Source organism: Sorex fumeus, unplaced genomic scaffold (genome assembly GCF_029834395.1).
Source record: "Sorex fumeus unplaced genomic scaffold, SorFum_2.1 ptg000039l, whole genome shotgun sequence".
In the NCBI taxonomy this organism is placed as follows: Eukaryota; Metazoa; Chordata; class Mammalia; order Eulipotyphla; family Soricidae; genus Sorex; species Sorex fumeus.
Genome location: NW_026606096.1, coordinates 27357796 through 27646153, shown reverse-complemented (window position 1 = coordinate 27646153; position 288358 = coordinate 27357796). Strand labels below are relative to the sequence as shown.

The following is a 288358-nucleotide window of genomic DNA, read 5'->3' as shown; positions in this document are numbered from 1 at the left end:
CAAAGTTGTTCAATTGGCATTGAAATTGGAGTCACGGTTCTATTATTGTATGCAAACTCCTACTATGAATAGCCTGGCAGTATCCATCTGCACGGGACCTAGAAAAATAAGAAACATGCAAAATAAAGACCAAAATAGTCCTTAGGTCCATCTGGTGCGCCCTCTCCATGGGGCCCCAAACAGATGGTACAGATTCCTGAGCTCTACCTGCCTAAAGGAATTGCCCTATCTCTGGGAGGCGGGAATTTCTTTAGGAAAATGGTGCCACCAAGAAGGAAAGAAGGAAGTTATTCTTCTCTTCAACTGGACCCTTCCTTTTCTTCCACAAATCATTCTCTAAACACCTGGCATGTCTAGGTATAGTTGGGGATCAGAGACATTCAAGCCATTGTCACTGACTCAGAGAAATAAGTGCCCTGGTGTGTGGGGGGGTGATGGTAGCCATTTCCAGTTCTTCTTCCTCTCTCCTGCCTGGCTTGAATTCCTCCTCTGCTTGATTTATTGGGAAATCCCAGAGGTGAGAGGCTAGAAACTACTCACCTTTGAGCCTTAGACTTAGCACAGTATCCAGCACTTTAAAAGTGCCCCAAAATACAAAACTTTAGAACACTTGAGCCTTTCAAAAGGGACCCACTCTCTCTAAAGCAGCTCCCCAGAAGCTGACCCATCTTCTCTCTCTGGTCTCTTCTCAGAAGACCAGAAAAAGCTAGTCCTCTTTCCAGAGGGGCGGTGAAGGATATAATGTGTGATGATGGGTCAAGGGAAGTGGATTGACTGGACATTACACTTGGAGAGCTTTTCTTTTGAGGGTCTCTTTAGCATTTTTCAAAACTGAGGATAAATAGGAAGATATATATATATACATATATACATATATAGACAGACACATAGATATATGTGCATATATATACAGAGAGAGGTGGGTAGCTAGAGATAGATGGATGATAGAAGAAGTGGAAACTGGCAGGAAACACCATGTGTCACAGGCAGAAAAGAAAGATGAAAGATGAAAAGTGAGACTGATTATAGCCCAAAGCACCAAAGCTCTGGGTGATCTACAAAGAGGTAAGAATCATCGGGAGACACGGGAATGAGCCCTTGTTCAGTAGACAGTGGCAGGGTTTAAAAGGCTTTTTGGCTTGTTTTTTTTTCTTTTTTTAAATTAAGGGATCCTCACTTTTGCAGTGAGAAAGAGAGAGGGAAGAGGAAGGAGGATGTCTGGGCAGGCTTTCAGCCAGGGAAACCGAGGACACATTCCACATGCACAGGGATCCGGGCTGTGGGCTGGAAAGCCACACTATGGCTTTGGGTCATTCCATTTCCACCTTGATCTAGATGTGTCTCAGGAGATAACCCTTCCAGCAAGTTTGCTTCATTCCTGGGGAAGAAAGACAGCAGACCATCAGAGCAGGCTGACCTCCCTCCTGAGAGAGGGATCCTAGGCAGCGTTGCCCTTACTTACCTCCTGCCTAAGTCACTGCTGAAGAGCTTTGCTCCAAAATCCCCCCAGTGGGGGATGAATAGAGGTGCTCAAGGTCAGACTGAAGTTATCTTTGGCCTCCCGAACAGGTAGGCCCATGAGAAAATGAGGGCAGATCTAACAGTCCAAGTGCCAGCCTGAAATTGCTCAGCGTTATAATAAGCTGTGACTCATGAGCAATCAAGCCAAGTTCCTAAGAACAAACTCGAGTACTAATGTGGTCTATTCCAACCCAACCATCAGGGCCAAGAGGAAAGAGAATGAAGGAGAGAAACTTCCCATCCTGCCTAAATCCAGCCAACCGATCCACAACCCTTGCAGGAAATAGCTGCCCAATAAAAGGTCCAGAGTCTCTTGGTGAGTTTCCTTGTCCCACCTTTCTTTTCCAGAGCCCACCCTAATGGTCTGGGCTGCACCAGGAGATACTACGGTGGCAGTGGAATGCAGAATGGAATCCACTCTACCCAGTCATCTTCAATCTTGGAAATGATCCAACCCTTGAAAACACAAACAATTCAAACTAAAGGGGGCATCAACTAGAAATCAATTGATGCCCTCTGTGGATCCCCCATTTCTTCTCCTGGGGTTAACAGGAGTCTGTTCAGGTGTCCAGAGAAGATTAAGCTCCTTTGTGAGCCAGAAAGGCAGGTATCAGTGGTTACAAAATGCATTGCCCCATCTCTACCTCCATTCCAGAACATTCTCTCCATGGTAACCAACATCACAAAGCTTTCCAGGGGCAACATCCTCTCACCTGGCAGAACTGAAACTCCCATGAGCACAGAATCCCAAGGGTGGGGCTCAGAGGATGTCCCTTCACAGGTGGGAATGCTGTGACCTCAGACCCCGTTCCCTTCCCTCTGGAAACACTGGGCTTGCCAGTAAGATCTAAATAAATCTTTTAAATAAAATAGCTGAGTCCCTTCCTTGGCAAGTAGCTATCGACCTGTATTTTTAATCTGTGTGGGGGTGTGTATAGATCATATTTAGGCAGTCGTTTTCTCGCCTAGGGAAGAACCTGCTGGCAGCGTGACCCTGTCTATGCCAGCTGAGAGTATGATGTATGCAGGATTTAAGGAAGCACCCACAGGACAGTGCGGCTGGGCTCTTGGGGATCACTGCCCACCCACCCAAAAGAGACCCTTCGAAATAGACTTTGTGTGTTTCCCTTCCTGCCTGGCAAGAAGTTTAGTTCCTCACTGGAAGTGAAGGAGAGAGGATGCAGCCGCTGGTCACAAGGTTAAAGGAGATTGACTTTTCGGGAGGGAATGATAAATGGTTCCGTGTCCTACCAGATCCAGGGAGTGATTAAAGATTTATTGATTGAGTGCAGAGGCACCTATGTGTGCAGTGTCTCATTTATTCCTCTCACGGTAACCCCAGGAGGTAGACAGACCAATTCCACCTCTGGAGATGGGAGAGAACTCAAGCTCAGGGAGGCAGAGTGGAAAGACCCCCAGCATTTATTTTCGTTTCTTTCATTTTAATTTAATTTTGGAACCACATACAGCAGTGTCCACAGGACCATGTGGTATAGCCTGTACCCTTTGCACTCTCTCCCCAACCCCACCACTGGGATTTAAACCCGGCTTCTAGAACACTAACTGTGTTCTTACTGATCCTGGTCATTAATTGCTTTGTTCCAACCCCATACACCAGTGGAGCTTTAATTGGTGAGAAAGACAAAAGTTGAAGTTAAGCATGGGGGTGGAGGAAATGGACTAGGGCTAGAAAGGAATCATGCCCTGTACCTGCAAGATCCCACACCGTCCAAGACACAAAGCCAGGTGAAGACTTCTTGAAGGTGAGGACTAAAGCATGAACTGTGAGACTCTGATCCTCAGCGAGGAGAGTCTATTCAAGCTGAAACCAGAAGACAGTAAAGGCAGGGAGCAGGGCATTCAACATGGATTTTGTTTCATTCAAGATGGAGAGAGTAAGTGCATGATGGTCTAATGCTTCACATTGTTTTTTGATTCTTTGTAATGAGCGGCCTTGCTCAGCCAACGCACAGAGCCAAGCACACGTCCCCATTCAGAGAGATGGAGCCAATGGAGAGCTACATTCAAGAAGCTCAGAAAAGCCACAACGATCAGCAAGAATTGGCTGGAGAGATCCCAGGGAACAGGGCATGGGACCAACTCTCCCAGGAGATCTGTTCCAGCATGTTCTGTCCAGAGCCTGTGATCAAACAAGCAACAAGCTGGGGCAGGACAATGCGGCCAAGCAGAGTCAGAGGATGAGTGGGAAAGGGGCCTTGTGGGGAGGGACAGGAATGCTTGTACAGCACCTCCTGGGCACCCCCATCAAGACCTGGCTGTGCACAAACTCTGAAATTGCATCCAGGAACCTACCCTGACTCTGTCTACATTGGGTCTCACTGCTTTCTGGAATGCAAGATCGGGCAGAGATCTCTTGGCCCCAGAGTTTCCTGCTTGGCCCTTCTGTTGTCTTTCAGGGCTGCACTCTGACAAATCCAGCAGGCATAGATGGGGAAGGGGAGTTTCTGAACCCAGCAGTATATGAAACGTCCTGCAAATAAAGGGGAAAGGTAGAGGAAGTTACCCAGAAGCAGCAGAACAAATTCCTTTCTGAATTTTTTTTAATTTTCTCTTTCCAAATCATTTTGTACTTTTACTGGTAACTCTTGATCTGACATTCAGTGATACATCTGTATTACTCTGGGCAGAAGGGGATACTTGTTAGATTCCAGATGTCCCATCTAAGCAAAGTTCCTGGCTACTCTTTCACAAGTTTTCTTTGGTTTTTTATAATGTTTGTAAATTTTCTTCATAAGGGGCACACACATTTCTCTAAAAGGAATGTAGGGCTGGGAGATAGCACAGCAATTAGGGGACTAGCATGCAACCAATCTGTATTCTATCCCCGCCCCCCGCCCCCATGGTTCCCTCATCAATACATGGTGCAGCTCTGGCGCATACTGGGGATTCACCAGTATCCCCAGGTGGCCTCAGCCTCCTCGGCCCTTCCTTTGAACTACAGGCTTGAGTGGCTGTGAATAGCCACCAGGGCTCTAAGGGCCTCCTGAGCAGCACTTGGGAAGTCCACAATTAAATGAATGAATAAATAGATAATAAAGATAAATGTTTGATCCTGTGAATTCATTCATTCATTCAACAGGACTGTCAAGAAACTAGCACATTGACAATGTGCAAGACCACTTCAGTTCTCCTTTAGAACACAGTCTAGGTAGGAAGAGAGAAACGTTAGCATGACTTGGAAATACCAATGACCAAGATGAGTGTGGGGACTCTAAGACATGGCGCCTTTTGGGGATCCCCGCAATAAGCTGGGGATCTAGGAAGCCCTCTTGAGGGTATTATTTCTACAGTACTTCTGCTTAATAGGTGGCATTTAAACAAAATCTGATGGTGAGAGAAGGTCACTTTAGACCACTTTTTTGTTCCACTTTTTTGTATGTGCTTGGCACTTGTATTTTATGACTGAATACTCTATGCATATTATAGGAGTATTGTTGACTTTTGCATGCTGTTACCTGAAATTATTAGCACAGAGGGTAGGGCGTTTGCCTTACACGCGGCCAACATGGCCGACCCGAGTTCGATTCCTCCGCCCCTCTTGGAGAGCCCGGCAAGCTACCGAGAGTATTCAATATGCCAGACACAGTAACAACAAGGTCTCCAATGGAGACGTTACTGGGCCCGCTCGAGCAAATCGACGATCAACGGGAGGGCCTTTACCTTTTTACCTTTATAGCTCTTTTAGTTAACTTCTTTGGGCTTTTCTGACAACCAGACTCTTTACACAGCTAACCTTTTTATATCTATTTATAACTTTAATTTTTTTTCTAGCTGGAAAAGTTGATTTTCTGCTGGAGAGTATCAGATTCCCCTATATTTGTTCTTGAAGCTCAAATACCACATGTAACAAATATTCCATAATGTTCACACCTACTCCCTTTCACAAAGTAAAAAAAAATCCATCCACAGTCAGCCCCAAAGCAATATATATATATATATATATATATATATATATATATATATAGTGATCAAAACATGAAAACACTCCCCTTTTCACTTTTATCAGGGGAATCCCAAAATATATATTCCAAGTGGGTGCTGACCCTGCTGGTACCCCACAGACAGTCATTTCATGTCAGTATGAAGTTCTTGTAAAGGCACATTCAAGAAAAGCCAAATTCCTCTTCAAACATACAAAGCTGAAACCCATAAGGTAAGAATAAAGATTTTTCCAAGAGGAGCAATACTGTCTTTTAATAGAAATTAGACTGTGTGCTTCCAAAATAAGTCAAATTTAGCCTGGACATACATTCACCTTTCAGGTGAACTAGTGAGGACTCAGAGCCTATACCAAAGGTCTCTTCTTTTCCCTGGAGGAATCAGCATGTCAGGGTGAGAGCTTTGATCCTGTAAGGAAGTGTAAAATCTTCCAATGAAGAGGATAAAGATGGAGGCGGGAGGGAGCAATGACCCTGAAAAAGAAGAACTAAAGGGGCAAGGAGATAACAGGGAAAAAGAGGCTGGATAGGAGGAAAGTTCCATGTGCACACATGATTTTTCCAAGATTCACATCTGAGACCTCCTCCTATTACAAGAGCTAAGGGGAGAGTTTCTTTTACCTCCTTGACACTGAAATTGTTGACACTGGTGGCTTACACCTGAATGTGGTCTAATTAGCACAAATTGTAGCACCAATGTCAACATGATATGGTAAGAGTCCCACTCACTGTTCTGGAGGGGAAAAAGAAGATAGGATTCCTGAATAATTTGGGTTTCATCTTCATCACTTTTCCGAAGGATGGCAAGGTAGACTCAATACTCAACATCAAAAATGAGACTCACCAATCATTAGTTGGAGATGCCCACTGAGACCCATAGCAAGACCCTGCTATGTTCCAGTTACATGAGTCATAAGCAAATTAGGAAAGAAGAGACACGTGCCAAGCCTCCAAGTCACCTGGAAGACCACAAGGCTAGCCACGTGTCTGGTAGGAACATGCCAGCCCCAAGTTCCACTATGAATGGAACCCAGTTCTTTGGTCCTTTGGAGACTGAATGGGAAACATACTCATGTCTACCATCATTCACTTCTGGAATTTGGCCAACCCAAATCATTTCTCTATCCAGCTAACACTTTTTGACACAACACTTTGGAACAAACATATGCATCTCTTCAAATCCCCACAGTGGGATTATTAATGTCTGTATTTGTGATCCCAATTTTACAGGTAAAGAAAGAGGCCCCAAGATGGTAACAGGTTCTATCACCTCTTCACCCCTGTCCTCCTTTCTAATTCAATCCTGCTTTTACCTAGGAATCTGAACTTGTCTTCATGCATGCACTTCAGGGTCCTGTTACCAGCTTGGAGGGAGAGGTGGAGACTGAGTTATTGAATCCAACCATGATGACCCATTCTCTTGCCCAGTTAAGAGGTAGGCATGTGATCCACTTCCAGTCAATAGAAGGCTATGCTGTGCCTTCCAAGAAACTTTCAGGACATGCTTTCTTGCTGATCAGAGACAGAGTCCTCTCCTGATCCTTGTGTCTATGTGGGTCTCCCAGCCTCCTGGGGCTGGACTAGACCACTTGCATCCAGAATTGGACTAGGAGGTCCATGCAGGAAAGCTGGCAGAGGAAATCAATGGAAGAAATATGGCCTCTTACTCACCATCAACCAATGACTGTATCCCTCCCAGTGATCCCCTTGGGGCAGTACTTCCTACTATACTCTGTAAAAACAGCTTCTTAACAGTGCAGTCTCTGCTTTCAGTGGGTTGGGAGTTTTCTCATTTGCAGCCACAAGTACCCTGACAGATACTGAAGGTGAGTGACACAGCCAGTGAGCTGTTGTGCTCGGATAAAGCTAAAATGAAGTAGCAAGCTCCTTCCTGCCTGCTGGCGCATCCAACAAAGCCAGGAGTCATGGTGCAGGATTCCTGAGTATCCTTCCTGGCTAAAGGATCTCAGTCTCTCAGTCTTCTGTAGACTACCTCTGATCTAAAAGACTGGTGAAATGGCTCAAAACATACATACATACATACATACATACATACATACATACATACACACACACACGCCAAATCTCTCTTCTATTGAATCACTGCCTCTTCTTATTCTGCTCATAATGTTATAATAACAGGATTTAATTACCAAATTTATACGCCACCTACATGGCCTTAACGCATTGGCCTGAAGGAAAATGGCAGTTATTGAAAGAAAAGAAAAGAAAAGAAATGCTGCATCAACATGTTGGCCAGCAGACACAAGCTGGCTGGTTTATTTACTTTATCTCCTTGCAGGAAGCTGCTAAGCCATTTCGAAGAGATTATTGGGTTTTAATGATCTAGGGCATTAAAAGATATTTCTCTTGGCCACACTGACACTGTACCTGATGTTATAACTGATGCTGAAAGGAGGCATCATTTCAAGAAATAACACCCAATGTCCCGCGGCCCCTCTACCCTCTCAGGGATCCTCCATGGCCAGGTCCAGTAATGCTGGTTCTGATAGGCCTGGGAGATCTTTCTTTTTATTTATTCTTTTTCTTTTTTTGGGAGGGGGGAGTGTCACACCCGGTGTTGCACAGGGATTACTCCTGGCTCTGCACTTACGAATTACTCCTGGTGATACTCAGGGGACCATATGGGATGCCGGGATTCAAACCCAGGTCAGCCGAGTGCAAGGCAAATGCCCTACATGCTGTGCTATCGCTCCAGCCCCTGGGAGATCTTTCTTAGTAGAGACATCGTTGGAGCTTTTAGGTACCATCATGAGGCCACTAGGCCTTCCACGTGCCAGAGGGAGTGAACAAAGGTGAGTGGGAATGCGGGAGAAGGAGAGAGGAAACTCAAAGGACAGGAGACTGCTGAACACTGGGAGCCATGGGCCTTTTCTAGGATACTTTCATGTTCTCAGACACTGAAGTCTCCTTCCGTCTTCCCGGGGCTGATGGACATGTGGAGATCAGTTGACTGTTCCATCTCTCTGGTTCCAAGGGAACCATCCCCAAAGACTCCCATCAAAAGCCCTTCTTTCTCTGGCCATACTTTAGACTTTTGAAGAGTGTTTGTTTCTTTGTGGGGGGCATCCCCAAGTTCAGAGGTTTAGAAAGGAAGAGTTTTGGCTACCCTATTGCAGGCCTGAGGACCAGAGAGGGAAGTGAAGGTCTGCCACCCCAAAAGGAAGGAGCTGGAAGGCTGCTCTTGGCCCTCCTGATGAGATGCGGGTGGCTTTTGGAGGGGTGATGTTCTAATGTCCCCACCAGCAATCACACTCAGAAAGTGAGGCCACAGCCATCTGAGCAACCTTCTCAGCCCAGCACTTTCTTTCTTTTTTTTTAAATTTTTATAGTGATACACCATGAGGTACAGTTGTAGACTTACAAATTTTTGTGCTTGGATCTCAATTATACAATGATCAAATACCCATCGCTCCACCAGTGCCCATTTCCCACCACCATGAGTCCCAGTATCCCTCCCCCCCCCCCCCCCATTGCCCCCATCCCATCCTGCCTCTGTGGCAGGGCATTCCCTTTTGTTCTCTCTCTCCTTTTGTTAGCCCAATACTTTCTCCTGGACTTCCAAAGCAGGTTCCATCATTGACAGGGTGCTCCCCACGTGTTGTAAATGGCCTGAGTTTCCTCATACTACAAAGACTTCCGAAGCCAAACCTTTTTCTCTAGAGCTGTGTTCGTGGAGATGGGAAGAAGCAAATCTTTGAGCCATTTCCCAGGGACCTCATCTCTCCACAAGCAGCCAGTGCTGTCTTGAGTATTGCTAAGGCTTCTGGATGTTTCTGCTTGATGAGAATTGCACGTTGCTGTCTAAGGCTATTGGCTACGAGGGCCTTGATTCCTTGTCTTAGAGGGAACTTCTGAGTCATTGAGCCCTGACAACCCAACAAAAAGGACATTTTCCTGGGTCTCAGGGTCTCAGGGCCTCAGGGCCCCAGGGTAAGGGCTATAGGGAGAGCTCAGCCCTGAGTGGGTGTAAGGGGGAGCCGGTGTGAGCTGGGTTCTGGGGTGATTGGAAGAAGGAGCAAACATCTTGGCCGGGACCAGAGTTGGTGTTCCTTCCCTGAGCAGCGGCTATACAAAAGCCATCTGTGGCTTTGTCATTCTTCAGAAGTCAATCTTGCCCATGTTATTTGAACCCATCACCAGATCCAACCTGCAGAGAATGTGTGGTCTTGAAATCGCCCACCACCTCTGGCCTCTCTTTTCTGTCACCTCTTCTGATGAACAAGGAGTTCCAGGAATAGCCTCAGGCCTCTCTATAAGGGAGACCACACAATCCAAAATCACTGCTAAGCCCCCCAGCCATACTTTACTGTCTCAGGACAGACCTCGCTGAGAAATAATCTGCTGAATATTCGGGTATGTGGGTTTTGTGACTGAAATCACAAGGCTGTCTTGGGGTCAGGATAGGCTACGTCCCCACTTCCCTTGTTCTCCCATAACCTTAGCAGCCATGTCCACAATCCAAAGCTACCACTTAGTTAAAAAAGCTACTCCTGGGGCTGGAGCAATAGCACAGCAGGTAGGGTGTTTGCCTTGCACACGGCTGACCCGGGTTCGATTCCCAGCATCACCACCAGGAGTGATTCCTGAGTGCAGAGCCAGGAGTAACCCCTGAGCATTGCCGGGTGTGACCCAAAAAGCAAAAATACTTAAATAAATATTTTTTTTAAAAAAGTAATGTGTAGTTCAGACTAGCTTCAGTCAGCTTAATCAGTGGCTGAAAAATTAGCAGTCTCCTGCCCCCGTGCCTGGCTGTCCTCACCGGGGCCCCTTGGAGGAGGGCGGATTGAGTTTCCTTCTCCACCCTGAGCAGAGCCCCAATAGCTGAAGACCTCCGGGACCCAGCCAAAATCATGCTGAGGCCACTCTCCACACGCTTGGACGAGGAACCGGCAGAGGAACCTAGGTGTGCGGGACCCAGGGCTGAGATCTCCAAGTCTGCTCAGTTCTGGACTGGGCTTCCTCCACCCAGCTCCCCCACCTTCCTAGACAGTTACACCCACCAACTGCTGTGTAACCCCATCAATGGCCAGGATCCAGAGACACTAAAACCAAGCTCCCAGAAGCGTGCAGCCTCGTTTGTGGCTGCGCAACCTCTTATTCTCTAGTTGTCACTCTCAGAGAACTCAGTAGGCTACTGAGAGTATCATACCCACCTATATGCCTGACTAGGAACACCTGTAAAAATGACTAGAGGCTGCCCTAAAAGCTTGCATCCCTCTCAGAGAGCCTGGCAAGCTACAGAGAGTACTCCGCCCACACGGCAGAGCGTCACAAGCTAACCGTGGCATACTCAATATGTCAAAAACAGTAACAATGAATGGTCCTCATTCTCCTGATCTGAAGGAGCCCCCAATATGTGATCAGGCTGCACTAGCACATGATAGGGACGAATGGAGATGTTACTGGGCCCACTTGAGCGAATTGATGAACAATGGGGTGATAATGACCCTTACATTTAAAAACAAATAAATATTTTTAATTAAATAAAGAAAAGGAAGTCTCCTTTTCCTCAGTCAGATGTACAGGCAGCTCCTGTACGTCTCACAGGAGACAGGCGGCTTCCAGAGTCATAGGCTGAGTCATTTACCTCTTACAGAAGCAAAAAGAAGGGGCTGGAGAGATACCACGGGAGTAAGTCACTGGCCTCACATGCAGCTAATTCTGGTTCAATCCCCAACACCACTGGGAGCCACTCCATGCTGGCACCACCAGGTGTGACCCCAACATCCAGACAAAATAAAGTCCAGCAGGGAGCAACAAACAAGAAGAGCAGCATTCTCCTTGGGAGTGGCTGGGAGCACTGAGGACAAACACCAAGAAAGTATCAAGAACGAGCATTCCCTGTGGCCTCTGGCCACCTCCAGAGCTCATTTTCAATGGGCTCATTCCTCATTCCTAGTATGAGCTGGGACTCCAGAGGAAGGAAGGATGCCTGCATGGGTGAATCGGGAATTCCCAGGGCCCCTCAGGGCCCACCATCCCTTCCAGGGGACAGGCCTGTGGACCTTGCAGCGACCACACTCTCCACTCTGCCTTGTCTCCTGCTGCTGGTTTCTGAGGAAACTTATCTTGTCAGAATAACCAAGCATGCTGGCAACAGGGCCACTGGGGAAAGAAGTTGGATTTTCTCATTGCATTTGTTTGGGTATCAGCTTGAATGCTGCATCAGAGAGACCCCAAAATGACAACTGGCTCCAACAGGAATGTTTCCTTCTCTCCTGAGCGTTCGTGCTGCTGTGGCAGTGTTCCTTGCAATGCTGTGAGGGGTTGGGCTCTTCCATCTGTGATTCTGTCCTTTCTCAGAGGCCACTCTTGCCCATGTGATCCAAGATGGCCCACCACCACATCCAACACAGGAGCAGATGCAGGGAGTGTGCGGCCCTGAAACTGTCCACCACCTCCCCTCCTGTGGCCAGTGGGGAGCTCCAGGATTAAGCCTCATTGGGAGGGAGCCCAGAAAATGGTGCCTTTGCTAGGCAGCCAACATGGGGGTGAGCAGCCAGGTTAGAGAGAATATGGAGGGGCCCACATGGTGGAAACACCACAGTTTGGCCACTTTGTGCCATGGAGGCTAAGAAAGGAAGCTGGGAGCCAGCACTGTCCAGCACCAGAGTAGCCAAGCCACACCCATTTCGGGCCCTGCATGGGCACCACTGTGCAGTCATACTCTTGCTGGTGAAAACATGCAGGGGAAACAGGGCACAGAAAGGAACATGTACTGGATTGAGGACAGGGAAGAATAGAAGGATGGGGACCAGGAGCCAGCCACAGTGTCAGGTTCAGTTGAAAGAACTCCTGCAAGAGTTCCAGTTAATTCTCTTTCTTCCGGTTTCTTCATTGAGTGAAAAGCTCCTTGGGAGTATGGGAGAGAAGGTGACTGGAAGGATCACACATAAAGGATTACTGAGATTACTGAGTCCTAAAAATCTCCGAGGAGCATCCACAACCTGGTGAAGACACTACACACACACCCTTAAATACATACATGTTCACACTGGCACACAACCCAGACTCTACACACACACATACACACACACAAATACATACATACACAGGCACACAACCCAGACTCTACACATACATACATACACACAAACACACACACATACACACAAAAAAAATGCATACATGCATACATACTTACACAGGCACACACACCCTGACTCGATTACGTCCCTTTCAAACTTCCATTAGAAAATGAGCTCATGCTGCCCAGAGATAGTACCGCGCTTGCCTTGCATGTGACCAACCCTGGCTCAGTCCCCAGCACCATATATGGTTCCCCAAGCCCCACCAGGAGTGATTCCTGAGCACAGAGCTATGAGTAAGCCCCAAGCGCCACTGGGTGTGGCCCCAAAATCAAAAAAGAAACTAAGAAAATGAGCTCATCATTTGAGCATCTGGGGGTGTCTCTGGGACCAGAATGTGCAGACCAATTGGAGATACTGAAACGCTATTAATAGCGGGGCTGGGTGAGGCCGCACTCAGGAAGTGTGGAATGCTGCTTCGGGGAGCTGACAAATCCTTTGAAAGCCTAGGTCAGCTCAGACTTGAACTTAGTCATGTTGGCTGACACCTCAGATGTGGCCTCTGGAGCCCTGGCTGAGGCATAGGCTGGCCACAGATGACCCCGGCACAGTCCTGCCCCAGGAGTCCAGCCACTTCTGGCATCTTCCGCAGTTTGGCCCTCTGCACAGTCTATAATATGGATCAGATTGCTTCTTCTGATTACAGAAAAAAAAATCATCAGAAAAAAATGTTTTCTGAAGATATAGATGGGCACAAAAGAAAATGAATAGCCACCTATAATCCTATCATCCAGAAATAAGCATTAACATTTGAGAGTAACACACTACTAGTTTTTCCCATGCATAAATTTGCATAAAATTGCATACATCAAATTTGGATTTTACCAAATCCCCTGCTCTGAAACCTGCTTGCTTCACTTAACAATGTGTAATAACATCCCACATCATCAAATGCTCTTTAACAGTCTCAGTTTTAAATGCTCCTCTGGGTCTCGTCTGCAGATGCACAATGGAATGTGGACATTTAGGTCATCTCTAGTTTTTAATCTTTGGATTCTTTTTTTATATAATAAATAATACTACCTGTCAGTTACACTATTCTTTAGGATGGATGTTAAGAAGCCTCATTCCTTGATCAAAGTGGTCGGGGTGTTTTGTTTCATAAAGTTTTGTTGGGCACCACCAAACTGTAGATATTCAAGGAACGTATGGCTGAGGCCAACCCTACACCAAGCTTGCCTGGGGAGAAGCTGGCGCCTGTCAGCTGGCACTGGGTAGGCCTTGCTCAGCTCCTGACACCAAAAGGAAATGTCCCTGGGGCAAGCTTGCAATGGGCAGAGGCCCCAAGTCCTGGGCCATCATCTGTTATTCTCCGCTATCCCAAAGAAATCCCCGAGTACAACCAAACAGGAGCTTTCTCTGTGGTTATACTCAACCCATTTCAGGGATTCTATGCAAATCTTTATCTGGCCTGCAGCAATTATTTCTGAAAACCAGACTTTTGACAGAAGTACATTTTACTTTTGTAAAAATAGCATTTCGAGTGCATGCCATTATCATTGTTACTTACGCGAATGTGTTGATGGGGGAGTAGGTGGAAGGGTGATGTTTGCATTGGCATGGCAACCAGTGACTAATTGAATTCCCTCCACAGCCCAGGATGGCTGCTTTGACTCTCAGGGGGCCAAAAGGGATTTTTTCCACCTTTATGTTACCAGTAGAGAAGATGTTACCCACTTATGACCCTGTCTTTGCTATCCTATTTATAGTTTCTGGTTGTGCAACCTTTGGGCCTGACAAGCATGATGTGTATGGTTCCTTTACACCCTGAAAAGGAAGCTATCTTTGATCCACACCTTGTTCCCCCTTTCAGGAGGCACCACATGCGTCTTAATTATTATAATAGCTGCACAATCTTGCATCCATGCGATGACACCAGGCTCGCTTCAGGGGCCTTCTGTAGGGCATTTCTTTTCATCCTGCGAGGAGCCGTGTGATGAGGGCACTCTCACCATCCTCACCATGTTTCTACACAGATGAGGAGATAAGGAGGAAGGTCAATGGCCAGTTGAACCAGGAAATTTCCAAGATGGAGGTTCACACCTGGCAGTTTGGTCCAGAAGCTGAGGTGAACCCACCTCACCCCACTTGCTCACTCACCTAGGTAGGAGATGTGTGACTCACCCCGTTGGCATGGGAGCAGCAATTGGATGAGCCAGACTGTTCAAGCGAGGGGTTCATGATCTGATCTCAGACCGTGTCCTTCTTCAGACCTTCTTGAGTGGGAGATGTGAACACTTCATTGTCCTCCTCTAAACGTTTTTTCTTGGGGCTGGAGCAATAGCACAGCGGGTAGGGCATTTGCCTTGCATGCGGGCCAACCCAGGTTCGAATCCCAGCATCCAATATGGTCCCCTGAGCACCGCCAGGAGTAATTCCTGAGTTCAGAGCCAGGAGTAACTCCTGAGAATCGTTGGGTGTGATCCAAAAAGCAAAATCAACCAATCAATCAATCAATCAATAAAAGCTCCTTCCTTGATCTGCCTCATTCAGCCAACCTGAATGAGAACACGATTTTCCCCTCCTCTCGCACACAACTCCTGACTGAACTCTATGAGCTCCCAGTTCCCTCAGGTGTCGGGTATGGAAAGCCTCACAACTGGTTCCCAGAGGAGTTTTGTGGGTTCCATGAGAAGGTCTGTAGACAAGGACTATGCATGAGGCACTCAAGAAAATTTTCTTGGGGCTGGAGAGAGAGCACAGTTGGATGGAGGATGCCCCCACAAGGTCGGTGCTGTTGCAAAGACCCCCATGAAGCAGAAAGAAGAAAGAAGAAGGGAGGGAGGGAGGAGGGAAGGAGAGAGGGAGGGAGGGAGGGAGGGAAGGAGGGAAGGAGAGAAGGAAGAAGAAAATATGCTCTCTTGATCAGAGGTGGGAATTCTGGGGTGACCTCCCTGGTGAGTTTGGGAATGAGGTCATCTCACGTCTGCTCACGACCAACCTTGCAGTGCTGACTCTCTCCTTTAAAGGCTCAGATCAGACCCTATTGGAATCTGACTGGTTTGGTCTCTGGCTTGGTCCTACCTGAGTCATGGGTATCAGAAGTTGCAGATGAGAGAAGGGTTGTGGGACCAGATACACCCTGGTTTGCTCAGTGAAAGTGTAGTTCTCTGACTCAGCGGTAGCCATGGAGAACACTTGCAGGAGTGCCTGATGAAGTCCTTAGGGTATATGCTGCTTCCCCAGACAGGAACAACTGGTGGTGCACGGTGCTGAGTGGCAGACGCCGGAAGTGAGCACACAGGTAAAAGTGTGGCTGGAGGGAAGTTTCCAACCTTTCAACACTGCCTTCTTCTGGGGGGGGCAGCGATCACAGATGGCTTTTGGGAAAAAATTACTGTGGTAAACATTGACTAATTTGGTAATCGGGGGGGAAAAGTATATTTTGTATAGACCAGAATCCTCTTTCTGGGTCGACAAGGCTAGAAAGATCCTTGAGCCATATGATTCTGTTCTGTCAAGAGCATGAGGTCACGTGTTTAGACAAGTCCAAGAGCACTTGTATGACATAAAGTGGAATTTATGATAGGAAGGACCAGCTGGAAGAGTTCAAGGACAGAGTCCCTAAGGAGTCAAAGAAGGTTGACTCTCAAGAGAGGTCTGGTCATTGTTCCACCACAGGTCATAGAGTGGCCACTCAGCATTGCCTAGCAGAAATGTCAGTTCTCAGTGTACCAGTGGGTAGCATCTGTGAGCATCTGCCTGCAAGACTAAGGTTGTGAGTTTGATCCCACTACCACTGCATGTGTCCATCCAAGCATGTGACCCTGCTGCTGGAGCCTGACAGCCCTGTTGTCTGTGATCCCCCGTGTCACAAGTGACTTCCTGCCGTGTCACGGGTGTGTGTGAGCAACACAGTGAAAGGGGCATAAGCTTCGGTGAATGCTGCAGCTAAACAAGATGTGAGGGGGCATATGTGTGAGTTATGCAGATAGATTCCCCACCCCAAGTTCTGTTCAGAACTGTCTGTCCAAAAGTCAGGCGGCTGGCCAAGAAAGTGGATTAACTTCTCTTCCTGACCTTTCTTTAAGTCGGATTTTTCCACCCTGGTGAGAGAAGGGAAAATTGTGTGGAGAAAGTCTCCCTTGCTGAATGCTTATGATTTTAAGGCTGATTTTACTGGGTAAATTTTGACGTGAATGACTATAGAGAAAGCTATAGAATGAACACTGTGCTCAAGGTTTGGCAATGTTATTTCACCTCCCAGGGGTTTCCAAGTCAGCCAGAATGTTTACACAGTTATGCAGGTAAGTGCAAACAGATTAATGCTCTTTACTTCTAGAAGGAAAAATCGCGCATGTATGCATGTGTGTGTGTGTGTGTGTGTGTGTGTGTGTGTGTGTGTGTGTTTGGTGAATCAATAAATATGCAGATGAAGGTTTACACTCCAGAATGTGTAAATGTGGTTATTATAATTTCCCTCCATTCAGGCAAATAGGGTCATGAGAAATTTCTTTGGAAGCTTTGTCATCTACCACTTAGAAAGTGGGAAGTGGTTGACCAAGGAGGGGAAATGATGCATCAGCATCTGGGAAGACCTCAATGAGGTTTGGGGAGGCTGGAAAGTGCTAGAATCTGTGATCAGCAAGGGATCCCGGAAACACCTTGGGATAGCCACAGTCTGAGGGTAAACACGCACTTCTGCTTGTTTCATAGAGCTGCCATATAGCTACTCTAGTGATTCTGAAACTTGGTGTTGGGGTGCTCATATCCCTGGAAGCTTGGTTGTGGCCTATTTTGTGGGGAGTAATGGTACAGATTTCTGGGCCTTGTTTCTGATGGTCACTCATCCCCATGGGACTTTCTTCATGAACTGGGTCATCAGAGGGGAGCAATGGAGCCATCCAAAGAGCATTCAGGAGCTCAGGTCTCCCAAGACCTGCGACCCACTATGCTTGGCCACTCAGAGCTAGTGACCAGACAGGGTGCTGGTGCGTGGGTCTCCCAGCTCACAGAACAGAACACTTGTGACTTACTCAAAGCTTGTGGGAAAGGTTAAAAATAGGTACCAGGAGAAACCATTATTCACAGTATTGTAAGGGGGGAGAGAGATAACAGAGTGGGCAATACATGCCTTACATGTGTCTGATGCAGGTTCGACCCCAGGTGCTCCACATGGTCCCTCGAGCCTTACCAGGAGTGATCTCTGAGTTCAGAGCCAGGAATAACCCCTTGCATGCTGGGTGTGGTACAAAAACAAAATAAAACAAAAACATATTGCAAACCACAGAATCTCAATGAAAAGAAATAGGTAGCAGGATTATGACTCTTTTTTAAACAAAACAACAGCATCATTTCAAATGGGGTGGGAAATGGTATACAAAGACTGAACATTGGTTTTCTGTGCAAGAGACCCAGGATCTATCCCCCAGCTGGAGCAACATCTGAACACTGAGCTAGGAGTATCCCCTGAGCACTGCTGGGCATGGCCCTCACAAAGAAAAGAAGTAACACATTTGTGATCCTTCGATATAAAATGCACCATTATTATAAATGAATAAAAGATGTATGATCCACTTATATTTTTAAGATACCATTCTTAAAAAACAGATTCACAATTCCTATGTAAACCAACTAAAGCCTTGACAATGAGTTATATTCCTGTATATCCCTAGGGTTGTGTTTAAGAAGTCACACTGCACCATAGGTATTCTCACACACACACACAACACCAGCCATCCAGGGGAAAGTGTGATTCTTCATTATGGAATAAGCTTTAAAGTATCTATCATGGGTAGACTTAAACACTTTGGGGTCAAGCTACTGCAGACCATCAGAAGGGACCCAATTTTGAAACAGGGGAGGGAGGGAAAACATTTTGATTTCCTCAAAGTTCTGGCAGGAACAAGAGGCAGTTTCGTGTACTCTGGCATCCCCAGAAAGTGAGCAGTGCCATAGTGACAGGTGAGCATGCACCTTCAGGAGGTGGAGACAGCGGGGCTGGAATTCCTGCCCTGAGCCTCGAGCACAGTTCCCCGCAGCCTCTGAGCAGCTCTTTTCTGCAACCCAGCTCAGACTCACACTGGAGAGAGGTCACGTGCAGATTAAATGAGATAATGCAGGGAGAGCTTTTGGTCCAGAGCCTGGCAAGGGGTCTGCCACAGACACAGTCCTCATCAGAGGAAATGGGGTTCTAAGAGAGTTAAAGAAAAGCACTTTTTCCCCCTGAGGTGATGGAGATAATCGAGACACTTCCCAATGACCTCAGGCTGGCCAGATCACCAAACAAAACCATTCCTGTTTCTGACTCTTCCTGCCCTGTCTCTGCTCCTTCCGCACCACGTTGTTCTGATTTTCTAAATATTCTGGGGGAATGAAATTTACAACACAACTTTGACTCTCCAGAAGTCTCAGGACTTCTGCTCTGAAAGATGTTCTCTGCCTTGAACCCCTGGAGGAAGAATCAAATTCAGGCTTTGGGGCCAGGTAGGGAGGTGCAGTAAGAGCAAAGGGGTCAGCTAGGATGAGGAGGGAGTCCTGAACCCAACCAATGCAGTCTCAGGACCTGCTTCATTGTGCTCTTTGAAATCAACCCTCAGGACCAAAACTTCTGCTACATTTCATACAAAATTCTGACACCATCCAACACTCATCACCTTAGTTGGGTGATGGGCTCCTTTAAGATGCACTTAATTCGTTTTCCTCCCCAACAGGCCACAAAAAGTTTTGAGGAGAGTTAAATGGGTACAATTTTAGAATCCCATAAGCAGTACTGATTCATCACATGCTTAGTAGTTCCCTCCAAGCTGGGACAGTACACCATATTTACAGAGTCAAAGGAATGGGCCAGGGTGCAATTTAGTGGGCAAGTACATGCCTGGGGTACAGATCACCTGGATTTGCTCCCCAGCACATTGATTTATCATCAATAAAAGTTGATAACTATACAGGACGAGGCTCGTTCTCCCATGGGCTTAAAGGGTGAACAGGACTGAATCTGATTCCAAAAACATTTCCCGTGGCCAACAGTGGCCAGCCAGGATAGGAAGAGTCTGTGTAAGCCTCTTAGAAATCTAAGATTTTTTTCAGATAATACTTTTGAATTCAACAAAACTACAAATTTGAGTTGGGGGCAGAAAAAGATATGCACACTGATACAAAACCCATCTCTTCCAGGGGGTCTCAGGGCTATGCTGGGTGCCAGAGGGCCAGACACATGATCTGGGAACCCCCGCCATTTTTAAAAAATTTTTATTAGTGAGACACCATGAGGTACAGTTGTAGCCTGCCTTTTGAGAAGGCAAATGGTATGCTTAAGGTCCTTGGTTGAAAACAACAGGATCCACTCCTGCTCATGAAATTGAAAGGGATGGTTCTGGTATGTCAATATCTTCCTTATCAAAAGTGAGCTGATAAGGAAATTGTGGTGAATTTACACAATGGAATACTATGCAGCTGCACAAAAGATGTGATCATGTAATTTTGCTGCAACTTGGATGGAGCTGTAGGATATCATGTTAAGCAAAATAAGCAGAGGGACATAGACAAATAACTGGCTGATCTCACTCGTCTATGTCATATAGAGGGAAAAGAGAAGAACCAACAGTCTGCAACCATGACCAACCTTGGTCTTATATTATACGACTGAGACGAGAAAGCAGTGGAGTGAGGGATGTTACAAATTAAGAATGAACAGCGTTCAGTCCTGGACACAGCAATGAGGTCCTGCACTTGGACACATGGAGGGACTAGAGTCCTGCCATGAGACCAACAGCTCAGACCCTGAAGGAGTCATGGAGTCCACGCTGGCCACTTCCACTTGGGCCACAGACCTGTCACTTTCACTTGTGTCTTCAGCCAGCAGTGCCAACTTATGGAAACAATCTATGTCCGCAGACACAGAGGAGAGCTGACTTGCTGACGTCTCTTTATCTGCCATTCGCAGATTTTAGGCAAAGAGATAATCCAGCAGCCATGAGCCAAGGAAAGTGGACAGGCTGTAGAAGGGGAGAAAGATGAGGAAGTGAGTCTCCCTAGGCCCTCCAGAAAGTCCTGCAGTCACTTTGGTGTATACCCAAGAGACCCATTTTATATTTCTAAACTTCCACAATTGTAATATAAGAGTTGTGTTTTTTAAGCCTGAAAACATGAAATAGGCCACTGTCAGAGAAATAGCCTGGCTTCAGGATTGACTTCAGAAAGATGCCAACATCTGAGTTATCCCAGGAAGGCCAAGATTTCCGGACCCTCGATTGAATGGGGGCAGATTGAGTCCCCACCCTGCCAAAGCCCCAGCGCTCTACCCACCCAAATCTGGCTCCTTCCACCTCTGGAGAAACAGCTGAGCTTCATAACTGATTTCAGAGAGGTGAGAGAGACCTGCAACTCACCCTCCTAGCTCCAGAGACCCTGCAGCTCAGCCACAAATGCAGCAGTGGAGGGATGCAACCTCCAAACTTCACGGAGCTGACAGCCCTGGAGAAATAGGCATATTAAATGGGAAAGCCCAGTAGAGGCCTGCTAAGCTCAATGAGGGAAAACGATAACACAGAAGACCCAACTCTCACCTAACAGCTCAGTAGATCCTCAGGCCATGACTTTAGCCACACGATTCTGAGATATATGCTGTAATAAGCAATTTAAAGTAAATTAATAAGTAGCTGTTAAAGGAGCAGGCTAGGGAGGTGGGTGGGAAATTAGGGACATCGGTGGAACAAGGGCACATTGGTGATGGGACTGGTGTTGGAATATGAAATACCTGAACAACTGTATTGTGTGAACAACTTTGTAAATTCGAGTGCTTAAATACAGTTTAAAAAAAACAGGAGGTGATATCGGAGAGAGGTCAGGGACACTTTGGTGGGGATGCTCCTGTAATTTTGTACATCAAACCCATAAATGTCTGCACTATTGTAACTAAATTACAAGAAAATAATTAAACAGAAGCTGGAGTGAGAGTTCTGGGGCCAAGGCGCTTGCCTCGCATGCTGCAGAGCCCAGCTCTGTCTCGGGCATCTCATATTGTTCCCCCAAGCTGGCCCAGGACTAACCTCTGGGCACAGAGCCAGGGCCCACCCCGAACATCTCCTGCTCGTCCCCCCTCAACAAGCAAACAAAATTAAGTACAAGTCAATCAAGTGAAAGGAGTCAGTGTAAGCCACACAAAGGAGCAAACCAGACTGGTAGCAAAGAGAACACAGGGTGTAAATCTTGAAGTTGGAGCAGTGGGTTCGAGAGAGCGTCTGCAGGGACGTCTTACCATCAGCATTTCCCTACAAAGCTATTTTCTTCCTTCCTCATGCTCTGATACATGGGAGATGCTATCAATGCTCACTGCAAAGAAACAGGTTCATTTAGCTAAAACTGAACATCACATGCTCTCATCCTTAAACTGGAACAGGGGGGCCATTTATCCTGGTCCTCCTAGCTCCACTGAGATGCTGAGGATTTCTGTGTCTTGTCCTCCCCATGGCAGCCTGGCTGGCGTTTCTGAATCTCAGCCCTATACTCAAGGTGACCCGGGGAGTTCCCGCCCTTCGGGCCACAGAGCAACTAAGCAGGTGGCCATGGTGACTTCCAGTTAGATCTTACTTTCCCTGCAACACCCAGATTTGGACAAAGTGCCTAGGGAATCAGTAGAGGACTCCCATCAGGGAGGGCCTTCTGCAGGGGACAGCTGGTCACTTGAAAGGAGGTGTTTTTTAAAACAGAGGAAAACTAAAAGAGAATATCCAGGGACAAGAAAGTTAAAAGCTTCTATGTCCGAAGGGTGCAAAAAAGCACAGTAGAAATGACATCTGCACCTATATGTTCATTGCAGCACTGTTCACAATAGCCAGAATCTGGAAACATCCCGAGTGCCTGAGAACAGACGACTGGTTAAAGAAACTTTGGTACATCTACACAATGGAATGATATGCAGCTGTTAGGAGAGATGAAGTCACAAAATTTTCTTGTAAGTGGATGGACATGAAGAGTATCTTGATAAGTGAAATGAGTCAGAAATAGAGGGACAGACATAGAATCACTGCACTCATTTGTGGAATATAAAATAACATAATGTGAGACTGACAACCAAGGACAGTAGACACAAGGGTCAGGAATATTGCCCCATTGTTGGAAGCCTGCCTCATGAGCTGGGGGAGAAAGTAACTGGGATAGAGAAGGGATCACTAAGTCAATGATGGTTGGAGGGATCGCTTGGGATGGGAGATGTGTGCTGAAAGTAGATAAAGGATCAAACGTGATAGCCTCTGAGTATCTATATTGCAAACCAGAATGCCCAAAAGTAGAGAGAGGAAGGGGGAAATTTTCTGCCATGAACACAGAGGGAGAATGAGAAAAGGGGGGGTTACTGGGGACATTGGTAGTAGAGAATGTGCACAGGTGGAAGGATGGGTGTTTGACCATTGCATGATTGAAATTCAAACATGAAAGCTTGTAACTGTATCTCACAGTGATTCAATAAAAAAAAGAAATAAAGAAATAAAGAAAGTTAAAAAGCATGGATAGAAAGAGGAGAGCAGGTGAGGGGCCAGAGAGGAGGAGGAGTCCCTTAGGTAGAGAACGGCCGGTTACAGCCGCCCGGTGCACTCTTGGAGGGCCTCTGAGAGTCAGTTCCGCCATTTTCTCTAAACTGTCCAAGCATCTGAGCACAGCCATCATTTTTTTTTTCTTTTTGGGTCACACTCAGTGATGCTCAGGGGTTACTCCTGGCTCTGCACTCAGGACTTACTCCTGGCGGTGCTCAGGGAACTATATGGGATGCTGGGAATTGAATTCGGGTTGGCCATGTGCAAGGCCGACAGGTCTACCTGCTGTGCTATTGCGCCAGCCTCCCAAGGCCATTTTACTTGTTTCAGAATAAGGCATTTTTTTTTTTATTTATTCATTGAATCACTGTGGGAAAGGTTACAAAGCTTTCAGGTTTATGTCTCAGTCATGTAAACATCAAACACATTTCCCTTTACCAATACTTATTTTTTACCATGAAGAACCCCAATAAAACCCCACCCCCCACCCCTCCCCGTCCCTGTGAGGCAGATGAACTCTAGTTAACACTCCATCTGCTTCGATTAGATTCACCGTTTCAATAAAAGATTCACCACTATTATTTAGAGTTTACCCCTCCACCCCAAATCAGACATGCTGAAAAAGCATTGTGAAGTGATTTGCTTTCTACGGCTGGGTTCAAGAATTAAATGTTGGTTTTGGATTTCTGCTCTTTTACCTATTGACCCTGGAAGTATTTCTACTGAAAGTCAGATAGTTAAGAAATTGGTTTCTGTGTTCTGGAGTCCTGGCCGTGCTGGAGAGCCGCTCGCGGGGGGCAACCGGTGGCCTCGGTAGGGCGTGAAGGGCGGAGCGAAACGCCCCCCTTCCCATGAGGTTTTAGTCGCCCCCACACTCCCGGCTCATACCTGCTGTCCACAAGGCTCCCATGTGGCCGCCATCTTTCTTTCCAGAGAGGAGAGGGCGAATGGGGCAACACCCTTTCCCCTCCGGCAGACTTGATGGCCTGGATCAATGCATAGTCCTTTCACTTGTCTGCTCCAAGCTGCTGGGTTCTGCATTAAGTCTTTGTGCTTCTGGGGCCGTGGCCGTGCTGGAGAGCCGCTCGTGGGGGGCAACTGGTGACCTCGGTAGGGCGTGAAGGACGGACCAGAATGCCCCCCTTCCCATGAGGTTTTAGTCGCCCCCACACCCCCGGCTCATACCTGCTGTCCACAAGGCTCCCATGTGGCCGCCATCTTTCTTTCCAGAGGGAGGAGGGCGGAAGGGAGCAACACCCTTTCCCCTCTGGGCAGAAATGATTGCCTGGATTAACGCATAGTCCTTTCACTTTTCTGCTCCAAGCTGCTGGGTTCTGCATTAGGTCATTGTGCTTCTGGGGCTGTGGCCGTGCTGGAGAGCCGCTCGTGGGGGCAACTGGTGGCCTCGGTAGGGCATGAAGGGTGGACCGAAACGCCCCCCTTCCCATGAGGTTTTAGTCGCCCCCACACTCCCGGCTCATACCTGCTGTCCACAAGGCTCCCATGTGGCCGCCATCTTTCTTTCCAGAGAGGAGAGGGCGAATGGGGCAACACCCTTTCCCCTCCGGCAGACTTGATGGCCTGGATCAATGCATAGTCCGTTCACTTTTCTGCTCCAAGCTTCTGGGTTCTGCATTAAGCCCTTGTGCTTCTGGGGCTGTGGCCGTGCTGGAGAGCCGCTCGTGGGGGGCAGCTGGTGACCTCGGTAGGGCGTGAAGGACGGACCGGAACGCCCCCCTTCCCATGAGGTTTTAGTCGCCCCCACACTCCCGGCTCATACCTGCTGTCCACAAGGCTCCCATGTGGCCGCCATCTTCTTTCCAGAGAGGAGAGGGCGAATGGGGCAACACCCTTTCCCCTCCGGCAGACTTGATGGCCTGGATCAATGCATAGTCCGTTCACTTTTCTGCTCCAAGCTACTGGGTTCTGCATTAAGCCCTTGTGCTTCTGGGGCTGTGGCCGTGCTGGAGAGCCGCTCGTGGGGGGCAACCGGTGACCTCGGTAGGGCGTGAAGGACGGACCGGAACGCCCCCCTTCCCATGAGGTTTTAGTCGCCCCCACACCCCCGGCTCATACCTGCTGTCCACAAGGCTCCCATGCGGCCGCCATCCTTCTTTCCAGAGAAGAGAGGGCGAATGGGGCAACACCCTTTCCCCTCCGGCAGACTTGATGGCCTGGATTAACGCATAGTCCGTTCACTTTTCTGCTCCAAGCTGCTGGGTTCTGCGTTAAGTCCTTGTGCTTCTGGGGCCGTGGCTGTGCTGGGGAGCCGCTCGTGGGGGGCAACTGGTGACCTCGGTAGGGCGTGAAGGACGGACAGAATAAGGCATTTTTAACAAAAACTTTTTTCATCTATTTGAGCTTTTGGTGTGTTGTTCCGTTTTTGTGTTTTTGTTGTTGTTGCTGTTGTTGTTGTTGTTGTTGTTTTGGTGCTCAGGGCTTACTCCTGGCTCTGTGCTCAGGAAATCACTCCTGGAGGTGCACAGGGAACATCATATGGGATGCCGGGGACCACCCCTGAGCTGGCTGTGCAAGGCAAGTGTCCCGCTGTACTGTCTCGATTTACTTTTACAGGGGCCACACACAGCGGAGCCGGCAGGATGGCAGAAGGGGCAGATGGTACTAGAGCAGGATTCATCGCAGCCCGGGGTCCCAGAACCTCCTCTGCCTGGGCCGGCTTCTGGCCCTTTAGCAGTCGTTTTACACAACTCGCAGTTCCCCACCCTTCTCCCCCGCCCCCCACCGCAACACCCCCCTCCCCAATGCCCCAACTTCAAACTGTGCTAGTCAGACCCAGAGCTCAGTCTTCCTAAGCAGGTCATGCCCAAGGGCCACCTTCTTAGTTACCTGGCTTGGGAATGGGGTGCCCTGGCCTACTGGAGCTCTGAAGCACCCTACCTAGGATGCCCAGTCTCTGCCTGGGGCGGGCGAGGCACACGTCTGCGAGGCAGGAGACTCCAAGCCACTGCTGCCTGGTGTGGGCAGAGGGCACCGAAGCTGTCCTGACACCCCTCCGCTGGGCGCAGGCTTTGGTGGATCTGCTCTGTGCTGGGCCAGGCTGCAGTCAGTCTGCTCTGGGCTGAACCGGGCTGCAGTCAGCCTGCTCTAGCTGGGCCGGGCTGCAGTGGATCTGCTCTATGCTGGGCCCGGGCTGGGCTAGACTGGGCTGCACCCAGCCCAGCAGGGAGAGTTTCTGTGGGGTCCACTGGAAACATCCCTCCTTGCTTTCTGCCCAGGCCCATCACCCTGTCCTCCTCCTAAATCACCCAACCCATCCATGCCTGCCGGGCTGCCTGGCATACTGTCTGTTCTGAAACAGAAAGAAGAAGCCCTCCCAATAACCTTCCAGCAGGCCCTATAGCGACACAAGAAGATCTTTGAAGTGTATGTGAAGGTGGCAATTTCCTCCAGACGGGTCCTGAAAATTTCTAGGTCCAGTTGTTGCTCCCTGCAGCCTCAGCTCTCGGGTTTTATTTAGCTAAAATAGACAAAAAGGGCTGGGTGGGAGAATGAAGAAAAAGGTCCCTCGGAAATGATACTTGCAACAATTTCCTATGTCTGTCTACCCAGGACAGCGGCGGGATGTGCAGAATAGCCGATGAATAGCCAGCCTCTCGGGCTGGGGTCACGCGTGCTCTGGCTTATTCTTTGCTGGGGGTATTTTGTAGTGGAGGGTGGGGATGGAAAGGAGCCCCCATTTTCCAATCACTTTTAGGAGCCGTTGAAGGGGGTGTAGGAGTGTGGGTTCTGGGACAGAGAGGTGGTGCGGAAGCTCAAACAGGCTTAAGCAGGCAATATGGGTCCAGCCCAGGAAGGCAGATCATTGCGGGACACGCTCCTAGACTGAACACCCCCGAAATGACAATTTCAGTTCTGCAATGAGAACTGATCTTTAGCTGGAAGGGGAGAGAGGAGGTGTTGTGTGGTTAGGGAGGGTAAGGTGGTGTCCTGGTCGCCAGAGTCCCCAGCTGCCCTGGGTCCTTGGAAGGTGGGTGGCCTGTCCTCCCTCCCTCCCTTCCCTCCCAAGCAAACTAAGGCAATTATCAGCTTTCTCTTAGCATTTAAACAAATGATCCAGTTGCGTGTGAAAGGGAACCCAAACCGCACGGCTTAGGATAAAGACTTATTTAATTGGCCGAGAAGCCAAAGGCAGGGCTGGATGCAGCCGGGAAACGGGCAAGCAGCTGACAATGTCACCAAGAACCCCGGCTCTTTCTGGGAAACGGATTTCTCGCCTCACTTGTCCTTATGAGCTCTGACCATTGAACTTCCAGGCTGGCCATTGACAGGAATAATGACCATTTTTATAGTCTCCTGGAGACCCTCATTTCATTATTCCCCCAGATGGAGAAGTTGCAGAGGATTTCCTCTCTGCCCACCAGGGAGCTGATGGCATATTTAGGTTTATTTTCATTTTATGGCCTCAATCATTTCTATCTCAGTCTCTCTTTCAAGGCAAGAAAGAGAAAATGTGCGGTAGCTTTTGTGTCTTGATCCTGGGGCCAGAGCTCATCTTGGATCATACCTGCCAATCACTGACACTGAGAGGAGGTGGGATTCTTGCACTTCAGGCTGGGGAGAGGTGAGGGCAGGAGATGACCGCCAAACACACACACACACACACACACACACACACACACAAACACACACGGCAGAGCACGTGCTGCTCCGTGTTGGTTTGGGAGTCACCAGTCAGATCTTCCCTGAGCAGTTATGAGTCTGGGACTCAGACGGAGACACTGAGAAGAAATGACAGCAAAGCAGCAGTGACAGTGCAGACAGAAGGAGGCTGGCCCCCAGGGACAGTGAGAGAGTGGCAGGAGCCAGAATCGGGGTAGAGGGGGTGTTTGTAGGGTGTCAGGGTGTTGGGCTCCCCATGCCGTGAAAGCTCTTCTGCTGGATGCTGCATGGGTCAGCTGGCTCCCTGGGTCTGTTCATGCAGGGTCAGCAGTAGATCTCATTAAATACGTACCAAGAGTCCAGCGTGGCCTTACTTGGCGGGGTCATCAACTCTGGCTGGCACACAGGTCTTTGAGGGTACACAGAGCAGCAGAAAACTTTTACCCTGGTCTCTAGGTTTTGATTTACAAGAACAGGTATCTTTTTTTTTATTCTAAAACATTTGAAAATTTAATTCTAAAAAGTTAAAAAAATTCCAAAACATTCTAATTACAAAAATGAGTTAATAAAAACCGAAGAAACAGAAATCAATCCTTGCATTAGCAATCAGTCTAGCATTCACATAAGTAGGCAGATAAATCAACGACCAACACATGATCTGTGGCAGCTGGATATTTGCAAGCAGAAGAATGAAGTACAACCCCTACCTCACGCTATATACAGAAATTAACTTAAAATGGATCACTGGAGTGAAAGAGCTAAAATGATAAAAATTCTTAGGAGGATACAGAGGCATAAATCTTCATGATGCTGAGTTAACCAGTAGTTAATGTATAGAAACATCAACAGCCTGAGACAGAATGAAAGATAAATTGGACATCATCAAAATTAAAAACTCTATCGCTTCCAAGGACATCATTTAAAAAGTGAAAAAAACAACCCACATAATTAGAGAAAATATTTTCAAGCTGCTTGTATGATAAAGGGACTTATACTCAGGATATATAAGAAACTTTTATCCAACACAAAATGATAAATGTTCCAATTTTTAAAAAAGAATCCAATTTAAAAATAATTCAGTTTTAAAATGAGCAAAGAATATAAGAAGACATTTCTATAAAGAAGATTGATAATGGGGCCAGAGAGATAGTACAGAAGGTGGGGTCTTACATGTGACCAACTCGGATTTAATCTCTGCATCCTGTTTGGTTCCCTGAGTACCACCAAGAGTATTCTTTAGTAGAGAGTCAGGAGTAAGCCCTCCACACTGCCCGGTGTGAGAAGGAGAAGGAGAAAGAGAACACCCAATAAGACGCCAAACATATGTTACATTATATATAAGTTTTATATCTTAAATAGAGTTTTTAATTGTCAGTAAGATTGGAAGTGGGAGAAAAGACAAAGGGTAATGAACATTATATCTGACTCTATACCATTAGGGTGATTAAATTAAAAAGAGGAACAATTACAAGTGTTGGTGAGGGAACTGGAATCCTAAAGCAACCCAGGGGAATTATTAAAGGGTTAATTGATTTTGTAGAACAGTTTGGCAATTGCTCAAAATACTAGAGCTATCATGTAACCTAGATTTTTCCATCCTATATAGTATCCTCAAGATAAATGAGGACTTGTCTCTGTACAAAACTTGCTCATGAAAATTCATGGTAGCATTATGCATAATATCTTCAAAGTCAGAACAATTCAAAGTCCTCCAGTTGATACAGACACAAAATATGGGATAGGTTTATAAAGGGAGATCCAGCCATCCAGCCATCAAAAGAGAATGAAGCATGACTACATACTACCCATGAAGAGATCCTGAGACAGAGCTAAGCAAGAAAAGCAAGGCACACAAGTCATACATTGCATGAGTTCTTGCATTTTCCCTATGTGAATCATATAGTCTGGTGTTCAGAGGCTACTCCTGATTCTGTGCTCAGGGATCACTACCAGTAGGGCTTGGGGGATCATATGATGCCAAAGATTGAACCCATGACTTTAGCATGCAAAGCACTGTGCTCACCCTTCAAGCCATCTCCTCAGCTCTGCATGAGCGAATCCTTGTAGATGAAATGGTCAGAATAGTCAGGTTTAAAGATGCAGAAAATCGATTAGAAGATGCAAGGGGGTGGGAGTGACTGCTAATGGTTATGGGACTTTCTCAGGAGAGTTGAAAATGTTTCAAAATTAGATGGTGGTGATGGTTGTACAACCCTGTGTGGCACTAAAAGTAGCAATTGGACATTATAAAAGAATGCACATTTTGGTATTAAAGGAATGAGATTGTAATGAAACTTATTAAGACCAATGCTCAAGGAAGCCCAAAGGAAATGTAGGGGAGGTGGGGTGTTGGGTGGAGTGGGGCCATTTCAAGAAGTGCCGAGTGAGAAATGAGGGAAGGAAATGGAAAAGAGCAAAAGTGAGAATGGGGGTCCTGCATTCAGCCCACCCCACTCCATCTGCCCCACTAACCACTCACAGGTCTGGTTCTACATCTTAAATACACAAAGTTTGTAAATGTTGGTAAGATTGTGAGTGGGAGAAAAGACAAAGGATAATGAACATACCCATTACCCTTTCAGTGTCTCAGTGTGGACATTTTTTAACGTCAAAAGGTAACAGAGGGATCCACTTCTAATCCACCCTCCTAATTAATCTGTTCCTTTTTTAAATTTTTCTATTTTTTTAGAAAAGTCCCCCAGAAAAAATTAATTACAGTAAGTGCCCCATACCCTATATCCAGTTCTCTATCAGAAGCATCTCACAGTTGTATAATGCATTTGCCCCAATCTCTGATGACAGCATTATTTATCATGAAATTTTTTAATAATATTCAATATGATTTGTTAATATTATTACAATTGTTACCTATTCTGATGCATTACTTTTTGTTTGTTGGGGGGGGGGGCACATCCATTGATGCTCAGGATTTACTCCTGGCTCTGTTCTCCAGGATCACTCCTAGTACGTCTCAGAGGACACCGTGTGTGGTGCTGGGGATCAAACCCGGGTCAGCCATGGGCAAGGCAAGTGCCCAACCTGCTGCACTATCTCTCCAAGCCCCTGATACATTACTATTAAGTCAAGTCTATACTCAGATTTCCTAGCATTAAAAATGTTTTTATTACTGCTTTAGTTAAAGTAACAGCACATTAAAGCATGATAAATATCAGGTGTATGTCATTTAAAATCAGCGTGAAGGTAAACTCCGTTCAGTTCACTGCTACTCTGTGTTTTAACCTGACATTTTTCTGTTCCAGGCTCTCAGCCAGGATTCCACACTGATCAGCCCTCCTGTCTCCTGAGGCGCCACTGGGCGGTGAGTTTCTCAGGCTTTGCCTGTTGTCTGAGACCTGTCACCTGGACAGTTGTGTGAGCAGCACACAGGTGATTTGCTGAAGGTGCCTCCCTTCGTATGGAACTTTACTGATGTTTTTCTCATGACCAGGCTGCGGTTAGAGAATTTGGGAGGGACTCGCCCAGGGATACATGTATTTGTATCATCTATCAGTTACATAAAGAGAGGACAGAACTCTCCACTATGAATGTTACCCTTGTGTGCATGCATGCATGCGCGCACACACACACACACACACACACACACACACACTCATAGCAGGGGAAAGCTTGTCAAGATTCTGGGTTTGTAAAATTACACCTTCTCTTTGGAAATGGACCCATGCCAGAGCCATCTCTGAGGGAGTATTGATTCCACACGGATTATGTGGGATTTCTCCATCACTACTGAACTCTCATCCTTGTCCTTTGCTATCAGTCAGGCTTATGAATATTTAGTTTATACCTTCTGTTCTAATCAACTACTGATTTATTCAGAGTGACCCAACTTGGACCATTGGTAGCTATTTCAGTTGGTTTATCCCCATTGTGGCAGATATTTGGTTTCATTTTGTTTTGACTTTTCTCTCCACTTCTAGAAGTAAGACTGAGAGCCAACTTTTTTTTTTTGAAATGTCAGTCATATACAAAAGAGACCTATATAAAGAAATCTTACCTACTTGTCCCTCAGACTTAACAACTGTTCACATTTTTGGTCATAGTCACCTAATCTGCTTTTGTTTTTACTTTTAGGTATAAGTGAAAGGTTAAAAAATAAATAAATAAAACCCGCTATCTTCCTATCACAAAGCCCAACACCATGAGTCTGAATATCACTTGGGTACCCAATAGGAGTCAGGGTCCATTTTCCCTGTTTTAAGGCATGTAAGACCACTTTGCCCAAGTCTTGTCTACACTGGGCCTGGCACACTGTACTTCTGCAATGTTACTTGTCCATCTAGCGCTGATGGGCAGCTTAGAAACTTGGTTCTATTTCCCTGGAATTAGAAACAGCCCCCAAAGAATCCTAGCCCCTGAACAGATCTTTCCTTTTGCTGACCTGTCTCTCTGGGGGTTGCAACGACCCCTGCTAGAACCTGCAGCCGCAGCACCTGGCACAGACACATGACCAGCTCTTATTTTATTGAGGCCGCGCTGGCCTGTGGGAGCACTCTGCTTACCAAGTTCCACTGAATTGTGTGGACCGGCCCCTGCTCTGTCGGGCCCCTGCATCCTATGGTTTTGTCAGTGCAGGTCTGTCGCGTTCCAGGGGATGAGCGGCTATGCATGTGTGAAAGCAGAAAGCAGGTAGTGGGTGTCTCTCGTGACTCTGACGGTTCTGGCTGTGTGGGGTATCTAGGTCCAAGGCCCCAAAATTCTGTCTGTGCAGCTCCCTTCTGAGGAGACTCCTGGGCCGGTGGTTTCTGGGGGTGGGGGGGGGTGTTACAGTGAAGCCTCTCTTGGTGGCCTGGATGCTGGGGAAGGATTCATTTCTGTTTGTTTGGTTTGGGGTTTGGGGGCCACACCCTGCAATGCTCCCAGCTCTGGGCTTGAGGAGTCACTCTTGGTGGTGCTTGAGGGACTACGCAATGCCAGGGATCCACCAGGGTCTCCAACCTGGACCCCCCACCTGCAAAGTCACCCTCTAGCCCTCTGGGCATTCTGTCCCAAATAAGGAGTCATTTTCGGTTGCCATGAAGTTGTTGGTTTTTTTTTTCCAGTTTCCTTTATTTCTTATCTTTTCCAAAATCTTGGTGCAAACTTCTTTGCAAACCACCAAGAGAAATTATATTCCAAAGTCATACATTATAAACACACACTCACGTACACACACACACACACACACACACACACACACACACACACACCTGGTTTGCCAGAGCTCTGGAAGAGCTGCTTTGTGTGGCTGCCTGACACCCCTCTTTTCCCTTTGGGGAACCCATCTCTTTCCAAAGACCAGCTAAGGAGACTGCAGGCAGCTGTGGGGAGCCCCAGGAGCACCCCCACCCCCAGCCGCTGCGTAGGTGAGGAATTTCCATGTTTGCGAAAGGTTCTGGAATAGGGGCTGTGCATGTTCTCCTGGTCCCAGCCCAGCTCCGGTCTTGCACTCAGGCTTCAGGAAGTTTCTGAGGTCCTTGACCTCAGGAGGTGGGAAAGGGAGAAAGACTTACTCCTCTCTGCCCTGTACTTGGGGTCTTGAAATCCCTGTTCCCGACACCCCATTCTGTCCTTCTGGAACTTTCTTTTAGGGTGGGGGCACATCTGGTGGTGTTCAGGGCTTACTCCTGGCTCTGTGCTCAGGGATCACTCTTAGCAGGGCTACGGAGGTCATCACCTGGGGTTCCAGGGATCAAGCCCGAGTTGGCTGTGTGCAAGACAAGGGCACCAGCTCCCCGCATCAGGACCCAGGTTTCCTCTGGAGCAATGCTGCAAGAGAAAGGAAGGTGGGGCTCTCTTGGGTCCCAGGGCCCTAGGAAAGTTTCTGTTGTGTCAAAGCAAGGCAGGGTCCCATCGGTCCCAAATAGCTTCTCTCTTGTCTACTGCCTGGCAAATTTTCTATTTATCAAACCATTCTGGGTTCCTCTACAGATAAAATGGAAGCAAAAGCCCCCAAAGGAAAATGAAAGCTTCAACGCACTCTTGCAGATCGCTGCTCCGTTTCACTGTCAATGGAGTGGAGTGTGATAAAACGCAGCCCTGGCAGCCTGCAGAAAGAGGCTGCATAATTTCTTTTGTGCAGCAAACTCATTGCGAAGTAGGAGACTTCTTGCCTAAGAGAAGGCTGAGGCCAGCGGACGGCTCCGTGCACTAATTATGTCTTCCTTTATATCTTTGGCTTGAGCTCTCATTCGCTTTCGGTTTAATGAACAACAGTTCTTGCTGCCAAACACTGACAGTGCTCTGCCTCCTGCCTCGTCCTCGGACCCTCTGCGTTCCCGGCTGACTTCTCCAGGCCAGTGGCTCTCTGCAGGCTCTGAGTAGACTATGCCTGCCCCTGGGCATGTCACTCGGACTCAGCTGTGCCAACTCCTGTGCCGGCGTTGACACGTCATGAGCCGGTTTCACTGGTGCCCCATGCGAATGTACATTTTTCTTCGGCTGTGGATTTCGTTATTTTGGTTTCTCCATTTCTTGGGAAGTCGCTGGTACCTTATTCAGCTATTTTCTCTCTGTCCCTGAGAATACATGGAATAGGAGATCAGGCAGGGGGTGTTCAATCGGAGCTGTGCAGCCCTTTTCCTCGGCCCTTAGGTATCCTGGAGGGATGGTGTCCAGGGGACTCTGATGGCAGATGATGACCTTGTGACAGCTTCCCTTAGGACAGCTCCTCCCCTCCCTACAGGAGCAAAAGGTCATTCAGCTGAATGCCCTGGAGGCTACATGTGGATCTGGATTCAAATTCAGTGGCTCTGGCCAGAGACCCCTCCACACCCCCATCAATTACAGGACCCGCAAGCTGGGGTGCATGTGATGTCATTGCAGACAGCTATTGCTCATCCTTTTCTTCTCGCCAGTTGTTGGCGACTGCTTGAATTGCAAACACAGTTTCTAGAAACGTGGAAAGAGAAGGCAGGAGCCAGGGGTGAGCTGAGGCTGTTCTGAGAATGAGGTAGGACACACTTCTTTGACGACCTCTGGGCCTCTTGTCTCCTGTGACTGGAGGCGGGACAGGGAAGCCTCACAGAGCCTGAGGAGGTATCATCCCTTCCAGCCGCCCCTCCTTCCTCCTGCGCCCAGAGCCAGAACGGGCCCTGGGAGCTAGAGCACTGGTAGTTTGGGGTGTGCAGGCCCCAACAGAACCCCCGGCTTCCCCCGTGAGCAAGGGAGCCAGCCTGATCACTCCCTGCCTCAGTTTTCTCCCCTGCGATGAATAGAGGAACATCAACATCCCGGGTGCCCTGTGAGAGGCTAGGGAGGGATCACGGGAGAGCCACTGAGGGAGACCCCCTGTGCCCCCCCAGCACTAATGGGGAGCGGGGGTTCTGCTCTCCTGGATGCGGACTGAAGACCAAGTAGCTTAGCTCTACTTTCCTGCAGGGAGTAATGGGAGAAGACCCGTCACCTGACATGCTTCCCCTCAGCATCTGGAAAGAATCACACGATAAAGAGCTCAAGGGGGTGTGTGTGTGGGGGAAGGGTTGGAAACAGACAGAGACAGAGAGATAGAGATGGAGAGACAGAGAGAGAGAAAGAGAAAAGGAGAGCAGGGAGAAACAAGAAGGGGGCAGAGAAAAGAGAAAGAAGAGGGGAGAGAGAAGCGAGAAAGGAGAGAGAGGAAAAGAGGAGAGAAAGAGGAAAGAAGCAGAAAGGAGAAAGAGGAGAGAGAAAAGGAGAAAAGGAGCAGAGAAAGGAAAAGACGAGAAGGGGAGCAGAGAAAGGAAAGGGAAGAGAGGGGAGAGAGAATGAGCAGAGAGAAAGGAAAATGAGAAAGATGAAGATGGAAAAGATGAAAGAGGATGAGAGGGGAGAGAGTGAGAGGGAGGGGAGAGAGGATGAGGAGAAAGAAGAGAGGTAGAGAGAGGGGAGGGAGGGAAGGAAGGAGGGAGGGGGAGAGAGAGAAAGAGAGAGAGAGAGAGAGAGAGAAAGAGAGAGAGAGAGAGAGAGAGAGAGAGAGAGAGAGAGAGAGAGAGAGAGAGAGAGAGAGAGAGAGAGAGCGCTGTGGTCCTTCCGGGCTATGCCATAGTCAGAGTGAGGCTGTCCCCAGCTTGGACTCCAACTGGGGTGCCTGGCCTGCAGTTGAGTCCCCCAGCTCCCGGAGCAGGACTGGAAGGCAAACACACTTGCAAAGTGGAAACACACTTTTATTTCCTAAGGGCCCTGTAATCAAGGAGAAGCTATTACTTGATCGCATAATTAACCTTAGGAATAGAAGTGTAAACAGCACAATTCATGAATTGTTAATTGGTCTCCCCCCACTACTGGTGTGAGCCCAAGTCCTGCTCTCGCTGTCCTGTCCTCGGTGGACTGTCTCAGACAGGAGCTTTGCTCATCTGGATTCCTCCAGGGCACAGCCAGGGGCGAAAGAGAGTGAAGGAGGAGCCTCGGGCCCACAGGGGACTCTTCCGCAGGGAACTGAGCTTTTCTTCTTCGAGGTGAGCGGGCGCGACTTGAAGGCTGATTGGCTCAGCAGATGCGGGCGCTCCAGACTTCCGTTCTGGGCCCCAATTAGCCAGATTGCGGAGGACTGATGTAGGAGGCCACCCCCCAGGCGGCGGAGACATAAAACACCCCGTAACGCGGCGCGGCAATCATGCGTCCAACTCCGAACCTCCGTCTAATTTAGTTCTAATTTATTTTCCCCATCGCCGCGGCTCCTCGGCTGAGCGCAAAAGCACAGGAACGTGCGCCGCGCGCTTGCCTGCTCGGCCGGGGGCTGGAGGGCTGCGGCTGGGGGAGGGTGGCTCGGGCCCACAAACCCCCAGGAATCTTCCAGCTCTAGAGCACCGCGTTCCTCCCAGCGGAGACGTGGGGAAGTATCAGGGGAGCCTCCCGGTGCTGTTGCCCTGGCTGCTTGGGAAGCCTTGTCCCGGGCAGCGACTCACCCAGAAGCAAGTTCTCCCAGCCAGGCTCTGCTCAGTTCAACCCAGCGGGGCCCCAGTTGTCTGCAGCGGTAGGTGTTTTATTTGTTTTATTTCATCAGGGCTTACCTCTCGCTGTTGGGGGATTTACTCCTGGCCCTGCACTCAGGGAAGGGCCTGGTAATGCTCCAGGGACCATATGGGGTACCAGGGAGTGAACTGGAATCCCTGCATTCAAGGGAAGCACCTTACCGGCTATACTTTCTCTCTAGCCCTAGAGGGAAAATTTTCATTCCCTGAGGGTAGACGCGAGCCCTGGTGAAGTGCTCCCCACACCCCATGGATGATGCTCCTAATGGTCACTGATGGTCTCAGAAAACAAGGCAGGTGTCTGCCACTCCCAGTAGCTGATTTCCACAGACAAGTGACCTGCCCTGTCTCTCAAAGGGGAGAAACTTTGCTAATCCCCTGGAGGTTCTGGGAACCCTTCGGGAATCTGGCTGAGAGTTGGAGGGCCCAGCAGGAAGGCTCAGGCAACTTACCAAGTGCAGGGGTGCCAGGCGCCTATGTCAACCCAACCACCCGAGCGCATGGAGCGTCTGTGGTCTGGGGCTTTTGCTCAGTCACACTGAAAGCAATCAGGCGGCACCAGTCTGTCATTCAAGCCTGAAGATTCAGCCTAGTGAGCTGACAGCAGTGACAGACCCGCATCTTCCCAGACTCCCAAAACCTGTGGGCTGGAGAGGCTACTCCGTAGAGAGAGCAGAAGTCAAATCATACCGATGACATGGGCAGGTGGGAGGCGGGCACAGCCCAGCACAGCCGCACCTGACTGAGCTCATTTATCTTGCCAGGGAATCGCCCTCACCTGCATCCCTTCACGCCACCTGCTCCTGGACCCTGGGTGCTGCTCCAAATCCAGATCCTACTCTCTCTCGGCCCTACACCACCCTTCTAGAACGTTCCTTACAGATCTCAAAGGGGACAAGAAGGGTTGAAAAAGAGACTCCCTGAACTGTGCTTTCCAGAAAATTCACTTCATGTCGCTGACAACTGTTCCAAGTGGAGATGATGCTTAAGGTACCAGGTGGGAGAATTTGGAACTAGAACCCAGTGCCTGTTAGGAAGAGGTGATGGGAAAATAGGCAGGGAGGCTGGGGAACTCTGTCCTTGGGTCCCAGAATGAACAGTCCACAGGGTACCCAGAGACAGCCCAGTTCATCTACGGAACACATTCCCCTGAAAACGAGCAAATCCAGTTGCACGTCTGAAGGTTTAAGTGAGCTTCCCTGAGAGACCAAGGATGGTGGGAAATCTAGTCTCTTGGACTGAGAGCCAGCAGCTGCCTGGATACTTACCCGCACCACTCAGGGTTCTACAACAACCCGAGGAGGGGCTGGGTGTGGTCCCTGATATATAGGAGACCAGAAGAACCCGGGAGATTGGGCCTAGCCTCAGTTTGGCTGTAGAATTCACCAGAAGGAGCCCCTTAATGTGATTTTTGTGCCACAGGATCTGTTGGCTTACATTGATGAGCTAACCCAGTGACTTGTGGATAGATGCTGAGATTGGATGAGTCAAGAAATGACAATCTCTGAAATTCATCAAAGTGTGTGTGTGCATGTGTGCATGCATGCTCATCTGTTATATTGTATGCAAAAAAGAACCAAACTAAGCAAATCAAAATCAACATTTGTAACCCTCCACATTAATCCAGCCACCAAGAAAAACATTTGCAAATGTCAATTCTTTTGATGCCTACCTATGGTTCTTTTCCATCTTTTTATAATGGGCTATCTCTTACTGCCTTTTTTTCTTTAGCTATTATTAACTTCTAATTATAGTAGAGGATTTGACTCTTTTCCTCCACCTCCTCTCCCACCCCCGCTCACTTTATCTACATAGCTCATCAGTATTTACATTTTTATGGCTACATAAATATGGTTGACTTGTAGGATTAACATTGTGTGCTATGCATTTTGAATTAATAATTGCCTCATCTTATTTGTGGTATGGCTCTTAATATACTGAAACATTTTTCAGCTTCCTAAATGTACAGGTGATGTCCTCTGTGTTACGATGTGTTCCCTCACTGTGTTGTCATGGGAGTGACATGACGCTCCAAGTTGGATTCTAGAGGTCTTTCTCCTAAGGTCTCCCTGCACACATCTGGGATGGCAAGCTCTTGGAACCACATGCCTAGCTGTCATTCTAGGACCCATGACCCCTCTACTGGCTGAATTCCCATCCTGTGTATACTGTTTCCCCTTTGTGATTTGTTATTTGGACCACATTTCCTACAAGTTTCTTAAGAGTTTGTGAGCAGCAGTGTTTGGAGTCTGGAGAATGTCCATATTCTTTAGGTGTCCATTAGCAGTAATTTGACCAGTTGTGCAATTCTAAATTGGAAATAAGTTGTAGAATTTTGATGACGTCTATCTTCTAGCATCTGATTTTCTATCCAAAAGCTCAGTCTGATTCTTTTTATATTAACTCAATTTTGTCTTCAAAAAATTTCTAGGGCTTCTTTTTAGCCCAGGTGCCCCCAAATTTCATGATGAATCATGGCATGGAATTTATTCAGTGGACTCTCTTAACCTAGAGGTTTTCTGTCTTTCAATTCTGTTAATTTTTCCTGTAATGATTGAAAATAATTTCTTCTTTACTATTTAAAAAATTCAATTTAATTAAAGAACTGTGATTTGCAAAGTTATTGATAGTTGAATTTTAGGCATATATTTCAACACCAAACTCACCACCACTGTTCCCATATCCCAACCCCACCCCCAACACCACCTCAGCCCTCGGCTGTTACCTTGATAGGCACATTATAAAGTTCCAGTGGTTGCAGCTTAGATCTCGTTTTCAGTTCTGTTGAGTCTGTGTTTTTTTGGATTTATGGCTATACCACTCTCCCATATCACCAGAATAACTGAAGCCCTGACCCTCATTTTCTAACTGAAGAAAATGAGAAAATTTCTTCACATTTTCTTCTTTCTGCCTCTCGATTTCTTTCCTTCTCCTCCCTAAACCATGGGCTCAAGGGTGATCAAAGCATTCCCCACTTTACTACGACACATTTTCTCATCCAATATTCTGTATACCACAGATAAATGAGGTCATCTTATGTTTGACTTTCTTCTTCTGGCTTACTTCACTCAACACAGTATTTTCTAGTTCCAACCTGGTTGCAGCAAATTGCATGATTTCATCATTCCTTGCAACTGCATAATATTTCATTGTGTATATAGACATCTTCGTAATCCATTCATCTGTCATTGGACACCTAGGTTGATTCCATATTTAGCCGTTGTACTGAGTGCAGCAATGAATAATGCTATATGTATATGTCCTTTTGAATGAGTGTTATGACCTGGGGATAGATCCCCCAAAGTAGAATTGCTGGGTTGCGCAATTTTTTAAAATGTCTGTCACTTGGATATTATGTGTCCTACACTGATCCTCTAGCTCTTTTACATTTTCTCTGAATTTTCATCTTTTAGTCTATCTTTGATTTCCTCAACTTGTATTTGCTATTGAAGCTTTTCTTTTTAAAAAATTGTCTACCACAGTTCAGTTCCTGAGGCCTTTTAAAAACTTTATCCTGTCTCTGTATTAGAAGATGCAGTTCTTTATTCTGGAGAACTATGGTTCTTTTTCAAGACTTATCTCATGAGTTTTGGTGATGGGGGAAGTAGGCTTAGTCTGTCAAATTGAAATTTTCCTTGCCATTAGGTGATTTGTGCTGGACACTAATATTTGAGATATTAAAAAGTGAACAGGAAGCTGTGGAGGGGGAGGGATGACTTGGGGGAGTCTCTGAACGAGAGTTGCTTAGATGGATGAGAGCGGAGTCTTCATTAGAGGACCCCACTGCTCTGCCCAGTGCAAGTATGGGGTGTGTCCTTTCTCTCTGTTGGCCTTCTGGGAGAGGAAGGTGTGAGGGAGATAGTAAGTCAGTCTCCAATTGCTTCTGAACCCTGTCACTGCTGTCTTTTCTCATGCACTGTTTGAACCCCAAGGTTCTTGTAAATGGCATGGGTGCTGATGGGGAGGAAGCTGGGGGATCCATACTGGGGTTCCCCTGACTGCGAGATGAGAAAGAATGATACCTCCCACCCCATGTATGCATCCTTGTTATACCCTGCGTGTCACCCTTACCTTGTCCTAGAGAGAGACAAGGTTCTTTCTCACATGCCTCCATCTCTGGCAGGCACTTTGGAGCTTGGTTTCCAGGGGGTTGACTTCTGCTTCCTTCCACTGAAGTTGTTGAAATCTTTTCCAACTTAACTTCCCTCTTCTGCCCCCTTTGGGGTTTATCTTTCTAATTCCTTTACTATTGCTGAAAGAGGTCTTTAGAGAAAAAGCGAAACTATTTTTAAATAATTTTTTGGGCTTTCGGCTATACCAAGCGGTGCTCAGGGCTTATGTCTGACTCTGTGCTCAGAGATCCCCCCTGAAAGAGCTCAGGGAACCATAGTGGGTGACAGGATTGAAGCACAGTCAGCCACATGCAAGACAAGTGTCCTGCCTGCTTGTTTCATGCATGGTTCTGGCCATGAAAGAGACACTATTTGAAATTAGATTGCAAATTACCTTCTCACAGGGGCAGCTGATCTCTTGGATTCCTGGCACATTGAGGACAAAAATTTGGGTGTTTTGATGGGCAAGTCTTCTAGATCTCTACTTCCAGATTAAGCTGGAAATGATGCGTAAGGCTCTCCATTGTCCTTGGGTGCAATGAGATCCAGTAACTCCCATCCACTGAGCATATTATCAGCCCAGCCCAGCCCAGATGCCTCGGGTGGGAGTGCATGCCATGTTCCCAACAAGCTGCTTGGTTACTGAGGAAGAAAGGTTTCAGAACAATTATTTTATTTTGGGCCACACCCAGCGATGCACAGGGGTTACTCCTGGCTCTGCACTCAGAAATTGATCCCAGTGATGCTCGGGGGATCATAAGGGATGTCAGGGATCAAATCTGTGGCAGTTGCATGCAAGGTAAACACCCTACCGACTGTACTATTGCAACGGCCCCATCAGAAAGATTTCTTTTTTTTAAAAAGCTTCAGTCACACAAGTGGATGGGGTGGAATTTAAACTGTTGAGTCAGTGAGACAGTACAGGCCTTTGCGACTGATCTTGGTTCAATCCCTGGCATCACATGTGGTCCCCTGAGCACCACCAGATGTGATCCTTGAGCACAGAGCCAAGAGTAAGACCTGAGCATAGCTGGGTGTGGCCCACCAACAACAAACAAAACTGTAACTGCAACTGTCTGCCTCAATAATCATTGTGATAATGGCTTGTATTTGTTGCTTGATTTACTACACATCACTAACTTCTATACCTGTTCTGTCACCTTTAGAATGGTTATAATACATCATGGGACAGTTGAAATTAAATGAAAATGATGTAAAAATATTCCCAACCATTCTAAATTTTACTAAGTGCACAGTAGCAGTGAGAATTTAGTTAATTCCTGTTAATAACCATGGCCCTTTAAGGAACACTCACTACATTCCAGCATTCCACTGTGTGTCATACAGTGTCTTGTGTGATCTCCATAACAATATCCCCTTTCTAGATGAGAAAATTCTGTGGAGGAAGGTTGAAATGGATTTCCCTTGAAATGGATGAAATTAAGCACTCAGGATCCCTCATCGAACACATCCCTGGAAGAGGCAAAGAGTGATGGGAATTGTAGTTTGGGTGGGAAGGAGCCTCCGAACTGCAATCAGAAGCACTTCTATTAAGCAATTCTGGTAATTGCCTAAAGAGAGCTTAGGAAGAAGGAATCTGCGGTTTCAAGGCTTCAGTAATTTGCTGTAATCTTAAGCATTTTAAATGTTCACTTTAGGATCTCATTTTGGATTTTATTTTATTTTATTTTTTTGTCTTTAAGAGAGTCCTTGAGTTCATAAGCTTTGGGTCCTTCAAACCTAGATCTGACCCCTATCAGAGGCTCATGCAGTTTGACTTTCAACCTCTGAACCACACATTGGAGGTTTGGCTTGGTTGATTTCACCCTTTGCGGGACTGGGGAGCATCCCTAAGCAGAAAGTATTGGCAGACAGTACTGTCTTGCTGGTTGCACTCAGGAGGACGTGGTGTAGTCTTAATGGTGTTTCATCAATACAGGCTTAAAGACCAACCAGTAGCTATCTTACAGTGAATCTCATGTCTCTTCTAATCTATGAACCTTCTGAAATAGGGTAAATTGAATAATAAATATATGTAGCAGGGACCAACCACAAGGACAAAAGCACATGCAAGGGAAGTGCCCTACAGCATAGTTCTACTGGCCTGGTCATCTATTTTTCTGTGGTCTGTTTTTATCAGATCCTGAGATTTGTAGGAATGATTTCAACACAATTTTTCTTGGGCAGAGGCTGTGAAATGAAATCCAGAGATGAACAGTCTTCATAAGGTTCTGCCATCATAGGTTTTTTCCAAAGCAGAGAATGAAACATCAAAATGTCTGCTCGATGGTTCCTTGTCCTTAAGAATCCTGGGGAGAGTCAGCTCATCGGAATAGACTCTGCTATTTTTATACCCAACTGCAAGCTGAGAAGAGGCCAGGTTTTCATCTGAGCAATGATCTTCCCAGGAACTTGATCTACTAGTTAAGATTTGATGCTCTGGGGAAAGGTGTGTTTTCTAGTGCATTCTCAGCTTTTAGTACTGCTCCTTTATCCCCCCACCCCCCAAAAACCCTTTGAAATTACCTCCAAGTATTTTGGGTCTCCTTTGAGACTCAGAAAGAGGAGATACAGACAGACAGACAATGTTGGCCGGGACCTCACTCCCTTGGGCACCACGAGGATACATCTGATGGGTCTGTGAAAAGCTTGCTAAGAGGGACTCTGGGAACATAGAACACACACAACACCCTCTCAGACAGAGGCCACTGATAGTCACAGAAGACTTACAGATCTTCTTGGACCACCAACTTCCCACTGATAGTCACAGAAGACTTACAGATCTTCTTGGACCACCAACTTCCCTTTATATGGCTGGTCCTTTTCATACAGATGACAAAGGAAAAGGCTTCAGGATTTTAGACTCACTGAAAATAAGACTCTCATTTCCAAACTCAAGGATATCCATGGATAGGTAGGTGTGAAGACACACACGTACAATCCACAATCTATTTATCTTCAAGATGTAGCAGAGGGTGCTAAAACCACCTGTGTGAGCAGTATTTATTTAAATGCATTCATCAGCCCCACTAAACCACTTTCACTCCTTCGGAGAATGACAAATGGCTCTGCAGAACAGGAGGTTCTGGAATTGCTGTGAGGGACAGCATGATGGAGTCTTCAACTGGCTGATGAATCAGATGGAAGAGACAGACCTGACTGATTTCTACCAGGGCAGGGTGACTGCGGGAGGAAATGAATGTGACCTGCCACACACAGGTTCACTTCTGATTTCGCTGGGGAATGGGGGTGGCATCGGACAAGACACAGTTGGGCAGGCTCCTTGGATTTCTTCTCTCCTGCCCTTCTGCCCCATTTCACAGTGCTGCGAGCACCTTGGGGAAAGGGATGCGCTGTACACACATCTGTACACACAGGCTGGGGGGTGTGGGTAGAGGCTTCCCTTGATTACTTCAGGGATATCTTTGTGGTTTGATTGCAGCCTCTAATCAACACAGATAGACTTCCTACCCAAATAGCTCAAAAGCTGGAGGCAAAAAAAGTGTAAAAACGGTAAATTCCAAAAACCAGATGTCTATTACAAAAAAAAAAAATTAAACGAAGAGGTGGGTTGGGAGCTGTTACTTAACCACTTGCTGTTGAAATTTAAGGACAAAGCTGTGGTTCTTCAATCTCAAGAAGGGCGTTTCAAAGTGGCGTCATTGCACAGTGCCAATATTTAAAAAACAAAACAAAAAACAACGGGACAGTTGGGTTCAACCAGTATTTACGGAGCATCTGGTAGGGGGTTTTATGGGTTATTTTTGGGTCTTTATTTGAATTTTAGTTTCAGGCAGTGTTTGCTCTCTGGAATTTACCACATCTAAATGAGGGGCCTGCCTGGAGCCTGGCTTGCAGATGTAAAATCTGACAGTTAAACAGGGTAAGTTTCTTCCTTAAGGGGGCTGTGGCGCAAGGTTCCCCCAGAGGATGGAATGACAATATTTTCATTCCTTTAGAGTGAGGTTAATGATTTCCTTTGCAGATTTGCTGGAAGAAAATTAATCATCTCATCGTAAATGAAGACTATTTCATAAACACTTCAGCTTTACTGAGTCACTCAGGCACTGAATACCTGTCTATCTCACGAAAGTTAAGACCCAAATGACAACTGACGTGACTCACTTCAAAAAGTGTAAACTGATCTATACAGATGTGTGTATGTATACAGACATACATCATCGCAATGCTATTTATATCGCATACCTGTGTCACACGTTCAATTGTTCCCAAGTATAGGAAGTTACAATGATCTGCCCCTTCCTTAGCTTTCGTAGTAGCTTCAATGTCATGAGCGCTCGGTGCTTTTCTTCAGCCTTTGGAGGAACACTTTCTCCAGACTGGGGAGGAGCAAACTTAGCTCTAGAAACGGGAGGAGGGCCTCATGACTAGACGGAATGACAAGTCTTCAAAGCCCAGGTGCCTTTTCCAATCCAGAGTGTGCACTGCTTATCAGAGAGGAGTCTCATGCCATTCCTTCAGCCTCACTGACACTGCAGTGTAGGAAAGGACGCGGCTGGGTGGGAAAGTTTGGAGCCTCATTCACCTTTCAGGCCCGCGTCACCAGGTAGCATTCCTCTCCTCCCCATCCCTTTTCCCGGATGTGCCCGGGCCTGTGCCAGGACCCACAGGTGCCACTGGGGAGCTCAAGCCCATGTCGGGACTTGCCGGGTGAGCGGGATGAAACACTGGGTGCCGGGAGGAGACAATCCACACTTGGCCACTGTGAGAAATGTCTTTCCTGTTAATCTTAGGTTTTCGGTGGCCGGGACATTTAAGGGGTTGAGTCCAAATTTATCTACAACAGGGGGAATCTTTCCTTTGTGAAGCGACACTTGGTTTATCGCTGTGAACAAGTCCAGGAGAGTGTCGTTTTGTGTGGCCACATGCCACAGGCCTCTCTCTGCCTGCCTTTGCCTTGGTCCCAGAATTCTGAGTTTCATGCTAACCCAGGTACATTTATGCAGGAGGGGAAGGAGTCAAGCACAGCCTTCAGAAGGCCATCAGGGAGTCCCCATGGAGCACCCATGAGGGGGACTGTGTTGAACCTCCTGGGAAGCGAACCAACTACTGCCAGTCTGAACTTTCTTCCCCGCTTACCCAGCCAGCCCCAGCCCAAGGAGAGGATGGTTTGTGGGTAAGTCCACAATCTTCATGTGCCTAGCAGCTGGATAAACCCTTCTGGTTTTTACACCAACCCTGGGCTGGGCAACACCTAAACGGGATTTTCCAATCTCATAAGATGTTGCGCTTACTGATGAAAACAGTGCTGGAATAAAAAGGCATAAAAGTGCCTCCACATTGGGTAGTAGTTTCGTCAGTCAGCTTGGAGGATGTCTTTCCTCTCAAGGGCATGGGGCATGAGACTGCAGCGTGTGGTCAGTTTTCTGACTCCAGATAAACAAACTACCCCACCATCAGCTGCACTTCTGCCCTCTTCAGAGGAGCTTCCAGCCTTTCTTCCGTGAGATGCAGGGGATGCCAGAGAAAATGCCTGGAAAATGCTGGATTTATACTCAAAATGTAGGCAGCTTTTACAAACAGTTCATCTAGGAATTTCAGTTGTAACTATCCCCAAAGTTTCTCTAATCCTGGAGGAGCCCCTACTTCTGATACGTGCACTTCAGTTTCATCCAGAAGCACCAGGAGGAATTTCTCCTCTCCAGATAAGGAGAATCTGCACTGGGGCACTGTCTTTTCATTGTGAGTTCTGTCAACAGGCCTACAAGTAACTGATTTCTACATCCCACAAAGGGATGTGGTGAACCAACACTTGGCTATTTTTTTTTCTATTTAGGACGCACCCAGTAATGCACAGGGGTTACTCCTGGCTCTTCACTCAGGAATTACTCCTGGCGGTGTTCAGGGGACCATATGTGATGCTGGGAATCGAACCCGGGTTGGCTGCGTGCAAGGCAAACACCCTACCTGCTGTGCTATCGCTCCAGCCCCAACACTTGGCTATTTTAAACATTAAACATTAGAGACAAGGCCCAGAGCTTGCACAGGAGCTTAGAGCACCAGCCTTGTTCGCGTAAGGTCATGATTTCAAATCCTCAACTTCCCATGTAGGCCAACCATGATCCTGGCAGCTATTGTGTGATCCCTGGCACACAGGTGAGCTTCAGCTGCACTACAGCCAGGCGTGTATGAGCACCATAAAAAGGAGTGTGACTCCAGGCAAGCACCATAGGTAAAGGAGAGCAAACCTCCACGAGGGCCCGCAGCCAAGTGGGCCAGCACGAGAAGCTGGCATGCCACCCCCGTCAAAGCATAGAGGCATCACGCGTGTGAACCCCAGCTGACACAGTGACACCAGTGCCAACAAAGGAAGGGCAAGAGGGCGAATGGAAGAGAAAAGGTGAAACACAAAGTCAAATACATGAATATTAGAGACAAATCCTGAAGAGTAACGTGCTAGAATGAATGTCCGAGTACCTCGGTGGAAGAAACAGGCATACTAACATGAAAAAACACATTTTATTGCACTTAAGTTATAAGAAAATAAAATTTCTAAGTGAATCAAACCATAGACACAATCCCTTTAAAGGTTGTTTTCCTCCATCATGTCAGGTTGTTACATAACTAAAATTAACCAACTTGAATCTGATTGTTTTAAATCAGACTATAAATAAAAACAAACAAAAAAATAAACAGGAGGAGGAAAAAAAGATCGCCTAGGATACAGTGTTAAACCACTTTCACAGTTCAGCTTGAGTTGTGGCTCTTGGAGAATGAGGCAAACCATCTGATTTTCATTCATTTGTTTGCTTGTGATGCCTTTACTACAAAAACTGAATCGTTTCTGCTTTGTCAGTTACTCAGAGCAATAAAACTGTAACAGTTGTTTCCCCAATACTGTAAAACACTAAGACTGACCAGCAACTTTATTTGAATTTTGTTTTATATATTTTTAAAATATTTTGTCAGTTTCTTCTGTACTTTCATCCATTCACCACAGCCCTCAAAAAGAAAAGTTTCTCCACAGAACAGGTGGTAAGAGCTCTGTTCCAAGGAATGTGTTTTAATTTTTTGCCCAGATAAAAGAAAATAAGCTTTGCACACACTCTCAATTCTTTACTTGCAGGCAAACTTCACTCTTTATTATCTGAAACTCTCCCATTCTCAGCCTCTTAGAGGCACAGATGGTTCAAGTTTCAGTGGCAAAAAAGTCTTTTTTTTTTTTTCGTAACCAAACTAGAGCAAATTTGGAATTCAGTCTGGGACTAAAACGTCACAGCAGAAAAAAAAAAATAAAAAAAAATAATTTGCTTTTTTTCTTTCTTTCATTTAGCAGCATAAATAAGTTTGGCCACTGGGAGTACAGTACAGGCTGGGACGGCGATCCCATAGTTGAAGACCTACTTCTAGCACCAGCATCGAGAATTCCATCCATCTCAGGACTCAGGAACCCAGGACAACTTGCCCCCTTTTGAGCAACATGTGCACTGAAGAGTGTATGTGGAAGCGACAGGAAATAGATTAACAGAGGCTAATACTGTGATTGATTGACATTGGCAATGGTTGGCAAAAAAAAAAAAAAAGCTTTTCATGATAACTGTACAAAAACAATTCACAGTAAAAATTTTTTTTTAGCTTTTCCACTCCAGAAAAAAAAAAAAAATAAATGACTTTTTGTTGTTGCAGCAGATGCTCTCTTCACCGGAAAGTCAACCGTCCTCACGTCGATGTTATTGCGGCTCTTTTCTCTTAGGTCTCCGTGGGGTGGACAGTGAGCAGACTCCAGCCCCGCTGTCCCACGACCACTGGAGCAGAAAAGAAAGAAAGAATTGCACCTGGTTTGGTTTCAAAGTCTCCTGCAAAGCCGCCCTCGGCCGGAAGTGAAGGCATCCCGGGCGGCGCCGGCAGCCTCCTCTCCGCTCGGTCCTGCTTCCACTTGCCCATCTTGGTCTGTAGGTCTTTGCGCTCTGTTGCCCCAAGCCAACATCCTGCACCACTGAGAACAAGGGATTTTTTTTCTTTTCCTTTTTTTTCTCCTTTTTTTCTGTTTTTTTTTTTTCTTTTTTACTTTTTTCTGTTTTTTTCCGCAGGGGGGAAGGGCAGGGAGTTTATCGTCTACATGTGTGGACAAATTCCTTTTTTCTGCTCTTCACTTCATGTCCACATCAAAGTCCAACACCAGCAGCTTGGTTTCCTCCGTCCCGTTCCGACTCCCAACCGCACACACCAGCTTCGTGTTCGAGGCTCTGATCCGCCACACCACACCCCCACTCCCCCCGCTCTCCAATGTGACTAGATTGCGAATAAATTCACCCGTTTTCAAGTCCCACAGTTTTACAGTTCCATCATCTGAGCTGGTAATGACAAAGTTCTTGTTGAACTGTAAACAGGTCACAGCACTCTGATGCTTGTTGGGACCTAGGCAAAAGCAAAGGCATTTCATTATGGGTTAGAAATCACTATACAGGCTGGCTAGCAGGTACCTGGCCGACTCAGACATTAGACAAGACCATAAGGGAAATATTTCAAAGGCTGCAGATTGCAGAATGGAGTTGAGGACTTCAGGATCAGCAGGGGTTGTAAGAAAATCTGGTCGCTATTTGTATAAGGGAAACATGAATTTTCAAGAGTTCTCTCTTCCGGGAAACTACCAGGCCCACATATGGCTTCCTAGCCATATGAGGCCGTGCTTTTCCTTTCTTCTTATTCTTTTTTCTTTTCTTTTCCTTTTTTTTTTGTTTTTGTTTTTGTTTTTGGGCCACACCTGGCAGTGTCCAAGGCTACTCCTGGCTCTATGCTCAGGGATCACTGCTGGTGGTGCTTGAAGGGAGCACAGGCTATGCTGGGTATCAAACGGGGATTGGCTACCTACAAGTGCCTTAATCCCTGTACTATCTCTCCCTGCCAAGGAGAGCTTTTCTGGATGGTGACAGAGAGGGCCCAGCTCCTGTGCACTGCAGCAGGACAAACGAGCATAAAGAGATCTGTTACCTTAACACTTTAAATGACCAAAGGGACATTATAAATCCCTGAGGAAGAGACAAACTCCAGTGAGGGAAAGAGCTGCAATGGAGTCCGCCATAGGGCCTCAATGAAGAGACACATGCTGAGGGTTAGGTTCAAGAAAAAAGGGTTAAGGACGGAAGATGCAAGCACTGCCATGTCTCATGCTGTCTCATTGGCTCTCACGTACGTCCCTATTTTAGCTGCCTTTCTATTCCTTCACCAACCGAGTTAGGAAGATGGCTAAGGGTCGAACTGGAGTCATAGCAACTTTCTGTGAGATGAAAAGTGCTTTCCCTTGTCCCAATCAAGTAACTCTAAGTTGAATGGGGTTATGAGATACTTGGACGTTTACAATAGGCAGGGTGCCTGCCTTGCATGTGGCTGAACCAGGTTTGATCCCTGGCACCATATATGGTTCCCTGAGCCAACCAGGAGTTATCCCTGAGTATTCCCTGGTGTGGCCCACAAAGAAGAAAAAAGGGGGGTAGGGGTATTATAAATTCAAAAATAAAATAGTCACTTAAAATAGCATGAATATGCTGCTCCTGTGAGCTAGTCAACATCTCCTTTCACATCGTTCTTCAAGGTTAGACAGTTACATGCAGGAAGTGATTAAACACTGGCATATTAAAAACACAACGTAAAACAGTGTCTCCAGGATAGCCTCGTTCTGTCAAGTTAGAGTGGAAATGTTCATACGCTTCACCCAAATAAGCATTTTCATTTCACACCAGTGAATTCTTTTTGTGGCATTCTCATGTTTAATGCACACTGGTCAAGATGGGTAGCCAATACATACCTTGCAATGTTTGTAAACACTGTCCTGTTTTGATATCCCAGATTTTAACTGTGGAGTCAGCATTCCCAGAGACGAGAATATTGTCCTTGAGCTCCATCCCACTTGTTAATGACTGGTGGCCTGTCAGCGTGTGAATGCAATTCCCTGTCTCCACATCCCAAACTCGGATTGATGTATCAAGAGATCCACTCACCACATGGATGCCATCAAACTGAAACAGATGCAGCATGTTAGACGAGAGGGGCAGACATTCGTCCTATTACTCACTATCCTTAATCCTTACAGGTGAGGAGAGCAGGGGAAACCACTAACACCAGGAACAAAATGAGGTCCTAGAGAAACTACAGCAATTAAACAACTCTGCAATGGATGCTCTCAGAAAAATGTATTAGAAATACGTTTTTTTTTTTTTAAAAAAATGGTCAGTGACTTCAAACTAGAAGCAGAAACAGACAGAGCTTGTGATAAATGGTATGCTTCTAATACTACATAGAAAATTTCTCATGTTTAAAACAAACACTATGCAAAATAAAAAGTTTCATTTACAAGAACCTAATGCTAATTAAGAAGTATATTAAGCCAATATAATTCTGTCTGGAATTAGAAAAGGGAGAATTCTGAAAACAAACTACCAAGCCCCTTTTCTCTGGATTCCCAGTGATGCCCAAATCCAACACATATCTATCCATTCCCAAAAGATTATAATAAAGTTGCTGCCTTACCCCGCCATTCAATCTCATGGTTGACTTAAATGAGAATAGTATAATCATTAAAGGTTCTGAACATTTCACAGAACATAAACTTAACCATAGTAATTCTCCTCTTCTAAATTCAAGACCTTTTCCACCTTAACAAACATCTTTATTATATGTCAACATTTCATGACTTGGCTAATTGATCATCAGCAGTTCAGAAACACGTACCCCAAGAAGAGAATTGTCAGTGTTGGGGTGAGGCCCCAATGGTGAGGCCTGCTTAAGGAAGCCCATCCTTCAATGAGCTGTACAATAAGAAATACGGCTGCACTTAACTCCTGCCTTTCAGAAAAAGCCAATTAGGCCCCTCGTCCACAGTTTGCTGTTTATCGAGGTACCGATTGCCCAGTGGCAATCAGTGCCGGCCGGGATTCTCAGGTTCAAACAGAAATCCAAAGCCAGTTTCACCCAACTGACTCCACCGTGGAGGTCTGTGCGCGCAGAGTAGCTTGCTGCAAAAGGCGCTACTTCCACTCTGAATGGGGATGGAATCACAATTACATGGTCCATCAACTTTCAGCTATCAAAGCGAAGGGGCACCTTTTGGTCAAATTAATCCTCTGCTAAGGAGTTTATGAAAATCCAGGTTATTCTCCTGAGAGACCATCTACCCAGTAATTAACAGAGGCAAATTCAAGTTTCCCAAGTCTCTGGCTCCAAGACAAATATTTACATTCGAGAAGAAACAAAGTGATCACCGACCACTTGCAACAAATCACTGAGATAATTTCCGAACACACACCACTGGTGTGCCAATTTGAAAGGCCACACATAAGGCAGGCTAAGTGGCTGCTGTTTGGGGGGCTGCACTGCATCAGCAAACTGACAGTGGTTATCTGAGGAAAACAATGCTCTGAGTCATCGGGTGAGCGTCTTCAGGCTAGAGAGATGCGATCTCTTACCTGTAATGAATAGACTCTATTGGTATGCCCTTGCAGCGTGTGTAGACAGGTCTCGGTCTCTGGATCCCACACCTTCACCATGAAATCATATGCTCCACTAACAACCCTCCTGCCATCATACTGAACACAGCGGACCGCGGCTACGTGACCCATCAAGACATGTAAACACTGGCCTGTCTCAATGTCCCAGACCCTAAGAGTGGCGTCTCGAGAACCGCTCACAACTCTGGAGGTGAGGAAAAAAGAGAGAGAGGGAAAAAAAAATCATCAGGACTTTTCAAAACATGATAATGCATGACCAAAAAGTCAGTGGTTACTCAACACCCCCCGCCCCAACCTGTTTTCAAAAGAAATCCTATGGAAACCCTGAATATATAAACACATCAGAGTTGAGTGACTCTGGCTGGGAAGTGCGGAAGTCGAGAATGATGTCTCATTTGTTCTCACCTAGGACAGATTGTGGTTCTGTGGCTCCTGGAACAGTTTGAAAGGCTGTACTGTATTGAAGAAAGCAACAGCCAGCACTAAAAATATCCACCAGGATGCTGATTTTGGAAATGAAATGCTAATGAGAACAATATGTATAAAATATTAATGGGGGGAATTCTGGATGATACTACTTTGAAAATATGAAATTTTCTTTTTTGTTTTTCCTGCCCTTTTCCAAATTTGCAACTAAATGATTATTTCCATTGTGACTAGGGGCTGGGGAGGGGGGAGGAATCAATACAAATTATTTAGCAAATGAGAATTTGGAATTTAAATGGCTAAAGAGGTGTGCTTTATTTCATATTCTCTGACTAACCAGTTCTAGACATTTCATATGACAAATGCTGTGCATTTCTATAGTTATAACAACTCTTCAGCAAGCACCGGGGAATTAACATGTACGGATTTTTAGAAGATATACATGTAGACGCAACAAAACACCCCTAAAAATGTGGTCTAACACAACAAACATTATATTTTTTCAGAGACCAGAATGATACAAATGCTGCAATTATCTTTGGATTACAAAGGACAGCTAAAGACTCAGGTATCTTTATGTCATTCTTGAGCGATAAAAAGGCCATAATTTCCACATTTGGAAGAGTAGAAAATGGAAGCATTGAGAGATTCAAGTCAGAACATAATGGAAACTGAAATTGCAAGGCCTCCAGATCCCAATATCCTACATTTTAATAGTAAAGCACTCTGTTCAAAGTAGATTCAAATTACAAGTGAAAAAGTACCTTCTTCACATATTACAAATCTGGTATGAAGTCTGCTTAATATAATGGTGCTTAATAAAGAAGATGCAATGGACAGAATTAAAGGTAAAGACTAGAGTGGATTTACTCGAAGGACCCTTCAGGGAGACATTTTTTAACAAACGAAGTAGAAATCACATTTATTCAACTGGAGCACCATGAAGATAGGAAGGTGCCAAAAAGTAGGATCTTACGCAGAAACAGCTAAAAGAAACAGGAGGGGCCGAGGAGATAGAGCAGCGGGCAAGGAGTTGCCCTGTGCACACACAAACACACACAGCTCACTAGAGTTTGATCCCTGGCACCCCATATGGTATCGAGCCCTGCCAATAGTAATCCCTGAGGCATAGTCAGGTGTGGGCCTAAAAACTAAAATAAATGAAAACAGCAGCAGAGGCACTGGGAAGAAAAAGTCAAGCAAGTCTGTCTTGGTTGAAACAATTTTGAAAACCAGATTAAGAATTTCTTCCTTACTTTGGGAAGCAACAGAAGTCCCTGCCAAAGGGAAGAAAAAGGTGAGAAGACCATGTGTGAAAGCTATGCCAACGATTCAGGTGGCAGGTAGTAAGGTAGGAAATTACAAGCCACGGGCCTTAGCTTTTAGAAAGAGAGGATATGATATGGGAGTGGGGGATAGTTGAAAAAAGACTCAGAGACCTGAAGGTTGAATAAATTTGTCCCTCGCAAACAGAAATATATGGAAAAAAAGGGGCAAAAAACCGATTTCTCTCGTCCCCACCCCCCCTAGTGATGGGGATTAAACCTGGGCCCTCTAGACACAGTGAGGTCTGGGTTGCACACCCAGTCCCCAAGATTTGGAGAGAGGGATTAGGCTGCACACAGTTGTGTTCAGGGCTTATTCCTGGTTCAGCGCTCAGGAGCCAGTAGGTAGTGCTGGGGATTAAACAGGAGCTGACCAGTTCAAGGCAAATGCCCTCCACGCCCATCCCCAACCCTCTACTAGTTCTCCAGCTCCTGACCATGATTTTTGAAAGAAGATAATGAATTTTCTTCTTAAGACATAGAAGAAAGTGAAGCATCAAGCATGACTAGGGAGCAGAATTTTGAGGAGGAAACAACAACACTACTTGGAGGAAGAAGACTGAAAGACAGATCTCAATTCTAAGCCAACGCACCACTGCTTTCCCAGTAGAGAATCAAGGCAAACGTAATAAAGTGTTGTCTAGGAATACAGTACCACAATTTATAACTCGAACTTGACACTCAAGGGGAGGGGAGCGCGGAGCCCCTGTGCGCCACTGCCTCACCTTTTCTCATGGAGGTGCATGCAGCGCACAGTGGACGTGTGGCCGTAGAGGGTGTGTATACATTCTCCGGTCTCTGCATTCCATACTTTGAGCGTCCGATCTGTAGAGCCACTAATGATGATATTGTCTCTCATCTGTGATGACCACACGCCTCCGGTGTGTCCCACCAACGTCCTTAAACACTGGGAAGAACACTTAGGATGGTTACTTTGGGGTCAAATGGAAAACGATTTGCACCATGTTTGAACCGCTCGCTAACCTATGGAGTTAAAAAGCATTTACTCTGCTTGAACATGTGGCAACTGTGCAGATCCATTTAACACAATCCCCCTCTATTTACTGCTGCTTGTTCAGCATCGCTGCATATTACCCAGGCACACGCTGAGGGAGACTATGTAGAAAGCAGACATTCAGTGTTAAAACCAGGACAGTTTCAGCCGGGCTGCTCTGATGCAATTATACTAAAATTGCAACTAGGTTTCTTCGAGGGGAACAGACTCAGTGAAAGCAAGCCAATAGCGTTGGGTGTGGCTACATACCACATTTCATCGGAACCTGCCCCAAGGCAGCAGTTACGAGTCAGGCAAGATACTTCTAGACAAGTAAAGACAGACATTAAAACCCTGAAGTCAGTCCAAAACGAATATTATACTATGGAAATATGAAGCTGCTTTCAAAATCTTTAGCATCTGACTTGAAATATTTAGAAGATTCTTGCCTGCGAGTCAACATGTTGTAAGACATTGTTTTAAGAAGACAGATTCCCCCACCCATCACGGTACTTTCCATTGTGGTGCTCAATCTCTTAACTCATGTAAATATTCTCCACTGGACAGATGAAAATAAGTATTCACTAGAGAACCAATAGGCATAGTATTATATATCGTTGATTGGATTGCATGGAAAGCTTTCTCCTGCAAACTCCTATTTAAATACTTAGTTGGCTTAATTCCATCTGACAGGGCTTGCGCAAGTCTCTATCAACGTGATTTAATTAACTCCTAAGCTACAGACAGGTCATTAACAAAGCAGATTGCAAAGAAAACCCATCATGTCTCAATCATATTTTTTGAAAAAGATGGAAAAGGAAGGAGCTACAACTTAGATGGTTAATAAAGGTGAGAAAAATTAAGCCAAGGAAAAGATAAAGCACATCTTAAAAACAGCAAAGACACCAAGACCAACTATGTAAATAAAGATTAATGACATTCTTATGAGAAACATTATCTTACCAAGAGAAAAGGCTCAATTAGAAACTGACACTTTCTATCAAAATAAGCTACCGTCAAAAATGAACCCTTGTTTTCCTTTTACTAGCTGATTCTTATAAACATACACAAGCTTTTCCCTTCTATCCAAAGCAGATATTCCTATTTGCATGATTTAGGAAGTTGGTTTGGGGGACTGAAGGACTAGGAAGATGAAAAAGTATTCCATGAAATGGAATGGTAGTAATCTTCCTGTCTCCAAAAACGTCATCTATCAGATCACATCAAATCTTACTTCAAGAGCAGGGAAAAGCAGTACCCACATTGCAGAGTGCAGAAGAACTTACTTTCCCTGTGACGGCAGACCAAACTTTTAAAGTGTTGTCATCAGAACCACTGACGACTCGGTTCCCACAGAACTGTAAGCATGTGATTACATGGTCATCATGGCCTTTCAGCACCTGTAAGAGAGACATGGATTACAACATCGTGTTAAATGGTGCTGCTTCAAAAACAAAATATTGGTGGAAAAAAACAAGGAAGAGGGGGTGGTAATCTATACATTTTTTTAGGATAAAAATTTATATAAAGTATGAACCATCATCCTTACTGGCTGATGAATCACTAAGTGTTTTATTGTTTCTGTCATCTTTTATTTATACTTCGGTCAACTACTAACATTTTACTGAGTGAAGATCTTTTATAAGGATGGTTCACATACAAATATGCTCAGGTATCATCTATTTCTTCTGTTTAGATCAAAAGAATGTATGTGCATCTAACTTTTGCAATTCTGATGCATAAAAGAAAAAGCACTTACTAGAGAGACTAGAGCACTAATAATCACAAACTTTTTCAACTTACAAAAAGGCTGCTATATAATATTCCTATTAGCACAGCGGGTAGGGCGTTCGCCTTACAAGCGGCCAACATGGCCGACCCGAGTTCGATTCCTCTGCCCCTCTCGGAGAGCCCGGCAAGCTACCGAGAGTATTCGATATGCCAGACACAGTAACAACAAAGTCTCCAATGGAGACGTTACTGGGCCCGCTCGAGCAAATCGATGATCGAGCAAATTAATAGAACAACAACTCCCCCAATTTTTTATTATAAAAGTACACTACTTAATGCCAACCATTCTACCATTTTTTAAAAATAAATTTGGAATAGTTAAGACAGAAATCAGTATTATTCCTAAATCATATCAGACAATGTGGTCAGAAGAGAAAACAAATGATCAAATTCTTAGGTCGAATGTAGACAACATAAAATTCAACATGATATTCAGAAAATTTCATTTATGTAAGAGAAACTGACAATGTAATTCAGCTCATCTTTTATCTGAGTACAATGAGTTGTCAGACTAAAGAAATTAGTAACAGAGGAATACTGTCAGTTCCACGTTCAGTTTCCTTAAAAAAAAAAAAAACTATCGATACCTTTCTACAGAAGAGGTGTCAGGTTAGAGCTCCTGCCAAGAAGATTAAAAAGCACACAGGAACCAACACCCAAGAAGTGTTTCTAACCGGTGCAAGAGTTCAGTTACCTTGGGCGATTTGAGTTCTCCTCGCCTCCAGTTGGTATCGATTCTGTGCTGCCTGATATACGCGCTTTTCCATGGACTGTGGATGAATCCCGGCTTTATTACTTTTCTTCTCTTGATGTGCAATGGCTCATCAATACCTAAGTTTTAAAGAAGTAAAGAGTGTCACTACCCTCACCCAAAATATAAATTTTATAATCTATCTCATCCCTCCCCTTCACATCCGCTGATATGTAAGCTGTTAAAATGTTTCTGATTTCTCTTCCTTGTTTTTCACTTTCTGGGTCACACCCTAAGGTGCTAAGGCCTTACTCCTGGTTCTGCACTCAGGGATCACTTCTAGTAGGGCTGGGGGGAATCATTTGGGGTGCCAGGTATGGAGCCGGGAGCCAGCTGCACATAAGGCAAACACCCTACGTGCTGAACTCCAGCCCCTAAAATGTTTCTGTTTTCAAAGTTATTACTAAACAATAATGTAAAGCAGATATTCTGTATTGAATGCTTATACATGATTATATTTCTTTCTCTAGACAATTCTATGAAATACTGGTGAGGAAATGCTGGTACAGAAACTGCAAAGCTTCTGGAATATAAAATTGTACAGCCGATGTAAAAAATAATTTGGCATTTCCTAAAAAAAAAAAAAAGAAGTAAATATAGAATTGTCACATGATCCAGAAAGTGCAATTCTGGAGATATATATACCCCAAAGAAAGCAGGAACTCGGGCAGATATCGGTACACAGTATCAGCGTTCATAGCCAAAAGGTGAATGCAAGCCACATGTCCACAATGGATGAAAGGAAGAGCATGGTGTGGTACCTTCCCACCAACAGTGTCATTCAGCCTTACCAAGGGAGGCGATTCTGAGACATGCTACCAGTGATAAGCCATGAAGGCAAGATGCTAAATGAGACAGGCCAATCACAGAGACTGTCAAGACTCCTTGTACAAGGCACTCAGTCACAGTTACAGGAGAAAAGAGAGGATGGTGGCCATCAGGGCCTGCAGTGAGAAAACAAGGGAGATGCAGCAGGGAAAGACACAAAAGCTGGAGATGGAGGGTGGGGCGGTTATCAAATGCCGCAAAGGTCTTTGTTTTGAAAGGTGAAGTCACTGGACATCACGGAATGGTATACTTCAAAAACAGCTAAAATAAGGTACTACTTGGGGTATGTGAATGTTACAACAAAATTTGAAGTAGATATTACAGATTCTATGAAAGGAGTGATTACTGCCACTTTTGGTATAAAGATACTTGGGGAGAGAGGGGCTCACCGATTCTCTAAGACACGGCCAGGAGGGCAGAGACATCAGAAACCAGCAATCCCATCCCCCTCCTCCAAGCTGTGTCTATGGCTCTGGGAAGGGGGTGCTCACCTATGGAGACGTATCATCTTGGAGCCCCCACAATCAGTCTCTAGTGCAACTGCACTTGGGGGACGATAAGTGATAAAGGGGTGATAGGCACACAAATCTGATAACCTCTGCTAGAGTTCCTGCCTCTAGCTCTCTGGTCCCTTCTCAAAACTTCTGCTGCTCAGAGGCAAATCAGACTGTATATAGCACTGTAGCACTGTCCTCCTGTTGCTCATCGATTTGCTCGAGCGGGCACTAGTAATGTCTTCATTGTGAGACTTGTTACTGTTTTTGGCATATCGAATACATCACAGGGAGCTTGCCAGGTTCTGGCGTGCGGGTGGGATACTCTCTGTAGCTTGCTGGGTTCTCTGAGAGGGACAGAGGAATCAAACCCGCTCGAGTGATAGCACAGCAGGTAGGGCATTTGCCTTGCACGCAGCCAACCCGAGTTCAATTCCCAGCATCCCATATGGTCCCCCAAGCACTGCCAGGAGTAATTCATGAATGCAAAAAAGCCAGGAGTAACCCCTGTGCATCGCCGGGTATGACCCCCCTCCCCTGCAATAAAAAAGCCAAAAAAAAAAAGACTATATATTTTTTACAAAAACATTTTTCTACAAGCCTGCTGGGAATTAGAAAAAGTAATGTTATGGATGATACCTACACTTCTCTACTAAGAAACAAGAAATGTAACCCCCCCCCCCAAAAAAAAAGTGGTCCTCAAGAAGCTTAACTCCAAGGTGGGGAGGGGAGTGGAATTCGTTGCTGAATTGGGAAGCATTTAAGAATGCCTCACTCACAGGGGGTGTTCAATCCATAGCTGTGGGCACAATGAACAGAACAGGGACTAATTCTCTGTTAATATCATGTTTTGATTTCCTTTAAATCATTCTCATCTTGCCTTTTTTTCATTCCTTACTCATTCAATGAGAGACTGAAAATCAGATCCATTTGGCTCCTGCAGTGCTGCTCACTAAAGGGGTCTGCTGTAAGACTGGGCTCAGGCGACAACCCCACCCCCACCCCACCCCTGCCCGTCACCACCTTCACCACTGCCCCTGCCAGAGGCACACAAAGGTCTGATGGTGGCTGGGGAAGGGCAGGAGATGGGCCTTCCTGATCCCCGGCGGGCTTGTCAAGGCTCCTGCTCTACCACCGGCACACGGCAACTTCTGGCTCTGGTTCGTTTCCATTTTCAACGGGCTTTTTCAAAGGGCAAATAATTTCTCTCTGTGATTTTGAGCCTTACCCTCCTCCTTGCATTTCTCTCTCCAGAGAAGGTTGTCTTCAGCCAAAATCCTCCAGTAGCGGCAGGTCTGAGCCGCCTGCAGCAGATCTCTGGGTTCCAGGAATGAAAGCACGTACAGCGCCAGCTATAAGAAAGAAACAGCATGGTATGCCCATGGTTTAACAGTATAAAAACAGCAATTAGTTACTTTCTACAGGATGAAGTGTATAATTGTAGGTAAGTGAATCTAACAGAATGTTCTAGTTCTAAAATTATAGAAGAAAAGTTTGAGTATTTCACCTAAACCAATATATCACACCAGATTTAAAAAAAGAAAAGAAAAAACCAACCCAAATTCTCAGCTGGTTATGACGTACTTCACTAATTCCTTACCTCTTCAAGGAATATCTGCCTTTGCTTCTCTATGAGCCTCAACTCAAGATTTTTATTCATTTCTTTTATGCTATTGTCAAATTTTGTTTTATCTTCTCTCCATGTTTCAATGTAAACCCACTGAATTTAAGTCACTGAAGACTTAAGATAAATAAGATTTCTGTATTTTCTGCATGCTATGGTTTTGATCACTTCTGATAACTGTGATTACCAAGTTTTCATCACATCAAAGTGTTTATTATCATAATGATAGGTTCTGCAAACATTTACAACACTGACTATAAGTAACAAAAGTGGACAATTATCAAATGGCTCTCTAGATAAATAAAAGTTAATTGAGATCTAATTACTTTATGTTGCTCACAGGGCTTTTCACATGTGCCAGATAGGATTGATTGTATAGTTGAATTACCTCTTAGGTAGATAGGTATATTACTGATTTTAAATTTTTGATTTTAGTATTTGCAACCATCAATTATTTTTCCTTTCAGTATACAAAGTCAATGCAAGAATATAAAAAAAGAGAAAAGGGAAGTAATAACAGCTTCTGGGTATGCTTACTGAAACCTCACAAATGACGTATAATTTTAAATTATGACAATGGAACAAAAATTATCTAAACAGTAATATCATCTGAGTGAATTCTGAGGTTTATATGGAAGGTACTTCAACGTGAGTAGTCAATATAATATTACTGATAAAGGATAGTTACAAACACTTTCGTGGACTAATTATTTTTGACCTATCAGAGAAGACCTTCGCTAGAATATGTAGAAACTAATTTATTAGAAATAAAAAGGCATAATTATATTCAATAATCTTTATGTGAATGTTGAAATATGCATCTCAACAGAGTACTTTTTCATGGATACTCCATAACTACTTAATTTTTCAAAATTTCAATTACTTAAGTCTAGGAAAATTTGCATATCAGTTTAACAGCAAAGTGATAATTCCACATTATTAATCTTCTGTACGAAAGTGCTATTTAGCAAAAATAACCATGCTAGAAAGGAGATGCTACTTAATGTCCAAAATAATTAGGTTGTACAAAAAATTTTATTCTTTGACTTTGCTTTTCCAATTTTGGCAGAAATCAAATTATATACAGAAACATTCAATAAACTGCAAAGGCTAATAAAAAACAAGTCCAGAACATCTTAGGTTTCAAAGATATACCCCCAAAATCAACAAACAAAAATTCCCTTTACTTCTGATAATTAAAAGATGATCTAGCACACGTCTGTGTGTGTTCAAAAGAAATGTTCAAATATATTCAAGTGCAAAAGTTGAAATATCAGCTCCACAGGTAACTGGCACATTCACCTTAAGGCGATAAGCAAAGGCCCTAACTCAACCACAAACCTTGATTTATTTAATGATCATCTATTTACTTTTAGCCAGTTTCATCAAAGCATATAGGCATTATAGAAAATACATATAGAAAAACATAAACCAGAATCAGAAATCAAAACCAGAAATGATATGTCAAAAATGGTTTAAATCGGGGGAAAAAGTAGAATGCAACTTATTCTGGCAACAATATCTTACATGTTTTTGAATTAAACTGCCAAGCCAAAAAGACAACAGCAAAGTTACCTAATTCTTAGTATTCTGAATTATGCAAGTTCCATAAAAGAAATAAGGGTCCATCACGTGAGACTCCTCTCAGAGGAGAGAGAGCACACCTTTCCTAAACCACACCCAACTCCATTCTATGGGATCAAACTTAAAGTTTTTTTGCAGACATGTGAAAAATGTAGATTCAATACAGGTTTTCTTTTCATCTGTTTTAAAGGCAAAATTCTAGATTAGTAATTTTTCCCAGGGAGCCCTTCTACCAGAGAAAGAGAACCTCTTAAAATGGAAAATGATCAGAAAAATCATTTTCTCAGCCCCAACTTGTAATTTCAATGGGAGCTGCTTTTTTTTCTTCTCTATGGTCTATACAAAAACCCACAACATTACTCTCAAAAGATAGTTTATACTTTCCCAAATTTTAGTGAAAGGGAAGAAAAAAGTAAAAGAATACAGAAAATGTTGGATGATCTTATGCTAAGAATTCAGGTTTTGTTCTAGATCTTTTACTATATCACTAATGCTTTTCTTGGTAGTTACTTACAAAATAAGGATAATGCTGTTTATCACAAGCCTCCCATGTGAGACTAGTGAGATTTTTGTCAAGGTTTTTGAGATAAATAAGTAAATGTTGGTAAAGAGCTTTGAGATCTGTTGAAAGGAATTATAAAAAAATTATTAATGCTTATTTCCTGACATGAAGGTAATAATGATTTAAATAATAATAATAATACTAGTCTCCAATAAAATGTTAGTTTCCTTAGGAACTTAGAACCATACCATTTTTCTCATATAAAATAAAGCAAGTTTTTCAAATTAGTAAAGTTTTCCCCCCACAAGTTGGAAAAAAAAGGGGGGGGGAACACAGTTGATAAGTTACTCTCGCTCTTCTATCTAGCATGACCTCTTTTTCCTCAGAGAATTTTTCAGAGAAGACTTCATATAAAAATTCTGTCTGGTTATTGATAATTTGCGCTTTGTTCTTAGATGCTTGAAAGCACTTTCATATTCTGATTTTAAATCACATTATTGTGTTTAGCAGTTACTATGGAAATCCAACTAAACACAACCAAAACAAAACCTTACCATTCCTAGGGCTAAGGGGAAAAACTAGACTCAGATTTTAATTATATTTTAGATTTAAACTACACCCTGGATGTCAACAAAATGCTATCACTTAATAGAAGGTAGGCAGCAAATGAAACTATGAGTACAGTGTGAATAAATTCAGTCAAATGCTTACAAAAGAGGTTCCTATTACTTATGTCCTTCTGAAAGAAACAAAAAGTCCTTATGTCAATTTTGTAAGCTGTTTCTGTTCAAAAGATAGTTTTAGAAAGAACTAGTAAGAATATAATTGTTTCTGTGATTTAAAAACATCACTCCAAAGAAGGAAATTTTCAGACAGAAGATGTCCCCCTCCCCACTTTTTCTTGAAATTATGCTAGCTCTAAACATTTACTATGATGAAGCTTTTATTCATAGCCAATGCCCTAAAATATTTAGTGTGATTATTTGAAAAAACGGATTCCTTTGTTCTTTCTATTTGAAGTTTCAGAATCATTTGCAATGGTACATTAGTCTCTTACACTGTCTTCTTAGCTGACATATAATTAGTGGCATATACATAATTTGTGAAAACATAAATCACAGTGACATTACTTAATGTTATAGTATTTGCTGATAAAAATAACGCTGTAAATCCTATAAACATAATAAATGATGCCTCATTTACACAGGCAAGAATGCCATATGAGCAATCAGCCTGATAAAAAGTATCACTTTATATAAAATGTATGTAAATAAATGGGCATGAGAAATTACAAAATACATACTTATATAAGAATGTGCTTGGTACAGGAAATCTATGACAATATATTTTTGTAGACAAATTGGATCAGAAGGGGAGTGATTAGTAGAAAACAGCATAGATGTAAAATTCTACATATTTAAAATAAGTATGAAATATAAGGAAAGGAAAACTACAATTCAATACTATAGAACTATCAGACATATGGACTCAAGATAAACAGACAGTAAACTAAGAAAAAGATGTTGCTGTTTCAATAAAACCTGAAGTTAAGAAACCCTACTACTACAATAAACATACAAAGACAACTAACGGCTGGACTTCAAAGTCTTTTAAAGAAATAACAACATTAAAGAAACTTAAAACCTGCCCTCACATACATTTATACCAGTGGTGGAAAGAAATCACTTAGTCCACAGACAAACTTGATCTGAGAATTATATTACTAAGTGACAGCAGTTTATCATTTATGGCCTCTTTCAACACTAATTGAGAGTGATAAACAAACAACACTGAATACCATAATTAGCATGACAATGTTTAAAGGTAGGTGCTGAGTTACAGTTTCAAAGACTCCCCAAGGGAAAATAGAGTTGAAAATCCATACCTCTTTAGGGAGCAAGGAAATGAAGTCTCGTTGAAACTGGGGCTCTATCACTTGCATCATATGTTTTACTTGGGTTGGTTCACAACTATCAATCAGTTCATCTAAAGCAAGTAATTTCTCTGGTCCACTCCAGCTCTATCAGAAAAGGAATGAGATGTTTTGGTTATTTTGAAATGTCTCTTCATAAGTCCATAGAGAAAAACCCACACTTACAAACAAACAATGTAAAAAGTGGCTTCTTGAGGCCAGACAGATACCTGTCTGGATTAAGGCAGGTGACTATCTTAGTGGCTACCTCTATATTGTGAAAAGTCTTAAGACAGAAAAAGAATTTTGCTTTACATTACTATGTTATGGTCTTCTAATACTGAGACACTGTCTGAAAAATCAAGCTATTCAATTTGAATTATCGATCAAATCAGTATATCTGACAGGTGTTTTTTTTTCAACCTATCCTCCTTCTAGTAGAAACTGTAAGACTTGATGGTTTTAATAAGGTGCTCATCTGAGAATAGAAGACTGGCAGCATCATTGAGAGAAAAAAACAGTAACTGGACAGACTATATGTCTCTTCAACAAATTCAAAGGGCTTTGATTTGATATGTAAAAATAATTTTCAGCTACAACACAACTAGCTGAAAATAATAGCTAAGTAAAATCAGAATATGACAAAGACAAAAAGAATGGAAGAACTAAAAGTACTTTAGTTATGTACATTATGGAACACCTACTACATAATGGAACACCAACACACAATAGCTGCTCTTCAAAACTATGAACTCCTGAGAGGAATTTTTAGAAGGAAAAACTGAAAAATCATGTGAGTAATTTAAATGTCAGCCTCCCCAAACAATTATATAAAACATTTACATAATTGAAATATGTGAATCAAACCATGAGCAAGCATATTTAAGAGTCTGTGAATTAGTAAGTCCATTTTGAAAGTTGGTGAAGAGAGAACAACAGGGGAGGCATGGAGCTAAGATGGGTATATTTATAATCCATTTCTGGTTTAAACCAGGAACCTGTATTATATCACATGTCAAACACTGATTGAAAACAGACCCATTGAGGATATGAGACGATATTTGAATATTTTAAGAAGCATCTGAGTGTTAGAATTTACAGTGAACTTCATCTCTTCGTTCCTCTCATAACTATCACACATTTCCGTAGTACTTCCATAGAGCTTATCCAAACATTTTCTCATTTAGTTGACCTAGAAATCCTGGAGGAATCTCCCTGTTTTACCCCCAAGAGGAAACACAGGCTACAATAATTGTTTTTTATTTTCTCTTTACTCAGAACATTGCCTTTGAGTATTCATCTTGTATTCTTTCGGTCAGGGCAAGAACTTATACATAGGAATGAAACATACTCAGATACATGTATGTACATACACACAACCAATGAGAAGGGCTTAATTTGAAGCTGGATTATTCTGTTCCCTCAGGAGTTTCAAATTCTTGTTCAAAACTTACCTCTGACAAAACTTCAAGTGACCAGCCTTTGTTCACTCCTGATCATTTAATATCAATACTAATGACTATGACTTAGATTTTTTTGTTTTGGGGTCACAATTTCTGGTGCTCAAGGCTGAGAACTGGCTGTGTACAAGTCAACTGCCTTATCTGCTGTACTTCTCTCGCGCTCCAAAGGTGCGATAAGAAATTCACTGCTTTTCTCCATGATCAAGATTCATGGACACCAGTACAAGGACACGGTGTCCATTTTGGGTGATGGACGACTGGGCTGACTTGAATAAAATGCTGGATTTTTCTCTCCATATGCACATCCGCAGAGCTCGCTATTTCAGTGGAATGTAAAATCAGACCCCCTCACTCACACAGTCAGCTGGTTCAGACCCACTGGCAAATCCCAGGGATTTCAGCCCCCAGTACAGCCCTGAGCTTGGCAACCAGTCTGAGCTGCTATGATCTCTCCCCTGGCCTGTTCCTACCCCACCACAGCCTCCCACTGGCCACTTTATCTTTGCTCTACAGAGTCACTCAATTCTTCAATTCAAATCCTCTAGCACTTCCAATTTGATTCAAAGTAAAAACTAAAGACCTTGACAGGCTGACAAGGTCTTCTTTTTCCCCCCTCTCTCCCATTTTTTTTTGGGGGGGGGGTAAGTGGAGGGCAGGAGGTAGGGAGAAACAGTGCTGAAGGGCTTCCCCTGCTGAGTGTATGAGGGTCACCCTAGTGGTGCTCTGGGGGACCATACAGTACTGGGGACTGAACCCTGGGCCTCCTGCAGAGCGTGAGTTCCAGACCAAGGGAATTCTCTCCCTGGCTCTGCTATCTCTGCCTGACTTTGCCTCAAACACACCAAGCATCCTCTGGCAGAGCCTTTTACTTGCTTTCCCCCCCTTCAGATCCTTACTTGGTTCCTTTCTTCTCTGAGACCTTTTAAGGACAACCTTCCTAAAACTGTAGACTCATCAGTCCCAAGCCCCTCATCCCACTCCTCTCCTGATCAGAACGGAAGTCCTACCCAGGGGGCTTTCAAAAATAGTTCTGTTCACTGTTGTATCCCAGATTCAAAGAAGAGCCACCACATGACCAGTACTCAGGAAGGGTTCACTGACTCTGCGAATGAAATCCTCAAGGAACTAGGAAATATTATACCAAGACAATCTCAGAACTCACTTCAAGGAGTGCTTCTATTTTTATATTTCATGGTATCACTAGGTTTTCCTTCCTTAGTCTGGCTCAAACTCTGGTATACATACATGAATTACAGAAGCAAGGGAAGTATATTTCAACACAAAACTTGCATGCGTAACTCTGACTCCCACCAACATGATCCTGACATGAAGAATAGTAGAAAGAGCATTGAATTGGGAGATCAGGAAACCCAAGCTAGGCAGGGGCTACTGCCACTAATTAAGTTATAATTTAACCTCTGCAGGGCTTCTTTTATTTATCTGTGTAAGTGTTGGCTAATTTCAGTGATAATCATTAGAATTCTTCCAAGCTGTCTTGGAAAATAAAAAAAAAGCAAGCATCCTCTTTTGGTCTCTCGAAGTAAAGTTATGCGGGGCTAGGGGAAACATTCCATGCTGAGAGAGATTCAAGGGAAATGAAACTCAATTTGGGGGCAAAATTGCAAATTTGAAAAAAAAATCCCCCAATTCACTGTGGACTTGGTATTTGTTTTCAGGCCATTAGCAAACAGTACAGGGAACAGAGACAGGGAGAAGGAGCAATGTGACAGGGGGCGGGTCTTGGGTTTGCAGTGGCAATCGTGGGGGACTGCTGGACAGTCCCCTCGTTAATCTGTGTCAGACGCCCCACCTGGATAATGAGGGGCTTGGTCCACATCAGTGTTTCCAAATGCCAGATGAAGAGAGCAAGAATCAAAGAGGTCTGCAAACTACCCTCACCAACTGTCTGATTCAGTGGTCAAGGTGGGGCTGAGGACGCTTTATGTTTTCAACAACTCACCCAGTACTGATGCGGGTGACTCACCAACCAGTCTGGAGGCCCTTATTCCTCCATGCAGATACATAGTTTATGGCTGGGGCAGTACTGGGGTAGCTGCCTGGATTGGTAACTGTCTTCTCTAGCACCTGCAGCAAATGGTGATCCAATCTGTTGGATGTTTCATCACTGGGGTATTTACTACACCATACTTAGTACTCCATTTTACTCTGGATCAACTCTAATTGTTAAGTTCAACAAACATCAATATCTGACTCAATGAACATAATCCTGGAGATAATTTGCTTTCTGAAGAAACTAACCACCTGATTCTACTTTTATATGAAGTCCTCAAGAATGCTTCAGAGACACACTTTCCCACAGCATTGTCTGGCTAAATACAATGACTTTTTTATTTTTCACACTACAAGTTTCTTAACCTTAATATTTCAAAATAACTGCAAAGTAATAAATATAGAATTCATTTTTTGTGAATGAATTCATAAAATCCCATTTTAGTATTTGTTGACAAGCAAAATAAGAGCACAACAAAACAAGTTAGGGAACAAATACAATCTCTAAGTTACCATGAAATTCGATTAAATCTTCAGTAGTTTTAATTTAAAATATTAAAACAAAGAAATAATTTTACTTAATTCTTTTTAAACAAATTGAATATAACAGGAACTTTCAAAGCATACTGATACTTTCAACACAATTATGCTGTGATAAAAATAATGCTAATAATATCAGGCTGATACTGTTTCTATGAAGCTAGTATAAACAGCCCCCTTTTAGAGTTAAGAAAACTGAGACTCACAAAGGTGGTTTCCTGATCAAAAGATGAAGTTAACATTTACTGAGTCTTCATTATATGTCCAAGTGTAGCTTATTTGCATGCTTTCTCCCTTTGCCATTTTAGTATTCTATCTATTGTATGGAATACAAGAACAATATATAGCATCTATGAAATTATCCAATAAGAGGCAGAGGCAGATCCAGAAGTTGTACTAAGAGCTTTTTCTTTTAATAGTATGTGTTTCTTATTTTATCATGTCTTATCAGGATGTTGCAGAACTTTCAACATGAAAGAATATGACATTACTAGTGCCTTTGCCTACTGACAATTTTCTAGTCAAGTTACAGGTAAAAATGGTTTAAAGTCCAGACGACATAAACAAAGAACCAATTTCCAAAAAATTAACAATCGAACACCCTCCCCCCACAGCAAAAGCAGAACTAATGGCTACTGAAAATTTAAATAGCACTAAAGATCTGGGCCTCTGGTTCTGTTTCTGATTTGCACTTCTGTTTTGCAGAGGCATTCTGTTTCAATTTCCTTTATCCAAAGTGGTGTATCATTTGTTCTCATCCAATTTACAAATTGAGCACAGAGTACTTTGTCAGACTGGATGGAGCTGCACCAAAATAATGCTGTATCACTGCCTTAGGAGCAATAGCTGGGCTGTAAGTGGAGAAGTCCTCCCATTTTGCTTATTATGCAACAGAAAAGTCATCACTAAATGCCCCCCTACTCCCTGGCCTATCTGCAGAAATTATGCCAGTTTAATTACCCCTCAACTCCACCACACAGGTCAACTCAAGACTCCCCCACTTTACTATGAGATTACGTTTCTCGACAAGCCAGGCATTAAAGCAACAGCAAGCCTTTTGGCAAGTGATTCATCTAGAGTTACTCTGGCACCAGCCATAACAAAATAAAGGCCGGTGCACAACAATGAGGCCTGGGCATGTCAGAGACAGACACACGACCCAAAGTACTAAGGGCTTGATCTACCTGCCCAGCAGACCTGATGCGAGTGGCCTGTGCTGCTACAGAGTATGTATCTGGAAAATAAAATGACATAGTAATTGTCATGTTATTCTATTAACTAAAAGTAATAAGTGTTCTTCACTGCATCTACTTCTCATACGAAGAGAAATCAACTGGACCTTTTCACAGACCAAAAGTGAGCCTAGCTTTGTCTGTTACTGATGCTCCTGAACTCTAAGAAACAATCTCTTGGACAATTAACACTTCGGAAGTTAGGACTGTCTCTAACAATTTCTGTAATCTCAAATGTGATCAAATATAGTACATGTGAATGGCACGTGGACATTTTAAGAAAAGCAGGAGCCAGTTCAATAAGCCAACACTGTACAGACGACGCCTTAGAAAGGCTTTCTTGCAAAATAAAGTACAACTGCACTAAAGAGATCAGTGCCTGAAAGTTCTCTTAAAAACAGGTGGGGTGGGGGGTGGCTAGGGCTAGCAAAGAATGTTCTGGTGCACTGAAACAGTGAAAATATATATCTGTACCACAGCCAAAGTAAAATAAAAAAAATTTAGGGGGAGCACACCCTGCAGTGGTCAGGGCTTATGTGTGGTTCTATACTCAGGGGTCATTCCCAGTAGTGGTCAGGGTATGGGGTACTGGAGACTGAATGAGGGTCAGCTGTATGCAAGGCAAGTACCCTACCTATGCTACTGTCTCCATCTGCCCTCCCAGGGTAAACCTTACCTGGGACTGGTAAGAAATAAAGCTTTGGGGGGCTGGCGAGAAGTGCAGATGTTAAGGTTGCTTGGTTTGCATGGAGTCAATCCAGTTCAATCTCTACGTATAACCCAAGAATGGCTTTAGTGGTCCCTGGCACTATGGGGCCTGAGCATCAAGCATCCTTGGACCCGCTTATTAAGTATCAGCCTGGTTAGCCAAGAATCTCTGGGAGTGGTTCCTTGGGAACATCCCCCATGAAAACATAATTTTTATATAAGATAACCATTTTTGAGGTTGCCAACTATGATGCTAATAATTACTAACCCTTTACCTTTTAAAATTTAAATCATGTTGGCATTTTCTTATTAAAATAATATAAACTCAGGTTCTGTACTACTCCCCAAGTGCTGTGATGCTTAACTCCCAGGTAAGCACAGCACACACCCACACCCCACCTCAAGTCACTCAGGAAGACACAAATCTTTAAAGTATTTCTAAAGGATGGTATACATGTCTGAGTTGTATTTTCACCTCTATTGAGGGTAAATTTCTTTATAAGTGGATAGACCAAAAAAAAAAAAAAAAGAGAGAAAGAAAAAAAAAAGTTCTAAGGATATACATAGATAAGAAAAAATTCATTTAAAAATTACAAAAAGGGGGATGCATAAACTTAAAGAACTGGGAACAGAGGGACTAATAACAAAGAATGAAAAGTTTTTAAAAAAGGGGGGGGGGAAAGGAAATGAAAACAGATGCTTTGCAATTGTAGTGGTTCATATAATAAATAAAACACAACTCCCTGCCTCTCCACCAGGCACCACTGCCATTCTGGGTGAATGGAGGACATGGGAGGAGTGACAATGTGTGTGTGTGTGTGTGTGTGTGTGTGTGTGTGTGTGTGTACGCGCTCTCGCGTGTATGCACAGCACCTGGCGGGGAATGGGGATGGGGGAGGGGATGTCCTTTACTGCCAGTTCCCATTCCCACACATTTAATACCTAAAAAATGTTTCCATCATGGGAAAATCTATCCTCCGTTGAGAAACACTGCTTTAACCTTTCAGTTTGGAACTGAAAAAAAAATAAATAAACCTCACAGCTATCTTAATTCTCAAAAATCACCTGAAAGATAGAAAACAATTTTTGGAATCCATTTAAAAGCAACACTGCTTCAAAGAAATAACAACAAGAAGGTTGGGGGGAGGGGGTGCACCCATACGTATAGTGTTTACTCAGGTATTCAAACACTAGATTTTACCTAAATGGTACCATAAAATTCTGGAATATTAATGAAATCAAAGTCCCTTTCTTTTCAACCATTATTTGTGAATGAATTCCTAAAACAACACTTTGCATTCCCCCAGTCAAGGAAATACATTCATATGCTAATGTCAGCCATACCCTCCAATTTACATAACTGATATTATTATTTATTATTTGCAAAGAACAAGTGTTTAATTCATGCCAACTATTTTGCAAAATACTTGACTTACATGCATTATCTTATTGAAATAAGAGATAGATCACTTTAATATAGATATTATGAGTTATAAAATCCATGATATTCAAGCTTAGGATGTAGTCAATTTTCCCTGGAAATCCCTAGACATGTTCAAAGAATTTAAATGCTAGTAAAATGCAGCAATTGGAAGTGGAAAACAGTAAGTCCTCCACAAGCAAGCACTGATGAAAATAAGGTACATTTTAACCCTTAGAGACTACTAAGGTCACCGTGATAGGTGAGCTAACCACCAGTGACTAATTAGCAGAGTTCTTGTATTCTAAATGTTTAACTTCCAAGCACTGCAATTCAGAAAACAAGTACATCAACCCCAGAAACCTAAAATAAAGGAGAAAAGGAAGAAAAATTCTATTATCTAAAAAGCAATAAAAATGCAAATGTATGCTTACAAAATAAGCATTGGACTCTCTTGATTAATACAGTTAAAAATGAAAATGAGCTTCCTTATTTTTAATAGCATTTTTTATTGAGATCTCCTTCACAGAACATAACATCCCCCATTTCAAGCATATAGTTCCCAGAATACCCACTGTGCTGTACAACCACCAACACCAGCCAATCCCAGAACAGTTCCATCACCCCCCAAAGAAACTCAGTACCTATTAGCAGTTAGTTCCAATATCCCATCCCCTACTGCCTCACAATCAGAAAGTTTCTTCCTGTCTCTACAGAGCTGCCTGTTTAGAGTATCTCATAAAATGAATCAAATGATAGGTGGCCTTTTGTCTGGCTTTCTTTCACTCAGCACAAGGTTTTCAAGGTTTACCCATGACGCAGCATGTAACAGTACTTCCCGCCTCTCTTGGCTGAATAAGCTCTTGGCTTTTGCAATAAAGTGAAGCCTTTCAAGAACAGTGTTTGGACATATCACCTGAAACATCTTCAGCCATTCCTGCAGGCCTGTCGGTGGCTGGACAGATGTAATCCGGCGTCGCTGCTGCCCTTGGCCATTGGCTGCTCTCAAGTCTCCGAAAGTTGTTGGTGTTGCTGAATATGGTACAAGCCCAGTGGTACTACAAAAAATATAAGAGTGCAAGGCAGGTATTATTAAGAATTGTGGACTCTAGTTTAGTACGAATAATTTAGTAGACCTCAGTTACCTATTATCTTATTTGCTTACTTTCAGAGAGCAGGGATACACAAAAACCTATTTTGCTAGTCTTAGGGTTAAGTTTCTTCCCTCCTACATAACCACTTGCTATTATTCAGCAATACTAATAGCAATCAAATGACAGAATCTCTATGGAAGAACAGTGAGTTGTTGATACATACAAATAATATCAAATTATTTCTGTACAAGACACAGGTCCCATTTCTCTTATTATTATTCAGCCTTCAGTAATCCAGTCAATGTTCAAATTTCTTTCAGAGAAAGGGGAATGGAATAAGCACTTAAAAAAAACTGCAGTAGTAGCAGTAGTAGTATGTTCCAATGTTTTTTAACATTTCATTTACTAGTCATATTATTTAAGTTTGCCCCAGGTGTCTTTAAATTATTAACATCATTTATCTCCAATTTTATACTGCTATTTATAAAGCTCAGTCTATATAATATTTACAGGAGCAAGTCTTGATTAAAAATGTTTCACTCAAAATATAGATAATTTATTGTATTATATAAAAATTAAGCAAGTGATGTCATCTAAACACTTTCATCCAATAATTTAAGCTTTCTGACAAAGCTAAAGACAAATCTGCAATTTACTGGAGGGGGAGTTGGGTCACACTTGGCTTAGGGGTTCCTCCTGGCTCTGTACATAGAAGCCACTCCTGGCAGTGCTCAGGGGACCATATGGGATGCTGGGGATGGAACCCGGGTTGGCTACATGAAAGGCAAGTGCCTTACCTGCTCTACTATCACTTTGGCCCAAGAAACCTGAAATTTATTATATTCGTAGTCAAATATAGAAATGAGACTAGGCTGCTCTCTCCCTAAAATTATTTAACTCTTCTACAGGTGACTACTAGTAGCAAAATTATAGTTATAATTGCTTTTAATACATTAAACTTTATTTTCTAATTTTAATATAAATTATTGCATTTTAAAGTAAATACTGAACATATCTATTTTAGAGATATTTGGGGAAAAAAGGAAAAGGAACAGTTAGGTTAAGACAGCTACATTCACAAAGTAATTTTCAATTCATCGCAGTATGACAAAACATTTTAAATCCAAATAATATACAAATTATAGCCCAATTGTTTAATAAGAACCTCAGATAGACTAACAATGAAACAACTCTCCCAATTCTTTTCTATCCAGTGTATCATAATTAATTAGATTTAAAAATATATATCACAATCACCATATTTCACAGAAAATTCTTATCTACCACCTTTAAATCTTTTAATGTTAGATATCTAAGACCATCTTTAATATTAAGCAAATACATCTATTTTTTTCTTTTATCAAATTTCAAGGTTTTACTTCCCCCTCCAAAAAGAGTATTGACAAATTTTCTTTTAAAAATGACAAACCTTAAGTTTCATCTTATTACAAAATGTCAAAAATATTTTAAAAGCACCAAACATAAAGTAACAAATTGGTTAGAAAGATATAGAAATCACTATGTTGCTTGGCTTGCTTGAGAAAGAGTATGTGATAAAATATCAAAAATAACACTTTCACATTTTCAGGTGCTTTCTCAATACTCAAAAGTGATCAACACTTACAGACAAATTTTACTAAAGAGTGTTCAGTGGTGAAAGTTCACCATTCATCTATAAACTGCCTTAAAAAAACAAATGATCTAGATAATATCTGCATCTTATTATCAGTCACTGTAATAGAATTCTGAAGTTGTATGTTTGGACTGTAATTCGTACATTTAAAAAAGGGTACATTTTTAATATAAACCCAATTTGCTCAGAAATACTTTATCCAAGGTAGAAACAGCAGCTAAAATGCAGTGATCAGTTCCACTTGTCTTTCTATCACTCCACACCCTCTGGTGGAGGTGTAGAACACAGTAAAATAGTCAAAACGCAATGGGTAAATTTCCTAAATAACTCAGAGGTTACAGTATTTTTTTCTCTTTTGTATCATCTCTGCATTTTTTGTCCATACACTTTTTCTAATTCTTTTGATTTCTAAGTGTCATAAGAAGCACTTGAAAGAGATGTTTTCTACAAATGAATGAAAAATAAAAAAACTGAAAAAATATACATTGTAAAAAGCTGCAATCAGCTACTACGCCTGTACTGTTAATCTTATTGCATCTTACAGAATGATAACTTTAAATCAAAACATTTAAGGAAAAGAATAAATAGCACCATCATGAAGTTCTTAGGATTATTATAACTTTCAGTCAGGTTATTTGAAGATTACCTTGACAATTAGGTTAAAAAAAAGAAGAAAACCTTTTAAAATAAAATACTTTTCTCATTTAAATTTTAAAATACTGCATTCCAAATGTCATCCAAAGCCATTTTTAATTGGCTGGGTACTAGTTTTTGTGCTTAAGTTAGCCTAATTAGCGTGAGAGTGGGAAAAGTTTTATACTGATGCAAAATCCAAAAATGATGGGATGAAGCAGGCAACAAAACTACAATTGTATTTAGTTGTTATGGAAACTATTCTACTGGTGTAGAAATGTATGTGTTAAAAACATAAGACCTACCAAGCAAATAAAAGAAAATTTCTAACACAGCAATTTCATGAAATAAGATTTAGTTAGTAATTATGAGGTCCATTTCACTGCTAATAAATGTATTTTCAATTCTGAATATATAATAGTTGTTGCTATAGTCATAAGATATACTTGTTCATACTGATATTATATGATTTACTTTCTGACTTTATACGATTTCCTTAAAATTTTTGATTTTTAAATTCTGTTCATAAGAACTCTATTTATGTCTACTTTAATGTACTAGCAATATCTACTATGTCTACTTAATGTACTACTAATAAAACATAAAGCTAGAGTAGCAGGAACTCTCCTTATTGAAAATACAGTCCCCATTTTCAGTGACATTAAAATGTATTAAACCACCAATGATACTGACATCATAATTCTAAAAGAATCATCCAAAAGAAATGCTTTCAGTACAATCAACTCTTTAAAGAAACATGAGGATCATGAAAAAATCAGTTATGATACTTAATAATACCTTGTATATTCTGAGACTTTGCATGGTTTCTTTCCCAAAGTAAAAGAGCGGACCTCAGAACCATGGTCCAACTTTCTTTTCATCTATAAGGTAAAACAGATAAGATAAATTAAAAAACAAACTATCCAACTGGCAAATTTTAACGTTAGCATTAATAATATTGGAAAAACTCTATTATTGTTAGATCCACAATGTTAAATAGGCTTAGTCAATCAATAAGGAAAATAAATGTTTCACAGTATCTACAGTTAGTTCTACTTCATTTTACTCTTAACAAGACTGGAAAGGTACATCCCACTCCCCCTGATAGTGTATTCAGAGGGAAAAAGCAGTGTGCAGTGATTAAAAAAAAAATGCTACCTATTATCATGTACATCCCTTCAAAGTAAGGTATCTTTCCGATTTTCCAGTTTAAGAAACAACATGGGAAATGTCATGTTCACCACATAGAAAGTGTCAGATGACATGTCTTTCCTATTTCGATTTATTTCCCCTTAAACACTAACTTAAGAGTAAAAAATTTTAAATTCAAAATTTCAAAACTAGAATGGAAGGAAGTGTGACAAAATTTAGAACTCGGTATTATAAGAGGGGGAAAAAGAATGTAAATAGGATTGTTTTGGAAAGTAGCTGTAATAAAGAAAAATCAATGAACGTGGGCCAAGAAGACAGTAAAAAGATAGTAAGTCCATTAATAAGAGAGAAGTCTGGGGATGGTACAGTAAGGATGGGGAAAAAAGATATCAATGGACTCTAGCTCTATTGGCAGATACTCAGGACAAAATATTTGAACTTGAAAATCAACAACAGAAAGATTTCAAAAGAATGAGTTATGCATCTTCAGAAGCTCTCCAAAACACCTATAGTTTTGCATTACATTGTATGTTCAGAACTGCATTTTGTCTACATCAATATAGAACTACTAATTCATATTTCACCACCAGCCGAGGTCATCTCACTAATGTTGTACAACTAGAAATTCAGATATAAGCTGTAACTTTTCCTATTTCAACAATCCTTCTCAGGTAGCTATGTCTACTAATTAATTATAGTATTACTGAAAATTGCGGGGGACCCCAGAGTGATCACTAGCTAGCCTCATTTTTTAAAGTGAAAACCCTTGCTTTGTAGGAAGTACCATCATTTTTTTTACTTATTGCTTCACATGGAAATATCATAATACAGCATGCCACTATAAATACTAAAGAGAACCACAGAGACTCCCAAAGCCTTTTTGAACCATCACCCTATGATCATAAAAACTTATTTTTATCCTCATTAAAAGACTTCCAAAATAAAGAGATGCTCTTTTAATACTAAGGGCAAGAGGTGAGGGTACAACACGCTCAAGCACAATTTATTCCCTGGTTTCTGAAATCTCTACTGGAATGATACAAAACTGGTCTTCTATCAGCCTTTCAGAAGTTTCTGCACTCATACACTGCTTTAAATTCCTCTCAAAACCCATTTTTCTTTCAAAATCATTTCAATAAAATAGAAATACAAAAGCTTTAATATAGAGGGAGTCCCATGCTTGCATATAGATCAATTACAGACATATATATATATATATATATATATATTCTCCTATGCAACATACATGCAAATGTATCTACCAGGAAGGTCAGTCGGTACAAATTACCTTAAAAAAATTCTAGTTTTCTAAAATAACTTCCATGATTTCTATTTTCAAAATTATTATGAGGAACTTGGATACTCATTCTAATTAAGTTTGAAATGCTGGCTTTCAGAACTTCCCTGGGTGTCTTGTAAATGCATTGGTGCAAATGCCTTTTGCCACTAAAATCAAACTTTATTTCCATCTCAGAGACCCTTCAACGAATAAAAATGTCCAAACTCCATACAAGAAGACCCCTGAGAAGGCATTTTTTTTTTCTTTGCAGACAATTTTAGAAGATATAGCACTTTCTGTAAAGCTAGGGAACTCTTTTAAATATCATATTGTTGACTTCAAATACTGACTTTGGAAGCCAAAAAAATTAATTTGGCAAATTTTAAGGGGCACAGAAAGTGAATATGATGATCTCCTTCAATATAAATCCCAGCCAATCTAGCAATTTACACTTTAAGAGCATCAGCTCAAGGGAAAGGGGAATAAATGTATGCATGTCTATTAGGTATGGGGGGGGGGGGGGATTTTTTTTTCTTTTTTTTTTAAGGCAAAAGGCTCCGGAGCAAGCCAAGGAAGGGGAGAGGATTTCCAGGTCAGCATTCGAACGGAGCCCCATCTCTCAAGTCCGAATACATTTCTGGGGAGAACATCTCGGATGGAAATCCCCCTTTCCTTTCTGCACGGAGGGCTCGGGAGGGCTCGCTCCAGCTCCCGTTGCCTTCCCATTATCTGCCTCCATCCCCGCTCTGAGCCTGAAGAGCAGCCCGCCAGCCACCCACCAAAATTAGAGGATACTGCAGCCATCTCTGATGATACAGATTTTCCTTCGCAGGCAGGCACACACACAGACACGATCACGCCACACAGGAAGCCCCAGGGAAAAAAAATCAAAAATCAAAAAAAGAAGAAAAAACAGCCCACCCAGATTACTTACTTTGTAAAAAATCATTTTGAGTGTGCCGTAGAAACCCATGTTTTCTGTATTTTTCCCCTTCAGTGCCTCTGTGCCCCCGTGTGTCCGGCTGCTGGGCAGTCTCTGACAGTACAACCCCTTTTCAGGCAGGTATGTCACGGATTCTAACGTGGACATGCTCGGGCACGTCGGGAGAGGCGGCGCGGGGAGCAGAACCGGCAACCCCACTCCCCGGGAGAGGCAGAAGACGCCGCGCCGCCGCCGTCTCAAGCCGCCCGCCGCTCGGCTCGGGGCGCGCATACAGACATGCAGCCGGCCCGGCAGAACTCGAGGGAATAATGAGCGCGCAGGGAGCCGATTATTGGCCGAGACGCGGCCCTGTCAGAGCCGCCACCGAGCCGGTGCCTCCCGCAGCAGCACCGGGATCAGATTACATCTTCCCTTGCACGCCGAATGGTGCAGTCCAGGATTCAGCAATGCAGACTGCACATCAATTATATGGTGATCCGCTCCAGGGAGCCCGTAAGCACACAACGCCCCCGAACGGAGGCGGGCGGGGGCCGCGCCGAGCCCGCCCCTCGCGCCCGCCCCCCGCCCCCGCCCTCGCCCCTTCCAAACTTTCAGGGAGAAGGTTTTTTGCGTTGGGCGAGACCTGCATTGGGGTGGGGGGAAGAGTTTTTAAAGGGCAAGCATCCTTCCCACAAATGAGTCCTTGCTGAAACATTTGGAAAATGGAATTATGGATTCGATGGGTCCTCCTGAGCAGAAGCAAAGCAAGCTACCCTCTGGCAGTCCTGCCGGGCTGAGCAGACAGTTCAAGAGGCTTGGGTGGCACTGAGTGGGCAACCCCAAAGGGAGGGATCCCATAGTCTTTGGGGATTCACAAGAAGATAAATCAGTTGGGGGGGGGGGCGTATAGCATTGGAAGACATTATGTAATAAATTACATTTCAACTTACATATTTCTCAGAGTAAGATCCACTAGAAACATTCCCTAATTTTTCCATTTTATTAGTCTAAAACATGATTTAAGAAAATTGCTACACAGTTCATTATCCGTAGGAATAAGGAGTGAATATTTTCTAGGATGAATAAACTACTATTATTTAAGTATCCAAAGTTTGGCCAAGAGGTTCTATTTCTCCAAAGGGAGAAGAAACTGCTCACTGGAATCTCATCCCTATTCATTAATCGAATTGAGTAAACGGGAGGCACCAGACTTCTACCCCCCAAATTATTTTGACTATGTGTATTGCTTATCATTAAAAAGGAATTTTATATAATAATAAAGGTACCAAAGTTTGCCTGAAGGCAACTTTTTTCTTAGAAGCACTACGACACAAATCTACATATTTCATCTCACAACTTGCTACAACAACTAGCTTTGGGGAGGCAATTATAGATTCCTAGGACTAAAAGGGCCCATTATTAAGGGTCTGGTTAATTAACTCTTACCCTTCCTTATTAACATTCTTATTACAAGCAAACTGTGCATCTATGGTTATGTAAGTACTCAGTTTCTTCAGGGGGAAAAAAACATTTGGACAATATTTTAATAAGCTGCTATGATAATAAATGACTTTCATTAGGAAAATAATTTCGAATGCTGTAAAAAAAGTGGATTCATGATTTTAAAAATAAATATATTTACCTTTATAACTAAGACATTAAATCAATGCAAAGTCATTTACTTTAAAATAAATTAGATTATCTAAAATTTTATGAAGATATGCATCTTGGATCTTCTGGAAATTAAACTCTAAACATCTTTTTAAAACTCTACCCGGCTCTTATATTAATCCTTACCCTCAAATACAACAAGTACATGTGCCTAGCAGAAGTAAACAATTTGTTTACTGCAAAAGAAAATTTCCTATAAATAGAAAACTCTTACTATTAGAAAAATTCAATAGGAATGAACCTACAAATCCTTTAGAGATTTCAGAATACTCAAGATTTTTTTTAATGTACCCCCCAGCCAACTCTGAGTCACCTGAAGAAACTAATTGCAAAATAAATGCCTGAAATTTTGTCTATAATTTGTCCATGGAAATTAGCTTGTCAGAGACCAAATGGGCAAACAGCAGCCCAATAGTGGTATGGTTCTTACTGCAGGAGAATTAGCATTTCCAAATTGAATCTAGTCAGTGGAGCAGACAAACCAACTTCAGTAAACTGGGGCACTGTCTCAAAAACCCAGGGTATTTAAAGAAAATAACGTAATTCTGTAAACTCAAAGGAATGCTCTTGCGGTTACATGGCTTTTAAGTATGGCTATGAAATTTTTATGAAAACACAGTCCCCATATATACACTTATATGTAGGTATGAATATTCATGTTTTATTTTGGTAGGCAAAATATAAGACTAAAAACTATTTTTAAAAAGTAAAAATAAAAGTATATTTTGAGAAGACTTTCTACCACTCCATGTCCCTATCTACCATGCTTCCCACTTGGTAACAATTTTATTAGTCTGCTTATTCTCTAAATGAGAAAACATGTATGTCTGATAAGTTTTCATAACTATTTTCTAAATATGTGATTCTCCCAAATATCTTGTTTATGCTAATCTGAGCTCTGAAGAATAAGTCTACCAAGTCCCTTAGTAGATATAAGAATGACTAATTTTCAATATCCTTCTCAAGTTCTATTAACAAAAATTGGAATTTAACATGAAGAAAGTAAGCAAAATCATTCTCATATTCCTATATTTGGCTAAAATATTTAGAGACAAAAATTCTGTAATAGAATAGAATCAAGATGACTGTATTATAGTATATCTATGTCTTATCTCTGTGGTAACATTTAATTAATTTATTTACTAGGGGGGAGGTACGCTTAGCTGTACACGAAGGGGGGTATTCCTTGCTTGGGGAACATATGCCATGCTAGGGATGGAACCCGGTCAGCTGCCTACCTGCTGTACTATCTCTCCAGCCTTGACAAGTAACATTTTCAACTTAAGGTTAGTTAAATTAAGTTTACCCCCAAATTATTTTGTATTTTACATTTTGAATGTTAATTGATTAGTTCAATGAGAAGGCAGCAAGCAGGTTGACCATGATAGCTAAGAGAAAATCTGGTTCTAAATTTTTAGATTATCTCAATGTATTAACGATATATAACTTCAGCAAATGCAATAAGCCAAGTCTCACATAACTTCAGCAAAACCAATGTACTTTCCCATTTGATATAAGTAGTCTCTTGGGCTATGTGACAACCTCAAAGCCTTACTGCAAATCTACTGGCCCAGGGAATGACTAAAAGGGCTGGAATACAGCCTATTTGCTAACTCAGCCCCAGTGTTCAACTCACTTCAGCTCAACCCCACGGAGCTAGGTATAGTTGGATGAATGAAAAGTTGAAAAAAATAAATGAATGAATTCAGCACCACAAAGATATGAAGTTACATAGCCCTAAAGTCTAAGTGTAAGCCCCCAACGTGTAAGGCCCCTGGGAGATAAGGGCAGTAAGAATCATTAGGCTGTGTGCTGCTGCAACAGGACAAAATGGTCCTTCTGAACAGTGGGTGGGTGGGATGACTAAGCGTTTACAGGGTAAGTTGTAGTTAAGGACAGAAACCAAAATTTGTTTATAAGAAAAAGTCAAAAAAACACAAAGAGTAGAACAGTCTTTGGTGAACAGTGTTCTCTTTGAAACATTATTTATCTTTATATGTGACAGCAAAAGAAGAAGAGTAATTAATAAGGTACTTTTCCTTAGCTGACTCTCAGAGTTCATGATTTCCATTTTAAATCTGCTTCTGCTATGATTACACTTATCACTCCTCACTGTCATCACTATTATACATACTTCTTCCCTACTATATATTCTTTGAAGGTTCACATCTTGCCCTCAAGTAGTAAAAAATTGATACATAATGAATTTTTGAAAAATGAATACAAACACACTAACAAATAAAACACTATTTCAAAAACAAAAATATGTATTACAGAATCTATTGTATGGAATCTACTCTTCTTTTTTATTATCTTACAAACATTTAAAAATTTCTTCCATTCTAGAAGAATGTATTTGTATTTTTGTGTCAATGATCTTCTTTATTCTCACTACAACATTCTTTACTCTGCTATTATTCTAGGAAAAACGACCTAACACAGCTCACTGTTTTGTCCTGAGCACAGAATTGAGATTAAAGTCCCAAATTTCGAAATCAACAAAGGAATGGCAAGAATGTCGAGGCTGATACAACCTGTAAAAAAAATCTGACTACTGTCATTAACTCCTTATAGTTCTTATTAAAAGACCGATAACTAAAACTGTCCTATGAGAGGCATAATAAAGAAAATGATGTATACCCTATATCTATACTTTTCCTAATTCAAGTAGGTGACAGTTATTATCAATAAGCTGTTTCCTACATTTATATACTCATTCAGCATTTCTTTGTAGACTTACTGTATGTGTGTACATAGATATATAGTAAATACATATATATATATAATGTGTGTATAGATATACACAAGTATATGTCAGGCACACTGCCATTTATGGTCACTTAGAGACAGAATAAGACTATATATGCATTTGGCTTTAAAAAAACACACAAAAATTAGTACCATTTCTTTTTTTCTGGGAGAAGGTGATTTGGTTGGTGCATTTAAGCTCACCAACCAAATCAACAAGTACAAAAACATTACTGAATTAGGGGAGGAAAATAATCTCAAACACTAAAAATTGTGATACATAATTTATTTAAAATAAATTTGGGTGGATGGGTCATGGGAGAATTTGCAATCACATGCAGCATTCTAATCACAGCAAACCAAACTAATATTCTAAATATTATACTCAAAACTGGTCCCAAAAAATTTTAGATCACTATAGGAGGGGCAATTTTCTTTTTCTTTTTCTTATAAAAATGCAAGCCTGGAGAATTTGACAAAAATAAACTGTGATGCTAATTTAAGTAGTCAAACTTGGCTTGTCATCCCCCCCAACCCCCGCACCCCATCCCTTCAGATGGAGCCAAATTTGTGATCTGGTAAGCATATGTAGAAATGTACATATGTGCCAAATCTGCCCATGTACAGAGCTCACGTTGCCATGACAGAAGCCAATGCCAATCGGAGTTCTGCTGGTCTGCTTGTCTACTAGAACTGTATTGTGGGGAGGTAACAAATGGGTCATCAACACTCCACTGCTTCACAGGTGGCAGCCCTAGAGTGGTAATCCTGACAACAGAGCAAGTAACCCCAGAGTTTCCCTGGCTAATCAAGAAAGCAAGTCTTACGCATCAAATCTAAATTAATCTAGACAAAGCATCTTGAGTTCATATCCCAAAGGTTATTCTTAAGGTTTTATGAATTTTTATAGTAACCCCTTCAGTGAAGTAAGATTTGTTTCAGAAAAAATAGCACTGCACTGTAGCACTGTCCTCCCGTTGTTCATCAATTTGCTTGAGCGGGGACCAATAACATCTCCATTGTGAGACTTGTTACTGTTTTTGGCACAGGGAATACGCCACGGGGAGATTGCCAGGCTCTGCTGCGCAGGCGAGATACTCTCGGTAGCTTGCTGGGCTCTCCGAGAGGGATGGAGGAATCAAACCCAGGTCGGCTGCGTGGAAGGCAAATGCCCTACCCACTGTGCTATCGCTCAAGCCCGAGAAAAATTAAATAAAAAAGCACAGCAAATATGAGTCAGGAAAAAATATGGTGAGAGAATGAAATACATTTTTCTTCAGTGTTAAGGTCCTATTCCTTTTCTCCTTTCTTTAACCAAATCCACCTTCCCTGCTTCTGTTTTTGATCAAATATTTACCTGACTTGGAAAAATAAAAAATGGTTTTTATGGCTATGCATGCTATGCTAGTCCTGCACTTGAGTATTAAACACCTTTACATTTTAAGAAGTATTTAAAGGGTCGGGGTGATAGTACAGGAGGTAGGGCATTTGCCTTGCACACGGCCAACTTGGATTTGATCCCCAGCATCCCATATGGTCCCTTGAGCACCATCAGGAGTGATTCCTGAGTGCAGAGTCAGGAGAAACCCCTGACCATCGCTGGGTGTGACCCAGAAAGACAAATGAAAAAAGAATGTTCAAAATTCTGAAACAAAATTTAATTAGCTAGTAGTCGTGCCTAAAATGTTTTGAGAAGAGCATTAAAGTACAAAAGACATTAATAGCAGAAAGTTACAGAGTTGAGAAGAAGGGATCTTGGAGTCATTTAATCTAATTCTCTGTGGCAACAACAAAGCTGGAGAGATCTGATCTATTATCTTTGCTGTTATCAGAATGAAACCTGATAGGGGTTATCTGACCTTTCTAAGTAGCAGTTGTTTCTTATTTGTACAAACTTAATGATAATCCCACCTACCTGACCAATCTGAGTCATTCTGAGGACAAGGCAGACACCAAGACATAATACCTATTTTAGTGAATACCCTATAGAATAAACTATCCCATAGAACCCCCTATAGAATTTATTCTATAGGGTATTCTATAAGGTATTATTCAATAGGGTATTCTATAGGGTATTATTCTTATATTGTCTCGGGTAAGGAAAGTCAGGTAGAGATTTAAGTGCATGATCAGCATGATACAGCCAGCTATATTAGAACCCTTAGAATCTGGTCCCCCAAGTTCACTGTTTCAACTGTTTTCAATTAGATAAGAGTTCAAGTTGCACTTGAAAGAAATGAGTGTTTGTTCAAGGGGGAAAAATCTTATTTTGTAAGCAGCTATAAAGTATGTAAGCTATAATTTAATCTTAACTATTCAACGCATGGAATTGTCAGATCCAGGTAACTATGTTCTTCACATATAGGAAAAACGTGGCAAAGACATGATGAAAGGGGAAAAGTTGAAAGAAACTTTCAAGGGGGAAAAAGAAAGATTTTCATCATGAAATAATTATCTACAATAAATAGCCCAGCATCTTTAAAATGCCTGAGATAATAAAAAATATCTTACAAGAGCCCTCTTTCTCCCAAGATCCTTAAAATTCAACTGGCAAGGCAAAACACTAATAGACTCACCCATTTCATTAGATATCAAGTACCAAATTGGGAAGTGAATGGAGGTCAGATAATATATAAATAATTTAAGTAATCTGAAAGTTCAGAAAAAATACTATCTTGTGGTCTTGATTCTCAGTTTTAAAGACCAGAGATTGGTAAGAGTTGGAGAGAACAAAGGAAACAATCTCTAAGAACCTAATGTATATATGAGAGAAATAATACAACATTAACTTGAGGTGTAACATGTCTAAGAGTTTTAGCAGTCACTGTCTTATAAAGGTTTAGCAGGGATAACCTACACAACTATCACCTCCTAGTTCAAACATGTAACACTACCATTAGAACAGTTCTTAACTTACTAGTAATGGTTTCTTCAAAAGTACTCCCTGCTGTGATTCATCCTTCCATATTAGGGCTAATATGTCCTTCTGAACAAGAAGAACTTTACAATGTGGGTGTGAAGACTGCTGAGATTTTATTTTAGTTACAAACACTGACTAACTAATGAGGGTCCTTCTGTTCCAATAGGCACTCAAACCAGAAGTATACATACAAGTAGGTTGTACTCTTGAATATAGGGGGAGAGAAAGAGAAAGAAGAGATTTCTTAAATAAACATTTGCTCAGATCTGATACGCCTCCTGCTTTTAGATGAAAAGGCAGGAAAAAAATATATAATTCAGGGTAGTAGGTGGGGACATGATTCATTGATTCTCATCAATATGGATCAAGTGCTTGCTTAAAAAAATGTATGGTATGCGTTGAAAATTAACTACTGGGTTCTACTTCTAGTTCTTTTCCCCTATGTCGTTCTAGCCCCCAGCCTCAAGCCTCTTTCTAAGGAACAAACTTCACTCAGGAGCATTCTGGAGTTATAGAAACTGTCCACCAAATACAGAACTAGGGGAAGGGTTACTGTAGATAATATCAGTACATCTGAGACTCAAAACCATAACAGATTATGGTCATTTTGAAAATAGCTGTGCAGACATTTAAATGTGCATGCACAGATGAAACCCTATTGGAATTATGTAAAAATGTTCACAGAGGTCACTGAAGTGACTTAGTAAGAAATCTCCCCTCTTTTATTTTTCTTATCAGTCAATAAACAAGTATTTTATGCATGATCTTTTGGGTCTCAACTAACAGTTGTTCCTATGACATGTTTGCTGCAACAGCTATCAATGGTCAATGCAAACAAGTTCTCTATGCTCAAATTGTTTACATTCTGAGGGAGAGAGGAGGTACATAATAATAAACAAGTGAACAAAATAATTTCATATAATGCTAAGTTCTAAGAGACAAAACAGGATGCTATGAAAGAAGTACATAGGGCAGTAGAGAATAGTGGCTAATTTTTTTTCCATTGTAAACACATTTTTATTTAAAATCAGGATTTCTGAAATTAACTACCCTAAGAGTGGTATCACAGGTCTTCAGCTAAATAAGGTAGAGCACTAAAAGTTACTGTTAATTTTAATGTTTACGGGTTCTTGTTAAAGCACCACTTAAAACTTACATTCTCTAAAAAACTAAATATAAAAAATTTGTTCTAAGTTCAAGAAAGCAAAAGGAGACAATTTTCAAACCCCTGGTTACTAATAATCATGGAACACTAAATTCAAAGCCATCGCAAGAATTTTCTACATTGTTCACTTACATGAAAACAAATACAGAGCTATTTAAGACTTTCTTGGTGAATTTCTAGTCGTAGAAGCACTAGAACTTTTCATAAATATGGTTACTGGCCAGATGACTTCTAAATTTTTAATCTGTTATCCCAAACAGTGAAGTATAGGATTTGTGAGTATTTTATTGTTTTTTGAGAAATTTTAGAGAAATGAACACAATTGCAGCACATCATGAACATTCCCACTAATTCTGAAGAGTGGCTAATCTTTAATGCATTCATGCAGAACACAACTTTTAAGTTAAAATGATAGGGTATGAGATCAACAAGAATAAGGTCAGTCAGGCTAGGGCAAAAAATCTAGTGAAAGATTAAGTCATAGAGGTAACTAAGGGCCAGATCATCTAGAAGCTTGGTAGCCAAGGTCAAGAGTTTGGATTTAATTCCAGTGCAGTGTGAAGTCATCCGAGGCTTTTAGGATGAGAATAACTTGAAATAATAATTTCAGTATGGTTCTTGGTATTACATTAATTTTTTTAAATAATTTTCCAAAACATATAAAATTGAAGACCTCTCACAAAGTGATTCTTACTTGCTGAAATCAGAGACTGAAAATATCTTACTGTATTTGAATTGTTTCAATTCTCTCAAGTAGCAGTTACTCTTCCATTTCCCTCATCACCTGTCACCTCACACTAACTCTAAAATTCAGTGCCTACAACCCCCCCCCCCAACCAATTCCTAAACTTAGAAATGGCAAATTGGAATAGCAGATTACTATTTAGTCTATACCATGTGACAAGCACCATTCTGAACACTTTATATCCAGTAACTCAATTCTCTAAGAATAAAGGGGTACTATTAGATCGTATCTTTATTCCCTTGTTCTTCCATTGTCTATATCTTTGATATGCCATTTCACTTGATAACTGGCTGTTTAAAAATTAGGTTCAAATCTATATAGATCGTCAACAAATATGCAAGTCTTGATTTTGGCAGATTTTTACAATGGTGAACACCACTATGCCCCTCAGTTATTGGAGGCAAATGGATTTTAACTCATGGCACAATTTTAAAAATTCTTCTTTGAGATCTTAAAGAAATCCAGAACATAATCACTACATCTAAATGATAGAAAAAAACCCTTAAACTAATGTCTACAACAGTCTCTGGTACAATGCCAAGGGCAACCTCACTGGCAGACAGTGATCCAGGGTCTACTCAATCTGATATGCTATTCTCAATTATATGATCGTCTATTAGTTGTATTACTAATGTTGACAGTTATGTCTGATGATAAGTTTTTGGCTAGCAGAATATAAAGTTCAGATCCAAACTTATTTAAAACTTACCATCATAAAGATCTTACAAATTTCAAGCAATTCAAAATGCAAAGTGGTAACTTGAACCAACCCCTTAAAACTTCAGCAGTGGATCAAAGTCTGTGGACTTAGTCGTATTTCACTTATTCAAAAACTTGACTAACTACTTCTTTTGTATCAGTGTTAGGTCAATAAGAAGCACAAGTAACACCAGGTCCTTGCTCTAGAAAGTGTACACAGTGAACTTTACTCAATTCTTTACTGCTTTTAGAGAAGCTTGGCTGCTTGTTAAGTATTCAAGTGTTTGATATAGCTGTCAAGGGAACAGGGAAGAACCTAGTAATCATGCCCTCACTACATTTAAAAGGGAGGATTCGAAATATTCATTTTAGAAACATCAATTTACATTTTAAAGCAATTACTGTATATATAATTTAGCAAACTGCATTCTTTGCTTTGAAAGAATCAAGATTTGGATGACTAACATAATGCCTACATGATTCCCCCACCTTTTCAGGAGGTTCCAAAGATTGTGAAGATTAAGTAAATAAAATCTGAGGACAAAGGAATATTGCTGAAAAGGGATGGGTCGTGAGTAGGGTTTGACATCTTTTGCCTGCCACAGAAACATTTTCAAAATAACTATTATTTGAAAAGCTATCTGATCTATAATCATCTTTTTATTTGTGGTGAACTGTAAGACTAGTGGGTTCAGAACACTTCAAAATCTTGGTTGATGGTAGGAGTCCTTTGGTATCTTGGTAAAACTATTCTTCTAAGAGAAATGTTTTATTTTTAACTTCACTTAACTGGAAAGTTCTTTAATAGTTTAGCACATAATTTTGATTTATCTATAAATACTTGAAGTCTCCAAATGTTAAAAAATTAACTGGAAAGTTTGTCACAATTGCTTAATGATGCTAAGTAGCTCCTTCTGTAGGATGGCTATCCTAAGCTTCCTTCCTGCCAGATGTGTGCAGGCCTGGTATAGAAGGATAGCATGATATCTACTAAACAGATGTGCTCTACAACTCCAGGAAGGGCTGCTCTGTGCACAGAGCTGGTCTGCTGAACACTGAAATATGATGATTTTAAAAACACTCTTAAAAATTAAATCTTCATTTGAAAATTATGTCAATTTATCTAAATTTGTATAGCATTAAAAAAAAGAATCTTATGAGGAGTATCTTGAATCTATCAAAGAATATAAAAGTCATTGTTAACAAGAAAAATACCGTATTTAAAAACAGCACTTCCCCGTCAGGGAAATATGACTTCTTACAGTGCCTAAGGGACCACAGGTGACAATAAATACTCATGGAAGGGGTCGAATATGGCACAGCTTGAGAGAAGAGAACCAAGTGGTAGGACTAGGGCCACAGGAGGGAGGCGAGGCTGAAGAGGCCATTGCCAAAAAACAGTTGAAAAACACTATTTCTCAATTATCTTAAATTGTTATCTACTAGCCCTTGAGATAAAGATACACGTAAACAATATTTCCCCTTCATTTTTAAGCCTTCTTTTACGTTGTCCTAGCAAGAGAGAAAATTGCATTTTAGGAATAATTTTTTTGGTGCTGATGGTTTGTTTTGGGGTCACACCCAGTGGTGGTCAGGGCTTACTTATGGTTCTGTACCAGGGACCACTCTTGGCAGGAGGCTCAGGAGGCCTGAGGAGGTGCAGGGATCAAACCCAGGTCCTCCTAATACAAGGTAAGCACCCTGTCTACTGTACTATCTCTCCAACACTAGGAATGTTGTTTTTGAGAGATGTTAAATGAAGACCTATTCATAACTGTGATCACAATGTAAACAGCAAAGATTAAAATGAAATGTTTTCAACTAGTTAGCAACTAGATGTTGCTGAGTTATTTCAGCACACAAAGGTGTGATGTGTGGCTGAAACTGAGGCTACAGTAACTGCAGACAGAAAAAAGAAAGGAAGTCGGCAGCCAATCGTGGACTTTCCTGCACCTGGCTTCTGAGAAGGCACAGAGAATAGTTTAGGAAGCCCAGGCGGTCAGTTGCCACAGCCTCCTACGTAAACACACTCCCAAGGCTGCTAGCACGGGGTCCAGGCAACCCTCAGGAAGCACCACGGAGGCAAGGGCACTCTCAGAGTGATGAAAGGCATTTCCCTTCCCCGAATCCCCAAGAATTTCTGTGTCCTACCCTTTCCGAACCTTTATGACTTATTTCCCTACAACATAAAGGAGGCTGAGTAAACCAAAGTAACTCCATTGGAAGGTCCTTTAAAAGGCTGCGAGGCATTCGGGGATTTTTGTGTTTTGTTTTGTTTCAGGATGGCCACACCTGGTGGTGCTCAGGGATATCTCCTGGTGGGGCTCAGGTGGTCACATGGGATTCTGAGGATCAAATCTGAGTCAGCCATATGTGAGGCAAGCATGCTGCCTGCTGTGCTACCGCTGCTGCCCCAGAGTTGCCAGGCCTTTCATCCTTATTTCGATGTAGTGAAATATGGAAAAACAGTGAAAGTTCTCATGGCATCTACTGAAGCAGTTGCTTGAAGTGTTCCTTACTGTTCACTCCAACCTGGATGCACTTATCAGGGAATTAGGAGTTCTACTTGACTCTGAATTAATTTTTCGATTTAGAAACAGCCTGAGAATCTACCCATTCATCCATTCAAGGGAGTGGAAGAGGGGATAATTTTCGAAACATATGCAAATATGCTTTTAAATATGCAGTTTTCATTATGATATTGTTTACTGGTGTCGATACAGACCACCTTTTTCTAAGAATGCATCCATTTTTAAAAATCTCAATTTCTTTTTCCTGTAGCTTCTTTTAGGGACCTTAATACCACCAATGGCGTTAAGGCTCACAACATGACATTCTTTACTACTGCCAGCTATTTCTATATTTCTGCCAACACACTCAAGTAAGAAGATCAATTTGCTGGCTTAATAAATCTCAATTTGATCCATGTGATGCTACCACAGCCTAGCAGTAAACATTAGTATTAATACATGCATATCTCTGTGAATCTTCTATACTTTGTCACATCTCTATCTTTACTCTGCGTTGGATAGATCATTAGAAATGTAAATTTATATGGTTATTTTCATCTCCCACAGACGTTCATCCAACAACATTTGGGTGCCTATTATACTCAAGCTAAACTAAGTATGGTCTTAGCTTCATGGCTGGAGTCTGCGGTGCAGTCAGGGACAACGATAATGAACAATTCAAGCCAAGCGAAACTGAAGCTGTGGCAAATGCCTCTGAGTATGAGAGAAGCGCCTGATGCGAAGATTCTGACCTAGTCAGGGTCACAGAAGGCTTCTCTTCAGAAATGAATGACCTACTGCAAGGGGTGGGCAAGAGAACCCCTGTGGCTGCAGTGCACAGAATAAAACACGAAGATGTGAGAAGAGGCCAAAAGCTAAGTATACAGAATAAGATGAGGCTGATATGAAGTGCACAGAATAAAACACTGAGGCAGGAGATGAGGCTAGAGAAGTGGCCACCACGGATTTATCTGTCACCCAACAGACCCAGTAAGTTCTGCACACACTGTGACTGTTAGGCAAGAAGCGGATATGCAAGACTCATAAAGGATTCTTCTAGGTTTTACTGTAAGAACATGAAAAGCTAATTGGATTATTCAAGGGAAGGGCATGATTAGATGGATCTCTTGAAATCATTTTAAATGTAAAGTTGAAAGGAGGATGGAAGCTAGTGGTGGAAACGGGACCATGTGAGGAAGTGACTTCACTAGGTGAGGAAAAAGATACATGCAGCAGAGCTGGGTGGAAATGAGCAGGTGACTCGCTTAGGGCATAAAACTGAGAGGTTTTGGTGAGAGACTGCTTGGGAGGAGTAAGGGAGAGAACATGATCAAAAATGAGGCTGAGGTTTCCAATATAGGTGACTTGAAAAGATGGCAGAAGACACGAGTCAGCACTTGCCTTTCGTTTTCTGGGGGTAAGGAACGAGTGTTCCAAACGAGGCCCTACTTGGTTGGCGTGCCTGAGATGTTAAGGGGAGGAGATCATGCTCCAGCTGGCTCTGCAGTTCAGAAGGGTCTGGTCTGGAGAGGGAAACATCTAGTCCTCTGTGTCTAGGCCACAGCCACAGTCTCCGCAGAGCTATCCCTTCCATCTCAAAGCTGTTCATCAAATGGCCACCACGGCTTTATCTCTCACCCAACAGACCCAGTAAGTTCTGCGCACACTGTGACTGTTAGACTTCCTGTTGGACTTCAGCTCCTTAGGCAGTTCCTAGTTATCAGGGAATCAGTAAATTATGTTTATGAGATAATTAGCAGCACAAAGCACACTCTAACCAATTAATTTAAAAAACACTACTGAAATAACAAGAATATTAGACTCAAGCATAATTTGAAAACTCAATTTCAGCAAAACAGAAAGGTGATTTCCTTTACAGGTGGACAGATAAATCTACTTTATAGCAGGAAAATTTGAATTAGTTGATGATTAGATACAGCTCCTGGAAAAGAGAGTCTCCACTCCTGCCCTCTGCCATCTCAGCCCCACCTCCAGAGCTCCTGAACAGTTCTCAGCACTCTTCACACCACTCACGTTTATACACCCTGGGGTGAAGAAGGCAAGTAAGGTAAGAGCAACACCCAGCGTAATCCCTCAGAGATTAGGCTAAATACAAAGATTCACCTTTAACACAGCAGAGGAAGATGCAGAGACAGCCATCAAGCTCAGCGAGTGAAAATCATAACATGAAAGGCTCCACCAGTACTAACCAGTTCTATAAACCTTTAGAGAGTGACTTTAGTGACACCATCTTGAATAGAATAGATTTAATGAGCTCAAAGAAATAATTGCATAAGTAGTCAGCAAAGCACAATACAGTATGAGAGCCAAAATGAGAAAACTACAATCAGAAATGACAGAAATAAAGAGTGTGGTAAACAGAAAACTCAACAGAAGATCTGACCAGCAGAAAAAGAGTGGCTGAGGAAAAGATTAGTGAGCTACAAGATGACGTGTAGGAAATCTCTAAAAAATAAGAGAAGATGGAAATAGAGTCTAAAAAGAAATGAGATAACTCGGAATGAGTTCCAGAGAACAGAATAACTCTGTGGAGTCCTTGAAGAACAAGAAGGCAAATTTGATGAATAACCACTAAAGAAATCACAGACAACAATTTCCCAGAGTTAGGAGTACAGGCATCCAGAACAAAGAGGTCATGGCAGTGAAATCAGATAAAAATATAAAAAACTCCAAGACATTAAAATGGGAATGACAAAAGCCAAAGACAGAGAAAGCAGCAATATCAAAAATAAAACTTACATACAAAAGGAAGTTCATAAGACTCACAGCAGATCTATCAAAGAAGTCCCTCCCTACGAGTCAGAAGAGAAAGGAGGAATGTGGTTTAAAAAAAAAACAAAACTTAAAATTCACTAAGAATAGGCTCTCCAGCTAGATTACCATTCATACTTAAAGGAATGATATGGAGCTTCATGGACAGTCAACAGCGTAGGAAATTCATAGTATTGAAAACAGTTTTGCAAGAGCATTAAAGGAGCCTCTTTAAACACAACACACAATTTTTTCAGCACTTTGCCTTTAAGTATGGCACTCAATCACGTCAATAATTGTTGCCCATTACTAGATTAAGAGGGCTGGAGCGATAGCACAGCAAGTAGAACGTTTGCCTTGTGTGCGGCCGACCCGGGTTCGATTCCTGTCCCTCTCAGAGAGCCCGTAAAGCTACCAAGAGTATCATGTCCACACGGCAGAGCCTGGCAAGCTCCCTGTGGCATCTTCAATATGCCAAAAACAGTAACAAGTCTCACAATGGAGACATTACTGGTGCCCGCCCAAGCAAATTGATGAACAACAGGAGGACAGTACTACTAGATTAAGAAAGGCCTGCTTGGTAAAGTGATATACATGATAACCTTTCAGCATCTGTATCAAAAACTATAATGCCTAAAATGAGAGAAGGAGAAAGAGAGACAAGAGAGGGGCCTGCCATAGAGGCAGACTGGATGGTGGGTGGCTTGAAGAAGGAGGGAAACTGGGACACTGGTGCTGGGAAATTACACTGGTAGAGGGATGGGTGGTAGAACATCGCACGACTGAAACACAGTCATGAACAATTTTGTAATGCTCTATCTCACGGTGATTTAATTTAAAAAAGAGAAAAGAAAGGTCTGCTTATTCCTAGTATGCTAAAAGATTTTACACATTTTCAATAATGAAATATGTCATTCATATTGAATGTTCTATGTCTATCCAGGAGATTTTTGACATTTATAGAGGTTTTTATTACAATCCTTTACTTATTAATTCAGATTATCTGTAATATAGTATTTTCTAACATAAAGCCAATATTCTATTTTTAGGGTAAAACACACATACTTTCATAGGTCTATGCAATTTTTCTCTTAAAAATTTCTTCTCTCCTTATTCTTGTCTATTTGTAGGATAATAAAAGTTGTCTATTTGTAGGATAATAAAAAAATTCCAAATTGTAGGCAATTTTGCAGAATTTCAGGAGTGGTAGGTATCACTACCTCCACAATAAATATTTTTAAATATTTATTTTTAGAAACAAATGACCAGTTATCAGAAATGGAGATTTTGTCCACAGAATCGAGTATTTTAAATATGGAACTCGTACATGAGTATGGGAGGAACAGTAGCCGGGAAAGGCCCTTGGGAAACTTTTAGAGGGAAGGGTTTGTCTGGTGATGGAATGGTGTCTGTCTGAAAAGTACAGTAAACAATATTGTAAGCATATTTCAGTAAAAATGATTTAATATATATATACATATATATACATATATATATTAGGGGAGCAGGAGCTACAGTACAAGGGGGAGGGTGTTTGTCCTGCATGCAGCCAACCCAGGTTCAATTCCTAGCATCTCATATGGTCTCCTGAGCACAGCCAGGAATAATTCCTGACTGCAAAGTCAGGAGTAATCCCTAAGCATCGCCAGGTATGATCTAAATGCAAAGCATAAATAAATAAAAGTTTTTTTTAAAGCATTAATCTCCATATATAATACAGGTTAATAAATTTTAAATATTATCTGTTTAATATCATATTTTATATAGCATTATTATAATATCACATACATTTATATTATACATCTCCCCTTCTCAATAAAAGTAATTATAAAGTATAAAGTAATTAGTTTGATATGCGATAGAAAATACAATCTCTTTGTTGGTAAAACTTAACTGGACAGGGTGCAGAGCACAGCACATACTATAAATGTGGGGTTCTGGATATCATCCCTAGCACGTCAGTGCCACCACACACACACACACACACACACACACACACACACAAATATAAAGCCTTGTTAGGATTTCCTGTACGTTTTAAATGACCAGGAGAATATAAACTTTTGCTATTAAAATCAAACACGCAAAGGCTAGACTGACAGAGAGAGCTACAGCCCTGCCTTGCATTAGGCTGGCCCTGACACCAAATATGGTCCTGAGCTACACCAGGAATGATCCCTGAGCAGAGTATCAGGAATATAAGCCATGAACACATGCAGGTATAGTTGCCCAAACAAAAAATTATATAAGGTGGAATGGGTAAAGAAAAAACTCAATGTTTTGCATATGGGAGGCCTGGTTTAATCTTCCCACCACATGTTCCCCGAGGACCAGGAGAGCTGAGAGAGTAGCCCCTGAGCACACCTAGGCATGGCCCCCAAAATAAATACTAGTATTTATATTTATATATAGTTTTAATGGTGTCTATCAGTGGGTACCATTTCTCACACATCTTGCTGAAATCATTTTATTAATAGGTCTTCACCTAAGGGAGTTTTTGTTCCTCCATTTTTCTAACAATCTGAAATATAAAAGATGTGAGCTACTAAAAACATCATAATGTTAGCAAAAAATACACACACACATAAAATACACATATACACATATGTATTTTTATGGCTATGAACAGAATAATTGACTTCCATTAAACAGAATCCAGCATTGTATATTTAACTGTCTGGTTTTATCTTGCTTTTACTGCTTTTTATCACCATCTCCAATTGAGACAGGATATAACAAAAGCACTACATATAATAGAAAAGGGTCAACAGGACTAAGCATCCACAGAAATGCCTTTTTAAAAATATTACTGATACTATTTCAATTACTACTTCCTTTTCAGTTTGAGGCCTTTGAAGAAATATACAAGTAATAACTTTAACAGCAGACAGGAACACTCACATTGGTTCACTTATAATGCAGTTAGAATACACTTTTCATCTCAATCTTTGATGCAGTTACTACTATCTCTATAGTTTTCTAAATATTTTTCTACTAAATATTCTAATGTTTCACTATAAAGCCAAAGGATATAATGACATTTCTCAATAATATACATTTATATAAATATACAATAAAAAATATTTTTGTATACACATAGTATGGAAGATTTTAAGCATATCTAATGAAGACTACAAAGTACCAAATAAGATGATACTACACTAGCTAACAGTATCAACGCTTCTGAAATTATACTAGTAAGAACACATACAAAAATATACAATTTTAGAAGAGGGTATGGTCATTTATTATTTTTTGTATTAGTTAATTAATATTCTAAAAAGGTTTACAAAAAAGCTGAACAACCTCTCGAGCTCTGAATTCATGGCGTTGACCTTAGACTGTCTCAGAATGATTTTTAATGCACTCTGTTATTAGTAAAACCTGTTCAAACACATGCCCATCTGCCAGTGCCCCATCTGCAAGAGAGCTTCTTATTCTTGTAGCCAGTACAACTTCTGCTTGCTTCCTTCTCGTCTCTACATACCAGCTGTATGGTAATGAGTATGAGCAGCTGAAAATACTGCATGATAACAAAGCTAATATGAAATCGGCAGAACAACGCTTCCCCTCAATGAAGCCTTTGCAGCAGGAACAGAGCAGATAAGCTATTTGGCGGAGGTGGGAATGTAGTGAGGGTGAGCTCTGGGTACACTGCGGGTCGGGGATGCGCTTGTGTGAGTATTTTAAATATGGAAATTGTACATAATTAATAAATGAAAAGAACCAAGGGTTGCAAGAAAGCAAAGGGTGCCAGAAAGGATCTGAATTTCTAACAATTTTTGTTAAGTTCTGTGACTTAAGTCTTTAAATGTCCTGTATATCTATAAGTCTAAGTTCTTATAGTTCCACTGTTACGTATCAGAAGTACATTATGATAAATTATTTTTCAAAGATGTTAACAAGGTTGTTTCACTGCTTAATTAGAATATTTGGGGAACTTTTGGAAAATAAATGGAGTCAGAATATAAAATCATAATAGAAACAGTTTGCCAGACATTTTAGCAGCAAACATAATGTGTGGATCAATAGCTGCTTTAAATTCTTTTATAGCAATTGAAATTTTGTTAATTTAATAGTATTTGAACGTAACACATTTATTCTGAATATCTGAGGAACTCCAAACAAAATAGTAAGATGGCACATGCTACTTTCTTACATGAAGACATAACGGGGTTATAATTTTAACATATATGATAACCACACTGAATGAATCTACATAATGTCAGTAGAACTAAATCATATTCTTTTTTTTCTGTATGGGATTCTATTCTTTCCATTTAGGGAAAATTAAATCAGGAAACTGTTCAAGAAAAATTACTGCTCAAAATTGGTGCTGTGATTTTTCTTTCATAATGTGAAGGAAAAATGTTAAAAATACTAAGATAAATACATATTTATCAACAGAATCTTAATCAACACATTTTTAAGTCTTGTGTGAACTTTGTTAAAATTTTTGGTTATTACACAATCAAACTTTCTTTTGGGGGATAGGATTCTGGCTATACCCAAGGATGCTCAGAAATACTCCTGACTGAGCTCAAGGACCATATGCAGTGCAAGGAATTTTCAGGGTGGACAAGATGCAAGGGACACTCCTTAACCATTGTATTATCTCTTCAGCCCACAACCATACTTTCCACAGGACACTTCACTTGACCCTTAATAAACTTCACAAAAGTAAGGATGTGGAGGCCTAATTCACTGTTCTCCAGGTGGCTAACAGTCTTTAGCTTATATGAGTTACTGAACAGATTAAGTGAATAAGTAAGATGTGTGGGGAAATTAACTACCAGAATCTTCTTATTTTAGGCCACACATGGCAATAATCAGTGGGGAGTGGGAGGAAGGTGGGGATGTACTCCTTCTGGTGCTCAAGGAACTATGCCAGGGAATGAACCAAGGTCCTCCACCTGCAAAGCATGCATTCAATCCATTGAGCTCTCTGGTGACCGAGTATGGGGATTAGGGGGGAACGTTCACCATGTGGGGACGGCAGTTCAATGAGAGGGCCCAAGGACAGAGTTCTGCTGGGATAGTGTCATGGATTACCAGCACCACCCAGCAGTACTCAGAGACCCTCAGGGCTACACTTGGCATTGCTCAGAGACCACCAGGGCTATACCCGCAGTACTTAGAGATAGCCAGGGCTACAACAAGCCGTGCTTGGGGACCTCCAGGGCTACAGCCAGCAGTGCTCGGGGGTCTCTTTTGTTTATGCTGGGGGTTCATATGATGACAGAATCTAATGGGCATGCATCTTAAACTTTGCACTATTTATTCGGCCCCATAATCATCTTTTAAAAATGAATAGCTGGGGGCTGGAGCAATAGCACAGCGGTTAGGGCGTCTGCCTTGCACGCGGCCAACCTCGGTTTGATTCCCAGCATCCCATATGTTCCCCTGAGCATCGCCAGGAGTAATTCCTGAGTACATGAACCAGGAGTAACCCCTGTGCATCACTGGGTGTGATCCAAAAAGCAAAATAAATAAATAAATAAAATGAATAGCTACTATGAATTTTTTAATGACCTGAGTCGTTTTAATACTGAAAATAACAGTTACCAATTAAAGAACCTGAAAATAATACTGTTTAGTAATATAAATTTCACTTTCTAGGTTGAAGAATTAAGACTGTTTTTTATAAACATTCATTTTGAAAGGCTGATACAAAATGAATAAAAACAAAATTGTGCTTATTTTAATGAATCACTTACTATTTTATTATATAACTATAACTAATTATAACTATAAAATGCATTTTTCTATTTACTAGTTTAACATCTCAATGTTAAGTAGAAATCAAAACTATAAACTTCAATAATATAAAAACTTCTATATCATATGTAAGCACCTGAATTGAAAGAACAGTTCCAACTTAATGAAAATACAATTGTACTTAAAGAATAATCTGTAATGGATTTTTAAAATACAAAAATTCAGACAAGATTCACAAAAGCAGTACTCTACTGCCCCTACATGTTCAAACTAGTAGTAACAATAACATCCTAAAATCGAACATAATATAAATTTCCCTTTTTAGACCAACATCAAGTCAACAGAATTTACTCTAACATTATCATATTTTTCCCCTCTAAAAATGTAATTCTTCATTATTCCATGAAGATAGCATAAAACTAGCAATAAAGAGATGGACCACTAGCCATATGTTTGCATCTATTTTCAGAAAAAGTTTGTGCAGCACTCTTCTGAATTTACTTCCTCAAGTGAATAAACTGATAGTACTCCACAAATTGCATCTGAGGCTACTACTACTACAATCCTGGATCAGTCCCGTGCCCCTGGGGCTGAGAGAAACACTGGGGACTAACTTGGATGAGGGGAGATGTTTCTCTAAGCTTTAACGTTAACATGTTAAATTTGAGAAATACCATCCACTTTTTTCCCTCCAGAGCTAAATAAATATCAATAAATTCTATACATATGTATAAATGTATTGTCATTTCTAAAATCCAAAAAGTTTATTAACTTAATATCATTTCTACTTTTAAAAAGTCTACTTTAATTCTATTAAACATCTTAGGGATAAAACTCTATTAAAAATCTTAGGGATAAAACAGTATATATATATATAAATAAAGTTGCGTGCTGCATCAATTGTTGCTGGGTAAAGTAAATTACTTAACTGGGATTCTTCTAATATACAGAATGTTTAATGGCTTCACCACAAATGGCAGCCCTTTCAGCTAGTACTTCAGTTGTCAAATTTTTAACACATTAAAATTTGAAGTATACATATCATTACTAATATTTACCATAAGTATTTGCTCAAGTGGGCCCAGCAACGTCTCCATTATGAGACTTTGTTGTTACTGTGTTTGGCATATCGAATACATCATGGGTAGCTTGCCAGGCTTTGCCATGTGGGCGAAATACTCTTGGTAGCTTGCAGGGCTCTCTGAGAGGGGTGGAGTACGGGCTGAAGCAATAGCACAGTGGTAGGGCGTTTGCATTGCATGCAGCCAGGTTTGATTCCTCCGCCCCTCTCGGAGAGCCTGGCAAGCTACCAACAGTATCTCGCCTGCACGGCAAAGCCTGGCAAGTTACCAAACACAGTAACAACAAAGTCTCACAATGGAGATGTTACTGGGCCCGCTCGAGCAAATCGAGGGACAACAGGAGGACAGTGCTACAGTGCTACCATAAGTATATCCACCCAAAATTATATCTGCCATCTTTTAGTTAGTTTTTATGTAATACACATATTAATAAGTCAAAGGATATTGTAAGACAACACAGTAACATAATTCATGAGTCTATTTTAAGGAAAGCTTAGAGAAACATCTCCCCTCATCCAAGTTAGTCCCCAGTGTTTCTCTCAGCCCCCGTGGCACGGGACTGATCCAGGATTGTAGTAGTAGTAGCCTCAGATGCAATTTGTGGAGTACTATCAGTTTATTCACTTGAGGAAGTAAATTCCAGAAGAGTGCTGCACAAACTTTTTCTGAAAATAGAGCAGTTGTCCAAGAAAGTTAGAAAACTTTTGCTCTATACCATAACCTCATTTGTTGATACTGAAACATAAGCATTAATAGTCGCTTTTCTGGGCTGAGGATGACAATTCATGCCTTGCATATAGGAAACCTAGATTAGATTCAAGGTACATGGTCCCCTAAATACTGCCAGGCATAAGCCCCAACCACTGAGATGGAGGTAGCCCGTGAACACCACTGGGAGTGAACCATACTGAAGAAAACCAAAACACCAATTTTCTGTCTCCATAAGAATCTAAGCTTCAGGAGAGCATGGTGTCTGAGTCCCAGACTCTCTTCTGACTATCAGTACATATTTTTTTGTGTGTGCAAATAATAATAATACTAATAAATTTTATATCAAGATAAAGGAAGTAATTTGTAGCCATATAATTAACATTTGAAAAAAGATTTCTCCTATCCATCATTCCTCCTATCACCTGCTCAGCAAATATCCTTCATGTTTGAATTCAGTTACTGTGAAGCTCTTTGAGATAGTAAGTGAAGCTGGAAAACCATCTCATGAGTGGACCCTCGTGCATGAGTCCACGGAAGCAATTACGTTTTGTTCCATATGATTTTCTATGTGTTTTTTCCACTCACACAAAATGATATATTTAAGGAATCGCAATTTTTTATTCTTGCAGATTGACAGTTCTCTGAATCTTATTTATACTAGTACGGTGAATAATACAGAGAATAACACTGCAAGGAAACTTACCATTTATATGCTGTTTACTCATGTTTATGCATGATGCTAAAACATCAGTAGAAAAAAGCTGGGCCAGGGTGTAGCTCAAAGAGAAGCATACACACCTTATTCACGGAGGCCCAGGGTCCATCCCAGCACTATGGACCTCTCCACGAGCAGCAGCAGGAATGACCTGTGTGGCTACTTATGTGTGGATCCAACAACAGTGGAAAAAAACAAATATGTAAAGAAGAAAAAGACTGATAGGTCTAAAATATAATGGACTGCTATGTGAGAATTAAAATAAATTTACTGACAAAAGTAAGTGACAACAAAAGATGTGCTAGGATCAAAAATATGAGTGCCCCCCCCCAGTCTAACAAAATGTGTGGAAAAATCCATCTTAAGAAAGGCTTATTTTTATTCATTTTTTAAAAAATTTTTTTTAATTAGTGAAATACCATGAGGTACAGTTATAGACTTAAAAATTTTTGTGCTTGGGTTTCAGTTATACAATGATCAAGTACCCAACCCTCCACCAGTGCCCATCCTCCACCACCACGGGTCCCAGCATCCCTCCCACCCCCTATCCCCCACGTCCCACCTGCATCTGTGGCAGGGCATTCCCCCTTGTTCTCTCTCTCTTCTTTTGGGTACTCTGTTTTGCAAGAGAGGCCTTGAGTGGCAATCATGTTTGGTCTATAGACTACTTTTAGCATGTCTCTCCCACCCTGGGAGGGTCTCACAACACCCTTTATTTGGTGCTCTCTTCTCTATCTGAGCTTCCTTTTCACCTAGCACATGTGGCTGGCCTTCAAGTCATGGAGCAAAATTCCTGGTACTAATCTCAGCCACTCCTGGGTGTTAGTCTCCCGTTTTGTTGCTTTATGTTCCCCAGATGAATGCAATCTTTCTGTGTCTATCCCGCTCTTTCTGACTCATTTCGCGTAACATGATACTTTCCATGTAGTACCACTTGTATGTAAATTTCATAACTTCATCTTTTCTAACAGCTACATAGTACTCCATTGTGTAAATGTACCGAAGTTTCTTTAACCAGTCATCTGTTCTCGGGCACTCAGGTTTTTTCCAGATTCTGGCTATTGTAAAGAGTGCTGCAATGAACAAACAAGTGCAGATGTCACTTCGACTATACCTTTTTGCCTCTCTGGGATATTTTTATTCATTTTTAAAACTTGGCACTCCTTTAAAATATTTCTCTAAACTTTGTTATGCCACTTTTTGCTCATATTGTTCTTCCTTTTCTCTAAAGTACTGTTAATTTATCTGTTAGTTTGGCATTTTCTGACAATTTCTGGACTACTATTGACAAAGTACAATCTAAATGACTAGACCCTGTATTTGCTTCTCTGTTTTCAAAACTGTTAAGCAGTAATTACTTTTAAAATTAAATGTCAAACTATGTGAGTTTAAATTTAGAAAATGAAATATTCAAAATCACAGCTGCACAGTCATTTAAAAAACATTTAGTAAACAAAAACATGCCATATTCTTATACCACAAAAACTACTTTAGCGTTTTTCCAAGTTTAACACATACCTCAACAGATCGGCCATACAAATATTTATACTTTCTCCTGTGTATCACTTGAAGCATAAAAGGACATAATTTCCAAACTCTGACAGTTTATAGGCTGAGCAGACAACTTATGAAGCTCTTAATTCTTTTAGTATCTGTTATTTCTTGGGCCAGTGGGTATGGGACTTGCTTTGCATGTGGCTGACTAGGGTTTGAGTCCCAACACCCCACATGGCTCCTCAACCTCTGCCTCAACCTCTGCCAGAAGGGATCTCTGAGCACAGAACCAGGAGTACAGCAGGTGTAGCCCCAAAACAAAGCTAAGATTTCTCTAAGTCAAAAGTAATACACATGGGAATTAGTGCAGTGGTTTGGGTAATGGCCTGGCACACAGCAGGCTTGTGTTCTGCTCAGTGTTCATTTGTATGACAGATTAAGCAGTTTGAATCACAATAGCAATACATTAAAAATAAAATAGCAAATTTTATGAAAAAATACTTTTCACTGTGGTTATTTCTGAGCAACCGAATTATTGACAACTTGGAAAACTGTGAACAAACATTTTCTTTTATTGTTTTTGTGCCACACAAGACAGTGCTCAGGGCTTACTTCTGACTAGGCTTGGGAGACCATATGGGGTACCAGGATCGAACCCAGGCCAGCCGTGTGCAAGCCAAGCACCCTATCCACTGTACTGTGGCTCCAGTCCTGACACAAACATTTTTCTGGGTTTTCATACTAAACATACCTTACTTTTAAAGAAAACAGTAAAATTCCTAAAGTAGCAGCAGCTGAGAGAATTAAGAGGTTATGAAATTATAAACTAGAGGGCAATCAGTTGCAAATCTGCTCTACCAACTTTTGTTTATATATGAAATCTTCTATAACTAAAAATTTAAGAGTAAATAACCAGGGATGTCATTTCCCAAAATAAAGGCAAAAGATGAGTTTAATGAAATTGATAAGACCTTGGCTGCAAAGAACACAGGAGAGTAAACTTTTTTAACTGTAACTAAAGAGTATATATATATATATATACTCTTTAGTTACAGTTAAAAAATATATATAAATATATCAATAATAAATATATATATCAAGCAAATCTCATTAGATTCAAATGAGACTAATCTTTTGAAGAGTGATTTTCTGCAATAGTCATCAAAAAATTCAAAAATGAAGAAAACATCTGAATCTGAATACTGAAGCTATCATGGGCATTATGCCAGTTTTGCTTGTGTCACTGACATGTCTTGAACAGACTGACTTTGCTTCCATGCTCTGCAATGTGAGGATGGCACCTGTTCTCAACTACTGCCTATGAAACACAGTCCCTGAAGCATAAAGATTCTCTCCATCAAAATTTAGTCAGGCTCCTCTGAGCATTTTTCTAACTAGGCCCAGTTCTAGGGCATGTTCTCGAGACCAGATTTGAGCAAGAACCATGCTAAAAGTTTAATCAGAATCCCTTCCCTGCCAAGATCAGATCACTCTCCATATTCACTGGGTACCCCACCTAACACCACTGCCTAGGTGATACCTAACTACCTCTTTATCCCTCAAAAGTTAGGCCAAATCTCTCTCTCATACCTCAAAACTCCATTGCAGCAATTACTACACCTTTCTCAACAGCTCCCTGAATTAAAGTCTATCTTACTGTTTTAACAAGGGTCAAAAATATTTTTTAATTGCACCATCCATCCATCCATCAGCCTTGACAAGAGATGACTGTGCATGTTCTTAGAATACTTTCTTATGACTGCAACTGCTGCATAATGTGGAATTTTTTTAATAAAGTGTCTTATACACAATACAAAAATTTCTAAGTGGACTGTTCTCTATCAAAAACTACATAGGGGTTAACTAGATGAGTCATTGAATGCATTTCTTTCATAGTTACAATGTCAAAAGTTGAAGGCTCCTTGGCTCACCCTCCAAAATATTAATATAATAGTAGCTGAGGCCTAAAAGAACAGCATAGGGCTTAGAACAGCTGCCTCCAAGCATTCCATCATCAGTTCAAATCCCCTGTGGCCCACATATGCTGAGAGTGATCCTGGCAGCTCTGTTTGATCCCTGGTACCATGAGTGATTTCTGGCCACACAGCAACCTGTGTGTGTGTTGTGTGTGTGTGAGCACAGAAAAAGGAGTGAGGCCCCCACAACTACAGGCACACAAACACCATGGTCAAGAAGTGCAAGTCCTGGTAAGTACACATGAGCAGTACAGGGACTCCTCAGTCAACACTACAACCAGAACTTATGTGTTTCAACTAAGAGTGTGCCCCCAGACAAGCACATGTGCAACCAGTGTCACTATGGAGGGTAAACCTTATGAGCAAGATGGCCAGGTACTCCAGCACAGCAACCTGAGGTGCAACTCCTAGAAAGCATCACAGCTCCACTGTGTGAGCACCACAGCTAGGTGTGGGCAAAAACAGTATCAAGGATGAAAGAAGGGAGACAGAGGAGAGAATGAAAAAAAGAAGGTAGTCAAAAATACTAAATTCATAAGAAAAAAGTATGAAAGTTCAAAAAATAGTAGAAAACAAAAAGAATGGCTACTACCTTAGCACTTAGAATCCTGAAGCAGAATACCATGTTGAGTATTTACCAAAAACACACAGTTTGACAGTCTCAATTTTCTGACTTACTCAATGAAAATTATACCTAACATATAGCACATATGTTAGGACTGACATACAGGACTGACATTTAAATAACTAAAGTCTGAATCTGCTAAATGTACAAAATAGATGGGGTAGCCTCTTTAATATACATGGGTTCTTCTCTAAATAAGAGCAATTAGTAATTGCATTGGGATATATGTTGCATACAGGAGATCTAATTTAATACCTGGCACCACATAAGCCCCTAAGCACCATCAGGAGTGAATCCCCAAGCAGAGCTGTGACCCCCCAAAAGAAACCAAAAAGAAAAAAAAAACAACAAAAACCCAAAATTTATTACACACATTCATGAAGAAAAACAGAAAGAAGTGCTACATTAAAGTTTTCATTAGACAGGCAAAGATTTTTCTCTATATCTACAAAATAATTAGGAGAGGAAGAGAAATTTAAAGAACATGAAAAGCCTATGACTCTAAAAATTGACCATGAGCTATTCTAAAAATTCTAAAAATTGACCGTGAGCTAAAACTTAGATCTAAGCAAAAAGATTTCACAAAAAGATTTACCGTAGAAATACTGCAATAGTGAAATCCCATCTTTGACTGCTTAGTGAAGTTTTATTCAAATATCATCAATTTTTTTGCATGTCCTTTTAAATAATGTCTCCAGATTGTTTTCACACTGAAAGAGCAGAGCTGAGTAGCTATTGGAACATGACTATCTGGCCTACAGTGCCCTGTGGAGTCAATTTCTGAAGCACTTTGTGATTTAATATAACCCACAATTCTAACAATAAACAGAGGGACAGTAACTTTCTTTTGCAAATGATACAAATATCCTATTTGTATTTTTTACTCTAAGGAAGATTATTTTAAGTATGGTCTTTGGAACAGAACCTGATACAGAACGTAATCGCTATGCTATCAGCCCACTTTTAACTCTAAGAAGCCCCAGCCACACATTTCATTACTGCCTAAGCTCTTGGGTTTCAGGCAAGCAAGTTGTGCACTGTCCCCACCTCCACTCCCCACCATGACCACCAGCAAGTTCAACCGCATTCTGTTCATCAACTCGTTAAACTGCACAATCTGCATGGTTATACTGGTTTATAAAGAGCACAGCTAAACTTTTTTGTTTTTAAGCTAAACTTTTAAAAGTCCTGAATATATACCAACAACTGCGTATCACTTGGAAATTTCTATCCGGACAGCAACACTGAAGAGTTACTATGAGGGTATTCCAAATGCTTTTTTGAAAAGCTCTCCAACCAGGCCAGGGAAACAACTCAAGTAGTAGAGAATAATGCCAATCCCTGGTATTCATAGGAACTCAGCATGGTCCCCAAGCACTACCACTTGAAAGGGTCAAGGTCTGCCAAAAGTTATCCTGTTAACAACCTTCTCTCTGTGTAAAAAACAAATAAGACTAGAGTCTAAGTATATATTTTCATCAAAATACTATTACAAATGGTAAGATTTGTTTTTTCTTAGAAGAAAACATGCTGTCAGATAAGCTTTGTCAACCCATCCAACTGCACCCTTATTTTATTTGCATTAAGGTGGGGGAAAATAAGGAATAATTTAATAAATTCAACACTGCCATAATTAGGCATTCTAATTTCAAATAAAAAAATTTTCCGGGACTGGGAAGATAGTACAGAGGGTAGGGTACTTGCCTACTGTCAGGTGTGGTCCCAAAACACAAAGAAAGCTTTTCCAGTGATTTTATGAATTAAACATTTTAAAAAATGGTCTTTCACTAAAAGACAATTATTGCTTTAAAATGAAAAGTTATGTGCTCTATATAAACTTAATTTTTTCTAATACTAAGAATTTCCTTACGGCTTTTATTTTGGTCTGCTTTGGAACACAGGGCTTACTCCTGGCTCTGTGTTGGAGGCTCATATGCAGTGCCAAGGATCAAACCAGGGACCACCACAGGCTTAACCCCTAGAGTACTAGGGGTTTTCCAGCCCCCTATTAGCCTCCTTAAAAAAAGAAAAAAAATCAATTCCTGAGCCTCAGTACAGATCTCTTACTAGGCTATCCAGGGGGGGGGGGGGGGGGGGGGGCAGGGCGAGGGCGGCAGTAAGGCACACCTGGCTGTACCCAGGGCTTACTTTTGCGTTCAGGGACCACTACTAGTGATGCATGGAGGGCATGGAGGGTCAAATGGGGTGCCAGGGATCAAACCAGGTCAATTACATGTAAGGCAAGGCAAATGTACTACCCACAGTACTATGTCTACAGTCAGGATTCTTTTTTTTTTTTTTTGGTCACATTCAGCAATGCACAGGGGTTACTCCTGGCTCTGCACTCAGGAATTAGTCCTGGTGTTGCTCAGGGGACCATATGGGATGCTGGGAATCAAACCTGGGCTGGTCATGTGCAAACACCCTACCCACTGTGCCATCACTCCAGCCACAGGATTCTATATTTTTTAGCAAATATTCTAGACAATACTATAATCAATAATGTCTAAGCAAATATAAGAACCTTAATATTAAAATCATTTTGATTTAAGGTAACTAGTAGCTATATACTGTTATTTCTTTACTGTTGTTAGCTTACCAAAATATTTCAGATGAGATGAATAATTTACACAAAAATCCAACCACCAGTACTGATACTATATTTAATACTAAAATCATTTCTTCTGAAATAATTTTAAAAGATTATAAATTGAAGTTGTAGCTACAGAAACTATTTTTCAGATTTCCCCCTAAATTTCAAGTTATTCAGTGTGCAAACATTAATCTCATCAGTGTTCATGATGAACACTATCATTTTTTAAAAATTTTAATAGGTCAAGAGATGATATAATCTTATGTTTTTACTGCATTCTTATTGCTACTTGGATAAAACAATGGCTGGCAAGACACAGAGTCTATCTCCTTTTATGCTCTGTTGTCAGTGGCTAACAATGTGCTTGAACACTGAACTGACAAACAAAAACTACAACTTCATTTCATATCAAAAGTTTCCTTTAAACTTTTGATAAAGAAACATACGTTAAATTTACTAAAAAGTAGTAAATTCAAGAGGACATGCAAATCAATTTAAAGCTATCTAAATTATCCCATTGCAGAAGGGCTGGGGAGAATATAAATTACTCTATCGCTCTGATATTTCTAGTAATCAGAGTCAATAAGTTATGCAATAGTAAATTACTGGCAGGAGGGAAGTCTAAAACAGAATGTGTTCACTTTGCTCTTTACCTTCCAGAAAATTTTCTATTATGACTTTTATTTTTTCAACTGTAGTCCTCTCCTGTTATGAAAATCCAAGGCCATAACTGCACATAACACAGTAACCTAGAAACGGCAAGCTGAATAGTGAAGACGGGTAGAAAGTCTTCAGAGAAAGACCTGAAGTTTTCTATTAATTTTTTTAATAGAATCTTCTTCTAGACCTTTAAAATGTAATATCCCTGTAAGAAGGTAAAGAAAGAAACACTATGGCAAAATGAAGTCATCCACTCATTACTATATTACTGCACTTCAGTTTAGCAAAAATCTTTGCAAGAAACAAAGTTATCTTATTAATATCTTAACAATTAAAAAATACTTCTTTCCTTAATCTGAAACTTTACTTGTTAAAGAAGCATTAAATGTTTCCTAATGACCTTAAAGCTATCAGAGGCCTCTGTGTAAATGCTTAAATCAAAGCACTGACCTCACTCAGAAATTATCAGTGACAAAGTCAAAGAAAAAAAATTAACATTTTCTAAAAATATAATAAAGAAGAAAATAAGGCTGCTAAGAGGTATTTGTATTCTGTTTGCAATTCTGCGGTACAAATAAGCCACACTTGAAATGTTTTTAACATGTGTTTGGAACAGGGGCAGAAACTACTCAACAGGAATAAAGACAGTAAAAAAAAATTTTTTTAACTAAGGTTAAATACTTAGTAAATAAAAATTCTTACTAAGAAGTAAAAATATCTTTCAGGTATTAGGAGTTTATCTATTTAATAAGATATTTCTCCTTCCAAAAAATAATCAAACACATAAAAAGAGAATTAAAACATATATAGCACTGTTTTAATCTGAGACTGGGTTTTAATTTTGGCCTTTTTTGTTGTTGTCACTGTTGTTTTATTTTTGGTTTAATGTTTCAAGGATTATAAACATGTTTAAATATATATCACTCGTTACTAATTCAAAATGGCATACAGTAACTCAGAATATACAACAAAATTACTAAGATTTGGAATCAAAACTTGAGAAAAGAATATCATCTTGAAAAATATCCTAAACATTATACTTGATTATAAATTTTAACTATCCCTACCAACTGTTAATTCATCAGTATCTCAGTGTAAGCTGTACTGCAACTGCCACATAAAAGCATATTATTTTTTATAAAACAGAAAAAGGTAGTGCTTATTACATTAAATCTGAATTGAAAATATAAGCAATTTAAAAACAATAAAGTTGAAATGTTCAGATAAACCTAGGAATCTTAGAACAGTATTTAAAAAAAAACAGCTAAAATGCTTCAGTACTTATGTATAAGGACAATATCACAACCATTTTACTTTCCCCACAAAATAAAAATCTTTGGGGTTTTTAGTATTCGATAAACATATTTCAAAACATACCTTTTTACATTTACCAAACTGTAGTAAATTAAAAAAGAGTCTAATGAAAAGCAAGTGAGACAAAAAGGCAGTATTGGTAGCCCTGTCCCCTGGCTCTTTATCAGATTAAAAAACTATCCGAGTATTTGAGGCTACAAGTACACTGATCATTTTAGTTATTTATACGTATGTAATATATATGCATATATATTTCTCCACTGAAGTTTACAGTGTCTCTTCACTAAAGCACACAAACGTACATCAGTTAAATATTCTTGTTTTTCAAAGGCGAGACTTACCCGTCTTCGACAAAAAGGCAGGCCTTGAGCAATGATGCTAATGCTAAATATCTTCATCACAGTTTGATGTGGTAGAGGCTCTTTTGCACTTTTAAGATCAACAGGAACCAAGCCATGGTGTAGGGGAGTTTTTCCTAGTTTTGACATTTTAAAACTCCTCTTTGTTGATGAATACTCTCTACAGGCACATGACCAAATACTCTGACAAATAAACTAAACTAGTTTTCAAATTTCCAAAGAAAGAGGCTGGGAACTCTAGGCCTGCTGCTTTTGTCTTTCAACCTTCTCCTAACCAAATGTCCTGACCTGTCTGAGGCTTGGTGAAGTGCAAACTATCCTAGAATAGCCAGGAATTATAAATGACTGAAGTGAAAGCTCCTGCTCCTGCTCCTGCCAGTCAAACAGCTGGTGAGCCTCCCATGGAGTCAGTAATGTGAAGACAACCAGAGCAGGCCTCGGCTGCAGGGTCCCTGAAGAACTTCTCCAGCTCCAGCTACAAAGTCCCACTTTCTTCTCAAAATGCAGAAAACGGATGTTGTCATTTTTACCTGAATTATTCAACTTTCCTTTCTTGCCAAAATATCCTAGCAATATTATTTTAGGAATGCTTTGAATGGTACTTTTAAGTTGAAAACAGTGGAAAAAATATGTATCCATTTATCTACCTTAGAGATATATTCTCCGAATGAACGCTGTTCTGTAGAGCTCGTACTGAGAATGTTCTTTTCCTTTCCTCTACAATACTATTGGCTACCTGATAGGCAACTCTGCACTGACTCTAGTTCTATCATTATTACATTTATTTAACGTGTATAATTTTTAGTTGCTTGCAAATTTCAGATCAAGCTCAACATTTTAAAAAACTCAGGGGCAGGGGTAAGACCAATGTAACTTATTAAAGATATATTTAAAAGTATTAGTAATTGTCATCTGCTGTAAGAAGTAACTAGAGTAGTAAACAAATACTAGCTAACCAGTTCATTGCAAATCTTTAGTGTCTAATTTCTCCAACATATCATGGAAGATGACTCTTCCTAAAACACAGAGAGGTGTGTGGTATATAATCTACTTAAGAGCTTCCAATGGTTTCTCAATACCTTAGATTTGTCTGGAGATAAAAAAAACTCTCTTAAAAGTCACCTTAATCACTCCAGCCTTATCTCAAATATTTTCCAAAATAGGCCACTTATGTCAGTCCTCAACCTTTACAGCACATTTCATATTCACCCTCCAAAACTGGACTGTTATGAAGAACAAAAGACAAAAGTTCAGGGTGACAAGAGCTTAATCAATGGTAGACAATGGATGTGCACTATTCATTCATAATACTCAGAGTTAACTAGTTTGTTCTCCCTTTCCATTGTAACTTTTTCTTCCAATACCAAGTCATCTCGTTTGTATTTCTTCCCAAGAGCTTTTATGGATTTTCATAGTAGAAAATTAGAATTTGTTGTGATATGAATAGAATTAAAAAGGAGGACATTAGAAATGGTGATTTATTATTATTATTTTTGCCACTGAGAAAACACTACAAGTGGAGTGCATGAAGTTAATACATACACAAGAAAAACTCAGAGATCTCTTGATGCTTATCATTCAAGCACAACTTTGCCTTATACAACTTAAAACATGATCAAAAAGGCAAACTCATTAACAGTGGTAACATATTCAGCTACACAAAAAGACAGAACAGAATTTCATTAAAGGATATACTTATGCAACCTTGAAACAGAAGCTCAACCTATTAGCAATGCTCGAGCGGGCCCAGTAACGTCTCCATTGAAGACTTTGTTGTTACTGTGTCTGGCATATTGAATACTCTCGATAGCTTGCCGGGCTCTCCGAGAGGGGCGGAGGAATCGAACTCGGGTCGGCCATGTTGGCCGCTTGTAAGGCGAACGCCCTACCCGCTGTGCTATCGCTCCAGCGACGATCAACGGGAGGGCCTTTACCTTTACCTATTAGCAATAGGGGAATGAAAATACAAAGCAGAATGATGTACCACTATTGGTACTAAGACTCCCACTTGGATGACTAATACTAATAGAGAACACACCCAGAAAATAACGTGTTGGACAGATGTGGAAAAATTAGGCCCCTTGCCCACCACAGGCTGAGATTTTTAAATGGATGTTGCTACTGAGAAACACAGTACAGCGGTTTCTCAAAATACTACAAAATCCAATGACTCTACCTTGCATATATGGTCCCAAGATAACTCAAAGGAGGGGAGTCCAACAGATGTATAATTGTGCTCCCTGGAGCATTAGTCACAATTGCCACAAGATGAAAGCAACTCACGTGACCATTGATGGATGAGTGGACAAACATGTGCCATGGTAATATATATTTTATACACACACAAACACATATATGTGTAATGGGGTATTATTAAAAAGGAAAATTCTCACAGATGCTACAAACATAGATCAATCTTAAAGATGTGCTAAGTGGAATTTTAGTCAAAAAGAACAAATATGTGGTGGGAAATGGGCACTGGTGGAGGGATGGGTATTTGAGCATTGTATAACTGAAACCCAAGCACAAAAATTTGTAAGTCTACAACAGAACCTCATGGTGTCTAACTAATAAAAATTAAAAAAAAATAAAAAAGAACAAATATTGTATTACTCAGGGGTACCTAAAGTAGTTCAACACATAGAGATAAAAAGGGAGAAAAGTGGTTTGCCAGGCCAGCTAGTAAAGAAAAAATTTAGTGTTTTTTGCTATAATGAAGTTTCAGTGGGAAAAAATGAGAAAGTTATGTAGATAAACCCTGGTGGAATATTATTAATACACTTAAGGTCAGGGATCGAGCCACACACCAAGCAGTGCTTTTTGGGGATCACTCCTGGTGATGCTGCAGGACCATGCAATGCAAAGGATCAAACCTGGCCCTTCAAGTTCTCTCTCTCACCCCGAGAGTGCATATAGTATAACTGAACTGTACATGGTTAAAATGGTAAGTCTTCTGTTATGGATATTTGACTACAATAAAAAAACTGTTTTAAGAAAAGAATGTCCAGGAATAAAATTGTCACTTAAAATTTAAGTGTCAGCAGATCTAGAGCTAGGCAGAGAGGACAGTGGGAATCTTTAAGTTGATGGTGAAAAGATGAAGCTGATCATTTGAGACAGTCATTTCAATAGTTCCAACATACTAAACTATGTACTTTCCTTTAGAATATGAGGTGGAGAGATAGTAAGGGCAACTGCCTCATGGCCAACCTGGTTTCAATCCCCAGCACTGGTCCGAAGAAGACACTAGGAATAATCCCTAAGCAAAGAGCTAGGAGTAAAACCTAGGCATATTTGGGTGTGACCTAAACACATAACAGAACAATTTAAAAAAAAAATCTCCATCCTCAGTTTAGTCTCTCTTGTAATGATCACGTTTATTATATGTTTAACACAAGACCAACCTTTATGTGGCTGCTGTGTGCTATTTTCCTTGTCAGAAAATCCCTTTCATGGAATGCCTTCTCTCCTAATGACCATCAGTTTCTATTTTGTTAACAGTACATACAATTTTATGTAAACTGACAATCTTCACTCTCAAAAAAATTCTCAGAGATCTTAAAAATCAATAAATTAGCCCCACAAAATTTCTCTCTCTCTGGAGACTGGAAGACAGTGCTGTGGTTAGGACAAGCCAGTTCAATCTTTGGCACCAAGTAGTCCTCTGTTCACTGCCTTATGTGGCCATGGAGAACCCCAGCACTGCAGGGTGGTCCAGGTACACCCAGCACTGCAGGACCTCAATAACATCACATAATCAGACCCTTGTGCTGACCTGCTGGCCCATTTGGCTGAGAATTACCAATGGGCCCCTCTCCTCCCTCACACACAAAAATTCTCTCTCAGAGAAGCTATCACTAAAGTTATCATTTAATGAAGAAAAACTGGAAACACATAACACAAGTTTAATTTACCTATTGTGCTTATAAAAATTAAAAATCAGATCATCATCAAATTTAATTTTCATGGGGCTGGAGCAATAGCACAGCAGGTAGGGCATTTGCCTTGCACGCGACCAACCCGGGTTTGATTCCCAGCATCCCATATAGTCCCCTGAGCACTGCCAGGAGTAACTCCTGAATGCAGAACCAGGAGTAACCCCTGTGCATCATCAGGTGTGACCCAAAAAAGGTAAGATTTAGCCCCTTGTAGTCTGAAGTTAAGACAAAAAAAGACCAATTTGGAATTGTAAACAATCAGAAAATTAAGCAAAAATCAACAGTATTCATACACTACTTCTAAAAGGGAAGCAATTATTAGGAAGCAAAAACTAGTTTAACATCTTAAAAAATTATTTATGATATTAACAGAAGATAAAAATGCGAGTGTACACTAAGATAATTTATCAAATGGGATGCGAACTTTTGTGAAACAGAAAGAAGTAACGTTCTAATCCTACTTCTCTTTTAAATCAGTAAACAGCTGCCCTCCACTGGATAGTACAGAGCATTACAAGTACTGCAAACCAAACAATAAATCATGTGTCTCCAACAATGTATTTTTGAAAAAATGACACATTATCAGTGATTGAGCAAAATAAGTACTTATTTCCAAACCTATACACTATGAGATTTCATTTTGGGAGGATTTTAGTGGACAAATACTTCTAAAGCAATGTTCTTAATCAGTACAAGTTCAAATACCAAATCTAAGAAAAAAACCTTAGTCAACGACAAAAATCAGACATTGCCTAAGAATCCTTACTACTAATACTTCAAAATGTAGCTAGCTTCCTGCATTAAAAGTTTAAAATTTTTATCTCAAATACACTTCTAAACATACTTAAGACTTTACTCATTAAGATTCTTTAAAACAGACAGGCTGTTTTGAAAATGATGCATATACTGAAGTATAATGTATAGGTAGGAGCATCAACACTAAAGCCAGCTACCTCTAAATCCAAAGCTTGGTTTTACCAGTGAGTAGTAGTGTGGCCTGAAATTAATGTTTCTGTGCCACCATTCTTCTACACAGAATCTACCCCATGAGATTGGTAAGAGAATAAAGGTTAAGTGAAACACATAGAATAATTCTAAATCTGTTCAGTACAGCCATTGGTGCTGCTACTTCGATGATCAAAACTCACAGGCCTTCGTAGATATTTCAATTTTAAAAGCCACTAACAAAGCAGATTCTAAAATCCATCTGTAATAAAAGATTTTTAAACCATAAATATCTACAATTATAGAAATATATTCGTAATTCTATTAAAAGTTTTACCTAGAAATGAAGCAACAGTATCTTAACTATAGTATCTTGGCATTTTAAGATTCTACATATCACTGATAATCCACCAAAGATTTCAACACTGGGGAATATGAATTAGACAAGATCTCTATCAATGGTAAATTTTTGTGCCCACTTACCACTTTTTACTAAAAATCTGAATTAGTCACAAATGTTCTATCCAAATGCTACAGTATTTCTAGAATGTATTTTAATTCAATGATGCACTATAATTTTCTTATAACAACCACAACAAAAAAGATTTACTGCACTTAACTCTAAATTTCAACCTTTTCTTTTATTCCTTAGTATCTAGAAAGCTAGGATTTTTGCCACTGGCCAATGATTATAGCATCTGAGTAACAGAAAGATTTTCTATTCTTCTTGAACTGAATAAAATGAGTCACTTGAGACATAAAAGTTTACCTATTAAATATAAATGATTTCATACCAAAAATTTTGAAAGTCTCACATGAAATTAAGTAAATGTCACTTAAATTATGTTATCCATCATATTGTGGATTAAAGCAACAATTGAACTACAGTTTTGTAGAAACAAAAAATCTAGGATGCTAAAAATTGACCACTACTTAAAGTGAAATAAATCAAAATAAATATCCTGTTAAAATGAGAATGTGCTAAAAGAAAGCATATTCAATTTATTCAGAAATGTAGACATTATTCACATACCTAAGTCATTGCTTTTCTCTTTACTAACATCTCATGTATTAGATACCAGATGTAATGGAGTATCTTAGTTTAAGCACTTCATATACAAAGAATTTAAATACAGTAGAGTGGTAAATCAAGAGTTACTTGCCTAATGATAAATGAACTGTCAAGCTTATATTATAACTGCAAGTAACAACTGCAAAAAATTAAACTCCATCACTTCATTATCTCAGTTGTAGAAACAAAAATACAATTAGATTTAGTATGGAAAATATTTAAGCATGTCATTCCTTTTAAAGTTTTATTATTCATAAAATATCTAAGAAATGAATAGGAATGTTTTATGAAAGTTAAAATCACATTCAGATTAATTCCTTAAGAAGCTCTGAAAGACTTAAATGTAAATGGTGTTTACTAAGGACAATTACAGCTTCAGTTACAACATATTTGATATATGCATATAAACATCCAATTAGTCATAAAATATTAGTACATCCCTGAAAAAAAATTTTTATTCAAATATTAAAGGTAGTCTCTAACTCCTTAGCCCTGGTTCTGAAACAGTACATACAATTTACACAGGTATAAAAATGTGACCAGGAAGACATTCACAGAATTAAAACCATTACATATAAACAAGTTTAAGTAACATTTTCAAATATAGCACTGTCCTCCTGTTGTTCATCGATTTGCTCGAGCAGGCCCAGTAACGTCTCCATTGCAAGACTTGTTGTTACTGTGTTTGGCATATCGAATAAAAGTGCATTAAAACTACGTGACATACAGTAAAATAATTTCTTTCATTTATTATCAAGGTCTAATTGCTAAACATTAGGATGTTACCAAATTCACTATAATTTTTCAGTTATTTCTAAATAAATGGCCGAAAATATAAATTAGTTAGAAAGTTAAGTACAGGAAAATTGGTCAACAAGTCTTTAAAATGAGAGAAAAACTATCCTCATGGTACACTAGAAATACCAAAGTCCAAAAGGCCCAACCATCAATTTATTATCAATGAAGTTAATTTTCTGGAGCAATAGCACAGAGGGTAGGACGTAGGCAGCCAACCCGAGTTCGATTCCTCCACTCCTCTCGAGAGCCCGGCAAGCTACCGAGAGTATCTCGCCTGCACAGCAAAGCCTGGCAAGCTACCCGTGACGTATTCGATATGCCAAACAGAGTAACAACAAGTCTCATGACGGAGACGCGTTACTGGGCCCCCTCAAGCAAATCGATGAATAACGGGAGGACAGTGCTAAAGAAGTTAGTTTTACAGCTGATATTTTAAATGAATGCATCCACATACAATATAGTAAGTGAATTTTCAGTTCTAGTTTCAGCTACATTGCTAATCTGTGATCGTAATTAAGTCACATAACATGTCTCAGATTTCAGATTTCTAGAGTGAGGTGGCTGGTATTAATGACTGAGAAAGAAGTTCCAAGAGCACAAATACTGTCAATTGAAAGCCTTTATTAGAATTTAGGGAATAATACCATTTCAATTATTGCTTCGTTTGTATATACTTTCTAAATAAGTATCTGCACTATATCCCTGTTGTATAATAAAACAAAAATTACAGAAACAATCTGAGAATTTTTCTGATTCCATAATACAATTTGATATATTTTTCTTTTTCATCATGCCTAACAGTGACATGCAAAGTTTTATATATATATATATATGTTTGTTTGGGGGACCACATGTGGCAGTGCTCAGGTCTTACTCCTGGCTCTCTGCTCAGGTATCACTCCTATCTCTCTGGCCCCTGCTTTATATATTTTTAAATAAAAAAAAAAAACTTGGATATTATTGCCACATCTGTGTTTTAGAATCATAGTTGCTAAAAATAGTATTTTTTCATTCTTTCATTAAGCATTTGAAGAAATATGTAAGATAAAACAATAACCAACTATTGAATGTTTTAAGTATTTCAGAAATGCCCAGTATGAAGTTTTTAATGACTCTAACACAACTTGCCTCATGATTAAGTTTAACTCTTTTAGTCTGTGCTGGGTTGCCCCAGCTGTTAAATTGGTCTCACACAGCTGCTCACCAAGAATTTAGTTGATGGCTATTATAGTTACACCTTTAAGTCAACTATGACAAAAATGACATAGTAATTACAGATATTTCAGTAATGCAAAAGCCTCATGTGACAAAGTGATTTAAAGCAAGTTGACTTTCTACAGTTCTCAAAATAGAGTTAAACTGAAAAGATAAGAATTGTTTTAATATGTTGTTTAACTGCCATCATTTAAGTTGCTTTTATATACAAGTTTAAACATAAGGGGTTAATTAGCTTTTCAGTTAAACTAGATATTACTTATCATTTATCTTACCTGTAAAAATTCTAGAGTTAAAGGACACCAGATGAGAACATAACACTAATTATTCTTTTACAGTATAAGTAATGTCAGTAACTTCTCTATATTGCTTTTAAAAGTTAAAATACGCTATAATGCAGAAAGTTCACCAAATTAATGGTCTAAATTCAATACAGAGATTTTTTCAGTGAAAAATCTTTATATTTGTTGACATAAAGTTGAACTTACAGAAATATATCATGGGTGATTTAATAAAGTAAAAGAAAAAGGGGAAGCAGATAATTCTTTTTGCAATACTGTTGATATTTTTATGCAACAGTAAATTCATTTAAGTGAGATGAACAGAGTTCCACAAAGCATTTATATAAACATATTCATTTATATATTCATTAATCCATTATATAGTTCTCAGTAACATGCTGTAATTGTTTACTCACTGATAAATACTGATTTATCAATATTTACTTCAGCATCAAATTCAAGTACGGAATTATGCTATATAAAATAAGCATAGGATTAATCTATAAACATACATACTTAGGATCTAATTCTTGGGTATGCTCTGCTGATACTAATGGCCTTTTACAATATCAAAATATCAAAAGCAGTGGAGCTGAGATTTTTTTTACGCTATTATCTCCAGCTCCTAAATTTATCCTTTCCAATAGAGCATATACTCTATAGAATGCCATACCTAATAGAGCTGTTCTACCTTCTTAATCAGACTGCGTATTTATTTATACATTTCAGAATTAAATTTGCCAGGATAACCAAAATAAAGCATTAGCTAAGACACAGCATATTATATATGGAATGTGTCTTGGTGAGCCTGACTTAAGTTTAAATTTTAAAAAATTAAAAACTATCATAAGAACAAAGATCGAGCTCCTGTGGCAAACTGTATTTCTCAAAACAGTCATAACATCCCCCAGCTCTCACAAAGCACTGTGAAATTCCTTCCACTAAAAGATGGAAGCTGTTTCAACCACGGGAGAATGTGAAAGTAAAATTATGAGCCCTCAGAGATTCAAGTGGAAGAAGGAGTTTCTGCTTCCACCTTGCTTTGTGGGCAACTCCAGTGTCTCCATGCTATGCAGTAGAAGTAGTTTCACAACATAGTGATACCAGTATGTTGTGGAGGGATTCAAACTAGCCCACATTTAGAAAAACAAAATCAAACCACATAAAAAACACCAACCATATGGAGAAGTTCAGAGACTATAGGAAAAGAATTCCTGGGGTGGGGGTAAGGGTGCTATAGACCTCCCCAGTCTTGCTAGAGGTCAAACCAGGACCCCTGCTGTGTGTGGCCCCAGACAGGAAAGGGCCTGGGCCTGGTAGTGTGGAGAGTTTACCATAGCCACACCCAGCAATGCTGGGGGTGAGGAGGGGCGGCGGGGGGGGGGGGGGGGGGGAGGAGGGAGGGGGTTGTAGCAAATACACATCTGTGATCCAACTTGGTGCCTTACACATGCCAAGCATGTGTTCCAGCCCTCTGAACATAAGGGGTTGGCGGGGGGGGAAGATCCTTGATGCTCTCTCCCCTCCAGTCACATACATAACTACCACCCTGGATCAACAACACCCAAATGAGTTAAGCAAAACAACAGAATGAACTAAGGCAATTGAAACAGGTTACAAAACAAGAAGCTCCCAAACTTCACAGTTTACGGTTCTACCATGACAGAAATGACCTGGCAGAGTAAGTTCCAAAAGTTAACAAAAATAAAAAGGCTGTTGGCCCAGAATACAATTTTAGGTAGTGAGTTGAAGGTTCTGGTGATAAAGTCCCACCTTCATAATCAGCATTAGAAATGAAGTGTTTAGTGATTCTATCTTAGTGAATTTGAAAAATTGTGTTTTTTGGTTTTTGTTTGGGGGCCAGCTCTACTCAGGGATTAGACCTGGCTGTGAACACAGAAATTACTCCTGGAGGTGCTCAGAGGCCCCTCTGGGACACCAGGGATCAAACCCAGGTCAGCCATGAACAAGCTCTATCCACCCCAGCTCCTCAAACTGTTACTTATTATGTTGACTTGGAATTTAGTTTGCAAATCAGTCTGATATGTGAACAATAAAAGAAAATACTTTTGCCTTTATACCAAATAAACTTTAATCACTAGATAAGCAGGTCGGTTCAAAAGGAGAAGAGGCGTGGGGGAAGGTGGCACAGTTCTGAACAAAAACCTGAAAAGCCCATTTCAAAGGTGCACTAAATAGCTGTCAGGTAAGCACATGGGCTCAATAGGGTCAGTACTGCATATTTACTAAAGAACGTGGGGGGAAAAAATTAGCTTTTATGTAAACTCTCCTGATTTTTAAATGTTGGGAACACATTTCAATGTGTTAAAAATACTATACAAGATACCAGGGTACCAGTCAGTAGTCCCTGCTTTGATCCATTCTTGAGCAAACAAGCATAAAATATACTAAAATATAAGTGTAATATAATTGATGGCTAACTGATACAGAATAACGATCCCATCTTAAAATTCTAATCTCTTTTTTCTATACCAGATGATGGAATGAAATCGTAATAAGAAATAAACTTGAAAAACTAAACAATAAGCGATAAGACCACAGATGTACCTCACCATATTTAACATTTTCACTCATCAGACCCTAAGACAGATGGCAGCATATTGGTAAAGTACAAACAATTCACTCTTGAATTAAATTTATAGTGTAGACATATAAAATCAACATCTGTAGCCAAGTAAATGAGTAACTCTTTTCTGTCACTCCCCAAATTCACTAGTATTTTCATCAGGCTTACACTTCTCATTTGCATCTGATTTTAATTACCAGAAATTGCCATATAAACCCCACCAGAAACTCAGACAACTAAAGCATTTTTCCTTAGAAAATTAAGTATCTTCCACATGCAATTTCTAAAGCAAAGTTGCTTTCTTGTTTTTATGTATTTTTTTTTAATTTTGGGGCGACACCCAGGGGCGTTTCAGGGCTTACTCCTGGCTCTGTGCTCAGGTAACCATATGTGGTGCTGGGGAACAAATCTGATTTGGCCACGAGGAAGGCAAGACCCTACAACTATACATCTCTCCAGACCCAAAGATGCCTTCTTTAATAACAAAACCCAACTGTATGGAGGACAAGGTACATTTGAACAAAAGAAATCCTTTCCTAAAAGTAGTAAACAGAAAAAATACATTCATCATTGTTTTTGTTAGTTTTGTTTTGCAGTCACACCCAGCAGTACTCAGGATTTAGTCCTGGCTCTGCCCTTAAGAATCACTCCTGGGGCTAGAGCGATAGCACAGTGGGTAGGGCATTTGCCTTGCACAAGGTCGACCTGGGTTTGATCCCCAGTACCCCATATGGTCCCCTGAGCACCGCCAGGAGTAATTCCTGAGTGCAGAGTCAGGAGTAACCCCTGTGTATTGCCGGGTGTGACCCAAAAAGCAATAATAATAATAATAATAATAATAATAATCACTCCTGTGATTCAGTGCTCGGATAGACCATATGGGATGCCAGGGATCGAACCCAGATCGGTCACATGCAAGGCAAGCACCCTACCCACTGTACCATCATTCTGGCCCCATTATTCTTAGTCCTGGTAATCTATGAAAAGAATCATCATTTTATTATATAATTAGTGGTTAAAGTTTAGAAGCAGGATACTATACTGACAATAATTAATGCTCCCAGGATGAAATCAAGTTAATACTGTACCTCATCTATGGCTAGTAGCTATACAAACATTTAAGATGTATTCTATTAAAGGAATCCTAAAGGTTACTACTTAAACTTAACAAATTTGTAACAACTCAATTTGTAACAATTGTTCTCCTTGTTAAATAACTATTTAATAGTATATTCTTTTTTTATCAAGAAGTAACTCTAATTTCTAAAGATCTATAGAAAAGAAGTCTCCTATGAATATACTCTAGTTCTAACTATTAGTTTTAGAACACCCAAGTAATATTATTCAACAGACTAGCATTATCATTATTTCTAAATATTTTCATGTAAGAAATCAAAGTTCCAATACTAACACAATTTGCCTTTAGATTCTCTAAATTTCTTCTCGGTTCAGCAAAAACCACTAATTAGTAGGGTAAAAGCACCTGTTATAGATCAGGAGCGCGTCAAGTTAGCATGAATGAAATTTACAATGCCAAAAAGTTGGGCTGGGGGACCAGAGAGCAAATACAGAATGGCCTTGCACGGAGCCGACTCCATTTTGGTTCCTGGGCACCGCATACAGTTCCACAAGCCCCACCAGATGTGATCCCTGAGCACAGAGCCAAGGAAAGCCCCTTATCCCCAACACACACGCACAGGTACTATTGAAACTAAAATTATGTTGCAGAGCTAGTCATCTAAACTAGACTTGTTAGTTAAGCTAGCTTTCATTTGAAAATAGCCAGCCTAATAAATCTTATTAAATATAATAGCTAATATGAACTACCTGCCAATGATGATTCTAAGCACTTTATATATATACTATCTCACTCTATCTTCCCGGTATCACAATGTGGTCGATAACTACCATCTCCGCAAGCGAGGCAGTTTCTCCACAGTTTAACTGCTCTATAGTGCCAGAGTTAGTATTTGAAAGCTCCACAGTCTGACTTCAGAAATCAAACTCTACTTACCACTATTTGAACCACTGATGAATTCACTGCAGTTATGCTGTTGAGGAACAGTCTACTGAATCACTCAGGAAGCTCCATGTAACAAATTCCTTTCATGCAATAAATGGAAAAGGGAACTCTGTGTTTGTGTATGAGAGATGGGCATGCTTTCTCTTTAAAAGACACTCAGAACATCTTCCTATTTTATATAAGGAAGCAGAGTCCAACTAATGGAGCAATGTTTACAAACTTCTAATTTACATTAGAATAACACGGTAGTTTGCTAAATCTATACAATTCAATCTTAGAGATTTGGGTAAGTGGTTTTGCAACTCAAAAAAAATGCATCTTAATAAAGCACTCCAGATATTTCTGATGCACCTGGAAGAGGGTTCCAATCTGAAGGTGCCTGCAATAGACCCTTCTGAACAGCTAATCTGTATTCAGAATTAGTCCTTTATCTCTTCTCATAGCTTTATCGCCAGTGTTTTCCCTGATTGTCATTTCTATGTATACTTGATCATTTTCATTTATACTTGAAAATATATATATTCATATATATAATATATATATATATATCATCTCAAATTCCTTGTGCAATTTAGGACTAACTTCTTTTAAGCAAATAACTAATTTGGTAGTTCAAACACCTAAAACCCCACTCATTACATTCATAAAGGAAAAAAGTTACTAGATTGCTGGCTAAGGCTCTTAATGTGTCATATACTGGCTACTACATCAAACAACTCAATACACTCAATGGATTTGCTCTGGATAGAAACTATTTAAATTTTACAATGCACTGTTCTTTCATACATCATGCCAAATGAGAGGAGAAGGAGAATGGGAAGGAGGAAGACCCACCTAAAAATCTGAAATTCTAGATTTTTAAGAAAAGAAAGAAAACTAAAAAAACATGGCAATATTCAAATCATAATTTTCAGTTGCTGCTTTAAGGATGCTTTGGCTCTCTGAGTTTCATTTGTTTTATTCATTTTTACTATCTTTCTGCCCACTATTATCTCTTGAGTTTGTGTCTCCTATAAATTGATAATCATTTTAGTGTTGTCAAGAAATTAGTAATGGAATTAGTAACAACACAGGTGAATTAATACTCTATAAACATCTCCAGGATGCAAATAAACCTGATTTTCCAAATCCTTACAACTTTTGAAGGAATTAAAATGATCTCTGTACCCTTGTGTAATATCACATGCTCCTAATTCTGCACTGTCTCATGTCCATAACATTTTGAACTGAAGTACCAACCCGGTAGTTATACACATTAACACAGGAATATGACCAACACCTTTCTTCTTTCGTCTTCCAAGCCTGCTGCTAGTAGTAAGTTATGGCCTATTTCAGAAGCAAAAATTGCAATTCCTTCGGTGCTCAATGGTATTGCTAAACTGAATAATTCTTAAATTAGTAAGTTATGTTTTCCTCAGATACATGTTTAAAAATAACATTTATTTGTCAATAACCTCTATTCTTTCCAATTCTCAAAGGAGGAACAGTTCAGAAGGTTTCTGGTTTTGTTTTTCTTTTTTTTTTTTTGGTAGTTGCCTGTTTGACTATATCCTATATAATGATCCCTTCCCCATTTACACCTGTGACCACTTAGAAGTTATTAAAAGACATATGTTACTATTCATCAATTTCATTGTCTAAGCAAAAAGATCAGAATATCCAGACTGAATTATCTAAACCCAGGCTAATCTGTCTAAATACAATATAAATGTGGCTTTTGAAAATGGAAATGATGGGGGGCCGGGGTGGGGGGGAACAGAAAACCCAAAAACAATAGGAAACAGTGCATCATATAGCACTGTAGCACTGTCCTCTGGTTGTTCATCAATTTGCTTGAGCGGGCACCAATAACATCTCACAACAAATTGTGAGACTTGTTGTTACTGTTTTTGGCATATCCAATACCAAAAGTTTCCCAGGCTTTGCCGTGCAGGCGAGATACTCTCGGTAGCTTGCCAGGCTCTCTGAGAGGGGCAGAGGAATCGAAGCCGGGTTGGCCACATACAAGGCAATCGACTTACCCGCTGTGCTAGCAACCATTAATATTCAAGAAAACAAATTCCACTATAACATTTAAAATCAAGTATCAAAGTTTTGATGTTTTATTATAGTAACTAATTTGAGAAAATGTAAAATAAATCTAAGGAAGGAAAACTTGAAAAGCTAAGATTCTTTCAAGTCTTTAGATGTGTTCCTGCTTCTCCTTTCTCTACCCTCTTCCAGACTATCCTCTTAAGTGTAAACAGTCTATTTCCCAGGAGCTCATCTTCACAAAATGGGCAGTACAAATAGAAGGAAAAGAAACAATGATTCAGAAACTTATCAAAAATAATTAATAAGAAATGTGTATGTATGAAATAAAAATTCAACCAAAGCTACTTAAAACATTGAGCTTCTGCAGATGCTATCAATAGTATTCCTTAGGCCAATTTTCCCACGCAGAGCCCATGTGTGTTTGCTTTGGAATGGTTTGTTCTCATATACACAGCAGGCATATGTCTTGAGGGCTCCTAGTTCCTAACAGCCTGAACATTTCCCTGGTGTATCATGACTTTTTTCATTCATTCAACTATCTACTTGGGCTGTGGGATAAAACTGCATTTTTCATTTCATTGCTTCAAGCAACTAAAAGAAATTGAGGAATAAGATTCATCTGTTCAAATATTCTTTTGTTCAGGATGATCAAGTGATAACACTCTACATTCTTACTTTCTATGCTAATACAAGAGAAAATTTGGACAAGAAAAAGTGCTTCCTGAAGGGTTCATTTTTTCCTCTCACGTATATGCTGAGGAAGTCCAGAGCAATCAAAGAAACAATTTTTGTTTTTACTGCATTTATGTGAGAAATTTACCTGAGAAATTTTACCTGAGAAATTTACCTGAGAAATTTTCAAAGAAAGTGTAGTATGGCTGCTAACTGCAAATGTGTATATAGATATTTATTCCAAAGCCTACTCTTTCCTCATTTGCTGTCACTCTTGTTTTTAAATAGCAAACTAAAAATATGCTAGTTGATGGTAAAAGATAAAAATGGGAATTGTTGATGATCCCAGGTCTCTCACCTGTATTATATAATAACACACATACCTACTCCAAACAGCTTATTTCCAATTCGAAGCAAGAAATTATATTGGGGTACAAAGTTGAAGAAACAAGCACTCCATATTTACATGCATTAAAAAGCCATTTTATCACTATCAATAAGGTACTAGATGGCCCCCTAGTGTTCAATTAAAAAACATAAATTTTAAAGTAATTCATATGTATGTCTCATAGTGAAAATTATTCCCTCTGATTTATTAAATATGCACAATATGCTAAAGTATGACTGCTTGTAAAACAAAAATCAAGGTACTGTATTTTCTGTGCCTTTACATCTTTGTGCTTCCTTTTCAACTATATTTAAAATATCCACTGAAAGAACTTGAAAATGCTTTTTAAAATATAATCCCCTCAAAAAAAATTCCTAAAACTGAACAAAGAAATAGTATTTTTCGACTAAAACTAATAAATTTAAAACAACTTTCTAAGAAGAAATAAAAACAGTGCCACGACTACAGATCAGGAATTAAAAAACATAACCAGACCTAAATTCTCTAGCTGTATTTTCCCTTCTCTGTGTTCTACTTCTAGAATTCATACAACTTTATGTTTACTGTTTATTACAACTTATAGCTATTATAGGCATTGCAGCAACCAAAGTTATAAAATACACGAAAACATTTTCATGACATACACACCCAGCCCCCTCCCCTCCCAGACACACACGCTAAGATTTTTGAGCTCGTAATCAATGGTGAAAAAGTTTGAAAACTGGCTTTACTGGGCCGGACAGTACTTAGTGTGCTTGCCTTGCATACAGCTGTTACCCTTTTGATCTCAACCAATGCATATAGTCCCTCAAACACTGCCAGAAGTAAACCCAGAGTCCAAGGCCTGAGTAAGACCTTGAACACAATCAGGTATGGCACAAAAGTTTTTAAGTTTAGTTTTTTAAATTTTAATAAAATTTTTAAAAAATCAATTTTTCCCAAGTAAAAGGTAGTGAAATATGATTTCAAAATAAACCTAAGATCACCGTCACTGTCACTCTCCTCTCGTTGTTCCTCGATTTGCTCAAGCAGGCCCAGTAACATTGTGAGATTTGTTACTGTGTTTGGCATACCGAATACATCACGGGGAGCTTGCCAGACGTTGCCATGCAGGCAAGATTGCCAGACTTTGCCATGAGGGCAAGATACTCTCGGTAGATTGCTGGGCTCTCGGAAAGGAGTGGAGGAACCGAACTTGGGTCGACCGGGTCAGCCGTGTGCAAGGCAAACACCCTACCACTGTGACATTGCTACAGTCCACCTACTATCATTATAGTTTTAAAATATTTGAATGTTTATATTTAATGTTTATATAGTAGAGTCCAGAATGAGAACTGGAATACTGTATGTATGTGTGTGTGTGTATATATATATAAGTATATATATATATATAAATTTTAAACTCAACACTGCCATTCACTTCACATAATCATACATAAATAATATTTTTAGGTTAAAATTTTAGATACTACAGGAAGATTTTGTGAAAAGTCTATACTTGGTATCACGGTCAATCTTCCAAATATCAAGTGAAGGTAAGTTGTCTATGTCACAGAAATTGCAAATATACTCTCCAAAGTCAGTAAACCTTTACCTTATCAGTAAACCTTAATAAACAGAATATAACCAACAAATATCTAAACAAATGTGGAATGTATGAAATACATCACATACTTGCAATATATTAAAAACCACTTCGAGGAGCCAGTGAGATAGTACAGTAGGCAGGGCCTTTCCCTTGCACGCGGCGAACCCAAGTTCAATTTTCAGCACCCCATATGGTCATTAAGGATCATAATTTTGTTTCAATAGTGGCAAAAATTTTTGAAATAAGTATAAAATCTCTATGGTTTGTTATTTTGTTTTGATTTGGGGGCCACACCTGGAGGCTCAGGGTTGACTCCTGGCTCTGCTCTCAAGGATGACTCCTGGTGGTGCTCAGTGGTCCATATGTGGTACTGGGGAATGAACCTGGGTCAGCCACGTGCAAGACAAACACCCTACTCACTGTACTATATCTCCATCCCCTGACAAACTTTTGAGAGGCAACTGGTGTGTAGGACATTTAAAAGATATGGAAAAAGCTTAAGCAAAAGATATTATAGTAACCTGAATTTCTCTACACAAAAAAATACAGCTCTGTTACTGAAGTAAAAAGGTTCAAGCTGAGGAGAGGGGGAAAAAAGGGGGGTAGGGGGGTAGACTTCTGTAAATGGCCACACATACAATTATGTTTAAAAGGAAAAAAAGACAGAAAGCTATCAAAGTAGGAATCAAGAGAAACTTCCACTTAACAGAAACCACTGTAACACTGGCAAAATGAGATAATTAAAGGAACAAAATCAAGGGCCCAAAATACGACTTCATAGATAGATGCAACTGACTTTTCACAAAAGAATGAAAGTAATGCAATGAGGCAAAGATTATTTATTCAACAAGTGTGCTGGAGTGACATGCACAAACAAAAATTAAGTAAAAATGGTTCACTAAGCTCAATGGAAAACATAAAACTATAGAATTCATAGAAGACAACACAGAAAAAGACCTAGATCATCTTGAATAAGAAGATAATTTTAAATGTAACATATCACACCAAATCTATGAAAGAAATGATTGATAACTTAGACTTCACCAAAATGTAAAACTTCTGGTCTGTGAAAGCTGTCAAAAAATATAAGACAAGCCGCTGACTGAAAAAAAAATATTTGTAAGACATTATGATCAAGTCCTGTCATCCAAATTTTACAAAGAACTCAAAAAGAAAATCAACAACTTGATAATGAAACAGGCAAAATCTCCAAATAGGCCTCACCAAAGAAGACATATAGAAAGCAAGTAAATACAGAGAGAGATAATTATACAACAATAAGACATAATACACACGGTCAAAATATAAAACACTAACAGTATCAAATGCTGACAACAGGAAGTGTCAATCATTGCTGGTAGAAATGAAAAGTGGTTCTAATCACATTGGAAGACAGTCTGACAGTTTCATACCAAATAAAGCCTATTCTTATCACAATCCAGCAATCAATCAAGCTTGGTATCTATACTAAGGAATTGAAAACTTATACAATTAGAAAACTTGCACATGGATGTTGTAAGAAGCAGAAAGTAAAACCATATACAGATTAATCTTGGCAAAACATTGACTCATGTGATCAAGGACAGGGATAAATATATAAAAAATTATCCATTAATTATTTGACAAATAATTAAATACTGGGTCCTATATACAAGAAAAATATTATTAAGCAAAATAAATAAGAAATCAAGAGCTGTAATAAGCAGAAAAACATCTTAATACATGACTGTGTCATCATAAATAATTATACATGTAGAGATTAAATTGTAGCAACTTTTTGGAGAATAAAAACAGATGTTACGGTAAATTTATAGGTTAGTCAATAGTCACCTCCACTCAAAATTAGTGAAACCTTTAAATTCTGTGAATTTAAAAATTTTAAGAGAATTTCCATCTGGGCCAAGAATGAGATGTGGTTTCAAATCATAGCTTCATGGGCTGGAGCGATAGCACAGCGGGTAGGGCGTTTGCCTTGCACATGGCCAACCCAGGTTCGATTCCCAGTATCCCATATGGTCCCCTGAGCACCGCCAAGAGTAATTTCTGAGTGCATGAGCCAGGAGTGACCCCTGTGCATTGCCTGATGTGACCCAAAAAACAAAACAAAAAAATAAATAAATAAATAAATAAAATCATAGCTTCACTACTGGTCAGCTGATCACTGATATTTATAAACTTAGTATGTTTCTCATTGTTGCTACAGAGACAAAAATTTAAACTTACAGAGCAGATTATGAAATCATACATGTATTAGTACTGTCTCCTAGCACATAGTAAATAATGTTCAATAAATGGTTCACTATTGCTATGAATAGACAGCATTGTTATCAGTGCTATTTTCAACTAACGGATGATGTTCAGAATAAGAACAACTGCTAGTCTAGTGAAGGGCCCCTCAGAAGCATCATATTAAGTAAAGGACAACACACTGAAATTTGTCCAGAGTAGAGCAACCACAATGGTGACCCCAGAACATACACACATATTAAGTATGGAGGCATTAAGTATGGAGAGAAAGCCTTTGTGGTTGAATCTGACAGCAGCCTCCTCCAAGATGGGCTGTCAGTTCTCTAGATGGGAGAAATCAAGGAGAGCAGTCATTGCCAACACAAATGTATAAAAAATATACTATTTCCCACTGTTGTATTCCCTAGTGATGTCTTCTTTTTCAAGGTGCACCAATGAACTCTATTCTACAGGGCACAAGTTTGACCTTGATGATACCAAAGATTCCCTCCAATTCAGAGAGACAGTTTGCTCAGAAGACTTAAAATTTAGATAGGAAGACTAATCAGTATAAATATGAGTTTGAAGAAACAGCAAGTTGCATATAAAGAAAGGAAGGGCAATCAATGGCAACAATATGGTAAAGTACTGGGTATTTAGAATTATATTATAAAAGGCAGATTCTGAAATTGCTGAGAATTATTTGTTAAATATAAGAGTCATGATTCATGGAGAGCCAAAAGTGCTTTCACAATGACTCTAAGTAATGAGTTATAAAATTCAAGTATTGGGTGTCTTAAAACTTAGGAAAATACAACTACATTCTCTTCAAATTAAATTTGACCAGAGAGAGTTGCCATGGCCGCACCCGAGTCACAGAGGTGTGAAAAACTGGTAATATAAAGAACTCTTAAAGAGGTCAGTACTTTTTCCAACTCTATTCAGTTCATTTTCACTAAGAGAGTAGATATAAAGACATTTCTTCCAAGGGATCTCTTTTTACCCAATCTTCCATTAGGACATTAAATATTGCAGAAGTTACTTTTTAAAAGGCCAAGCAGAATAAAAATTCATTTCTAGCAAACATGGTTTGTTTTACTCATTAAAAAGTCTTGTAATAAGCTTGGAAAAAACTGAAGACAAATCATAAATAAATTTAACCAAATTCAGAGATAATTCCTACCATGTGGTTTAATTCTTTTTGACCTTTTCCTATGAGTATATATTTTTATTGTATATTTCATAATTAGGATATTATACAAATTTTTAGTTAACCCCTTTGTGAGAGGAAGTGGGGGTGTGGTAAGAGTTTTAGGGTATACCCAGCTAAGCTCAGAGTGTACTTCTGACTGCACTCAGGGATCATTCCTAGTGGGCTAGGGGTATCACTCCTGGCGGGCTAGCCCCTCTCCACACCCTCGAGCCTCACACATGAAGGAACCAACCAGCAGAGGGACCCAGGTATGCGAGACCCAGGGCTGAGATCTCCAAGCCTGCTCGGATCGGAACTGGGCCTCCTCCACTCAGATCTCCTGTTTTCTAGTAGTGTGGCTGTCATACCCACAAACTGCCCCTGGCGCCATGTGATCCCATCAATGGCCAAGATCCAGAGACTATAAAACAAAGTTCCCAGAAGCTCGCTGCCACATTTGCGGCTGCGCAACCTGTTATAGTCTAGCCCACTGACATACCTGAAGCAGCACACATGCATTTGGTTTTAACATACTTGCTTGTATTCTCTTATATACATTCTCCGTCCCTCTCAGAGAGCACAGTAAGCTACTGAGAGTATCCCACCTGCATGGCAGAGCCTGACAAGCTACCCATGGTGTATTCGATATGCCAAAAACAGTAACAATAATGGGTCTCATTCCCCTGACCCTGAAACAGCCTCCAATCCAGCACCACTGGTAAGGACAAGTAAGGAGAGGCTGCTAAAATCTAAGGGCTAGGACAAATGGAGACATTACCAGTGCCCGCTAGAGCAAATAGATAAACAACAGGATGACAGTGATATAGTGATAGGCAGCCATCATGGTATTTCCAACCAACCCAATGTATGGTCCCCCAAGCACTACCAGGGCCTCCCAAGCACTACCTGATCACAGAGCCAGAAGTTAAGCCCTGAGCACTGTCTGCATGTGCCCAAAACCAGTAACAACAACAACAAAATATTTGAATGAATGTATGAAATCCTTTAATAGATTTCTATTTAATCAGTATGGTTCCTATACTGTGATTTTAACTTCTTGGTGAGTTGTAATATAATATAAACTGTATATACTGAATACTTGAGTTTTAAATAAAAGTTAATGGTATACCTGTCTATAATTTTTGGCCTAACCTGAATACATCATCTTAAGATGTGAAATAAAAAGTGTTCACATTTCAATTTATGAATCTTCAACTCTCAACCTGATCAGCACTTAGGACAAACATTTCTGATTTCTATTGTTAAAAGAAAATGAAAAAATTAAATGTCAGCTGAGCACAAAACTTAGCCAAGTCACATGGTAAAACCAAAGGAACTGCAGAATGAAGAGAAGAAATAATGAGTTCAAGGACTGAGTTTTCTAGTTCTAGGAAGGTATTAAAACAGAGGATCTTGGGGTTGTGGGGCTCCAGCAAGTCAACCTGTATCCACAAGACAAGTGCATCAGCAGCCTGATGGTGCCTTCAGGCTTCCTTATACTCCAAAAGTGGTGCTGTGCCTCCGAGCCCAACAACTCAGGAACAAGTTATCCAAGAAATTACACACCCAAAAGTTAGGTATGTGGGAGTCACGCTCACAAACCATATCCGGATCAGCTATACAAGCTCATTTATCATAAAGGCCCTGTTTCAGAGACCTATAAATAAATCTCAAGAGATCAGAGATCACAGTTAATTTCGGACCTGCACAAGGCTGAACAGACCAAGGTAAATCAAGGGTGGGGGTGGGGGGTCAGCCTGGTGCCTGACCATGCAGAGGTCCTGGCAGCCACTTGCTTCCACAATCCAAAAGTGTCACCATGACCAGGGCCAGACTATACTGTCTTGGGATGAACCTCACTGAAATATCACCAGTATGTGGGTTTGTGGGTTTTGTGACTAAAATCTCCAGGCATTCTCGGGGTCAGGATGGACTACCTCCCCCAACCTCCCTGTACTTCCAGAAGCCTCAGCAGTCTCAACCATACCCCAAAGTTGCTACCCAGTTAAAAAAGCTACTCTGGCCTTACCTTCCTGATAAAAATACTGAACGACCTGAAAAAAACACCATGACCTCTTAGTACCTGTGTTGCAAACCATAATACACAAAAGGAGTGAGAGACAGAAGAAAAGTCTGCCACAGGGACAGGCAGAAAGAGAGTGGTGGGGAGAGCAGGGTTAGAGGATAGTGAGAAGGAAATGGGGGAACACTGGCGGAGGGACGGGTGTTGGCTCATTGTATGACTTAAACCCCATTATGAACAGCTTTGTAATGGTCTATCTCAGATACTCAAAAAATTCAAAAATTAAATTTAAAAATTAAAAGAAAAACAGAGGATCTTTTAAAAAACAGAGCATGGGTCATTGGAAGCAGTGGAGAAACAGGGAGGTAATGCCAGGTAGAAAGGTACTTTACTAAGCTGGTGAAAGACTTCAAATATCCAACTACAGATTTAGCTTCATTAGTGAGAAATGAAGCATCAGATATTTAGGACACAATTACTAATCTATACAGAGATAAAATTTCAATAAAAAAAATTTATCTACTCAGGGCCAGAGCAATAAGTGGGTAGGGCTTTTGCCTTGCATGCAGCCAACCCTGGTTGAATCCTCAGCATTCTGTACGGTCCCCTGAGCACCTCCAGGATTAATTCCCTGAGCAGGGAACCAGGAGTAACCCCTGATCATAGCCAGGTGTGGCCCCCAAACAAATAAAAAATAAAGTTTATTCACTCATTGACAGCGATAGCGCAGCGGTAGGGCGTTCGCCTTACAAGCGGCCAACATGGCCGACCCGAGTTCGATTCCTCCGCCCCTCTCAGAGAGCCTGGCAAGCTACCGAGAGTATTGGATATGCCAGACACAGTAACAACAAAGTCTCCAATGGAGACGTTACTGGGCCCGCTCGAGCAAATCGACGATCAACGGGAGGGCCTTTACCTTTACCTTACTCACTGACACTATCAACTCTTTATCAATGACTTAGTATTGTGATCTGATGCAGAATAAATTAAGAAAAAAAATTCTATTTAAAAATAGCAGCACCAATTTTTATTTTGCAAGCACCTGGGATCAAAAAGAGTAAAAAGATCAAATATTGAGAGCCATGTTAAATGCTCGAGCAGACCCAAAAGTTTAGATTAACATTCAGACCATTTTTCAACCACAACACCAGAAGATAAAGACAAAGTAAACAGAAACAAGATGACTTTGGGAGGAAAATTAGAAATTGGTGTAAAGAAATACAATAATCTAATTTTTCTGTGACAATCAGGTGACAATGACAGAACTCAGGAGAGAGGCATTATGAGCACCAGAAACCTAACTGGAGTTTCCTACTGAAGTAAAAACAAAATGTACCCTGTACTCCTGTATCCTCTACATACAACCGACCACCACCAAAAGCAGCTTAACATAAATCACGTGTCAGAATCATATACATATGAAACATTTTGCCTCAGATCATTTGAAAGATAACTTTTTGTGTTTTTTAGTGACTGTGTCAAAGTTTATCTATCTTCTGTCAGTAAAAAACACAAATCAATGGAATAATGTTAAATTTAAATTCTCCATGATGTATGCTTGGGCTGAAGCGAAAGCACAGTGGTAAGGCGTTTGCCTTACGTGCAGCCTGGCAAGCTACCGAGAGTATCTCGCCCCCACGGCAAAGCCTGGCAAGTTACCCGTGACGTATTCAATATGCCAAACACAGTAACAACAAGTCTCATAATAGAGATGTTATTGGGCCCGCTCGAGCAAATCGATAAACAACGGGCGGACAGTGCTACAGTGCTATGATGTATGCTTTGGGCAGAGGAGGGATTTTCTATGTGTCTGGAATGAAAATTCATGAAAGGCTGCTCGAAGGGCTGGGGCACATGCCTTGTACGTAGGGGCCCTCAATTTGATCCCAGGCACCACATGGTGCTGAATACTGCTGGGTGTCCATCGTCACTCTGAGGATCACTGGGAACAAGAATCAGTGTACTGCTGCTGCCCACCATTGGAACTTCAAGCCCACATAACCAGGCTATAACCAGTGTCCCCCAGCACTGCTGAGAAGGAAGGGGGAGAAGAATTCTAAGTGAAACTAACACATCTTTAATTACTATAGACAAATATAACCAACATTAGAGTTATTATGGTTTAAAATGATGTTAACAAATTTTTAAGTCCACTATTGACCAGAAACTAAAATTCCTTTCAGCAGTTAACTGTAAGGTTCACAAATTTCAATATATATTTAGCAGAGAAACTTAGAAATTTAAAAAAAAACTAAATTTTGACTCAATGAGACTCAGACTCAAAAGAAAGAAAGAAGTACACCTATTACTTAGACTCAACTGAAAGAAAGAGGTACACCTATTATTATCTGAGACAAATTGGGACTAGCATTCCTCTGGATATTTATGACATAATTTTACTTTTGTTATAGATGGCACAGTTTACTTTGGTATGCTCCCAGTCCTCGGGTGTACCCTCTTTATTTATTTCTCTATTTACATCTTTTTCCACTAAAGGGTGGTATGACAACTGAATGCTAACGGTCATAATAAATGTATAGGTTGATATCTGCTACAGGGAAGGAAATTTATCCAGTGAAATTAAGGGGTGAGGGATAGCAGAATGACAAAATGAGGCTTGAAGACATACATCTGAAACTACCTGAGGGTCCCAGGTACTATATTGCGTTACTGAATTTTTCACACACACACATGCACACAAAAAAACACTATTAAGTTAATATGTTAGCCTTATTTTATACGTAACAAAACCAGTGTGATGATGAAATCATATAGTTATAGTCCTAGAATGAGTGCTATTATTAGAATTCAAGCTCAGTTTTGAAAATCATTATTATTCTGTAATGTTGGGTGGAAACTTGCCTTCCCTAATGTGCCACCTGTCTTCTATTTCCATTCTTCTTCCTACATTTTAAAATCAAGCTGAAATGACCGAAGAATGAGCACAGTTTGTCCTGCTTCGGGGAAGTAGGAGGCTGAGCTATTCAGTAGAATACATTTACTTGTACCTGTCACCCAAAAACTCTACATAGCGCTTTTTTTTTTCAATTTTATTGAATCACCTAGAGATAGTTACAAGCTTTCATGATTGGGTTACAATCATACAATGATCAAACACCCATTCCTCCACCAGTGCAGATTCTCCAAAACCAATATCCCCAGTATACCACCCCCCTTTCCAACCCTCCCCCTGCCTCTATGGCAGACATGATTCCCCATAATATTTCTCTACTTCTGGGCATTATGGTTTGCAATACAGACCCTGAGAGGATACCATGTTTGGTCCTTTATCCACTTTCGGCATACATCTCCCATCCCAACCGATTCCTCCAGCCATCTTTTTCTTAGCGATCCCTTCTCTATTCCAGCTGCCTTCTCTCCTTTGCTCACGAGGCAGGCTTCCAGCTATGGAGCAATCTATCTGTCCCATGTATCTACTATCCTTAGGTGTCAGTCTCATGTTATGTTGTTTTGTACTCCACAAATGAGTGCAGTCCTTCTATGTCTGTCCCTCTCTTTCTGACTCATTTCACTTAGCATGATACTCTCCATGTCTATCCATTTATAAGCAAAGTTCATGTCTTCATCTCTCCTGACAGTTGTATAGTATTCCATTGTGTAGATGTACCAAAGTTTCTTTAACCAGTCATCTGTTCTAGGGTTGTTTCCAGATTTTGGCTATGGTGAACAGTGCTGCAATGAATATATAGGTACAGATGTCATTTCTACTGTGCTTTTTTGCATCCTCAGGATATATTCCCAGAAGTGGTATTGCGGGGTCATATGGAAGCACAATTTCTAGTTTTTGAAGGACTGTCCATATCGCTAGACATCAGGGAGATGCAAATCAAAACAACAATGAGAAATCATCTCACACCACAGAGACTGGCACACATTCAAAAGAACAAAAGCAACCAGTGCTGACGTGGATGTGGGGGAAAAGGGACACTCTTTCACTATTGGTGCAATGCTCACTAGACCACCTTTCTATATAGCGCATTTTTTAAATTTGTGCATATATTTATGTCTAACAGAATTTGAACTACAGCTTAACTTCAAGTAATCATAGCCAAAGATTTTTCTCTGAAGCAACCATTATTTTCTTAAACTCTACCCACAATAGCAGAATTTAGAGCCCTTTTAGAGTTCCGATATTAGCCACGTAGTCCACAAAGTTTCTCAGCATCTCTGGTGAATGGTAAATTAAAAACAAATTTGTAATTGTGATCCTCCAACTGGCTACTGTCCCTTGAACCTAATTACTCTGCTGTTCAAAATCTAGAAATCAAAAATTCTTAGGGCCCTGGACAGAGAAAATACTGCTTCTCTGGGTAAGTGGGGCAGAGAAAATATATAGATATATATGTTTGTGTGTGTGCATATACACATACATACATAGTTCTATTTAGTGTATATATGTATATATTATTACACATATACATATATATTTGGTAAACATTCATTCCATATCTGAGGCAAATGGATTTTTAAAACAACCAGTTAGCAGGAGAAATACATAATCAGGATAAGGAAAAACATATAAATGTGAAGGATGAACAGAAGGACAGTGCTAAGTCAGGAAAAAAGCAGAAAATATTGCTCAACATGCTTCCCCTTTATGAAAACACTGAAATATAAGAACTGTCTTAATGGTCATCTCACTAGCTGTTTAGTAAGAATGAGTAGATGCTCTAAATGAAACAGGAAAAGCAGATTTCAATATGGGCTGAGCTTTTTTTTAAGAATATGGCAAGGCTCATGGCCGGAGTGATACCACAGTAACTAGGGTGTTTGTCTTGTACATGGCCAACCCAGGTTTAGTCTCCAGTATCACACGTGGTCCCTGAGTATGCCAGGAGTGACCCCCTAGAGCAGAGCCCGAAGTAAGCTTTGAGCATTCAGGTATGACCCAAAAATAAAGCAAACAGAAAATATGTGTGTGTGCGTGTGCGTGTGCGTGTGTGTGTGCATGTGCGTGTGCGTGTGTGTGTGCATGTGCATGTGCGTGTGTGTGTGTGTGTGTGTGTGTGTGTATCAAGGCTGCTGACAGAAGGGTTTAAAATTGACAAGATGTGTACCTATCTGGGAAAGTAAGCTGACTTTAGAATTTGCAGGCAAACAGTCAAATTTATAGAAAGTCAGCACACAGTTCCTGGCTACAGAGCACTTAATTGGACTCTAGATGAACTCTAAAGGGAATATTGTCTGATTTATTTATTCCTGTTCAAACTAGCCTAGAGACTTATCTTCAATAATGTATGTTAAATGCCACAAAGAGAAGCACTTCACTGAACTCTGTACCTTCTAAAAGGTAGCTCTGATGTTTTCAAATTTGACAGCGAATTACAAAGTATCATACTCTAGTCTAGAACCTAAATAGATTCAGTTCTGCTGAAAATGTTTAAAATGTTTTTAAAAATCCTACCACAGGGGGCAGCAGAGTACATGGAAAGAAAATGGCCTTTTAAAATTTTAATTAGGCAGATGAGATTACAATCTCTTGCCATTTACAGTGTGATCTTTGGATAAATAAATTCTCCTTGGTATAACATCTGTCATAAGAGCTTGCAAAAATGGTGGGCTTCATAAACAATTCCTGATTACCTTTATTCTTGGCTTTCAACATTAGGAGAGTTTGGAAACTTCTCTGTAGATTACTGCTAGGATCCCATTTAAAAAAATCTTTAGTGATAGAGGGAAAGAGGAAAACACTGATAATATTAGGAGTTTTAATACATTTCAATATTTAAAAATGTAAAGAACTATCAAAATGTTTTTTTTACTCCAGCAAGGGATGAAGCTCCAATGACAGACAGAGCCCATGCCTGACAAATTCAATCGCAGGCACAAACCCCACTTTCCAGCATCACTGGGTGGACTCTGCCAGCCCACAGGAAAATTCTTTATTTTCCTCATTCATGTCATATTTGCATATGTAGCATGCTCAAGAATTATGAATAAGTAAATCTGGCATCCACAAGGTATGTCTAATGTTTAAAAATAATAATAATCACCTTGTGAGGCTACAGAAGCATTATTGGATATCAATGTTAAATTATACCCTTCTCAAATGTCAAAAATTGAGAAAGAAATGGTGGTCTAGAAGTGTTTTACTTTTATAATGATCAAGAATGTAAATTTAACCCAAAATGAAATGGTTGAAACAATGATGTGTTTTCCCCTCCATCCCACCTATTAAACATATTAAGATAATTATAAACAATGATGAATAAAAATACTCTAAGAGCTAGAGAGATAGTCCAGTGGGTAAGGCACATACCCTGCACATGGCTGACCCATCACCCCATATGGTCCCCTAAGCCCAGCAGGAATGATCCTTAAGTGCAGAGCCAGGATTAAACTCTGAGCACTGCCGCGTGTGGCCCCAAAGCAAAAAACAAAAAAAGAATAAAGTACTCTGGAGATGATCCTGAAAAAGTTTTCCCATAGGTACAAAAAGGAAAACTGGCCAAATTCAGATTAAAATTAAGTCTTTATAAAGGGATCAGAGCTTTAGTGATCAAATATTTTTTTTACTCTTCTTTCCATAATTTGTGAAGACAAATGATCTTAAAATAAACAACATCTCAAACCTTTAGGCACATATTTAATATACATGTACATAATTTGGATTAGCCCTGCTGCCAGAACTCAGTTCGTTAATATGGCCCTGCATGTGAAACACAGTCATTCATGATTAAGACTCAAGTTAGTAGGAAAAGTGAATTCTGTACTCTATATTTATAGTATATTCTAATCTAGTATACTACATCTAAGGATGCAAGTGGACTATCTACATGTTCTGTTTACAATTTCATCTTGTAGAGAAAGGAAAAGATAAAGCACTTGTCAAAACCTACAGTGTACTGGAACTTTTCCTACTAAACACTATGACTTCTAGTTTTGAAAAAGATTAAACTTTGCCTAGCTAGAATTCTAGTTTTTCATTTAAAATGCAGCATAAATCACTGATAATTTTGCAGCACTCAGCAAGACTTAGTTTTGATTAAACTTATTTCTTAGATAAGATTATGCAATTAAATATCACTATTACTCCAACTGAAAACCTTTGAGAAAGAGTCAAGCAATCAACTCCTTTTTAGATACAGTAACACTGAAGGAGAGAGAGAAACCAGACAGAAGAGAGGTAAAACTGCCTCCCTGGCTGTAGCAACTGTCAAGTTTTCCGGCCTCCAAGCTGACATCTAAGGTACTTGCTTCAATATCTTGAGACAGGGAGGGTGAATCAGCGTGAAAAGCCCTATGTGAAGTCAGTTACTTCTTAGACCAAACCAACTAAACAAAATCCAAACTTGCAGGTAAGTTAGGGGTATAAGAAATAAACATGTTTTATTTCTTAATTGTTTTGGGGGTTGAGCCTCACCTGGCAGTGCTCAGGGCTTAATGCTGGCTCTGAGCTCAGGGATCATTCCTGGCGTGCTCAGAGGACCATATGGAGCACCAGGGGTCAAACCACATAGACCACGTGCAAAGCAAGAGGGCTACCTACTGTACTACCTCTCTGTAAACATGTTTTAGAGTCTAAGCTTCATAGGTTGAAACAAAAATGATAGAGCAATTCAATAGTAAACCAAAAACCAGGAATAAACTCTGAGTACTGCCAAATGTGGCCTAAAAAACAAAGACGTCTAAGACATTTAAATCCAGGTCAAATTAGGTTAAAGGAGATAATGTTAAATCTGCTTGTATGGTTTTATGAGTTAATGATTCACTATAAAAAACATTTTAATAATAAAAAAGAAAAGCATAAACCAATATAGACACCATTTTGGTTCCTTTCCAAAAGAACGGTTTAATTCATAAGTCTACATTGACATTCATGGTTTCTACTTAATTTTCAATTGATAAAAAAAATCAAGAGCACATAAATATAAAAATATAAAGCACTTGGAGGTCTAAATTGAAGAATAGAAGTCGTGTTATAATACCACTTTCATTCTGAATATCATTTTTCCACTTTCTCCTCTTTGAACAGAACATTAACTAGCAACACTGCCAAAAATAATGATTTGAAATAAATTCTAACTCCAGCAAAAAGTATAGGGTGTGTTATTCAATTTCCATTCATTTCAATATTACCAAAATACATAGAAAATAAAATTTGATGTAGAGGAAAAGTGAGTCCATGCTTCAATTTTGGAGCTGGTCAGCAAGGTATATCTAGAAAACTATTTCCATTTTTGATTATGGTCTTGTATGTGGTGTGAGAAAGAGTGTGTATTCCATTTCTCTACACTAAAAATCTTTTTTTTTAATTATGGAGCACTTTAAACATGCTTATAAAACAAAAGAAATATATTCATGAACCATATGCTCTGTTACCCAGTTTCAATCATTAGTAACTGGTCATCAATAAATTTTCTTTCTCTTCTCCCCTTCAATGCTATTTTGAAGCAAAACCCAGATACCGTATCATTTTACTTTGAGATAAGATGACAGGGAAAAGAGAATACATTGAAAAACTAGGTAGTGAGAGAAATAATGCTATTTCTTTCTCTACTATTACCATCTCTTGCCATGAACACAATTTTAAGTGAGATAATATCCCTAACACTGAGGAAGATGTGCATATATACTATTCTGAAGAAGAGCTGGTAATTCCAAATTTACTGCAGTTGCTTAATTAACTTTCAGCTTCCAATTCAGGGAGACCTAAATATTTTGGCACCTCCCTACACGTGCAATAGAGAAGATAATAATGGAAAGCAGTGACAGTGTAACTGGACAGTGTATTTCAGTCCCTAATCTCTGACAGAGTCTCAGAGGGCTATACACCCACTGGAAATGGTATTCTCAGCACTAGATTATGCTTAAAGTCCCTGAGTTGATTAGGTTCCACCAGTTTGGATAGGAGCCTGACTGTCTACCTCTAAAAACATTGTCTACAGCTAACTCTGTGGCTACCAATAGCTAAATGAGATAAGGAGAAAGATACAAAGTGCTATCTCTCAAAAATGGGAAAGAAAAAGAAAACTGCCAGCAAGGGAAGTAGTGCCAGAAACTTAACACAAAGTTGGAGACTCAAAACAATCTTCATACACTCTTCTAACTGACAGTAAAGATCAGTCAAAGTTGTTTGGAAATCCTACAGTAAATCTTCATACCCACTTTGAGAAGTAAATGCAGTATTCCACTGAAGTGGATAGAATGAAAAACCAATTACCCTCAGGTTCTAAATAGTTAAAAAATAAAAGGAAATCAAGTGGTGAAGATAGTACTTCAAATTTTTGCTGATACAGAACACAGGAAAAAAAGCCTTAATAAGTTTAAGTATGCCCAAGTCTAGTAGGTGAGCTTTTATAGAAACACAGACTTACCTAATAACAAAATATTCAAAATGTTAACAATCAGGTGGTAATTTCATCTTGTTTTAGTACATAATAAACTATTCTCAAATAATGGGAATTTTAGTAATTATAATGAAAGGAAAATTAATTTGGGACAGCTTCCAAAATTATGTCTTGGCATTAGCATCTGTGAATACACAGCCTACCCACCTTACCAGGTGTGTTTTATAAACAAAATTCTTCACTAAGGGATTTAAACAAATCATGTTTCACTCGAACAATACCCACGCACAACTTACTAACCACTGATCAAGGGGAAAAAGGCATAATTTAAAAAAATGGGGGTATGTGTGGGGAGCAGTGTTGAGAGGATACTCCTGGATTCGTGCTCACAGTTCACTCAAGGCTCTGCTCAGAAGACTAGATGCAGTTCAAGATGGAGAATAGAGATCAGCCACATGCAAGACAAGCACCTTAACACCTGTACTCTTTCCACCGCCAAATTTTAAAAGCCTTTTCATAAAATAGAATCAATGACCTTTCATTTATAAGATTGTTAGGATACAGATATAAGATTGGTATACCTATTTTGAATACTTTCTAATACTGTCTGAAAAACAAATACTAGCTCACTTTATTATTACACATCTGAGGATTAATTTTGCAATACAAAGACTCTCAGAAAGTTTATTACAATTAATATGCATATGTAAAATTTCTCAGCTGAACAGCAGACTATACATACTCACTTTTGTTGTCTTTGTATAGAATGGGGAGGAGAGTTGGTGAATAGGCAGGTCCACAATACTACTGGAGTTTGTGACACTGTTACTGTGCGTGTGTTCGTCTTCCCTGCTACTGTCATCAGACTGATCAAAATCGTCACTCTCCTGGTCCATTTCCTCTTCTTCTTCGTCCTCCTCATCTTGTTCACCAGCGTGTTCTTCATCTTCCTCTTGCTCTTCTTGGTTTCCTGAGGAGTCCTCATCTACTGAAATAAACCGATTATTGTTTTCTTCCAGTTGCCCTTGCTGGGAATCATTCTGGTCTCCAGATCGTGGTTCTGCTCCGACAACTTCACCATTCCTTGCAGTGTGTTCCTCCTCTTGTCTCAGCTGCTGCTGCTGTTCCTCCTCTACCACACGATTCATCTGCTCTTCATCTGCCTGGCTTGAGGAAGGGTTACCTCTCAAAGAGCCTCCAGTTCGTCGTCTTTTGCTGCCCACAGAGAGCAGTTCCTGATTCATTTCCAAAAGCCAGCTTGCTACTTCTTGGACCTTGGCTAGACTATCAGAAGACGCAAAGGCTTTCACATTCTGTAGGGAAAAAATGAGGGGGTGGGGAGAAGGTTTACATTATGTCCGCTTAAGTCTAGTTATCTTTTACTTTCATCTTATATGGCTACATACCAATTTCAGTAAAAAATGCAAAAAGCTTTTGAATCATCGAAAGGTGATTTTTTTAGGAATCAATATAGGAAATTTAAAAAAATTAAGTTAGAACATTATAAAGACAAACACAAAAAGTATGTAGTATATAAGCTCTTACTATATACTTTTTGTGTTTGTCTTTATAATGTTCTTTACCTGAATCTTTTACAAATAATTTTAGAAGCTCTATAGTTTGTTTTGGTCAATAAAATTATTTAACAAATGAGACAATTTTAAATTTTAGATCAGCAGTTCATGAATTACATAGCTCCTTCATAAAACTTTGTTTTATTTTGGTTTTTCAGCTACATTTTCAGTGCTCAAGGGTTACTCCTGGCTCTATACTCAGAGCTTACCCTTGGTGGGGCTTGAAGGGACTATATGGAGTGCTGGAGATTGAACGGGGGTTGAGTTGCATACAACACAAGCAAGCACCCTGCCCTCTGTACTACCACTCTGGCACATCCTTTACAAATTTTATTGCTTCATCTGTCTGTGTGTGTCTCTCTCGCTCTCTCTCTTCTCTCTCTCTCTCTCACACATACACACACACGCACACACACTTTAGTGCTCAGTTAAGTTCAAGAAACACTGAGGTATTATCAAGTTAAAAAGTTTTTATACCCTAGAAATTTCTCAAAACTTCTCTGATCAAAGAAACTTGTTTTTCCAGAACTGCCTGACATGTACAAAATATAATCATTAAAGTTTTCACTTTTCATAATAATATAAACAGCAAATAAACAAAAAACATATCTTTGAAAAAAAGGTTTGTAAGTTCATACCCTCTGACCCAGTAACTCCACTTCTGGCAATCTATCCTAAAGGAGTAATCCTAAAACAGAAAAAAAAATTATGCAGAGGATGTTCACTGAAGCTTTATCCATAAAAGCTTAATAATAAATAAAAATAAATAAAAATTAATGTAGATTAAAAACAATCAAAAGCCGAATGTTCAAGACAAAGAAATCTATGGGATGAATATAATCAAAGGAATGCAATTCCTAGAATGCTTAAACATGATGCTAATTTAAAAAAATTTTAAATGGATATTTAAATTATGCTAAAAGCAAAATACAGAAATTACATGAGTACATAAGGATTAGACAACATATTTCAAAGTATAAAATGCATTTAAGCAGTATAACAAATGAACTTACTTTTACCATGTTTCTCAAAATCAAATCAGGCAAGATTATTTTTATTTTTTTTTAACCAGCGGCTCCATAGTTTGATCTGATATAAAATGTTTTAATACTGATCACTTAATTTCATCCTTTGATCACATGTACATACAAGATTAAATAACCCAATACTAACATATTGGTTAGGGCTGGAGTGATAGCACAGCGGGTAGGGCGTTCGCCTTACAAGCGGCCAACATGGCCGACCCGAGTTCGATTCCTCCGTCCCTCTCGGAGAGCCCGGCAAGCTACCGAGAGTATTGGATATGCCAGACACAGTGACAACAAAGTCTCCAATGGAGACGTTACTGGGCCCGCTCGAGCAAATCGACGATCAACGGGAGGGCCTTTACCTTTACCTTTAATACTAACATATAAATCCATATAAAACTCCTTTATAAATATATTTTAGGATTTTTCCACTGTGGAGAAGTCAATCTCCAGAATCTCTCTCACCTGCTCGCTCCACACATCTCTCTAAATTTTTTAATAGAACTATTCTGCTTTACCAAAAAAAAAAAAAAAAAGGCTCAAGAGACAAAAAAAAACCCTACAACACTCATTTTCTACTTTTAGTTTTTTTACTTTTACGTTACACCGAAGGTGCTCAAGGCTGACTCCTGGTTTTATGCTCAGGGATCACTCCTGGCAAGCAAAGGGGATCACAGAGGGTGCAGGGTATGGCCCTACAATATCTTTTCTCTATGCACTTTAGATAAGTCTTGCTTTTTCCCATCCTTACCACTAGATGGCTGATACCTAAAGGTCCACAATTAACACTTCAAGCTTTGAAACAATAAAGAAAACACCAAGATATAGCACAATCTCATTTTCTTTTCTATAATCTATACATTTTTAACTAATCTGAAGTATGGGGTGAAATGCATTCATTCTAGTAGGACTAGAAGTGTGCATGTCAAAAGAACATCTCCAAAGAATTAGCCCTGTGGCACATCAATATTCAGAAAGAGGCTTTAACTAGCTTGATGGCTAATAAGGAAAACCAGGAACAAATGGTATCCTTGAAAGCAAGTAAAGTAAATCAATGATTTGTCACTACAAGTTATACAAAGGCATAATACATAGAATTGGCTACTGAACTCAGCAAATTGGAGGGTGCTAGAAAGAGAAGCAGTTTTGGAGAGTTGGAGTCTGGTTATAAAGTAGATTTAAGAGACTGAGGAAAGAGGCTAGGGATGGTGGATACAGACAAGTTAGAAGTTTGCTACAAAAGAGAACCAAGGTGGGGGCGGTATTGAAAGTACATTGAGAGTACATTTTGATTCTTTAAGACTAGAGAATTAGCAGTATGTTATAAACTGAAAAGAATGATCAGCTACAAAACAAAAAGCTAATCATGGAAGAAAATAATAAAATAGTAGGTGATGTAATTAACTGATGAGAATTCTGAAGTGGAAAACCTAGCTTTCGTTAAGAAAATGGGTGCTTCACTTACAGGAATAGATGAAAAAACACCTTAGGAGCTGCAGTGATCATACAGTGAATAGGGCATTTGCCTTGCATGTAGTCAACCCACATTCCATCCCTGTACCTCATATGGTCCCTCAAGCTTGCAGGAGTGATTCCTGAGCATAGAGCCAGGAGTAAACCCCTGAGCATCACTAGGTGTGACTCAAAAACATTTTTTAAAAAGTACTTTAATGGGGGGATAATGTGTATGGGCCACATCTGTGGCGGTGTTCTGGGGCTCTATGCACAAGGCTCACTCGAGGAAGTTTTTGGGGGGACCTATGCCGTGCCAGGCATCAACCTGGGTTGGCCACATACAAGGGCAAGTGCCTTAAACACCATCCTATCTCTCCTACCCCTAAATTTATTTTATTCAACAATATTTCTCAATGCAGACAAGTGCAGAAGTAGAGAAATTTTAATGGTGATAGCAAACTTTGGAAGTACCTTTCTTTGGAACAATGGGGGCTAAGGCAAAAAAGCAAGATCATCAGCTCAGAGTGACCTTGGAAGAAGAGGTGTCAGAAATTTGAGAAAAGGTATAAAACACTTTTCTAAGAAAAAACAGAACATTCTATGGTGCATGTGATTATGCTGATCAAATGTAATCAATAAATGATGGCAATACATGTTATATGTGTGACTTGTAGAGTCAATTGCTTCTTATTTCAATTTGGGGAAGCACAATACAAAATTACTATTTGAAGTAGACCAAAACCATCAAATAAAACTGCCAATTCTCAGCAAGCAGAAGGTAGGATCTTATAGAAAAAATATATATACATGTATTTTATACATATTTTCATAAAATAAACTACAGAAAAATTAATTTTATCAAAAATTTTCCAGTTGGTATATTCAAAGACAAACTATAATAACGTCAGAGAAAAAGCGGTTGAAAGATAGTACTCAGACTAATCTCTAAAAGATGCCACAGCTGAATCATCCCATGCAGCTGAGTCTATGGGTTGGGTTCTCTAGGGCCTTCTCAGGATGGCAGAGGCCTGAGCTGCCACCCTACTGACAGGCCCAGCATCCCAATTAGACTTGACATCTACCAGCATATAAATGGGCGAGCTTCACAGCTCCATGGCTAATCTCAAAGAGATGCGAAACTGCTGAATTGTACCAGTTCCACAGCTCCTGGAGCACACAAACATATGCGCAGCAAGGGACATCTCCAAATTTCACAACACTGACAGTCCTGTAAGAGCAAACCAGATGGGAAGCTGAGTAGAAGCCCACTAAGCTCAATGAATGAAAACAACAAAGAAGTCCCAACCAGCACTAAGCAGCTCAGTAAATCCTCAGAAAATGACTTTAGTAACACCACTGTGATATAATTTTCATAAATCTTCTACTGAATTATTTTTTGATAATTTCTTTTGCCATTTTGTTTAAAGAAGCAATATAAAATAGTTTTTTGTGTGTCTGCTAAGGGGGTATGCTTATCAGGTGGGTGAGAAAACGGGAACATTGGTGGAGGCAAGGCCACACTGGTGATGGGACTGATGTTGGAACACTGAATACCTGAAACAACTGCATTATGTACAAACTTGTAAATCACAACTTTAAATAAAGTTTCAAACACATAAAGAAGCCTCAAAAATACTGGCCTAAACCATAAGTGACTGTGTATATATACAAATCTATATAAAGATATATGGTATCCCACTATACAGAGGAAAATATGCTACACAGAGACTTTCTTCAAAATCTACTGTAGTAAATGTAGTTAAATTCTAACTCTCCGTTACTCCAGATATATTTTTAATTTGTAGGTTTATGCAGAGAATAATACAGGTCCAAGAAAATTCTCTGTGTCCAATGTACATATTTTTGTAAGATGAAAACAGGTCACAGTACATATTAACAGCAATTTACAAAGTGAAAACATGCAAGAGCAAAGGTCACAAAATAAACCATAAAAAAAAAAAAAAGATGTGCAAAGAAGGGAAGAGACTGTGTTGAGTAGCCAGTCTATCAACAAATGGAATGGTGCTGTCTGGGATTTCTAAAACAGTACCAGAACTGGTCAACAAAAGTCTTACCTATTACTGAATGGGTAACAAATATTCAAATCACTGCCACTGATAACTTCAGCGTTATAAGGAGAGGGGGATAGAAGAACAGTAAAGAGTCTAAATTTAAGTCAATAAAGTCAACTACATATTCAATAGTTACAATGTCATGTGTAAATAGCTTTCAAACTGGTGGATTCTTCTTTTAGATTTTGGGTTTCATTTATCTTTTTTTAAATTTTGTGGTCACAGTCAGTAGTGCTCAGGGCTTATTCCTGGTTCTGTGCTCAGGAATCACTGCTGGTCAGGCTAAGGGAACCATCTGGAAAGTCAGGGATCAAACCCAGGCTGGGCACATGCAAGGCAGGCACCTTACTTGATGAACTACCCAGCAAAAATGCATACAGATTCGGATAGACCTGCCTGGTCAAAAATGGTCATTAGAAACGGTAACACATAAGCTTCAGAAAATATACAATAACACAGCTAAGTGTTAAATGGTAGAAGTCCTAGAATATTTGAAGAAGGTGAAAATATCTAATTGTGTAATATCTAATATTTAATTGACAAAATATCTAATGGGCCTTAATTTTTTTTCTAGATGCCAAATATACTGAGTTGAATTTTTATGATCCATTTTTGGGGCAGCAAAACAGGAATAAACACATAAAAACTTAGGAAGGGCTAGAGTTGTGCCTCATGGTAGAGCACTGACTTGGAAAATTTCATTTTCTGTTGGTAGTCACAAATTGAAATTTAACCCGAAAGTTATCATTTTCAGAAAATCAGTTCTTTCTAGTCTATTAAATAACCTAATTAAAATAACAAATACATGTTCAATAATTAGGAAATCATGATCAAGTATTACCTACTTTAAAATCGATAAAAAAATTTTTAAGTAACTTCTTGGTTTGGGGCCACACCTGGTAGTATTTTAGGAACATGGTGCTCATGGGTAATTCCTGGTGGTATGTGGTGGGACCATACATACATACATCAGTGATCATATCAGGACATTCACATTCAAGACCTTAATGCTCAGAACAATAATTTTTGAACAGTAACACCCAGTATTAAAAATATATATATCATGATCAAAACTTGAAGCTGCCACACAGGGAAAAAAATCTAAAGTATTATCAAAATAATGCATTTTGTAAGAAAAACTATCATTTAGGATGCTGTGTCAAATGATATACAAGCATCAACAAATTTTCCTTTTGTCCAAAGAAAAATCGATGAAAATTTGAGAATGCGCCTTAATTTTTTCTTACCAATAAAAGCACATAATGTCAAAATACATCGAATACACAACTAACACTTTATCCCTCACTAATAAGACTAAACATGAGATCTGCAAATAAAACCTGATGCAAATGGCTAGAGAGATATCACAGCAGGTAAGGCATTTGCCTTGCATGTGGCAGACCCAGGTTTGATTCCTCTGCCCCGTTGGAAAGCCTGAGCCTGGCAAGCGCCCTGTGGCGTATTCGATGCACCAAAAACAGTAACAAGTCACACAATGGACACATTACTGGTGCCCACTCGAGCAAATCGATGAACAATGGAAGGACAATGCTATAGGACAGATAGTGCAAATAAAATCTATTTTGACATTAAATTTAAGTATTCCTGGGACAGAATGATTAGCAGCGCCAAGTAGGCATTGTCTTGCACCCGGCCAACCCAGGTTTAATCCTGAGTATCTCAGATGGTCTCCCAAGTACTGCCAGGAATAATTCCCGAGTACAGAGCCAGCAGTAAACCTGAGCATTACTGAGTGTGACCCAAACAAAACACATACAAAAAGAAGAGGAGGAAGAGGAAGAAGAACAAGAACAAGAACAAGAAGGATATCCTTAATAACTAGTAGTGATGAGAAGGGAAATGATTCAAGGTTAGAAATAAAACTGACAAAAGAATAACTTAAAAATTTTAAATTGAATTGAAAATATTTCTCACTCCATAGACAGGGCAATCACAGCTCAAAGAGATTAAATTTCACAAGACTGATAGGAGACTTCTGAAGGTAATGTGAATCAGAGTTTTCTTTCCTATACCTCATTCCTCATAATTACATACAAGAAAACTGTAAGAATATACTCAAATATTGGTATTGCCATCTTCTCTAAATCGGAACCAGTACAGTACTTCAAGGTTATCACTCTGAAACAAGAATTTATCAAGTACTCAAAGTGTCTTACTTAGGCACCTGGAAGATATTGTTTAAAAATATTTCTAGCAAGTTAATTAATGGTTTCTAATTTGACCAAAACAGAGTGAAATAATATCTTACATTATAACTTTGCATGAGGGCATTTAAATAGACCTAAATTAATGGCTTCAGAGAAAAAGGATTAAAAAAACCTTCAGTTATCTAAAGTCTCTATAAGTTATCACCCTTAAACATAGTATATTCTTATTATCCATGCTGATATTGTTTTATAAAGGTACCACAAATATCGACTCATTGTTCTTTAAGAAAACATTGGGTTAAGTCTCTAATGATGGTATACTTTGCCAACTAATAAACACATACTTTAATGTGCTTTACTTCAAGACAGGTTGTCTAATATATACTGTTGGTTCATTAACAATATACTCATAGCACACTACCACTTGTGCATGAATGAAGATTTTCCAACACAACTATATTCTTCACAAAGCACATCACTATCACTCAACATGATCCCAGCTCTATGGTTAGGGAACCTTATTTAAACAAAAAAAATCACAAACTTTGAGTGAAAATGTTTATGTGAAACAAACAAACAAAAAAACCGCAGTTGTTTACTGGGGAGAAGGGGTATCTTTGCCAGTTTGTGCAGGAGTATTATTCATGTAGGCACCACAATTACCTTGTAGACACAATTACTGACTTTGGGTTACAAATCAATTTTAGTGAGTAGGTGAATTCACAAATACAAAATTTGTAAATGGTGATTTAACAAATCCCCTAGATAGCAATGAAGAAACCACAGCACTATCTGATGTTATGGTTCTAGTCGTCTAACAAAATATAAATGACCCCAGAAACTAAAAGTAGCAGTACAGATATGTATTGCTACAGTTAAAGTAATACTCTACAAATTGGTCACTGCTAGAGAAAGAAAAGAAAAACTTTTCACTGCCCTAACCTAGGTGTCAAAAGAAAGGGATGGCTATAGCCAGTTTCATTTTCTATAGCTCATTTTCTATAGCAAACAGCATTCCAGGATGAAGATAGAGTAAATTAATTTTGCTCTGATATTTAAAAAAAATATACGAAGTCACTTAGTTAAAACAGAACTACACCAATACTTTCCTCAAGTCCTTTAAAAATGCAGGGTTAACAGAGACTAGCACATATCCAAAAGAACAAGAGCAACCAGTGCTGACATAGATGTGGAGAAAAAGGAACTGCTCTTCATTGCTGGCTGGAATGCTGACTGGTTCAGCCCTTTTGGAAAACAATATGGACATTCCTCAAAAAACTAGAAATTGAGCTCCCATTTGATCCAGCAATACCATTTCTGGGAATATACCCTAGGGGCCCAAAAACACAAAGTAGAAACGCCATCTGCACTTTGATGTTCACTGCAGCACTATTTACAACAGCCAGAATCTGGACACAACTCAAGTACCCAAGAACAGATGATTGAATAAAGAAACTATGGTCATCTACAAAATGGAATACTATGCAGTTGTTAGAAACAATAAAGTCATGAAATAGACTTATAAATGGATTGACATGGAAAGTATCATGCTGAGTGACAAAAGTGAGGAGAGGAACAGGTATAGAATGACTGCATTTATTTGTGGGATATAAATATATAGTACGAGACTAATTTCCAGGGTGAAGGTAAACAGGGGCCAGGAGGTCAGGAGGACAGGTCAATGGTTGGAAGCTTTGCTACAAAAGTGTGTGTGTGTGGGGGGTGGGGGTGAAGGGCACTGGTAAAGGAATATACCTGATAACTTTTCATTACCTATATTGGAAACCCTAAGACTCAAAAGGGGGGGGGGGAGGAAAGAGAGAAAGAGAGAGAGACAGAGAGCGAGAGAGAGAGAGAGAGAGAGAGAGAGAGAGAGAGAGAGAGAGAGATGAAAAGTGCCTGCCCTAGTGGCAGACAATGGGGTGGGTGGGTGGGAGGGAAACTCGGGCCATTTGTGGTAGGAAAAGTACACTGGTAAAGGGACAAGTGTTGGAACATTATATGACTAAAATCCAATCACGAACAACTCTGTAAGTGTGTGTATCACTGTGATTTAATTTTAAAAATAAGAAAATAAATATTTTTTAAAAATCTTTTTAAAATACAGGGTTAATTTTTAGTCACTATACCTTACTGAATTTTGTGGCACTTGACTTAATTTTAGACCTTGTTCTTTGTTGGAGGGAATAATATGCTGGAATTTATTGCCAATCCTCTGCAGAACTGGTTATTTCCATTGCCTAAATACTGTTCCCCATTTGTCTACTTTGTTTTTTTCCATTTCCTTCAGGATCCTACTCAAGTTCCCCCTAATCAATGATGCTTTCCCTAAGGATCCTATTTAAAATAACTAATTTAAACAACATCCCTTTGTCCCCATTCTGCAGACTTTACCCCAGAGTACTCTGTATAGGCAGAATAATGTCTAGAGTAGTGTCTAGATACTAGAATAGTGTCTACTATATCACAGTATCTTTCAATTCATTTATTCGTGCATTATTCACCTCTTCCCATAAGTTTTAAGCTCCATATGGAAAAAGACTCCTTGTTCACCCTTATCTATTCAGTGTGTGCAAAACTGCTTGGCTCAGGGGCTGGAGCACTAGTACAGAGGATAGGGCATTTGCCTTGCATGCAGCCAACCCAGGTCTGATCCTTGGAATCCCATCCACTTCCCTGAGCTCACCAAGTTATGCCCTAAGCATCACCAGGTGTCCCCCGAATCAAAAAAACAACCCCTCGGTCCCCATCACAAACCCACTATCAATTCTTAGAAACATTTTTAAACATCATAATCTTTACGGAAATCACTTTTAAAAGTACTTTTAAAATTGTTAAGGCATAAATCTAGTAACACCTATGTTACATCTAGTAAAGCATAAACCTAGTACATCTATCTCTATCATTATCACCCTGTTGTTCATCAATTTGCTCGAGCAGGCACCAACGTCTCCATTCATCCCTATCACGTGCTAGTGTAGCCTGAGGACACACTGGGGGCTCTTTCAGGGTCAGGGGAATGAGGATCATCATTGTTACTGTTTTTGGCTTATCAAGTATGCCACAAGTAGCTTGCAAGGCTCTGCCGTCCGGGCGGGATACTCTCAGTAGCTTGCCGGGCTCTCTGAGATGGATGAAGGCTTTTGGGGAAGCCTCTAGTCACCTTTACAGATGTTCCCAGTCAGGCACATATGTGGGCAGGATACTCTCCGTAGCCTGCTGGGGTCTCTGAGAGTGAGAACTAGACAATTTGCGTGGCCGCAAATGTGGGAGCTTGGTTTTATAGTCTCTGGATCTTGGCCGCTGATAGGGTTACACGACAGTTGGTGGGTGCAACTGTCTAGCTACTGGAAGATGGGAGATCTGGGTGGAAGAGGCCCAGTCCTGAAGCCAGCAAGCTCGGAGATCTCAGCCCCAGGTCCTGCACACCTGGGTTCCTCTGCCGGTTCCTTAATGCGTGAAGCTCATCCAAGCCTGTGGAGAGTGGTCTTAGCAAGGCTGTGGCTAGTCCTGGAGGTTTTCAGCTGCCAGGGCTCAACTCGGGCAGAGAGGGAAACTCAACCCGCCCTCCCCCAAGGGACCTCATGAGGACAGCCAGGCGCAATGGCAGGAGACTCTGCGTTGTTCTCTTCCAGAGCTTGTTTTTATTGTCTCTGGATCTTGTACGAGTACAATTACATCTAGTAAGGCATAAATCTAGTAACATTTATTTATGAATCATCTTCATAGTTAAAAAAATTTTCACCATAAATTTTATTTTAAATGTTATTATACGACACTTAAAAATTTATGGGGCTGGAGCAATAGCACAGAGGGTAGAGCATTTGCCTTGCACACGGCCAACCCAGGTTTGATTCGCAGCATCCCATATGGCCCCTGAGCACTGCCAGGGATAATTCCTGAGTGTAGAGCCAGGAGTAACCCCTGTGCATTGCCAGGTGTGACCCAAAATGCAAAAAAAAAAAAAAATTATGCTTCAAAATTACAGAATTTTTTACTAATTCAAAATCCTCATATCCTATCCCCCAGTAATAGGAAATCATGCATGCAATTCAGGGTGAAATTCTAAAAAACTGACTAAAAAATATTCTTTGTAATATAGTTCAAACAACTCAATACAAATGAACAACAGAAGGAGTGCTATGCAGTTAGCAAGTATACATTAAATTTTATGGTACTGCACTTAATAATTTAAATTCATGCCTCATCTATCACACAAAACTTACTGTAACACACACAATATACTTTGTCTACCAGACAATACCATTTTTAATGTTATTTATTTATAATGCAAATTTTCATTTGTGCTGGAGTTCTTCCTGGCACAGCACACCCTCCTTCAAGGTCTGCGCTCTAAAGGGAGATGCTGGAGTTCTTCCTGGTGCAGCTCCCTGAACATCTGACCTGTTGGGCTTGTGGGAAAGTTACAACCACCAATCTTAAAGGAGGATGATCTGCGCCAGAACCAACTCCAACATCTTGGGCGAAAGTTAATTTCTCATTCCCATTCAACTCTACTCTTGCAATCTAGGTTCAGTCCATTCAAACTAAATTTTAGACTGCTTGCTAAATCCTAAGGGATCTTTTCCTTTGTGTAGGTTTTAACATTGTTGAATACTACCTCTCCTTTTTTACAACTTCCTGCTTCCATAACTTCCCTGGAAATCATCCTTTTCTCAGTATCATTCATCTCTCAAGTAATACTGCTGTTTTCCTTCATTGTCAACATTATCTTCCATCTGTGCAATTTCTTTGAAACCAAAAATTCCAGCTATAACTTAGAAACTAATGACGTTTCTATTACCGTCAGCCAAAAACCTCTAGTGATCCTATTAATCCTCCAAACACATCACATTCACCTTAAATTCCTTACTTTAAAACCTGAACTATTTACACACACATATTCTTTTTTTATTTTTTAACATACACATATTCTCGGGCTAGAGCAATAGCACAGCGGTCGGGCATTTGCCTTGCACACAGCCAGCCAGGCTGAGCCGGGTTCAATTCTTCCGCCCCTCAGAGAGCCCGGGAAGCTACCGAGAGTATCTCGCCGGCACGACAAAGCTTGGCAAGCTCCCCATGACGTATTCAATATGCCAAACATAGTAATAAGTCTCAAAATGGAGACAAAACTGGGCCCGCTCAAGCAAATCGATGAACAACGGGAGAACAGTGACAGTGACACATATTCTTGAGGCCCAAATCTGATCTTAGATCTTCCAACTATTTGCTCCATCTCATATGAGTAGAACCAATATTCAGTCATTTGCTGATGTAAGAAACCCTCCTGACTTTCTGTTTCCTCCACGCCCAACCTCCCCCCATCGCCCTCACCCTCCCCCGGCTCAGCAACTTAGTTCTAAGGTCATTATGTGAAGCCAAACAAGTTAGGTATGTATCTGGGAGGCTGTCAAAAGAGGCAAAGTAGCAAAGGTGTCACAGTCTCAATATTGCGCGAGCAAGGAGTGAAACAGACAAGTCCTGTCAGTTCAACACAGAACAGAACAGTAAAATCTGTTTGAGTAGAGGTATCAGAAGTACAAAGGGCTAGGAAGATGTGCACAGGATAGGATGGTATCAAAGCAAGAATAGGACCACAGAGGGGTGGAGTATAAGAGAGCAGGCCCTAAGAAGAGAGCTCTAGCGTCCTGCTACCTCTCTGCAGGACTAACACTCGAATATCATGCTTCCCTTCCAGGCTTCTCCCAGTCAACTACTAGACATCACACACACACATCCACAAGGCCACTCAGGACGGGGCTTCCCTGCACATCAAATCTTGACATTCATCTACTTCTTCTGAGACTTCAACTGGCACAGAACATAAAATTATACCGATGTGAAAAACTTCTGAACAAAATTTTAAAGATCTGGAAGCTGTTACAAAATAACTAAGTTCATTAAAACAATAGTCATTTCACTCCAGAAAACATAAGTCAGTGGCTGGTTTTCAATGGCCAGTCTATAGAAAAAGAAAAGTCTAGTCTATGCTAGTCACAGAAACTTCTTGCTAACCCTCAAAAAAAAGTTACTGATGTTTATTACCACATGGTTTTCTTTTCTTATTATTAGATTAATAATAACAGTACACAGAGTAGTATTATATAACAATGCTTTTTACTTATGCTTCACCAATCTATTTTACTGGTCCGCAAGTATAAAGAGGATAAAAACCACTGTGTAAGTAAAATATACCTACTACCTAAAGAAATCCAATGACTTAGGAGAGGAAAAGTTCTCAGCAGGGTGTCCAAGCTAACAGGGTCCTTTTAAACAACAGAAAACTGCACTTAATTGCTATTTTTTCAAAATGAACAACGGCTGCAGCGACTAGGCAGTGAAACACTTACTCTTCAGTCTGTAAGGGATGAGAAAAATGTTTTGAACTTCAAGAGACAAAATTATTGGATCTGAAAGAAAAATGTGCTTCAGGAAAACATCTTATTATGAGAAGAAATTCTGCAAAGTTCCCACTACTAATTGGGCTTTAGAGAGGAGGGAGAGCAGAAAAACTAAAGACATCTACAGCAGCTTATTATTTTAGCAGAATGTCTTGTCTGTGTTTTGACTGATGAATTTGACCTGGAAAACGAAAAAGCAAGAAGTGCTGCACTCTTACCCATCAACATGAGTTTAACTGACACAGATCGAAAACCTTAAGGATTCTGTAGGAAAAGAACACTCTGCTATTTATAATACAATACATATTATTGTTTTCAGCTGGGTTTTAAGCTTCCACCACATTTGAATCATCTTTTTCTTATTTAACAAACATCAAGAATAAGGTAAGAAGTGGTCTCATTTCAGCTGAAAGAAAATCTGGGTCTGAAGAGAGACCTTAAGAAATTAGAAGTCATGGCTGCACGGAGGACGTCCTCGTTCAATCCCTGAGCATCACTGCAAGTGGGAGCACCCCGCACCTAGCACAGAGGAGTCCCTGAGCAGTTCTGGGTATGACACCAAAATGATTTTTAAGAATTAAAAGGAAATCTGGAAGTGCTCATGCCTCTTAGATGTCTGGTTTTTGTTTTTAAGGCTTTCCTGAATTTGGCATTTTAGGGGCGTGCTCAGGAGACCACGTGGTGCCAAGAAACAAACCTCTCCAGACCTCTGAACTGTCTCATCTTTCTGGTCCATGTGTAACCCTAAATTGATATGTGTGAAACAAAAAAAAGCAAATGAGAAAAATATATTTTTTACATTATAGAGGGAGATTCACAGTAAATAAGTAGATATAATTTTAAGATTCAAAGTCACACATAAGAATTAAGGTATATTATCGATATACTAATATAAGCCACAGAAAACATAAACATAGAGAGCTAAAAAGGTAATCTTCTAATGACCAAGCCTATAGCTGAAGCTGATCATATCACAAAGGAAATCTGCCGAATTTTTCCCCAAAAAAGCATCTTGCATAAAATCATATTTATTTTTATTCATGTTGCCATGGTTTATGATTTTAATAGCTTTACTATTCAACACTATCAACAAATAGTAGTAAACATCAAAATGTAGTAAACCATCATTACTATTACATGTAGTAAACATCAAAATCAACTTACAACTTTACTTAAATCTGTTAGGCCTATATTTAAAATTATGCCCCACTTTGGCTTAAGCTCTTTATGTTTAATTTACTACAATTCTTATGAATCTGCAAAATTAAAGCAAATAATAAAAGATTAATTTCAAGCTATTTAATTATCATTAAATTCTTCCAAGAAGAGTGGGCTAAAACATCATTTTTTCACTTTTCAAAAAAGTGATGGAGTAGGGAAGAGGCAGACGTGCTTCCTGCAATACTGTATCCCATTTGGATTTCTTGTGTAGTAAAAATATATGAAGAGAGGGTGGGGGGTGATTGGACTTTCTCTACGGATATCCTTTGTAAGAAGGGGGAACCACAAAGAAAGAGCTGAGTGATAAATTGGCTAATATGAGCAGGATCCATATAAAAACAGCATTCACTATTCAAAAGAACACTGACATCAAAGAATTATGTCTACAGTGACTATAATGTCAAGCTAATGTGTCATAAACTGTAAATGCAACAATTTCTCTTTCTTTTTGATGCTAAGTGAAACCACATATCAAGCATTTATTACAGTGCTGAGCTTTAATGACTCATGGTTCTGGGCACTTTGGTAATGGAGAGGTAAGGTAACTGCACAAGACCATAAACAACACTACAATACCACAACACGACTGTTAACAAATAATCTAAATATAATAAAAAATAAAATCTAAAAAAGAAATAAAATATAGGGTCACACAGCATACATACATAAAAATAGATGGCCTTCTATATTCTGGAAGTGAAACTTTCAATGATCGATATAATGCTATTACTATTCATATAACCTATTTCAGAAATTTTAAAAAGCATTAAGCAATAAATACAGAATTCATAGAGTAATTTTTCCATTTCCCAGAATACATTCAATATTTTTTGTTGTCCTATGAACTCCTATGAACTAAAGAGTATGATACGTATTCTTAAAATATGACAATATAAAGGTTCTTCTTAAATTGTTACCAACTGTTTTTTGTTGTTTTTTTTTCTAACAGTAGTTCCAGTCTGGAAGGAAAAAAAAAAAAGTACGGATGACTGAGCAAACATCCCTTTCACAGATATTTTATAATCCAGAGTGGGGACAGGTTTGAAATATGAAGCTGAAATCTGAGTGAGAAAGGTCAACAATTACAAAGCCATTCATCATTCAAATACTCAAATATGAGTGAAAAATGGATAAAGATGGTTGACTAAAGAAGAAGGTTAAGGAAATGCAAACTAAAATCACAATGCAATACTACCTCTCATGTATAAGAATTAAAAGAAACCAAATATTGGTGAAAATAGGAAGCAACTGAAACTCTCAGATGATTATGAGCACTGTAGCACTGTCCTCCCGTTGTTTATCAATTTGCTCAGGCGGGCACAGTAATGTCTCCATTGTGAGACTTGTTGTTACTGTTTCTGGCATAGCGAATATGCCATGGGGAGCTTGCCAGGCTCTGCCGACAGATGACTATTAAGACTAAAAAATCGTACTACCACGCTAGACATTGACAGCTTCTTACAAAAGCACACACACTTATCCCTATGAGACAGCACATACTATATAGTGCTTCTCACAAAAACAACCACAAAGAGATCCATAAGAGTATCTCAGCAGCTTTAGAGTAGTCAAAACTGAAATGACTTCGATGTTCAACAGAAGGATAAAGAGTTAGAATTATATAATAAAATAGTAAGCCGGGGGGAAAAGAACATACTTTTAATATATTTAAAACAAGGATGTCAAAAACAATATGTTGAATGAAAGAAGCCAGACACAAAATGCAATGTGATATAATCTATTAGTATGATGTATAAAAATATATACAGAACTAATATATACAAAATATACATACATATATATAACTAATCTACAGTGAGAGTAAGTCCACCAGTAGGTGTCTAAAAATGGACCAAATGAAACATAGCAGAAGGAAACTTAGGGAGTGACAGAAGTAACTGGAGTCAGAGTACCAAGACAGGGCACCTGCTTTGCATGCAGCTGACCAGGCTTAATCCCCAGCATCCAATATGGTTCCCAAAGGCTGCCAGAGGATTTCCTGCACGCAAAGCCAGGAGAAACCCCTGAGCACCACTGTGTGTGACCCCCAAACAAACAAAAACCAAATTCAATCCAGGATATTGTATGTGCAACGCATGCACTCTACCACAGAATTACATACTTCGCAGCCCAAAAATATTCTTTATCTTGAGAGATGTTACTCATGCAAGAAAGTTTATATAAAAGTTTGTCTGTACATTCCATGTAAAAATTTTTATATAAAAAGCACTTCAATTTTAAATGTATATGTTGACAGCAATGCAAAAATGCCTCTTCTTCAGTTCATTCTCTAAATCTGTTACATGTTAAAGAAGGCCCTGACTTTCTTTGCTCTGGCTGGGTGCAATGTTGGGTCTTTCCTAAGCTTCCATCAGAGAGATAACATCAGAGAGCAAAGACAATACCCTAAAATAATCAGTACTTAGGTTACAGAGATGGCTCAAAGGGCTGGCACACAGGCTTTGCAAGAAGCCTCAAGTTCTATCCCTAGTACCAATGGTCTCCCAAGCACTGCCAGGAGTGAACCACAAACACCACCATAGTCCAAAAGAGAATTTTGACTTTTCCCTTTGAATAAGCCGGGCAGCAGTTTTCCCAGAGTACGAGAAAGCACAACTCCTGGCACTGAGGAGTCAGCACACTGCTCACTGGGAATTAGTATGTAGCAGAAAGACAGAGTTTTGAGTGAAGACTATGATCGGGCCACTTGGACACCTGCACCAGAAGGGAAACCATCTTTATTCACTTCAGGACCACAGGAACAAAAAGAAAACTCAGCTTCAAAAGTAACTCTGCATCTTTAAGGAACGATGCCATTGTTGATCAAGTGTTGACTTAAATCTCTTTGTTTTTGGTCTCTACCCACCTCACTCTCATTTTATAACAGGTTATAAATTTTAAAAAAAAAAGCACACTCCTATTATAAAAACAGTATCCTTAAGAACCAAGTGAGTTTGCTTTTGTAATACAGTTCCTTCCCCTCTTAGTTAACACGATTCAGGCACGGAGAGTGGTATTAGACAATAAAGGGAGAAAGATTTTCTTTGCTTTTGAAAATCTTGGAACTCTCATCTCCTTGCTACTACAAGCTGCCCCTTTCTGGGAGACTTCTAGGAAGTTTCACTGTGTGTGCAATTAGACCCATTAGACCCTGCCCAAAACCCCTTGTTCTCAGAAGTGAAACTATTACACAGAGATGATCTGTCAGAGAATCCCACTTTACAGATGGAATCTCACCATCATTCCACCTTCCTCTTGAAATCCATAGCCAGGAAAGCTGAGCGGTGACCACAGGGAAGAGTTTGACTGCACCTGCCCACACAGCAGCTTCAGAAAACATGCATTTGGATTCAGATCCGGGCGTGAACTTCTAACCAAAATCATAAATCTTGCATTCCGAGAAACACAGTGCAGTCGCTATGATGATGTTCAGGGCTGGAGAGATAGTACAGGGTTAAGGCCCCTGCCTGCACACAGCTGAGCCCAGTCCCATCACTAACACCACATATGGTCCCCCGAACACTACCAGGAATGATACCTCAACACAGAGTCAAGAGTAAGAGCTATGAGCCCACCAAGTGGGGACCAAAAGGGGAAAAAAAAGTTTATAAAAAAAATATTTTTTAAAAAACAGAAACTCAATGTTCATAAATGGAAGAATGGACTCCATACAACAGAACAATACACAGAGAACGAAAACATTAGACTGCCCTTTTTATACATGCAGCAAAGGGCTGGGTCCTCATTAGACCTTGGTAAGATATAAATGAAAACATTTCTCAGTTTTATAATTAAAAGAACAGCCAGGCAAAATAAAATCCATCCAAGCCAGGACCATCATTGCCCACCATGTGTTTTATCTATCAATACTGTGGTGAGTAAAAGGCAGCTAAAGTAGAAACTACTACCACAAAAAATCCAAAATGCAAAAATATCTAAAGCATTAATACCGAAAAATATTTATAATTCACTGAAAGCTATTCTTTAGTTTTTTCCTTTTTTAGAAAATACTGAGAGCTATTTTTTTCAATGGTAAGAAGTATCATGAGCTCCTTACAAAGATCTTCTCTATTTATGTAGAAATAAAGCAACACTGTCATAATGATTAAATCAGTAAACTGGATCCCTTATGAAATGATCTGTCATTTTTCAGACAAGAAATTTTTTAAATTTTTCAGGTTATAGAACAGTTTTTCTGAACAAACCTAACAAGGCAGTAGTTGTAAAACACTCTCAAACTTCCAAACACCCTCAATTTCAGTACAAACAATGCTGTGTTGTACACTCAATCTAAAACTAAAGAGGAAGCATTGTGGGTTGGTCACAACTTGAATTCCTTACCACAATGAGAACTGCCTAAGATTTCACCACTAAAATTCTACCATTCAAATAACTGGGAAGAGAATAGTGGTCACTGCTCATCAAACTCACGACTTCACAGTAATTAGATTAATTTCTTAGATAACCAAGTATCTAAATTTCTTTATTCTGAAGTATTTCTTTCTCACCTACACAAAATTAGAGGGCTAACTCACTATCAACTGGACACAATAAAAATACCTTTCATCAATTGTAGCACTACAGCTAGGCAAGACGGAAAAAACAGAATATCTGTAAGTAATCAATAGATGAAATCTGTTTTGTATTCAAAAAGTAAACGTGCTTCCACTACATTCTTATAATCAGCAAACCTTAACAGTGTTCATGTGATATCTGTTTTTATATTATGGACAGCATATTCATTTACTCTAGAACTCTAAAGTCAGTTGCATTTTTCAAAACATTGAAAACACGAACATTGAAGGCTGTTTAGGCAAACATTTAGAAACATCTGAAATCCAGAATGTCTAATCCCAGTTTACGTTCTAGGCCAGCCAGTCTTTCAACGTGGCATAAGCATTTTGCAGTAATAAAAATCAAAGGAACTGGTGTCTGTAAGAAGATATCACAAAAGGTCTGTTCTTAAGGTAGGGATAACTCCTTTCTCGACATAAATATCGCAGGAGAGGAATGACAAAGCAACCTTGTCATCTTGCTTTCTTGTCAATTTTCAACATAAACGAAGAAAGATTATTAGCCATCAATGAAACTTGTACTTTCTGCCCGGTCTTGCTAAACATATTACATCCGAATCCTGATTTCGCTATCAAAACAAAATAATAAAGCTTCTATTTTATACATGAAGAATTAAAGAATATTGTGCTGCATTCTCTCTCAATACATCTGGTCACTACTTTTCTGAACCTCTTTCTGAATTGCACACCTAGGAGAGTGTAAATAACACAGAATTGGGTTCAGAGAACCTCTCCAGCCAGCTCCAGCACAGGTGACTGTATTACATTAAAGGTAAGGATAAAGAATAATATTAATATCGATGAGGATTATTTAAAAATAGGTCATTTTAGCACAATGTCAAAGGCAAATTGATAGTGAAACAGTTGCATAAAATTGGGTTCATAAAATAGCCTGGGAGCAGTAGTTAGATGACAGTACAGATCTTATCACTGCCTAGGTTGTGCAGCCTTGAGCAAATTACTCCACATCTTTAAATCTCAGTTGTCTCATCTACAAAAGAAGATTTAAAAAGTAACTATCTCATGGGATTACGGTGAAGACTAAATGAGAGATAATGCATGTAAAAAATTTAAAGATGTGGCTGATACATAAGAAGAGCATAACAGGCTATTCTCATTAGTTATTAAACATACTTCTACTACCAATTTTTAAAAGGCATTGCAACAGACTCTTTGTTTAGGAGTTAAGTATGACATCAAAAGAAAGGAGATCAGTAGTCATTAAGGATGTTTAATTCAAATCATTATTCACTCTGGGTCCGACTTATAAGTGAGGGTAACTATCCTTCAACCAAAACATACCAAACAATACGTAGGAAAGTGAGTTCTAATTCTGAATGGCAAAGAAACCATTTTCTAACCCCTCATTTATCATGAATGTAAAGCATATCGTACTTGAATTATGGTATAGGGACTCCTGGAATTGCTGGAACCTCACAAGAGGTCTGTGGTTTTCATAATATCAAATGCTACTGGGCTGGAGCAATAGCACAGAGGGTAGGACGGTTAGGGCATTTGCCTTGCATGTGGCCGATACAAGTTCGATTTCTCCGCCCCTCTCGGAGAGCTCGGCAAGCTACCGAGAGTATCTCGCCCGCACAGCAAAGCCTGGCAAGCTACTCGTGATGTATTCAATATGGCAAAAACAGTAACAACAAGTTCTCACAATTTGTTGTGAGACGTTACTGGTGCCTGCTTGAGCAAATCGATGAACAACGGGAGGACAGTCCTACAGTGCAGTGTTACAGTGCAGTGCTACTGGCTTTTCTAGTCTTTCTCTTCCAAGTGTGGATTTAACTTATAACTATACAATATGTAACTAGGACACTGATCTGACAGCTAATACAACTGTACTGGTGTTGTAAGGTTTTTTTTATTTTTTTTTAAATAATGCAGTGAGTATCAATAACATGACATTGGAATGCTTTAAGTTTTAAGAGTTTTACATTCAAATCTGATGACTGCTGTTCTAGGTATTCAGGAATCTTAGGAGCCATACAATGATTAATAAATTCTTCAACTGCAAAGTGCCAGAGGTTTTATCTAGCGAATCCATTATTTTACAGTTTTAAGAACTGCCCATTCTGAGTGCCCTGTTCCAATAGTAGTGCTGAATGGAAGCTAATCTTAAGATTCCTGCATTCTTGGGACTAGATAGATAGTATAGAGGCTAAGTCTCTTGACTTTTGCACAGAGCCAACCTGGATTCAAGTCTAGTACTCCATCTGGGGCCCCAAACACCAACAGAGTGATCCCTGAGTTCACAGCTAGGAGTAAGCCCTGACCTCTATCAGGTATGGCCCAAAACATAAATTATGATTGAGTTCTCTTTACCAAGTCGTAGACAGAACATATGAAAAACGGACCTTAATGGGCACTACAAATATTAATTATGTTAAGCCAGGCTGAGTGCTTACATTAGCACTGGACACACAGCAGGTGTTGTTCAATAACTGTTAGTTCTGAGGAGAACTTGATGAAAACCTTTAGTAATGAGCTGCCTACCAGAGCAACATATTGCCTTTTTGTTAAATGAATCTTATATTTGCCTCTTATAAATATTTACTTCAACTGACTACACCTCGGAACGTCTCAAACAACACTGTCTTTCAGGCGTGGTCTCTGGTTGGTCTTGCCCAGCCAGTACTGGCCTGTTACTGCAAATGGATTTCCTCATTTCATACCGTTCTCTGTTCCAATGCATACTTTTAAAAGGAACCATACAACTAAATGTCCATCCTGAGGTTTCTTGACTCTCTTTTCACCAGGTTCATTTGGTTCTCGCTTTCCTTTGTCCCTGACCAGGTACCATTTTGATTCTAGTCCCTCAGTTTCTCCATGAGAGTTAAGAGGAGTTCCTCTCCCAGAGAACAACCCTGGCAGGTCAGACTTTGAGAGCTCAGAGGGTCCGGGGCCATGACTAGAGGGAACAAAAGACTGACCAGCTCCATCTGCTCTCGGGCCAGCTGCCACTTGAGTTGGCTCTCTGAGGGACTCTCCTCCTGAGACACATTATTCCCGCTACTGCCTTTTGTATTTTCCTTTTAAGGTGGGTGGTGGTTTGCAGTCACCCCAGAATTTGAAATTGTGGGGATACTATATGGGTAATGGGTAAATGTAGCCCACAGTGGTGGTGGCAGAAGGGTTGTAGCTTGTTGCTATTTTGCAAGAACGTCTTTTTTAAAAAGATAGAGAAACCATGCAGCTGCCTATTTCCCAGTTAACTGTAACTTTCAGGTTTAGGCTGACTTTTAAAGTAGCTGTGCCTTAGGACTTTCAAAAGCCTTGAACAGAACAATATTACTATACAATAACTTTTAAGAAACATAATTAGAGCTCTCAATGTATACACTGATACTTCAATTTGAGTGTCAAATATTTAAAAGTTCACAGTCAGCTTAACAATATCATAACAACATAAAGAAAGTCCGTTTCCAAAGGAAGAATTTCTGTTAATCCTGCAGGTTCATTCGGTCCCAGCTAATTCAGCATGCAGGTTAGATGACTTCTGACAGATGGGCAAAGTAAGGCAGCAGTTTCTTCATAGGCATGCCAGTGGTACAAGTGTTGTAGTTAGTAAGAGCAAATATAGACCATCTCATAGACAACATAGAATGTATCACAATATTTTAGGGAAGGCGTTGGGTCATACCTGGTAATGCTCGGGAGCTACTCCTTCTCAGTGCTTGGGCATCAATCCTCGTAAGTCTCAGTAGACCACACAGTGCGAGGATTCAAACTGACCTCCTGCATGCAAAGCATGTACTCAGCCCTTTAAACTATCACTACAACTTTAGCTGTTTTGTCCTCTTTAAGATCTTAAAGCATGACATCGCTATAGTATAGAAATACAATTATAATTTTGCTCAGCAGAATGAAGGTATTATTCCACTCTCTTCTGTCTTCCAATGCTGCTTTCAAAACTCAAATATCAAACTGCTGACTGATGATCCTTTTTTAAGGAAATTGTCTTTCCTCTCTAGTTCCTTTTAATGTTTTCTTTATCCTGACTGCTAAACATCCATACTATAATCTGTTTGACACAAATTTAATTTGTTCTTTTTAGATTCACTGGTAAGTTCCAAAATATAATTGCTCTATTTTATCAGTTCTATAAAATTCACATTTGTCTCTTGAAATACCTTTTATTTTTTTGAAATACCTTTTCTTTCTATTTTTGTTTGGGGGCCCATACCTGGCAGCTTTTAGGGCTTACTCTTGGCTCCATCCTCAAGGATCACTCCTGGTGGTTTGAAAGACCATACAGGATGCCAAGGATCAAATCTGGATCAGCTGCATGCAAAGCAAGCACCTTAATCACTGTACTATTCTGCTAGCACCCTTCTCCATTCTTTTTATTCTCTCTGTTAGAACTTGAATTAGATGTAATGCTATTCCTTTATATTCTATGTTTTACATCTTATAACCTTAACCTTTATGCACACGTTTACTTTTCAAGCTGCACTCTTTCCTTAAAATTTTGCACCTGCAGGAATTATCTGCATTGATTGGGTTAAATTACATACTTCTGAAAAATGACTCGAGTTTTGGTTCTTTCTTTCCCCCCAAGCTGGTTACTCAGAAACACCACCGCCTGTAGTTACTGCTTGAAACTAAGTTCACTTTTTAAGGATTTTAGGGCCACACATAGAGGACTGTGTGAGGACATACTTGTGATTACAAATTTTTGCAAGGGCGTAAAACTTGGCTTTAAACTAAAACTGAGGCTGAAAGGTTCCTCACTCTCTAGTTTTATGGGCAGAGAGGGAGTTATTTCCAATTTATCCAAAATGTAAGGAATTTCAGGGCTCCCAGATTTTATGCAGAGGTTTCATATAGCCACCAAATCTTAGAAGGCACTCTTAGCAGGCCAGTGGCCTTGTAACTTGTCTCCTTGTCTTTTGCATGTAAGACAGTGCTCCAATTAGAAACCCAAGTTTGGGGAGAGAAAAAGCCAGTGAAAAAGTTAGTTTTAGTCTACTCATGCTCCCAGAGTCTCCTGTTCTTAGCATGCGGATTTCTTTCTTTACACATCAGCTCAATGGTTAAATCCACCTATTTATCTGTCTGATACCATCTTTATTTTATCTGAAATTTTAGTTGTTTCATTTGAGTTCCATGACTTCTATTCAGTATCATACCATACTACGCGAAACAGGAGTCCCTACAGAAATACCTTGGGTGATTTTACAAGGACTATAGTGTTTAAAGTGGGCAGTGGTAGTAAAATACATGAGAAGTAAAGTACTAGTAGGTGCAATATGGGACTGAGAAACAAAAGCACATTAAAGAAAAAGAGCAAATTAAAGAAAAAAGACAAGATACGTGAGAGTTTTGACTTTGCTGCACTTAAATTGAATTGCTGGGCATAGATTTACTGGAAATGAGACTGATGGGCAAGCAGATGAGGCTCAAGACAGATGAGCTCCAACTCTTGAAAAATATTTGTGCCATAAGAAGGATGAAGCTGAGACTGGGAGTCACCAAAGGCTATATGCAGAGAGTTGGCACTGTCACATGTATATGCATTACAATGATTATTCTGGCAGAAATAGGGGAGAAAGCAATTAGAAAAGACAAGATAACAGAGCTTCACTATTAAACTTTGGTCTTCCATCAAAAGTATTGGCATCACCTGGGAGCTGATTAGAAATGCAAATTCTCTGTCTTACTCCAGAAGAACCTAATCAGAAACTGCACCCTTAACAGGAACCACGGAAGATTCATCTGCATATTCAACTGATGTCAAAACAAAGATCTGCAGAGTCAATGAACACCAACTTTATTGTCAATTTCAAAAAAAAAAATAAATTATTTTAGCATACATAGCATTCACTCAATTTTTTATTTATCCAATAACAAGCTATTAATATTGCAGATCTTTAACCACATCAAATACTTGAAGTTTTGACACCACAGATGTGTATTATTAGTGATTGGTGGTTATTTAATTGTGACATAAATTTGAACCCAGTATATATTTAGTAAACATAGCAGATGATTCAGAATCAATGTAAATTTTCTATGCACCATTTCAGTTTGCTGCACATACGGGAACTCTTTAGGTTAAAAGGCGGGATGTCCTGTTTAGTGATAGAAACGAAAAATCGAAGAATCTAATGGCTTTAAATTTTTAAAAAAATGTAACACAGGATGGGCTGGAGCAACAGCACAGTGGGTAGGGCGTTTGCCTTGCAAGCAGCCAACATGACCACCCCAAGTTCGATTCCTCTGCCGCTCTCGGAGAGCCCGGCAAGCTCCTGAGAGTATCTCGCCTGCACACGGCAAAGCCTGGCAAGCTACCCATGACATATTTGATATGCCAAACACAGTAACAATTGTCACAATGGAGACGTTACTGGGCCCGCTTGAGCAAATTGATGAACAACAGGAGGACAGTGACAGTAACACAGGATGGAGAAAGCTCTACATCATAGAACTATTTTGTATTCTGGATATTTCTTTTTAATGACTAACTGGATTCATGTTTAAAGTGAAATAAATAATGTATTTGAATCATTTTATTGATTATTTAATAGATCACCTTATAAGCTTAAATTTCAGAAGAATACATTTTGTAAAAGACTTCTCAAAATATGCTATAACAAAATCATTGTGGGAGGTGGAAGTAAAGATGTTAAAATGCCCTAGCCTAGGTAAATTTGTTAAAAAGTGATCTCTGCAGGTGGATGAGAGAGAGTCAAAGGGCTGGCAGGTATGCACTGCATACATGAGGCCAAGCTTCCATCCCAGGAACCACAAAAATCAACCCCTGAGCAGAGTCGGAGTGGTTCCTCAGCATCCCACCAGATATGGCCCAGAAATAACAACAAAAAGATATTTCCAAATACTCTGAAGTCATGTCTTTTTTTCCTTCAAATTTAAAAATTATATCCAAAAACCTCCTTTAGTAATTCTTTCTAGAAATGAGCTCTCTAATTACACAAATCAGAAGGTGCACATGAAAAGGATACTACTTCACTAAGTTGTAGAAACTGGACATTCAAAGGAAAAGGAGACCACTGTTTTCTATCATATTCAGAAATTTAAAAAAAACATTAAATATGTAAATTCAGCACCTAAAACCTGTAAGAACTACTAGAAGAAAACACAGAGGATGAGCATGTCTTTTAAACTCAATAACCAGAAGAATCCTATTTGAAAATGAGTACAGGAACTAAATAGACAATGGGTAGTAGCACTGTCCTCCCGTTGTTCATCAGTTTGCTTGAGCGGTAACGTCTCCATTGTGAGACTTCTTGTTGCTGGTTTTGGCATATCAAAAACTTCACAGGGAGCTTGCCAGGCTCTCTGAGAGGGACCAAGGAATTGAACAAGGGTCACCGCGGGCAAGGCAAACGCCCTACCCTCTGTGCTATCACTCGACAATGAGTACAGGAATTAAATAGACATATTTTTCTCAAAATATATGAAACACCAACAGGTATAAGAAAAGATACTTAACATCACAAATCATCAGGAAAATGCAAATCCAAACTACAATTCCTCAAACTTGTTAAAATGGCTCATCAAGAAACAAGAGATCAATGTGTTAGACTGGGGAACAGAAGATCCCCATGAAATCCATTGGTGAGAATGCAAATTGGTACAACTGCAGAAAACATAAGTTCTTCAAATTTTTTAAAAACAGACGTGGAGGACCAGGAATGCAGCTCAATGGTAAAATGCATATTTCACAAGTGTAAGACCTGGGTTAGATTCCCCCCAGTTCCATCACCTACCCCTAAACAGAAGTGCCATGTGATACAGCAATCATACTTTTCGCTATATATCCAAAGGAAATGAAAACAAGATATTGAAGAGTTACCTTCACTATCATGTTCACTACACCAAAATCTGAAACAGCCTTAGGCACTAATATAAGGAAAACAGATAAAGCTGATTCATTCTTTCTTGCCTAAACTTTAAAAAAAAATTATATCTATTGAATTACCACTATAAGTTATAGAGCCTTGGCTTTCAAATATGATCCTAATAATTCAATCAAGTATGCCAGAAAAATACATTACAGAATAATACAGCATTTCCAGCTTTGCTAAAGATACTAAAAAATCAAATAGCAAAAATAAAGAAGCATCTCTTTATAAAACTATTTCTGAGGATAAGTCAAAATGAATAGAATATCACCATTAAAACTTACACTAAATTAATGACTGCAAACACTGAGTATTAACAGATGTTAACACATCTCAAAAGAAACAACAGACACTAGATGATTCCTGATGAAATAACAACCAGCCACATGACAGAGGACTCAAACCAATTCTCAGAAAGCATCTGGACCCAGCTGCTAGTCTGCAGAAATAAAAAGGATTGAAGAATTGCACTGTGTATGTAATCAGTCAAACAGACCAGGTAAAATAGGTCAAATAGAAAAATTTTAAGGAGGAGACAGAAAAGAAACCAGAGCACACAGAGTCAGGGTACACGGAGGAACTTCTGGGATACTTCACAAATATCAATGTATGGAGCAGTGAGAGTAATTATAAGAATATAGTATCTTAATTCACAAAGGTATTTTGTTTTATATAGTTTTCTAGATCTACAGTTCAGTTTATCTAAGGGAAACAGCTTGAAATTCCTATTATTATTGTTGTTGTTGTTATTGTTATTAGTATTTTGGTTTGGGGGCTACAGCCAGCAGTGCTCCTGGCTTACTCCTAGCTCTGTTCTCAGGGCTCATTCCTGATGGTGTTTGGGATCCCACATGTAGTACTGTGGATCAAACTGGGATCCCACTCCTGTCACCTTCACACACATCGAAGATACTGGCACTTATTAATAATACAGGAAAATGTATAAACATTAAAGACATAGAGTCAATATTAATGACAAAACAATGGGACAACATGAGATTACTGAGATTGTCTACTTTTCTACAAAACATGTTTCTGTAGTAGGAATTTGTCATGAGCTCACTTCTGTGAAAGTCACACTGGTCAACAAAGAATGTTTCTCTAACTGCGCAACATAAAATTGCAAGAGACAAGCTTTGACACAAGGAGAGCTTCGGCAAAATGTGCAGCCAATGTATTTTCAAAACTGATGGCTACTAGGTTAAACTGCATGAATATGCTGATACTGAAAACTAATCTTTGAATTAAAAAGTCAACTTCATGATTCAATATAATACCAGAGAGTATTCTATATGAATAGACAAGCACCATTTTGTTGTTCTTTTCAAGATTTTATTAATAAATCATGAGCATTTTCGTACATCTACAAAATTCCCCTGATGTTTTATACTAAGTTACTTCTGACTTTTCACTATTACAAATAATGCTGGCATGAACATACTTATACTTAATCTCTCTGTAAATCAGTTTTATTTCCTTAGGATATATTTCTAGGAGTAGGCTTATGGAGTCAACAATTTTTAACATTTTAAGTACTACTTAAACACATTTTTAAAATGCCTCCTACAAAAGAACTTAAGTTACGAATTTCCATTCCCTATCAATAGATGAGCTGCTCATTCCATTACATGACAGCTTATATCACTCAGAAAGAAAACTTAACATATCATCTGTGATATGAAAAACAAATCTTAGAGAAAAGAAAGTTAACTGGCACCTTACCCAGCAAAGGATTAAGTAGGAGTACGTATATAACACATCACTGGTTCTCAAAATGTGGCATACATAACAATTATCTGAGAGAGTTATTTAAAAATGAAAATCCTGTTCTGTGAAAGAGTTCTGATGTAGATTTGGATTTTAACTATGACCCTGAATGACATAGACACAAGTAATCTCTGAACTATACCTTCAGAAACATTTTACTCTGAAGACTATACTTTGTATGAATAATTAGGACTACAATAAAGAAGTATACTTCACATAGCTGAGTAATAGGTGAATGTTGGGGTCAGAGATCACAAAGGTTAAGGTGCGGGCCTTGCCTACAGTCCATACTTATAAGATCTCAGGTACTACATGTCTTCCGAGCACCACCAATTGCAGTTCTGGAGGCTCCAAAGTACCATAAAGTGCACTTTTTGGTGAACTTTATGCAGTTTATTGGTGAACTCAACAATGAAGGATCAAGAAGCACCACTTTCCACTTTCTCAGGTACTAGCATTGAATCTCCCAGTGACTGGTTGATGGAACTCAAGACTCCTGAGCACTGCTTTGGAGGGAGATAGAGAACAGGAGGTAGTTGCTTGCCTTACATGTGGTCAACCCCAGTTCAAATCTCTTGATACCATATCTGGTCCCTAGCACTGCCAAAGATCACTCCTGAGGACAGAATCCAGGACTAGCCCTGAGTGAGGTATTTCCCTCCCCAGCCTGCCTCCCAAAAAGTCACTTCTTATTCAACATTAACATTTGGGAAACATAAGAGAGAGGCCCCAGATTCTGCACCAGACTGAGCCCCATCAGGGACATCCCGGAGTGGGGCAGGTAAGCCCACCACCTGCTCCAACAGCCAAAACCTTCCAGAACCCAATTGCCACCATGCTCATGACATATCTCCACATGCATAAGAATGAATCTGCTGAAAAACTCAAGTATGCGCGTTTTGTGACCAAAATACCCAGGCTCTCAAGAAGTTGGGAATGGGCAATCTCCCACCACCCACCCTCATTTTCCTGTTCTTCTGGGAGCCTGGCAGTCACATCCAGGTGACGCAGGGCCTCCTGAGCACTGCTTGGGAGGGAGGCCACAAACTGCCTCTGGCTCAATAACAGCCATAATCCAGAGGCTCACAAAGAAATCTTAAGAGAGCAACAAGCTGCAGAGATGCCTCTAGATACCACGCCAGGCTAAGCCTCATCCGGGTTACCCTAGAGGGGAGCAGGTGAGACCACCATCTGCCTCAAAAGAGCCCCGGCAGCTGGAAAAAAAAATTGGGAAACATATAATATCTTCAGATCAAAATTTATTTTAATAGCCATTTCCTAATTAAAGATACAAATACTTCAAAAGTATAATTACATAAATAAAATATCATAAATGTCAAAGTAAATGACATAAGAAGAGCAAGTATACAATCCAGTCCAAATTAAGGGTAAATGTTTATTACAATAAATATGATATAATCATCACTTCAACGCCTGTAGTTTAATCAGCCCACAAACCACTTTGTCTTCTAGCACAAAGAGGACAATAACAGCTTCTCTGATAAACCATACTGGTTACCTTTAAAGCAAAACGACAACTAAAAACTAAGGTAAAGGTAAAGGCCCTCCCGTTGATCGTCGATTTGCTCGAGCGGGCCCAGTAACGTCTCCATTGGAGACTTTGTTGTTACTGTGTCTGGCATATCGAATACTCTCGGTAGCTTGCCGGGCTCTCCGAGAGGGGCGGAGGAATCGAACTCGGGTCGGCCATGTTGGCCGCTTGTAAGGCGAACGCCCTACCCGCTGTGCTATCGCTCCTGCCCTAAAAACTAAAAACTATGCTACGTATAAAATAAACTTCTAGTATTATCTGTCTTAGAAATCAAAGAGAAAAAAACAGCAATGCCAAAATTTAATTCCAAATCTGATTGAAAAAAATAGGATAATTGCCTAAAATATCTGTTTAGGGAATAGTGAACATCAAAAAAAACAAAATAATGTTATTTTATGCATGCATGAATCCTCCCCAGAAAAGACATGAAATGTGAAAGACATTTCATTAAGTATTTTCTTAAAAATGTCAACTTCCTCCTAACTCCAACTTTAATATCTTCCAACTAAGTTTTGTTAATACCTTGTAACGATATAAATAAATTATTTTTAAGGGACGTATTCGATATGCCAAACACAGTAACAACAAGTCTCATGATGGAGACGTTACTGGGTCCGCTTGAACAAATCGATGAACAACGTGACTGTGACCATGATTTTTAAGGGAAATTTTATTAATGTCCCTATAACTTTAAAAATGTATACTGACTGAGATCATCAAGTAGACTGGCAGAGCCTCATGGAATCAAGCTTCTTATTAATTTTTGGGAGTGTTCCCAAGCACTGTGCTAAAGGGGGCTGGAGACTCAGACAACTAGGTCCCAGACACCCCAGAGTTCTAAATCAGGTCCTAGCAACCCAATGCTCCTTGAAACCAGCAGTGCTGGGTCTACTCTGGGACAATAGCCCAGGGAGCCAAGCAGTGCTGAGGTTAAACTCAGTTCCTTGTACGTGCAAGCCTTATGCTTCAAACCCTAAGCTCTGTCTCCAGCCCCTGTATCAGATCTTTCAATGCTCGCTCCAGGGCTCAGAAAGAAAACACAGTTCCACTGGGGCTAGAATGCCACAAAGTATAGTAGAAATCTTATTTTTTATAAGAAATATTCTTGAATTATATAACAATTACAGTATCTTCCATCAATCTTAAAAGAAAGCAAGCAAGCAAGCAAGCAAACAAGCAAGCAAGCACTTAACCAGGATCTTGGATTTAGTTTTCCATTGGCTCTACCCATTGAAGAAAGAAAGAAAGAAAGAAAGAAAGAAAGAAAGAAAGAAAGAAAGAAAGAAAGAAAGAAAGAAAGAAAGAAAGAGAGAGAAAGAGAGAGAAAGAGAGAGAAAGAGAGGAAGAAAAGGAAGGAAGGAAGGAAGGAAGGAAGGAAGGAAGGAAGGAAGGAAGGAAGGAAGGAAAGAAGGAAGGAAGGAAGGAAGGAAGCTCTTCACCATTCTAGTGAAGTTTTTATCCAATAATTAGTTTGTTGGTATAAATCATTTGAAGTTTCAATATATATGAACTGTCGCTACTTCCTAAACCAAATCTCAAACATTAACATCCTTATGCCCTAGATACCAGTGTTCACAAAAGGTTTTTTGTTTGTTGGAGGGCTGAGATAGAACAGCACTATGAACTTGTTGTCTTTAAATTAAAGAGATTATAAACAATAATTTTAATTATATTACAGTCTCTATATCACCATGAGATACATCGTTATACTAGCGTACATTTCCCACCACCAATGTCCCCACTGGTCACTGTCCTGCCACCCCACACCCCCAGCCTGCCTCTACAGCAAGCACTTTTCTATATATTTAACGTTTTGAGAATCTAAATTCAAGATAAAGAATGCCAGTGGCAATATTTGCATCTTTCAACAAACACTAAGTCTCAAACATTAAGGACAAGTATTTTAGTATATCCCCAAGAAAGCAATCTCATATGGCATTTTGAATATCACACATAATAGCAATTTTATGCTCAATTTCTTCTACAATAAAAAATTAACAGTATTTAAGTAACTGCTTAAGTAATGTGGTGGGGGAAAAATGTTTATTATCATACAGACATAAATATGATTCAGGGTACTGATCAGGGAAGAAGAAGATAGAAGCAAAATTATATGCCTAGATATGTCAAGTCAGAGGAGGTGGTAAGGAAAAAAAGCAAACGGAGGTATTTTCTTTCCTAATATAAAGCCCCCCAAAAAACTTTAAAGTAGATACCATCTTGAGCATCAGAGTTACTATTCTTTTTTGTAACTCTAGTTCTACTCTACTTGAATCTTTAGTACTATAACTCTAGGTAAAGTAATCAATGAGTTGGTTAATAGGCATGGAAAACAAAAACAAAGATTAGTAAAAATGAAATCACTAAAAATTTAGTCTTAGGCTTAAACTATATCCTTTACCTTGAAACAGCTATGTATAAGTTTTTACCAATATTCCGTAGATTGGTCCAACTCAGATTTCCTATGAAATTTATAGAATTACTAAGAAAGCAAGACAAAACTAAGAACAAATTCAAAACAATTCATAGAACTTATCCTAATTCCATTATAATTAAAGCTAGAATTTGTAACTGAGAAAATTTAAAATATTAAAGATGTTCTGTTTACTTTTATAATAGAGGATAGTGCATATAAGTTCTTTCATTTTAGGGCTGGAAAAAAAATAGTATGGCAGTAAGGCACTTGCCTTGCACAAGGCCATCCCAGGTTTGATCTCTTGTTTTACAGTCTCCTGGCCCCTGCCAGGAGTAATTCCTGAGCACAGGGGCAGAAGAAAGCCCATTACTGGGTGTGGCCCCAAAACAAACAAAAAATCACATCTTGAAATTTGGAGTAAATTATCAAGATCAATACCAGACAATATTGACACTTGATTTTGCCACAGAGCCAGGAGGAGCAGTGAACAGAGAAGATATTTTATTATGCTCAAAGACAATACCAATAAACTTCTTATGCACTAATGAATGAAATAATACATAGCTCTAAAATTTCATAAGAACACCCAAATTAAGTACAAAATTTCTGACTACCCAAAACTTGAAGCAAAGACAACAGAAAAGAAAAACTCGCTCTTCAATTTTTAAAAATAAGTGCTGCTGCTTTAAGTGGCCAGCAGTCTCACATCAACTTCAGGCTGCAATCACAACATCCATTAGAGTGCTCCACAGCTCAGAGCAAGCAAGCAAGTGGTTGTCAGTGCAGCTAGTAAATCACCTGATCCTATTACAAAATCAATTACTGCAGTGCATTTCCATTGCTACACAATCTGATGATGACAAAATGATATTGGATAGCTGCTGCAAGGTCAAGAAAAGTGCTAGGAACATCTTTAATTGGTCTTTTATTTTTAATCATCTGGTCCTGGTTATAAGGCATCTGTTCTACTTGTATATTTTAATTTGAAATAAATCTCCGTAGTTACCTTCGGTTGCCTGGGACATTCGGTGGATAATCTCTGCAACTGACCGGGTGTATGGATACAAGAGAAGAGCTCGGAGCAGCAGGTCGAACGGCTTAACCTCTTCATTAAAGAAGAAATAATGCTGCAGCCACAGCCACACATTGACTTGCTCATTAGATAAGAATTTAACTTAAAGAAGCAGAACAAGTAATGCCCCACAGATACTCAAAATTGGCTAGCTGCCTCATTCTGCAGCTTTCTGGCTGAAAGAAACACTGTTCAAAAAAGAGTAAGACAACAGCTTCTCTACAAAAGATACCTGCCACAAACTCATCACCAAGAAAAACTTGATATTAAAAATAGAAGTCTTCCAGCTACTCATTAAAAGGAGGTAAGCTGCTTTAATATTTCAAATTGTTTTACATTAAAGTTCAAGAACTTTAAAAAAAAAGGAGCGGACTTAAGATAATATACCCCTGAATTATACTAGCCACTCTCGTCTCTCCTCCATCAGTTTAGATCTGTTTGCCTACTGCTTCAGCTCAGCCTATCCAACCTGTTCCCTCTGTAATTTCAACAACCAACAGGAATGAGCCCCACCCCTTCCTGTCCCTATACACACTGTTCAAGAACCGCTCAATATCTGGAAAAGAACTGATGCTGCGTTGCTTAGAGAAACAACAGGGAGCAAATTACTGGACGGATTCTTTAGCTTACCAATCATAACCGCTGACCTTTCATGACTCTACAATTCAAGAAGCCTGTCAAACACTCACAGTAAGACTAACCATCTGATTTTCCTTCTATATTATATATTAATTTACAAGACTGTTTTCAGTCCTATCACTCAATCCGAAATACAGAAAATAGGCATAAGTTGGGTTTGTTTGTTTTCTAACCAATTAATGAAGATAGTCGCTATTAAAAACTCTGCATACTGCTGGGAGAGGGCAGGTTGGCGACTAATATAGAAAGCAAAAACTTCTTTCTGAATATTGTACTTTAATTTGAGAAGGGAAGCAAAATTCTGTAACAAAAATAGTGATGTAGATAATGACAGAGTAAGCAAGATTCTCCAAAGAAGTCCCTGTATCACAAATTTAGAAGAGTTATAATGAGAGTATGTGTTTATAAATAGGTATCGACAGATAATAAAAAGCTGTTTTTAAAAAATGGTTATTCCAAAACTGAATCTTCTCCTACTTGATTAGCTGCATCTCATTAAACTGATTCATTTTTAAAAAATAACAAACCACACTAAAATTATAAATAAAAGTATTAAGTATATTTTAGTCATACTGAGGTAACTCATGCTTAAGCATCCTCTTTGCAAATAATGTAGACTCATTACACTATGTAAATATATAGCCCATAATTTCCAAGACAAAGGAACTAACTACTAATATAAATACGTGATCTTCCTGAACAGCACATTTCAAATAACTGTAAATTAATGGACATCTATAGACTAACAGTTATCAGTCACTGCCACGAAATCCTTTTTGAGTAAGATAATCTATACACTAAATTTAGTAAGCAACTTGGGCTAAAATCTGCATTTTTTTTAAAACCTCCTGTGGCATTAAAGGGGTTTATTCATTTGTGAATACTCTGTGCTCAATTTTTTCCTTGCTTTAAAGCTTAAAAAAAAAAAGCCAGAATTACCTCTTCCTTCACCTTGCACTGCCCTTTTGATATTCACGTTATACTCAAATCAATTTCCAGAATATCTAAAACAGGCATGCACTTCACAGTGAACATTTTAAAAAAAAAAACCTTTTGTAGTACAGGCTACAGAAACAAACAAGCAAAATAATGCAGTAACCTTTTACTCGCCTGCTGGAGGTACTGTCTGCTGCACAGAATTTTAAGTCCTCATCTGTAGATGCTATTGAGCGGATATTGCCAAGAACTCTGCTTTTCCTGTGCTGCTGTTACACAGCTATTCATCGAAAGAGCACATTATGTAGAAAATGTGAAGTGCTATCAGTTTGAGTTTCTTACAGGATTTAACAAAAGAACCCAAAGAGAGCTATAGTTCTGCTCTGACACTGTCAGATGCATGCCAGACACGTTGGGGGAAAGGCTTTGCTGCTGCTGCGTTCCTAGCAAATGTACAAGATGGGGAGCTGAAAGAAAATAAAAAAATTAATACATCACCCTAATGAAAAACCAATGTACCAAGCTTTAAAGCCTTACGCAGTTTTCATTGTCACTAAATGTACAGCATGCCCATAATGATGTGAGATTTTTATTAGCTTTATAATTATCAAGGCCTATTAAGTCACTGTCCAATATCAGACAAACATCAATAAAAATCCCCATCAAATGCAAACTGCAATAAATAAAAGTTGTTTTGCCCACTACTCAACATCAAAACTATTTTATAAACAAGACCATGAAATAAGATGCTAGCATATATAATGTATGTGCAATAACTTGAGGTGCAATGCTTCATTCTTCTAAAACCCCAACAATATTTTATTAGTTATATCTAAAATAGAAAGTAAGCAATAAAGGGTATTTTGATTATTATTTTCCTTCCATGTCAGTAGTATTGATTCTTGGCTTACTATACATCATATAGAAGGTAAATCAACAAACATAAAGCTTTGAAAAAAGTATCAAAAAAGACAATACTGTCTACGACAAAGTAATCAATATGTTTTTAATTCTCCAGCTATGGGTCAAAAAGCAAACAGTAAAGTTTGCTCATTACTGACAATTACGCATCATTATCTGTAATAAATTGCATTTAAAGTTTTGCATAACCCTTAAGCACAAGTACCTATCAAAACTTTCTAATTTCTACAAACAAAATCTTGCAAGAGGGCATCCTTACTCAATGTCTAAATTGATCTACAAAAGGAAACAAAAACTGTTCAAAAGTCCCTCCCAAAGTAAAATGTACCAAAGAGAAACTTATCAAACTGATAATTACTTTCAAAATTATTCTTCCACTCAATTTTCATTGTGTTTCCACATACAGTGTAAATAATTCCAGAGTTCACAAAAGACCAGTCTTGTGGGTCCCTGACTCCCTAACATGGAATCTACCAGAGCAAAGCAATTTTCATAATATTAAGATACCATTCATGTTTTTATTCAGTGAAGTTTTCCTCAAGCTTCCTGACATATATCATAACAGACTAACTGCAGAAAATAGGATAATCTGCCAGCTGCCTTCCATTAAGCCAGAGTTTAAATATATCTGAAAAAATGTATCATCATCTTCATTAAACATCATGTAGTTTCAAGAATATACAGCCATCTCCCCCCACAGAAAAAAAGTTAGTTACAGGCATGTGTAATTGGCTTTTATTTTTAAATAAATTCAATGAATGAAAACTTTTTAAACATCTCCGTTGTACTTTACTAAGATAAATACTGAAACATACACTCCATAAAAATCAAAGTGCGCTCTCTCTCTCCTCTCTCTCTCTCTCTCTCTCCCTCTCTCTCTCTCCCCCCCCCCCCGCCTCCTCCCCTCCCTCTCCTCCCTTCCCACCCCCCTTTGGTGCATTAATGGTTTGCAATACAGATAGATACAGAAAGGTTATCATTTTACTATCATTTTTAAATATTCAACTCTAAGTCATCTTAACTTCTGAATGCAATTATTATGGGATTTCCTCACAAAACTGTTAAAAGTGTGTTTTTTAAAATAGTAAATTATTATTGTGTCCATGTACTAATAGTAAAACATGTCAAATATACAATGAAAAGGAAAGAAAATCTGCTGTGAAAGGGAAAATGTGAGAGTATTTTTCATCTAAGAAAAAACCATAAAGACATGCATCCTGCCTATGTCAATCAGTAAATAATTTTCCTTGAGAAGAAATCATAAATTTTAAATAAAGTATGCCTTAAGAAGGAAATTCATTATTACAGCAGGTCACTGGGAAGCGGTGACTTTTAAAACTATCAGGACAATTAGAAAAACTACAACCATTTCTACTGCTGAAATTATGTTGGATGTTATATGCCTAATGTTTTATAGTCAAACAGGAAAGAGATGGTTCCTCACCTGCCAAAATTTTCATTTACCAGCCTATTCTCCCCCCTATAAATCCCACAGGATTACTTTTCCTTCCTTCTATCATTGACCAACCCATATCCTCAGTCTTAGTATTTTTATTTATTCAATCAACTCTTGGCATTTTTATTCATACAATCAACTATTCACTAAGTATCTACCCTGTGGCCACACAGGTTTAGGAAAGGACAGCCTGAAACAAGCAAGAGACAGATACTGCCTTATATAATCGCAAAATCACTATCACAATAATGTAATCAACAATCTTCACGGTATTAACTGTTAACCAATGCTCATATTTCCAATGTTTCTCAAAAATATTTTTCTAAACAATTTAATGAAAAAAGTTCGACCCTTTATATAGTTATTTCATACATCTTTTACTTGAAAACATCTGTTTATAGCTACCCTTTCATTCCACTGAACTTACAAAATCCATGTAAGCTCTCCTATATTTTCAAACTGTTTGATTCTTCTTCACTGCATGTATTATTTTGTTCCCTTGTCTTTTGTATTGCCTACAATTAACACTTGGCAAAAACCATTCCAACTTCAGCAGAAATACTAAAGTTGTAGCAAATTATGAAATGTAGCAAACACAGGAGTCCTTTGAACTCTAGAGAATCAAATCTACCATTTCTATAATCTACCAATTCCAAACACATGTTAAAATTAATTTGAGAAATTTATTACGGTGCAAGAGCTCTATAAAGATGGAAGAGAGAACTATAATATTTAGAAACTCCACACTAAAAATCGCTCTAAATTTTCTTTTAAATTTAAACACTGATTTTCAACTTGGTAAAAATATACTAACCAGTAATGCCTCACATGGCTTCTTCATAACATACAAAAGAGGCCGAAGAGATAATACAATAGGCAGAGAGCTTGACTTGACATGGTCTGCACACGGGTCCAATCCCTGGCACCCCAGACAGTCCCCTGACCTCTGACAAGGGTGATCCCTGAATAAGCATGTAACACAGTAGGGTGTGCCCCTCTCAAAAAAAAAAAGAAACTCTCTGTAGAAGAAAAAAATGTAAATAAGATAAACAGAGAATTCACAGATATTTATAAGTTGTACCACAGTAATACATAATAACTACTAACAAAAATTAAAATTATTCTAACAATGTACTGCTTTTTAAATAATTTTCTCAATAATAAAGCATGCCACATACTAGTAAATAATACCAATGCATGTGTTTTAAATACCATTTCAGTTCAAAATAATTAAATTTCATGTGGTATTTTTTTCTAAACATAAGCAACAAAATCCATATGATTTGTAGCAGATTATTTTTACATTATTTATTCAGAGAAAAACAGCAAAATGTCTTTAGTAATGAATTCTCAAAAATAAGTATACAAAGTATTCTAAGATAATTATTCTGAAAATTACTATTAAAATATAAAATTATATGAAAACATCAATCTGTCACTTAATTCAAACTAAAATTACTTTATGTAATATATAACAGAGGAGCAAATGTGTAGTTAGACGGCTGCTACCAGGCTAAAGCAGAGCAGAATGGTGTCAGTCAAGTAACTAAAATAGCAAATCGATAAACTCTCTCACAAGAACCCCTCCGCTCAGTTTGCACTAACATGTTCTTGTCCTATGGAGGCCTATCCAGCAGTACCTTTAAAGCTATTTCCACCAAAGCACTGTTTATGCCAATTTAAATATTTCTCTAAGTAACCCCAAGCTTTATTTACTGTGCTCCTTTCTTCTGAATCCTCATCTTCCGCATCTTTAATGTCCTTATTTCTGCCAACAGTGTTCTCTGTATTTTTATCAACAATAGATGAAAGCAATCAAGACCTTTCCTATAAAGCTCCTCAAAATGACAAATGCAAAACTTCTATTCAATTATAAAACCATTCATCTCTTTGGGGGCATTTATTACACTAGTCCCAATTTGAGGGATTTGTTACAATAGTCCCATCCTGTTCCCCCTCCTATGCATATACACTTCTTCATATTAGCTTTATTAGCTTCCTAACTTGGTGGCAAAAAAATTATTCATTGTCTTATAAATTATTTTTGCGGGAGGGGAGGGGGAGCTAAGGATGGAATCCAATGCTTTAAACCTGTAAAGCAAGGGGCTAGAGTAACAGTATCTTGAGGTAGGGTGGTTGCCTTGCACATGGCCAACCCAAGATCAACCCCCAGCACCCTAGAATGGTACCCCAAACCCACCAGGAGCAACCTCTGAGCACCGCCAGGTCAGAAGTCCAAAATCAGTTTCACTATGCTTACACTAAACTGATGGCAAGGTAGAGTTTTTTCTCTAGCTCTAGAAAATGTTTCGAAGTCTTTAAAGTTTCAAATTGCAAAAATGTAAACCTGAGAGATGATGCTAGAGCCAAGGGTTCAACTTCAGTCCCCCGCACATGGTAGCTGAGCACCACTGCCAGTACCAAGCACAGAGCCAGGAGTAGCTCACAGCAGCACCCTCCACCTTCAAAAAACATATACATGAAAGCTTTTGGTAGTCATGTATATGCATATTATGTTCAAAGTAATGGTTTCTCTTATACACATATATGTCAAAACTTATCAAATTACACCTTAATTATATGTCAACAGAACTAAACTTTCAAATTTAAAAGCATAGGACGAATAAATGCAGAAATTAAGATGTGAAATGTAGTTCTCTAGTAGAACTCTAATAAATAGTCCAGCAACAAATTAAGAATCCCAGCACAGCGTCCTTGCCTTGCACGTGGCCAACCCTAATTAGGTGTCTTGTTCCACACACCCAGACCTGAGCACTGCCAGTATGGCCCAACACTCCCCAACACCCCCACCCCACCAAAAGATATTACATTAAAAACAAAGTATAATTATATGTACTGCTAAGTAGGTATGTATATATTTGTTATCATATAAATAACAAATCATACTAAATTGCTCTAGTTTAATTAAGTGGGGTCTTTATCTTATTTTAGGACCAGAGATTTAAAAGTCTTACGATTTTCTAGGTGACAAGAGCCATTCTGACACTAACTATATCCTACAATTCCTTCATTTCAGACACTCTGTCAGATGCCTCCCAGCCATATCTGAGTTTACGCTAATGAGGTCATGTCTAGATGCTTCAGGATGGGGACTGTCACCAAAAAAAGTTCAGCACCATCTCTCAACCTAAAGGGAGATGAGAAGGGCTAGAGACTGAGTTCAGTGACAAAGTCAACCACTCCATCAACCACCCCTACATAATGAAACCTCTATAAAAATACTGCACATCCGAGATTAGTACCAGGAATTTTACTCTATGGCTTGGAGGCCAGCCACACATGCTAGGGGAAAAGGGAGCTCAGATAGAGAAGGGAGCACCAAATAAAGGGTGTTGGGAGGATCCTCCCAGAATGGGAGAAGCATGCTGAAAGTAGACTATAGACCAAATACGATTGTCACCCATTGCCTCTTTTGGAAACCACAATACCCAATAAAAGAGAGAACAAAAGAGAATGCCCTGCCACAGAGGTGGGGTGGGATTGAGGGGCATGGGGGGTGGGAGGGATACTGGGATCCATGATGGTAGGAAATGGGCACTGGTGGAGGGATGGGTATTTGATCATTGTGTAATTGAAACCCAAACACGAAAATTTGTAAGTCTACAGCTGTACCTCATGATGTCTCACTAATCAAAATAAAATTTAAAAAAAAAAACTGCACATCAAGGTTCACAGGAGTATCCTGGTTAGCAGACATAGGGATACAGTGGAAGGATAGCATGCACAGATACCAGGAGGGTATTGGAATGGAAGCTGAGGGCACACCCTCCACCCCACCCAGGACTTGAACTTTCTCTCTTTTCCATTTTGACTGTGCCTGCATTGCATATTTCACACTAAAAAGGCAACAGAACAGTTTCCTGAGTTTGGGAAATGATTCTAGTAGATTATCAACCCAATAGGAACTTTGAGGACAAACTCTAAATATGCTGCCTAGTAAGACAGAAAAGTAAGTAACCTGGGAGTCAGAATCTGGATAAACCCAAAGAACAACTCATTTTGTTGGAAACCATGCCCTCTAATGACTGAGGTACATAACTAACCCTGAACAGTGTCAGAACTGAAGGCTTATGCAATAGGATGCCTACTGTAAATAGTAAATATCAGAACTGAAATGAATTCCTGATAGCCAAGCTGGTGTAAGATTGGCACAAAAACTTTTATGCTAACTAGAATTTAGGAAAGATTTCTAGTTAGAAGGAAAAGATAAAGGATGAAACTCAGTTTCCAACAGATTTCTCTTCCATTCCTTCTATTCCCTAATTCAATGCTTCTCTACCTTTTTCGGATCATGGTCCCCTTTCAACACTGTTTCATTCCTGTGACCTTCCTGTCCTACTGGTTGGCCTCCTCGTGTTGTGCCACAGCCTCCCCTCCACTCCCATTTACATGATTTTCACCTGTGTCCCCCTCAGAGTATCCTGGGCTCAGAAAGTAGCCATATAGCCCCCAGTAGAGAAAAGCTGCCTTACCCCCTCAGAAAAACTGAAAATGTTATCATCTGATGTTTAAAATGAACTTTTTGGGCCTCTTTACACAATAATAAACTTTACTAGTGGTGAGGCACATTTATTTTCACCTTCTGAGAGAGTATCTAACACACTTCCTTGGGACATGAAGCAGTTGGTGCCACACCTGAAGGTGCTCAGAGACTATTGCTAGCTCTGGGCTTGGAGGTTGCTTCCAGTTGCTTAGGGGACAGCAACCATGCAGTGCCAGGGATCAAAACCAGGGCAGACTGCATGCAAGGCACACTCCTTAAACCCAAAATATTGTAAAAATCTTTGATTTAACTTTTGACATCTTTTAAACTTTCAAGAAGATATTCAAGTCAATTGAAAAAAGAATAATAAGGCAGATCACTCAAAAGGCTGCAGCAATGTTTTTGCATGTGGAAGACACAGGTTCTATCCATGGTCCTCCTTGCATTAAGGCAGGAGTAGGCTCCGAGCACTGTTATGGCCCCAAACCCCACACCCCCCACAAAGAATAAAGCAGAGTAAATCAGATGTACATGATCCAACATAACACAGACACTAAGGTAAAGGTAAAGGTAAAGGCCCTCCCGTTGATCGTCGATTTGCTCGAGCGGGCCCAGTAACGTCTCCATTGGAGACTTTGTTGTTACTGTGTCTGGCATATCGAGTACTCTCGGTAGCTTGCCGGGCTCTCCGAGAGGGGCGGAGGAATCGAACTCGGGTTGGCCATGTTGGCCGCTTGTAAGGCGAACGCCCTACCGCTGTGCTATAACTAAAATAATAAAGACACTAATAAAATAATAACTAAAATAATAACACATTCACATTGACGCTTCAAATGAAGACAATTCTCAGGATGGCCTTAAGTTCTCAAACCTGTGTGTGTGTGTGTGTGTGTGTGTGTGTGTGTGTGTGTGTGATATATATATATATATATATATATATATATATATATAGAGAGAGAGAGAGAGAGAGAGAGAGAATGTTGCAGGGAGGGGAGGAAGAGGGTCCAGAAACAACCCTTTTCAGAAAATAAACCCTCAGTGCTGCCCTGGAAATGTACCTTCATTGTGTGAAGAAACAGAAAGCAGCCGCTCACCCCAATCCCAAGGCTACCACTGCCTCCCCTCATCATTCCAGCAACATTACCATGGCACTATCACCCACTTTGAAAATCAGTCTTAGACAATTGTTATCTCATAAACATTCATTTGTTCATCTGAAAATGACAACATAATAATCTCACACTAAAATGCTCAATAGTCCCATCCCTTTGTAAACTAACCCTATTAAGACTGAACTTCGAATTGGAACAAACTGCTTCAAAACTACATAAAACTCCACACATTCCCCCCAAAAGGGTATGAAGAGCTTATAACTGAGAAATGTCTTCTGTTGTTTTCAGTCTGTTATGTGACCTGTATGGGTCACAGCAAAATTTAGCACATGATAAGAGATTGCCAAACAATCTTTTCTACTTGTAGCACAGATGAAATCTGAGACCCCAGACATAGACAACTATAAATAGACTCCATACATAGAAACCATAACTGAAATATTCCTCAACTGGTGTGCAACCTAATTTCAGGAAATAAGCATCTAATTATTTCCTCTCTGCATAATTCACTCCTCTGAAAGGTGAGACACTATCTAGTAAAGTGGTATTTTCCACAGCTACCAGTCAAAGCAGAACAACTAACTCAAACTACAATGGCAACTTACTTACCTAAAGAGCTTTCAATCTATTACTAATGCATAAAAAAGCAGGCAAGTCAGAGGTAAGACTTCAGTATCATCTTATTTTCAAAAACATCAGCACTTGCACTTTCTCCAACAAGCTGACTCTATTGTAAAACAAAGAGCTCATTTTTATACTAGTCTCTGCCTTGTAAGCAAGATTGTGTCATTACTCTATCTCTTTGAAACAAATAAGATATTAGAGTACTACAGCCAAATTAGCCAAAAGAGTGGCCTAAATATGCAAAGTGCAAACCGAACAGTCATTCCCAAAATGATTTTTATAGGCAGCAGTTAATCCAGTGAACCCTAGTAAATCACTGAAGAGTCATCTCTTACAGCAGAGATTCCAAAGCAAGGGAGTAGGGCAGGACAGGATGCATAGTTTGGAAAGAATCAAAATGAATAGTTACAATACATACACATTTTCTTTCTACCACAGACCAGAGAAAGTGGTGCATCTGAATCTCCAACCTTCTAACTGCCTGTGAATAACAGGTGTAAGCAAGAGGGCAGAACCTTCTTCTATTATCAATAAAATAAAGGACAAGAATAATTTTTTAATAAGAATTAAGGAGTGGAGAAAGGGAAAAAACAGGGAGGGGAATGATCCAGAGCCATAAAGACATGTCAAAGTCAGGCATGAATTAAAATGTAAACTCTCTCCAATGGCATTGTTTATTATAGACTCAAGTTGGAAGTTACCCAGAAATGAAACTCTTCAATAAGCTACTTTTTAAAAAGCAAAGTTATGACATATATTAATAAGTTACATGAAAATTATGTTTTAATTCTTTCACTATTTATAAAATGTATTTTATACAGTTTTCAATCATATTGGAGGTACAATCACTGATTTTTATAACAAATGCATTCCAAAATCTTTATAAACAAGGTCAGGGCTAGAGAGACAGCTCCACAGGCTGAAGCATATGCCTTCATGCACACAAGACCAGGTTCAAATTCTAGCACCACCTTGAACAGCGCCAGGTATACCACCACTCTGTAGGACCACCGTCCCCAACAGGGTTAGATCGCTGGCTCAGCATGGTTTCCCAAGCACTGCCAGGAGCAACCCCCAAGCACCAACCTACGAGAGTAGCCCCTGCCAGGTATGGCTCAAATTGGTTAATTTATAAAAGATCCAGGGATGTGTGCTTATGTGTGTATGCATACACACATAATATATATATACATACACACACACACACATATATATATACATATATATATATAGAGAGAGAGAGAGAGAGAGGGAGGGAGGGAAAGAGCTGTACGATATTTAAAGTATACTTAAGAGGCTGTTTCCCCTGCCCTCAGATTCTGGGCCACACCAGACAGTACTCAGGGGTTACTACCAACTCTGCTCACAGCTCACTGCTAGTGGGCTCTGGGGACCACATGGAATGCCAGGAATCAAACCTGGGTCAACCACGTGCAAGGCAAATACCCTACCCACTGTACTATCTCTCTGGCCCAGCACAGTTAAGAGGTTAAAGTATCATACTCTATGCACTCAGGTACCAAGAACAGCACACATTGGATAGGATGTTAAGGTAGAAGGCGATCAATATCAATTAAAAAGTATTAGCACACAAGGCTCGACCTGTAACAACATGCCAGTAAACTCTTATACAAGGGCACAATGGCTCCAGGGTGAGAAACAACAATCTTCACACACTTTCTTCTAAGGAAACCTTTATGATCATTTTTTAGAAAATTATTCATAACAAGCAATACAAAATAAATTATCTAGGGCCTACTATTGGGGCAGGCTTGGGTGATGGTTGGGAAAATTCAAAATAGTGGTGGTGGGAAGGTGTAATGGTGGCAGGATTGGTGTTGGAATATTGAATGTAATAAATTATTGTGAACCTTATAAAAATAAAATAAAATTTAAAGTATCTGGCCATCCAACAGCAGTTAAGAAAATACTTCACAGAACTAAGTGAAACATTTACTCTATACTATTAATAATTTTTAAAAAATAGTGAACCATTTTCACTCACCAGAACACTAAAGTAAATCAGACCTAAAATTCTAATTTTTAAAATATTATCAGTGTAAATTATGTTCGAGTTCTATATAGACAATAAAATATTGTAGCTATTTAACATACCTAAAGCAGCACACATGTGTTTGGTTTTATCATGCTTGCTTGTATTCTCTTATATACATTCTCCATCCTTCTAGCAGGGCCCACAAGCTACTGAGAGTATCCCGCCTGCACGGCAGAGTGGCAAGCTCCCCGTGGCATATTTGATATGCCAAAAACAGTAACAATAACGGGTCTCAGTCCCCTGACCCTGAAATAGCCTCCAATAAGGCACTGTTGGGAAGGACGAATAAGGAGAGGCTGCTAAAATCTCAGGCTGGGGTGAATGGAGACGTTACTGGCGCCCACTCAAGCAACTCAACAAACAAAGGGATGACAGTGATACAGTGATGCAGCTATTTAAAAATATAAAACTGTACTTGTCAGTTTTTGTCAGTTGCAGCAACTTCTATCTATCTTGATTAGACAGAAGGGAATCAATATCAATTAAAAAGTAATAGCATACACCTAACGAAGTTAAATTTAAAAATTATGGAAGCTATATTAGAACATTTTAATCCAAAGTTAAATCAGTTTCCATTAACTCAGAATATACCTCCTGGTAAATCTTCTCGATAAACATTAAGGCGGACTAGGGAGATAGCTCAGATGGTGGCGCACATGCCTAGCATTAGGGAGATCAAGTTTGGTCCTCGCATAGTGAGGCTCTAATGGCTCTGGAGCATAAGGCCTGTGCCTCTGAAACAAGAACCTCTAAACATGGCCCATGGCTCAAGTTCTGCTGGAAGTGGCCCTTATTCAAAGGGAAAGCAAGGAGGAAAGGAGGTGGAAGAAGGGAGGAAAAGAAAAAATATAATAAAATTTTTTATCTATAAATCTTTAGTTTACAAATTCTGTACAGCATTAACTTCCAGAGACTTTTGAAACCATTAAATATAAAGTTGAAGATATCAAAGTTTTTCAATTCTATATTGAAATAATATAGAAAACACTACATACAATAATCATAAACAGATAACACCATTCAAAAAATTGGGCGGGGGGCTGCTTGAGCCAACCTAGTAGTACTGGGAAGGAGGGAGTTACTCCCAGTCTGTACTGAAGATCCTTCAGTGCATGGGGACCAAGCAGTGACAGAGATGAAAGCTGGGCTCCTGCATGCACAGCCGTAGCTCAGATTGTTGAGCTCTCGCTCCAGTCCATATTCAAAACAATTTTAATTAACAACAAACTTAAAACATGTTTTCGAGACAGACAGACATAAGAGTCAAAGGACTGGAATAATAGAGTGCACTTTAAATGTAACAGAAAAATTAGCAATATAAGTTGACAACTCACTACGGAAAGAATTACCGAAAGCTTATAAAATGTTCAGCCTCACCAATAATGAATATGAAAATCAAAACAATGAGGAGACATTTTCAAATTGAAAGATTATTAAAAACATCAATTATTAATGAGAGGTGGTGAAATGGATATATATACTCATTCACTGGTGGTGAGAGTTATATCTGAAGGACAACTTCACAAACTTATTATGTTTCTTATTTTTTATGTTTCTTTTTAATGATTGTATCCCTTAAAACAGCAATTAAAACTTTTTGTTAGCTATGGTAATTTTCAAGCAGTCGACAAAACAAGAGTGCCTGCTTGCTGCACCACTTTGACTGTGATTATTAAAAATTCCAAAATTACGTTAGTCAAGCAAGAATGGAATACCTAAGTATTAAACTACAGAACACTAATACAAAATAGAAATCAAGTACGTCAGATCTAAGGTAATGTAGTATGTATTAATGTGGCACTGACACATCAATTTTTGAACTAAAATTTAATATTACCATCCTTGGGAGATGTGTGCAGAAAGTAGATAAAGGACCAAACATGATAACCTCTCAGGGTCTGTATTGTAAACCACAATGCCCAAAAGTAGAGAGAGATTATGGGGAATCATGTCTGCCATGGAGGCAGAGGGAGGGTGGGAAAGAGGGGTTATACCGGGGATATTGGTGGTGGGGAATGTGCACTGGTGGAGGGATGGGTGTTTGATCATTGTGTGATTATAACCCAAACATGAAAACTTTTAACTATCTCAAGGTGATTCAATAAAATTTTAAAAATTAAAATTAAAAAAATTAATGTGCAAAATGAAAAAAAAAAGATTTAATATTAACCATCCTAGTAAATAACACTGTAACTGGGGGTACATGGCCCACTGCAATAACCAATGTAACTCTGTTGTCATAAAAAAAGATGCATTTTAGAAATAATGTGTGCCCTTGTGTGCTGAGTATTTTGAGAGCAAGTAATCAGGTCATTTCCTCTTCCTGATATAGCTGGAACATGAGAATAAAGCACAACAGGATAATGGATCTAAAAGATGAAAGGATTTTGGATCCCCAAATGAGCACATGAAAAACATTTCACTGCCAATCTGCAAAATGTGAAAAATTCTCCCATGGTTACCACATTACAATGAAAATGAAAATCTAACTTCCTATCCAGGCCATATATAATTTGGTCCTTTCTTTTCTTTCAACCTTTTCTCCAACCACCAGGCTCCAATTTCATTACCCCCCCTTTAAATAAGCATTGAACTTAGAATCTTTAAATTTACAGCATACTTCCACTTGCCTTGTATTCCCTTGTCCCAGAACATTTACAGGTTTTTTCCATATGTTTAATCAGATCATTACTCAACTATCATCTTTCCAGAAAAATAAATGAAAACACTCAACAAAGAATTTCCTCAACCAAACTGAAGGTATCTTAGTGCAACAGTCATTAAATACCGTGCAATATAAATTCTCCAAATCCTAGTCCAATACTTCTGCAACAGAGATATCCAAACGGTGAATGACATACGAAAAGATACAAAGCCTGGCAAGCTACCCGTGACGTATTCAATATGCCAAACACAGTAACAACAAGTCTCAAAATGGAGACTGGGCCCACTCAAGCAAACTGATGAACAACGGGAGGACAGTGACAGTGACAGTGACCAAAGAAATACAAAGTGATCCAGAAACATCTCCACTTTGTGCTTCTGTTTTCATATATACACACACATTCATTCTCTCTCTATCTCTCTCTCTCATACACACACATACACACTAATAAAAATATGCAGCTCTTTCATAATAAATATTTTTTCTGTGTATCCCTCCCTATAGGTGGCACTATCCATTTGGTGCCATTTAACCTCAGACTGATGAACTTTCTTTAAAGCTGTTGCATGTCTGCAGTGATGGTGGGCTGGCAATAAATTCCATCCATTTTTATTTATTTCTCTAGTTATTATCTTGCCTCCAGGATTTCCCTTAGTAAATTTCCAGCTGCTTGAGTAGCTCTAACTTTTGTCCTATATCTCTCACTGGAATACAGAAGACTGGGATACCCAAATGCAAAAAAAGCACAAACATGAAATTTGTCAGTAGTTGTCGCTCATCTGGCCTCCTTTTGACCACTTTTCACTACTTTTAAAGGAATTATGTTTTTATTTCCCCTTATTTATCCAGATTTTATTATTGTTATCTGAGTATGGCTTGCTTAACCTCTTTACTGGAATCACTGCAGAGCTATCAAGTTTAAATTTCATCATTGTATTAATAAACAAAAACTTTCTAATATCCTTGACTCCCATTCCTTCCATAAAATTAGGATTTTCCTCTCATCACAACAGAATTCTAAAGATCCCACTTTCTAATCTCCTCTTCCTAATTTACCTCACATAGTAAAAAGTAATTTCTTACTCATCATATCACTCTTATTACAAAAAAGAATGTTTTCTATGAAAGTTGGAAAACACATACCCAGTAACCAAATTTTAGTTTTCAACTCCACGGCGACGTGTAAAACCATAAGCAAATCACAGTCTCAGGATTCTTATTTTTATTACCTACAAATAGAACTATCATCTGCCTCATTATTTATACCTAGGACAAATAATTAAGGTATCAAATGTAGTTAAAAATTGGTCAAAGATATTACAGGGCTTATGAAAGAAGAACAGGTGAGTGGTTAAAATGAACTAAAAAGCAGAATAGAACATATTGAGAGAATCAATGAAGTCATTCACTTACTCAACAAACATTTACTGAGTAGATAGTAAAGCATAAGAAAACTTTTCAGCTCAAGAAATAAGTTTTAGGGTGATGAAGCCCAAAGCACAGAGTGATCTGCATTCCCCCAAGCACCATCAAGTGTGGCTCAAACCCGTTCCCCTCATATAAAGAAGTCAAAGACGTCAGATCTAAGGTGTACACACACACACACACACACACACACACACACACATATGCACACGCGTGCACACACACTGAAAACATAGTATTACAGGGAACAATACGTATTACAGAAGACTGAGAGGTAAATTAAGAAAAAGCAAAATATCAAATGCTGAAAAAGGTAGGACAAGGTAAGAAAAGACACAGATCTAACAATGGAACTTGGTCAATCTCAGGGATGATAATGAGGTTAAAATTTTTAATTTCTAACCACTATCTACCTGGAGAAAAGTGGTCTACCTTCATGCAGAAAAAGAACCCTAATAGATACTATAGTCAAACTACAGAGATAGCTGATGCCTGAAGTTTGACTATTTTATTACCTTTCTGTTGAGAAATTAAGACACTGAGAATTAACTAAAAGTCAAAGCTCAGTGATACAGGATGTATACAGAAATAAGGTATTTTTCAATATTAGATGTAATAAGGGAGAGAACTCAGGATAAAGCATAAGGAGGAGAATAAAAGAAAACAAAGTTACAATAAGAAAAAAAGGGAAATAAATGGCAATACCACTGTTGGCCTTAGAACAAAATAAAAATATATTATCCTTTGGCATAAACTGAGGAAATAAAGTGTCCAAACTATGAAATTAGAACAAAAAATAGACGGGAGGGTGGAGGGGAGGGAGAGGGAGGGAGGGTAGACCAGGGGGTAAGGTGTCTGCCTTCCACACAAACAACCCCCAGTCCAATAACTGGCACCACATATTGTCCCTAAACACCAGTAAAAGTGACCCCTGATCACACAGTCAGAAGTAAACTCTGAGCATTGCCAAGTGTGACACAAATCCCCAGGGATAGAGGAAGAAAAAGCCAAACATGGTGATTTGAAGGCAATGGAAAGATTCCAAATATTAATATGTGGGCTGAAATGGAAAAATCAAAAAGAGAAAAGGATTACTATGGAATATTAAGGCTAAAGTATATATTATGTACACTACTGGCAGCAGGTAGAAGGTATAGCTATACCAGCTATTAGGATAATAAACTGATATAACTAGCAAGTAAACAGTTCTAACACACAAACTGATGTAATTAGTAAGCTAGAAATAAAGAGTGGCAATGAACTAGTATAGCAGACTAGGAAATGTGTGAACAATGAAAAATTGAAAATTTAGTAATAGTACTTTTTAGAATAAAATTACTACATACTATGGGCTAATTTGGATGTTTTTCATCAGATTCATGAGCTTTTTAAGCAAAATGCTTTTAGGAAAACTTCCCTGGGATGATATGGTTACCATAGTAACCACAATAGAAGAGTAAATATTACAGTAGTTTTCCTGTATAAGGGAAATGCTCTTCTGACAAAGAATAGAGCTACAGCCAATGGTTGGAGGTAGTACCTTTTAGTAACATGAATGGCACTCCATCTTGCCCTTATAAGAAAAAGAGATCACTACTAATATTAAAATTCTATTTCAAAATACAGATACTTAAAATAAATATATTCCAAATACTATTTTAGTAAAGGCCCTCCCGTTGATCGTCGATTTGCTCAAGCGGGCCCAGTAACGTCTCCATTGGAGACTTTGTTGTTACTGTGTCTGGCATATCGAATACTCTCGGTAGCTTGCGGGGCTCTCCGAGAGGGGCGGAGGAATCGAACTCAGGTCGGCCATGTTGGCCGCTTGTAAGGTGAACGCCCTACCCGCTGTGCTATCGCTCGAGTTGGGGGAAGAAATAAGATTCAAAGTTAGTTTTCCTTACTTCAGAAATATCAGGTCATCAAAATCCTCTTAATTACAACATCTGACATACACAGTTGCAGGAAGTTAACTCAGAAAAATCCCTTTAACTTTTATCAAAATAGAATATCTAGTATTGTAAATGTCATCCATTCATTTTTACTTCCTTTTCTATTGCAAATGTTTATAGATGTTATAATCAAACTACAAAAGCAACAATATAACAACCATACCCATCTGACAGATGCTTAAGTGACTGCTAACCACTGGGCAATGGAATTTAATCAACTAATAAGGAGCATATCAATTATCTTAAGTGTTATAAAACTGCATAAAAATAGTAAAAGCATATGGAATAAGAGACAAGTATGGAGAAGAAATAAGATTCAAAAGCTAGTTTGCTAGTTGCTGGTTATTTAAGTTTATCAAAATAATGTAATTAACAAGAACAAAAGTAAATTCTACTAGTTAAAAACAAATTTACTACACCTCTTATTGAAAATTTCTTTCCCTAACACAGAAAGCCAAAGATACTGAGAGTATGACATTCCATTATTACATGCCATCTCTCTAAAAATGCTAGAGAATATTATATACCAATACAATCTGAAATGTGCCTCCAACTGACATAAGAAATCTTAAATAGATCTATGAAGGTTCCATCAAAATAAAAAAGGTACATAACAAAGTTGAGCAAATGAATATTGCGTATGTATATTTTAAAGTACATCTATAAAACAACCTACAAATGAACTGTACAAGATTATAATCAGTAAGATTTGCAAAATAATTCCTTCTTCACAGGAAAGATTTAAAAAAAATTGATAACTCTCTTAGCCTAAAAAGCGATGGCTCTTAAAGTTATGAAATCCAATACGCAAAAAGTGCCATGAAAAACTAAAGAATTACGTATGGCCCCTCCCTTCATCTATCAAAAAAAAAAAATGAACATGAAACAAGACTTAATATCGATAAACATCACACAAAGCTAACACTTTCATGGGATCAAAACATAACGGTTTTGCTTAAAACAATTACCTGAGGAACTGAAGCACAAATACAAGGATAATTGCTTCCTTTGGGTTTTGCCTGTCAAACACAGGAAATGCTAGTGCCTTATAGTCCCAGTGATAATTAAAACTTAGTCAGACCTAGACTATCAATGACTATTTATTTTAAAATAAACTTGTAAGATGCCATCAAAAATACAAGAAGCAAAAGAAAAAACTTAATTGGATTTCATCAAATTTTAAAACTTTTGTACTTTCCTAAGACACAAAAACAAGAGTGAAGAAAGACAATGGGTGAAAGTATCTGCAAGTCGCATATCTCATTAGGGATTTGTTTCAGACTACAGAAAGAATGCTTACAGCTCAACAATAAAAAGACAGCCTATTTAGAATCTGCATAAAGTATTTGATAGACATTTCTCCAAAGACATGAAAATTATAAGCACATGAAACCATTATCAGAAATTATGGAAAACAAACCATGATAAAATAATACTTTATACTTAAGTTACAAAAATAACTGACAATAATAAAATAACAAGGATGAGTGAAGATATGGAGAAACCAAAACCTTCAAACACTATTGATTGTAACAGTGCCAGAGTTAAAAACACAGGTACCATTGCTACCTACCCAGCAATTGCACCTCTATACCCAAAAGAAATTTTAAAATGTCTTCGCAAAAATGCATTTAATAAATATTCAGTACGGTAGTATTCCTAACGACCAAAAGTAGATACAGTCCACCAATTAATGATTGTATAAACAAAATGTAGTATAGCATGTAGTATTTTTTGTCATAAAAATGAATGATGCATATACTACCATGGTGAGCCTTAAAAATTAAGTGGAAAAAGCCAGGAACAAAGGCTAAACATTGTATTATTCTATTTATATGAAATATCCAAAATGGCCAATCCATACAACTGATATTCTAATTCTTTTATTTTCCTATGATGGAATTCTCTCTTCTCCCTTTACTATTTCCTGAATAAAATCATTTTTTCACTAAAAATATAAAGTAAATATAATTTTCATATTGCAAAACAATTAAGAAGTAGCACAGATATAAAAAATGGCACAGGGCTCTAATCTTCAGTTATGATGGTACAGCAAACAGGACTTGACTTAAGGAAGACTCAAAAAGTGGAAGGCTAAAAAAGCTATATTGGTACTCACAGCTAAAAGTAAAATTTAGCTTAGGAAAAACTTTTTCACTCACAAATATTACCATTTTTGGTCATTAAGAAAAATTTTTTATGAATTCCTAATATTCAGGCATCATGCTACAAAAATTTCCTGGAAACAAAAAGGACCTAGAGATGGATCATCAAAGTATGTGTCAGAAAAAGAAATTACAATACCAAGTTAAAATGAAAAGAAACATAATTTAAGTCATTAATGAAACAAATTAAGTAATATAATGTGTAAATTTAAGTAACATGCAACGTATTTAGTATAAAGAGCATGTACTTACCAAGTATTTAATCCTTCAAAACTTTCACCAATGGTAGACTCCCCTAAATTAAAAAAAAAAATTGTTTAACTTTAGACATTACACCTACTCGAAGAACCCACCCACAAATCCCATGTGTAAGGGATCATTTTGATTTTCATAACATTAAAATCTTATATGTTGTAAATTTAATACATAATATATAACTATTTTCATATTCTTATAAAAATCTAAACTTTACATGGAAAGACTAATGAATTATCAATTGGTAGACTTCACTATACTACAAAAGATGAGCCAATCAGATTTTTTTTCTCATCACAAACCAAGACAACCACATGTTAAAAGTATGAGAAATACTCATAGTTCAAATTTTCTACTAATCACATATGAAGTCAAAGTCCACAATCTGGTATCTACCTCCCCTGCTTTAAGTAGCATTTAGACAATGTAACTATAGCATCTATATATCCAGCTGAAGAAAAAAAAAAACGAAATTCAAAGATGTGTAACAAACTATTATGTTGGGGGAGGGGGGTATTTAAAAAACCACCATATGCTAAGATCTGGAAAAGACCCAAGTGCCTGCAACAGATGACTAGATAAAGAAGCTGTGGTCTAAACAACCAATGCAATCGGAGTGTGTCACGCTAAGTGAAGTGAGTCTAAAATAAGAATCAGCTTATCTTGTTCATATGCAGAGTATAAGAAATAAAGGTATTTGGGGCTGGAGCAATAGCACAGCGGATAGGGCGTTTGCCTTTGCCTTGCAAGCAGTCCACCCGGGTTCGATTCCCAGCATCCCATATGGTCCCCCGTGCACCACCAGGAGTAATTCCTGAGTGCAGAGCCAGGAGTAACCCCTGTGCATCGCTGGGTGTGACCCCCCCCCCAAAAAAAAGAAATTAGAAAATCACCAATGGAAACAAGCATGAAACATGATCAAAAGAATTGGGAACAGGGTGTGGAGGCCCTGGAGGGGTTGCAGGGGGGAGGAGGAGCTGTGGGGAAACAGTAGAGAGATCTGACACGGTGTGGAGGGATAGGTGAGCAGCACAAGTAAAGCAATGACTTCAACACTATTGCAAACTATGATATGTCCATTAAAAAAAATATGAAAAGAATAATAAAAACCTACAGCAGATGGAAACATTTAGTATTTGATTACAATCCCTAAATTTATTATTTATAATAATTAACTATAATTTTATAATGGGCATAATTATAAAATTATAGTTAGACATAGACTTAACATAGTTAAGTCTAAGTAATCCTTAGACTTTTTCAAAACGAAGCTCAAAACGTCAAGGATAAATAAGGCACTAGAGGCTTCCTCTTCAAGTCCATGTTCTCCCTGGAACATAGATTTCACTAGCTTGTCTTAACGTTTCTTTGCTTGTCCATTTCCACTCTACAGAAACCTATGTTCTCTCTCAAACATGTACTTTTCCCCTCACATCTTCTAAGTAAGTTTCAATAAAACTTTCATAAATAAATAAATATGGTGATAGATACTATAGAGCTCTTCCCAAGAGCACTGCTCCAGTCTTAAATACAACCTTAGAAACACTTTTTAAAAATCTTATTTACTCCCCACTTTACAGATTACAAAATTAACCCTCTGAGGCCAACCCTGGTTACATCCACGGCACTTTATTTAGTCCCCCAAACCCCAATGAGAGTGATTCCTGACCAAAGAAGCAGGAGTAAGCCCTGAGTACAGCTGGGTGCAGCCGAAAAGCAAAACCAGAACCACCCCCCCAAAAAAATAATAATCCATTATAGAGATTAAGTATATCTCTTAAATATGTAATAGCTTCCTTTTACAGCACAAACCACTGTCTTTAAGGTACCATACTATGACTCCTCAAAAATAAAACAACACAAAACAAGATGTACATGAAAAAAGGCCCACTGCCTCTCTTAGAGTCAGGGTGAACAAAGTTTTCTCAATTTCTTTTCCAGAAACAGTAGAACGTTTTATTAATCAGCTTAACTATCAGAAAACGCTACCATGCAGTAAATTACAACCCAGGCCCAACAGACAATACAAGGAGTAAGATACTTGCCTTGCCCTGAGAACTCAGCACAGATGTGACCAGAAAAATAAACAAATAAAATACAATCTATAGAATTTTCTATGACAATTACTGTTAAGGTCAAAATCAAATGAATTACATCTATCATAAACAAAAGAATAAGAGATAATAGGTAGAGAGCTAAAAAATAAAGTTTGTAACAAAGTTTCTCTAAGACAAGAAAATATCATAAATAGGATATATGCAAAAATTTCTTAAACAAGAACAAAAACTGAACTTCATAAAGTTGCACTTTAAAAAATCAAAATTTTGGCTATAGATAAAATATTCTCAATGCATATGTTCAAAATATGTTGGAATACTGTCTGAAATCCAATCATGAACAGCTTTGTAAGGGTCTATCTCACAGTGATTCAATAAAAATATTTTTTAAAAGTATGTACACAAAAGGAACCTTAAAAAACCAAGAAAATGACAATCCAAAATTTCACAGGGAAATTTCAAAACCCAATGAATATACTGAAGACTCTCACCATCACTAATTACTATGAAAATATTGCATATGTAATGCAACGAAATACTATTAGCCACTACAATGACTAGCTGCTTGCCTTGAGCTGTGGGTATTTTCACACGTTTGTCTCCACATCAACACTACGAGGAATGGGATGAAAAATCATAGTGTGTCCATTCCCTGAACAATTCTCAGGGGCTGAGCACCATTTGGACAAACATTAGATGACACATCAAAAGTTTACAAAAACTTTCCTCAGTTTCAGAGGGTTTCATCCTTAAGGGTCAGCCCTGGCAGAGATCATGCCAAACCTTCCTGTTATCCCAGAATTATAAGGATTCTAAAATGCTGAAACAACCTGGCCCCACACTTTCCACCCTTCCTCAAGCCCCTTTAACACCCCTCCCTTTAATATCAGCTTCTAATTCACATACTGTTTATTCTAACTAGAAGATTCAATGAAAAACACCTCAAAAATTACAGTAATTTTGGGAGGGGGGCAATATTTTATATGAGAAAAACTGTTCGCAAGGGAGGCTTGTTAGAACAAATAGAAAACGAGAAGGGAAAAAAAATTTCCCTCAAAAGAAACTTTTCTTATATTCCTTTAGGAAGGAGAAACCTCTGAATGGAAAAAGAGACCTTCCTAGGAGTAACACATCTCAGCAAACAGAAAAGACTAAGAAACAGAGCAGGATCCAATTTAGGGTTCCTTAAAGCTGATCCTATCCCAGCAGATCCCATTCCAAACCTCCAGAACCTAGAGTGATGCATTGCTGTCTGTGATTTCTACCACCTTTGAACATGTACTAAAACTTCATGCAATGGAAATGCCTCAAATCAAGTGGGTTATGATTTAAAGGATCTGTAACGGGTATTTGAAAGAAAACAGAAAAGCAAAACTACATATTACAGATGTATGATCTGAATAGTTCAAATATCATCTCAATGATATCTATTTTTATTCACATTTTTATTTATAAAAGGCAGTCTTACTTTGAGCAGATCAACAAACATCAAAATTAACTGCTTGTAAATGGCTTTTATGTGCTCATGACTCAGGAAACAAAGCTCCTTTTCAAATATGACACATTCCTATAGAAATCAAAGCAAATTATATCTACAAATTGAAGGAGCTGACATATATAGTTTTTTTTGACATATATAATTTTTAAACAGGAGTCACCAGACCAGGACCACACCTGCTGGGGCCTTGTGACACTAGAGAGAGAATCCTATTACATGTATGAAAACAAAAAGGAAAATTACATGATAAGATTTTCCTCCTCTTACAGTGCCAAGTTAAAATTCTCTTACTGATATAGTGCTTGAAGAATTTTATCATGGTTATGGAAAATATTTTTCGTTAACAGCATCAACACCTATAATACCTTTTTTGAAATGTTATGATAAAAATAGGAATAAATGAAATTTACATCTCACCTGGTAGTGCTCAGGGGTCTTCCTGGCAGTATTTGAGGATCACATGGCACTGATCCCAGAATCAAAGACAGGCCTCCCACACAAAGCATGTGCTCAGCCCTTTGAGCTATCTCTACTCTCCATTTCTTATTTTTTTTATTTTTGTTTAGTTTGGGGGACACACTGGCTGTGCTCAGGGCTTACTCCTTGCTCTGTGCTCAGAGATCACTCCTTGTGGTGCTCAGGGGACCATATTCGGTGACAGAGATTGAACCCAGATCAGTTGCACAAAGGATAAGCTCCCTACCAACTGTACTATCTCTCCAGTCTATCTTCACTATTTTTAAGTGTACAATTTAATGGCATTGACTACATATAGCACTACGCAACCAGTACGATTATTCTTTTCCAGACTTTTATACCATCATCCCACACAGAAACTCTATGCCTATTAACCTCAACCCTCTTTGCCTCTAGGCTCTGTAACTTCACTTACCTGTAGCTCTATAATTCTGCCTACTGGTACCTCATACAAGTAAAATATAGTATTTGTATTGACCTTCAGGTTTGCCCTGCTAATACTGTTTATAATGTACAATCTGTGTTTACCAATGCCAGAATTTTATTCCTTTTTAAGGCTGGAGCGATAGCACAGCAGGTAGGGCATTTGCCTTGCAGGCAGCCAACCCGGGTTCGGATTCCTCTCAGAGAGCCTGGCAAGCTACCGAGAGTATCCCGCCCACACGGCAGAGCCTGGCAAACTCCCCATGGCGTATTCAATATGCCAAAACTATAAAAATAAGTCTCACAATGGAGACATTACTAGTGCCCACTTGAGCAAATCAATGAACAATGGGAGAACAGTGCTACAGTGACAGTGACAGTGCTTTAAAGCTGAATAACATTAGATATATTCTTCATTTGTTTATGCATCATGGATACTAGGGTACCTTCAACTTTTCTTGGTTATCATGAATAACCAAGAAACAGCTGCAAATGGTATCTGTGGCCCTGATTTTAATTCTTTTGAGGATATAGTCAAAAGAGAATCACTGGATAATACATTATGTCTGTTTTTAACTTTTAAACAACTACCAAATAGCTTTCCATTTACCACTGTGACCAGCAATTTTTTTAAAAAGCTTCAATTTAAGGACCAGAGAGGTCAAAAAGCAGGTAAGATGTATGCCTTACACGCAGCCCACTCAGGATCAATGCCTGGCACCAATATGAGTCCTGAGTCCTGTTAAAAGTGATTCCTGAGCAAAGAGCCTGGAGTTGGCCCAAAACAAAGCCAAAAAAGTTCCAGTTTCTTCATATCCTCACAACACTTGTTACTTCCACTTCTTACAATACTCAAGTTATACTGCAATTGTGAGTTTAATATAAATATCCCTAATTGATTAATAGAGTCCCATGTGTTTGTTGATAATTTGTGTCACTTCTTTGGTAAAAGGTCCATTTAAGTCCTTTGCCCAATTGAACTGGGTTTTCTGTTGCTGCTGAGCATGGTACTTTTTATAAAAAGTTGTAAAAACTTAAATAAAATGCTCTCTGTAAGGTAATCATCTTGTTTTAATGAAATTAACACAGTGTCTACTAATCTCAGATTAAAGGACTAAAACAAAGCTTCAAACCAGTAATCCAATAAGTGATGAAATAATAAATTACACAATTAAATTAAAATGTGGTGATGGTAGAAGTCTTTTCAAGCAAGTTGCCTTAAAGGAACAGGTAACCATACTTGATTCTTGTTAAAACCTGTCTTTGAGAATATAAATTGCATACATAGACACACATAATATGAATATACTGATTTTTATCACAGACTAGATTAAGTAATTAAACGATTGCCTCGAGCAGGCCCCAATAACATCTCTTTCATCCTAGACCTGAGACTATATTCAAGGCTCTTGAGGAGAATGAGACCCATCATTGTTACCGGTATTTGGCATATTTGGTACGCCACGGGGAGTTTGCCAGACTCTGCCCTGTAATTAAACATGTGCCTTAAAACACTCTTATTGAGTAAAACAATTGGTCAAAATGATTTTTAAAAGGGTAATTTAATGTACTGATTTTAAAGTTTAATATAAGCAAATTTCCTCATTTGTCCCAAAAACCTCTCTTTTACTTAGCCCTGGATAAAGGGAAGGAAGGAGAAAAGCAGATGTATCTGAGAGTTTCCTATTAAGCTTTCTCCCATCTTAGAAGCATTCCACACTTAAATCTTTCTTGTCTTATGGCATTGTTGTATTATGGACATTTAGCAAGTTTTCTTACAGATTTTCCACTTTGCAGATTTGTTTTACTGTTTCCTCAGGTAACTTATTCCACACGCCCCTATTATTTCCTGATAATAGGGCCAGATTTGAAGATTTTATTTAGACTTTAAGTAAACATAGTGGGCGACAATATTCCAAAGATAAAAAGTGGTAATAAGTATTCCACTGCAGCAGGAGAAACCTGCTATCAGATTGTTAAGAGTTAGAATCACTACCTTTTCTCTATTGAAAAGGCACTTAATTTGTCACCATGCATATATCCTGCAGCCAGCAATCTTCCACCAGGGGTTTTGGTATCCAATGATGGTGTTGGCCTAACTTACTTCACTGGACTTTACAGTACAATAATCTTCTAGTTTGGGCACAGCTATTAACTTCTCTCTTCTCTTGATAAGGGCTTTCCTGTTTTTCTTTCTCTTATCACCTAGAATACAAATTAATTTTTCGATTGAAGGTTATAATTAGTTACAATCTCTCTTCCACTGATGCTCAGATAGTTCCAGATTTGGCCAGTAGGAACTCCACTGGGTTGGAGTTCTTTTGATACAATCCAACAGCATTTGAATATACCCTTTTCTGGAGAGCTGTTTGCTCAAGAACTAAGATTAGGATATACTATTTTTCACAAAATACTTGATTTCATCACAAAGTAAACTGAGTAAAAACAATATTTAGAAATTGCTAATATGTAGAAATGCTATAATTGCTGAATACAATTAATTTTAAGACATTCTGGTAAAAGTGAGGAAAAAAGGGCATAATATAAACATGAAGTCTGTGACGTTAAATTTTCTTGGCGCTACCTTTAGTCTCTGAAGCTAATTTTATGATTTCTAATAATATTAATAGGCCAACTTAAATCTTTTCTATAAGCTATGTAAAATTGTTTAAAGATTATAGTACTTCTAAGTATAAAAGTAACATCATACTATATGCATCATTTATCTTCATCAATAATGTCTTGGCTATTTTGCTTTATTAGAATAGAGAGATCTTTTCTTAATTGATGTACTAATGTTCTAAAATGTGGATGTATTGAGAGTGAATCCTCTATATATTTCCCCACCTCTAAACACACACACACACACACACACACACACACACACACACACGTATCCCACTTTTCCTAGTACTGCATATTCAGTTTGCTTTAAACATTTTGCCATCACAAATAATGCTCTATTTTTTAGTACCTTTAAGGCTACTTTCATAAAACCATGTCTTATAAATACATTCTTCATATTGTGTTTATAACTAGTTTCTCTAATTTTTGTTGAATTATAGAAAACAGTATATCTGTTTAAACTTTACTAAAGTTTGCAAATATTTCCTACAAGGCTAGTGCAATCTTGTTGTAACATCCTTTCCTGGGAAGAGGGTAACTGGATCACACCTGGTACAAGGCAAGTGCCTCATCCACTATACTCTCATCCCCCAATCCCTGAGCATCTCCTTCTAAAAGGGTGTTAGATTTTAGTAAAGTCAAATCTGTTTTTCTTTCCCAGTTTTCGAACAGTTACATTTGAACGTGTCAAAAAGAAAAAAGATTAGGGGCATGCAGGTGCCTATGGATACATACATAATTGTCTTATTTTTTTCTTATTCTTTGGACACTTTCTGGACTCTTCCCACATCACGAAAAGTGACACAATTCCTATAGCTGTATTGTATAGCAAACCATATTCCCAACACCTGTCTTATTTTTATTTATTTATTTTGGTTTGGGGGTCATATCCAGCTATGCTCAGTGTTTATTCCTCACTCAGTGCTCAAGGATGACTCCTATTGGTTCTCAGGGAACCCAATGGGGTGCTGGAATTGAGCCCAGATCAGTCACATGCAAAACAAGCATCCTGCCTACTGTTCTAGCCAGCTTCCAACATCTGTCTTTTATTTTCAATCTTTCACTGGACAGCATCATTCATACACTCTACTACCGAGCATCTCAGACTCAGCTGCAACCCCATACGGGGTTATACAGCAGAAGGGCTGGGGCAGGAAAGGAGATGGGGGAGCCCTCAAGAAATCTAAAATTGTGCTTTTAAATAAACTTCTTTATGACTTATTAGTATACACTTATTCTGTATACCTATTTTACACACTTATATGCCATGGGTCACAAACATTTTTTATGCAAAAGGGATAACAAGTGGTAGAAATTAAGCCCTGCTCTACTGTGCATTTTTGAGAATCAAGGTCTAGATTCCCCGCTGTTCAAAAAAAGTAATCGTGGTCTCAATTCAAATTGCATTAAATCTACGAATCATACTTTGGAAAAAAACACATTTTACAATAGTTTTCATTTTTAAATATAGCATTCATTATTTTGTTCCGAGAATAGTGTTATATTCCCTATATAAATTTTATTTATTTATAAAACTTAGTCCTACATATTTCATGGTTTTAAAGATTTGAGAATGAGTTGAACACATATTCTATATGTTTCTAAAATAAATATTTATGTGAAATGTCTTTTCTTTAAAAAACAGTATCAAGAACCAGGGAGATAGTAAAGCATTTAGGGCACACTAGTAGCATGCACCTGACCTGCATTTGATCCCCAACACCATCCCCTTCCCAAGATAACTAGGTGCAGCCCGGGAGACCCCCCCATACCCTCTGGGTGGTCCTGGTAGTCCCCTGCACTGCAAGGTCTAAAGAGCACCACATCCTCCAGCCCTTGCATTGGTTCTGGCCCAGTTCAACCACAGTGAATGTCACACTGAATGCCCCTAACCCCAGACCCTGTAGCACCACTTGGGTGTATCCCCTACTCTCCACACACAAAAAAAGAACAAACACTAGCACCAGTGAAATAATAAAGGAGGTAGGGATGCTTGCCTTGCACATGGTCAACCCAGATTCAATTCCCAGCAATACATATAGTCCCTCAAGTCCCTCCAGGAATGATCCCTGAGCACCACCACATGTGGTCCAAAAAAACAACAAAAAATAAATATCAAATGCATAAAGCAAAAATAACTGAAATTACCACTCACAGAACTCTGCTTTTTAAAAAGTGATTTACACAAAGTTGTCATTTTTGCAGCTTAAATCCGCAATAACATTTGTAGATCAAACATGGCAAAGAGCACCTTTTTTTGTGTTTGACTATACATAGGGCTGGGAGGCAAACAAAAAATACCAGCAAAAGTGCAAAAGCTCCACCAAAAAGAAAAACCTCAGACACAATTCACTTATGACAACACAAAAACCTAAAACCACAAAGAAAACATGTATTTGTCATTAAAACATTAATTTCTGTATTAATTGAGGTTCAACAAAGTTTTAAGAACTAAAGGATAATATTCTGGGTTCCCAGAGGACCACAATAGCCCCAGACAAACCTCATCTTTGCAGATACCTTACAAATAAAAAATACCAAAGAGCAAACAAAGCAACTCACAACGATACCATCAGCTTAACCAGCCTTCTAAGACAGATTCCAAGTAAATGTCACTTGGTGAATGAGAAAAATCGCAGCAAAACAAAGTTCTGAAGACTCAAACATAAACAGAAAAGAAATAGAACCTGGAGGAACACACAAAAAATGATCTCCAGACAGTAGAAGTCTTACAGTAAGAAAAGTACTGAGAAAAGTATCTGATGTAGAATGGACCGGAGCACTGCTGAGAGGAAGAGTTAAGACATACAGAATCCAAGATGGCAATATTGGGATACAGTTAATGGAGTGGTGAGATTAACTGAATGGAGTCCCTTACAGACCTGCAGAGAAAGTGAAAGGAAGCAAAACGTAGAAATAAAGTTCTAAAAAAATAAATAAAAATATGTATAATGCACTGGACACTTCATCAACCTTCCCAAACCAAAATAAAAAAATCTCTCATCCTCTAAGTAAAATAAACTGCACATACTGTACCAACAGAACTAACAGTTATTGAACAATAAAAATTATAAACCAAGGTAACTCCTCACCATTAGTCTATATACAACTTGTAATACTAAGCCAAAGAATAAACATTAAAAAACTGTAAAATAATAAAATTAATCCACCATTAAACTGATAAATAAGAAGTACAATAGAAACACTTCACGTAGTAAAACTTCTCTCACCAAAAACTACAAAACTACAGTTAGAGTCCAGGGGGAGCTCAGAGCTATAAAGCACCTGTTTTGCAGACATGAGGCCTCAAGTTGCAAGCAGAAGGATGTTTTAGCTCGTTTCTTCCCCATTGCTTATAGAATCGTTCTTCTGTTGTTGAGCCTTGTGAATTCTCTATGTATCTTGGCTACATTTGCCCTTTGTTAGATGGATGGTGTGTGAATGCATATTTTCTCTCATTCGGTAAGATGTCTTTTTATTTTAAGCGATAGTTTCCTTTGCAGGGCAGAAGCATTTCAGTTTAATGCAACCCCATCTGTTTACTTTTGCTTTTGTTTTCCTCACAACATGATAAATCTTAAACACGGAGTACAAGTTACAAAAACATATATACCATGTATTTCTATGATGAAAAACAAGCCAATATTATTTATCTTTAAAAAAAAAATGTGTACGGTCAAATATAGAGGGGAGGGAGCTGGGAAGATAACTCTAAAAAAGTGTCTTTGCTTTGTACTGGGAAGTCCAAGTCCCATTCCTAGTACCATACAGGTTCCCCCTCAACAGTTCTGGAGCAACCCCCAAGCAACATGCGGGAAGCAGCCCCTAAACACCATTAGATTGTGGCCCAAATTTAAAGGAAATCATTTTCTTTCAAAAAGTGTAAGATGTACCTCAGTGGTAGAATGCAAGCTTCACATTCAACCCCAAGCAGCACACAAAATTAAAGCTGCAACCGATGCCTTCAAATTAGTGAAAAGAAGGAAGGGTTCGAATAGTACAGAGGTTAAAGTGCATGTCTTCTTTTTTTTTATTTTTTTTCTTACTTTTTTACTTTTTTCTGTTTGTTTTGGGGCCACATCCAGTGGTGCTCAGGGCTTACTCTTGGTTCTGCATTCAGAGATCACTCCTGGCAGGCTAGGGAGACCATAAAGAATGCCAGGGATTGAACCCACATAGGTGGTCTGTAAAACAAATACCCTCCCTACCCACATACTGTAACTCCAGTCCCAGTAAATCACCACTTCTAAAAGGCCAAAAAGATAGTACAGTAGGTTATGAGCTTGTCCTGCACGTAACTGACTAAGGTTCAAAATGACATCCCTGTCTCCCAAGCACACTGGGGATGATTTCTGAGCAGAGGGCAAAGAAGGAATAAACCCTGCACACCACCAGGCATGGCCTCTCAAAAAATAAAAACAGTGATTATGATAAGTAAAATATATTTTATTTACTTAAATTGAAACAGAACTGAATATAGTGACATCAAATTTCCTGTATCTCTTATTGTTCTGAACATACATTACCATCATTACCATATTTAAATAACTGAAAGTGTATGTACGCTAACAATTCAGTTTTTTCAGACATTTTAACCTAATTCTATAAGGCATTCACTTAAAGTCATTACTTTAAACATAAATATGCAATAAATCTATGTAAGAAACATGTAAGAAACCTATGTTGTAAGACCAGTATACAAAAAAAAATTTTTTTTAAGTTTTAAGTTATTTGATAATAATTAGATTTTTCATGACATATCTTATAATGCTTTAATCTATTTGTAAAAACTTTCTATTTTCTGCTTAAGAGAAGGTCAAGGGCTTTCACTTCACTTTTCTAACATAATCATGAATTGAAATAAGAACTCTTAGCTCTTTGGACCGACAAAGCTACCAGTATGCCTAAGCCAATAAAGCAATTCGTTCATTAATGCTGCTAATAAAGCAACCTTTTGTTAGTCTATGAAACATCAGAAATTTCAGGCTCTAAACTTTGCAACTTTTCCTCATTTTTGTCATAGGAACTTGAAAGTTCTCTTACATACCATATACTTTACCAACTAAAAATCATTCTAGAAATTCAACCTTCCACTGTAGAAAACTTAATAACTAAACATTAGTTCCAAATTCTGAAACTGTTCCTAGATAAAACTATTCATATTTTACTTAATTATTTGAATCTGCTTTCCCAAAGAGCCTATCTGTGTAAAAATCTGTGCCATCATTTAACAAATAACTAAAGAAATAACCGTATTGTAATCTCAAAATGAAAAACTAAAATATGTATTAACCAGCATTAACCAGTTGACTATAACAGGCAACAGGCAAGGAAAGGAAGCCACTGCAATGACTAATACATAATCCCTGCCCTCCAACAAATTAATTTAACTAAAAACAAGCAACTAGAAAAATAACTATCTAATGTGAGTATTAACTACTAATCATAATGATTAGGGCAAAGGATATATAATTAATTGACCTTAAAATAAGATTTTAAAAGTCTTCTAAGAGGTCTCAAGTCTTTGTGGCTAAATAAAGTTATGTTTTAGATTTACTGAACAGCTTATACACAAAAACAGATAAATAAAGTACTATGGTATATTTAGAAGTTTTGCATTAATTTGGTAAGACTAGAACAACATGTATATAAAAAATTAGTCAGAATTGTCTATTTTAAATGACTATATTTTCACTGCTCTAAAATTCAGACTTGATTACATAACTAAGACAGTTATATACCACCACAGCACCCCCAAGCCTTGTATCTCCAATAATTTCAGGATACATACATAAAGCTTCGGGATATTAAGAATATTTCTAGAGTGTAACAAACTGTATTTCCAACTGTGATTCATGCTTTTAGATTTTATATATCATTATACACTGATATATAGTCTCCTGCCCCCGGGCCTGGCTGTCCTCGCCGGGCCCCTTGGAGGGGAGCAGGTTGAGCTTTCCTCCCCGCCCCGACCAGGGCTCCGACAGTAGAAGACCTCCAGGACCAGCCACCACCATGCTGAGACCACTCTCCGGACACATGAAGGTACTGGCAGAGGGACAAAGCCACGCGGGTTCCCGGGCCGAAATCTCCAAGCCTACTTGGATTTGGGCTGAGCATCCTCCACCCAGATCCTCCAAATTCCAGTAGGCGGGGGTCACACGCACCAACTGGCCCCCTGGCACCGTGTAATCCCATCAGCGGCCAAGACACAGAGACTATAAAAACCAGCTCCCGGAACTGCGCGGCCGCATTCGGGAGAGATCCTGCCCCCGCTCCTGGACCTCCAGGACCAGCCACCACCATGCTGAGACCACTCCAGGACCAGCCACCACCATGCTGAGACCACTTCGCGGCTGCGTGACATCTTATTATGACATCTCATTATCTCATTCCTACTTTGGACAAACTGGCATGCTACCAAATGTAGCCTGCCCACATGGCAGAGATTGGCAAACTCCCTGTGGCGTACCCAATATGCCAAATACCAGTAACAATGATGGGTCTCATTCTCCTAAAGAGCCTTGAATATAATCTCAGGACTAGGATGAAGGAGACGTTACTGGGGCCTGCTCAAGGCAATCGACGAATAACAGGATGATTTGTGATTTGTGATTTGTGATATACTGATAATTTAACTTTACTATCTTTCTCACACGCATGCACCGCCAATAGCTCTTACAGGAACTCCCAATTCCAACATGACCCTGGGCTACAATAATTGAGTCCGACTTAACCAGGCCCTGATTAGTACAGTGAGTTCACTGATGCTGTAACCTGAATTTTTCATTGCAGCACTATTCACAACAGCCAAAATCTAGACATAACCCATGTGCCCAAGAACAAATGATGAGATAAAGAAATGATGGTATATCTACACAATGGAATACTACACAGTCATGAGGAAAAATGAAGTCATGAAATATGCTTATGAATGGATATACATGGAGATTATCATGCTGAGTGAAATGAGCCAGAAGGACAGGGAAAGATATAGAACGACTGCATTCATTTGTGTGATACAAAAAAATGTATCATGAAACTGATATCCAAGGCCAGGGAAAACATGGGCCAGGAGAACTGTTCAATGGCTTGATGCTTGCCACAAGTGGGGGGGGGGGGAGGGGGGGGCGGCAGCAAAGGGTAGTCAGGATAGAGAGGGAATAGTATGACAATAGCACTATAGCACTGTCCTCCCATTGTTCATCGATTTGCTCGAGCAGGCACCAATAACGTCTCCATTGTGAGACTTGTTACTGTTTTTGGCATATCGAATACGCCATGGGGAGCTTATCAGGCTCTGCCATGTGGGTAGAGCATTTGTCTTGCACACAGCCGACCCAGGACCCAGGTTCAATTCCTCCGCCCCTCTCGAGAGCCTGGCAAGCTACCAAGAGTATGACAGTAAGAGTTGGAAATGATCGTTTTGGACAGGAACTGAGTGTTAGAAGTAGGTAAAGGGATATATATGGTAATCTTTCAGTATCTATATTGCAAACCATAATGCCCAAAAGGAAAGAGGCGGGGGCGGGGATGGGAAGGAGACTGGGGATATTGATGGTGGGAAATGAACACTGGTGAAGGGACGGGTATAGGAACATTTTATGACTGAAACCCAATCATGAACAACTCTGTAACTCACTATGATTCAATTTAAAAAAAACTTAAATTTAAAAATAAGTAAAACCAAGGTGGGGAAAGATTATCAAAAACTTCAGATACATATTTATTTTATACACAGTGTTTTCGAGACAACTAAAGCTAGCAATTATATCTAGAACTTAAAAGTATGAGTTGGAACAAGAGATACATGATTCTCTTAACTTGAAATCAAAGTGGTGGCATTGCCTAGAGAGAAAGAAGCAGCAAAAAAAGGCTGCCAAGGACCAAGATTCAAAAAATATAAAATGTTAAGGCAAAGTGATGTAGGCAGGTAGACATGGAAAGGCCCTCAAACAATGAAACTTAGTTCTCCAGAACTTCTGGGAAGAAAATCCTCAGACTGATCCACCCTGAGGACAGAGACTTGATAAGACTTCCAGCTGACTCTGAGTAGATTTGACCCCTCCCCATGAAGTTCCTCGAACCATCGGACCTCTCCCTTAATCTGATTAAAATGTGATCCAGCCCTGAAAAGAGCCTATAAATGACTCCTTGAACAAAGGGTGGGTGCATATGCTGCCTGAGCCCCTATGCTGCTTGTGCCCAGTGTCCAAGCACATGTGGTGCCCGAGCACATGTCGCCTGAATCTCCCCTCTTGAGATGTGTACTTTCATGCTTTCATGTCTAATGCTAGGATATTTATAGGGGCTCTCTCCGCCCTTGGAGAAGCCCATGTTCTCTCTTGAGTGCGTTACGTTTCTCTCCTCTCCCCTCTTCCCTCTCCCCTCCCCCACTTCACACCTTAAAAGCCCTCCAAATAAAATCAGTTTATTTCACCGCTTGTCTACTCCTGAAATTCCTTTCTGTGAGGCGAGACAAGAACCCAGTAACCCTGGATCCCAGGTGCCAGAGGCGGTTGGGGAGAAAGTGACCGACCCCACTTCACATAAGTCACCCGTGGGGCCAACCAACATCAAAAGCAGAAGAAGAAACATAGCAGAGTTAGAAGGTCAAATATTGAACAATGCTAAAAATTGGTGGCAGGTCATACCGTGCAAAAGTATGCACCCTGAAATTCATATATTGAAATTCTAAAGTAAGAGCCTGAAAGGCCTTCTTAGAACATGCCTACACTCAGAAAGAGCCCTGAAGGGCAGAAACAGTGGGTTCAATGCTGCACACAAGTCACTGGAAGAAGAAGATATTCAAGTTTATAATCTGAGGAGCGAAAGGTGACTAAGACCAAGAATCCTCCAACTGGAAATGATAATATTTAGATCTTACAACAGATGTTCAGTCATGTACCTGGGAAGATACAGATAAGCTTGGTGGAAACTTTTGAGCAATGTATGATGGCCCATGTTTGAGGGTACACAACTGTGGGGCCCTCCCAAGCAATACAAACTGAAATCCAAGGATATGATTTCCAATTTCTTACTTTAACTTTTCAGGTAAGTAGCTTTAGAAGTTCAGTACTGATGACTTCTTCATACCTTGAAAAGTGAAAGTACTTAGTATTGATTAAAGAAATTTCAAATTGCTATCAATTGAGTGAAGAAAAGAAATCTCATTATTTAAGCATTCTCAGGGATCTAAAGTCAAAGCAGTAACACTCAGCAATGCAGGCACATAATGATGAAAAACCAGACGTTCTTATGACCGTTAACATTTTAAGATACTAAACAGGAAACAAAGATTCAAATGAAGAACAGTTCCTCTTCCTTTTGAGAAGACTCCAAAACACAAATCCTCTGGCATCAACTGACAAAAATTTGTACAATGGATGTTTTTTATTTAAAGTGTGACTTTCAGAAATAGAAAGTACAGCCTTGGTCTGCACTCTCAAATATTCAAACTTTAAAAAATTCTTCAAGCTCAAGTATAGTTCCTCATTCATTCTAAGCTGCACCAAAGAGCCCCCCCCCAGCCATGTTTTCAATAAATATGCAAACCCTCCAGTCTGCTCCCCAAAAGGATCCCAGATGGGAGTAAGCAGTAGCCCCCAGAGACCCCAAAGTCTTTGAGCTCATGTTAATCCAATTTGAGAGAAAAGAGTAATCTAAAAAGTCCTAGTCCTATGATTTAAATTTTCTATATGTACATAAAAACAGATTGTGAGGCTCTGGGTTTGGATTTATTTGTTTTTGTTAAGCTTTGGTTTTTTCCATAGTGCTGGGTATCATACCCAGGGCACTGCCTATGAAATATAATCTAACACTAACAAAAACAACCCAAACACAAGCTGTGTTTCAGATCATATGGGACAATGCCCACCTTCCTATATGCCAACTGGTTTTCTTAGGAGAAATAATTATATTTTAACAGAAGACTTCTCTAGAAAGAGTTCTAAGTTTTCCCCTTTCACATTTTATGCAGTAACATATTAACCAAGAAAAGTTTGGTGCCCTTAAAATGGGCCCTTCCTTACAACACAATTTTTTTTTCAAGTCAATATATTTATAGTTAAGGCAGAAAAGAAAGTTTCTTTTTTGGAGGGTTGGGGGAATCTTATTTTTATTTTTTAAAAATCTCCTTTTTTGGTGATTTGTTTCACTGACCAACGCACACGCTTGCCTGCAGTGCTTACACACACTTGGTGGTGTTTTCAGAAATCATAGTCACCTGTAGTGTTGCGGATTAGATGTGCTATAATGCTAGGGCCTACATACCTACGTGGTCAAGCTACCACACAGATGACCTCACCCAAGGTCTCTTGGGTTTGGGTTTCATTTTCATTTTCATTTCATCATCCTGTTATTCGTCGATTGCCTCGAGCAGGCCCCAGTAACGTCTCTTTCATCCTAGCCCTGAGATTATATTCAAGGCTCTTTAGGAGAATGAGACCCATCATTGTTACTGGTATTTGGCATATTTGGTACGCCACGGGGAGTTTGCCAGACTCTGCCCTGTGGGCAGGCTACATTCGATAGCCTGCAAGTTTGTCCAAAGTAGGAATGAGATAATAAGATGTCATAAAAAAAGATGTTCTGATAAGATGTTGCGTGGCCGTGAATGTGGCCACGCGGTTCCGGGAGCTGGATTTTATACTCTCTGAGTCTTGGCCGCTGATGGGATTACACGGCGCCAGGGGGCCAGGTGGTGGGTGTGACCCCCGCCTACTGGGATTTGGAGGATCTGGGTGGAGGATGCTCGACTCCAATCCGAGTAGGCTTGGAGATCTCGGCCCCGGAACCCACGTGGATTTGTCCCTCTGCCAGTACCTTCATGTGTGCGGAGAGTGGTCTCAGCATGGTGGTGGCTGGTCCTGGAGGTCTTCTACTGTCGGAGCCCTGGTTGGGGTGGGGAGGAAAGCTCAACCCGCTCCCTTCCAAGGGGCCCTGGTGAGGAACAGCCCCAGGCGCGGGGGCAGGAGACTGCACTGTTCTTGTCCGGGAGCTGGATTTTATAGTCTCTGAGTCCTGGCCATTGATGGGATTACATGGCCAAGTTTGGGTTTGGGTTTATTTTTAATCTTAGCTATTCATAGTGGGGGTATTATGGGTGGGAGGACCTGAAATATTCTTTCTTGTGTTAAAACAATTTGCAAAGTTGATGTTGATTCTAGTTTGCATGAGAAAAGACTGCCACTGGGTGGTGCCAAATAATATTCTAGGAGACAGAATTCCTAGAAAAGAAGAGTTAGGCTGTAAACTTTCCAAGTATTCTGAGAATGCCACTGGTTTGGTTTTTTTTTTTCCTGGGTTTTTATCAGAAAGCAGTAGTAGGGTCTAGGCCAAGAGCCTGTACTTTTAAAGAATCTCTTAAGTTAAAATAGCTGAGATAGTACCTCTAAATCTTTTTCCCCCTTTTTTCTTTCAATACATTTTGTAAATATAATTGCAGCCCTCCAAACAAAAATGTTTAGAAGAATCTCTGTAACTTTTTTAGGATTCCCAGACCCCTTTGCAGATCATAAGTTACAGCAGAAGGTGGGGGTCTTAACTGTGAAATGAACAACGGAATAAACACTGTACCAGTAAGGAGAGGGTAGAATCCCAACTAAGAAAAGCTCTTGGGATCTATTAAAGCTGAGCCTGGCACAGATTAAACAAGGAAAACAGTGAGGATTAGCCATATCATAATCAAACATCTTAATAGACAAAAGTCACCTAATTAGACTTCTGAACATACCAAAACTATTGTAAATGACATACAAAAATAGACAAATAAATTGAGACTGCATTACAGAACATAGACTCTAGAAATAAACCTATCAAACTTTTCGTCTATGTGAAAAAGAACTTCTAAATAAGATACTTGCATAATACCAAAATGTTAATATCCAAATGATGAAAGTGAAAACTGGAACTCCATTTCAAGAAGAAAATAATAGCTGCTCAAGAAAAATGTTGATAACGATATAGGGAAGTATGTACTGGTCCAAAATAGTAGCACCCCACTCTGGAAAGAACTTGGTAAAGACAAAATGCACCTACCCTGGAATCCACAATTCTACTCTCAGATGCCTACCTAGATAAAAATCACACACTAATGAAGCATTTACAAACAAGCCTACTCATTACAATACAATCTGCCAAATGGGAGAATCCTAATTATCTCACAGTATGAAACAGGTTTTTTTTTTTTAAATACAGAATGCCAAACAATTAGCTAAAAGGAGGAACTAACCCTGTGTTTGTCGATGTGAATACACACAGATAACCATGCATGAAAATCGCTCAGGAACCTGGAGCCAGTTCAGAGGGAGAGTCACTGCCCCACGACTGCCCTGCAGTTGATAACCCACAACTTCTATCCCAGGCACGAGCCCATACCGACCAAGAGCGATCCAGGTGGCAGTGCCATTCAGGATCCCTGAGGCCCCACAAAGCACGAAAGCTCAAGGGTAGCACAACTGTGGGTAAGCACCACAACTATAGCATGGGACCAACCCGGGCAAGCACCACCACCAAAAAAAACATGGGAAACAATAGAAATGAAGAACACGAGAATTGGTCTTCAGTAAGAAGCTTGAGGGTAGGGGGGATTAGGAGAGGGAAGAGAACACCACAACAATAGGGGTGGGAAGTGGCCAACCAGGAGGAGGGGTGCTGGAAGAGTCCTGCATGAAACCCTCTCGGTAACAGCACTGTGAATCATAGTGCCAAAAGCTTATTAAAAAGTGCCTGTGACAGAAGCAGGGAAACTCGGGACGTTGGTAGAGGGAAGTGGACACTGATGAAGGGATTGGTGTTGGAACAATGTAAGCCTGAAACCCAATCAAGAGCAACTTTATAATTTCATGGTGATTAAAATTAAAAAAAAAAAAGCACTAAGAACACCGCATGGGGCACCTGTCAGGCAGCGCAAAGCATATGAGCGCCACAACCAAAAACCAAGATGTACAAGTATCACCATCAGGTATGATCTACCCAACCCCCAATCACAACCAAGAGTGCAAGCCTCACCGCCAACTTTGAGACACCCCTGGCCTCAATCATTGAAACAACAAAAGGAAAAAGGAAATATTAACTTATAACTTAAAATGAAAAAATATCCAAGTTATGAACAACATGAGGACAGTGACAGTGAGTTTTTCTCTCTCTATGCTTCCCTCCTTTCTTTGTACCCATTATACTGAAGTCCTTGTACACCATTCATCTATTTATTGGCACATTTATATCAGAGATATAGTCAGTCCTGTCCTCCCGTTGTTCATCAATTTGCTCGAGCAGGCCCAGTAACGTCTCCATTGGAGACTTTGTTGTTACTGTGTTTGGCATATCGAATACATCATGGGGAGCTTGCCAGGCTTTGCTGTGCGGGCGAGATACTCTTGGTAGCTTACTGGGCTCTCCGAGAGGGGCAGAAGAATCGAACCTGGCTCGGCCAGGCCTCAAAAAAGGGAAAAAGAAAATAAGGCAAAAGTGGACACATGTTGACTTTGGGGCTGGGTACAAAGAAAGGTGTTACATTATTTTCTGTAAGTACTTGTTTGAATTATTTTAAAACTGACACAAAATTTTAAGAGACTGAAAAATTTCTGCTGATTCTAGGCAACAAAAATCCAGAGGGTACAGTGGAAATAACTAGAAGTGGCAGAGAACTAGAAGGTTTTTGTTGAGGAAAAAAAAAAACAGAACATAATGAAAATGGTAGTTCATAAGATATGTCCATCTACTGATAAAAACAAGGCTTACGAGGCAAGTCTCAGGCCTCCTGAGAAAGATGAAAACTGGGATTCAGGGTCAGACAATTTTGTCTCACAAGGACCAAAGCTAAGAAAGTCTATTTTTCATAGCTCTGTTGGTCTGGCACCATTGTTATTTTCAGCAACTCTAATCACTACACATTATGAAAAGGACTGTGCTGAACCTAAATCTTAAGGATACAATACAGTCTAAGAGACAATGCAACAGACAGGAAGAGATAATATATTACCGGTTCTCAGGGAACTTATCATATAGTGTTAGAGCTAAGATGCACACTGAAAGAAAGGGAGTGTGGGGGTAATAAGCACTTAGCATCAAAACAAACGTCAGAGCAATTCAAAGGAAGAAAAGAGTCAATCAGGCAGTATGGATGTAATGGAGTACATGCCACAGAGACCTGAGGATACACAGATACAAAACCTGGCTTTCAGGGTAGAAAAAAAAGTAGCAAAGAACTTTGTGGGGGGGGGGGGGGGGGGGGAATTACCATGCAAGTAGCTGGGCAATTTGGGAGGAGTTTCAATTAGAAAGACAAAATACTTTGACAACAAAACCTTTACAATTAGAACATCAATTAGGTTCTTAGTAGCAAATAACAGAACCTTGGGGGTGAGAGTGATAGTACAAGGAGTAGGGCGCTTGCCTTGCACTCAGCTGACACAGGTTCAATCCTCAGCATCCCATATGGTCCCCCAAGCAACGCCAGGAAAAATTCCTGAGTGCAGAGCCAAGAGCAAAGAAAAACCCCTGAGCAGCATCGTCGGGTCTGACCTCCAAAAAAAGCAAAAAAAAAAAAAAAAAAAAAAAAACAACCCTGTTTCAGATGGTTTTAACAGGGAAGAAAACAAAACACAGCAAAAATTCAAAGAATTTCTCCAACAGAGTGAAACAATCACCAGGAGTAATGCCGTCAGGAATATGACCTAACAGCCTCCCAGGACCCTGAAGAGGACTCTCAGAGAGCAAGGTCACAGGTACCTCAATCTCAGTTACTTCTAAGGAACCATTTCTTATTCCCCAACATTCAACATAAAACTGTCTTCTGAATGTTTATCTAACACAGATGTATTTGATCTGCAGAAACTTAGTCACAGTCCATGTCCACGCTGTAAGAGATATTAGGAAATTGTGTCCCTCCTACACAGGATCACTGACAAATTTCTTCAATATAGATCAAAAGGCTATTTAAGAGGAGACCAGGTACAGAACAAAAGTATTGGCAATCAAATAACATACACATGCTTTTCAAACTTCAAGCCCAAGACAACTGTTTTCAAGCCTGACAAATCAGAAGCAAGTCTTGTACAAATAGAGTCTCTGTCCTTCAAAGGGAGATGAGAACCAGTCTCATTAGCTACTGCACACAGCTCCAATATGACCAACTCTGGGTGATTTCCTCTTTCCCCCGGATTTCTCTATTATCCATAACTTAAACATTGAAAAGGTATGGGAAAGGAAAAAACATTGAAAACATTTTAAATGCATGAACAAATAAAACTTACCAGGTTCCAAATACCTGAATGACAGTACAGCAGACAGGTTCCATGTCTGGCACCACATATGGTCCCCCGAGCCCCACCGGAGTGATCCCCAAGCACAAAGCCAGGAGCATGCCCTGAATGTGGCCAAAAACAACTATTATGATACTTAAATCAAGTTTCCACTTGTGAGACCTAAAATATTCAGTAATTGAGGTCAAGGTGAACTTAATGGGCAGGTCTCTCTTTTAGATCTGGGGATCCCATAATCATTTACCTACAGCCACAAAGAAGCACTCAGGTCAGCAGAGCTCTAATCATTATGCTGCCCAACGACCTTACTTCCAGAAGGGAAGATGATGCTCACCTCACCTATAAAAGCTCATAGTCACCCTAGAACCCCATCATTCACCCAAAAATAGCAAAGACAATTTTAGTTGAAACATCTCCTGCAACTATAGACGAGCAATTACGCTGCTCATCACAGATGCGACATTGTCCTCAAAGTATATATCCTTATCCTGGAGATCAAAGTGTCTTCTGAACTCCGTATTTAATGACAAGAAGAAGGAGGGGTGAATAGTTGCAATAATAAACCCACTCTATCAGTCCTATTTCCCTTATTCTTTAACTTCTTTATTATACCATGAATTTCAAGCATTCAATTTTATTTAGTCATTTCTGAAACCAAAAAAGCAAACAATAATGAATACTCCTGGTTGTTTGGCCTAGAATACCAAACCCAAAATTTCTAGTAACTGTATATGTGAAAATACTGAGTTGAATGCAGAATTATGTTTTCCTTTTGTCATCAGAACCCATTTCTACAATACTCCTGCAGCTTGCATTGATACGTTAGCAAGTATCCCCCCACCAAATGAAACACAATCCTTTTCTTCCAATATAAATTATGAGATGGCAGAGTATGCTACCACCTGAATCCAGTTTAAGATCTGTAGGAAGGAACAATAAGAAACTGGCTTCCCCTTCAATAACAAGTGTCAAAGGAGACTCAAAGAAGGTAGGGAAAGATGGTTCCAGCTAGTATGAAAGACATCATAGAGTTTGGGAATAAAAGTGCTATTTATCAAAAATTCTTTAAGTAAAGAACATATAATTTTTCACCAAAAATTAATAGCAACTATAAATTTGATATACGTACAATACACACGATGCATAGGTTTCAGGCTGAGATTAAATGTAGAATACATGCTTTACCATATGGCCCATGCATCATAGGATATAAGAGCCCTGGTGACTCCCCTCAGCCTCCAACACCTGGGAATGCTCCCACCCCAAAAAAAAGGAGGGCGGAATCCTTACAATGTCATTCTATCTCCCAAATTTTTACTGAATTAGATAAAATGTTTCAATTAGTTATTTTGTTATTGTGCATGTTGCTAATATTAATCATTATGACTCCCACACATTAAAATCAGGCAGCATAGCAAACTCAAATTGGCTTCATGCCTCTAGAGGGCAGCATTTAATCATAGGAGATACTAGTTTGGGTTTTAAAAATATTCCATCCACAAGCTAAACGCAGAATAAACAAGTTTTAGTAATTTTTTTACAAAATGTAGCACTTTTAAATATAGTAATGTTACTGTTCATTGTCAATCTTCAATAAGCCATGATTAAGCTAGATCGTGGTTCAGCAAACTTAATCACAGAACCCTTTAAGAACCATCTCTAGTCACAACTACTATAGAATATACAGTCAATAACCTAGTAGACAAATTCTTTCAACTACTCACTGGCTTCTCATTTTTCAAAGTTGTAGACATCTATAATTCACAGATCATCATAGAACTAGAATAACATCTAATAACAGCATTCATTTACTTTGTGGAAATCAAGAATGAGAATTTCCTACTTGCATCACTCAAAGGACAGACAGAAAAAAAGAAAAGAAACAAGGTTGGCACCAAAACTGCTCAAATATGGTGCCTCATGCTTTAAAAAACTCGGAACTGGGGCTCAAACCATAATATAGTGGGGAGGGCACTTGCCTTAGATGCGACCAATCCAGGTTTGATCTCCAGCATCCTACAAAGTCCCCAAGCCCACAAGGAGCCCCTGAGCACAGAGTCAAGAGTAAGTCCGAAGAATGGCAGGATGTAGCAAAAAAAAAAAAAAAATTCAGAGAGAAATTTAGGTATGCTTAGTAAAAACAATTCATATTTAACCCAACAATCCATGTCAAGTGAAACAAACTCTTATCTAAAGATCTGTTGTAACCCTGCTGAAGCCTCTTTTAAGTCTCCACTGTTAAATGTGCTTCATTTTTAATCACAAAGCTGATGATTTTTAAATAAAATTACTCCACTTTTTTTTTATCTTTCAGGAAAATGATAAAGCAGCTTTAAGAACCAACATTTTTTCATTTTCAAAGTATTCTAAGAACATGGGCAGGGGCTGGAGCTATAGCACAGCGGTAGGGCGTTTGCCTTGCATGTGGCTGAGCCGGGTTCGATTCCCAGCATCCCATATGGTCCCCTGAACACTGCCAGGAGTAATTCCTGAGAGCAAAGCCAGGAGTAACCCCTGTGCATCACCAGGTGTGACCCAAAAAGCAAAAAAAAAAAAAAAAAAGAACACAGGCAAGTCATGATTTCAAATAAAATGGATATTCCAAGCCCTTTTCTGGTTACTAAATACTCTGATTCATTTAAAAAAAGAAAAAAAGACTGTTAGAAATAATTTTCCTTTCAATCTTCTGTGACTGAGCATGCCACAAAAGAAAATTCAAGTAAGACTGAAGCAGCTCTTTCCTGGACTCCTGATACCTAAGTCCTCTTGGTATTGCTCCTATGACATGGGCATTATTTAAAAAAAAAAAAAAACTATAATTATAATCCCTAGTCTCAAGTTACCAAAATGACCTAAGAAAATATACAATCAATTATTAAAAAGATGGCTCAAAGAACCGGAATACATGTTTTGCATAAGAGAACCCCAGTTTAGATCCCCATCAATAATACGTGGTCCCTGAGCACTGTTGGGGCTAGCCCAAAATACTGCAGATATGGTCCCAAAATAATAAAATCTTAATTTGAAAAACACCAGGCATTACTGAGTGTAAACTGGTGTGACTAGCAAATACTTAAAATCTAACTAGTGGGGGATGGAAGATAGAACAGAGGTTAGGGCACAGGCCTGCTATGCACCCAAACCTGATTCAATTCCCAGCAGAGGCCCTCTGAGCACTGGCAGGATGTTCTGAGAATCCCAGACATTGGATCCTACAGCCCTTACAGTGAACCATCAGCCCCTGTTGGCCAAAATCCAATAGGGCATCCAAGTCTCCTGAGCATCACCTGGGAGTTCCTTTGTCTCCCACATGTCTCCCTAACCCACCAGTACTGCCAGGTGTAACCTTGGTGGCTTCTAAAACCACTAGGTCCAAGCAAAAGCACAAGTCAGGCTCTCTGGTTTAACCCACCAAGTATGGCCTGTGAATGCCCCCAGGTCTCCCTAAGCCCCACTTGAAAGCAATCCACCAATCCCCTTCACAAAAGATAAATAATAAAGTTGGTAACATAGTATCAGAATTAAAAGTGCAACTGTGTGTTTAAATTAAATAAAATCTGGAGTCACTGCTTTAACCAGCTATTAAAAGGGCCTGTATTCTTACATCCAAATGGATAGAAACTATTAGAAAATTATGAGGTATACTTTAAAGAACATTACAACAGAAGAAAAATATTAAGCCACCAAGCAATTGCCCATCATACAGAAAACCTTTCTAACAAAACTGAAAATTCAGCAGATTCGTAACGTAATTACTGAGGCCAGTAGATAGTATCAAGGGTAGGAAGCATGACCTGGTTCAAGCCCTGGTACCACAAGGCCTACACTGAATGTAACCCTGGAGACCCCCAGGCATCATTGGATATGTTCCTGGAGGCCCCTGAGCACCGAGGGGGTGGCCCTGGTGGTGCCTGGAACCACAGGGCCCAAGTAGGACTGCATCCTTGAGCCCTTGCCTGGTTGGGCTGGCCACTGGCCTGGTTGGCCAAATATCCCAGGAGTAGTCCAGGGCCCCCAAGCACTTTTTGGAAGACCAAAAGAACTACGACCACAAAATGTAATTAATTTCTTTTAGCTTTAGAAGAGCGTGTTATGCAAAAGACATAATCCAATTAGACCTTAGGCACATTTTAGTAAAAGAACCTCCAAATTTAAGAAGGAATGTTTATTAATATTTTATATTTATTAATATTTTATATCTGTCAAAGGATTTCAACTATATAGTGGAAAACTACTTTCTTACAAATTCATGTAAGATCAAACACCCACCCTTACTGGAATTTTTGTTCCTGTTTTGGGGCCATACCTGGCTGTGTTCAGGTCTTACTCCTGACTCTATGCTCAGAGATCATTCCTGGCAAGCTCAAGGGACCCTATGGAGTCCTGGGGAATGAATCTTGTTAGCCGTGTGCAAGGCAAATGCCTTTCCCCCCTGTATTACCTCTCCAGCCCCAGTAATTACTCCTCTGGAATTGAAGCACACCTAGCAGTACTAAGGGGCTTCTCCCAGCTTGGTGCTCCCGACTGTGGTCAGGGGGTGACACAGTGATAGAAACTGAAGCCAGGCTTCTTGCATTCAAAGGCTGTACTCCAGTCCGTTGTGCTATCTCTCCTGTAATCTCCTTGAAATTACCTTTTTAGTCTTTTACTGAAGCAATATTATTTACTTTCAGGTATGCATAACTATAACTAATATCTATATATACATTAAATTCTACCAAAAATCCAAATTCTAACTTTCAAATACCCCAATTTACCACCCCTGCTTATCACCCCTGCTTTACCACCCCTATACCACCTCTTCTGGTAACTAAACGGGTGTTATAAAATGCAGTTTTTGTTTTATCTAGTTCATTTGTTTGGCTGTGTTCTATGTATCAGTGAAAGCAAGTGGTTTTGTCTTTCTCTACCTGACATTTACTAAGTGAATACTCTCTAGTCTCATGTAAGGTAAAGGTAAAGGTAAAGGTCCTCCCGTTGATCGTCGATTTGCTCGAGCGGGCCCAGTAAGGTCTCCATTGGAGACTTTGTTGTTACTGTGTCTGGCATATCGAATACTCTTGGTAGCTTGCCGGGCTCTGATTCCTCCGCCCCTCTCGGAGAGCCCGGCAAGCTAGTCTCATGTATGTTGTTGCAAATAGAAGAATCTTCTATTTTTTATAAATGAATAGTATTCCCTTGGGCATATATAACACATCTTCATCCAATCATTTGTCAATGGCCCTGGGTTGTTTCTAACTCTTGGCTGTTGTGAATAATACTAAATAAACAAGCAGTTAATCAAACCTTTCAAACTAGTGCTTTTGTATCTGTCAGATAAATACACAGAAGTGAGAAAACTGGACCAGAGTATTCTGTTTGTAATTTTGTGTGGAATCTTCAGACTGTTTTTCGAATGGCCACACCAATTTACATCCTCATAGAATACTTTTCCTACTACCCCTTTTCTCCACTATCCCCTCCATTAATTGTTTCATGTCTTCTAGATAAATGGGGACTTTTATTCTTGGAGGAGAAGACGGCTCCCCAAAGTTGCTGGGAAACCACTAGGGCAACCTGGCATATGAGGATTTCAAACTCAACCTCATCAATGCACACCAGCACCTAGATAAGCAGTCTCAAGGCTGCTCCAAGGACCTGTGCACAGACAATGCCAATCAAAAGTTTAAAAGCACAAGTGAGTGACAGCCCTTTGTAATTTTGATGTGAATTAATATAGTAAGAGAAGATAACATTTTCATGTGCCTTCCAGCCATCGAGATATCTCTTTCTTTGAAAAAGTTGCTTGTTCAGATGCTCTGCTCATTTTTTAATCACAATGTTATTTTTGCTGTTGAGTTTTATAAGTGCTTTATAAACTGTCTATGTTTTATCACAGCCACGCCCAATGGGGGGGCAGGAGGAGGGACAGCCCTGGAGGGAGTGTTCAGGGACCACTCCCTGTGATACTTTATCCTGAAATGCAGACCTACTGTTCAACACTCAGGCAAGCAGTGCAGTGATCGGACAACACTGGGGTTAGATCCAGCAGTGTCAGGTAGGAGAGATGCAGGACCAAACTTTGAATGTTATGCACGGTGTCAGGCTGTAAAATTAGTACACTGAAATTTATTTCCATTTCATGGGGAAACAATAAACCAGCAAAAAGAAAATCTAGGAAAACAAGCCCATTTATAACTGCCAAAAAGAATTAAATCTCTTGGAATAAATTTAATCAATGAAGTTAAAGACCTGTACACTGGAAACTATGGCCCCTTTTTTGTTGTTTTTTGGGGGCATACTGGTGATGATCGCTTACTCATGGCTCTGCCCTCAGGGATCACTAGGAACCACATGGAGTACTAGTTGCATACAAAGTAAGCAAGCACCTTACCAATCTCTCTGATCCCCTGTGATCCATTATGGAAGAAAAAAGACAAAACGACCTGGAAAGACATTCTGTGCTCGTGAATTTGAAGAACAGTTAAAATGGTAATATTACCTAAAGCGATATATAGATTCACTATAATCCCTAATAAAATTGCAACTACATTCTACAGAGCAGGGCTGGAGCAATAATACAGCGGTAGGGCATTTGCCTTGCACGCAGCCGACCCAGCCGAGTCGGGTTCGATTTCTCCGCCCCTCTCGGAGAGTTCAGCGAGCTACCGAGAGTATCTCACCCGAATGGCAAAGCCTGGCAAGCTACCCGTGATGTATTCAATATGCCAAACAGAGTAACAACAAGTCTCACAATGGAGATGATACCGGGCCTGCTCAAGCAAATTGATGAACAACGGGAGAACAGTGAACCGTGACCGTGACATTCTACAGGGCAACAGAAGATCATAAAATTTCTATTTACTTAAGGACCCAATTAAGAAAACTTTAAGGAAAATATGATTGTTTCCCAAATACTATAAAATGATAGTAAACCAGATGTTACAGTGTTAAAATAAAAACAGGTATAGAGACCACTGGAACAGAACTGAGAGCCCAGAAATAAACCCACACATTAACCAAACAACTGATCTAGGACAAAGGAGTCAAGAATATATAATGTCTCTTCAATAAATGGAGCCAGGAAAACCAGAGAACCATATGCAAATGGATGACTAGACTACTACCAGCACTATACAAAAAAATAAATTCAAACTGGACTAATGACTGGTATATAAGACCTGGAACTTAAAATACATGAAGAAATGATAGCCTATGCAGAACTTTGACATCAGCCTGAGAGATTCTTTGATGACCCAGTGAAAAGGAAAACAAGAGTTTGATGTATAGCAAAATAAAAAGGCTCTTAGAGAGGGATAAGAATCGAACCCAGGCTGGCCACATGCAAGGCAAATGCCCTACCCACTGTGCAATAGAATAAGTTCCATTAATCATGGTGTATAATTCTTTTAATATAGTATTGAACTTGTTAGCTATTATTTTGTCAAGACATTTTTACTTTATATTCATCTTAGATATGGGTCCACAGTTTTCTTCTTCTGTGACCTAACTGAATGGTTTCAGAATTGAGGTAATTTTAAGTTTCTTGAAATTTGCTTGAAGTTCTTTAAAGGGGTAGGGATGAACATTTTTTTTGACAGTGCAAATCTTACAAGTTTCTTTTTTTTTCCTTTTTTTTTTATTTCAGTGAAACACCATGAGGTACAGTGGTAGAGTTACAAATTTTTGTGTTTGGGTTTCTGTTGTACAATGATCGAGTACCCATCCCTCCACCAGTGCCCATTTTCCACCACCACTGATCCCAGTACCCCTCCCACCCTCCCTCATTCCCCCATCCCACCCTGCCTCTATGGCATGGCACTCCCTTGTGTTCTCTCTCTCCTTTTGGTTGCTACGGCCTGCAAAAGAGGGATCGAGTGGCAACATGTTAGGTCTAGAGTCTAGTCTCAGCATGCTTCTCCCATCCTGGGGGGATCCTTCCAATGCCCCCCATTTGGTGCTCCCTTCTACATCTGGGCTGCCTTTACCCCTAGAGTGTGAAGCTGGCCTCCAAACCATGGAGTAAACCTCCTGGTATTTATCTCGGCTATTCTTGGGTGTTAGTCTCCTATTTTGTTACTTATGTTCCCCAGATGAATGCAATCTTTCTATGTCTATCTCTCTCTTTCTGACTCATTTTGCTTAGCATGATACTTTCCATGTAGTACCACTTGTATGTAAATTTCATGACTTCATCCTTTCTGACAGCTCCATAGTATTCCATTGCGTAGATGTACCAAAGCTTCTTTAACCCGTCATCTGTTCTCGGGCACTCAGGTTTTTTCCAGATTCTAGCTATTGTAAACAGTGCTGCAATGAACAGACAACTACAGATGTCGCTTCAACTATATTTTTTTGCCTCTCTGGGTTATATTCCCAGGAGTGGTATTGCTGGGTCAAATGGGAGCTCAATTTCTAGTTTTTTGAGAATTGTCCATACTGTTTTCCAGAAGGGCTAAATCAGTCGGCATTCCCACCAGCAGTGAAGGAGGGTCCCTTTCTTGCCACACTTGCACCAACACCAGCTGCTTTTGTTCTTTTGGATGTGGGCCAGTCTCTGTGGTGTGAAACAATATCTCATGGTTGTTTTGATCTGCATCTCTCTGATGATTAATGATGTAGAGCATTTTCTCATGTGTCTTTTAGCCATTTGGATTTCATCTTTGAGGAAGTTTCTGCTCATTTCATCGCCCCATTTTCTGATAGGGTTGGGTGTTTTCTTCTTGTGGAGTTCAACCAGTACTTTGTACATCCTTTATATCAACCCCCTGTCGGATGTATATTTGGTGAATATCCTTTCCCTCTGTGGACTGTCTTTGTATTTTGGTCACTGTTTCTTTTGAGGTGCAGAAGCTTCTTAGTTTAAGATAGTCCCATTTGTCTATCTCTGTTCTCACTTGCTTAGCCAGTGGCGTGACATCTTTGAAGACACCATTAGCTTTAATGTCATGGAGAGTTTTGCCGACTTTGTCTTCAATGTACCTTATGAATTCCAGTCTGATGTTGAGGTCTTTAATCCATTTTGACTTTACTTTTGTACATGGTGTTAGACAGATATCTGAGTCCAGTTTTTTGCATGTAGCCGTCCAGTTTTGCCAACACCATTTGTTAAAAAGGCTTTCCTTACTCCACTTCACATTTCTTGCTCCTTTATCAAAGATTAGGTGATCATATGTTTGGGGGGAGAAGTCAGTATATTCAACTCTGTTCCATTGGTCTGCTGTTCTGCTTTTGTTCCAGTACTATGCTGTTTTAATTATTACTGCTTTGTAGTAGAGTTTGAAGTTAGGGAGGTTGATTCCAACCATTTTCTTTTTCCCAAGAATTGCTTTAGCTATTCGGGGGGCTTATTGTTCCACTAAATTTTAGGAGTGTTTGCTCCAGTTCTTTGAAGAATGTCATGGGTATCCTAATAGGGATCGTGTTGAATTTGTACAGTGCTTTGGGAAGTATTGCCATTTTGACAATGTTAATTCTCCCGATCCATGAACAGGGGATATTTTTCCATTTCTGGGGCACAGTTGTGAACGGGACTGTTTTCTTCATGTCGTTTTCTTCTCTCTCACTATTTGCATATTGGAAAGTCATGGACTTTTGGGTATTGATTTTACAGCCTGCAACTTTACTATACAGATTTATTGTTTCTAGGAGTTTCTTGGTAGAGGTTTTAGGGTGGGATGAACAGATATTAACTCTTTGAGATTCTTACAGAACTCACTAGTGACATCATTTAGTCCTGGGCTTTTGTTTCTCCAGAGGCTTTGATTGCTGTATCAAATTTCCTTAACTGCAATCAGTCTGTTCAAATTTTCTATTTTTTCGTTACTTCATCATAAAATGATTGTTTCAAAGAATCTGTCCATTACTTTGATATTGTGTAATTTGCCCAACTGATCCATTTGGTGCAATTTCTTTTTCATTACTGGTGTTCTTTCGTGCAGGTTTGGCTGGGTGCCACATCCAGCAGAGAGATGGGCTACACCCAGCTCGGTGCTGAGGGGACTTCCAGCAGTGCTAGGATCAAATGGGGCTCCTGCATGCAAAGCATATTCACAGTCCATTGAGCTATCTCCCCAATAGCCTCTTTCATTTCTGAATTTATGTTTTATTTCTCCTCTTGTAAGTCTCACTAAACATTTTTTCATTTTATTAATAATTTTCAAGGAACCAGCTGCTGATAGCAGAAAATGCTCAAATTGTTTTGTGTCTTATTTCTGTTCAAATTTTATTATTTCCTTCCTTCTACTTTAACTTTCAGTTTTTCTTATTTCTAGTTTCTTTAGGTAAAGCATAAGTCTTTTATTTGTAATTCTTGTTTCTTGAGATAAAGAACTATTTAAATACATTTCCTAAACTGTTACTTTTGTTGTATGCCAAAGATTCTAATTATCATGCCTTCATTTTCATTTCTCTCCAGTATATTTCATAATTGATTTCCTCATTGACCAGTTGTTCAATATCAAGCTTTTTCCACATTATTCATGGTTTTTCTCCTCTCCCCCAGCCCCCACCTTCTTTAGGGTAGTGACTTTAGACCATAATATCTGAAAAGATGCTTGATAAATAATTTCAATAATCATAAACTGAGATTTGTTTTGTGTCAAAATAAAACACATGTTCAGTTCTTGACCCTGTTCCATGAAATATAAAAAGAGAATGTTCTGTGTTATTTTAGATAGAATGCTCTGTAAATGTCCATTAATTGCATCATCTAATTTGTTATATAAAATGACTGTTTCCTTATTAATTTTCTATCAGTGTGATGTCACTGCTGTAAGTAGGTGTTTATGTCCTCTTCTATTATTGTTACTATCAGTGTCTTCCTTTAAGTCTATAAAATTTTGCTTTAAATATTTTGTCACTGCCGTGTTGGGATCATGTATGTTAATAAGCATGATGTCTTCCTTTTGTACTGATTCCTTTAAAATTATATATTCACCAACTTTGCCGCCTGTTACCTGTCTTTCAACTGGAAATAAATCAGTATGATTAAAAAGTATAAAAATATCTACTTAATATGATATACAATTAAAAGGCAGTTCCTTTAAAATTTTCTACTAGCTTGAAAAATAATCTTCATAAATCTTCGCTTTATGTCTAAATTTGTCTTTAAAGTTTAAGTGAGTTCCTTGTACCTTGTACATTTTGTTCTGTTTTGTGCAAGTCCTCCCAAGCAGTGCCCAGCACCGGCATCCCATTTCCCCCCACAATACACAAATTACTCCCAGTCAGACTTAGTCAACCAGGCTGAGTGATGCAACACTTGGTGAAGCAGCACTGCTAGGTCTGATGGAGGTGGAGGCCATTAGAGCAATCCAAGCAGTAATTGGGGGACAATCATTTTGTTTTTGCTTTTTAATCTAAGTATTATGTGTCTTTTCATCAATGAGTTGTCCAATTCCACTTACGGTAATCGATTAATATATGCAGAGTTGATACTAGCTTTATCACACATAAAAAACACTACTGACAGTAAGTTTAGAGTTACTATTCAACCTATCAATACCCTTTTGTATTTGATGTTGACTATGTTGATCTAACTTTAAGAGTTAATAAACTTTTTTTTTTTTTGCTTTTTGGGTCACACCCACCCAGCAATGCACAGGGGTTACTCCTGGCTGTGCGCTCAGGAATTACCCCTGGCGGTGCTCAGGGGACCATATAGAATGCTGGGAATCGAACCCGGGTCGGCCACGTGCAAGGCAAATGCCCTACCTGCTGTGCTATCGCTCCAGCCCAGAGTTAATAAACTTTCTTAGTTTGAACAGTGTCTGCTTTTTCTTCAAGGTCTAATTAATTTTACTTTAAAAAATCGGGCTGGAGCGATAGCACAGCGGGTAGGGCTTTTGCCTTGCACATAGCCGACCTGGGTTGCCTTGCACGTAGCCGACCTCGATTCCTCCACCCCTCTCGGAGAGCCCAGCAAGCTACCGAGAGTATCTCGCCCACACAGCAAAGCCTGGCAAGCTCCTCGTGATGTATTCAATATGTGAAAAACAGTAACAACAAGTCTCACAATTTGTTGTTAGACGTTATTGGTGCCTGCTAGAGCAAATCGATGAACAATGGGAGGACAGTGCTACAGTCCTACAGTTAAAAAATTGAATCGACACGGAGCGATAGCACAGCAGGTAGGGCGTTCGCCTTACAAGCGGCCAACATGGCCAACCCGAGTTCGATTCCTCCGCCCCTCTCGGAGAGCCCGGCAAGCTACCGAGAGTATTCGATATGCCAGACACAGTAACAACAAAGTCTCCAATGGAGACGTTACTGGGCCCGCTCGAGCAAATCGACGATCAAAGGGAGGGCCTTTACCTTTACCTTACCTTGCAATTTGAGAAGCAAAAAGTAAAGAAAAACAAGTTTGGGGTACCTGATTAAAAAACTGTAAAGCATAAATATGCTTAAAACAACTTAGGTTGTAGATCTGCTTTTCAACCATAAGTTTTATGAAATTTATATGAAGATAAAATAACTTTAATAATTTTTTAAACAGAACTACCATATTTCAAAGAATTGGTATAAAAAATTAATTTAAATATCTCTATATTATGTGCTTAAATAAAATTTTGGAAATGAAATTAAAACGTTAAAATTAATTTGATATTAAGTATTCTTAACTTAAAAACATTTAAATGACATATGTGAAAAAAATTTTAAAATATATATGTGGCCCAAACTATATTTCTATCACAGTGCTGTAACAGACATAATAAACTAAAAATGAATTTTGAATTTAACAAAATTACTTCAAGAAGAGCACACTCTAGAATACCCCTCTGCATGACTGAAATATTATCTCAGAAAGTTCACCCTATAATAAACCATCCTATAACAGACGATCCCTTACAATGGTTCTATTTAAAATACTTCAGCTGTAAAATAATGCAAACGCAATATAGTCAGCAGGAACTGGATTTCAATTTTTGAATTTCGAGCTTTTCACACTCTAACAATATAAAACATAAGAAAATCTTCATGATGCTGGACAGCGACAGCAAGCCACAGCTCTCTGGCACTACAAGGGGAAACCACCGTACTCATGGTGGACTGCATTACCTGCAATTTTTTGGATACTGTATTAAGTACATTTGATTTATAATTATCTTTTGCCAGGGATGGGTTCACTAGGTAGCAAAACACAGTCAATAAATAAATAGCATCAGAATATCAGTACCTAATTTACCCAAGAAGTTTTCAGCGATACACTATTTTGCAAACTTTGCCAATGGATAGGTAAAGAGACGACACTGTTCAAAGATGTAATAGCTTACTCTTTTACAAAAGCTAAAAAAAACTCAGAGCCACAAGAAAGTAGCTGCAGAATATTAACAGCAACAAATTATAGAACAAGGAGAGCAATTTGGATGTAACAGAAAAGTTGCAAACCACATAAAAACCAAACAAGAGTTACAACTTTGCTACAAGATAGGTATCTTATATCCAATATTTACTTCCTAAGGGCATCATAATATTAGACTCAAACAAAAAACAGTCCGCCACAGCAAAAGTGTAGCATTTTTTAGCCAGTAAGTTAACTGCCAGTTGTTACAGAAATGTCAAGCACATTTCATGCTGTCTATAAAAGTCCTAAAGAGTCATTATCAGGAAACTAAGTCAATTTAGATTAAAGTATTCAAATATACTCAAAATTTTCACAGCATGAAGTGGAAACAGCACTTCGAAGAGTAATTTTACAAAGTTTTTAAACTAAAAAAAAAACAACATGGCAAATTTATATTCTGAACACTATAGAACATAAAGACATACAGACCAATGAGACAGACTGAGAATTCAAACACTAAACTATATACCAGTGATTAACTGATTTTTAATAAAGATGTCAACCTATAAATACCTATAAATTTTAATAAAGATGCCAACCAAGTTCTTTCAATGGGGAAATGATAGTCTCTTCAACAGTGCAGGGACAACCAGATTCCATATGAAAAAGCATAAGGTTGAACTCTGATTCACCACAAAAATTAACTCGAAATGGATTAATGACCTAAATATAAAACTGTAATCATAAAACTCTTACACAATACATGGTAAAATATTTATGTTATTGAATTTCAGGATGGCATTTTAGATAAGACACTAAAAAGTGTTAGCAACAAAAGAACTAGAGGGCTGTTTCCCTCAGAGTATCCTGGGGGTGGGGAGGGTGAGACACCTTCCTGCCCCAAGGGACCCAACCCCAGAAGCCGAAAACCTCCAGAACCCAGCCGCCATCATGCCCACGGCCGCTCTCCACATCCTCAGGACAAGCCTCACCCATGAGTGAATCTCCGGAAAAACCCAGGTATGTAAGACTTTGTGACTGAGAACTCTGGGTTCAAAGGGATGGGGAACAGAGGTCCGCCGCCTGTACCCCCACTCCGTGTCTCCAGTGACTCAGCAATCATGCCCATACACCACCTCTAGCTGGAACCAGATGATCTCGTCACCGGCCACCATCCAGATCACATGTCCTTCTCTCCCAGAAGGGAGCATAACATGACACTCCCCATAACCATGCTACCAGACCCTGTGCCAGACTGTTTCACTCCGAGAGCACCATAGGGGGGCGGATGAGACCCCTCCCCGCCCCAAGGGACCCAGTCCCGGCAGCCAAAAACCTCCAGAACCCAGCCGCCAGCATGCCCACAGCCGCTCTCCACACACTAGGGCAGAGCCATCACCCACGAGTGAATCTATTCCTGGACAATTTAAACCACACACCCTACCCATACTCCAAGATTACTGTACCACATATGATACGGTTCAAAGCAGGAAGCAACCAATCTTAGAGAGAAATATACAATATTTTTTTACAGGGTGTGTACATACACACACCCACACACACCCACACACACATCTAAAGCACACAAGGCTCAACCTTTAGCAACATGTAAGTGATCTCTTATAGAAGGGCTGAATGGCCTCTGGGTGAAATACAACAATCTCCACAGTTTCCTCTAAGGATACTTTTTTGTAGCATTATCAACAGTTTTTCATAAGAAACAATAAGTAAAGTAAAAAGTAAAGGCCCTCCCGTTGATCATCGATTTGCTCGAGCAGGCCCAGTAACGTCTCCATTGGAGACTTTGCTGTTACTGTGTTTGGCATATCGAATACGTCACAGGGAGCTTGCCAGGCTCTGCCGTGCGGGCGAGATACTCTTGGTAGCTTGCCAGGCTCTCCGAGAGGGGCGGAGGAATCAAACTCGGGTCGGCAAAACAATACAAAATATATTACTGCAGTTTTGATTTGGGGCAGGGATTGGGGCTTGGGATGGAATATCCCAAATATGGCGGTGCGAAGGTGTAATGGTGGTGGGATTGGTGTTTGAATATTAAATGTAATGAAATATTCTGTGAACTACTTTATAAAATTTAAAAAATTATTAAAAAAAAAAGAACTGAAGAGACAGTAAAATAGCTAAGGAACCTTTTCTATCCCCAGTACCACACAGTGATCTGCCCTCCATTACAAAAAAAAAAAAAAGAACAAAGAAAATGCAACCTACTAAATGGGTGAAAATATTCTTAAATTATATATCTTCTAAGGGTTCATATTTGAAATACATTTAAAAAATTCCCATAATTCAATAGCAAATTAACAACCCAACTTAATAGTGGGCAAGGATTTTCTCTTAAAAAAAGGTATTAAAACAGCCAAAAGACACATGAAAAGGTGTTTGACATCATTAGTCATTAGGGAAATATAAATCAAAACCACTAAGAGACAGCAGTGCACACTAACTACAACTAGAAAGAAAGGACTGAAATATTTCATTAGTTTTTAATGAAAAAATAAGTATTGGTAAGGATATGGAGAAAATTGAAGCCCATACACTCTAGATGGAAATATAAAATGGTGCAGGCATCACAGAAAACAATTTGACAGTTTTTCGAGAAGCTGGAACATAAAGTTATCATCTGACCATACAGTTTTTTTCCAAGACAGATGTATCCAGGAGTTGAAAAAACTTAATGGATACTTGTACACCAATGTTTACTGCATTCTTATTCACAACAGACAAAAGATGAAAATGTAAGGAAACAGAGCGATAGTGGATAGGGCACTTGCCTTGCATGCAGCTAATCTGGATTCAATCTGCAATACCCCATATGGTCACCCGAACTCCACCAGGAGTGATCCCTGAGTGACTGCAAAGCCAAAATAATAAATAAACCAAGGTATGCTACACAAAATAATTACTAAATATAAACTAACTTCTGTACAGCAGGATTATGTGTTCAAATGATCCAAAGTTGTCCTAAGAACAAGATTTTTTTAAAGCTGATGAAAAAAACAATTATGCACTAAAGATTCCACTTTTCAATTAAGAAGCCAATACTCTTTGATGAAATAACTAGCTGTGACAGAAAGTACATGAGTCTGGGACATCCTGTGATAGCTAAATGTAAGCAGTTCCCCAAAAAATGATTGACCAGGAGCCTCCTTGAAGGAGTTCTTATAAAGCTACCCCTGGAATAATCAGGGCACCCGAATAAATCATGATGGCAATAGATAAACTCACTGGCCACAAAAATAGGAATCTTTTTAAGTAAAATAAAAGCAAGTATATTCCCATATTTTTAAAAGCCATGTACCAGGATCAGTGAGAAAGTACAGCAGATAGGGTGTTTGCTTTGCACACAGTCAACCTGAGTTCTATACCTAGTATCCCAGATGGCCTCCTGAGTACTGCCAGTAGTAATTCCTGAGCACAGAGCCAGGAGTGACACCTGTGACCAAAAACCAAAAAGAGGAACCAAACAACAACAAAAAAAATCCATGCACCTATACGGTTATAAATTTTAAAACTGTATACAAAAGGAAGAAACACTTGCCTTGAAGGAAAATGCACCAAGGAATTATACAGAAGAAATGAAGGAAATAAAAAATCACCACCTAGGAAACAGGACAGTAATAATAATTTCTGGTAGTAATAAACAACTGGGAGGGAGTTGGTGGTGAAAGTTAACACTGGCAGTGGGACTGAAGCCCAAAACTCAACTATGAATAACTTTGTAAATCTGTGTTTTAACCAAAAAATAAAAATTTTTTAAAAGAACAACGAAAGTTAAAATTAGTATTATAAGAAATAAGATAATTACTTAATCACAATGTGTCTTCTTACTAGATGCTTAATAATTTCAAAGGAAAAGCACAACTATAAACTTAGCTGACATCACCCTCATTGTGAGAATCACTACTATCACTGGTTATTGTACTAAAAAGCATCATGTACCTCCAGACAAGATTCCTACTACCACTTCCACAGTATTCCTAGCCAGAAATACTTAACATTAATTGAATCATAAGGTTGACAGCACACAAATCCAAATTATAGGCCATTCTACAAAATTACCACCACTAATATTCAAAATGTAATAGTCCTGGGCCAGAAAGATAATACAAAGTCATTAGGTGTTTGCCTTGTATACAGTCGATGCCAGGTTGATGACCAACATCACATACTGTCCTCTGAGCACTACCTAAAGTGATCCCTGGGAACAGAGTGAGGAATAAGCCCGAAGCAGTGCAGCCAGATGTGGCCCAAACCTCACCCACAAAAACTACAAGTCATAGTCGCTGGAGCAATAGCACAGCGGGTAGGGCGTTCGCCCTACAAGCGGCCAACATGGCCGACCCGAGTTCGATTCCTCCGCCCCTCTCGGAGAGCCCGGCAAGCTACCGAGAGTATTCGATATGCCAGACACAGTAACAACAAAGTCTCCAATGGAGACGTTACTGGGCCCGCTCGAGCAAATCGACAAGTCATGAAAAGACAAAAACTATAAAACTGTTTCAGATTAAAGAAAACAAAACAGGCATATGTGAAACGCAATCAATGAGCCTACAATGGATGTTGGACCAGAAGTCAAGCATAAGTGAGACAATTACTGAATGCTGAATGAAACCCGGAGATAATATATCAAGGAGAAGTATATGTATATATTTAAATCACAAAGTCAGTATCACTCTAAAGCATGAGACTCAAACTACAATGACCAAACATAAATCTTCCTGTTTGGGGAATGAAAGAGAAACCTACAACACTGGTAAAGGGATGTTGACACTGGTGGTGGGATTAGTGCTGGAATTTTGTATGCCAAACACATTTATAAGCAACACTGTACACTGTTTGTCTTAATAAAACATTAAGATAATATCAAATCTAATTTCTTGATTTTTTTCCTTGATCATTGCAATGTCATTGTGCAAAATGTTCTACCTGGCAATCTTGGATGAAACATATATGTTTAAAAAAAAAAGTTGGACCCCTCTGGCTACTGATCAAGCTGCTTAACAGCCATGATCCCAGAAACTCACAAACAAACCTCGGAACCCAGCGGCTTTGGACAGATATCCCTCCAGATTTAATTATTAAAATTTCAGAGTTCCAAAATCACACAGCCGTGCAACATCATATGCTGTTCATAATCAGCAATAGAAAACAAATTGTCTAATGCTGCCTTTTCGTCAGGTCTGAGTGTTGAAATCCCAAATAATAATGGTGGGTCTGGTGTCGAAATATTGAATGTAATCAAAGTAGAGAGAGAGTAATGTGGAAATCATCTGCCACACAGGTAGGGGGAGGGTGTGGGGTGGGGAGTGTACTGGGTTTTGGGAGGTGGAAAATGTGCACTGGTGAAGGGACGGGTGTTCCATTCTTGTATGACCGAGACTTAAACCAGAAAACTTTGTAACTGTTCTCACAGTGATTCAATAAATAAATTTATTAAAAAAAAAAGTTGGGGAACTTCCCAATAATATTCAGGAGCCTGGGATCCACTCTCAGCAATACTTGGCCCACCTGTGCAGGCCTGAAAATTCAATGCTGAGGACTAGTGATTTATGCAACTCAGGCCCCAAAGTACTTGGGGGCCACTAGAGCCATACACAGGACTGCCTGAGAGTCAATAGGGTATACTAGGGGTCTATGGGGTACCTGGATCAAACCTGGAGTCTCACACACAAAGTCTGTACTTAGGCACTTTGAGCTCCCTCCCTGGTTCATAGGTGTGTACTACTTCCGCAGTGTTTACTATGTTAAAAATACATATATATATATATATATATATAGAAATGAGGAGATAGCTCACACACCTTGCATGTACAAGACCCCAAGTTCACTCCCTGGCATAACAAGCCCCACCACTACCATCACTGCTGAGTGTAACCCTGGTGCCCAATGAGCACAACCAAGTGTAACCCTAAGGGTCCCCAGTACCATTGGGTCTAAGTAACGCTGCATCACTAGGCCCAAACATTCAACATCACTATTAAGTGTCCCCTGAGCTTCCTGAGCACTGCTTAGGAGGATCTTCAAAATTAATATTTTTAAATAGAAGCATTATTTAAAACAAAATTATAAACCAGTCAAGTTTTTTTATGTGTCAAATATTATGAATATATTTGTAAAGAAACTATTGCTTTTGATCCAATTTCATGGGTAAATGATCAAAATGACATGCTCAGGAAGAGGTACTGAAGCTAAATAACTACTATCACTGCATCTTTAAAAGGGGCTGGGTACCACACACAAAAAGGGACCCAAAGACAGGTAGAGATTTTGGCACTCTGGTAGGGTACAGCACAGCAGTTGGTAAGCCTAAAATATTAATAACACTATTATAAATCAAGATAGGACAACAAAATTCCTTTATTCTAGAAAGAATTAAACAGAGAAGCCAATAAAATCACAAATAATCTTACATAATTCTTGCCAAAATATTTTACAATGGCAGTTCTCAACTGAGAACAGTACTACCCCCTTACTGACTGCTGAAGTTGCCCTTTGAATCAGCGATTACTTATACACAATTGTGACCAATGACATCACAATGGGGAAGGGACAAGGAGAGCACATGACTATACATATCACCAAAGGGTTGTCTTTTCCAAGATACCAATAGCACCCCTACTGACACACACTCCCTTACAGGATGATAAAGAATGAACATGATAGAGTTCAACAATGAAGATTCATTTGTCATTGTGTAAAATGGCAGCCCTTGAAAAGCCCAAATCTATAGCACCTCCTGCTCGGGAAGGTTGAGGGCCTGTCTGCAGTCACAAACGCATTCAGATAATTAATAATGACTTAAAATGAGTTGACCTGAGCAACTTTAAGTACTGGGAAGAGTAGGGGAGGCAAAGGTGAAGCAGATAACTTTCCTGACTACAGACATTAAGAAACACTCTCAGGCCCAGGGATAGCAGTAGAGAGTATAGAGGAATAAAGTCAACAAGTTCAATTCCTGAATTGCCTCAGATGCCAAGTACAATTCAAGAAACACTGCCCTTTGGGATTCCAGCTGCCAGTGCAAAAAGTGTGCAATCTCTGGTATGCCACAAGAAGGTATGTGTGAGCAATGCCACCAAATGTGCATCAATCAACAGACCTGGAGGAGGAAAGGCATCAATATCATGAACTGATGAAGCATACATACAAAGACGATCACTACACGATCTTTTCATACTTAAACATAATTGGAGGCCAGAAAAATAGTACTGCTGGTAAGGAACCTGCCTTGCACACAGCTGATCCAGATTAGATCCCAGAGATCCCCCAGGTGTGATCCCTGAGCGTAGAGCCAGGAATAAGTCCTGGGCGGCTGAGTGTTGCCCCAAAACAAAGTCACTGGAAATGTAAACATGCAGTAGCTAAATCCTTATTCACCCATCATTTTACTAAAAAAAAAATAATAATAATTTAAAACCCTGAAGGGGTGTCAGAACAGTCTCAAATGGTGTTCAGGAGACCTGGGGGCCCTAGTGGTGATTCTCAGCCAACAGGGCGGGCAGCTCCAGACAAGGGCCCAAGGACACAATGCTGCTGGGGCCTGAGTGCTGAGGATGCATGGCACTGCTGGGGGCCTTGGGCCAGACCACTGGGAACTGGGAATTGAACCCAGGTCACATGCATGGTATTAAGTGTTCTCTTGCTAATAAACATTAAATTATAGAGAATAAAACTAGTGAATTTCAATCAGAACAAAGAAAGTCATGCCTTCTGGAGTCACCTTTACAGGTGAAACTGTTTTATTGCACTATTAAATTCCTGGAAGAACTGCTGATCCAAAGAACAAAGAACGTATGTTTGTTTTTTTCCCGGTTTTGTCTTTTGGGGTTTTGGGGAAGTGGGGTTGGTTTTCCTGGGGAACGGTGGTTTGAGAGCCACACCCAACACAGAGAAGATGGTTTGGGGGCCACACCCAGCAGTGCTAAGAACTTACTCCTTACATCCAGGGCTTGCTCAGGGACCATATGGGGGCCAGTGAGTGAACCCAGGTAGGCTGCATGCAAGGCATGTATCCTATCCACTGTACTACCACTCTGGCCCCTGGACTTTATTCATAGATATCATTACAAAACTACAAAATAGTACCAAATTTTCCATTGGAGAAGAAGTATGAAAGTGTCATAAATTCCTCCAACCATAGTTCAGGCCTAAAATGGAACAAGAGAAGAACCAGACTAGAAAAATGCTGGGAAAACGATGAGACTGAGCCAAGATGATATTATAAAACAATTTTAATGGCAGTAAATTGCGGGACCAGGGATATGGCTAAAAAGCTAGAGCTCATATTTCATATGCAGAAGCCCTGGATTCAATCCCTAGCACTTCATGGTCTCCAAGCACAAGCAGGAGTGACACAGAGTAGCCCCTGGGCTGGAAGTAGCCCTGAAGCACAGATGGGTATGGCCCAAGAACAAACAAAAAAAAGTCTACTGAGGGCCTGGGAGAAGGAGGTGTCACACATTTGGTTTCAGTGCTAGCACATACTCTGTTGTTATGCACTAGGCCGGGTGAGTGAGGGAGGGGTCACACTTGCTCAGGTGCTAGGGATTGCACCAGCATTTTCAGGATCACACTGAAAGACGTGAGATGGTGCTGGGTATCCACTGCAGCCTCACCCAGGCAAAGGAAGACAACCCACCACTGAACCACACAACCATATACGCATGACTGTTATCATGAACTCTGCCCATTTAATTAAAAATAAATTAATCTTAAAAGTTGAAACAAAATATTATATATTTAAAAAAATGCGGGGGGTGAGAGCAATAGTATATAGCAAATAAGGCATTTGCCTTGCATGCGGCCAACCTGGGTTCAACCCCAGGCATCCCATATGGTCCCCCAAGCACTGCCAGGAGTAATTCCTGAGTGCTGAGCCAAAAGAAACCCATGAGCATCACAGGATATGACCTAAAACACACACACACACACACACAAATTAATGTGAAAGTTATTATGTAGAGTTAATCAATGTTCACTGAACAGAATTTTTCAAATGGTTAGAAAGTTACCACAACTTAAAAAAAAATTATTCATCTGGGACCTGAGAGCTAGCACAGTAGATAGGGATCTTGCCCTGCATGAAGTCAACCCAGGTTTGTTTCCTGACACTATATATGGTCCCCCAAATCAAACAGTAGTGACTGATCCCTGAGCAGAGTCAGAAATGAGTCCTAAATACTGCCAGGTGTGGTCCAAAAACAAGTTTTTAAAAAAAAATCATCTTCCCCTGACCCCATCAGTTTTAAGTACTATCTTTGAGCAATGTACAAATATCTATGAATATTGGGATCTCGTTCTAAGTAAATTATTCAAATTTATCCTAGAGTGTTTTGTTTACTGTCACTTCAAGATACTGTTAGAAGCAAAAGTACTTGTTTTGAAAACTGAACAGCACACTTAGAGACTAAAGAATACAGTTTCTTAACGCACTGATCCAGAAAATAAAGTCTGAGTTCTACTATTTCTCTCAAAATTAGAAGCTGCAAGACCTCTCCCAGTTGCTTTATCTAGTCTATTATGGATTTAATAGAAAGGATAGAACTTGTAAGTATAAGCACCTCAATTAGCATTCTGTTCCTTGCATAAGCAATTACTTAAAATTTCTGATCCTAGTTTTCTAACCTCTAAACAAAGTCCAAAAAATATTTTCTTTCCCCTTTATAGTCCCTTATCTCTTTTTTTGTTTTAAAGTATAAGGTAATCAAGTTCCAACTGGACATACCTTTGACCTAGTAATTCCACTTTGGATAAATTACACTGCAGAAAAAAGGAAAAAATTTTAAATGCACTCATATAAGATCTCTAAGAGATACTGTAGCTTTTTTCATGAATTGGGGCCTAAATGACAGTAACAGTACAGTGAATAGTACAGTTTGCCTTGCACACAGTCAACCCAGGTTCAATCTCTGGCACTGTGTAGGTACCCCAAGCACCAAGAAAAGTGATCCCTGAAAAGAGAGCCAGGGGTAAGCCCTGAACGCCACCAGGTATAGCCAAAAAATAAATGTTTTAATGTATACTATTGCACTTTCCTTTAAAATGTAAGACTACCACAAAACTCTCAAACATGGACGCAAGCATACAATCTGAAAATATGTCTTACATATATGGAAAACTATTTCATCTGTTACTATTTCAGACAAGTCAAAATGAGAAAAAAAACTGAGTTCATCCAGCTACGCAAAAACAGAAAAAAAAAAGTTAATCATGGTAACTAAAAAATGAATCATTTGAATGAGTTCTGAATAATAAAGGCTGATTCAAATAAGAATATTTTGGCCAGAGAAATAGTATAGCAGGTAGAGCACTTGCCTTGCATGCAGCGAAGCAGCATGCAATCCCCGGCACCCGATAATGTTCCCTGAGCACACAATGAGTGATCTGAGTGCAAAATCAGGAGTAAACCCTGAGCAACACCAGATATGGTGAAAAAAAAAATTTTTTTAATTAAAAATAAGATTTTCCGGGACTGGAGTGATAGCACAAAGGGTAGGGCATTTGCCTTGCACACGGCCAACCCGGGTTCAATCCCCAGCATCTCATATGGTCCCCTGAGCACCGTCAGGAGTAATTCCTGAGTGTATGAATCAGGAGTAACCCCTGTGCACCACCGGGTGTGACCCAAAAAGAAAAAAAAAAAAAGTAAGATTTTACACATTATATAAATAGATCTCTAAATTATAGAAAAATCCAGAAGAAAAAAACTGCTTCTTTGTTTTACAATATACTTCTCTTTACTTTTTTTTATTATTTGCTTTAAATTCTCCAGAATCCATACCTATTCTTGTCAAATGCCTAATTCTAAAAAAAATAATAAGTTATTACAATCAATTCAATAGACAACGTTATCTGGTATCAACATAATCTACAAGTACTATGTAGCACAGATTTCAGAAACAATAAAGAACAACATGGTGTAGATAAAAGTGGAAAGAAACATAGCTTGCAAACAGTATTTTTTATTATACTGTGTAAGCAATAGGGAGCCATTGTAAGTCTGAACAAGAATGAGGGAGGATAGAAAGTTCTTGAGAATAAATGTGATCTAAAAATCTGAGGGATGATTCATAATAGCCCAAAACTGGAAACAGCCCAGTAGCTACCAATAAATGAATAAATAAAAAATAGTATCTCTCTATAATACCATTTAGCCATAAATAAGAATGAAGTGATACATGATCCAACACAGAAAACACTATACTAAATGAACAAAATCTAACACAAAAAGCCAGATAGTGTTTAATTCCATTTATAAAATGTCCAGAATAGAGAAAACCACGGATAGAAAGTAGACTGATGATGCCAGAGAAATGGAGGACAGGAAAATCTGAAGTGTCTTATGATAGGAAAGGCTTCTTTTGTGGGGTGATGAAAACACTCTGGAACTAGTAGTGAAACTAAAAAATGTTGTAGATATACTGAAGACCACTAAACTGTACTTCATAGGGGGTCAATTTTCTGGTGAGTGAATTATAACTCAAGAAACAAAAAAAAAAAAAACACCATCAACAAAAGCTGGTGGTCTATATAAAAGGTTGTAGGCAGGAGCAACAGAAAGCAAGTGTACTGGTTTGGCACCCGTGCATGAAAGCCATAAGGGCTTCTATTGTCAAGCCCAATCCAGGAAACCCCATTCTGTGTGCAGCGCACACCCTGAGAGACTGCAGCTGGACACAGCCTGGCAAACAGAAGAACATGTTTAGCAGAGGCAAAGTACTGACCATACGACTTAATAAATGCCGAATATGAAGAGGAAGGAATTTAGATCAAAATAAGGTTTCTTTTTTCCCTCTTTGATTTAGAATGAAACCTTCCCAAGGAGGAAACTGGACAAAAGTTTAGCATTTGTTATCTGGATTGAGGAAGTGCAATCTGTAGTCTCTTATCCAAACCTTTTTAATTTCTGAACAATGACTTTACTTGTTTAATAAGGAAAATGCACAAAAATGTATTTACCTCTGAAACTTTTTTTTAATGTGTGTCTCAGCCACAGAAATCATTTAGAAATACTGGAGCTGTGGCCTACTGGAGAATCAAGCAGGGCTAAAGCCAATTTCTTGGGCCAGGAAGATAGCACCAGGGTTCATGTCTGACCCTCACCCTTCACAGTGCTGGGTCGAGCTCCGAAGTCCCCTGAGGATGGACAAATGTAGCCCTGGTGGTCCTCAAGCTCCCTGGCACTTCAAGGCCCAAGTTGCTCTGTATCCTCAGATCCTTGCACCAAACCATCTGGACACAGCCAAGTATCACCAGAAGCATCCCCTAGTTCCCCTAAACACACGTAGAATGACACCTTTTTTTTTTTTTTGGAAAAAAAAAGGCATTTCTTCTGAAATCTCCATGCTACTATCTCTACATCAGTGTTGTTTATGCTTGAGATGTGGCTTGTACACCTGAATTGGGATACTTATAACATACTTACCAAGGGTCAGATCCTGACTACAGTGCTCGCATATTTTTAGTTGCACCACTTGGACTCCCCGCCCCCCCCTCCAAAATCCCCTGCTGTGGTCTGCTACAGGGCAGCAAGCCCCAAATGGCAGAGACTCCAGGGCCAAGCTCAGCGCCCACATGTGGCATTAGGAACTGCACCTCTGCTCTCATATGCAAAGCAGGCACTTTCCCCGCCCCCCCCCCCGCCCCCCCCAGTCATCCTCAGGTCCCACTAAATGAATAAATTTACTAGAGCTTCACTGGAGGCCTCACAGGTTTCTTTTTCATATGCTCCCAGAAGTTAACTGTGCTGGAAAATAATAAATACACCAAATAACAGCAAACGATCCAACAACCACAAGTGATCAGAAAGAAAACCTTTCCTACTTTCTAAAATTCAAACTATACTAAGTATCTTAAGGAGAAAAACTGAGATGAATACATTTTAAGAATGTTGGGATGGAGGAGCATAGAGTAGGACTGCAGTAGATAAAAGTCTCTGATCGTAAAAATGTAAAAATGTTTAGAATTTCTACTTGGAAATTTCATCTATTTATGGCCCGGAAAACACAGTACCTAGAAAAGTGAGTTACAAAGTTACCTAAACACTGTATAATCCTGAAGAACCAGCTCTGTATGATAAGGGAAAATATCCAGGCAGCAGAGATTATCCCAAAACTGTTTTAAGGGGGTTATAGCAATTGTACAGTGAGGAGGGCATTTGCCTTGCACGCAGTCGACCTAGGTTCAATTCCCAGCATCCCATATGGTCCCCCAAGCACTGCCAGAATAATTTCTGAGTACAGAGCCACGAATAACTAACCTCTGAGCATCACTGGATGGTGCTTAAAAGACAAAAAATAAAAACAAAATAAAAATTTTAAAGAAAGCTTAAAGGATATCATCATTCTACCACCATACTGACAGAATAAGCTTAGGACTTAATAAACTAGTTTCTCCAAGAATGAAGGAAATTGAAGAAACACAAAAATTAAAATTTGTTTCCATATCTTCGTTTTCCCTCTTTGTTTAAAATACTAGAAAATGTCGATCTATACTAACTAAAAATAAATTTACTGTTCTATAACAAAAAAAGGCAGGGGAAAGGGACAGATAAGAGTTATATAAAATCTTTGTAAAGGCAATGTCCTGATTGCAGTATGATTTCATAGGTATGCATACCTGTCAAAATTCATCAAATCCATAGCAGAATATACGTACACTAGTGAAGGGACAGGTGTTGGAATACTGTACGACTGAAACCCAATCAATAACAACTTTGCAACTGTATCTCATGGTGATTCAATATACCATTGTATGTCAAAACCTAATTATGAATAACTCTGAATAATAATTCACAGTGCTTTAATAAAACAAAATTTGGGGAGAATGCTCATCAAATCATACACTTTAAATAGATACAGCATAAGGTAAGAATTATAATTCAATAAAGCAGGTTAAAAATAAATAGGAAACCAAAAAAATCAATCCGTGATTGTCACAATGTATAAACTTGGTTATTTGTTTCTGCTTTTCTAAGCAATGAGGAAACAAAAAAAAACTCAGTCTTTATACATTGTTTTTTCTCACCAAGTATACATTTCTAAAAGAATAAAAATAAAGTTGAATCTGTAGTCAGAAAAGCTAATTTCGAGGTTTGGCCTGATCATATAATTTGGGTTCAATTGTCTAGTTTTTAAGAACCTCTGTGAGCTCAGCTAAATATTTATAAAAAATTGATAGAAATCTAAACAAAAATTTGAAATCAAAATGAAAACACTTATAAAATATATACACACAAAGGGGCCAGATGGGCTGGTGTGATTGCATAGCGGTAGGGCATTTGCCTTGCGCACAGCCAGCCTGGCCAAGCTGATTCCTCCGGCCCTCTAGGAGAGCCTGGCAAGCTACCGAGAGTATCTCACCCGCATGGCAAAGCCTGGCAAGCTACCTGTGACATATTCAATATGCCAAACACAGTAACAAGTCTCAGAATGGAGATGTTAACTGGGCCCGCTCGAGCAAAAATTGATGAACAACGGGAGGACAGTGTTTGACAGACAGTGACAGGGGCCAGATAGATAGAACAGTGGGTAGGGTGCTTGCCTTGCATGCAGCTGACCTGCTTCAATCCCCAACATCCCACATGGTCCCCCTAGGCCAATATTAAACCCTGAGCAAAACCAGGTATGGCCCAAAAAACGGTAGATATAGGTATATATATACACACATATATATATAAATATAAATACATATAGCTGAAATGCCTGTGTCACGCATCTTTATAGTATATTTAATTTAATGCCATTGAATATAGTCAGTCTGTCTATACATTTTATTGTGCGCCCAGCACTGTTCTATAAATAATACATTAAAAAATAAAGTGACAAGTGATAAATATATTATAGTAATTAATTAAGATGCAAGACTCACCTGTATCACATGGCACACTGTCTGGATATAACCCTGGTCCCATAATTGGGGTCAATCGTCTAGTTTTTAAGAACTAAAGGTCAACATTGAATACATCAATTTCTCTGAGCCAATTTTCAACTACAAAATAGAAAAACTAACAATATTTCAGAGGACTATGACTAAGATTAAATAAATACGAACTCAAAATATAAGACTGTCTGACACATATTAAGAACTAGAATGTTTGACAGTCAAATTATTTTTATAGGCATCAGTGAGATAGATCAATGGACAGGAGCGCAGTGCAAGGGCTCAAGTTTGAACCCCTGTATCACTTGGTACTCCAAAGCATCACCGAATAAAGTCCTAGAGCCCCCATGCATCACTGGGCCCAAAACTCCAATCACACTGCTGGCCTTCTTGCCTGGTTAACGTAGTAGTTTCAGGAGCAGCCCTCAAGCTAGAGAAGGCGTTTTGTGTTTTTTTTTAGTAGTGCCATATTAACAGTCATAAGAGAAACCACCTAATGTATATAATAGAATCCTAAAAACAAAATATTGGTTTCTTCTCTCTCTCTCTCTTCCCCGCCTCCCTCCCATATTCCCTCCTTCCCATCCCCCCTCTCCCCATGCTTCTTTAATTTTTTTCCAATAGAACTATTTTGCTTCACAAAAAAAAAAAAAAAAAAAAAACTTGGGGTAACACCCACCAGGTGCTCAGGACTTACTCCTGGTTCTGTGCTCAGGGATGACTCCTGGAAGGGTTCAGGGAGCCATATGTGACACCACGTTTCAAAACCAGGTCAACAGCATACAAAGCAAAAAGACTACTTGCTGTAGTATCTCTACAGCCCCCGTACGCTAAAATCTTCAAGTGACTATTTGATTCCCTGAATCCCAATGCCCATTACCTAAACTCTTATCTACTGGAAATCATGCAGCACACTGTTGCTAGTGTTTGTTGTAACTTTTTAGGAACATTTACAAAAGCATATGTTAAAATTCTAGAAAGGACAGGCTTGCGATAAGCCTCATCCAGGAATGATTCTGTTGAAAAACTCAAATATGCAGGTTTTGTGACTGAAATCTCTAGGCTTTCACTGAGTTGGGGATAGGCGACCTCTCCCCATCCCATTATTCTTCCAGGACCCTGACAGTTCACACCCATCAGCAGCCTCGGGCACCATATAAGCTTGATAAAATAGGCCAGGATTCAGAGACTCATAAATAAATCTTGAAAGAGATCAACCAGCTGCAGAGATACTTCCAGACCCTAAAGTCACCATCCAATTAAAAATTTAACTCCAGCTATATCACCCCATTCAAAATTTTAGAATTCTTGGAGTGCACAGCTGTGCGATATCTCATATTCTAGACCATTTACATACTAAGCGTAGCACACCACGTTGGATGAGACATAAAGGAGAAGGGAACCAGCCTCGATTGGAAAATATTAACACACAAGGCTTAACCTATAACAACATGTTAGTAATCTCATGGAAGGTCTTAACTTCTCCAGAGTAAAATACAACAATCTTTACACGTTTTCTTCTAAGGAAATCTTTTTTATTATTTTTAGCAAATTATTCATTACAAGCATACAAAATAAATTATTTAGAGCCTCCTATTTAGGGCAGGCTTGGATGGTGGTTAGGAAAATTGGAAATAACAGTGGTAAGAAGGTGTAATGGTGGTGGGATCAGTGTTGGAATACTGACTAATAAATCATTATAAACAACTTTAAAAGAATAAAATATTTTTAATTCTATAAAGGGCAAAGTTTAAGTGTATATAATTGTGATTACAAGTGTATTATTTAAAATGCAATGCAAAGGTAAGTAAAAATCTTCTAGAAAAAAAAATTTTTTAATGTAGGAGTACTGCTATTTATTCAGCCACTGATTAGCTGACTGAATTGGGATGAACTCCACCTTACTTTTTTTTTTATAATTTTATTTATTGAATCACTGTGAGAGCAGTTACAAAGCTTTCAGGTTTAAGTCTCGGTCATACAATGAAACACCCGTACCTTCATTCAGTGCCCATTTTCCACCCCCAAAAACCCCAATATACCCCCATCTGACACCCTCCCCCTACATGTGGGGCAGAAGATTTCCACATTACTCTCTACTTTGATTACATTCAATATTTTGACACCAGACCCACCATTATTATCTGAGATTTTACCCCAACACTCAGATCTGCTGAAAAGGCAACAGTAGACAATTTGTTTTTTTATTCCTGGTTATGAATAACATATGATGTCATGTGGCTGTAGTAGTGGCCACGCAATTTTGAAATTTCAAAATTTTAACAATTAAATCTGGAGGGATTTCTGCCAAAACCTTCTGGGTTCCAAGATTTGTTCCTAAGTCTCTTGGATCATGGCCGTTAAGCAGCTTGATGAGGGGCCAGAAAGGCCATTAGTGGGCGGCAGTTAGTGGGCAGAAATTCAGGGTATTGTTGGGACAGGGAGGAAAGGGCCGGCTCCACCCTCATCCCGTGAGGCCCTGCGGGTCTCATCACTGAGGACCCAAACCTGACTGTCCAATGGCCTCTGGAAGATGGCGGTCACAGGGCCGCCAGGGAGAATAGACCAAGGCACGAAACCTATTCCCACCTGGGTTGGCCCAGCACCAGTAAACTACTGCAGGGACCAGACGCATTTCTGCCAAAAGTCTCTGGGTTCCGAGATCTGTTTCTGAGTCTCTGAGATCATGGCCATTAAGCAGCTTGATCAGGAGCCAGAGAGGCCGTTCATGGGTGAAAACTGGCAGTCTCGTTGGGGTGGCGAGGAAAGGGCCAGCTCCACCCCCATCCTGTGAGGCTCCGCGTTTCTCATCACTGCAGGACCAAACCTGACTGTCCAATGGCCTCTGGCAGATGGCGGCCAGCGAGCTACTGAGGAGAAGCAGGTGGAGGGACAGCACCCTTTCACCCCTGGGGTGGCCCAGCGACAGTGGGCCTGACTGTCCAGTGGCCTCTGGAGAATGGCAGCCACCAGGCCGCCAAGGGAAAACAGGCCAAGGCACGAAACCTATTCCCACCTGGAGTGGCACTACGCCTGTAACTTACTACAAGGGCTGGACGCATTTCTGCCAAAAGCCGTTGGGTTTTGAGATTGGTTTCTGAGTCTCTGGAATCATGGCTGTTAAGCAGTTTGATCAGGAACCAGAGAGGTCATGCCTCCAATTATATAGCTGAACCAGAGGTGGTTTGTGGGTGTATCTCCCATATACCTATCTTTCGGCTGTTTACTTTCTTGGTAAACTTTACCCCAAGTTGTTGGGGTCTGGTCAAAGGCACAGCAGCAATTTTGGGGTATCTGGAAGTCTGAAGACGCCATCAGGCTGCTGATGCATTCGTCTCACAGGCGGCACCATACCTTCTAGAAAATATTTTTAAAAGTCAATACCACATCTAACCTTTTTTTGAAGTAACAAAAAATATTCAAAATCTACTTAAAGCTCCCAATGAACAAGTGTGCACTTATTATATGTAAAACACTTATTAATAAAGGAATTGGTAAGAAATATCCCAAATGAAGTATGGGAAAGAGGGAAAAAAAATTTTTTTAACTTTTGTTTGCTACGGGGTCACTCCTAACAGTGCTAAGCCCAGCAGTATTCAGAGGCTACCAGGACCAAACCCTGTATGGCTAGGGTGGAGGGGCAGAGGAGAGTATATCAGGCCTCACACATACAAGGCATAAGCTCTGTCACTTGAACCACACAACCAACTCCAAAAAGAATTTTTAAATAAAACACGGCAACTCAACAAACAAAAACAACTAAAGAAATCACAGAAGGGAAGCATGCCACACTCAGAGTTAAATAATTTATACCTTAAAAGGCTAGTGTTGAGTGAGTCTCAAGTTCTCCACTATAATTTCCAAGAATGACAAATCATAGGTCTTTCAACTTCCAAGTATTATACAGTTATCATCTGCTAAGCAAGAATCTCTTTCAAAAGACAACTATTAACTACAAAATACAATTTATACATTTTAAGTAAGGGAGAGAGATTTGAGTGACGAACAGGTGCACTCAGAGGTTATTCCTGACTCAGGAGTGGTGCTGGGGATTCAACCAAGTTGGCCACATCCAAGGTAGGTGCATCATGTTTATCTCTGTGGCCCCCATTTGAAAAAAAAGTGGAGGAACCCTATACCTGGTGGTGCTCAAGGGGCACACCTGACTCTGTACTGTACTCAGGGAACCGTATGTGGTGGGGGCATTTGAACCATCGTCACAACTGCAGCAGCATGCAGCACCTCTTCACAATCTCTCCAGCCCAAAAACATATTTTCTTTCAAAAAAAGTGACTGCTACACATCTTTTGTATTTTACCTAGACAGATTTCTTCTACTGCTAAAGATGATTCCTGACACCTATCATGATTTTGAGAACTAGAGCTAAGTTCAATGAGGGAAGTTAGCACAGATCAGTTCAAATTACAAACATAAACTGCACATTTTAAATAAGGTCATAAGCCTTGAATTGTTTCTCCCTGAGTCTGTTTATCTGCTTCCTTCTAACATCTGTACAAAATGAAATCCTGTCATTTTATTCCAATCTTGGTAGAACTGATCACCTTTTTTTTCAAACATAAAACTCCTCTAACACATACATGACATTTACATGGTGATTAAAAACAAAATGTACTGTCGATGGGATCTGGATTTTAATCTCAGTTCTGTGAGTTCAACCTCCTAGCTATATACTGCTGGAAAATATTGTGAATCTGTCTTTTTTTTTTTTTTTGCTATAGAACAGAGTATTGGTTTTAATTTCATAGGGATTACTGCAAGGAATAAATTAAATACGCATGTAAAAAATTCTTAGCACAGGGCCAAGAAGATAGCTCAGAGGATTAGTGTACATGTATGTCATGTACACAAGAGATCTAGTTTAACACCCAGCACCACATGGCCTCCTGAGCACCACACTGATGCTACATATTCATCTTGCCATGGTTTGACTGATAAAAAGAAACTACTCGGGGCTAGAGCAATAGCACAGTGAGTGGGTAGGGTGTTTGCCTTGTACACAGTCAACCTGGGTTTGATTCCCAGCAGCCCACATGGTCCCCGGAGCACAGCCAGGAATGATTCCTGAGTGCAGAGCCAGGAGTAACCCCGGTACATGGCCAGATGTGACCCAAAAAGGAAAAAGAAAAAAAAAAAGAAATTACTCAAAAGTATTTTCCAGAGAATACTGTTGGTACTATTACTACCATTCTGGTTTTATAGGAAATGTACACAAACTATTTCAGTTTTACCAGGTTATCAAAGCAGCACTGATAAAACCTGGTTATATCAACCTCAAAGCTAGGCTCTCAACTACTAGGCCAAATATAGGGAATCGCATGCCCTCTTAGGCAAAGCTACAGAAATGTGACCAACAAGGGGAAAGGACAATAAGACTGAGACAGAAACTGGAACTGTTGGTAATGCTGCCCCACCCCCCACACACACACTCCTAATAAAGAGCTAACTGGATTCCATTCTCAAATGTCTAAATGAACAATTTAAACTGGTTGCTTTGGGGAATAACCAACAGAAATACTCAAAAATGATTTCTTTCTGATCTAAGCATTACTGAGGTCTTTGGAAATGATTTAAAAGTCCAGTTATGTTCAAATTAGTCTATTAGTAATAAACATAGCAGTTCTGCCATTTCTCACATTAAGATTTTTATTAAAATGTTAATGAACTATATACTAGATCAGAAGCTTTTGAAAATATCACAGAATTACTTCAGTATTATTTGCCAAACTCAAAGGATCAATTTAAATGTTGGGCAATAAAGCCTGACTTTAGCACTCTACATTATACTTTAAAAGACTTTTAAAACTTAGTAACAAGTTAACTGCACTGTAGCACTGTCCTCCCCTTGTTCATCGATTTGCTCAAGTGGGCACCAATAACGTCTCTATTGTGAGACTTGTTACTGTTTTTGGCATATCGAATACCTCACGGATAGCTTGCCAGGCTTTGCCGTGCGGGCACAATACTCTCGGGCTCGACCCGGGTCAGCCGCATGCAAGGCAAATGCCCTACCTGCTGTGCTATCGCTCATATATTATATGAAAGACAGTGAACTGTGAATTTTGCATGCTTTATATGATCTCACTTAACCACAACAACCACCCTATGAAGTATCCAGTCTTCCCAACGGTGATAAAAATAGTCACAGAATCATAGGTAGTTTGTCCAAGGCAAATTTTAGAAATATACTGAAGTACAGAGAGAGAATACAGTACTTATTAAGACACTTGTCTTACACTCCTCTGACTCTGGTTCACATCCTCAGGACCACATACAGTTCTCAAGCGCCACTCCTGAGCTCAGAATCAGAAACAGCTGAGTACAATCAGGTTTGGCCCAAAAACAAAAGAAAAAGGGTGAGAAGGGAAAGAAATCAAGAAATGTACTATTTCTAACCAATGAATCTTTGGCTTCACAATCCAAATGTAATTTATTAGATGAGATGTGAATTAGCTGCAGGAAAACAATATTTTCAACCATAAGCTATTAATTACTATGTCTAGTGAAAAGTTCCTTGTCTACTTTAGAGGATATTGTGCAAAGATCTATTGTTACCCTTTTTATTATCCTAAATAATACCATTCCAGGGCCAGAATGATAGTACAGTGGGTAAGGCATTTGCCTTGCACGCAACCAGCCCAGGTTTAATCCCCAGCATCTCATATTGTCCTCCGAGCACTGCCAGCAGTAATTCCTGAGCGCAGAACCATGAGCACTGCCAATGTGACCCAAAAAGTACCCTCCCCCCAAAAGAATGCCATTCCAGCAGGGACTGGTTCACAGGTACATTTGCCTTGCTTATATGTGATCCGTGATTCACCAACAAAAACCCTCTTTTAAAAATCATCCTGAAAGTCTGATATATACTTTCTTTCAAAAACAAACAAGCAACTCATAATTGGTACTGATATATACTGAAAAATTTACTGAAGATTCTTTAGGTTACAAAAAAAGGGAAGGAAAACACAGTATCTTAACCAACTGTGATCCTCTCAGAGTAAGAGAAAAGTGATGCTAAAAACACGTTACAGTATCTTTCATTATTTCCGAAATTTCTGAGGAGCTATGTAGACAACAGTACCAGCAAACTTCATTAGGTGCAGATGCAAATAAACAGGGTCCCTCCTTCTAAAACTACTCTGACTTCCAGTTGCTGTCCTGAAGACAGGACAGAGGTGAGACAGCATGGCAACACAAACTGTGTAAAAGTTGAATATCTACTTTCCTCTTGAAGTGATGGGGGAAAAGTAAAATAGGTCTCATACATTTTTGTTTAGTTTTCAACTACCTACAAAAAAATACAACACCAACATAGGCTCTATTTTCTTGCACTAGCATAGGGCTTTTTCTTTTTAATTCAATCACCATGTATTACAAAGTTACAAAGTTACTGAGTTTCAGGTATACAATGTTCCAACACCAGTTCCTTCACCTGTGTCCACATCCCTCTACCAGTATCACCAGTTCCCTTGCATCCCCAAACTTGCCTCTATGACATGCATTTTTTCTCTCCTCTCCTCCCTCCCCCCACTTTCACAATACTGTAGTTTACAATACTAATACCTTCCAGCACCTAGTCCTGGTCCAGAGTGGTCCCTTCCCTGACCTATCCCACATCCCTACCCCACCCCCACCCACAGAGGCAAGCTTCCTAACTAAGGACCAGCTCTCCTTCATTTCTACTTCCTTTGAGCTTGAGTTACCATACTATGTGTCTTTACATCCTGCATATGAGTGAGATCATTTTGTGTCTGTCCCTCTCCTTCTGATTCATTTTACTCAGCATGATACTCTCCAGATTCATCCATGTAGCAGCAAATTGCATGACTTCATCTTTTCTTATGATCAAGTAGTATGCCACTGTGTACATATACACAGCTTCTTGGTAATCTGGTACCTGTTCTTAGATACTTGTGTTATTTCCAGATTTTGGCTACTATGAATCACCAAATAGTCAAATAGCCTATGTGCAATGAACACAGGAATGCAGATATCTTTTCAGGATTTTGTTTTTGGGCCCTTGGGGTATATTCCAAAAGTGGAACTGTAGAAAGGAAATTCAATTTCTAATTTTTTTGAGAAATGTCCATATTATCTTCCCAAAGGGCTGACCAGTGTGAAGGAGGGTTCCATTCTCCCCATTCCAACACTGGCGGTTGTTCTTTTTGATGCATGCCAGTTTCTGTCATGTGACAGCTCACTGCTGTTTTATTTTGCATTTCCCTGATCAGTGATATTCAGCATTTTTTCATATACCTTCTGGTCATCTTGTTATACTTTTGTTTCTTATACAATAGCCAAATCAGATACAGAAGTTCCATCAAATATTTAACAATTTTGAAGGTGGAATACAAGAACATTGTTTATGAATTTGTGAATAAATGTACAATTATTAGAAAATGATGTCCCATAGGATTCAAAAAGTAATATTTGTTTAGAAAATAGTCTATGACAGGTATCATAAAAGAGCAGCAATGGAGTGTCATTAGAAAATAACAAAAAATTTTAGCATCTTGGGTCTAAGACAGACAGGTTTTACATAATGGGGAGACAGCTCAAGGCAGAAAGCTTTAATATTTGTTACTTCACAGCAACTTTACTCATATGCTTACAGTGATAACTCACTATGCCTTTTTTCATCATCCACACAATGTGTCAATATAGACTATTACTATTAGAAATAATTAAAGATGTGACATGAACACTGTTTTTTACAAATCACCCCTCCAACCTTAGACTTGAGCAAGAGATAAAACTACTTGAAAAGGCAAAAGTTAAAAGGTGTTTAAAAGAATAAGAAGAGAATCCTCACATAACAAATTAAAAAGTCATTTTACAATGGCTTTCAAAAGACAAACTGAAATTGTCAAATTATGACTTTTTAAGAAATGAATTATCAGTTTATTTATATAATGCAAATAACAGCAAGTTTGAAATTAACCAACAAAACAAGTGTTTTGCTGTTCATATAATGTGCATGAACTGGTTTAGCCTTCCTAAACAATACATTTAGAGATAGTCACCCAATGAAAAAGAAAATAAACCAATCTACATTTACCCTTAGACTGGAATGATAGCACAGCGGTAGAGCATCTGCCTTGTAAGCAGCCGACCCGGAGTTTGATTCCTTCAACCCTCTCAGAGAGCCCTGCAAGCTACCAAGAGTATCTTGCCCGCACAGCAAAGCCTGGCAAGCTACCCATGACGTATTCGATATGCCAAAACACAGTAACAAGTCTCACAATGGTGACATTACTGGGCCCGCTCAAGCAAATCGATGAACAACGGAAGGACAGTGACAGTGACACTGACATTTACCCTTAAGAAGTTACCACAACACCCAAAAGGAGAGAGAGAACAGAGGGGAATACCCTGCCACAGAGGCAGGGTGGGGTGGAGGGGAGAGGGAGTGGGAGGGATACTGGGATCCGTGGTGGTGGGAAATGGGCTCTGGTGGAGGGATGGGTATTTGATCATTGTATAATTGAAACCCAAGCACAAAATTTGTAAGTCTACAACTGTACCTCATGGTGTCTCACTAATAAAAATTTTAAAAAAGAAAAAAAAAAGAAGTTAGAGATAAAATTGAAAGAGCAGGGGAAGGAAGGTAGTACTGGGTTTGCACCTGGTTCCAGAATGATCCCTGAACACAGAGCCAGGAGTAACAGCTCTAAGCACTACCAAGTATGACCCAAATAACCCAACCCACCCCTAAAAAAAGACTCTTTAACATGCACATTTAAGTAATTAAGTGATCTCTTAATATATAATACCTAAAATTAACAAAGCAAAAAAGAGAGGTTACAGCAGGTAGAGCACTAGACTTACACACAGCTGATCCTAGTTCCATCCCCAGCACTACACAGGGCACTCGTAGGACTACAAGGAGTGGTCTCTGAGCACAGAGTTAGGAGTAACCCCAAGTCCTGCCAGCTGTGGCCCAAAAACAAAACAAATTATGGAGTCAATAATTCTGCAATGATATTTCATTGCAAGAGATTAAATCTTTAAGAGATAGAAATATCAAACCCTTAAAATTTAACTAATATTTTTATCTGATCAAACAGTTCTAATTCTGTACTTAAAGTTTCAGAAAGTTTCAAAATTATACATTAAGTTTCTTCACATATACTTTTGGCCATGATATACAACCCACCTATCACTGTATGCAATGAAGGTGTCTTTGAGTAAGGAGCACAAGTAGTTCCTAGTTTGAGCTACATCCCTGTTCTCAATCTACAGCTTTTAGCACTACAGAAAGCAGTGCAAGCACCTCAATGCTTTATTGAGCATTTAAAGACTCCAAAGGAACATAACTCATCTACAAACCAGTGACCTAAAATCAGCTTTGCAATGAAGTAAAGCTTACACTGTAGCAATTGTCTACATCGGGGGTCCATAAACCGGATCAAACCCAGCCTGGCTCCTGTTGTTATGTGCTAGGTTTAGCAAGAACACAGGAACACTCATTAGCTTATGTATTGTCTATGGCTACTTTCATGAACACTACAAGAACAGAGTTGAAGAGCTGTGACAGATAACATGTGTTTCAAAATATTTACAGACAGGTCCTTTACAAAGAGTTTCCCAAAAGCTCCTCTACACAATGAAATGGCAGAGACATCACAAGCCCTCCCCAATGGGGGGGGGGGGGGGGGGGAGGAGAGGGGAGAATCCCTAAGTACAAGAACTGAGCTGCTCAGATAGAGAAGGAAGCACCAAATAAAGGGTGTTTGGAGGATCCTCCCAGGAGGGGAGATACATGTTGAAAGTAGACTATGGACTGATCATGATTGCCACTCAATGCCTCTTTTGCAGACCACAACACCCAAAAGGAGAGAGAGAACAAAAGGGAATACCCTGCCACAGAGGCAGGGTGGGATGGGATGATGGGTGTGGGAGGGATACTGGGATCCATGGTGGTGGAAAATGGGCACTGGTGGAGGGATGGGTACTTATCATTATATAATCAAAACCCAAGCACAAAACTTTGCAAATCTACAACTGTACCTCATGGTGTTTCACTAATAAAAATTTAAGAAAGAAAAAGAATTGAGTTGCTGATAGAGTAGCTGTGGGCTCTGGCTCATCAAATGCTAAACAACTCAAACACAAACCCTTCTCAAGGCGCTAACCATTTCCTCAGTCGTAGCAAAGAACATGGTTACCTAAATATCATGTCAACCCTAAAAGGTCTCCCTTTAAGTTCATCTAAGCAAGGTTTTACCTGTGCAAAATTGAAAGTAAGAGAGAGAAGGGTTGGAGCGATAGCACAGGGGGTAGGGCATTTGCCATGCAAGTGACCGACCCAGATTCGATTCCCCGTATCCCATATGGTCCCCTGAGCACCGCCAGAAATGATTCCTGCGTGCAGAGCCAGGAGTAAGCCCTGTGCATTGTCGGGTATGACCAAAAAAGGAAAAAAAAAAAAAAAGAAAGTAAGAGAGAGAAGGTGTCCATACTCATACTATGATCACCTTAGATCTCCCTGTCACCTTAGATCATCTTAGATCCTCTTCTCCAAGGGCCAAATAAATTACTAAGAAAGTAGAAAAGTCGAACTACAAAACACAAAAAGTATGGAGATACATCAACTCCCTCCCAACCTCAAAAACAGTAATCCTGCTAGAATCAACACAAAATGCTATCAGCTGCAGATTTCTCACACCACATATACACACACACACACAAAATATATTTTTTTAAATCCTTGTCTTCCAGCACCGCATGCTACAAAAATGCCTGAATTTTTAAATGCCAATCTGCTAGGGTTTTTTTTTTTATTTTTTAAGTTTAGAAACAAAGCATTTCAGCACTGCTGTGCCAACACAGGGATATCCCCTCCATTGTATGGGACACAAAGACACACCAACTGCAAGCAGGGGAAGCAGCCTTCTCTGCCAGCTATTTTTAGCCCCACTTCATTACGTTAATACCAAATACAGAATAATAATGCAAGGCAAACTTTAAAAACATTGATGTGTGGAAACAAATCTCTCCTCTTACTTATAAGTTCCTTAACAATGAAATCACAGGTTTATTAACCTCAAGGAACCTACATAGTCTCCAAACAGCTTGTAGCTGTTTCAAAAATATAAAATAGATACGCTCTAGGACTAAACAATTTACCTAATCACCTTTTTTCAAGTTCAACTTTTTTTGGTTTGTTTTGTTTTGAGTGGGTGTTTGAGTCACACCTACCAAATGCTCAGGAGACCTGTGATGCCAAGGAATGAACCGGGCTGGCCACATACAAGGCAGGCACCTTAACCTCTGTACTTCTGTCCAGCCCTCAATTTCAACTTTCAGTTTAAAAACCTCTATATTAGGGGGAATCCTTCTGTGTTCTTACTGTATCTTACTTACTTTAGTAGGTCACCTCTTCTATATAAAAAATATCCATTTTTCAACTATTTCCTCTCTATCAGCACTCGTGAGAAACCGTAATATTTTAAAACTTAATGTACACTGAAAATGATTCTACATGCTCAGAGCAGTACTCAATAGAATAAGTATTGTCTCAAAACTTTCATCCCAAAACTTAACATCAAAAAAACAAATTCATTACCCCATTTCTGATGATTTTCAAAAGAAACCACAACATTAGCACCTTCCTTATTTGGGGGGAAGGGAGGTTCCAGGGCTGCACACAGTTCTGGAGACTATGAGGTGCCAGAGATTCCAGAGTCAGCCATATACAAGTACTCTCTCTCCGGCCCCAAAAGCATCTTTCTCATTCCTCTACCTGTGATGTTCCTCAGTGATTCTAGTGTAAAAATGTTAGTTCCCTAATAAAACAAAATGCTAATCCAGGTATGTCTCCTGATCTAAAGGGAATTTAATCTCAATCATCTAACACTACCCTCACAGGTACTGCTCTCAATTGCTTTTTTGGGCCACAACCATGTATAAACAAACTAACCCTAAGTCTCATTAACAATCTCAGTGGCTCCCCTGCAAGCTAGCTTTCTCACTACACTTGTCCCTCTCACCCTTTTATTCTAAAACTCTTTGGAACTGTGTCTTTGTTTCTTTTCCTAAAACAGACCTTCCCAGATTCAGTTGAGGCACTTTAGTTCTACTGTCTGACACCAACAGTCGCCTAAGAAAGAATACAAACATATTCAGATACCTGCAAGGTGTCAAGACAGGTAGTCTATATGGCTCAGTCATATACAGCATCTGACATATGGGGACCTCAAAGAAACATTGATCCATTTCGCCTTTCCTACAATTTTGTGCAATTTACTTCACTGTTTCGATCATCCTTAAGTAAAAGCATCTGTTAAGTCTCTAAGGACTCCAAACTGCCAATACTTTGCTACTCAAATACACAATAAAAAAATTTTTAAAAAGTTACCATGATTTTTAACCAAGCTATAATCAAAGCAATAAAAAATAAGTCTGGGTCAGAGCTGTGGCTCGAATGGGTGGAGAACATGCCTGTCTGTACACGGTAGGCCCAGCACCCCTGATTTGGCCCTGGTGACCCCCAGCACTACGCACAGAGCACCACAGTACTGAGCACCATTGTGACTGGTCCCCAGGTCCCTAGCACTGCTGTATATGACTCTTAGGAAAATAATAATTGAAAAAAATTTAAAGTAGGTTTAAAAATTAGTAAGCATCTTTGATAAAAGTACAAACTATAGTTTGTTGACTTGTCCTTCCTTTCTCTCCAAAACAAACTTAGGATTTCTTTCTCCCATTTTTGTGCAGTATAGGATGCGTAAATTCCTCAAGGTCACTAAGATAACAGACCCAGAGACATTTGTTTCTGATTCCACATCTAATATTCCATCCATTACTCAATTATTTTTATTTCAGTACCCTTTTAGACAGAGTTGGGGCTGGAGTGATAGTACAGCAATAGGCAATAGGACACTTGCCGTGCACATGGCCAAACCAGGTGTGATCCCTCGCACCATATATGGTTCCCCACAACAGTCAGGAGTGATCCCTAAGCATCAGGGGGTATGGCCCCAAGTAAAAAATTTTTAAAAAAGAAACATAGGATTTAAGGTTCCTTACAAAAGCATTACTAGAACAAGACATCTAACGGAGAAAAGTTGGCAAAGCACATGAGGAGGCAAAGTGATCAAACAGAGAAAAGAAATTATTCTCAGGCAAAGAAAAAGAGTCAAGGAAAATAACAGTTAAGAGAAAACAATCCAAATCTATAAAAGCAGGGAAAACTGACAACTTGTTCTAGTATTTGTTAAAATACAAACCCTGAATATGTCTTGGAACAATAATGAGAATGGCTTGGGATAAATAAAGGAAGCATCACAGGATTTCAGTACTTGCAGAACTCACTTCTTTGCAAGAGAAATGCAAGAAAATGAAAACAGTAAAGTTGGATAAAGTTTGAAATAAATTTATTCAAGCTACTGAAAGGAGAAATGAGGCTCCTTAATGCCAGGTTAACACTGCTAAAAGCTGCTCTGGCCAAGCATCAAAGAGCGCCAACTAAGAGGGTCCAAAGGGACTGCCTTACCGGGCAGTGGTCCCTGAGCTAAATGCACTCTGCTAACAGTAGGGTCTGCATCAATACTACGGATGAAATGCTACTTTCTCGCCCTTCATATTGGGCACTCTGAGGATACAAATCAAAGCACATTTCACCTTTAAAATAATAGGAGAAAAAGGTCATTCTGCAAAGAAATTGTTATCAAAAATCTCTCCTCACTGGAAAGACATAATGCAAATAAGAAAGCCTTATATCATTCTGCCAAGAAGGATAGAAAAATGCTAGCGATTTGGACATATACTACTTTGAAAAAAAAAAAAGGGGGGGAACGAGTGACTTTCATAAGCTGATTCAAGTACTAAACTGCTCTCCCCCAAAACAGTTGTGACTCCTAAGAAGCCTGAGTATCCTGGTAAGTCTGAGGATCCTGAGTCCTTAGGTAACCTCCTGACACATGAACTAAACCCAGGGAACGAGAAGGTAAAAAGCCACTGGACTGAAAGGAAAATCTCTCCAAGAAGGAATTTTACTTTCAGGGACTCCGTTGGTTTGCGGAGCCCTCTTGGGCCCCCAAGTGAAAGACCAACACCCCAGCGCCTGCTGCACACCGGGTGTGCCTGGCCAAGGTGCATTACAGCGGTGTCTCTTGTGTACACACACACACATACAGGCACACGCACACGTCTGGCTTCCTCTAGTTCCCTCTGCCAGTGACCGGCCAGAAGGTGCCGGCATCCACTCGCGAAGCCTCAGCTCCTCCCGGAGCCACTTGCACGCTCCTCTGTTACACCCAGGAAGAGCCCAGCAACTCCGATACCTGCTCGGCACGCTCCTGGGGTCGGGGGGCTGCAGCCCCGCTCCGTGAGAATGCACAGGCATCCTCCACGCCCTACGAGACGCTCCCCCCACCCCACGCCCCGAGCACCCCGCAACCCCGCACCCCTGCGCCCCCCGCACCCGGACCACTCACGCTTTCCGAGAAGAGCCGCGACGCGGGGGCAAACGGGCTGCTTCCCTCCGTCCTCCGGAGCGGGGTTGGCGGCGGGGCCGGCAGGATCCCGACCCAGAAGCGGGGCCGGTGTCGCCCCACGGGGCGGGCCCCCCACGAGTCTCTTCCGCGCTGCCGGGGCAGAGGCGGCGGCGGCGGCGGCAGCGGCCCCGCTTTACCTCCGCTTTTCCTCTTCCTGGGTCTCTTCAGGCTGCGGCTTCTGCCCGTCCTGGGCCACTCACTTGTCCCGGGCCCGGCCCGTCGGGAAGGCTCCGGCGTGGCGGGGGGTGTCAGAAAGTTTCCTCGGCGCAGAGGCGGCGGCCGGCCCCCCGGGTCCCCCCCGGCCCCGCCGCCCTCGGGGCAGGGGCGGGGGAGGGGGCTCTAAGAACTCCTCGCGGAGTCCCGCCGAGGGGCCGGGGGGCCGGCGGCGAGCCCAGGGGGCGGGCCCCCCCCCCTCAGGGGGCACCGGGGAGGGGGGGGAGGGTGCGGAACGGACGGCGGCGCCGGTCCTGCTCTCCCGCCGCCCCGGCCGCCGCTTCACATCGGGGTCCCCGCCCCCCCGGCCGGGGGGTGGCTGCGGCGCTGGGGGCCCCGGCGCATACACTCCGCGGCGGGATGCTACGGCCGCGGGCGGGGGGCCGAAGCCGCGGCGACGGGGGGGACCCGGCCGGCTCCGCTCGGCGCCGCCCCCGCTCCCGGCTCCCGCATGTGTCGCGGCGGGCGGGACCCCCCCTCCCGACACCTTGGGGGTCCCTCGTCCTGCGCGCCGGCTCCCGACCAGACGCTCCGGCTCGTCCCCGACGTGCTGTCGTCGCCGCCGCTGCCGCCGAGCCGCTGCCTCGTCCCGACTCGAGGTCGCCGCCTCCCTGCCCCCCCGAGCCGCCGCCGCCGGCTCGGGCTCGGGCTCCGGCTGGGGCTCCGGCTCCGGCGTGTGTGTGTCTGTGTGTGTGTGTGCAGCCGCCGCTGCCGGCCGGGAAGGTGAGGGCGGGGAGAGGCGGCCCGGCGCGGGGCGGAGGTCTCGGCGGCCGCCGGCGCCCGGGAGCTGGCTCTGGCCGAGGCGCGCTCGCTCTCACGCTCGCGGCGGCGGCGCCCGGAGCTCAGCTCGCTGTCTCGCTCGCACTGTGCGGGGCTCTCGCCTCACTCCAGAGAGAGAGGGAGAGAGAGAGCGAGAGCGAGAGAGAGGGGCGGGAGGAGGGCGGCGCAGCCCGATGACGCACGTCGCCTAGCAACCACTCTCCTCCCCCCGCCCTGGCCGGGCCGCTCCCAGCCTGCCTCCGCGGGACTTTTTTTTTTTTTCCCCTTTCCCCTTTCTAACCACCCCGCCCTGGGCGACTCGGGCGCGCGGTGATGACGCGCCAAGGGAAGAGGAAGTCGGGGAGCGGCGAGCGGGGTGGGTGCGCCACGGGCCGCGGGACTCGCCGCCGCCGCCGCTGCCGCCGCCGCCGCCTCTACGGCCGCGTCAGAACTGAAGAGAGGAAGGGGAGGAGCCGAGAGGAGCCCCAGCTGCCGCCCGATCCTCGCCCTGACCTCGGGACGGCCGGGAGGGCTCGCGCCCGCGCCGCGTCCTTCGGGGCAGGGCGGGGGTGACCGCTCCTCCGGGGAGCGGCCCGCACGGCCCCAACACCCCAGCCTGGGCTCGGCCGCGCACCACCGGGAGGTGAGGCCTTTGGCCCCCGAGCGGCCACTCGCAAGGCCAGGCGGAGCGGGACGTGCCGCCGCAGGACCGCTGCACCTGCTGGCGGGGGAGCCGGCGCCCCACCCTCTCCGGGGTGTGGGGTGAGACCCGGCGCCCAATAGCGCGTGGTCGGGCGAGCCAAAGTTTGTTGCGTGAATGAATGAAGGCAGGCTGCGCTCACGTGGCCCGCGTGGAGCTCCGAGCTGCCGGTGGAAGACGCGAGCGCTGCATCGCAATGTGGAGCTCAAGAGTTGCAAGGCGGACCTTCCCCCGCACCCCCCCAGCCCGGGTGGAGGCAGTGGGGTGCGGACGGAGCGCGGAATCCCGAGTCTTGGAAGTGCAAAAGCCGGCCGGCTCTGGGAGGTGGTGAAAGGCTATGTGACTTTTTTTTTTTCTTTTTTCCTTCCAGGAGAACTTAGAAGTGCCTTGCCTTTAGGAATCGTTGTTGCTTTCTGGCTTGAGGTTTTGGGGGAGAGGTGGGTTGCTAATCAAAAACACGTGGCCTGGGTTTCAGGTTTGACTCAAAGCCTAGTTCCTTTCGAAAATAAATAATTAAACTCTTATGCAGCTTTTTTCCTACAGATGTTAGCCCGCGAAGTAAATTCCAGTAAAAACTCGAGAAAGTTGAAAGTGTAGTTCTCTAAGAAAATTAACTGCAAGATAAAAGGCCCGGAATCCGCTGTAATCTGTCTTGAACCTGCCCTGGTGAGGAGTGTGAGGATGAGATAAAAGCAGCAGCAAATGATGAAAGGAAGCCGATGCCACACTTCCCTTGCCAGCATACCCCACTCTCTTGAAAGTGACTGGATATTACAAGGTTCTCCACCTTTGGATAGGAGTGAGTGTATGGTAGGCAGATTGGGAAGCAAGGAGAGGGGGTGTGCCACCACTGCCCCACCAGACACAAACAGCAGACTAAGGAAATTGCTGAGTAAATCCTGGAGGTCGTTTTTTTTTTTTTTAAGAATGCCCAAAAGGCAGTGGCCAGCTGGAGGAGGAAGACACAGAAACCAGGAGACTTGAAGAGTAGCAGCCAAGTTAGCTGCCCCTGATCTGAAGCTCCAAGAGCCCGCTAACTGTCCTGTTTATGTTGCCCAGGATTTGACCGGCTACAAGTCCAATCCCCTGTCCTGCCCTTCTGAGTAAGACAGAATCTCCTCACCCAGCCACATCCCCACTTGGATACAAAATTTTTTTTTCAAGTTTTGGTTTTGTTCTGTGTATTAGTTTGGTGGAAGCTAGTGGATTTAAATACACAAATTAGGGGGGAGGAAGGATAGTGCATCTGAGAGTATAAAGAGGGTTCTGCCTAAAATGAGTGCAAATGTCAGATTCTACAACCTAGCAAAGAAATTTGTGCCACATGAACAGTTTTTGGGCATTCGGGTCTGATTTCTTTGTCAGAAACTTCACCTTAGAATCTTAGTTGTTAGGGCAGAGAGATACAACAACAAGCAGGTAAGGCTCTTGCCTTGCATGCAGCCAGCCCAAATTCTATCGCTGGCACCACATGTGGTACCCAGAGGGCCACCAAGAGTGTTCCCTGAGCACAGAGCCAGGAGTAAACCCTGAGCACTGCTGGGTATGACCCAAAAGAAAAAGAATCTTAGTTCTGGGAAACAGACTAGGACTCTCCAGTCCTCAGCCACCTACTTATGAAGTAACAGCTGCCCCCAGCTTACTGGGCAAAATCACCCACCTCATCAGCAGCTTTCTAGCAGGAGGAAACAGCTGGAACAGACTGGAGAGGAGGAAGTTCATACTTGCAGAACTTGGTCCACCTCTCTTTCCTCATCTTTCTCAGTTTAGAGAAAACACCTCGTTAATTCAAAATTGGAAAAAAAAATCTGAAGTTTTAGGTAACCAGAGTTCTTTGCCTGTTTCATCAATTTGTTTGTGATAAAGATCTGCAGACTAGGTTGAAATACAACAAAGGGGCATTTGTATAAGGGTGCTTTTCTCCTACTCTTGAAAGTGAGCTCATATGAGAAACTATTTAATCAATGTTTTATTATCCCACATCAGTGGTTTTTACTGTCCAAGATTTCATAAGCTCAATTATCTGGCAAAATTTCTTTCCAGAAATGCCATATACAGTATTCAATTACTTTTTGTGTTTATTTTTTCATTGTGAAATATACACTGAAATGCACAAAGCAGTTATTCAGTATAATGAGTAGTTTTAAAAGAAACCTTGGTGTCAAAAAACCAACCAGTGGCCTGAATCCCCTGGTGACCTCCAGAACACTCTCCCTCCAGAGGAAACGGTTATTCTAACTTGTCTGATAATCAGCTCCCCACTTTTTTTTCTATTGTTTGACAAAAGTGCACATCCCCTAAACAACATACTGTTTCCTTTGGCCCTTTTTTTTTTTAACTTCAGTAAATGAAACATGTCATCTGTTGTGCTTTCCTCTTTATTCAACATCATTTCTGATATATGTGCGTTCTGGGTTGTGGTCTAGCTGCAGTGTGGCATATGTCATTGCTGTGTCTCCGGGGTTCCATTGCCACAGTATGCCACAGTTTACTTAGCCAGTTTGTGGCTGATGGACATTGGGGCTGCTCCCAGTTTGGAGCTGCTGTCAGTGCTCCTGTTTTCTCTCTGCAGTCTGGTACACACTGGAGTGGTTGTGGTTATCACAAACGGAAATAAGAAATGCAGAGCTAGTCTAAATACTGGTGCCAGATGCATGAACTCCGAATTTCATGCCCTCCTCATCACTTGGTGCTGTCAGGCACTTGCAGTTTCTGCCAGTCTGGTTATATAGTGGGTTAGCATTATGAAATTAATTTACATTTCCCTAATGACTGATGCTGTTAAGTGTTTAAAAGCACAAATCAACTAGCCATTTGGATTTCCTCTTTGTGAAACATGCCCTGTGTAATAATGTGAGAAATCTTCAGAGATTTGCCAAACTTCACTCTGATGCCTCATCTCTATGATACTTGAGTCTCCAGTTTCCCTTTTGGAGTCCACACTGGGATAATAAATTTCTGCGAAGGTAATGCCACGAAATTGTTTCTGGTGCAAGTTCTTTCCAAAATAAAATTAGGCAGGAGAGATAATTGGATAAGATATAAGATGCTTTCCTTGTGTGTAGCCAATCCAGTTCAATTCCCCGCTGCATGTGGTCCCCTAAGCACTGCCAGGTGTGGTCTGTTCCCCACCCCACCCCCGGTAGCATTCCCCCTCCCCTGCAAAAAAACTGATATGATTATCAATTTCTTAAGCATCAGACTAAAGGACTTTATTCTTTACTTTCCCACTTTCCCAAATTATGCCCCTGTTTTCAACTATTAATTGCTGGCCTCCCTCATAGAGGTTATTCTTGTTGAGATCTACTTTCTCTCAAGTAACAATTTTTACTCTTTTGCATCTAAAGTCTCTTCTTTGTTGCTTTGTGTGTGTAACTATGTAATAAATTGTTTCCTCAGTACCTTCCGCCCCTCCCCCCCAGAATCATTGATTTTATAAAACTTTTAACTGGGCTGTTTCCTTTTTGTCCTAAAGTTCCTGCTAAAAACAAATGGTTTGCTGCTACTAAGGTTTTGTTTGGGAGGAGGGGAGTCTCAGGGACCCTGAGGGTCCTTTCCTGCAATACTTTGCCAACCCTAATGGATAGTTCAGTGCTCGGGCCCAGGAACTTGATTCTGTGGTCCTACCTGGGCCACACTCACCAGTGCTGGGATGGCCAACGAAGCCACGCCCAGGGCTGCTCCTCCTGAGCTGGGGACAGGATACTATTCAGTGCTGGGGATCGAACTTGAGGTCTTGCCAGCAAGGCATGTTCCAGGCTTCATTGAGCTCTCTCCCCAGGCCCCAATGCTATTTCAGTTTCAGTCATTAATACCAAATGCATACCAACCATGTCACCACATACAGATGTTCCCAACATACTCTATTTGCTTTCATCGTTACCTTATCTGTCAGTTCTTTGCTTTGAGTTAATGATATTTTGAAATTGGAGGAAGACGAGGCCCATAGAAATGAAATAACTTGCCCAGGGTCAAAAGAACATGTGATTAGGATGCCTGGCCTCCAGCCCACATGGTCGACTAGAGTCTGTCATTCTCTCTTGGTGACTCAGCCTTCTGGTGTGGTAAGGGAGATTGATTCCCTTGGTCTACAGGATGGTGTTCATGCCCATATGCTAAGCTCTAATTGTACCACTGAGTGCATTTATTTTAAGCCTAACGGCTTTGAGATCAGATTAAGATTGATATAATTAAATTTCAAAGGATTTCAGATTAATGATACTAATAGTGCTAAAAGGGGATTACATGGAAAATTTGTTTAAAATAAGGTTTTGTCACTCACTCTTGCATTCCCTATGGCCAGTCTTTCACCAGGCAGATCCGCCTCTTCATCCTGACACAAAACCTGAGAGGGAAATGGCATGAAAGAAAAGTGGTTAGTGACATCACTGGGTCGTGCTGTGAATGCCCTTGAATTCAGTGCTCAGATGCTGATCATTTTAGAATACCGTTTGAAATGTCTGAGGCGGGGCTGGAGCCATAGTACTGTGGGTAGGCAATTGCCTTGTGCACAGCAAACCGAGGTCCAATCCTTAGCACCTCATTCAATCCTCCAAACTCTGCCAGGAGTGATCCCTGAGCATAGAGCCAGGAGTAAGCCCTGAGCACTGCCAGGTGTGTCCCCCACCCAGAAAAATGGGGGAGATAAACATAGAAATGTTAAAATAGGCTTAGATGTAACACCATTGAAGAGTAAAAGCTTTAGAATGTGTGGCATGAAATTCAGAAGTCAATTAACAATAGTTAGCAAAGTTACCAGATAGGTAACTCATTTTACCTCTTTTATTGTGGGGAAGGGGGAAGGCAGTAAAATAAAGGGTTAAACTAACAGTCTTCCCAGTGATTTCACTATCCAAGGAAGTAATCTATATTGATCAGCCACCTCTCCCCACATGACTAAGTGTGGGCCACAGTGCAATCCCTGGCCTCCTGGAGTTTGCTGTTTGATCTATAGTATCTGCCAGATTTGAAAATTGACCCCAGCCATGCCTACCTACCTGTTCTTTATGCATACCTGATGTTGTATTCCGGGAAGATGTGTTGACTTTCATTCTCTGGACAAATAAAGACATGACCGTGTGCTTTTGTTCAGGTTTCATTATGTTATAAACAAATATTTTGACACAGGCTGGGTAGCAGGGATGGAGTTCAAGACCTCATGCTTCGTTCTCCTGGAAGCTTCCTAAATCCACTGATTCCTAAATTCATTCCTAAATCCATTCCTGAGCCATTAACCCAGGATCTTTTATTTTTTTAATTTTTATTAGTGAAACACCATGAGGTACGGTTGTAGACTTACAAATTCTTGTGCTTGGGTTTCAGTTATACAATGATCAAGTACTCATCCCTCCACCAGTGCCCATTTTCCACCATCACGGGTTCCAGTATCCCTCACACACCCCCATCCCCCTATCCCACCCTGCCTCTGTGGCAGGGCATTCCCTTTTGTTCTCTCTCTCCTTTTGGGTGTTTTGGTTTACAAAAGATAGGAGACTAACACCCAAGAGTGGCCGAGATTACTACCAGGAATTTTGCTCTTTGGCTTGGAGGCCAGCCACACATGCTAGGGGGAAAGGGAGCTCAGCTAGAGAAGGGAGCCCCAAATAAAGGGTGTTGGGAGGATCCTCCCAGGATGGGAGAAGCATGCTGAAAGTAGACTATAGACCAAACATGATTGACCCAGGCTCTTTTTTGTAGGGAAACATCAACAGCACTTCTGTCCTTTGGAATACATCAGCACACGTGACTGTACTGGGTTCGAACTCAGGACCCTGTGTTTGCTAAGAAAGTGCACTGAGGCATATTTGGGGCCCCAACTTTATAGTTCTTATCACAGTTTATTCTCTACTTGCCCTTCAGGCTATCAGGGCACCTACTTAGCTCTGCAAATTGATTGTTACCCTTTCCCTAGGAATCCATTTCACCAGCACCCAGAGTCTGGCACTGCTAATAGGACTTAGCTGATCCAAAAAAAGACAGAACATTTCTCAAGAACCTAGAATATGCAGTCATTTTATTTACACTTCCTGAATCCTGCAAGGTAGATGCAAGACACCCTTGGTCCTTTTCTTCTTCCTGGCCACATGGGGATTTAAGGCTTCCTCTTCAGAACCTTTCAAGGTTTCATTTTCAAGATAAAGAAACTTTTCAGGGTTTCATTTCCAAGAGAGCCTGGGGTTCTCCGGTTTCGGTCCAGAGTTTGCTATCTCTTTAGACAGATAAAATGGAATAACCTACCATCTTATTTGCTGTGAAAGGGCAGAACCAGAACCTCATGCCTTCAGGTGGCTTCTTCAAATCACAGTTGACCCTTGAAACACAGGTTTGAATTGAGCAGGACCATTTGTACCTGTACAGGGCTATGAGTTCGAATCTTAAGTACAATCCCACAGGCTGAGTACAGTCTTGGCAGCACTGCCCTTGGGGATCCCCAGTGTTGCAATAAAACATGAGATCTCTGGGACAGACGTGATAGTACAGAGGGTAGAGAACTTGCTTTGCATACAGCTAACCTGGCTTCAATCCCCAGAATTCTATATAATCCACTGAGTCCCACCAGGAGTAATCCCTGAGCATGCCAGGTGTGGCTAACTCCACTCCCCAAATAATTTGAGATCTCCAGCACACCACCACCCACAAGGCAAGCACCACAACCAAAGTTTGTGCAAACCCTGATCAATGCAATGAAGGAGAGAGAAGAGGAAAAAGTTAAAAAATACAAAATCCATTAGTAGACTCTTCTTTTGTTTCTTTTTTTTATGGGGGGTGGGGAATTTCTAAGTAACACCCAGTAGTCCTTAAGGACTTCCTGGTTTTGTGCTCTAGAGTGACCCCTGGCAGTGCTTGGGGGCGGGGGAGGGGAGGGGTGAACCGGGACCATATGTGGTGCTATAATCAAGCCAGGATAAGCTGCGTGCAAGGCAGGCCTTAACCTCTGCATTATCGATCTGGCCTGCAATATTCACTTGTAGGGAGGGAGCTTCAGGTGGGCACAGCTGCTTTGGGATACTATCAGGTACCCAGTGTTTCCCTCTTCCATCTGCATTATCATGCACATGAGTCTAACTGTTATCATCTAGCCTGTGGGCTCATGAGTCACTCATGCGTTACTCTTGGTTCCTCCAGAGTAACACCCACGTTGCTGACTTTCCAGAGGAGGAAAGGGTAGTCCCTGGTGGAGGGAAAATGATGCTTTTCCTGACATTTCCAGCACAGTCTGGTTAGCCTCATTGCTGGAGCGTTGTCCTGAGACCATGCTAAGTGCTAAAGAAGACAGAAGTATTTCACCTGGGCATTGTTGCCCGGAGGGAGGTTGAAGTTCAATTTACAAGGGAAATGGGAAGGATACAGATAAGGTGTAGGAAACCGGCTGAGTCTGGCATAGCCTTTGACTGTCTACTTCAACTGCAGTGACAACGCTCAATGACTAATAGAAATTGAAGTTTCATGATGCTGTAGAAACCCTGAGATCCAGAAGGCTTTAGCACTGTGGAATTAGAGTAAGGATTCTTTCTCTTCTGGGCCATGGGCAACCCACTTCTCATTGTACCCTACCCAGACAAAGATCTTGCAACAGCCATCTCTCTCCTGGTGCATTAAGGCACTAATCCTCCACATGAGGGTTTCATCCTCGTTAACTTCTCTGACCCTAATTACTCTTACAGGTCCTAACTCCCGACCATCACATGGGAGAGAAGAAGGAATCACATTTCAAAAGTGCTCATTCTATTCATGATAGCCTTAAAGATGTTTTTCCCTAAAAGATGATCTGTCCTATGGGGGTATGGTGCCATCAGCAGGTCAACCTGCACCTGTGGAACGAGTGCATAAGCAGCCTGATGGTGCCTTCAGACTTTCAGATACCCCAAAATTGCCACTGTGCCTTTGGCCAGACCCCAACAACTTGGGGCCAAGTTTACCAAGAAATTTAACGGCCAAAAGTTGGGTATGTGGGAGACACACCCACAAACCACCTCCTGCTCAGCTATATAAGCCCATTTATTAGCCTTATTTCAGAGACCCATAAATCTCAAAAGAGATCAAAAGATGCAGTTAGGACTTATAGCGCAGAGGTAGGCAGGAACCCTTGACTGAGAGCTACAGGCCCACATGGATCAGGACTGGGCCTCCTCCCCACCACATCCCCAGTTTTCCAATAGCTTGGCTGTCACACCCACAAACTGTACCCGGAGCCATGTAATCTCATCAACAGCCAAGACCCAGGGACTATAAACTAAAACTCCCAAAGAGAGCACCACAGAATGTTCTGACCCCACACCAGGCTTCCTTCACCGGGGCACCCCAGAGGTGGGTGAGTGAGAGTCCTCCCCACCCCAAGAGACCCAACTCTGGCAGTCAAAAACCTCCACAACCCAACCGCCACCACACTTAAGGCCACTCCTCATGCACTCAGACCGATCCTCACATATGAGTAAACATATTCCTGGACACATCATAAAACACTCCCTACCCATTTTCCAGAATTACCACACCACATTTGATGGGGTTCAGATAGTAGACAACAATTCATAGAGGAAAATATATATCTATATATGCATATATACTTATTTCAGATATATATATCAAAGCTCACATCACCCAAAGTTTAACAACATGTTAGTGATATCCTATAGAATGTCTTAATGGCTCCTGCCAAAATAGAACAGTCTTCACACTGTTTCCGATATGAACACTTTTTTGTAAGCATGTTCAGCAATTCTTCATAACTGACAATACAAAATATATTATTTCAGTTGTGTTTTGGGACAGGGATTGGGGTTTGGGATGGAAACATCCGTATTTGGTGGTGGGAAGGTGTAATGGTGGTGGGATTGGTGTTTGAATATTGAATGTAATCAAACATTGTGAAATAACTTATAAAATTTTTTAAAAAATTACAAAAAACAAAGTAATGTGGAGTTCATGCCCAATTCAGTCAGCTTAATCAATGGCTGAATAGCAGTGCTCCTACATTATATATATATATATATATATATATATATATATATATATAAAAAGATGATCTGTCCTAAAGATAAAAATGCTACTGTCTAAACCCAAGAAATTGAAACCATAGTTTTGTTCTAATCAGCAATTTTCCCCATCACTTTGCACACAAATATTGGTAATTGTAAAATTTCTCTTTTGTCTTCGTGTAGCATACAAATTCTGGCAATATTACTTCAGGAGCATTTGTCAATTAATGAATTTATAATCCAAAATCAGTAAGCCCTCAGTCTTTTTACATCATTGGAAAAATATCTTTAGTGATAGCCTTCAGGAAGAGAGTGAAGGAGAGTCTCCAAAGTAGTGGGTGGAGCTCCTGGGCCCCTCCCAGTGATCTTGGTTAACTGGGCAAGCAGTTCAGTGCAAGGGTCCAAGGACAGTGTGCTTCTCAGGCCCTGGGAGTCACTGTGCCAGGGATTGCCACATTTAGTGGCCTCCAATCCCAGCAGTGCTCAGGGATTGATCACATGCTCTTCAACCCCAATACTATTTCTCAAGTCTCTTAGTAGTTGTATTTAAGGTTTTCTTTTAAGACCTATGTGTGAGAATAATTAAAATTCCATTTCTCTTTTAACTGAATAACATACATTACTTAAGTTCATTTCAAAACAACCTGAAATGTACACAACATTTGCAAGTATTGTACAAAGAACTGTTTCTTCTCTCAAATCACTTGGAAGTAAGGTGCCAACCTGATGGCCCCTGACCCCCAAATATTGATTTCAGGACATTGTTCTTCACAATCACAATTCCAGCTTCAAAATCAGGAAAGGGTCTGAAGAGATGGTTCAAGCGGTGGAGCACGCGCCAGGCATAGGCCAAACCCCGAGTTCAATCCCTGGCACTGCAGAGCCCTTCAAACCCCTCCAGTGTAGCCCTGGTGGCATCTGAGCATCTACCCATGAGGCCTGCAATGTTGGACCAAGGGTTGCAAAAAGTGATCTGAGCCCCAGAGAAGAATTGGGTGTGACCCCAAAAATACTGATACACATACATATAAAATATTAGATGCAGAATATATTGATAACTCTTGCATCTAATCCTGAAAGCTCTATTAAATGTCATCAATTTCCCCAGTAACTTTCTCAATAGGAAAGTTAAGGATTCACTGCAGGGGGCTGGAGTGACAGCATAATGGGGAGGGTGTTTGCTTTGCACTCAGCCGACCCAGGTTAGATCCCTGGCATCCCTGGAGCACTGCCAGGAGTGATACCTGAGCACAAAGCCAGGAGTCATCCCTGAGTATCAACAGCTGTGACCCAAAAAAGACAAAAAAAATAAAAAGAATTCATTTCAGAAGTGCTGTCTTTAACAATCACATCTCACTTTGCTTTAGTCTCCTGAGTCTGAATTGGTTCTTCAATTTTCTTTCTTGACGGTGATATTTTGCAGGGTAAAGGTAGGATTTGGGTCATACCCACCAGTACTCAGGGGCTATTCCTGGTTCTATGCTGAAGAGTGACCCTGGTAGTTCTCAGGGGGGCATAAGCAGTGCCAGGTATGCAACCAGGGTCTGCCACTCATACTTTTTAACTTCCTATATGATGTCTCTGGCTCCTACCTTGATGTTTGTGCAGATTACAGAAACTTTGTGGGTACTCTCAAGCTGGGTGAGTTTGTATCTAGGAAGACTATCACCAAAATGATGCTGTGTTTCTAATGTGTTTCATCAGGTGATATTCGGTTTCACTGAGTCCCGAGACAATATTTACTTTAATCATGTAATTTAAATGATGTCTGCCAGACCACAATAAAGTCACTATTTTTCCCTGCTTGGAATTTTAAATTGTTAATTTTGTAAGAATGTGCTTTAGATATTAAATAAATTTTTCATTTCTCATCATACATTCATTCTTTTGTGTTATGTATATCGTATGGCCTCATGGTTTCCTGTTTTGTTCAATGGAGAATTGGGTGTGACTCCAAAAAGAAAAGCAGAGTATATTCATAACTCCTGTACCTACTCCAGAAAGCTGCATTAAATGTTATATGTTGAATTTTTATTTTGAAGCTTAAATTGTCCATGTTTTCTTTTCTTTGTGAGTCTCAAATTACTATACATAGCATAAATATGATCCATACAATGATTTCTGATATGCTAAATATTTTCAGTATTTTTCTAGGCCCATACTGGAATTCTGCCATTAAACCCTGACTTCTTTACATGTGCAAATTGTTCAGAACCCATGATCTTTAGCAAACTAATGGCTGGATTTCACCAAATGTTGTAACAGATGCAAACATTCAGTCTCTTGTCCACAAGCAGCCAAAATTGAAAGCAAAGGACTAAAGAGCCAGAACCCATGATGTCGAGGTTAGGTAAAGGTAAAGGCCCTCCCGTTGTTCATCGATTTGCTCGAGCAGGCCCAGTAACGTCTCCATTGGAGATTTTGTTGTTACTGTGTTTGGCATATCGAATACAACACGCCGTGTGGGCGAGATACTCTCGGTAGCTTGCCTGGCTCTCCGAGAGGGGCGGAGGAATCGAACTAGGGTCGGCCATGTTGGCTGCGTGCAAGGCAAACGCCCTACCGCTGTGCTATCGCTCCAGCCCAACATTGAGGCCATTCTACAGATATGTTGTCATCCATCCTGTGAGTCCACACTGGTAACTTTTAATTCCAATCCAACACCTGAGGGTCAATTCTCTCTTTCTCCTCCTATAGATTCATAACTCTGCTCTAGGTTGGCTGGCTCCCACAGTCCGTGACACCTGTATTTATAAGACCTACCACTCCGAACACACCAAATTTGCAATACTACCACATTTGCCCTTGTCTGTGGGGATCCCTTCCTTTGCCTACATGTGCTTGTCAAGTGTCCCTCATGGAGAGAGCTCAGCAGCCATCCTGGGCTCTGACCCCTTCGACACTGCACTGTGGGGACAACCTCTTCCACTTGCTTGCGGTCTGCCCCATGCCTTGCCAGTCCTACAGCTGAAGAAGATCTGATCCTCCCCCATGACCAGCCATGAGCACCCTGCCCAGTCCATCCCCACACCAGCCCTTTCCCCTGTGGGGTAACCTCCTCACCCTGCTCACCACATGGAAGCATTTGGGTGGGGAGGCTGCTGGGACCAAATATGGTTGTCCTTGACTTTTTTGGATTCTATACTCAAGAGTGAGCCCTGGAGATGCTTTGGGGGATAGTATGAATTCCTTGGGACAGAACAGAGGTCAGCTGCATTTAATGCAAGTACCACCCCCTCCCCTGCACTGTCTCTCCACCCCAGAAATTCCTTTCTTGGGGGAAGGGAGAAATAGATCTGGCGGTACCCAGGGGCCACTCCTAACTCAGTGCGCACTCCTGGCTCTCTGATCAAGATTCATGCCTGGCAGTGCACCAGGGGGACTACATACAGTGCTGGGGATCAAACAGGGTCATGGTCACAGCCACATGCTTGGGAAGCGCTTTGATTTTTTCACTGTCTCTCCAGCCTCTATGAAGTATATTATTCTTACTAATAATGTTTCACTTGAGGTTTTTACTGTGAAAAAAGATTCTGCCAGAAACAGCTGATTTTTTTAATCACGTTGCATTGAGCCAGTTCTAACCATTGATTTCTGAATAAAAATGAAAAAAAATTTAAGTCAAAATTAGAAATGTAGACTACTTTTAAAACCTATGTTTGCTTCCACTTTCCTCAGTGCTTCCTAAAATAACAGCAAAGACATAAAAAGGGCAGAAAAATTCTCTGAAAAGGAAGGGAAAGCCTAAGTCTGTGGGATCAGTCAGCTAAACTTTGATTCAGGACTCCAGAAAATTTCCCAAATTGAAGTCTCTTGCCTCAGGAGGCCTGGATGGTGGGTAAAACAGAAGATGGACTAATCCAAAGCCAATCAAAGATCACCAAACAATTGAGGATAGTCTAATATGATAGCAAAGAAAGAAAGCTAGCCTGGAGAAGACAAACAATATAAAAGAAAGGTATCCAAGATTGTGATAAAACTACTTTAAATTCAAAGGAATGGAATGCTGTGTGTGGGTTGCTTTCGTGTGTGTATGTATGTACAAGCATGTTTGCTCACATGTCTTAGAATAATTAAATTCCTCTTCAACAATAGGTGCTTAATAGAGGACAAGAATGTCTTGACTTGAAAATCTATGACCAACATAGCTGTTTCAGTTGTTATTTAGATGCAAATACCAAGGGAGAAAATAATTAAAAGTGATTTCCTCCAAGAAAGCAATATTAAAAGAAGGGAAAGGCAAATGACTCTTGTTTTTCTTTACAAGCACCTATATTACTTCGATAAAAATAATAATTTAAATTTTAAACTGTGGAGTTCGAAATACCTTAATAAAGCACAATTTGAAAAGAGGACATGAGGATAGTGAATTTTACTGGTGCCTGCTCGAGTAAATTGTCGAACAACAGGGTAACTGTGATACAATGACACAGTGAATAATGTATTAATTAATCAAATTGATGAACAACGGGAGGACAGTGCTACAGTGCTATGGTGCTAATCAAATTAATTAATCTAACCTAATTACTACTACAAAAATACTACAGAATAATGGGCTTAAATAACACAAATTTAGGGCTAGGAATGTCTCTCAAAAGACTAATTTGCAAGCGATGCACAGAGAAGGTCCAAGTTCAAATTTTGACAACACATTGTCCCCTGAGCCCTGAGCCAAGAGCAGCCCCTGATCAGCATCAGGTGTGGCCTCAAAGCCAAAATAAATAGATGAGTAAACTTATATCCTCATTCTGGAGCCCAGATACACAAGTACAAAATGTTGGCAGGGTTAGTTGGGCTCTCTGAGGCCCCTTCCCTTGACTTGCAGACCTCTCACTACATCCTCCTGCAAACATTCCTCTATTGGCACTTATCCCTGGATCACTATCTTTTCCTATAGGAATACCATTATGTTGGATTAATGTGAGTTTCCAAAGAAAAGCATTGAGGTGCACAGGATTCCAGCATTTGGTGACTGAGAACCTTCCTCCTGACCTGCCCACAGTGACAGATGGACGAAGGACTAGGGGAACAGAGAATAGGGCCCCAGGCTGGTTGGTAGTCAGTTTATTCCTCTCTCCTACCCAGCATAGTTTGATTGCTCCCCTTGTAGCACAATCATATTCGTTTTGGTCATAGTCCCAGTCATCATAGTTCCATCATTCTAGTCTCCCTGTAGACCTCAAAGTCCTCTACTTCATTATATCTTCTTCCTCGCCTCTTATAGTCCTTTCTTTCCTCTTACAACACAGTTATATAGCAATCATGAAGGATGGGAGTACACATAGGTGGGGTTGAACATTGTCATAACAACAAACAGAGGTAAAGCCACTCCTTCAGGGAAGTTCTAGGAGATTAATTTTTTTTTACCCAAGGACAATAGAAAACTTTATTTTAAAAATCACAAATATTTATAATAGTCAAGAAATCGCATCTTCATAGTTAATTTTTTTCAGTTGTTATTTATTTATTTATTTTTCCTTAAATTTTTATTAGTGAAACACCATGAAGTACAGTTGTAGACTTACAAATTTTTGTGCTCGGGTTTCAGTTATACAATGATCGAATACCCATCCCTCCACCAGTGTCCAGTCTCCACCACCACTGATCCCAGTATCCCTCCCACCCCCCCCCCCCCCCATCCCACTCTACCTCTGTGGCAGGGCATTACCTTTTGTTATCTCTCTCCTTTTGAGTGCTGTGGTTTGCAAAAGAGACATGGAGTAACAATCATGTTCGGTCTATAGTATACTCTCATCATGCATCTCCCATCCTCAGAGGAACCTTCCAACACCCTTTATTTGGTGCTCCCTTCTCTATCTGAGCTGCCTTTTAGGTGATTAATTTGAGGACAAAATCCTCATCAGAGGGCTCATCACTCTAGATTACTAGGAGATCACTGAAGGGCAGGATTCCATCTAGGGTGTATTGGTTTCTCCTTTCTTCGGCTAGTAATCCATTTAACCAATCATAGGCAATTTACTTCTTATAATATTTCTAGTCATTTTTGTATGAACACCATAAGATATACTAAGAGAGCTTAAATATTGGCTCCTCCTGTGGACATCTCACTATATATCCCAGTTCACAGAACTCAGACCAGGTTAACCTTTCCTAACCCCAGCAGGGTCCTAATTCAGTTACTTCTTTTTGGGTCATGACAATTTGTCCCATGACCATGCTCTTAACTTATCCTTATGGTGCTTAGTTTGTCCCCTTTTTAATGCCAGGGTGGTTTACAGCTTGCCCTGGGTCCATCCAGTCCCTTTGTAGGGACCCTGCTTTTGGAGTGCTAGGAGCTATGGGCAACTGAGGCTTAAGTCAAGTAAATATGGATGCCCAGGAGTAAATATTATTTTGGAGTCAATTAACTCCCATGTTACAAAGCATAGCATCAACTGTCTTCCTGTGTCTATACAAAAAGGACATTGCTAAACCATGCAAGTGACACAAAGGAAAGAGAAAAGTAATATAGGATTATTAGTGCTTGATGGAATTGGCTGTGCCCCAAGGGCACTGTTGTGGGAGTAACTCAATAAACCTAAGCTCCCTGTGGGAGAAGCAAGGACAACCCAATGTTATCCAGCAGATTAAGACCCCAGCCCAATGACATTGTTTTACGCTAATAATCTCTTTTAAAACCATATCTTCAAATACAGTTACATTCTGAGGTAGTGGAGGTTGGAACTTTAATATATAAATTGGGGGAAACACAATTCAGTCTATTGTGCCTTCCTATAATACTCATTCATTAACTTATTTGTTAGACTCATTTTCCCCCCATGTTCAAACTTGTGCTAGGTTCTGAGGATTGAGAGGATCAAATGAGATCATGGTATTTTGGAAATTAACTGAAGAAAAAATTTTAATTAAGACATAGCCCACCCAATATAATGCTTTGCTTGGAGAAAATAATTAAGCTGAATGAAGTCAAATGAAGAAGATGGAAATTCTTTCAAAGGAAAAAATGAAGAGTGGGACACAGTTATTGAATAACAACTATTATTTCTTAAGTATCTGATATGTGCCAGACACAGACTGTGTAAGATTTATGGAAAACATCTCATTGACTCCTTCCTACCAGCCTACAGGATAGATATTATCAAAATCAATTTGCTTGTGAGAAACCTGTCACTCAGAGACTTGATAGCTTCCCTTAGGTTGTACTACTAATTAGTTACTTGAATGTGGATCTTTCTGACACCAAATCTCAATTTTTACATTCCTTTCACTGCTTGCCACTGTGAGTCACCATGAGAAATGATGATTAGGTTTTATTTCCGTGGATTGTTTTTGTTAAATATTGAGGACATTTAAAAAGTATCATTTATGCATATAGAAAATAACACTAAAATAAATATCGGCATGCTTACCTGCCAGCTTGAGTAAAAGAATACAACCAAGCTAGCGGTTCCATTATACACCCCCGGGTTTCCCTGCTCTCTTCCCTCTTCTTCCCAGAATTGTTATCCTACTTCCATATTCATGAGCCAGTCACAAACCCATTTTCAGTCTGCATGATTTTTTTAAATAAAAATAATGTGTTTTCTCCTGGGGCTAACACCTCTCCCCAATCAACTATCAGGTCTCTAAGATCTACTTAAGCTGAGTTATACGAGCATGTGGTCATATTTAATCAACATCCTGATGGATCTATCACATCTTCCCTTCTGGAAGAGCAATGGAGACGATTATCCATGACTTCTACTCAGATCTCTTTGATAGCCATGTCCACCTGCCCACATACCAAATTCTGCAGAATGGATATGTCATTCCCAATGTTCTCCCTTCCAAAATCTGACACGCCATTTTATCGGTAAAGAAGTGTACAGCACCCGGTCCAGACTAGGTCAGACCCAAACACCTGAAGAATCTGCCACTAGTACACGTCAATACACTGGCTTGGCTCTTCATATGCAACCTGTCTGAATGCAAGGCTCCATCCCAATAGAAAACCAGCAGAACTGTTCTGTTGTACAAGAAGGGAGACACCCACAAAATTGGCTACTATTGCCCAATCTGCCTATTATCCATCATCTACAAGTTGTTCACTCGAGTCATCCTGAATAGAATAGGCAGATCACTAGACGAAAAGACAACCATGTGAGCAAGCCGGGTTCCAAAAAGGATTCATCACGATTGACCATATCCACATGGTGACCAAGCTCATTGAGGTTTCTCAGGAGTTCAAGATGCCACTCTGTCTAACGTTCATCGATTTAAAGAAGGCCTTTGATTCTGTTGAGACTGAAGCGGTCATCAAAGCCCTAGCCAAACAGGGCATTCAAACTCAGTACATCAGGATCCTCCGCAAATTGTATTATGATTTCACCACCAGGATCTCACCATTTTACAAGGAAGTGATCATCGACATAAAGAGAGAGGTTCAGCAGGATACCATTTCACTGAAACTCTTCAGTGCCACCCTCAAGAACGTCATGTGATGACTGGAATAGGAAGAAATGGGAGTAAAGATAGACAAGTCGGCAACTACACCACCTCGGCTTCATTGATGACATCATTCTAATAACACCAAACATTAGCCAAGCAGCACAAATGCTGGCAAAGCGGCACAAATGCTGGCCAACTTCAACCACGAGTGTGGAAAGGTAGAACTGCATTTGAATCTCACCAAGACAATGTTCATGAGAAACGAACGAGTCTCTGACATTCCATTTGCTCTCAACAAACGAACATCTCCGAATGCAGCAGCTATGTGTACCTGGGTCGAGGACTCAACATGAGGAATGACTTGGCACCAGAACTGCACTGGAGGAAGAGAGCGGCGTGGAACGCCTTCAGGAGCGTCGAAGAAGTGGTTAAGAAGACAAAGAACCTCCAGTTCTGGGCACATCTTTTAGACTCCACTGTTCTTCCTGCACTAACATGCGCCTCAGAGATCTGGGCCCTATGAAAACAGGATGAGAACGCTATTCAGATCACCCAAAGAGGAATTGAAAGAGCTGCTTGGAATATCACACTTAATTCAAGTGAGAGAAGGAATCTGGAGTTCTGACTTCCGTTGATGATTGAGGATCAGGGATGCTGCCTTTTTTGCCAAGGTGTCGAAAATCAGATGGGCCCGACAAATAATGGGATTTGGAGACAACCACTGGACTAGAGCTGTTACTGACTGGACTCTACGGGATGTCAAAAGAACACGTGGCCGCTCACCTATGGTTGGACTTCTTCGTCAAGACACTGAACAAACAGTTTGATGCTCTTCATGTTCCTGGAGTGAGCAGAAGGCATTGGGCTACATTAGCACACGACAGGGTCAAATGGAGACATTACTGGTGCCCGCTCGAGCAAATCGACAAACAACGGAATGACAAGTGATTACAAGTGATGGTGTTGTGGACCAGAGACCTCTAGAATGCTCTTACTCCCATGGACTTTGGGGTATCTCTTACCATCAATCTTGCACAGAACAAGCTATTCTGAACCTCTCAGAAACTACTGACACCTTTCTTAGCACTGTAGTGTGGGAAATATCATCTGGGTTCTCCCAGGAAACATTTTTGATGGACGGATTCTGATGTAATGTTAAGAATCCATTCTTATCTCTAAACCCTTTGAGTTTGCGAACTTCTTCATCATCTCCTAAGAAACTCCAGCATCTCCCTCTCTTCATTGTTTCCAAGTACATTTAAAAAGTATGATTTATGCATTAAGGAGCCATTCCCACAATGTACGAGGTAGAGGTCTAAGCTTTCTTCCAGGATCTTAAATCCTAGGTCACCAAATAATCCAATCACATCAAAAAGGTCTCCTCATCTCACCCTTCTATTCTGCCCTCTCTTACCCAGAACCTTCAAGTTCTTTTTTAGGGCAAAATACTCTCTCAGTTCCTGTTAGTGGAATTTTTTCAGATTCTGTCATACTTTGGGTGGGTAATTTTCTTCATGCAGTATTACTTCCTTCCCATGCTCACATTTCTAATTATTAGTCTAACAGCACTATAGAGGATGGAAAAATCTTACAGTTGCATTATTCTGCAAGGCAAGTGCCCTAAGGCAGATTTAGCACACTCTCTGGGCAATAGAAGACTGGTTTCCTCAGCATGAGGGAGCGTTTCAGAGTGGATGCCTTCATTGTTTCCTATTTTCAGCTGTTATAAAGAAAGTTTAATAGTCTCTGAGTCTTGGCCGCTGATGGGATTACACTATTAAATCCAGCTGATGGGATTACACTATTAAATCCAGCTCCCGGACGAGACCAGTGCAGTCTTCTGCCCCCGCGCCTGGCTGTTCCTCGCCGGGGCCCCTTGGAGGGGAGCGGGTTGAGCTTTCCTCCCCGCCCTGACCAGGGCTCCGGCAGCCGAAGACCTCCAGGACCAGCCACCACCATGCTGAGACCATTTTCCGCACACATGAAGGTACTGGCAGTGGGACAAAGCCACGCGGGTTCCGGGGCCGAGATCTCCAAGCCTACTCGGATTGGAGTCGAGCATCTTCCACCCAGATCCTCCAAATTCCAGTAGGTGGGGGTCACACCCACCACCTGGCCCCCTGGCGCCATGTAATCCCATCAGCGGCCAAGACTCAGAGACTATAAAATCCAGCTTCCGGAACTGCGTGGCCGCATTTGCGGCTGCGCGACATCTTATCAGGACATCTTTTTATGACATCTTATTATCTCATTTCTACTTTGGACAAACTTGCAGGCTATCGAATGTAGCCTGCCCACAGGGCAGAGTCTGGCAAACTCCCCGTGGCGTACCAAATATGCCAAATACCAGTAACAATGATGGGTCTCATTCTCCTAAAGAGCCTTGAATATAATCTCAGGGCTAGGATGAAAGAGACGTTACTGGGGCCTGCTTGAGGCAATCGACGAATAACAGGATGATGAATGAATGAATGAATGAATGAATAAAGAAAGTTGTTATGTACATTTTCAGAACATTTATTTGTTGAATGTCTGCTTTAATTTCTCTTAGGTATACTGATGAGGGGGATACTCGCACTCTCAACTCTGTAACCTCAGGTCCTCCCTGAGGACCAAACAGTACTCCAGGGCTGCAGTACCAAACAGTGCTGTATCATGTGCAGAGCATATACTGAGCCTTCTGAGCTCTCTCTCTGGTTCCGATGTAAACAATTTTTTATTTTAAGTTTTAACTGTTTTCCAATGTGATTTTTATCATTTAATGTTTTCAAGTAGTGGCACATGAGCATTTCAGTTGTTCTATATCTTCCTTAATATTTGGCATCATCAATTTTTATAACTTCTGTCAGGAATGTAGTATTGTCTCATTGTGATTTCAAATTGCATTTTAACTTGAAGTCAAATTTGTTGGGATTTTTTTTTTATTTCTGTAGATTATGATTTTGGGCTGGAGCAATAGCACAATGGTAGGACGTTTGCCTTGCATGCAGCCAACATGGCTGACCCAAGTTCGATTCCTCCGCCCCTCTTGGAGAGCCCGGCAAGCTACCGAGAGTATCTGGACCGCACAGCAGAGCCTGGCAAGCTACCCGTGATGTATTCAATATGCCAAACACAGTAACAAAGTCTCCAATGGAGACGTTACTGGCCCACTCGAGCAAATCGATGAACAACGGGAGGACAGTGACAGTGACAGATTATGTTTTTATATTATAATCAATAAATGTTTGCCAAATCCAAGGTCACTAACACTTCCCCCGTTTCTCTCTCTCCTTCTCCTCTCTGTCTCTCTGTCTCTGTCTCTATCTGTCTATCTGTATGTCTCTCTCTGTATGTCTCTATTTCTGTCTTTGTCTCTCTCTCTTTCTCTCTCTCTCTCTCTCTCTCTCTACCTCATAGTTTTAGCTCTTACATTTAGGTTCATGTTCAAATTTAAAAATATGAGATGAGATAAAGGTCAAGATTTACTATTTGATTAAAATGTAAACTTTTTCTAAAACAAGTGTGAGGTGGTTAGATTGGGTGTAGTTGAATATTGAGAGATTTAGAGGTAGGAAAAAAGACTTAGTGGTTGATCATAGCCTAGATTTTTCAGGACAGTTCCAAGTTTTAATGTTGTCTCCTTTCCCTCCCTTTACCAGCTTTGATCATAGAAAAGTTCAGACATGCAGAGAAGCTGGAAAGAACCTGTATTTTAACAACCCTTACACCTAGACTCAAAGTATATGGGAGATAGCACAGCTGCCATGAGTCTGACTCATGTTTGATCACTAGTACATCATGGTCCCTAAAGCATGCACCCTTCATTGTGCAGGCCTGAACTCACCGTAGGCCCCATCGTCCTGCCCCTTGAATTCTGGGTACAGCACTCAGCACCGCATAATGGCCCAGTTCATCTCCTAAACTACGGTAGGAATTGAACAACTAATAATTGCCCCTAGGCCTCCTGTATGTCACTTGGGAATGCCCCCGTCCCCACCACACACAAAAATACTTAATAAGAAAAAGCTCATATACCTACCATGAAGATTCAACAGATATTTAAGAGTTTCAATATAGCTTTATTTGATTATTTTTCAGAACCATTTAAATATAAATTGCAGAAACCATGACA

General features: G+C 40.1%; 2 protein-coding genes and 1 non-coding gene across 5 annotated transcripts; 1 reads left to right on the top strand and 2 right to left on the bottom strand.

Annotated features, from left to right (window-relative positions):
• Positions 1–47202: 47202 nt before the first annotated feature.
• FBXW7 (F-box and WD repeat domain containing 7) lies at positions 47203–265283 on the bottom strand. Of its 3 annotated transcripts, XM_056118897.1 has the most exons (14): positions 265146–265283; positions 199181–199218; positions 145506–145555; positions 144040–144606; positions 75969–76051; positions 72727–72868; positions 64411–64545; positions 60044–60167; positions 57437–57573; positions 56238–56351; positions 54683–54864; positions 52165–52390; positions 50508–50718; positions 47203–49120 (listed from the first exon to the last, which is right to left on the bottom strand). In XM_056118897.1, exons 4-14 carry the CDS (start codon positions 144535–144537, stop codon positions 48852–48854), a joined length of 2121 nt encoding a protein of 706 aa, XP_055974872.1. In that variant the 5' UTR covers positions 144538–144606; positions 145506–145555; positions 199181–199218; positions 265146–265283; the 3' UTR covers positions 47203–48851. The 3 variants fall into 3 exon arrangements, with proteins under 3 accessions (XP_055974872.1, XP_055974873.1, XP_055974874.1); XM_056118898.1 differs by lacking the exon at positions 145506–145555; XM_056118899.1 differs by lacking the exons at positions 144040–144606; positions 145506–145555; positions 199181–199218; positions 265146–265283 and adding an exon at positions 78536–79051.
• LOC130028455 (small nucleolar RNA SNORA33) lies at positions 91245–91376 on the bottom strand. Its single transcript, XR_008793189.1, has one exon. It is a non-coding gene; the product is annotated as a small nucleolar RNA SNORA33 (small nucleolar RNA).
• Positions 265047–266947, top strand: LOC130028281 (spidroin-2-like). The gene is made up of 2 exons (XM_056119030.1): positions 265047–266288; positions 266528–266947. The coding sequence occupies exons 1-2, from the start codon at positions 265047–265049 to the stop codon at positions 266945–266947; spliced, it is 1662 nt and encodes a 553-aa protein (XP_055975005.1).
• Positions 266948–288358: the final 21411 nt, after the last annotated feature.

Coding starts and splice junctions, on each gene's coding strand:
- FBXW7 (XM_056118897.1), bottom strand. CDS start 144,537: ATGAATCAGGAACTGCTCTCTGTGGGCAGCAAAAGACGACGAACTGGA. Junction 76,052..144,039: donor TCTATACAAAGACAACAAAA/GTGAGTATGTAT, acceptor TTTACCTTATAG/ATGAAAAGAAAGTTGGACCA. Junction 56,352..57,436: donor GAGAACTCAAATCGCCCAAG/GTAACTGAACTC, acceptor TCTCTCTTACAG/GTGCTGAAAGGCCATGATGA.
- LOC130028281 (XM_056119030.1), top strand. CDS start 265,047: ATGCACAGGCATCCTCCACGCCCTACGAGACGCTCCCCCCACCCCACG. Junction 266,289..266,527: donor CTCGCTGTCTCGCTCGCACT/GTGCGGGGCTCT, acceptor TGACGCGCCAAG/GGAAGAGGAAGTCGGGGAGC.